This window comes from Xyrauchen texanus, chromosome 38, assembly GCF_025860055.1.
Source record: "Xyrauchen texanus isolate HMW12.3.18 chromosome 38, RBS_HiC_50CHRs, whole genome shotgun sequence".
In the NCBI taxonomy this organism is placed as follows: domain Eukaryota; kingdom Metazoa; phylum Chordata; class Actinopteri; order Cypriniformes; family Catostomidae; genus Xyrauchen; species Xyrauchen texanus.
The window spans coordinates 25,399,633-25,642,197 of NC_068313.1; the positions used below are offsets into that span (position 1 = coordinate 25,399,633).

The 242,565-nt window shown below is 37.9% G+C and overlaps 8 protein-coding genes across 17 annotated transcripts; 6 read left to right on the forward strand and 2 right to left on the reverse strand.

Moving 5' to 3' along the window:
- The first annotated feature begins 4,913 nt into the window (after positions 1 to 4,913).
- On the forward strand, positions 4,914 to 40,307 carry LOC127631945 (nesprin-2-like). Its single transcript, XM_052110365.1, has 13 exons — positions 4,914 to 5,722; positions 20,800 to 21,086; positions 21,178 to 21,328; positions 22,375 to 22,557; positions 23,588 to 23,725; positions 26,641 to 26,835; positions 32,409 to 32,625; positions 33,350 to 33,459; positions 34,474 to 34,525; positions 34,962 to 35,125; positions 36,966 to 37,151; positions 37,470 to 37,534; positions 39,194 to 40,307. The coding sequence occupies exons 2-13, from the start codon at positions 20,824 to 20,826 to the stop codon at positions 39,435 to 39,437; spliced, it is 1,968 nt and encodes a 655-aa protein (XP_051966325.1). The 5' UTR covers positions 4,914 to 5,722; positions 20,800 to 20,823; the 3' UTR covers positions 39,438 to 40,307.
- A 9,370-nt stretch (positions 40,308 to 49,677) lies between these two features.
- LOC127632093 (dentin sialophosphoprotein-like) lies at positions 49,678 to 55,938 on the forward strand. Its single transcript, XM_052110577.1, has 3 exons — positions 49,678 to 49,836; positions 52,550 to 54,516; positions 55,407 to 55,938. The coding sequence occupies exons 2-3, from the start codon at positions 52,737 to 52,739 to the stop codon at positions 55,427 to 55,429; spliced, it is 1,803 nt and encodes a 600-aa protein (XP_051966537.1). The 5' UTR covers positions 49,678 to 49,836; positions 52,550 to 52,736; the 3' UTR covers positions 55,430 to 55,938.
- Positions 55,939 to 55,994: 56 nt separating this feature from the next.
- Positions 55,995 to 75,193, reverse strand: LOC127632118 (transmembrane protein 87A-like). The gene is made up of 21 exons (XM_052110626.1): positions 74,922 to 75,193; positions 74,400 to 74,472; positions 74,189 to 74,277; positions 73,970 to 74,089; positions 73,732 to 73,782; positions 70,184 to 70,249; positions 69,895 to 69,963; positions 67,841 to 67,949; positions 67,580 to 67,641; positions 67,202 to 67,385; positions 66,386 to 66,485; positions 65,469 to 65,562; positions 65,230 to 65,301; positions 63,242 to 63,350; positions 61,966 to 62,024; positions 61,757 to 61,860; positions 60,767 to 60,840; positions 60,016 to 60,077; positions 59,362 to 59,414; positions 59,081 to 59,111; positions 55,995 to 58,601 (listed from the first exon to the last, which is right to left on the reverse strand). Exons 1-21 carry the CDS (start codon positions 75,057 to 75,059, stop codon positions 58,560 to 58,562), a joined length of 1,761 nt encoding a protein of 586 aa, XP_051966586.1. The 5' UTR covers positions 75,060 to 75,193; the 3' UTR covers positions 55,995 to 58,559.
- Positions 75,194 to 79,264: 4,071 nt separating this feature from the next.
- LOC127632112 (calpain small subunit 1-like) lies at positions 79,265 to 87,007 on the forward strand. Its single transcript, XM_052110619.1, has 11 exons — positions 79,265 to 79,410; positions 79,922 to 80,003; positions 80,165 to 80,201; positions 80,399 to 80,491; positions 81,584 to 81,641; positions 81,802 to 81,866; positions 84,574 to 84,642; positions 85,413 to 85,491; positions 85,672 to 85,788; positions 85,877 to 85,935; positions 86,555 to 87,007. Exons 2-11 carry the CDS (start codon positions 79,957 to 79,959, stop codon positions 86,579 to 86,581), a joined length of 651 nt encoding a protein of 216 aa, XP_051966579.1. The 5' UTR covers positions 79,265 to 79,410; positions 79,922 to 79,956; the 3' UTR covers positions 86,582 to 87,007.
- Positions 87,008 to 87,151: 144 nt separating this feature from the next.
- LOC127632119 (synaptosomal-associated protein 25-like) lies at positions 87,152 to 95,462 on the forward strand. Its single transcript, XM_052110627.1, has 8 exons — positions 87,152 to 87,350; positions 91,613 to 91,792; positions 92,548 to 92,589; positions 93,114 to 93,162; positions 93,513 to 93,630; positions 94,744 to 94,881; positions 95,088 to 95,232; positions 95,338 to 95,462. The coding sequence occupies exons 2-8, from the start codon at positions 91,721 to 91,723 to the stop codon at positions 95,401 to 95,403; spliced, it is 630 nt and encodes a 209-aa protein (XP_051966587.1). The 5' UTR covers positions 87,152 to 87,350; positions 91,613 to 91,720; the 3' UTR covers positions 95,404 to 95,462.
- A 1,401-nt stretch (positions 95,463 to 96,863) lies between these two features.
- On the forward strand, positions 96,864 to 101,429 carry LOC127632106 (uncharacterized). Of its 5 annotated transcripts, none has more exons than XM_052110609.1 (5): positions 96,864 to 96,931; positions 98,586 to 98,824; positions 98,981 to 99,424; positions 99,581 to 99,631; positions 99,783 to 101,429. In XM_052110609.1, the coding sequence occupies exons 2-5, from the start codon at positions 98,686 to 98,688 to the stop codon at positions 100,265 to 100,267; spliced, it is 1,119 nt and encodes a 372-aa protein (XP_051966569.1). In that variant the 5' UTR covers positions 96,864 to 96,931; positions 98,586 to 98,685; the 3' UTR covers positions 100,268 to 101,429. The 5 variants fall into 5 exon arrangements, with proteins under 5 accessions (XP_051966569.1, XP_051966567.1, XP_051966571.1 ...); XM_052110607.1 differs by having other exon boundaries at positions 96,866 to 96,935; positions 98,657 to 98,824; XM_052110611.1 differs by having other exon boundaries at positions 96,870 to 96,931; positions 98,657 to 98,824.
- Positions 101,430 to 110,449: 9,020 nt separating this feature from the next.
- On the reverse strand, positions 110,450 to 117,718 carry LOC127632110 (XIAP-associated factor 1-like). The gene is made up of 7 exons (XM_052110617.1): positions 117,602 to 117,718; positions 115,762 to 115,897; positions 115,595 to 115,651; positions 115,199 to 115,427; positions 111,536 to 111,603; positions 111,225 to 111,431; positions 110,450 to 111,044 (listed from the first exon to the last, which is right to left on the reverse strand). The coding sequence occupies exons 1-7, from the start codon at positions 117,634 to 117,636 to the stop codon at positions 111,003 to 111,005; spliced, it is 774 nt and encodes a 257-aa protein (XP_051966577.1). The 5' UTR covers positions 117,637 to 117,718; the 3' UTR covers positions 110,450 to 111,002.
- LOC127632091 (rap1 GTPase-activating protein 2-like) lies at positions 116,998 to 226,292 on the forward strand. Of its 6 annotated transcripts, none has more exons than XM_052110572.1 (24): positions 116,998 to 117,014; positions 150,229 to 150,264; positions 198,953 to 199,037; positions 205,721 to 205,756; positions 208,526 to 208,558; positions 208,830 to 209,057; positions 211,634 to 211,737; positions 212,262 to 212,340; positions 212,540 to 212,593; positions 212,891 to 212,974; positions 214,262 to 214,362; positions 214,585 to 214,714; positions 217,529 to 217,684; positions 217,770 to 217,841; positions 217,928 to 218,014; positions 218,924 to 219,064; positions 220,501 to 220,647; positions 220,797 to 220,912; positions 222,203 to 222,298; positions 222,736 to 222,859; positions 224,304 to 224,403; positions 224,522 to 224,589; positions 224,830 to 224,867; positions 224,982 to 226,292. In XM_052110572.1, the coding sequence occupies exons 3-23, from the start codon at positions 199,032 to 199,034 to the stop codon at positions 224,836 to 224,838; spliced, it is 1,971 nt and encodes a 656-aa protein (XP_051966532.1). In that variant the 5' UTR covers positions 116,998 to 117,014; positions 150,229 to 150,264; positions 198,953 to 199,031; the 3' UTR covers positions 224,839 to 224,867; positions 224,982 to 226,292. The 6 variants fall into 6 exon arrangements, with proteins under 6 accessions (XP_051966532.1, XP_051966529.1, XP_051966531.1 ...); XM_052110569.1 differs by lacking the exon at positions 116,998 to 117,014 and adding an exon at positions 124,162 to 124,241; XM_052110568.1 differs by lacking the exon at positions 116,998 to 117,014 and adding an exon at positions 146,739 to 146,899.
- The last annotated feature ends 16,273 nt before the right edge of the window (positions 226,293 to 242,565 follow it).

Consider the following 242,565-nt stretch of genomic DNA (forward strand, 5'->3'; position numbering starts at 1 on the left):
CTTTGACGGTGGTCCGGCCGCGGCGGGACTGATCCGTCGTTTTGTCAACAAAGCTAGGAGGACTTCAGTTGTTCAGGTTTCAGCGCGATTCTAGGCCGAGGCCCGTGGGGCGGCGGTCTGCGGCGGCTGTCTGAGCGCGATCGAGGGCGGCCGCCCTGTCGACGCTGAGAAGTCTGGCTTTGCTGAGCTGGGCGCTGTGAAGAGGCTCGTGCAGGAGGCTCACGTGGGCGGCCTGCAGAGGAGTTAGCGCGACAAGGCAGAAAGAGATTCATGGCTTGTGTGGCTTTTTGGACCTCTGAAAACCGGTCAATGATACCACTCACCGCGGAGCCGAAGAGACCGGATGGAGAGAGCGGTGCGTTGAGGAACGTAGAGCTCTGCTTCTCCCATGTCGGCTAGCGTTAGCCACAGATGTCTCTCGGTCACAGTCAGCGCGGCCATGCACTTCCCTATAGCTTGGGCTGCAGCTTTGGTAGCGCTGGAGGGCGAGGTCCGTCACACTTCTTATGTCTGCAACCGCCTCTGGATGCCTGCTTTCCTCATCCCACTCCTGTAGAAGGTCCGCTTGGAGGATCTGTAAAGCGGCCATAGAGTGCAGAGCAGATGCAGCTTGGCCGGCGGCGGAATAGGCGCGCCAACACAGGCGGAAGTTGTTCTGCAGGCTTTAGACGGAGCACTGGTTTAGACCGCCATCTCGCGAGGGCGGGCAAAGGTGTGCTGCTACCGCATCCTCGACCGGAGGGATGGAAGCGTAGCCCTTCTCGGTGGCGCCGTCCACCGAAGCAAGAGAGGTGGAGACGTGGGATCGGACCCTGGCCGAGAAAGGCACGTTCCAAGATTTGGAAAGCTCGGCGTGGAGTTCCGGCAGGAAGGGAGCGGCCCGGTAGCGGAGTGCTGCGCGGCGGCTCTGAAGAAAGCAGCCGCCGAGTCTGTTGGGTGCCTGCTCAGGGGCGGTGACCACTCGAGCCCGAGGCGGTCGACGGCCTGTGTGAGGAGGCGTGTTAGTTCCCCTTCGACTCCGGCGCGGGTCCTGCTGGATTCCTGGGCCGAGGAGGAGGCGTGTGAGCCTGACCACTCCTCGTTGTCCGAAGCCATGATGGAACACGCTACTTCGTCCGAGATGGCAGCAGAGCAGCCGCTCTGCGGCAACTGCGCGTCCCGGGTGGGCGGGGAGGGTGAAGGCGATGCTCGAGGGATGGGCTCCGGCGAGGCAATCGCTTCTACCACTGGTTCTGGCAGCCTTTGAGAGCGGCGCTTTTTTCTGCGCGGCTGAATAGAAGGCGGCGCGGCGGCTTCGGTCCTGAGTGCTTCGAGTCGAGCCCGCAGGGTCGACATCGGAAGCTCCTCGCAGAGGTCGCATCCGCCGTCAGCGAGGGTGAGCTCTGCATGCCCCAGTCCCAGGCAGAGAGCGCAGATGATGTGGCGGTCTCCGGTGCTGAGAGGGGCGCGGCATGAGGCGCAGGTGGTGCGAGGCATCTTTAAAAAGACGCTTGTTGCTCTTTTTGTGAAGTTCGCTGAGGAACTAGCTTGCTCTAAAAAGGATACGTCGCCGGATGGCGTAGCTCGCAGGATGGCTGAAGGTGGCGAAGACGGCCGGCTTCTTCGAGCGCTGTCCAAGCTTGCTAGATGCCCCTCGAACGGCGACGCGGCTTCTGCAGTTCAGAGATGCGAAGAGCTTCGCTGAATAGATGAAAATCAGGGTTCCAACCTACGAACTTACGCTTATATGCACTCTAGCCACGCCCATTCTGGCGGGCTTTGATACAGTGACGGCGCGGGCGCCTCTCATTGGACGCGAGTTCACTCAAGTTCGTCTATAGGCTGCGGCAGTTGCCGCAAAGCAACCAATGAGCTCGCTAGCTAGCACGCTCAAGGTATGCAGCTGCTGCACTGCGTTGACAATGGATACAAAATTAAGGATAATGTTTTGGCTTCAGTATCTCAGAAAAGATGAATCTTTCCCGTAGCGTAAGCTAGCTTACGCAATACGAGAGAACCTCTCGTAAGAGAACTGTTGTTAACCAAAATTGTTAATGCACACTTTAATTGTTGCTAACCTTCCCTGAAGCAGCTTCCCTAAACAGAGGATAATCAAAACACACACACACACACAGACATACACATACATACACACACAGACACACACACATACACACACACACACAGAGACACACACACATATACGTAGAGACACAGACACACACACACACACACACACACACAGAGACACACATGTTGTGTTTCCATGTTTTATGGGGACTTTCCATAGACATAATGGTTTTATACTGTACAAACTTTATATTCTATCACCTAACCCTACCCCTAAACCTAACCCTCACAGAAAACTTTCTGCATTTTTACATTTTCAAAAAACACAATTTAGTATGATTTATAAGCTGTTTTCCTCATGGGGACCGACAAAATGTCCCCACAAGGTCAAGAATTTCGGGTTTTACTATCCTTATGGGGACATTTGTTCCCCACAAAGTGATAAATACATGCTCACACAAACAGACACAGAGACACACACACACACAGGCACACACACACACATATACGTAGAGACACAGACACACTCACAGAGACACAGAGACACACACACACACACAGGCACACACACACACACATATACGTAGAGACACAGACACACACACAGAGACACACAGACACAGAGACACACACACACACACACACATATACGTAGAGACACAGACACACAGACACAGACACACACACACACACAGAGACACACACACATACGTAGAGACACAGACACACACACACACACAGAGACAGACACACACACATATACGTAGAGACACAGACACACACACAGAGACACACAGAGACACACACACACACATATACGTAGAGACACAGACACACACACACACATATACGTAGAGACACAGGCACACACACAGAGACACACAGACACACATACACAGAGACACACACATTTATTATATAAAAAGTTAAATATTCAATGTCATAATTCAGTTAATAACTTATGCACATTTCTTGTTAAACAATAAATGATAAAAACGATTAAATAATGTCAAACAATTGTTGGGGGGGGGGGGGGGCTGTCTCTAGAGAGAGCTGAGCTAAAATATTGAATACCCGTGACAAGATTCAGAATCAAACACAGCATCTTTGTGTGGCGCAGGGGGTGGGGTGGTGTATTTGAGTGAATAAGTTAAGGCTTTTTAATTTTCTATGCTGACTGAAAGACAGCAGTGACCTAATTTCGTCTGTATTGGCTCGTGTTCTTGCAAATGTGAACAAAGCCTCTGGTGTCCTTTGAAAACCCTCAAAATAAGACATCTTTTAGTATCACACTCATTTCGACGTGCTTTGGGGTTTACAGTAAAGCCATGAAAGGAGTTTTGACAAAGCCCAAGATCAAAGGATGATGGCAAACTGTGTTACATGGTTTTCGGAGCAACCAGAAGAGGGAGACATTCTATTATGTAGTAGAGTTGCATCTGGATGAGGGTGTTACATAATTACATAATATAATAATATAACACTGAATAATTAATTGGAAGAATACACTTAATTTATGCGTACTAACATAATTTTTTCATACTTTCTGCTTGTAAGGCAGTTGTTCTCTGCCAAAAAACATATGAACTCAACCAAAGCTGGATATAATGTAATTGCAGAAAAAAGGCAATTAAAGTGTAATCGTATTCTTAAGAGAATCACGCAAACATTTTGTACCTCAAAAGATGATACTTTAGGCATGTTCCATTGTCTCTCTCTCTCCTCTCTCTCTCTCTCTCTCTCTCTCTCTCTCTCTCTCTCTCTCTCTCTCTCTCTCTCTATGTATATATATATATATATATATATACCCAGATATCTTATTAAGGCTTTCGGATATGTGAGCTTATGTAAAGGAGAGCTCATTCAACCATGCAGATCATGGCTTCTCATCTATATCATTGAGTGTGAACAACACCTTTGCTATGGGTGTATAATAAAGCTTATAACCTTTTTACCTTTCAGTCTCTATTGTTTTCCAGATAGACAAAATTGGGGTCTTCTCTTTGGCTGCATGAATAAAGCACCAGGACAGCAAATGAATACACTTCACTGCATAATTCTGTGGTTTATTCATGCTTAACAGAGTGACCAATCCATTCTGACGTGAGCAGTGAATCATTCGGCCCCTCCCCCCTCAGGGTTATGAACATATGCAAGAGCTGTACCTCCTTACTGGGTGAGGAAAGAGACAAATGGTGATTGCATGAGTGAACACAGGGTACTGAGTGAAGGTTGGCTGGCAGACTGGTTTACCCTGGTGTATAAGTACCGTCTGCTCACACATGGTCTTCAAGGGGGCTAAACTGTGTCTCTCTCTGTCCTGCATGTGCCTGCCAAGTTCAAATCCAGCAATTGTCAGACAACAGAGGCTACATTGGCTCCCGATTGGGCTTTTGTCTTTGTTTCCCTGTTATCAACAAAGGAGCTCCTTTGGGAGATCTGCCTATTAATATAATGTGAGCTAATCAATCCCTCCAATACATTACTTAGCATCATATACTGTATTCATGCTGCAGTCTACCAGTTTGCTTGCACTGGATATCTTATTTTTGAAAGAAATACATTAGGGGTGGGTGGGGGTGGGGATAAAAATAGAAGGAACAAGGAAATGATCTGCTGACTAGTCAAACATATTTAATGTTGTTGATTTTGCTGCCTGGAAGCAAGTAGTATTTTTAATTAGTTTTAAAACATTTCAAGTAGGCTTTCCTTTGAAATTTACAACAATGTGAATTAATTTGCACTTGCGTCATATTGCATTGAACCCTGCATCTTCATTTATGCAAACGTATATTCAGTACTTCTGTGGTTTCTTTTGAATAATAAAAAAATCTATTTATGTATTGAAACAAGTAATATTTTTATTTTCTTCAAAGTTTCCTTGCAATTGAACATGAGATGACTTCATATAAATATGCATTTTGCATTGAAACCTGCATCTTCGCATATGCAAACAGCAACATATATTAAGTGTTTTTGTAGCCTCTTTTGAATATTTGTTTTTTATTTACGCATGGAAGCAAGTAATATTTTTAATTAGTTTTAAACCATTATAAGTAGGCTGTTTCTTTTCAGTTCCCTTGAAGTCCTCTTAAAAATGACTATTATATAACTTAATATGAATATGCACATTCAATATACACATTCAAACATAAACAAATATTCAGTACTTTTGTTTGCCACTTTTAAATAATAATAATAATAAAAACCTGTTTACAGACAGAATTTATGGTCAGAATTGAATGAAACACAAATGCATTTCCTGCATGCTATGTCAACTAATTAACAATAGCCTTTATCATCTTTAATTTCCCTAAGTAAATATGCTTAAAATCACATTGTAAAGGCAAGTAGGAGGAGCATGTATAAACAGCTCGGGAGGCGTGGTTTTGGTTCACCTGTGTGAGGTGACAGTTCAATTTACCTGCAACTCAAAAGAGTGAACTTTTTAAAGTGAACTAGGGCAGACATCCTCTTTATTGCACAACGCTCAGAGTAGTCTCGCTTGATGTGTACTTTAGTCAGGTAAAGCTTACCTGGTATCTCAAATTTGAAGAGTTATTTTTACCCTGAGGATAAAAACTTTGGTGCACCTGTTTTTTCCTGAAGCCCTGAAAAGTTCACTAAAGGAAAAAGCTGGAAGACACTGGTGTGAAGTTGGAGACATTTTCGTGTAAGTGTAAAAAATGTATACTTTTGCAGTTTATGTGTTTATTTATAAAAAAAAATTAAAGCCTGAGCATTTAAATCAACATTCCAGCAAACATTGTTCATGCGCTTAATGCAGCGTTTCAAAGCATTTGTGCATTTAGACAGTATTTATTTCAGCAGTATAACATAAAATTACAAATGCATGTAAACATTGTTTTATAAAAGTTTTTATTCTTATTATTTTCCCTCTAAATGTAATATATTAAATAAGAAACACAAACTTTTCTGAGACATGTATGCTACCAGATGGGGAACGCACACGTGATAGTGTGCAAGTGGTGTGGTTTGGTTTTTCTTGTTGTACTCAAACCAATGTTTTTAAAGACTTTAAATATGTTGTTGTCTGTGGAGTGGTATGCATGAGTCACCAGTTGGGTGACAACATGAGGGCATCGTTTTACAGACTGCTGTCGAATGTGATACTCGATGACCATTGATTATTCTCGTAATGAAATGTGATGCTCGCGCCTCTTTTAAACTGTAAATGGGGCCTCTGTTCTTCTGTGTCATGGATCTTTTTGTGTAATTAATTGTACGTGACAACTTTTTGAACGACAATCCTATCAGACATACTTCAAAGCAGTAATTTAATAATAAAAATAGTTCATGCAATTGCACAAGAATGGACTTGTTTTATTCTATCAGAATCAATATTTTAGGTTTAATTATGAATATTTAAGGGAAAATGTATATCTTAGTGGCTGTAACTGATTACCATTTTGTCATTATTTTAATCCAATTTTTGACTTTTTTTATATGGTCCTGCAGTGTGACCAAATTATTTTTTTAAATCACAAATATTCCATATAGTCTACCAATTGATATGAGGTCTTAAAAGCTGTATGCATAATGTTGTCAACTATCATAAAGCAGATCTCTTTTTCTTGACAATTTATTTGCTTTATTCCAAACACAGTAAATACAGATGCAAATTGTTTCTTTACCAACAGAAGTCAACTCCTCATTTAAATAATGCTTCTAACATTTACATTGCAGATCCCTCAGTAATGCTGGCCACCTACATATTCCATTTCCAACATTCCATTAGCATAAGAATTCTATTTACATGATATTTGTCTCTTCTTTCTGTGTTTGAAAATAAATAGGTTATCTGCTAACTTTAAACTGGCCACTCTCATGCCATCACCAGAATGACATTTCATTCATTTTTAGACAGTTGATTCTGAAACTATAATGGCAGGCAGCAGATTACAGTTTAAGTAGTTTGCCTCTCTGGCTTGAATATCTCTGCAGGGGTGCGTTTTAAGAATGCATGACTTGCTCTAGAACTGAATTAGTGTTCGACTTGGTCTAGAGCTCTTACCCTTATCTAAATCTTCCAGGGACCTTCCAATAAGCCTTTTAAAAATTAACTGATTTGCAGTCAATGTGCCCTGTAATTTGGTGTTTACATTAATGTAGTGGTAAAGCAGCGTCAAGCAAAAACGGTGCTTCTCCCAGCACAGGGAATAAAGTTCAAATACTTTTGAAAACAGTTTTAGACATTTCCAGTTCTGGGGTCATTGTGAACCTTTTTATGGATTTTCTTTTTTGGTCAGACCCCAGAAGTGACTTTATTTGAAGAGTATTGGTGGAATAAAGAATAAAGATGAATAAAGGTGTTTTGTTTTTTAAAAGGCAAAAGAGAGCTTCCTACATTTTTATTTTTTGATATCCCTTTCTGGGCCCATTATGTTTCAAGCCAGGGTATAGATGCACTCAAGAAAACACACTACTTTGCCAGAATGACACCATGCTGAGTTTAGTGGTGGATGGTGTCATGCATCAGTAGTAATTGGCCATTCAGTCAACTGCTGCTGGCTTTCATTGTAAACTTTTTTTTTTTAAGGGCTCTCTCCTCACTGGTGTTTCGTTGCCGAAACTGCAGATCCCCATAGGGCAGAGCTTTGCTTGAAAACCCTTGAATATATATATATAAACACACACTACTGGTCAAAAGTTTTGGAACACTTATTCTTCATTATTATTTTTTTTCTTCACATTTTAGTATAATAGTGAAGTCATTCAAAATAAATCAAAACTGTGTTATACTTTAGCATCTTCAAAGTAGTCACCCTTTGCCTAGATTTTGCAGATATGTACTCTTGACATTTTCTCAACCAACTTCTTGAGGCATCACCCTGGGATGCTTTTTCAACAGTATTGAAGGAGTTCCCATCTATATGCTGGGCACTTATTGGCTGCTTTTCTTTTATTATTTGGTCCAAGTCGTAAATTTAAAAAAAATTTTTAAATGAAATTTTAATTTTGTAATGAAATAAATTAATATGGTGGCACAATTATATTTTTGTCTACAAAACTAATTTCAAACATTTAAGCATACCCCTTCAGATCAAAAGACTTTTATGATCATGAGAAACATTTCATTCAAGTGTTTCAAAAGTTTTGACCGGTACTTTTGAAACACTTGACTGAAATGTTTCTCATGATCTTAAAAGTATATATATACACTCACCTAAAGGATTATTAGGAACACCATACTAATACTGTGTTTGACCCCCTTTCGCCTTCAGAACTGCCTTAATTCTACATGGCATTGATTCAACAAGGTGCTGAAAGCATTCTTTAGAAATGTTGGCCCATATTGATAGGATAGCATCTTGCAGTTGATGGAGATTTGTGGGATGCACATCCAAGGGCACGAAGCTCCCGTTCCACCACATCCCAAAGATGCTCTATTGGGTTGAGATCTGGTGACTGTGGGGGCCATTTTAGTACAGTGAACTCATTGTCATATTCAAAAAACCAATTTGAAATGATTCGAGCTTTGTGACATGGTGCATTATCCTGCTGGAAGTAGCCATCAGAGGATGGGTACATGGTGGCCATAAAGGGATGGACATGGTCAGAAACAATGCTCAGGTAGGCCGTGGCATTTAAACGATGCCCAATTGGCACTAAGGGGCCTAAAGTGTGCCAAGAAAACAACCGCCACACCATTAAACCACCACCACCAACCACATTCACACAGATGAGCAGGGACCCTGGGGGCATCTTTCTTTTAGTGTTTTTCAGAATCAGTAGACAGTTTTCTTTAGTGACCAAATGTTTTATAACTGTGACCTTAATTGCCTACTGTCTGTAAGCTGTTAGTGCCTTAATGACCATTTCACAGGTGGATGTTCATTAATTGTTTATGGTTCATTGAACAAGCATGGAAAACATTGTTATACCCTTTACAATAAAGATCTGTAAAGGTATTTGGATTTTTATAAAATTATCTATAAAATGCAGTGTCCTGAAAAAGAGACAATTCATTGCATTGCACTGTGCAAAGGTTTTAGGTACTTGTGAAAAATGTTGCATAGTGAGGATGTGTTAAAAATAATGCCATAAATAGTTTTCATTTACCAATTAACATCATACAAAGTCCAGTAAACATATAAAAGCTAAATTAATATTTGGTGTGGCCACCTTTGCCTTTAAAACAGTCCCAATTGTCCTAGGTACACCTGGATACAGTTTTTCTTAGTTGTTGGCAGATAGGATGTTCCAAGCTTCTTGGAGAATTCACCACAGTTCTTCTATCTATTTAAGCTGTCTCGATTGCTTCTGACTCTTTTTGTAATCTCAGACTCACTCGATGTTTAGTGAGGGGTGCTCTGTGGAGGCAATGCCATCTCTTCCACAGCGCCCTGTTCTTCTGTTCTAATCTTTTCTATTTGCAAAAGTAATGTTTGGGTGTCTAAAATGTATTTTTCCTATTGACTCACAAAAGCTGAAGATATAAATAACCATCTTAAGACAAATTCTTTTGCGAAACATCTTAAGTGCCTAAACCTTGAACAGTACTGTATATAGGTATGTTGCATTCTAAAAATATTTCTTTAGCTAGATATTGCATATATATAGATATTGGCCTTGTGTTTAGAGAGAAACTTTCTTTCAACCCAAATTGATGTTCAATCTGTGTACGAGCCATGCTTTAGGCTGAACGATTTGTTCAAAAAAAGCGAATTGCGATTATTTTGAAAAAATATATCATTTTTAACTAAGATATTATTAAGATTAAAAAATAAATAAAAATAGTAAGTGTTTCCTTTTGACCAAAATTGACAACCTGGGGCACGTTCAGCCCCAGAAAAACGTTTATTAAAATGGAAACGTGGTGCGTTGAACACCCTGTTGTGTTACGCAAGAGTTGCAACTATGGCAGCTGAGAAGGCCATTCTTTGCATAATTTTCTCCGAATTTTCAGAGCCTGATGAAATCGGTTTAAATGCATGTTTAATTCTACAAAATACGTTAGATGTTACAGTCACTGCCCTTGCCATCCAGAATAGCAGAGAAGATACCAATCGAGTAAAGGGATACGTGGAAACTGTGGTTCCTAATTATGGTGATCCAACATTTGCCTCGCATTTCTGGATGACAAGGCAAACATTTCTTCTAATGTCTTCAATTGTTGCATACACCAAGCTGCAGTGGACATATTTGTAAAGGACTTTAGTTGGATCTATCGTGCGCACTGCCTTTTTAATACGGCGGGGTTTATATACATGTCGCTGCTGATTGGGTAACACATCTGACACACCCACCAAACGAGAGAAAACATACCTCAAAGCCCGTTTTACACCATTTCGAGGAAACATGTCTTTCAACCCGGAAATCGTAGCAAAACGGTGCACACTGTTTTGAGATTGAACATGCCCCTAGTCTCATACTGAAAACATCACTCTCCGTATACATTTTTACCAAACTTAAAGTATGGAAATACTGCTCAAGAAAGGGTGTTCACACTTGAGTCTCAAAAATAACCTAAATAATAAATAAATAATCACACCCCATCATATAGCATTTTTGATTAATCGATCAGACTTTAAATTCTGTTCTAGTCAGTGAATCAGACGAACTGGTTCGAAAATGTGTCTGAATTATTTATTAGCGAATAAGATTGAATTTTAATTATGTAATGAGATATTTTTAAAGTATAAAATCTTAGATGTATTGTTAAAAATTAAGACAAAGTTGAAAGTGCTCTTTCTGGTTATCAGAATTCAAACATGTCCATTTAATGTGTTGAACAACACATTGACACATGTAGGGCAAGTAATTAAAAATGGCTATGAAAAGTGTACTTAGTTCTGAGAAAATATCTAGAATAATTTGCTTACGGGTGCTTTTGATTTGATATTTTGTATCTAATTTAATGGCCTTCAGAGAATTTTAAGTGTGACTTAATTGTCCAAATACCCTTTAGGGTCAATGTATGTGTATTTTCCATGTTAGCAGCTAAATTGTTTGAGGCACATTCTTGGCACCTTTTTCACCCAAGAGAGAATGACCTTGCTGCAGGCTACAACTAGTGATGTGTCAGAAACATACATTTGACTGTACAGTGTGCTGTCTGTCCTTGAATGAATCCTCAGACATCAGGTGAATGAGTCTCTGTTATTCACCCTGAGCACAACACCTGTCAAGCATCTGCTGGCTCGGGAATCATAGTTGGGAGAACAATCATTTCCATCACCAGCTAAGATGCTTTCATGTAGAGCAAAAGAATTGATCTTCTTAACAGTGGTGGCGCTTGTTGCAGTAGCTTGCCTTTGGCTATATGCTGCAATTAGTGGATGACAACCCAGTTAAACCTTTTGATATTGTGACAAAGCAACAGCTCCTCAGTGGGATCTTTTAATTCTTGGAATGATTTTGTCGTAAGCATGGGAAATGAAGGCGTTTCCAAAAGGATGCTGTTTAAGAAATCTCACCAGACTGTGAGAACTGTATATGTAATTATAATAAGCCTGGATTGGATTTGAAGGCTGATCTAGCTACTAGAAAGTCATCACAGACATATTGTAGAGCGTTCAGCTTCTATTAGTATTCTCAGTCTGAGACACATTTTCTGTTTATTGTCAAATGAGTAAGCAATATAAAGGCAAGGCATTGGGCAAGAGTGCTGTTGTTCTGAATATAATCGTGTAATCTGCTGTGATTTTCTGTAAACACAAGTTATACTAATTATCAGCACTCTTGGAATGGTGCTTCGGAGAACCGTAAAATGAAATAATACATAATTGCATGTACCGAAGTTTGATTTATATAACTTTTTGCATCCAGAGAGCCCATTGCGAGTTTATTGTACCACTCAGATTCTGTTTTACCTGCTAAATAGCTTGGTCTCCGCAGGGCCAGAGGAGTGGAAGGGGCCCCTAGTTCATCTCTTGTTTTGTGTATGCATTGGATAAGATCAGGTGTCCTGGCACTGGGCTCTCCTCTCTATCCGGGTGCTGAGAAAGGCTTGTTTGTTTGCAATTGGGGCCTGTGGCACCAAAGAGACAATGAGTGCAGTCTCTGTGTGGATGGGGGGGGGGGGCTTTGATGAGAGAGACCAAACGCAGGGTCCTTATGTCCTCAAACTCCATGAGCAGTTGAGCACCCATCACCGGAAACACAGATCTGTCTCAGACTGAGTCCATGGGACAACACAGACGGGAGTGGGTGGAATGCTGTCACCTCACCGAGAGTGTGTGCACACGTTTTAGATTAAAAATACATTTTTCAAACAGGTTGAGCCAAACAAATAGATCTATTTTAGCTTGTCATAGTTTTGGTACTCCCACTGAGCAAATGGTGTTAAAATTGTGCAGGTTTGTGTTGCTCATAGTAAAAAATAACTATTGTATGCTTGTGGCTAGGGCCGGACAATATTGCTTAAATATTACATCTTTATATTTTTCTGGATTTTATGATGATATTTGATAGATTTTTTTGCTCTGAAATAGCTTTAAACTGTTTGTTTTTTATATATATAGTATACATACAAATACATGAAATTCCTCAGGACTCATGTGAACATTTTGAGTGATGATGCAAGCTAAAATATCTGTCTTAGTGCTGTCATACTAGAGACAAGAAAGACTGTGAAACTGGTCTAATTTACTTTTTAGGGCTATTTCATTTCAAATCAACCAAATAAGCTGATGGGTCCGATTCCCAGGGAATGCACAAACTGGTAAAATGTATACATGCACTCTAAGTCGCTTTGGATACAAAGCATCTGCCAAATGTGTTAATGTGAATGTAAATGAAGAAAGAGAAAATTATTAAATGCCATAGATCAATATTTAATGAGTAATCAATTATTTTATAGAGGAGGGTCAAAATTACTTTTCACCTATGGTTTTGGAGCAAAACTTCAGGTAAGAAAAATAGCCTTAGAAAAATGCATGGAGGCACTTTTTATGGTGTGTTCCCAAAGTTGGAATGCCTATAAATTTTAATACATTTTTATATCTGCCTAGATCTTAATTTTCAGTGCCCTAAATGGTTAAATCCCAGAGATATGGGACACACTGTGTGTCTCCATGCATTATACAGTATTTGACACATTTTCAATGGTCAGAAACCAAATATGGGTCACATGGTGTTGTATGTTCAATTATAATGTTGAAACTGTGAAACATGGAAGGAGATATATGCTGTATTTCAGTCTCAGTCACTGTTCACATTCATTGCATTTTTGGGTGAACTACTCTTGCAATGGCCAAATACAACCCCAATTCTGAAAATGTTGGTACATTATGGAAAATGCAAAAAAAAAATAATAATAAGTGTACATTCTATTTACCCTGTCCTATATTGAAAGTACTACAACAACACATTATTTGTTGTTTTACCTTTTGTTCTACATTAACATTTACATTTGATCATGTGTTCTAATTACACTTATTAAGCATTTTGGCACTTAAAACACAAGTTTTAAGTTTAGCAAGCAGAATTTTTGGCCTCAGTGTCTCCTTTAAACTTAAATGTAAATGGCCACTGTTCTGATTGGCTACCATCGTGCAGCCCCTCGAATTCAGCCATATTTTAAGCTCAATCAGAAGAGAATAAACAAGCTCTCCACAACATTATAAAACTAAATTTCAGGGTTTACACAACACACATCCAGTACATTGCATCCGAACATATTAACCATTTACTCAAGCACATCAGCACCATAACTATCAAACAGTCATAACATATGAAACTGTGTACTCAAGATTTGCTGTCAATGCCAAGTGTTTTTAACTGCCCTATTCTTCAAATAACATTTCCTTTGCAAAGACTGAATCGTATTATGACGAGTCGACGATGATGATATTAGCCGCACATACAGAAGTACGCGGTGATAAATGACACACACATAGGTGCACTGAGGCACATATGGCCAGAAATGCATCAAACGGTCAAAGAAGTCCAGCTAGTGCCGTTTACACACACCAACAAATAAAAATAGCGCAGATGGGCACAAGAACAGCAAGACGCAGAGCAGCTGAATGAAGCCAAGCGGAGTCTCCTTTTCTGAGTTGAAACTGACAATGGGGGTGTGTCAATGCCTATGGCATAGGTAACTTGCATATCTGTGAGTGCACCAATTGTGCAGAAATATATATATATACAGATATACTGTATGTATACAGAATATGCTGCCATCCAGATGCCATCTTTTCCAGGAACTTCCTTGCATTATCCAGCAGGACAATGCTAAACCACATACTAACCGGATTACAAGTGGATGGTTACTTAAGAAGAGAGTGCGGGTACTAGATCGGCCTTCGTGTAGTCCTGACCTGCCTCCAATTGAGAATGTGTGGCACATTATGAAGTGTATAATAGGGCAATGAAGGCCCCTTACAATTGCCCAGCTGAAGACCTGTATAATAAATGAATGGGGGAAATTCTGCTTTGCTAAACTTTTTTGTCTTCAGTGCCCAAATGCTTAGTAAAATAAATGTTATAATAAGAAATGATGTTACACACTGGACTCTCCCAACTGTTTTGGAGTGTGTTGCAATCATGTGATTTGAAATGTGTGCATGTATAAAAACAAATTAAAACAACTTTTTCACAAGGTAAAACATCAAAAAATTTGTTTTAGTGCTTACATTAGAGCACAGGGTGAATAGAATTAAAAAATATATTTTTCTTTGGAGGATTTTCCATACGGTCCCAACTTTTTCGGAATTGTGGTTGCAAATGGCAAATTAATCATGCTTAATTTAATATTGACAGCAAAATATAGGCCAATACATCTTGAATATTTGATATATTGGCCAGTCCTATTTGTAGACTATCAAACGGTGTAGTTCATATTTTGTTATTTTAGGAAGGTTTACTGTTTAGAATGTTTGTCCATGACTGTAATTAGTGTTTACTAAAGTGCTATGGTGACGTTTTTTTTTTTACTGATTTGATTGATTAGAGTATTTAGACACTATGCTAATCTCAAGTTTGTGCTCTAACTCAAATTAATCAATTGAATGTGGGCAGAAATTATACTTTTTGCTTGGCAGCGTGTGGGATGAGATTCAGCACATGCCCCGAGCTTGGCGAGAGATTCACAGGCGCAATAACAGCCTCTGTTTACTGCCTCTGATGAAAACAGCAACATTCTGAGCTTTTAGAGTGTTATGACCTTTTCCTGGCTTATCATAAACCAAGCGAAGTAATTGTCATTGGCCAAGAAAAAGGGTAACCATATCGTCATTTGCCGTGAGGATAATACAGTGTCAGGGAGAGAAGCTCAGTTTTATCTGCTGTTAAGAAAGAAAAACGATATTCCCCCAGAGATTCGCTTGTTTTCTGTGATTGTGTTCTATGCCCATACTGAGTTGTCAGATGATCTAGAAAGATTGCTGGGGTCGGGCTATAAAACCTGAATAAGAAGCCCAGAAGAGTGATTTTAATATCATTGATGTATTGAATGCATCATTACTTCCGATTTGCTTTCACATGTGGATTCATCCCTGCCCCACCTTTCACCTAAATCGAAGGCTTTTTTTCTCCATTGCAGGCAGCAGTTTGCATGTTTATTCAACTCGAGCTCATTCAAATGCGGGCTGTGTTATGGAAAAGTCCCCAGATGCACCTGCCTCGTCTGTTCCCGGCCAAACCACTGACACTGAACTGAATGAGATGACTAAGCAAAAGACATCTGTAATCCATTCTGTCATATCCATCCTCGCTTTTCTCATGCCGTTTTCTGATCCTGGTGTCTATATTAATTAACCATGATCCTTGTTTGGAGACTTTTACTGCAGAGAGTGAAAAACAGCAGTTAGGATTACATGTGTATAAAGTGTCAGTGTTATTAGATACCAAAACGATCACGTTTATGTTTACATCTAACACCTGTGAGAATATTTTGTACCTTTTTTATAATGGGTGTTAGAGTTGTATATCCATAACCAAGTATGAAACTTGAGCTAGACTTTTGTCAGGGCAGGGACGTAGGCCCATTGGGCACAAATTAGAAGGATGAAGATTCATTTTTAGATTCTTAAAGGTGCTGTAAGCATTTTTTTTTTATTATTATTAAATTGTATTTGGAAAATATCACTGAATTAGGTCTCCTGAAATATCACACCTGTCTCTGTGAAAGCCCTAGGCTCTGCAAATAGTGAAAAAGAACAAAATGTGTGTGTGTGTGTGCGTGTGTGTGTGTGTAGGGTGTTGTTGCGGGTCACAGATTCTTTGTTTAGCCAGTCAGAAGACTTTGAGGCACTTTCTGCCTGTCAATCATTTGTTCTGTACAAAGACAAGATCCATGCCATATATTTGTCATTGATGATTTCTCTTTTAATACACTTTCTGTTCTTAACAGTCAGTTGTTAATAAAAAATAACAAAAAAATATTCAATTTCAAGACATCATATTTATTAATCGAGTAAATGGAATTGCCATTTTTAAAAGGCTAAAATTAATTTCTTTATATTTAAACAAAGTGGGCATTCTAGCTGAAATATACTCAAATGAATCTGAAACAAAAATGGAACTGAATCAAAAGCTTGTGAATCAGAATAATATGGGGACATCTATATCAATACCCAGCCCTACGGGTCATTCAGATTAAACAGCTGATTACTGAGCTTCATTAGCAGTTATTCGTTTTTCATGTGAAAACGCTGTTCCCCTTCTGTCACTCTCTCGACGTTGTGTCAATGTAGTGACACTAGGGGTCGCTCTTGGGAGCCCCAAACACCTCTTTCTTTGAGAAAAGGCCAATGAGAATTTGCGAGTGGAATTTGCATGCCACTCCCCCGGGTATAGATGGAGCTGGCTCGCAACCACTCATTCAGATTTTATCTTCGGAGCCGAGCTGTTGTGTGTCAGCGATCTGAATTTCACTGCCAGTCCACTCACCTCTAAGAAGCGTATGCTGTTGGCTTTCTCTCCTTCTGCACGATCAGTGCAGTGTATGCCCCTTGACAGCGCTAAAAGAGTATATATTCCTGCAAAAGAGTATATTTTCTTGCCCGCCATATCCTCCTCCGGAGTCAGACTCATATCAGGCCCAGGCTGTGCCTGCCCCTTTGGGAATACGAGCACACTCTACCAGGAGTCTGGCATCCTCGTGGGCACTGGGCTTGGCAACATCCAATACCTTCACAAGATTTTGTGATCTCCGGGTTGAGCCAGTTTCGTTCCATGCGTTGTCAGGTACAAACAGGTAAGTTTACGGGACAGCTGGCCAGGTATACTGCTTGCGTATGGCGCCTTTCCCCTCCATGAGGCGAAGGCATGCGCTTCTAATCCCATGCGAGTTCGCGAACCCGTGAACCCTGGATGTCTTCCTCCCTAGCCATGTGGATTGCAAATTCGCTGGAGGAATTTGCAGCCGTATCCAGTACATGTGCTAACATGCCCTGTACTGGAGTAGGTGCTCCACAGGTGCCAGTTACTCCGGTAGCCCCCTGTGATGTATTTTCTGCAGAACGGTCTCCCAGAGCTCTCTCTGTCCCCAGTCACTGTGTTTGTATAGCTCCTTCCCTTTGAGGCAGGACCTACCTCCACACCTCTTCCATGTGCGGCTGGTCAGCCCACATGACGCACTCCCACGTTACCTCCCTTCAGGTAGGATGTGGTCTCCACTGTGTCTTTTCCCCCTGAAAGAATAGGAAAGTAAAAGAACACCTTCCCCGGCGCGAATAATAGCGTTAGTTGGCCCCAGCCCTATCTAATAGTCTGTGGAGAGAAAAAACATAGAGAGAAAAGGCCTGCTCCCATGCTAGTTGGACATCGTGTCAGTGTGATCGAGAGTGCAGCTGTGAAGCAAAGACGCAAACTAGTTTGCCTGTAGAGCTGTGTGTGCCTTGGATTAAGCCTCCCTGACTAGTCCTCTGGTCCGTGCTGCAAACGAAGCTCCAGTTACTTACCTGAGACTCCAACTGAAGACCAGCGGTACCGGGTACGAGCTTAAGGCCCCAACATTACACGCACACGCCTCGCATCTCATACAAACACACACGCCACCCATACTAAACACGCAATCTTTATTTTTTCTTGTTTATCTTTAGCGTGTAAAATGTATAAAAGTGAAAATGAGTTGATGGGTTTGCGCTGACGAAGTTAATCTTTTCTCATCTCTTTTTCCTTTTTTTCTTTTTTTTGAGTTTATGAACATTTGGGACTGAGACAAAATATGTGAAAGTAAGCCAAAACTTGGAGGAAACACCATTGCAGCCTTCATATTCAAGTTGTTTTTTATGTTTTTCTCTTTGTCTTGATCCCCATTGAGGGGTGATTTAAGTGCATTTGACACTATAATAAAAGATACATTGTTTTTTTTGTAAATTAATTGGAGTTTTCCTCCTTTCAAGTCCTTCATATGTAACGGGTGGTTTTTAATAAGCTATCTGGAGTTTATTTATTGACATGATTAAAGGCCTGTCTGGCACCCAAACGAATAAATAAAATAAACAGAGGAAATTGTTTTATTTCTGAAAGTTGATGGGCTGCCACCGTTACAGTAGCTTAAGAGGGCAGGGTTTTGTAAAGAGCAGTGTTTATTTCAGTAATTTAATGCACTTTTAAAGTTTGATTTCAGTCGGACAAAAAATATTTATATTACCAAAATGTACTGTATAATATTGCACAAGTCCAATTTTGTGATGTAGGACTAACAAAAAACCTTGATAATACGATTGTGGCTTGTTTTCATTCAGAATGTATAAATGTTAATCGGACCACAGTTGCACGTTGTTCACTTGTTCGGAAAGACCAGGATTTCCTCAGCTGATGTCCTTCTTTAAAATATTTGATAATGCATTTTGCCATAAGTACTTGGATAGAATGCTGAAGACTGTAACTTGATGATGCAAAAACCCACTGTAATTTTATTATAACTCTGCATGTGGACATTGAGAGATTGTCAACACAACTATTCCTCAGGACCTTCAATGCCCCCACATCACCAATGAGATGGGAAATGGCCTTCAGGCTGCTATACATTTGTTCACTACTGAAAAGGTTAGGAACTGTGTATGGATTGCAGTCATGTTTGCACTCCATTACTCTTCAGGCAAGAGCAACATTCTCTGCTGGCTGAGAAAAGCAATAACGGGGGCCTTCGATTTTCAACCTGACTGCCTTGAGACTCAGTCCAGTGCCTTAATGCCCTCCACTGGGGCAAACTCATTGCAGACCCTGAGAAATGACTGTCATATCAGTTGAGCCTGAAGCCAGTGTGTATCTATGGTGGTAAAGGCAGCTGAGGTAGATGGCAAAGTTTCAGGTAAATTGTCCCCGACTGACTTTGACTTATAAGCTGGTTGGGCTAAAGGTTTAAAACAACCATTCTCCACACGTGATAATGCAAGGCAAGTTCATTTATAAATACGGATGTGCTCCACTCTTATTTTAGACTGAGGTGGGGGATACAAAGTAGTAGAATAACGTCTAACTACACTGATTGATCTCCTTTTATGTTTCATGTTAGAAAGTCAATCATTTGGGTTTGGAACAATATGAGGGTGATTAAAGGATGACCGAATTTTCCATTTTGGGTGAACTATCCTTTCAAGACACACTAAAACTTTAAAAAACATTCCTTTGTCAAAAAGTCAACAATGAGGATAGCCTAGCATCAGTCTTGATTGACAGCAGCATGGCCTGGCATAACTGACATTTGCTCTAGCATTGTGCTAGAGGTTTTAGAGTCAGGAAAATCTATTTGGATTTTTTCACTGCAGGGCTGGGGTGGCAGCCTCGTACCTCCTTTGGGTAACAGGCATAAAACTCATTTTTGGTTTTTGATGGCTGAAGTTATACCCCAGAGCACAGGAGACTTTTTTTTATGTCTGAGGTGTCTAAAATCTGGAATCAGTTTGTCATGCAAAAAACATGACTGCTATTCTACCCAGAAACTTGCAACAATGGGTTTCTCTCCACTGTAAATGAATCATTGATATTCTTTTGATTTAAAGATTTTATGGGAAAAACAGATTTTTTAATTCTTCAAGAAATATCTATTTATTTATTTAGCACTGTATATTTTATTATGTATTTATTTTTGCAGCCTGTAGCTAGCCAAAAGCCCAAGACTTAATTTTCAAGGAGTGTGGGCTATTTTTAATTGTACGAGCCTTGGGTCTTGTGTAGACTACAGACTTTTCCTGATGTGCTTGATGTGGGAAAATGGTTGATGCAAGGAAATGCTTTATGTATATGGACAGTTGACACATGCATAACACGTACATTAATTAATTTATTTTTTTAACCAAGACTTTTGGTTAAAATGAGAATATGTACCATTTATGTAAGTTTTTCACAATTGGATGATTCTCATGAAACACAGACATGACATGGAAATAATGTCACAATGTAAAAGATCTTAGTGACCAACAAATGGGCTTAATTTTCTATATGCAAAATATTATTTCCTTGTTTGTTTTTGGAGTAAGAATGCAATGTAGTCTCTCAGTAAATGTGAATATAAAAGCAGCAAGCATAACAATTGAATAAGACTTTGCATATTGCTTTTTTAAATGGTTTTCTATGTTGTATAGCATGTCACACAGCAGGACATGTCAACTTTCCAAAACTACTCCATGTCAAATACCATTTCTGAATTTTCTGTTTCTGATTCTCAGTGTTTTATGCATAGAAATAAAATTATCCCAAGATCAGTTTACTTCCTCATAAGCAAGACAGCATAACTGAAAGAGTTACGTTTTGATAGCAGAGTCACAATATGTTTGTGCATCATGCTATGTTGGAATCTAATGATCTGGCCTTCCTTTGTGTTCTTGTAAGCTGGTGGCATTTGGTGATGTCAGGATGTTAGGAGAGACGTCACTCAAAGCCAGTCACCATGGAAACACCAGAGTTAGCCCCAGAGGAAGTGAAGACAGGGAAGAGAGGAGAACATGTGTTGTTGATATGAACCCCCAAACCGGTTTTGATTGGTACCTGCAATCCCCAGTGTCCTGCTTCTCAGAGAGACACTTGCAACTACAGGATGATTTGAATGTATCTAATGAGGGGTCATCCATTGGAGACTCAAGCCAAGATATTTCCTCCTCCCTTGAGAGCTGTGTTAAGTGAGTAGGCATTAATGTATTTTGGCAACATGTCTGTGTTACGGATCTTTTAAAATAATCCTGCATAAGTGCTTTTTCATTGGTCCATCAGGTTGGAGAGAAGGTGGATTCTGTGGTATGAGTTAATCAAAGAACATTCCTGCTTGGACGACTGGCTTCAGTTGGCTGAGAAAATAGCCGCATCCCCTAACACAAGCCATGTGCTGTATGTTACAGCTAAAGAAGAGTTACAGAAGTATGAGGTAATGTATTAATGTGTCATTATTTGTTACTTTATTGCAGTTAGATGTAGGGATAGTCATTATAGTCAACTTGTTAATTAGTGAGGTCAGCTATTTTTTTTCTTTAGGCCTACATTCATTTTGATTTTTTTTTTAGCAATAGGACTTTTTTTCCCCCATGTCAATGAACACTAGTTAGCACTGTCTCCAAACTGCCCCTTTACCCTCAGGACATGGTTCAGATGACTCGTACCAAGTTTCATTTAAATCCGCCAAAGAGTTCAAAAGATAAATCACTTTTTTAATACTATTTTAAATTGCGGAGAGGCAATATGGCGATTTTATTCTATGCTTATCTCTTTGACAGTTAGGTTTTTTTTAGCATCCCATCAAGATCATTGTGTTTTTTAGATGCTGTCAATTTAAAAAAAATTCAAGTTTTAAATAAACATTTTGAGACCCCTACATTCTGTTCCATTTTTTTCCTTCCATCTACTTGTTTTTGAACAGAAAAACATGTCCTCTGATAAACGCGCCCAGTCCCAGTCAGGTGAGCCCAAAACCAGCCTTCGTCGACTAATCGGTTTAGGCAATCCACTGACTAGTTAAGTTTAAAATGTATGCAGTTTTAAAAATCCCTATTTACTGTATGTATCATAATGGCAGAAACAAATTCCCCCAAAACAATTACAGCTGTTGCTTTTTTATTATATAAGATGATGGAGACCATTGCAGACTAGTCATTTTGTAAACAGGTGTCTGTTGTTGAGTGGATAGTTGACAACATTTTGACACTGCCTGCAATTAAATTGTTATCAACGACACATAGACACATTTGCACACGCATAGGCAGCACATTTACTCCTGACCTGGGACCCGTGCCAGTGAGAATAAATGACACCAAATAGTCATCAAACTCCTTGGCTCTTCTCCTAAGCACCGTTTCACTCTGTTACTTGCAGGAGCTCATTTGTGCCTCCTTTGGTCTTAACCCTTCACTCAAATGCCTTACAATAATCCACTTTTAAAATAACCTGTATTGTGTCTGTTTTTGTACCTCATTGCAGAGCCTTCGTGCTGAGGCCAGAATACGTTTAACTCAGCTGGACAGCCTGACCCAGAGGAGCCAAATTCTGGTTGGCCTGTTCAGAGGTGCTGTGGGTACATGGCTTGTGGAAATGACAAAGGACTGTGGACAGCGCTGGGACCAGCTCAGCAACACAGTGGACACTGTCTGCCGCAGGTTAAGGGTAAAGAAGCTCTTTTTCAGCTTTGCTGGCCCTCAAACTTGTCATATTTCAAAATGATGATCTTTTAAAGACCCTATGAAATCAAAAGTAGATTTTGTGGCTTTTGTCAATGTGTGTTTGCTTTGAGTCCATTTATATGCTAGTGTACTCTTAAACATTGACAGAATGCATTTTTAGCAGGTACACACATTTAAATTTTACAGTCTTTTTCTACTGGGGAAATCGGACCAAAGGTATTGATGACTCATCTTGCACTACACAGACTTTTGTCCAATAAAATGCTCTCTAGAACGGTAATGTCCCTCCCCGTAATACCACCTGCAACCATCTATCAACCAAATGGCTGTGATGTAACTAAGGCTTATTGGCTATATAAAATAGTGGACAAGCTCTTTGACATTTCCTGCCCAAACTTTAAATAGAAAATGCATCAACACAGGAAAGAAATCTACTCGTCAAGTGAATTCACAGGGTCTTTAAAGAATGTTTAAATGATTCAGGTTTCCTCTTTGACTTCATTCTTCAAAACATAACATTCCATGGAGCTTAAAACATCAAACTCAAAAAACTTGCATTTGAAAGACACATTATAGTCCCTACTTGCCACACACACAAGTCTCTCTCTTCCCTTTCCTCTGTTCATTATAATCCCATTAACTCTTTATCCATACAGCCTTCTGCTCTGCCTGCATTACATAATTCTGCCCTTCCAGCCACAGTGACCCCTGCGCACCATTGGCCCATGCTTGGCTGCACTGCATTTGCCCCTTACTGTGGGCTTCTGTGTCTTTTTTGTTTATCCCACTTCCTCTTTGCTCCCTGTTCAACCCTTTAACATCACTGTCAGTCACTGTCTGTGCTAAAAGCAGGATCAAGGTGTAGATTCATGCACTCTGTGTGTGTGTGTGTGTGTGTGTGTGTGTGTGTGTGTGTGTGTGTGTGTGTGTGTGTGTGTGTGTGTGTGTGTGTGTGTGTGGGGGTGTGTGTGGGGGTGTGTGTGTGTGTGTGTGTGTGTGTGTGTGTGCCACAGCACTTTGTGTGTCAGCGGGAGGATTTTGAGGCACAGAGGGAAGAGATGGCCGTGTGGCTGGCTGACATGGACCTCAGGCTGACTGAAGTGGAGCACTTCTCTGGCAAAGACACCTGCTTTAAGATGCACCAGCTTCAGGTACCCTTGCCCTCAAGGAGACGTGGATCTTTAAGGGATATTGACTATTCAACACATACAGTATCTGCACAACCATGAAAGATTGTTGTTCAAAGCATGACATCTGGGTGTGTATTTAAGGGTTTAAGGATCTGCACTTGTGACTCAGAAGTTTCAGTTTCAAATCCCATAAGGGGCGATTAATAAACTATCACCACTGTTCTCCCCAATTTGGCATGCCTAATTCCCAATGTACTCTAGGTCCTCGTGGTGGCATAGTGACTCTCCTCAATCTGGGTGGCGGAGGATGAATCTCAGTTGCCGCCACGTCTGAGACCGTCAATCCATGCATTTTATCACGTGGCTTGTTGTGTGTGTTACCGTGGAGACCTAGCGTGTGTGGAGGCACACACTATTCTCTGCGGCATCCATGCACAACTCACCATGCGCCCCACCTAGAGCAAGAACCACATTATAGCAACCACGAGGAGGTTAACCAAATGTGACTCTACCCACCCTAGCAACCAGGCCAATTGGTTGCTTAGGAAGCCTGACTGAAGTCACTCAGCATGCCCTGGATTCGTCTTTACTTGCTGAGCTACCCAGGCCCCCTGTAATAAGTGGATTGAAGGTCATAATTATAAAAGTGTCTATACAATAACAACATTCTCAGGAGTTATGACTTGTTTTATATTACTTCACCTTGATCTCACGAAAACATGTTCAGGTCACATTTCACACCAAAATCAATGAGAGATTAGTTAATTTATGGATCATGAGGGTTGTTTTTCCATTGGAATGTTATTTTCATACAATGAAGCATACAATTTCCTCGCTGAATTCTCATTGCCATAATGTGTGCTGATGTATTAATTCCCATTATTCTCAATGGTGATTTAAAATTAGATTCTCATTTCTGTAATGCAGTGCTTTTATAAAAAAAAATTACTGTTATGCTGATAAATAAAAATAAAATATTACTCTGATCCACCGTCAGGTCCACAGGGTGGGCACTATATCCCAAAAAACTTTTACACTTGAAACGTTGAAGTATTCGTATACATAGGACAGGCATATGAAGTATCGTTTAAAAGCTTAGAATCTGAACATTTAGGAGAATACCATCACTTTTGCATTTGTTACATGAAATAACAAAATAGGGCCGGAAACCATTTGCGTGGTAAATTAGTGCCCCCTAGTTGTACTAGTTGGGGTAGAAATATTAATATGAATAAAAAGTCTTTCACATGGCACTTAAATAGACAAGTCCTATATCATATGAAAGCTTTCATTCCATCAGACAAATGTTTTCAGGTATTGATCTCAGCTTTCTAATGACACCTAAATTGAGCTTCTAGTCCACTCAGAGGCCGAGATATTCAATGAAACAATGAGGGTGGTACATAATCTGAAAATTAGACTGAATGTCTATGGAGTTATAACACATTTATAAATGTAAATGTGTTATAGCGCCACCTACATTTCAGATCTGTATGTTGTGATGGAATGTGATAGAGAAAAAAACTTTTTTCTAGTGCTTGCTGCCATCTAGTTGAATGAAATAAGACTTTCCAAAGTGTAATAGAGTGAACTGAACCAGAATTGCATGCTTACAAATTTGGAACATAAAAAATTTAAAATTAAAAAAGTATTTTTTAGCATAGGATTATAAACAACAAATATTTAGGAATAATTGAATTCTTTTATATTTTTTTTTTTTTTTTATTTGGGGGGATTCTTTAAAAAAAAAAAATTTGACCGATTTTTTGCAATTAGTCCACAGTGTGTGTGTGTGTGTGTGTGTGTGTGTGTGTGTGTGTGAGCGTGTATTTGTCACTTTGTGGGGACCAAATGTCCCCATAAGGATAGTAAAACCCGAAATTTTTGACCTTGTGGGGACATTTTGTCGGTCCCCATGAGGAAAACAGCTTATAAATCATACTAAATTATGTTTTTTGAAAATGTAAAAATGCAGAAAGTTTTCTGTGAGGGTTAGGTTTAGGGGTAGGGTTAGGTTTAGGGGATAGAATATAAAGTTTGTACAGTATAAAAACCATTATGTCTATGGAAAGTCCCCATAAAACATGGAAACACAACGTGTGTGTGTGTGTGTGTGTGTGTGTGTGTGTGTGTGAATGTTGTACTTTTAAATTTGAGTGTGAAAAATTGCAGGCAGCAGTGCAAAAATGTATTCAAATTTAACAAGTTATGCCTCCTACACACTACACGACTTTCAAAGACGTCGGATCGTGGTACTATTCATATTACACAACTGTCTGTCTTGTCATATAAGTCGTAGCGTTTTCAAATTACACAAGGAATCGGCGACATGGGTGAACAAATTACAAGACATTTCACTGTTGACGAATCCACGACAGCTCTGCCTGGACTCCAAATTACGTACACGCGAGAAGTGATACAAGATACGAGATACGAAAACAAATGCATGATCATATGTTATGCATTTCAGAATATGATGTGTATGGTTTTAATTACCTAAAGGCCTAAAATATTTTATTGATTACAGTATGAAAAAGTACCTCATACTGAAAAATCTATCTATTTCTTTACCTGACTGTCCAAGAGAACTGGCAATTTCTCTCCAACGCTTCTCTTTCTCCACCCGGTTGTGGTACAGTTCAGATGAAACATCAAATCTGGTGCTCCTGCCAATGTTCCACTAATTTTTTTCCATTGCTTCGGTCCAATCTGTCTTTCTCAATACCGCAGCCTGTTGCAGGTACATCAGGACTCACACTGAAACTTCCCATGCCCCATTTCTTCGAGAAAAAAAAAAAGCTTAAAATAGTGTAGTGTAAACTCGGTATTAAAGGCAGCAAAATAAAAATACAAAATTTCCTCTTTTGATTTTGGAGTGGGATTCTTCCATATACAAAAGTAAAATCAAGGAAAGCTGTGCATTATTTGCCTTTCAGGGATTTCAGGAGGCAGTGGGAGAGAGTGCAGGCCGACTGAACAATTTGCTCCAGCGTGGTGAAGAGCTGATCCAGAGGAGCGAGCCAGCTGATGCCCAGGCCATCGAGAGCCAGCTGCAGGATCTCCTGCTCCATTGTACTCGTGTCTTTCAGGGCCTGGGCTGCCTGCACACACGCCTGCTTAGCATGAGACTGGTATATATACATGCACATGCAGAAATTAGTTTATCCGAGTTTATTAAGTTGGCTTGTGAGAGCCAACTTACTGAAATCCTACTTAAACTTATTATTATACCGATTCTTCTTATTCTTCTTAGCGGTGAAATTTCGGTATCTAACTCCTCCTAGAGCTTTTAAGCTACAGGCACCAAACTCGGCACAGACCTTCAGACTAATCCCGAATAGTGTGCTATATCTTTTCTAACTGATCGGACTTACGGTTTTCCTAAAAATGACAATCAAACTCGGAAAAAACTCCCATTGACTTAACATTGCGGAATGTTCAGAAATTTAAATCCCAACTGACATTTTCACACACACAGACAAAAAGGGCCTGTCAGCCCTGCATCTCTCCCTCTCTCTCTCCCTCAGAGGATTTATTTTATCAAGCAGCCAAAAAGTAATGACCTAAAATCTTCATAGCCACACGCTAAAACATGCTAAAAACGTGCTAGCATCTATCTGAGGGTCAATATCTATCTATCTATCTATCTATCTATCTATCTATCTATCTATCTATCTATCTATCTATCTATCTATCTATCTAGCAAATAAGTTAAACTTTTTTAACACTACACTGTAGAACTGGCTCATTAGAGTCATTCATTTGGGAATCAGACTAAACTGGTCACACTGTAAGTTTCACATTGTAGATTCAAAAGAACCGGCTCATTAGAGTCATTAATTTGGGAATCAGACTACACTGGTCACACTGTATGTTTCACATTGTAGATTCAAAAGAACTGGCTCATTAGAGTCATTCATTTGGGAATCAGACTACACTGGTCACACTGTATGTTTCACACTGTAGATTCAAAAGAACTGGCTCATTAGAGTCATTCATTTGGGAATCAGACTACACTGCTCACACTGTATGTTTCACACTGTAGAGTCAAAAGAACCGGCTTATTAGAGTCATTTGTTTGGGAATCAGTCTACACTGGTCACACTGTATGTTTCACACTGTGGATTCAAAAGAACTGGCTCATTAGAGTCATTAATGTTGTAATCAGACTACACTGGTCACACTGTATGTTTCATACTGTAGATTCAAAAGAACCGGCTCATTAGAGTCATTTGTTTGGGAATCAGTCTACACTGGTAACACATTCTAGCATCGCCTAGCGAAGTGCTAAAACATGCTAAAAAGTGCTAGCATCATGCTAACACATGCTAGCATCGCCTAGCGAGTGCTAAAACATGCTAAAAATGTGCTAGCATCATGCTAACACATGCTAGCATCGCCTAGCGAAGTGCTAAAAATGCTAAAAACGCGCTAGCATCATGCTAACACATGCTAGCATCGCCTAGCGAGTGCTAAAACATGCTAAAACGTGCTAAGCATCATGCTAACACATGCTAGCATCGCCTAGCCGAGTGCTAAAACATGCTAAAAGCGTGCTAGCATCATGCTAACACATGCTAGCATCGCCTAGCTGAAGTGCTAAAAATGCTAAAAGCGTGCTAGCATCATGCTAACACATGCTAGCATCGCCTAGCTGAGTGCTAAAACATGCTAAAAACGTAGCTAGCATCATGCTAACACATGTTAGCATCGCCTAGCCAAGTGTTAAAACATGCTAAAACGTGCTAGCATCATGCTAACACATGATAGCATCGCCAGCCGAAGTGCTAAAAGATGCTAAAAACGTGCTAGCATCATGCTAACACATGCTAGCATCACCTAGCGAAGTACTAAAAAATGCTAAAAACGTGCTAGCATCTATCTGTCTGTCTATCTATCTATCTATCTATCTGAGGGTCAATATCTATCTATCTATCTATCTATTTGAGGGTCAATATCTATCTATCTATCTATCTATCTGAGGGTAAATATTTATCTATCTATATCTATCTATCTATCTGAGTGTAAATATCTATCTATCTATCTATCTATCTATCTAGCAACTAAGTTAAACTTTTAACTACTTTAAACTTTAAACTAATTTAAACTTTAAACTCATTTAAACTATAAACTACTTTAAACTTCAAACTACTTTAAACAATAAACTACTTTAAAATTCAAACTAATTTAAACTTTAGACTACTTTAAACTTTGAACTAATTTAATCTTCAAACTACTTTAAAATTCAAACTAATTTAAACTTTAGACTAATTTAAACTTTAAACTAATTTAAACTATAAACTAATTTAAACTTCAAACTACTTTAAACTTCAAACTACTTTAAACTTCAAACTTTCTGGTCAAAACTTTCACAAGCCAACTTAAAGTTTGTCTCAACGAACTTTTTCTAGTTGCAGTTGTTCACCCAAAAATTACAGATACAAATTCTGTAATTTACTCAACCTCATTTTATTCAAAACATGGATGAGTTCACAATAATAAATTAATTGCTGTTGGACCAGATATATTTATCAGAAGGAGGTAGCAGGTTGAGATGGGAAATAACAGACAAGCACTGAGCTGGAATTGAACTTGGAATATTATTTTGTTCCTTTTGATAGAGAGTGAAAATAATACAAAAATAAAAGAAAGCAAATTACAATATTTCACAAACAATGTACAATACAGATTAATAATGTAAACTTGAACTCTCTTGAGTTCATGTTTCTTTTACTCTGAAAATATACACAGACTGGTATTTTCAATATCAGAATGAAATTAAAGAAAATAAAAGATGTACATTTTCTCTAAGAATATCACAGCTGTTTCAATGTATAAGGATCTCAATATCAATCAAATTGGTTATGGGTAACAATACACCATCAATAGTTCAATGTTTTGTAAAATACTGATCAGTTTCTTCTCTTTTTCCTTATTTGTCAATTCTCTCCAGGAAAGAAGCTAAATAGTTCTCTAAATTGGAATTGTCTTCCATAAAGCAGGGCCGATGAATGAAGGAAATGTTCCTCTTCTTTATGATTTGTTGTCCTCTTTTGTCTGATTTGTTGTCCTCTTTTCTCTGTATCAATGTAGAATTTGGTTGGCTCGCCATCAAATGTGAAGTTTGAACATAGTAGAACCAAGAAAATAGGAAAACACAAGGAAGGGGAAAAAATCAGGCCTGATCACAGACCAGAGCATTCAGTGGATTCAAGAATATTTTCACATCAAAGATCGAAATAAACAAATGAAACAATTACACATACAAATACAAATACAATTTTTACAATAAATTGTGTATTATAATATTTTATCTTTATATAAAAAATAAATTCTTACACAGTCGCACGTGTCCAACAATGGCATCGGTGAAATGCAATGAACAAGGAATAACCCTGCGGTTATACCACATTTATAACCACTTGGATTATTGAAATACAACATGAAAAAGAAATAAACACTATGTTTACTGCAAATAAATAACTCAATCATCGTATTGTACAGTTTTTATACACTTTTACCATTATGAATCTATGCTGACTCACCGAGTGAAAATGTAACTCAAAATATTCAATCGGCTTCTTCAGATACTTGATGGTACAAAATAAATGAACTTGACCATTTTTTTTTATTATTATATAAATTTTTCAGAGATTTTAACTATATTTGTTTAATTCGTTCGCAAAGATCGGCTCACGTCTTTCCTCTGTCATGCTCAGCTCTCTCTCCTGTCGCACGCACGTGGACACATGCGTGATGATGGAGAGCTCTCATTGGTCAAATCACTAATCAACTTAATATCTTAAATCGACTTCATTATAATTTTCTTTAATAACTTTTACATTTATTTTCACCTTTATTAGGGAAATATTATGTTACTAAATTATGAATGAATGAAACTTAATTCCTTTCAATTACCCAATATTTAACTGAGGTTACATTAGGTAAAATGACAGTCTCGGTCACCATTCACTTTTATTGTACGGAAAAAAGATTAAATGAATGTGAATGGTGACTGAGGCTAAATGGAAGAAAGTAATATACTGTAGGTTTTGAACAACATGGGGCTGTGTAAATGTGACAATTTTAATTTGCAAATATCCTATTAAAGCCTGAAATGCTACGTGGGCTCTTCTGCGCTCCATAACTAATGTATATATAATTAAATTGTTCCATTTTATTAGAATGCAATCAAAGTATATAATCCTTTAAACACATTTCCCACCAGAATATTGGCCAACCAAGCAACAGTGAACATGTGCATTGTAAATTATCGAATCAATGTTAGTCCTTCATAAATCACACATTATGTGCACAATTGACTATGAAACCTTGAGAAACCCTTCTCTACAAAATCTCTGGATCGCATTTTATTATTATTATAATTATTATTATTATTTTAATTCAATAATTTCATTTAGTGGCTCCTTACTTTTGGCCTGCTGCATTTTTCAGAAAATAATTATCCCAAGGGAAAGCTATTCCAGCATCCAACTTCATACGTTCTGGCCGAAAAGTCATGAATACACCCCCTGAATAGCCTGAATAGTTGTCTGGTCGCCAAGTGCCCACTGTACAATACATGTACTGTCCATTTGAAAAAGTTCCTTGTGTAAGTCTTTGTCTCTTTAGGCCCAATCGGATCATGTAAAGACATGCTGAAAATGTAGCGTGCTTATAGGATGTTTATAGAGTCCCACACCAGACATCCCATAATGAATTACCACATATTTTCCATAGCTCATACAAAACTCACGCAGCGTCCATTATGTGTGACAAAAAAAACTGATCGATGTTCACTCCAGTGCATTATGTCCTCAGAGAACTTTATGAATGTTTTCTTATACAGTGGCCCTGAAAAGTATTTGGACACAAAAGCCACACTTAAATTATGCATGTCATTGCATCGATAACAAATCTTAAACCAAGTGGCATCTGCAAGTAAATTATCCATGATAAATTAACTTCACTTTTCTAGCCATTTTTGCAGTTATTTATACTATATTTTCCCCTCAATTTGAAACGGGTGTTCTAACAGAGTAAACACAGGTGTAGTTCATCATATTAATTAATTAATTATTCATTATATTTTTGCAATTTACAATAGACATTTCTAGTAGTTTATAATGCTTTAAAGCTGTGGTTCCCAAAAATGGGCCACAAGTCTGTTCTGACTGGAGAGAAACAAAAATCCTAAATGTTTTTTTTTTATCTTAAAACCAGCCAAACATATTTTTGCTAAGCGTTTTTTGAAAAAGTTTTGAAAAGTTTGCTTGTTTTAGGAGTACTGCAACTAATTGTTTCCAAGATTCCAGTTACTCTAACTTTTAAACCTAAACACATACTGATCACAACACATTGATTTTCTTCTTAAGGATTGTCCTTTATGAACAACAATTCTGAAAAAGATCTTAAACACCCTGTCTACACCGGACGTGAAACAACGGCTTGAGGCTGTCTATTCTGGACGCATTGAAGTAAATGTTCTAAACCATTTATTTGTCTTGTTGGCAGGAGTAATGCCAGCGCGTACAGCGCAAAATGGAACAAGACATCTGTTTACTTTTGTCTTAACGCAACTTGTCGCAATGGAAGGTTCCAGCGTAGACAGCTTAGTTGATTAAAATGGGATCTATTTGTTTTTGACGAGGCTCCCGTCAAAGTAGACGACCAGTGTAGTAAGAGTGTTTGTGTGCTGTACCAGGTTTTTGAGGAGGACTGGGGTGCTCCAGATTCCGGCTGTCCTTCTGAGAGTGTGCTGGAGGATGACTGTTTGGTAGACCATGCCACGGGAACTCGGCCTCAGGCCTCTCTTCATCAGATCAGCCAAGACCACCTGGTTCTTGAGTGGGACCCTTCAGGGGACATTGGTAGTTCCATGTCCCATGATGATGCAGAATCTTCTTACTTCAGTGCAGCTGGTGGGTATTTCAATAAATCTGTATTACAACCCTAGTTCCTCAAAGCAAATTCTTATCCTTTACTGGAACTTGCAACCTTATTAAGGAATATTAGATGATTTCATATTCCTTTGGTGCTATTTTCAATAGACATATCAAGTAGTTTATAATTCTTTAAAGCTGTGGTTCCCAACTGTTTGCTCATGACCCAAAACTGGGCCACAAGTCTGTTCTGACGGGAGAGAGAAAAAATGCTAAATGCAAATAATAAAATGCAACTTGACATATAATTGGGATAGCAAACTAAATGGGCTTATATATGGGAGAAATAAAAATGTCTCCAATATCAAGGTTGTGCATCCAATTAAACTCTTTAGTTTTGCGTTGCAAATGTATCTGTCACTTGGTAATATGGCTATACTAGCACAGTGTTTGCCCCCAGTGTTTGTTAGGCTGATATATAACACTTCTAATTGTCAATTTTCTATTCAACCTGTTTATAATTTTTAATATTGTTCACTCTATGCACTCATTGGTAATATTAATCAACTTCATGTTTACTTTAAATAACCTTTTTTGTTACTTTTGTACAATAAAATATTTCGGTATCGTGTTGGGTCGCAAATTGGTGTTCAATGCAAAATTTGCATCCTGAATCAAAACAAATGAAGAACTACTGCTTTAAAGCACAAGGAGTGTAATGTTTACCCTGCGGTTACATCAAAGTTTTCTTTTATTCTCACAGGTGTGTCATGCACAGAGGAACTGGACAAACATCCTTTAAGAAGGAGAGTCTACATAAGTCCTGTGGAGTCAATGCATCCAGTCAATGCTGCTATCGGCATCAAACAGACAGTGAGTCATCCACACTCCACTAGTTCCATTTGAGAGCTTAAACTCCATCCAAGCTTTCCTACAGTTCTCATTTACATTAAATTTGTGGATCATGGAGCCAATTATTGTTTTAATGTGTAGTATATTAACATCATGTATCCATGTTTGGTCCAGAAGCAAAATGTGATTAAAATGCAAAAAAGGAGATTGCATGCTTTGCATGTTTTTCACTCCAACTGAAATATGATCATAATAAGCACTGTGAATTTGTTTATGTGTTTGCTCACACATGTTGTAGCATGCAGAGTATGTTATGCCAGTAGGATGGATGTGAATTTGCTATTTGTTTTGGTGTTGGCCTGGCCACAGGTTACTGCCTTACTTCTGATTTAATTTAATGGGATAGTTCACCCAAAAATGAAAACTCTATCATTACTTACTCATTTCCATACCCTTTTTTAATTATTTTTTGTCCACATAAAAGGATGTGCTCAACCCCTTCTAATTAACAGGTTTGGCTATTCCAGTAATTCCAATGAATACATAAATTAATGCTATGGCATGCATTTACATACCAGAGTATGCTTCCAACTTTATGGCAACAGTTTGAGGAGGGCCCCTTTCTGTTCAGCACAACAATGCCCCTGTGCACAATGCAAAGATCCTATAGAAATGGTTTCTGGCATTTGTTGTAGAAGAACTTGAATGGCCTGCACAAAACCCAGACTTTAACTGCACTGAACACCTTTGGGATGAATTGGAAAGTATCTTGTGTCTGAATGGGACCAAATCCCCACAACCATGCTCCAACATTTAGTGGAAAGTCTTCCCAGAAGACAGAAAGCTGTTATAGCAGTAAAAGCAGGGATTAAAGCTAATAGTTCTTAATGTTCAAAAAGTACATATAGCTACAGTATGTTCTTCAGGTTTTCACATACTGTTGACCAAATTGTATAAAAATTCATTATTTTACTACAAGCAAGTGTGTGTGTTGCAGTGTTGGTGAATGATCAACACATGTGTGGTGTTTTTCAGGGCACAGAGAGGAGCTTAGAGCATTCCGCCCCACCCCAGATGCCAGTGCCAGGTAAAGCTGAAGCTCCTGATTGGTCAGTGTGACTGGTGCCATCCACTGAAGGCAGCATCCCTGTCACAGCTTAATGACTCGATAATCATGGAAGAGCTGCTCTTAATTTGGCATCTTTTCTAGTATCCTTGAAAAATAGCCAACAGCCACCTTAAACCGTTTAAAGAGGTTCTTGATGGGGGAAGGGTCTTAAACGTTGAAATATCCAAAGCTCTGTGCTGTGATTTCGCCTAGTTTATCTTTTTCAAAGCATCAAACTGCTTTTGAAAATTTACTTATTGCTTGTAGAAAAGGATTAGACATTTTAGTGTAAAATTGCCTCTTTAATGCAAAGTCAATCGAAGGAATTCTTTATACAGCCTATTACTGATTTGTTTATCCTAAAAGACTTGCTCAATTTCTGTTTTCTTTTTGCATGTATGTGTTTGCCATGCAGTTGGCAGAGCTTGCAAGCCCCAGTATCCTGGTCAATTTAAGACCTCCACACCTGAAACCAGGCCTCTTGAGCCTGGGACTTTTGACCTGGAGCGCATCAGTGCCTGGCTGGGTCAGTCGCACCAAATTTGTTCTAAAGCCGTTCAGACAAAGCATGTTCCACAGGTACATGTACATATACATACATGCATGTTGGGTTGTTTACGAGGAACATTTTGTAGGTTACAAACTGGTAATTACAAGGGTATTATGCTCTTAATGTGGTTTATGAGGACATTTCTAGTGTTTCCATAATTCAAATCGCTTAAAAAACATATAAATTATGTTTTATTGAAAATGTAAAAATGGAGAACGTTTTTTGTGAGGGTTAGGTTTAGGGGTAGAGATAGAGCGATAGAATCTATAATTCGTACAGTATAAAATCATTATGTCTATGGAGAGTCCTCAGAAGGATACCCGCACTAAAGTGTGTGTATGTGTGTGCGTGCGTGCTTGAGAGAGAGTTTAAGCAGCAAAGTGAGTAATGCTGCTAATTAAACTCTGTCTGTGACTTTTAATTTAAATGTATTCATTTGGACATTAGCTTGATGTCAACATTACGTAATTGTTGTTGCAAAGTAATCATGCTAATATGAGTATTAAATCAGTGTCACTTTTTTAAAGGCAAAAAAAGACCAGCTGCCAGATGTTTATCAAATTACAGCTCATAAAAACAATCATTGGAAGTTTTAATGGACCTAGTTGTCATTATTCAATCATTAATGTACAAATCATCAAATAAAATCATTGAACTTTATTCTCGATATAGAGACTCTAGCTAAATGATATCAAGGTATCAAAAATGGGTTTGCCATTTGTTTTTTAAATTAACATTATTAAATACTTCCTAGGGGGAACACATTTAAATGTATAATTTTAATGCACTGAAAGTCACTCAACAAAAGTGTCACCCAAATGCATAAATGGACTGTAACTGAAAATGTATGTGAACTTTGTGTTTGCTTTTGGTGTTTTTATTTAATAGTTTTTGTAGGACATATTCTTCATATTAATTGTTCCTCTACCTTGCTCTAACTCAATGTTTTTTATGTAATTTCACTTAAATCTTGTTAAATATTAATCACAATTATAAGTGCTGAATGGATACTTGGTGCAAGTGTGCATGGAGGATTTTTTCCTAAATCTCAATAAGACTACACAGCATTGATTTTGAGCATTACAACAATTTCTATAATTCCACAATTTCTAATTTCTCATTTTCCACCTCAATGCATGTCACATGGCTGAAGGCCCATTTACGTCTTCTACTTGCTACTAAAGCTGTTCCTATCATAAAAGGGACATTTAGGGGCATCATAAAAAGTAATGAGAATATGAGGCGCATATTTTACAGCTGTGTTACTAATTAATCCATCTCAATTTAATCTGAACCATCTTTACTAAAAACTTAGACAGGGTGGGGTTGGGTCGGTTTCTGGGAATGAGAATCCTCCGTGCTGATGCAGAGCCCCGATTGCCTGCCGAAGCCTTGGAAAAACCTAGATGCTAGAGAGAGACCATTTCTATTTCAAAGAGGCTCTTGTAATTTCTCAGTGCTCACGGCTAATTGGCAGCTTTACAGGGATGGGAAAAAGACCCGCTGCACTAACTCTTTAATAGCTGCCGTAATTGTGGGCACAAACATAGAGGGGACTCGCACCCCAAAAGGGCCAATAGTGGCTGTCAAAAAAGCCCCATGGTGATGTGCTACTAGAAAGATGGACAAGGCAGCTTATCGGGTGGTCCCATTAAAGGAGAGAATAAAAAAGGAGAGAGAGCAAGTTAGAAATACAAAATGGAGCATGGAAAGCTAGAGCCGCCTTGAACCTTATTAGTTAATGGAGCCCGTCTCTTTCAATTTACAATCACCCTTTGTAGCATAGCGAAGCTGTCACATTGCAGTGCGAATTGGGCTTTCCACTTCTTGGCAATCGTAAGTGTTTGTTGCTTGTGTGAATCTTTATAGCCCTGCTCCAGTTTTTCATCTTTGGCATCCAGAGAGGTGGAGGAGGAGGGAGTTGAGTATCAAGAGAATGTGCTCCCCAAGAGGTGCCCCCACCAACAGCAAGCTCAGCACACGTGCTCCTACACTCGCCCATCTATGTCATGTGACCTCCAGCATTACACTTATAAACGTCACCAAGACCCACAGGTATATCTCTCACACGCAGACATTTTCATAAACATCCTCTTCTTCTGTCTTGCAACTTCATAACCTTCACTGCATAAAATACCATTCTAGATCTATTCCTACATTCACATGAGCTTTGCAAATTAAAGCCAGGGCTGTTAATGTGTAGCCAATGTGGCTCTTTGCATGATTTTATTATGCACTTTGCACCTCTTTGCACTCCCCACACATAATTATGCTTGTAATGAGCTCCACTGCCAAAGATGTGGTAAACAATAGAGTCCTTGCAGGGAATTGTTAATCTCTAGCTATTATCATCTTGTCCCTCACTGTCACTAGAGGCTGCAGGAGAGACCTTGTTTCCATGATTCATTGAAGGGCAACACCTGTACAAAGTCGTGTTGGTGAGGAAATGTTTATTATCTAGACTTTTCTTGAAATTGTAGATGAATAAACAGTTTGCTTTCACCTGTTTATTAATTGCATGAATTGTCTTGTGCTAAATTGCACCTTGACTAAATTTGATTTATTTTCTTATCAACCAATCATGGAAAACCCAACTAGCTACTTAGCAAATTATATCTGAGATAATTGGAATTACTGTACGGTATGTGTGTGTAGTAGCTGATTTTCAGAATATAAATCTTTATAAATCAGATTGATTGTATGTATAACTCAAATGTTATTTGTAAATATTTGTATAAATTATTGAAAATGGGATTTCTTATGAGAAAGTATCTATTTTGTATCCAGGATTCTAATTCACCCCAGACAGGAGGCTTACACAGCCTTGTGCAAAGTAAAAAAAAAAAAAAAACATACTTTTAAGGTTTTTTCTTTGTTAGGGTTAGGGTTATAAATAGACAATGTATTTTCTATTGCACTGAGAAAATTCAAAGAGAAACATTTGACAAAGTGAAGTCATTCTTTCCTGACCAGTGACCCCAATTGTGGCAGATAAATCTATTTGACTTAAAGTAATATTCCGGGTTCAATACATGTTAAGCTCAATTGACAGCATTTGTGGCTTAACATTGATTACCTCAAAAATTAGCTTTGACTTTTTCTTTGAAAAAAGCAAAAATCTGGGTTCCAGTGAGACTCTTACAATGGAAGTGAATGGGGCCAATACGTTATCGTGTTCCAAAAATATAGACATATGACTATATTGACTACATGACTGCATAGACATATTAGACATGAACAATATTTGTGTTAACATGATCGTATTGTGATAAAATCACTTGCTAACCTTTTCTGTATAAATTAATATTAAATTTTACAACTTTGTTGCCATGAAGATGTAACGTCGTAAACCCTAAAATGATATAAACAAATATACAGCTCAAATTGTAACAGAAGTATTAATGTCAGTGATTTTAGAATATTAAACTTCACATTTTTGATAGGTGATATGATAGGTGTTGGTGAGAAAGAGATCAATATTTAAGTATTTTTTGTCATAAATTCTCCTCCCTGCCCATTAGGGGGCGATATGCCAGAAGGACCAATCACCAAAAAGAGAAGGAGAATAAGAAAGTGAAAGTTAAGTGGAAATTGACTGAGCAGGGAGAAGAATTTATAGTAAAAGAAGGATTTAAATATTGATCTGTTTCTCACCCACACCTATCATATAACTTCTGAATATATTGATTTAACCACCAGCGTAATCTGGACCAATTTTATTTTGCCCTTATGTGGATTTTGGAGCTTCAATATTTTTGCACACATTCATTTACATTGTATGGACCTAAAGAGCTGAGAAATTCTTCTAAAAATCTTTGATTGTGTTCAGCAGAACAAAGAAAGTCATACACATCTGGCATGGCATGATGTTGAGTAAATTATGAGAGAATTTTCATTTTTGGGTGAACTAACCCTTAAAGCAAAACTTTTGGGTCTGAATGCACAATTGGATAATTTGTACCAACTACCACTATAGCAGAGACATGTACCGTATGTAATAAGTGAATTCTGGAACACCACTATTGTTAATGCTGAAAAGGGATGATGTAAACCTCTGCTTTTTGTTTGAATGTAAAGGCATATTTTCATGTGTGCAGTGACACGTGTAAACCAAAGGCCTCAACTGGCAATTCGTCTCATAGTGGCCCCTGGCACTTTGGGCCCCTGAAGCTTTCTGAAATGCGAATGGCCTCGGCAGCACTGCTTGTCATCTTGTGTGCCCTCCTGCTAGCTGTTGTGATCTGGACCTTCATATCACATGATACCCCATGCCATTGGTCTAATACCTTAACACGTTCCTTCCACCTGGCCCTACATTACAATGGACCCCCTCCCACCTGATTATTCAGGCTGCAGTACTGTAAAGAAAAAAAGTGTATTTGTTAAACTCTTCTCTTTGCTTTTAGATTAAAAATGTCTTAAAGAGATAGTTCCCCCAAAAATGAACACAATTCCATAATTTTCTCACCCCTGTGTTGTTCCAAACCTGTTTAAGTTAACTGTTTTTGTTGAACACAAAAGTTAGAATGTTAGTCTCATTTACCATTCACTTTCATTGCATCTTTTCCATACAGTGAAAGTGAATGGTGACTGAGGCTGACAGACACGTTTGGAACAATGTGAGGGTAAGTAAATGATCACAGAATTAAACATTTATGGTGAACTATTCCTATACCTAAAAATGGGGTTCAGGAGGAGCTAAATCTGTTTGGCTGTTTTGTTGTGTTGGATAATAATTATACAAGGTTATCCCTGGATGCCGTGCACACGCCATTAAAGGCCAAGCATGTAAACCCAACAAAGTGCACTTAATTCTGCTCTGACAATAATGTTTTTATAATGTTAGAATGAATAGTATAAATAGTATAAAATTAAATTATTTAATGAGAGCTCAAGAAGCATCACTATTTGAAACTGCCTTGTCAAGCATGTTTACTTGAGTTTTCTTTAATTGTATTCAATTTAGCAAAATTCAGCAAAATTCAGGTTGTCTGACATTTTGTACAGTTTAAAAGGATTATTTCACCCAAAAAAAGAAAATTCTCTCATTATTAACTCACCCCTCATGCCATCACAGATGTGTATGACTTTTTCTCTTCTGCAGAACACAAATTAAGATTTTTAGAAGAATATTTAATCAATAAATAAGTAGGTCAATAAAAAGCAAGTGAATGGTGGCCTGAACTTTGAATCTCCAAAAATCACAAAGTCAGCATAAAAGTAATGCATATGACTCCAGTGGTTAAATCCATGTCTTCAGAAAAGATATGATAGGGGTGGGTGTGAAACAGATCAATATTCAAGTCCTTTTTTACTATAAATCTCCACTTACACTTTTTTGGCGATTTACATTCTTCATGCATATCGCCACCTACTGGTCGGGCTGGTCAAGGGTGGAGATTTATAGTAAAAATGCACTTAAATATTGATCTTGTTTCTCACCCACATCTATCAAATCACTTCTGAAGACATGGATTTAACCACTGGAGTTTTATGGATTATTTTTAAGATGACTTTGTGATTTTTAGAGCTTCACTTGCATTGAAAGAATCTACAGAGCAGAGATATTCTTCTAAAAAATTTCATTTGTGTTTTGCAGAAGAATGAGAGTCATACACATCTGAGATGGCATGAGTGTAAATTATGAGAGAATTTTCATTTTTGGGTGAACAATTTGCACATTTAAATGTTGGTCAACTGATTATTTATAGCTGATCAAAAACAATATAGCTAAATATAATGATGTAAAGGGAGAACTATAATTGTTGTACATTTCATATTGTAATGATTTCATCAGGAGCCACTGTACTGTACACTAATCAATGTAAACTACTTAAAAAGGGCATTCTGCACTTAGGAAGTAACATCAGTCCAATGAAGAGACTTTAAACCAAATCCTTGTGTGCATCAAGGATCGCTTTTACACTTATGTATGTTTTATGACTTCTACAATAAATGAGATGAATGAAAACAAGTGGCCTGCTGTGGATGGTAACTTTGGAATGCATGTAGTGCGATGTGCCATGTGATTCTCATTGTGGGGGGGGGGGTGCAGTCAGTGTCTTTCTCTGTGTATCTGGGCTGGTGGACATGCTGAAAGACTTTTTTGTGCTGCTGCCAGAGAAAAACACTCAAAATGATTATAAAAGAATGTTTCAAATTGAATTAGCACACAAATGATCTTTGGTGGAAGAGTCTGCACATGGCCTTTCAACCTCATCTCTGACCATTCAGAGTTGAACTAGTCAACACTGTGGAAAATGCAGTGTTCTGTGCATGGGTAAGCATGCATGTGTCTGGCTGTGTTTGGAATAAAATACTAGTTTACTACCTGCTGGATACTGTGCAGTGCAAACGCTGTATGCTGCCTACTATTTAGTAAGTGAAAAATTGAAACAATAGGCTTTATTCCACATGAAATGTAGAAAAAAGTTGTATGCTAGTGTTGCCAATGACCTCATAACACTGCATTTTCAATTTGGCAATATCTTGGAAATTAACATATTTTTAACAAATTAACAAAAAAACATATTAACTATATATATATATATATATATATATATATATATATATATATATATATATATATATATATATATATATATATAATGCATATACATTTAAATAAAATGTTTTAAGAAAATGCACATGCACACATTATTTATTTGGCAAGAACAAATCCTAAGAAAAACAGCATCAAACTGAACCATATGTCTATGCAAGCCTATAAATCCCAAGCAAATCAATTCTGGTGTCCACCTGAGGAGGACATAAACAAACAGAAAATTGTGGAGGATTTCTGTGGCCATAAAGCCTTTGGAGGAAATAGACTTTTTCTGAACACTGTCAAGGCCTTGAAGATTTGTGCTTCTTCTGCTGCATCAGTAATTGCTGATATAAAGAGTGTTCGGATTTGGAGGGGAAAAGGGTCCTGCTGTAATTGAATGACTAGAAGAGGAAATTACCTTTTTAATAAAAAATGTATATGAATTTATCTGGGCTGCATAACTCCCATGATCTCGAACCATTTTTATTTTTTAATGAGTGTAGATGCATCTTAATTTGGGGTCTCACTCTTGCAGTTGGTATCCTTTAAATTTGACACAGCAGATGTGTATAAGAAAATGTAAAAAATGTGAGCTGGAACAACCTGACTCTGGTTAGGCAGCATCGCTAACTCAGTTTTGAGATGGTTACTTGGAATTCATGTGATACCACTGACCATGTCAGGCCTTGCATATATCAGGGGGTTTGCCATGCTTGAGAATAGAGATAGCAATTTGTTTGCATACCATGTGGCTGAAACATGTGGTCAGCCTAATCTTGAAGGCACAACACTTTGCATTCCTGTGCATTGTGGAATGTTAATTATTTAAAACAAGCTGTAAACAATAATAATGAGGTCCTGCATATAAATGGTTCCATCCAACTTGGAAATAACTTTTTGTTTGCTGAGAAATGTAATGTTTAAAATGCTGATAATGTTAAACTAAAAAATACTTTGTCTCCTACAAAAATGACTAGATTGCCCAGGGAATACTTAGAAATAGAGTAGTTCTCCCAAAAAGGAAAACTGATCCTCATGTTATTTCAAACTCATATGATGTTCTTCTGTGGAGCACAAAAAGAGGTGTTAGCAAATTGACAGCATCAGCAACATTAGGGGCCGGTTATGACTAGCAAGGGCCCCGGGGCCTATTTTCTTTTAGGGAGTAACTTTCACCAGGCGGCGTTATAAGATTAAAGAGTAGCTCAAAATGCTTTATTAGAAACAGGAAGGCAAAAGGGTCCTATAAGAGGGCTGGGGGTCCTCATACTCAAAGGGCCCTGTTGAGGAGGCCTTGTATAAGTGTGGGGCCCACATATTTAAGCATACAAACATTTTGTTTTCAAAGTTGATGGGGCGTGTGACTTTGCACCCTAGTGGCCCAGGGTGTGTGCGTTCCTCTATCCTTCTTCATTTTATTTTTCAAAAGTTCAGTAAACCTGCTGTTCGGCACAGTTCAAGTTTGTATTCAACTTGTTTGGTCTGCAAACTCTATGCAGGCTTTGAATTTTCTAGACACGTTATTTCAGGATGAAACATTTCATATGCGATTATTGGTCCACTGGTTAGTCAGTTATGGACGAGTTATTCAGTCACATGTCTTTTTTATGCACATAGTGCATTTCTAACAATTTAAATACTGTAGGAGTTTATATATGGTAAATATGCTTCCATCTTAGTTTACTATACACATTTTGTAGATTATTTTATTTGCATCATGGTGTTTCCAACCAGCAGTTTGTCCAAAAATGAGCATAAAAATACATGGATGGAATCCTACCTACTGACTTTCATTGCACCTTTTTTAATGGTAAATGGTGAATGAGGCTATCAGTCCCTAACATTCTACGAAGCAACTCCTTTTGTGTTCCAGAGAGGAAAGTCAAATGGGTTTGGAACAACATAAGGAGTAAATTATTACAGAATAGACACTATTCCTTAACAGGTAAACTATGAAACAGGTTAATTCTATGAGGTACTGGAATTAAATCCACTATGTATACCAGAATTTTGCTTGATGAACAGGGATTTGAGGATCAGTGTTACAGAGTTATAGTCCCACTTGGCATCAAAGCCAATTCAATCAATAAAACAAGCAAACAAGATAGTCAGTTTCACATTGACTATCTGTTGTTTTTGGACACAGACACCATTAATGTGTTCTGCCTACACAAGTGGGCAAAGGTACTAAAGTAACATAATGAGATAGCATGGAGCTAATCGACAGGATAGGGCACCATTGGTTGGGACCTTGGCTCCAACCACCCCCCCTCCCACACAACAGGGCTCGGCCACAACAACAGTGGTGATTGAGATTGACAGGCTGTGTGCTTATAAAGAGATTACATGGAAATCCTTCCAAATCCAAAACTTCAGGACAGCACGCGTTTTTCTAGCTAGAACAGCTGCAACTCAAAGGTTGCCCATGCGTGAAGTTAACGTTAATGTTAGTAATGTTATATGCCACAAGGGACGCATTAACCAGTCGGCACAATTATAAAGATCAACAAAAAGTGCAGCTTGTCCAGGCTGTCCACTGGGGCAGTAGGATTAATATGGCTGTCAGTCCCAAAACTTGCTTGTAAAGCAACCTCTAAAAAATACAGCTTGTTTAAACACAAAACCATCTCTTAAAGTGCATTTTTCTGCACTATTCTGCACCATTTTGTATATAAGTATTGCGAGTGTGATCACACTGAAAAATGCGTACCTCATATGAAATCTGTCTGTGCTTACCAAAATTAAAATTACTGTCCCCAGTGGCTAAATCTAGAAGTGTTGTTGAACATTGGCACATGTTAGCGACAGTTTCCAAGTGAAATATCCCAGAGTGGTGCCAATAGTGAGTTGTAAAGTGAGTATTGTAATTGATAAAATACAGTGAACAGGAATGCATATTTTATTAACCATATGCCCTAATCCAAACCTTAATGCTAAAACTATCTGTCGGGTGGAAATAAATTTAGTCTGAAGTGGGGTTTTTCCCCTTTGCACAGCGAAATTCAACAGGGCTAAAAAGGTGTGGACGGATATTGAGCGCATGTGAAACCAGTGAAAAACGAATTGCCAAGCAGCCTCTTATTAATGCTGCACTTTATTCTCTGGGAGAGTGAAGTTACAAAGCAACTCACTAAAATGATATCCTTGTCCATTGTGAATATTCAGTGTAGCTGTGTTTGTGGAATCGTCCACACAAGAGTCACTGCCAAACCAAGGAACTTCCTACTGGTCAACAGTTTACCTTTTACCTGTCAAAGTTTACCAAACTTGAACTCTTTACACAAAATACGTGAGGTGAAATTCTTCACCACCGTAAGTCCAATCACACAAAAATTCACGATCTTGCAGATGCAATTAGTTCCTGGTGTCCATGGAACCAGAACCTGCATCTCTGAGGCTTCTCTTGCAATGTGCTATCAGTAGCACCACATGTAAAGGTAAGCACATTTGAATTGCTACAAAGATGGCTAATGGGAAATGGTGCTTGTCAGTATCTCAGCAGAATGTGGTCGAAATCAGGAACACCAGAACATTAGTTAGCAACAGTTCAAGTTCTTGTGTGATATTGAGGGTATACTACAAGTGCCGAGATGATATGGTTGTTCAACCAAAAAAACTAAATATGAAATGTTGAACACTTTATGAACTCAATGATTGCAGCTTTCCTGGCATAGTGGAAGGGGAGAATCACAATGCTGGACTGAAAAAACAAGATGTTGGATATAGCAACTATTAAAACTTAAGAAGACAGCACCTTATATATGGGAGTTGAATGCTTTACCATCACCCAATGTGTTTACTTGAAATTTGAAAAAGCCAATTTTGGGCACTTAACAAGAAAACATGCATTTGAAACTTCATTTTCTTCAACTGGAATACAGCGAATCATTCCATGTGGTAATAAGGCATTACTGATGCATTTGAGACAGTATTACTCTTCAAATATGCATAAACTAAATTACAGAGTACATAAAGTCTGTTATACATCATTTGAGACAGAACTCTTGTCTATCAGTGTGTTGCTGAATCATCACTCCAACAGCAGCAAAGTCATGAGGTCCTGAGCTCCCCAATAAGTCTCTTTTTTGGATCAGATCTGCCTAATGTAATCTCCCTGGTCCCAGATGTATGCTTTGGGCTGTTGAGGAAATAAAAAAGGAAGTGGACAGCTAAGAAATATTAATTCTACCAAACTTCTCCTAGGTACAGGTTGCAAAGGAGTGAAGTATGCCAGCGCAATCTATTTTACACAATGCAGCTGAAACCTAATTATACAGATTGATGTCCCATGGAAGGTGCCATTACCTAAATAGCCTCCTACAAAAGGAGGAGACTTCACTTCAGCCCCAATATTCTAATGGAAGCTTCAATATCTAGATTCAAATACATCCTGACTTTCTCCAGTGTGCTGCTGGAGTAAGATTTTGTGCAGCATTTAATTCCCCTGTGTAGGCACTTCACTTGACAATGACAGTAAGCCTGGATAAATCCCCACCCTAGCTTCTCCTCTGAGAAATATTTAACTATAGGCATGGGCTAACCTTATCATCACTTAATTCTGATTTCTTTCCCATTGCACATCTTAGCTGTTCACTATGAAAAGACTGAATAAAACTAATATTTCTTCCCACCAACCAACTAACTCAGCTGTTTAAGTGCTACCACCAGGCTCTCAGAATCCTATCATCACACCTAACTCAGGGGGCTAACAGAAGTTAATTGGCTCACTCCCGATCACGGTGTTTACAGCTGCGTGCTGGAACACCGTGATCGGGAAAAAACACGTGTTGGCCATCCTGCCACAGTGCCAGCTTCTTAAAATAAGACCTCTGTATAGTGGATGAGAGCATGGGAAATGGAGTTGACAGTCAGACCCGTGAGGTTGACGCAGCCTTCAGTAGAATCTGTCAGAGCAGAAGCACCCCACCCCCAACTTCACCCCTCTGCTCACACACAAGCGCACGCTGTCGCAAGGAATTAGTGTGGCAGAAATACACACACTGGCTCCTTCACCCCACCCCACCCACAGGCTGGGCAATTCACAACAGCAGCACAACATCTTCCTGTCCCTGATCCTTGAGCGTATTGACATCAGATGTGCGTTTACAGGCGTTTGTCGAGTTTGTGTGGGCTGCCGAGATAAGAATCCTGTGGATGCCCTATACCCAGCCATCATTTCATGTGATATATGCCCTAACTCTAAGAACAGCGTGCTTGCTGAAGGATTTGCACTGTTCATTATGACAATGAATTTTGAGTTTAAGAAAGTCTCAGATTGTATCAGTGAATTATACAATTGAACAATGGCATCTTGCAAGCACATTTATATTCACCTGTCCAGACCAGTTATGATCAGGAGGCATTAGTCTGCAAGAATACCAAATATTCAATATTGGGATTACAATAATATTTATAGTGGTTACAGTAGGTGGGTGGGGGTTTGGGGTGGACAGTGTTGGGTGAATTTCTAAAAATAGTAATCCACTTCCAGTGTTGGATGTAATATATATACAAAGTTATTTCAATAATTTCATTACTTTTTTTAATAAAAAAAAACAAAAAAAAACTTGAGTAGACCATTACATCTCAAATTCATGTGACTATCTTTCAATAAAGTAAATTAATTAATTTGGGTTACAAATTTCTAATATATACATTGAGTACATTTAAAACATGAATTACGCTAATATCTGCTTGTGTTTGGCAGCAGCTGAATGGTGTGTGCTCAATAATGAGTCAATGAAGGAAATATAGACATTATTTTGAATTTGTTGAGCTGAAAAAACAAGCTTTTCTGTGAAATGTTTTCAAAAGTAACTTAAAAGTAATTAGTAATGTGATTATTTTTCAAATTAAGTTATCAGTAAAGTCAGAAATGTGATTAGTTTTAGAGTAGAAATTTTTAATTGTAGTGAATTACTTTTTTGTGTAACTTACCCAACACTGTCCACTACAAATGACTAATTACCCCTCTAAAATTGTAATCAGATTACTTAACTGATAATTCATCAGACTAGCAATCACATTACAGATTTACTTTTAAATTGCTTTCTAAAACAATTTGTTTTTTTCCACAACAAATTCACAATCATGTTAATTTCTGTTGTCTCTTAAAGGGATAGTTCAATCAAAATAAAATAAAAATCTCTCATCATTTACATGCCAACCCAGATGTGGCACTTTCTTTCTTCTGCTGAACACAAACAAAGATTTTTAGAAGAATAGCTCTGTAGATCCTCACAATGCGAGATGGGTATCAACATTTTGAAGCTCCACATAAAGGCATAAAATGATGATAGGTGTGGGTGAAAAATAGATAAATATTTAAGTCCTTTTTTTACTATAAATTCTCCACTTTCACATTCTTCTTTTGTTTTTGGCAATTCTCATTCTTTGAGCATATTTGAGAATTTAGAGTATTAAAGGACCTAACTATTGATCATATCATTTCTGAAAATATAGATTTAAACACTACAGTTTTGTGAATTACATTTATGCTACCTTTGTGCATTTTGGAGCTTTAAAATGTTGGTACCCATTTACTTGCACTGTATGGACCTATTGAGCTGAGATATTCTTCTAAAAATCTTTGTTTGCTTTTAGTAAAAGAAAGAAAGTCAAACACATCTGGAATGGCATGAGGGAGAGTAAATTATTTTCGGGTGAACTATTCCTTCAAGTTTTCAGAGAAACATGGGTTCAAATGAAGATAATTCATGTTTTGTATGTCTCCTACAAATACTATTTTAGAAATGTGTGCAACCAAAGTAGGATTAAATACTAATATGTATGATGTTTTAAAATCATCTGAGGAAGTGCAGTCTCTTGTAAACATCCACAGGTAGAACTTCCTTCACCTCTGCATCTGCACGCATAGCCAGCCACATTCACAACAGTTACAAAACGTTCTGTAAAACTAAATAATAATCTCCTATCCTGTTATCCTATTTATAGGTCGTTCCTTAAAATTGACCAAACCTCTACGCTCCACCCCTTCGCTTGAAAGAAGATGATAATTTTACTATGATTCTTTGGCAGCACGATAATCCTCCAACGTGGTCGCACAGTTACGTCACGAAATCCAGACTGAATGTCTGACGCGATGATGCCTCAAGACAGACGTGGCATCCACAAGGAAATGAAAGCTCAGAGAAGCAGCGCAGAAGTGTTCTTGCAGATGTTTCATCGAATTAAATATTCATCACGGAGCGATGCATTTCCAGTGCTGCGCACAAAGTATTATGACCTGGGGGTGAAGCTTGTCCGATATATAAAATAGCACACATAGGCTACATACCAGTACAGTTCTGGCCCAAATGTTCCGTTTCATCTTTTGGTTCTAAGCCACGGGGTCTCTGGAGGAATTTCTGTGACTTTAATTTTTCTTTCTTAGAGACCAGTTGCATCAAACCAACGTGCGCACGCGCTATTGTTCTGATTCACCAACAACTAGCCTCAGATAATGAGGTCACTTTTACATTTCTTTTTGCGGAGCCGCCGTATTCCCATCTGAGCATAAGGGTAGCTACTTATCTCATTGGGTCTCGATGGGGTACAGATCCTACAAAGTAATACAAGGACCTGTCGCACGCAATTTGAAGAGACAAGATACAATGCCATTACCACGTTTTACGCAATGAACAGGGAATGTGTGTTAATAAGTATTGAGTTACTGTAAGCGAAACCATTTCAGCGCCATACAGTAACCCTCTTAGGGGTCGTTCAAATCTAAAACGTTCATGTGCTGAAAAAAAAAAATGTTTTTTTACCTGACACTGCGTTTTATAAAACAGAAGCTGAATCATCTAGAATCGGCGCAACGTCCAAAAGTGTCTGTCTAGATCATTTGTATGCAGAAAAACAATTGAAAAAGAAAAAACTGCGAGAACGAACTGAGGTTTACTGAGTGAACGACCCCTAAGTGTTGGGGGCGGGTGTGTATTGTGGCGGGGGTGCTCTCCCTGGTTGCTAAGGGCAACAGGGTGAGATAGATGTAGCCGCAGCTGCGCGTCTGTTAATACCAGCGCTCGACCCTCAACGTCCCCGCGCGCGCAATTCTCCACACACAGTCACACTCGCACACACAAAGCATGAAGATGCAAGTGGGGATTTAGTTTCAGTGTCTTTTACAGTCTGCAGCAGATTATTACCTTTCTTCAAGCACGCAGGACGGGTTTAGACACGAGAAACAAGGTTTGCAGACTCTTTCTTACGTTATTATATATTTTGTTGTTTGTTCTGAATGATTCATCCTGGGTATTTTTTGTCGTACTGAACTTAATTTTTATCCTTAGACCTGATCGCTTCTCTTTGCATCAGAAAATGTGTGCATACTATTTTGATTGCTTCGCCTGTATAATAGGTTTAATCGGTGTTTTGATTCAATGTATTCGGCGCTGATTATATTATAAGGAAGTGCAGAGATTTATATGGAAAGGACAATGGGCGCACATTCAATGACTGCGCCCTGGATTTGAATTTGTTGGCATAGTGAGATTGCGCGTTTGATTCAATGTATTCGTTTCCCGCTTGTCCTGCTTGTGTTTATGAACACGGACATCTGCTTCACGATTGCTAATTGTGCGCTAAATCAACTGTTACGAGTTCATTCATCCATGCAATCAACTTATTCGCCAAACGTGCCAGACTGCCCTCGCGCACATTATAATAAGACGCACTAAATTTGCTTCAAATTGCGCCTAGTCTGATTTCCATGAATGAAATACCCTTTACAAAGTAAAAATAACATGTAAGACTTTTTAGAGTCGCTGAATTACTACATTGCTGTAGAGGTTTCGAAAATGGAAAAAAAATCTGGTTTAACCACAATAGACGATGCATTCGCGCGCGTCTGTGTGGCGCTTGGGTTGTTGTTGTTGTTGATTTCCCGCCGCATGATGATTTCATAATTTCCACATCACACATTTCCACGATGATAGACGTGTTACCGATAGCACGAGGCTTCCGAATTATATACACACACATATACATTATGTTTTTTCTTCAAAATTGTGATTATCATTATGTCTTATAAATTGGTGTTCCAAACCGAAACAAGTTACTGACCATTTGTTCAGTATGTTTTCCAGACACAACAGAAGTTGTATGTCTCGTTGTGTCCATTCGATACATTTCGGCAAATAACCTATTACTCGTGTAATGTCGTCAATTAAAATAACTCAGGTGATTTTGATTTCAACTACAGACATTTTTACAAAATGGAGGAAATGGTTAAGGACACATTAGCAATGCAGATGAGGTTTTCAAGAGCACTGGCACCTGCTGTCTCGAGCATTTGCATTGGCTTTTCCCTCGTTTATCAGTAGAATTATGTTTTATTTCTGCAAAGCAATGTTTAAGACCACTTTAGGGCTTTATTGAGGGAGCTTCTCCAAATCTCTTCTCTTGCGTTAGCATAACAAAGGTAAGGGTTTTGTTCAAGAAAAGAGGGGACAAAACCGTCAAGGCTCAATTGTCCCAGTGTCAGTTGGATGTGCAAGCAGGGTCTTGTGCCCTATCAGTAAACAGGCTCAGTCATGGTGAAATCCAATTAAGCTGTGTTCTTTCTATTGGCAAACAATATTGTTTCTGTTTTTTTGTTTTGTTTAAATGCTACTGTACTTAATTTTTGGTACGTCCAGGTGCCTTGAATAAATAAATAATGTCTATGTCTATCTATGTTACATGTGTTTCACTTCCAACCAATTACAATGAATAGGCAATGTAAAATAATGTTTAAATTCAAGTGGGTCAGTCAAAGAAAGCATTAAATTGCTTTTAGCGTCATGAGTGCTTAATGAAAAAAATCCTTTGTGCGGTTGCAAAAACAGCCCCAGGGTTAAGAGATATGACTTGACCCAGGGGGTGAAGAGTTTAGATGTTTATAATAAGATCTTTCATTGTCATATGAGCAACGGATACTTATTTCTGTATTTGCCATTTTCATGCCCTCACGGGAATACACATATGCACATTTACACGACAAGATAAGCTTTCAACAGAGAATGTGGTGACATATTCAGCTCCATTTCTAAATGAGATCCATACAGCACAGTGCAAAAGTTTTAGGGACTTGTGAAAAATGTTGTATAGTGAGGATGTATTCAGAAATAATGCCATAAATAGTTTTCATTTATCAATTAACATAATACAATGTCCAGTAAACGTAAAAAAGCTAAATCAATATTTGGTGTGGCCACCTTTGCCTTTAAAACAGCACCAATTCTCCTAGGTGAACCTGGACATAGTTTTTCTTGGTTGTTGGCAGATAGGATGTACCAAGCTTCTTGGATAATTCACCACAGTTCTTCTATCTATTTAGGCTGTCTCAATTGTTTCTGTTCCTTCATATAGTCCCAGACTGACTGGGCCATCTCTTGCAGAGCGCACGCACTGTTCTTCTATTCTAATCTTTTCTATTTGCAAAAGTAATTTTTGGGAGACTAAAATGTATTTTTCCTATTGACTCACAAAAGCTGAAGATATAATTAACCAACTTAATGGAAAACCTTAAGTGACTAAAAATGTTGCACAGTACTGTGTGTGTGTATGTATGTATGTATGTATGTATATACACACACACCAGGAAACAAAAAAACACTTTAAATAGCCCAACTGGTAAACAAAATCACTGATCGGCTGTACTGTAGTGCCTTCAAGGTGACTGAAGTCAGGCTCTCAAAAGGCACTATTGGATTGTCTGGTGCATACTTTAGTTTGACCCTCATTTATAATAAATATATAAATTGGAGTGAAACAAAATTTGTATGCTTAAATTTTTTCACAAGTTTCAAGCCTTGAAAAAGAATACATGCTCATAAACATTTTACATTCTCACTTTAGCCTAAATCATGTTTGGAATACATGCAGCCAATGTAAAACTAATTGTTGTCTTCTTTCCTTCTAGCTTTAAGGTCTCCCTTCTCTACACGGAATATGATGCAGAATTCGCCAATTCTTAGGGAAATAAGTTGGATAAGAAAACTCTCAGATTTGTTGGCTGATCATCAATGAACTCAGTTCCTTAAAGAACACAAGGAAATACATATTTTTAGTGAGGAAGTCCTGATAGTTGGGATATTTCATTTTTGGATATGGCAGCAACTGAAGCTAATGCAGAGCCTGTGCAAGCAGATGTTGCAGAGACCAAACCTGAGGTAGAAACCACAAATGCAGAGCCAGCACCAGCTTCAACTGATGAAATACAGCCTACCACAGAGGAAACTACAAGCACAGAGCCACCAGCTGATAGCAAATCCAAGCCAGCTTCTGAAAAAATATGGGACTCTTTTTTAAACAAAAGTGGGCTTGGAAAAGTAATGGGAGGTAAGAAGAAGAAGGAGCAGCATCTGGGAGCTGAAGATACTACTGGCGAGGATCAGGATAAGGCCGCAAATCAGAACGATCAAGGGGATACTGTAGGCCCTACAGACCAGGTATCTAGTCAGCCAGCAGAAGCTAGTGAGGCTGCAGTTGATGGCCAGACTATTGAAAAAGCAACAGAAAATGAAGAGGCTTCCCAAGAGCAAAAGGCATCTGGTGCCAAACCAAAGCAAGGAGAGAAGACTAGTGTTAGGGACTTCATCCGCAATCCTGTCGCTAAAATTTTCTCACACAAAATCACAGAGAAAAAGGTTCGGTCAAAATCTCTAGACAGGCTGGAGGATACGGATACCAGCACAGTTGTGGCAGAACAAACGGAGGATCCACAGACTGCAGACGAGCCAGACAAGCCTAACACTGAAAAAGCAAAACACATGAAACGGTGGCATTCTTTCAAGAAACTTATGGCTCAAAAGAGTCACAAAAAAAGCACAGATGATTCCAAGGATGCTGAAGGAGCAGATGGAACCAGTGCAGATGGAGCAGGAGATACTGGGACATTGGATTCCACCACAAAGTCTGAGCACAGTGGGCAAAAAAAGCGGAAACTAAAGAGATCATGGACTTTTCAAGGTCTGAAGAGAGACTCGTCAGTTGTTGGAATCCACAAACCAAAGGATAAAGACTCTTCAGCTCTAAAAGATGAAAATGCCCCTGAGGCAGAACAGGGGACAGAAGATGTCAAGGTAGCCAGCGATGTAGAAACACAGGAGAAGACTAATACTGAGGATGAGGAGGAGAAAGGAGCAAGTGCTTCCACACAGCATGCAAATGAGATCTGGACCTCTTTCAAAAAACGTGTTATTCCCAAATCGAAGAGGGCAGCAGACAGTGGTGGAACAGAGGAGGAACCAGCGAATGAGCAAGAGCAGATTGATGATCCACAGGCGGGTAAAGACTCAGTCAAGACAGCCAAGGCTAAAAGGACACACTTTGACCGCGCTGTGTCGCTAAAGAACTTCATACTGCGAAAGGGGAAGAGTACCAGCATAGACATGGAGGGTACAACAGCTCTGAAAGAGGGCGATGGTACTGGTGAGAGCGAGGCTAAAGACATGGATGGCCTTGATGGTACAGTTGGGGCAACTGATTTCCCACAGACTGGATCAGAGGAGCAGACTGTATCTCAGAGTGAGAGCAATAATGAAGCTCAGGTGGCAGGCGAGCACAAGAGTTCTGATGGAGAGGAGAAGTCCCACATTAGCACACCATCTGTTCAGCCATTAGACAAGTCTCATGCAGTCGAACCAGAGTCAGGTGGATGCCAGTCAGAGCCCAAAGCCAATGGTGAGAATGGATGCTTGGATGCTACATCGGAGGACACCACAGCAAACAATCATGAGGCAACTACTCAAAATGATGTGAATGATGTGAAGGATGAGGAGACCAACCAGGAGAATATAGACTCTAGTGGCAAAACTTATCCAAAGGAAGGGAAGATCCTCAATCAAGATGGGAAGTGCGATACTGTCAATGCAGTTGCCCAAAGCGGTGAGTTTGCAGCCCCAATTGACTCGAAAGATCTCCAGCAAAATGGAAATAACAAAGCAGATTGTAAAGTAGGACTAGGTACTAGTGTTGAGTTAGAGACTGGGGGGGATGGGGCCCCTCTTTGTGGAGGGTCCCTTTCTGGGTCAGCGAACACTACTACAGATGACCAAGAGGAGGCTTTGAAGAGGATGTTCTATGAGGTTGCATCTTCCATTGTTCGTGCAGTTGTGTCCTCAGCCACTGAACAGTTAGCCAAGGAGAAGGACCTCCTGGACAGTAGTCTGAAATGTTTTCAACCTGAAAACTATAGCAGTTACTCAGATATTGATGCCAGTTACTGCCATAGACAAGTCACTTTGAATCAGGGAAATCTGTATTGATTCTTGATGATCCTGAGCACCTTCAACTGTGTCTGTGGGAACATGTTCTAGTGTTGTAGACACGTCATAAGCCATTGGTATACCCCTTTATAAAATTAAGAACTTGTGTATTTTAGTGTCAGTGAATGAAAAGGAAAGTACAGGGGGTAAAATTGAGCTGTTACCCAGAGTAGAAATTTTGCCACATTGTATATTGTAAAAATATTCACTATAAATTACACTTTATTAAATTAAAGACTAGTATGTATCTATGTTATGTGGAACCACAAACACTTAAGTGTTCTTGAGGCTGAGGAATTGTCTTAACTGAGCTCCTATTTCTCAGAGCTGTCACATGAAAATGTGTATTGGTTGCTGTTCTGTATTATAAAGTTCATTATTTATTTTTAATGAACAATAATCCAATGTGCGTCTCCTCTATGACGAAATGTGTGAATATTAATTTATTTAAAATGTTAAATGTAGAAATATATTGTAATATATTTAATCTCTTCTGTTATCATTTACCAGAAAAAAAGGCGGGAAACGTGTGATGCCACACAGAAGATTAGATCTGCATGGGATTCGTTCAGCGAGGAGCTTTGCCCCCCTCCCCCAAAAATATGGAGTAATCACATGTTTACGCCACGATTCACCATGGTGAGAGAAGCAATCCATATAGTTAAAAAAATAAATCTCGAAAAGCAATAATTCTGAATCATCAATCAATGCAGTTCTTGCTACCATTCCATCATTGTAAATGTTTTGCCTGTCTACTAGTGAGATTTTATATTGTCATAAACAACATTCCTTTGAAATGTTAATCTTCTTGATCACAAAGTACTGTGATCATAAAGATGTTAGTTTTATATTAATTGCCATTCTGTTTGTAGTTTCCCTTTGAATTGAAATATCTATGTAATACAGACACATTTGAAATAACAGCCCGCCAGACTGCCCCCGAATTGTGAATTCAATACGGAATGTGTTCTAATCTCTGTGTTTTTGTTTTTAGACTGTTTTCTTGTGAATATGAATAAACCTTCATTAAACATCAAGTAATTCTCTGGGTTTTCTTGCGGGAGCGTTGTACGGTTTTTGAAAAAGCCAAAATTGCAAACTAATCATTAGACTAATTATTTTATTAGACTTGGCATTTGAAGCAATTGTACAACAGGCACAACTAATGTAAAACATGCAGAGAATCTGTTTATGCACCCTCAAAATAGGGTGAATTTGATATTAGTGCATAATTCCCATCTTTGGAATTATTGATTATACTGGAAGCACACATTATATGCAGTAGAAGTCAGAAGTTTACATACACTTAGGTTGAAGTCATTAAAACCCATTTTTTAACCACTCCACAGATTTCATATTAGCGAACTATAGTTTTGGCAGGTCGTTTAAGACATCTACTTTTTGCATTGTACAAGTAATATTTCCAACAATTGTTTACAGATTGTTTCACTTTAATTGACTATATCACAATTCCAGTAGGTCAGAAGTTTACTGTGCCTTTAAGCATTTTAGAAAAACTATGTCAAGCCTTTAGGCAATTAGCTTCTGATAGGCTAATTGGACTCAACTGGAGGGGTCCCTCTGGATGTATTTTAAGGCTTACCTTCAAACTCAGTGCCTCTTTGCTTGAGATCATGAGGAAATCATTCAAGACCTCAGAAAAATAAATTGTGGACCTCCACAAATCTGGTTCATCCTTGGGAGCAATTTTCAAATGCTTAAAGGTACCACATTCATCTCTACAAACAATAGTACACAAGTATAATCACCATGGGACCATGCAGCCATCATACCACTCAGCAAATCAATTCCAGAACAGCAGCAAAGGACCTTGTGAAGATGCTGGAGGAAACAGGTAGACAAGTATCTATATCCACAGTAAAACAAGTCCTATATCGACATAACCTGAAAGGCTGCTCCAAAACTGCCAGACTACAGTTTGCAAGTGCACATGGGGACAAAGATCTTTTGGAGAAATGTCCTGATGAAACAAAAAATGTTTGGCCATGATGACCTTCGTTATGTTTGGAGGAAAAAGGGTAAGGCTTGCAAGCCAAGGAACCCCATCCCAAACAAAATGTAAAGGCAATACTAGCAAAGTGTATGTACATTTCTGACCCACTGGGAATGTGAAGAAAGAAATACAAACTGAAATAAATCATTCTCTCAACTATTTTGACATTTCATTCTTAAAAGAAAAAAAAGTGATCCTAACTGACCTAAGACAGGGAATGTTTTCTATGATTAAATATCAGGAATTGTGAGTTTAAATGTATTTGGCTAAGTTGTCTGTATGTAAACTTATGACTAAAACTGTAAGACCCTTAATATGGGCAGTTGTGTCAAATATAATTTTATATTCGATTGCATGGAAATCATTAAATCCCAATGTTTTGCTTTAACTGCCATTTAATATCCTACTTTATCTCCAAGATATTTCAATTAAACAGGTGATTATGATTGCACCATCCTCGACCACTTCTACGCTGTCGAACATTTAAACCCAATTCTCTGTGATCATGTTATTAGCACGTTTACTTAAGATTAACAGAATGCCTAGCAACAGGTTTCGGAACACCATTTCCTATTGCTCTCCGCAGGGGCAGAGTTAATGAAGAACTGCTTGGGTGTATTAACAGTTAATCAGCAGATTTAATGGGGACAAAACAGGACAGAGATATTCAAACTGTACGGGCAAGTGGGTGAAATTGACACTATATGACAGATTTAATGAATGTGGCTTTAAGAGAAAATCAATAGCTATCGACAGCAAAAAGCTGGGTGGACTGTACAGGCTTCAGCGTATGTTGTGCAGTAAGTCTTTTAAGTTAACGAAAATCAACAGTAATAACTTGTATCTATAACAAATTATTCCACTCTACATATACTGCTAGGTATGTCCTTTGCTCAGCCGTTTATCTAGTTCGAGAAGAATGTATATATACAATTTGTTTATAGAATTACAAATAAATCTATGTAGATATATAGATTCTTTTTTAAAGGGACCAGCATGTAAACCTGCCCTTTATTTTAGACAGTGTTGTCTGACAATAATAATATACTGGTATCCTTATTTTGACTCGTCATCAAACTGCACCCAGAGGCAGGCAACTCTGTATAGACTATAAAACACAGATCATTAAACTCGCATTAGACACAAAAAATCCTTTGAATAACAATCTGCTTAATGGTCCACAGGGCAGCAAGATGACACTTAATGACCACTTTTACTAAAAATACCACCAGGTCAGTGAGGTACTCTTAATCTAAAGCATACTGATGAAAATCAGGTGAGACAGCCTTTATCTTAAATGTTTTCCCATCTAAATGTGATTAATAAGAGGATTGTTGTGCAAAAGCCTCTTACAAAGAGCACAATGCACAAACTAATATGTTTTAATCACATTTTGTACTTTAAATATGTAAACAACAGATAGAAGCAATTTACAGTTATGTTTAAGAAACGTGAACACCGTAATTTCAGAGAATATATAAATACAAACAGGCAATTAAATATAAAAACAAAAGTCCTTTAGTGTATTACACTTATCGTCTCACAAATTTACATAAGTCACTTAAGAAAAGCTCTTATCATTTGGGATAAAGCAATTGTGCATTGTATTACACATACATTTTATTTACAATACATACATCTTTATTGACCTACTCCATTTTGGACATCTCAAATTTTGTCGTCACAATCTCCTGTGGGGGAGAAAAAAAATTTATTAATACCAAAATTACAAGATAAATTTGAATCCATTTATTTTTTTAATAGCGCAAATGAGTATACACAATTTTAGCAATTGTAATATATATATACAGTGTATCTTTAAAAATGGGCTGTGAAATACACTGAAATGTCCTAAATATTCAACACGGTTATATAAACACCTATAAAAAGCCTGCGGGTATTGTAGTGTGAAATCTCAGATCTCCTTTTTTTAAGAGGTTTGTCCATAGTGGCTGCAGTATGCAATGAATATGTTCAATGCAAGCTTATGTGAGCTCCTATTAGACAGAAAACCTCCAAAGCCTCACTGCTCCTTTTGTTCCAAGCAGAAAGAAAACAACAGACAGAGAGGGAGCGAGGGTAAACACTGTGTGACAGTCTGATCGCTCTCTGCTCTACTGTACAAGCTCAAAGAGCGGCCACTGCTGGCACTTAAGAGTATTGGCCTTACCTCATCTGAGTCTAGCAGAGGTGGCAGTGCACTGTAAAAAAAGAAAAAAGAAAAAAAATGGGGGCCATTAACAAAAACACAAGAACATTTACGTCAATGAAAAAGCAGTGATTGCTAGAAGCTTTTCAGGCAAACTGATGATGGGTTTACAAATGATCAAATGCCACACTGAACAGTGATATTACTTTTTGAAACGAATGCCCATATATTTTCATTCTAAATATACAGTTACCATGGCATAATTTCTGCACATGTGGCTAGAATATGATCTCTGGACTTACACATCAGCCATTGAAGAGGGAATGTTCTCCTCAACCCATTTGAGATCTTCATCCTGGATGGAAAAAAAACACAAAACATATTTCACAATGAGCTGGAGGCTTCTATGAATCTGCTGTATATCTGAATACACTATTCAGTATATCTCTGGCACACAGGTAATACACAACATGAAAGATTTTCAGTGTAACAAACACAGGGTTTTTTCTATGAAAATATTAGTCTTCATCTCTGAAGCATGTAGGGCAATCTGACCTTGACAACAATAATACTTAAATAGTCATAACTCTTAAAGGAATAGTGCACAACATTTTTTTATTTTTTTTATTTACTTACCCTCATGTTGTTCCAATCCCAAATAATTTTCTTTCCTCCATGGAACACAAAAGGAGAATGACACAATGACAGCTTTGGTCATCATAAGACTTGCATTGCATCGTTTTTCCTTACAATGAAAGTGAAAGGTGAATGAGGTTGTCAGTCCCGAACATTTAGCTAAACATCTCCTTTTGTGCTCCACTGAAGACAGAAAGTCATACAGGCTTGGAACAGCATGAGTGTTAGTAAATAATGACAGAATAATATATATATATATATATATATATATTTTTTTTTACTACTCCCATTTTCTTGGGTAAAGAATTAGTGTGCATTACCACTTTGCTGGCCTTTACATTTCCATTTGTCTCTGGTTTCATTCCTCTCATTTTCACACCCTCTGTGGATTCAAGTATAACTAGTTAAAACTGGTTAAACTCAGTCAAACAAAAGCACAGGAAACAAAGGCAGACTACCAGATCTAAAGACATCAATTGCTGGAGGCAGCATTCAAAACTTAAAGGAATATTTCAGGATCAATACAAGTTAAGCTCAATCAACAGCATTTATGGTATAATATTGATTACCACAAAAATACATTTTGACTCGTTCCTCCTTTCCCCTAAAAAACAAAAATTCAAAAATCAAGGATACAGTGAGATCCTTACAATGGAACTTAATTGGGCCAATTTTTGAAGGGTTCAAATGGAGGGATTGGCCCCATTCACTTCCACTGTAACAGTTTCTGCTTTATTTATTTATTTTAAAAAGGAGGAACAAGTCTAAAACATTTTGCGGTAATCAACATTATGCTGAAATGCACAAATGCTGTCGACTGAGTATTGAACCCTGACTATTTCCTTTTATGTGACGCTATGTAAGCAGCATGTCCCTGAAAAATTAATATCTTATTTATCATAATAAAATTGCATCATTTCTGAATTAATATTTCCATAAATAACTGAGTGCAGAAATAATGACAGCTTGCAATGGTCCTATGTGCAGAATTAAACTTATGTCATCTTTTAAAAACTGTGCACTATTGAAATCTCACACGTGTTATGCTCACTTGTAAATCAAGACTCTTACCGAAGGCTTCATTCATTAGCTGCTCCCCTTCCTCTTCTTCACTAACCTCATCCACCAGTGGACTGAAGGCATATCTGAGGAGTTCAAAAGTACAGAGAATAAGGCTCCTCTCAGTACATAAAACATTTAATTGTAACATCACAGCCTGTTCAAACAGACAGCGTTAACGTCGTAGGAGGTCACCGGGTTACTGTTGGTCAACCTAAAGTTATTGGTGGGGTGCCTAACTGGTCATAGCTTTTGGAAATCTGATCACAAACAAGATGTATTGCCGGTAAAAAAAAATATTTTTGACAAGGAATCACAAATCAGGAAGAGAAAAATTATAGAGCAGAAAAATCGTTCACCTTCACCAACTTGCTGACACTCGACTATAGTATCTTATAAGACATGGATTACATGAGCTACAACGTATTCATTCCCATTGGTGGTTGCTGCATCACATTTCTGGACATTTGCATAAAACTTTTCTCAACTTTGGCGCACCGCTGCAGATCACTGTATGTGTGAATGGCCCTTAAAAGACGTACAAATTTGACACATTAGGTGCTGTCCAAACTGAATGCGTTATTCCATCCATCAGTGAACTTGTTTACATTAATTTGATCTGTTCTCCATTAAGTTAGTTTGAGGTATATTATTTGGCATAGATACACATAACTCGCTAGGGCTTTCAAGAAACAGGACAAATTCCAGACTTTAAATAATTACATGTGTGGGACATTTGCATTGTAGGAATGTGCAGGCAGATTTCAGATCTAAAATCAGTGACTGAATGACTAATGTATGCTCACTGTCAAGTCAATAGGCACATTGGAATGTGTGGGCATAGCAATATGGCAGCGCTGTGATATGATGTCATCAGCAATCTGTTCTATATTATAAATAAGTAGTTCTGTTCTTTTTGTTGCACTGTCTAGATTTTTTTGGCGCAAGCATTCTGTCTGAATGTACCCTTTTGACACATGTACAGAAGGGAAGTGCTTTAACCTCTGGTTGTTGGCTGATGGCCTCCACAAGAACATGATGACGAGCAAGATAGTTGAGAAAAGAAAGCGCCAGAATGCATCATCTATCCACAGCTCCCTCCAGTCCTAAAAGAATACATGTCATACACTGTAAGTTATATGGATTTAAATAAAAAGGTAAAATGGCCATGCCTAATAAATACTAGTTAAATATTATTAAAGAATGCTTACAGATTGGCACTTTGATAACTTGAAGGTCTTTGTTGTCCAAATAATGAATATAACAGAAGCTGAATGAGAATCAGAATTTCATAATTAGAATCATTGATAAAAACATGAACTTTCTTTATGACTTGATTTGCATTTCCTAAAGGAAATACCTGTGCTTGCAAGGCAGCAAAAGAATAGTACTAAAGTACTATTCTTTTGCTGTACAATAGTACTTTTGGTAAAAATACTATTAAGTTGTAAAACTAAAGAGATAAAAAGAAAGGAAAGAAGTAGTGAGCTAGAGAGTGAGAGAGAGAGATGGAGACTCCCTAATTAAGGTTCACTTTCCAATAATAAACCATGTAACCCAGATACAGACCAATCAGACTCAAAGGGAGATATTAAAGGAATAGCCCAACAATTTAAATGCTCTAATCATTTACTTCCCCTTACGCCATCCCAAATGTGTATGACATTCTTTCCTCTGCAAACACAAAGATTTTTTAAATATCTCAGCTCTGTAGGTCCATACAATCCAAATGTATGGTGATAAAAACTTTTAAGATCCAAAAAGCACATAAATGCAACATAAATGTAGTCCATACTCCAGTGGTTAATCCATGTCTTCTGAAGCAATCCAAGCAGTTTTGGGTAAGAACAGACCAAAATGTAAATCTTTTCTCAATGTACACACTTGCCATTGCAGTCTCTAGGCACAATCATGATTACAAGCTTGATTACACTTCCTTGTTCCTGACGCATGCTCACAGCACTAGATGGTGCTAGGAAGTGTAATCAAGCTTAAAATCAAGATTGCCAAGGAGACTGCTGATGTCAAGATTTATAGTGAAAAATATTTTGGGATGTTCTCACCCAAAACCAACTGGAACACTTCTGAAGCTATGGATTAAACAACTGGAGTTTTATGGATTACTTTTAAGCTGCCTTGTGTGTTCTGGTCAGATTTATTTGCAGTGTATGGACCTACAGAGCTGAGATATTGTTCTTAAAATCTCAAAAAAGTCAAACACATTTGAGATGGCATTAGGGTAAATAAATGATAAGAGCATTTTCATTTTTGGGGTGAACCACTCCTTTAAAACATGAATCTTAAATTTCTTTTGTGTAGTTGTATAATACAAAAGAACTGAGGTTGTTAAACGAATGGGGCTTAATAAGTGCAGAAAAAAGTATGAAAAGACATATTAACAAAAGATTTGCAAGCAATGCAATCATTCCTAAGACATTTCAAAAGACATTATGCACAATATTGCAGTAGCATGCAGCTTGTGCTCACCGATGACGGCAAATATGAGCGTGTTGGTGAAGTGTCGGTAAAGGGAGAGCTTGACCACGTTCCTCCTCAGCTGAAGGAGCTTCATTGTCTGGGCCAGGCTAATGAAGATGTGACTGGGTGTCAAGGACTACATCAGATCACATAATATTTCTAACTCAATATAAAGCAGACAAACATCGTATGCATGCAGCAAAAAATAATATATGGAGAACTGAACATGGAGTCTGAATTGAGCTCTGGATAAGGTGCGGATAGGCTGTAGAGTTTAGTGACCCCTGCTGACTGTAGCAAGAGCCACAAAAGAAAGTCTTCCTGACCCCCTGACTATAATGTGAATGAGTTTGTCCCTTGTGCATCTCTGATCTCAATCTTTATGAAGAGAGAAAATCAAAGGGAATTGCAGGGAAAATGAGGACAAAAGGAGGGGTGATCTACATCAGACACAGACAGGGCAACTGCTACACAACCAGTAAGAGAGAAAGGCGAGAAACAGAGGAACAGACACAGAGCATTGCAGAAACAGAGGATATCCACCAGCAGAGGGTAGAGTCGAGAACAGCCAAGGGTATGGCAGCCAGAAACACTAGGTCATCTTCAGCCTAGCAGAACAATATAGGGGGAAGAGAGAGGGAAAGAAAGAGGAAAGCAGCACCATCACACACATACAGTACCACCATGATCAGAGGGTCCTAAAAGGCTCATACACTGCAAACCAAAACCAACATTCAGCCCAACAAAGGTACATACACATCATGCTACTCACAAGGTGAGCTTAGAGACAAGACTGAAAGTGGGGAACGAAGACATACCACAAAGCATTATCATAAATTTACACCACCACCATAACAAATGCCAAAGAAAATGAGAACCCATAAAATAAAGAAGATTGGTGGTTTCGTGACGGTTAGTCCATGTCTAGAGACCTTTGAGGGTCTCTAATATGCTAGAGCACTTCAAAATGTCAACAAAACAAAATTTATCAGATATACTCACTTAAAGGGATAGTTTACCCCCAAATTTAAATTCTCTCATGATTTACTCATCTGGCATCCCAGATGTATATGACTGACTTTCTTCTGCAGAACACAAATATATTTTTTTTTTAGAAGAATAATTAAGCTCTGTAGGTCCATAAAATGCAAGTGAATGGGTGCCAAAATTTTGAAGCTCCAAAATCCACATAAATATAGCATAAAAGTAATCCATCTGACTCCACGTGGTTAAATCTATGTTTTCAGACACGATATTATAGGTGTGGGTGACAAACAGAGCAATATTTAAGTCAATTCTTCTCCCTGCCCAGTAGGGTGCGATATACATCAAATCACCAATATACACGAATCACCAAAAACAGAAGGAGAATGTGGAAGTTACATTTGGAGATTGATTGAGCAGAGAGGAGAATTAATATATTCATATAGCTTTTGAAGATATGCATTTAATCACCAGTCATCTGGAGTACTTTCATGTTGCCCTTAAGTGGATTTGAGAGCTTAAAAATGTTGGCACCCATTCACTTGCATTGCATGGACCTACAAAGCGGAGATATTCTTCTTAAAATCTAAATTTGTGTTCTGCAGAAGAAAAAAGTCATACATATCTGAGATGCCATGAGGTTATATGATGAGATTGGGTGAAAATTTTGGGGTGTCTTCTTCCAGGAAAACAGCCCAAAAATAATGATGAATCATCGTGCGCTTACTCATTTCGTCCAATCAAATGCTATCTAGCATGAGAATGTCCCTCCTCCTAATACCACCTGTAACTGACAAGCAATAGGAAATAGCGAACATTCTATTCAATATAAAAAAAAAACCAATGGTTTCCCATTATATGGCTTCCTGAAGTTCCTGCAATACAAAACATACATTCTACTCTGTTGCTTTTACAATTCATTTCCAATAATCTTTCCTAATGTACACCAATGTGGAAGAACTCCATTATAACATGGACTTAATACAGTAGATGGTTGACTTGTGAAAGGATATCCACCACACAATACAAGAATCAATGAGGGCCATAACAATGTCACAAAGCAGTCTGCTTGAACCACCATGTTCCTGTGAGAGAGAAACATTAAGCTTCACAAGGGATGGTGCAGCAACATCACTATTACTTTAAATTAGGAGATTTGTCACAAAAGTAGAGACACATTTTTTAACCGTTTCCTTTGATTATTTTTTAGTACATATCATGTGCTCCATTACAGTGGTGTGACTCTCCTTACCGTATTGACTCTCAAGACACCCTCGATGATGGAGAAGACAAGGTAGAGCAGTCCCACCCCCACCACTCTGTGCAGCAATGCTCCTAGTCTTGGCCTGCAGCATAAATGTTATTACAAATGCAAATGTATAAATACCACTCAAGGTTAAAGAACACATTTCTTATGGTGAAATGCTCCACATCTTTCAAATTGGTTTTAAAGGCATTACCCTCACAAGAGCCTAACACAGATGTGTCCTAACCAGGCGCACGCAATGCAACACATCTCCAGCAACGAGCAATTTGTCTGTCCACACTGCTCGTGAAATTACTACACAATATGATACACATTACAGCCAATAAAAAAATATTTGATGTTTAATATACAGATATATGGAGCAGGAAATTTGACCAATGAGATTTCAGTGTGGGCGGGGCTTCCCAGCATGACAAATTAGAAAGCAAAAGACCGCCAAAATGTCCTGTTGCTTGTTGCAGTCACAGATGGTTAGGACAAAAACACAAGCTTTACAAGGATGTGATTGTAAATCACTTGTTGCTTTATAATGTCACACCTGGTTAGGACAAAGTGTCAGGGTGTTCCAAACATCCTTATTTGCAGAACATTAGGGCATTCGTTGAGTTACCAAAATAGTAACGCTTGAGTTGAGCATTTTTAAAAGGTGAAAGGTTGCTTTTTGTAGCATGGAATCACAGCAATAATTTTAGTCCTCCCCAAGTCTTCTCCCATCAGAGGAAAATTTTAGATTTCAAGAACATGGTATTACAATTGAATAAAGGCCTCTTGCGAAATAAGAGCAAGAAACGACACAGAGTTTAATAGTATCGTTTTGAGCCAAAGCGGCATGAGCAATCATATTCTAATCCATTTTATTCATGTGTGAGGCTACAGGCATCACTGCTTAAACAACAACTTACTTGACTATGCCATATCCAAGGCTAGCAATGATGACAAGCACTCGAGCCAGGGTTCTTTTCACAGCCGAAAGCACCTCAGCAAAAACCACTGCACCTTGAACTACACACACACACATAAATATAAAAACTACATTCAAATAGTCAAACTTACCATGGCTTAAAAGCTAAATTAAACATAATTATCTCACAGTAAACATAAGCCTACACACAGCTCAGGATATTTAGGATTATTAAATAGCTTATTACATTTTGTATAATGAGCACAAAACTTTATAAAATGACCATTGTTCCAGCCAACCGATTTCCTACATAGTTGTGCTAGATTTGTGTCTCTCATTTTGCTTCGCATTTTATTTTCCCCTCACATAATACATACGTTTCAACTCACTTCAATACTTCATGTCCATTTATTTATTTGTCAAGTAGCTGTTATAAGCAGAATATTGTACAGCATATAATTTAAATGAACCTTTTGGTTGATAAAAGACTGTAAGCAGCCTGATGCGACATTCACCCTCTGACAGTACGTTATTCATTACATGCGCCATACATAGTGGACAACTAGATTATATTCTATAACTAAACATTTTCCTTTGTGTAGAAAAAGGGAAAATTAGCTTATTATTTGTATTAAACATTGAACAACATCCATTATTATGTTGTACTACCAACATGGCCTCAATTCTACTTCCAAGTTATGTGTTTGCTATGATCATTTGATATGTTCTAGCAAAAGGAATAACTAAACATACTGAACCAGCTCAATCATTAAACAATGACTTATCTCCATTTTATTTGGAAGACTTCTCATGTTACCTGAGTGGCCATCATAGCGGATACTCTGGAACTCTGCATAGTAGACCGCCTTCTCAAGCATGCCCAGGAAGATTACTCCTCCAATCCAGAACTGAATCCGCAGCAGATCTCTCCAGTAACAAGCCGAAAGAGCCAACCACAGCACACCCAGAATCACATAGATTATGCACATCACCATGTAGAACTGAAAACAATTGAAAGCCACAATGGAGCAAAATGGAGCCTTTGAAATGCACAATGAGGTGGAAGCTATTGTAAAAGAAAAATGTATACCAAATTCAGCGCAAAACATAGTGCAACGCTTGCTTTAAATTATAAATCTACAAGAATTTATGCAACGGAGCATAACCAGAAATAACCAAAACAATGTATACTCACAATCATCAAAGGCCATTCAGATGCCGAAATATAGTCATGGGGGCCCCTCATTCTGACCTCCACTGTGGTTCGAGAAATTGAAAAGAGCCTCATATTAATGTTACATACAGAAAAAGCATTCTTGGCTGGAATAATTAATAGGCCTAATACACACAAAACTTAAGACTGATAATCAATATCTGGCTCTATGAGCTCCACAGCTAGTTGATTACTTCATTCAACCTCACTTCATCCTTCAGGTAAGTCAAAACTTAATCTTACACTGTATGTTCCATTGCATTGTTGAAGGTTGAGGCTCCTCAATTATGATGATGAACATGTAAGGGCTGTCTTCCCAGGTTTGTGCCACTGTGTTGTCTGTTTTAGACCTCTGCCAAAACAACAAAAAAGCACTGTAAAGACTAATATATATATATATATATATATATATATATATATATATATATATATATATATATATATACACATACACAGCACACACACACACACGCATACACACTACGCACGCACACACACACAAACACGCCGCATACACGCACACACACACGCACATCACACACGCAGTACATATATACATTTACACATACAGCATATATATTTATATACCAGGTGGTTTTAATGTTGTGGCTAAATGGTGTATACTAATATATATATAATATATATATATATATATATATTACACTGATTAAACCCACATGCCTAATATTGTGTAGGTCCCCCTCGTGCCACCAACAGCACCAACCCGCATCTCAGAATAGCATTGATATGATATTCTTCGCACCACAATTGTACAGAGCGGTTTACTATAGACTTTGTCAGTTCAAAGTCTATGACTTTGTCATAGACTTTGACTTCTCTCATCAACAAGGCATTTCCATCCACAGAACTGCCACTCACTGGCTGTTTTTTTATTTATTTTTTAGTAAATTCTAGAGAGTGTTGTGTGTGAAAATGACAGGAGATCAGCAGTTACAGAAATACTCATGGTCAGGAGCTTCTGTTAATGTTCACATCAACCATCAGAATGGGGCAAAAATATTTAAGTAATTTGGACCACGGCATGATGGTTGGTGACAGATGGGCTGGTTTGTGTATTTCTGTAACTACTGATCTCCTGGGATTTTCACACACAACAGTCTGTAGAATTTACTCAGAATGGTGCCTAAAACAAAAAACATCCAGTTAGTGGCAGTTCTGCAAATGGAAATGCCTTGTTGATGAGAGAGGTCAACAGAGAATGCCAAACTGGCTCAAACTGACAAAGTCTACATTAACTCAGATAAACGCTCTGTGCAACTGTGGTGAGAAAAATATAATCTCAGAATGCTGTTTTGGCAGCACAAGGGGGGACCTACACAATATTAGGCAGGTGGTTTTAATGTTGTGGCTGATCAGTGTACATATATACATGTGTATACACACACACACACACACACACACACACACACACACACACACACACACACACACACACACACACACACACACACACACACACGTTGTGTTTCCATGTTTTATGGGGACTTTCCATAGACATAATGGTTTTTATACTGTACAAACTTTATATTCTATCCCCTAAACCTAACCCTACCCCTAAACCTAACCCTGACAGAAAACATTCTGCATTTTTACATTTTCAAAAACATAATTTAGTATGATTTATAAGCTGTTTTCCTCATGGGGACCGACAAAATGTCCCCACAAGGTCAAAAATTTCGGGTTTTACTATCCTTATGGGGACATTTGGTACCCACAAAGTGATAAATACACGCTCACACACACACACACACACACACACACAGACAGTTGGGGAGTAACAAAATACAATTACAATTTAAATAATTGGTAATTAGAATACAGTTACATTCACAAAAGTATTTTGATTACTGAAGCGATTACTTTGCACTTCATTGTCATTTGTTTCCTTTAATATTTAGTCCTTTCAGAAGGAAAAAGTGTATACATATAAATGATGCAATCCAAAGTGCATTTGAACAGTGGTTAAACACTTTCGTGTTGAGTTATTTTGAGGGGACAGCAAATTTACACTGTTAAACAAGCTATACACTCACTACTTTACATTGTAGCAAAGTGTCATTTCTTCAGTGTTGTCACATGAAAAGATATAATCAAATATTTACAAAAATGTGAGGGGTGTACTCACTTTTGTGAGATACTGTGTGTGTGTGTATATATATATATATATATATATATATATATATATATATATATATATATATATATATATATATATATATAGTTACAGTATGTATGTATATAGCTTATGAATCATGTTTTTGTGCTGTAATACTCACCAGGGTATCCACTGATGAAGAGTCTTTGCTTGTTGCAGCACTAAATTCAGTTTTTGCGGCAGCCTGATCCTGCAAACATTGGGTACATTTGTTTACCTGTATTTCAGTCTTAAAACATCCTGTTGTTGACCAGAAACTTTATACAAGACATGTTACATCACATTAATCTAATAACCAAGTCTCGAAGCATGAATGGGTTTTCTTCAGGTATAAATGCATTTGTGTGTTTAATATTTATAATAATATATATTTTATGTAAATTATAAATATATATTATTTGTGAACCCACATTTTTGTCTTGTTCTTCTGTCTTTTCGGTGTCTCTCCTCCGCCTGCCTTGAGTACTTGAGGTTGGCTGTAAAAAGAGACATTGTTTTTCCTGCACTGAATAGGTTTACAGCAGCCACCTATTTGATGCAAATCATTTTTCACCATTTTGTCATCATATCCTATTCTGTGCTTTCAGAAAGAAAGAGAGAGCTTCTCCCCCCGCACCTTTTGAGAAAATGTATGCCTTTCCCCCTGTTGTTTCCAAGCAATTGACTAGCTAGAGATAAGTTTTGTTCAAGATTACGGAAGGGAAATTTGCAACATAAAACTAGGTACACACTCACAAGAACCACAATGTCACAACTGGTTAGACCAGACAGTCATATTAACAACTACATCTGCTGGTTTTTCCAGTACTGGTTATTTAGAAAAGTACTACAACTGGTCAACTGCCAAAGCCTGTCAAATAGTGAGACAGAGTTACTGTGCAAATTTGCATCAGTTATTAAGGCTAATAAAGTAAATACAATTTAAAGGAATAGTTCACCCAAAACTTTAAGTTCTCTCATTATTTACTCAACCTCATGCCATTCCAGATGTGTATAACTTACTTTCTTCTGCAGAACACAAACAAAGATTTTTAGAAGATTATCTCAGTAGATCTATTCGATGTAAGTGAATGGTGACAAAAACTTTGAAGCTTTAAAAAGCACATAAAGGCATCATAAAATAATCCATACAACTCCTGGTTTAATCAATGTCTTCTGAAGCAACCCAATAGGTTTTGGGTGAGAATAGACAAAAATGCAACTAATTTTTCACGGAACATTTTGCTATTGCAGTCTCTAGGCACAATCATGATTTCAAGCTTAATTATACCTCCTAGTGTTTGGCGCATGCAAAGGCTGTGTCTGGTTTAGAAGGCTGCATCCTCCGGAGGTCATATCTGTCGGCCGCTTACGTCATCGAGACTGTCTCGTTTCAGAAAAGCGAGTAGGACACTTCAAATGCAGCCTTCCAATGTGAATTCACGGGAATTCGGAGGATGCATGAGGTACAGGTGAAACTCGAAAAATTAGAATATCGTGCAAAAGTTCATTAATTTCAGTAATTCAACTTAAAAGGTGAAACTAATATATTATATAGCCTTTATTTGATATAATTTTGATGATTATGGCTTACAGCTTATGAAAACCCCAAATTCAGAATCTCAGAAAATTAGAATATTGTGAAAAGGTTCAGTATTGTAGGCTCAAAGTGTCACACTCTAATCAGCTAAACACCTGCAAAGGGTTCCTGAGCCTTTAAATGGTCTCTCAGTCTGGTTCAGTTGAATTCACAATCATGGGGAAGACTGCTGACCTGACAGTTGTGCAGAAAACCATCATTGACACCCTCCACAAGGAGGGAAAGCCTCAAAAGGTAATTGCAAAAGAAGTTGGATGTTCTCAAAGTGCTGTATCAAAGCACATTAATAGAAAGTTAAGTGGAAGGGAAAAGTGTGGAAGAAAAAGGTACACAAGCAGCAGGGATGACCGTAGCCTGGAGAGGATTGTCAGGAAAAGGCCATTCAAATGTGTGGGGAGCTTCACAAGGAGTGGACTGAGGCTGGAGTTACTGCATCAAGAGCCACCACACACAGACGGGTCCTGGACATGGGCTTCAAATGTCAAACGTCTTACCTGGGCTAAAGAAAAAAAGAACTGGTCTGTTGCTCAGTGGTCCAAAGTCCTCTTTTCTGATGACAGCAAATTTTGCATCTCATTTGGAAACCAAGGTCCCAGAGTCTGGAGGAAGAATGGAGAGGCACACAATCCAAGATGCTTGAAGTCCAGTGTGAAGTTTCCACAGTCTGTGTTGGTTTGGGGAGCCATGTCATCGGCTGGTGTTGGTCCACTGTGCTTTATTAAGTCCAGAGTCAACGCAGCCGTCTACTGGGACATTTTAGAGCACTTCATGCTTCCTTCAGCAGACAAGCTTTATGGAGATGTTGACTTCATTTTCCAGCAGGACTTGGCACCTGCCCACACTGCCAAAAGTACCAAAACCTGGTTCAATGACCATGGTATTACTGTGCTTGATTGGCCAGCAAACTCGCCTGACCTGAACCCCATAGAGAATCTATGGGGCATTGCCAAGAGAAAGATGAGAGACATGAGACCAAACAATGCAGAAGAGCTGAAGGCCGCTATTGAAGCATCTTGGTCTTCCATAACACCTCAGCAGTGCCACAGGCTGATAGCATCCATGCCACGCCGCACTGAGGCAGTAATTAATGCAAAAGGGGCCCAAACCAAGTACTGAGTACATATGCATGATTATACTTTTCAGAGGGCCGACATTTCTGTATTTAAAATCCTTTTTTTGTTTATTGATTTCATGCAATATTCTAATTTTCTGAGAATTTGGGGTTTTCATAAGCTGTAAGCCATAATCATCAAAATTATATCAAATAAAGGCTTGAAATATCTTACTTTGCTTGTAATGAGTCTATATAATATATTAGTTTCACCTTTTAAGTTGAATTACTGAAAGTAATGAACTTTTGCACAATATTCTAATTTTTCGAGTTTCACCTGTATATCCTTTGTGGACACTCACAACCCACAATGCTTTGCTTCAAAAAATAATGCTAATTTGCCTGTAAATATGATGTTCAAAGAGGGAATGATAATTCCCAAGTAGAAGTACCTCGGTAGATGAGTGCAGAGTATATAATATGTATAATTATATTAATATATAATTAAAATAAAGTATTAGACTAAAAGTACACCTATAAAATCTATTTTCTTTTCTCTCTACATCATTATAACTCTCCTAAATTTTACCTCATATATTCCCTTCAAAAGGGACTTTGTTCCCTTCTCATTCAAAGTGCTTGTGCTTGTTAAAGGGTGGCGTGCCTTCATAGCAACCATGTTACATTCCGTTTCCGTTTGTCCTACGAAAGCAGTATCATTTAAACAAGGCTTGATTAAAGGGGGACTACAGCCTTCAAAGGATGCATCCTATCTAGCATACAGCCTTCGAAACGAGACACAGCCACAGAGTGCTAGATGGCGCAAGGAAGTGTTATTGAGCTTGAAATCATGATCGCTAAAGAGACTGCTGATGTCAAGATTTATAGTAGTATAAGATTTAAAATCTTTTAAATATGTAAAGTTTAAATCTTACATAGTATACGATTTAAGGAGTTACATTTTGATCTGCTCTCACCCAATACTGATTGTATTTCTTCAGGAGACATGGATTAAACCACTGGAGGCTTATGAATTACTTTTATGCTGCCATTATGTGATTTTTGAAGCTTCAAAGATTTGTCAGCATTCACTTGCATTGAATGGACCTGCAGAGTTGAGATATTCTACCAAAAATCTTTGTTTGTGTTTTGTAGAAGAAAGAAAGTCATACACATCTGGGATGGCATGAGGGTGAGTAAATGATGAGATCATTTTAATTTTGGGGTAAACTATTACTTTTAGGCTCTAATTGCACAGATGATCAATAATAATGCATGCATTCTATGCAAACAAAAACCCTGTTTTTTACAGGAGCAATTTAACTCACCTGAGATAGTGGTTCCAGTTTCATTGGCTTATCAAGCTCTTTTACTGCAAACTGTGACACGAAAATAAAGAGAAAAAACATTTAACGACAGATTCTTTAGCATTCATGCTAAACACTGGGAATCAAATAGGCTAAGACTATATCAACCTGACTTCACTAAACAAATAACAATCCAAAATGTACATCCTTCAGCATAATATAACGTGATGTAATATGAACAAGAAAAGATTCCACATACCACATTTTCAGCCATATGTTGGGTGCACTTTATGGGAGGGTACTTGTGGGTTATGTAGAATCCATTGCCTCCTTCACGTTGCACTTGAGCATTGCCAAAATACTCTTTTACCATTTCAGTCTTTTCAAAGGAGCAGAAAATGGTGCATGTTAACATGCTGTAAATCTGGTCAAAAGTAGCACAGCTTGATACTGAAATAATTTTATAAACAGTACTCACATCAAGACCAAACACTTCATCGTGGCAAGGGGAACTCCGCAAATACCATGATATACTGAGTTCTACAGACTCGCACTTTTCAGTGAGCCCTACAGCATACGCATTGTTTAACACAAGGCAGAATGCAGCCAAAACATGACACAGCTGCTTCTGCATTAGAGTTCAAATAAAATTAATTTGCAGAAACAGATCAATTCAAGCATATACTCACACTTCAGTTCAATGAGACTGTCATTGAACATTGTCTTTGGAAAATAGAAGTAGTTTTGCTTCTTTATAATTTCCTGAAAGAGACAAAAAATGAGAATCATTACCATTTATTGACCTTATAGGTTGCCAAAAGTGGATTAGATTTTTGTAGATAGAATAGATTAAATGCATTTTTTAAATGGTCGTCCACTAGGGAACATCATTACTATTACACTGATTATTACCTAGCATTATGTAGTCAGCTATACCAGAACAAGAACAAAAATCTTGTTTTATTGTATAGTAAGATAATAAACCGTTTTATTGCCTAGCTTAGCCTAAACACCATGACATCTATGCAGTTTAGCCTTCAGGACATGCTAGCACATAATGTCATTTTAGCAAGCCCCATTTCAAAATTATAGCATTTAAATGATGGTCATTGTTGGGTAGTATCTTATCATAATCACTCTACAAGGCAGTACTGCGGTTCGAGCGTCAACAATTCACTAGGATACTGCACAAGCACAGATGATGCACTTACGTTGTCCACGTTCAGGATCCATTTGCCCGGCTCAGATATTGCAGTCACTGGTCGAAATAATACGCAATTAATAATGGTAACTAATAATACTCCTCTAAGTCTTATCGACACCAGTGACTCGGTCGTAACAGTCGCCATTGCTACAAGGAAACAGAGGGCGTGACAACTTCTACGCGAGCAGAACCAACTTCACTTCCCTTAACAGCGATTTTTCCTTGATCAAGGGGAAATGACCACAACAATGAAGCAAGGCATTATTTCCTTGATCCCGAAACCTGGTAAAGACCCTCACTTAATTGATAATTGGCGTCCAATCACATTATTAACTATAGATTATAAAATTCTGGCCTCTGTATATGCAAATAGAATAAAATCTGATTTAAATTCAATAACTGCAGAAAACCGCCACATTAGCAATAACATAAGACTCGTTTTAGACTTGCTTGACTATGCTGACGCCTTCGTTTTGTTTCTTGATTTTTACAAAGCGTTCGACACAATCGAACACCCTTTTTTAATACAAGCCATCAAGGCATTTGGTTTTGGAAGCCCCTTCGTCGACATTGTCAGCATGTTCTACAAAGATATAAACAGTTCTGTTATAATTAATCAAAATACTTCTCCACGATTTCAGATTAATAGGGGGGTCAGGCAGGGGTGCAACATTTCTCCCTTTTTATTTATCTTAGTAACCGAACTACTAGCTATACACTTAGTAAAGGAAGTACATTTTGGAGGAATAAAGATCTCACAGCTGGCGGACGACACCACCATTTTTTTGAACAACAAGGACCAGTTGAGCATTGTCTTTGAACTGGTGGAGAAATTCTCTTCTGCGTCTGGTTTAAGGCTTAATCGATCCAAGTGTGAGCTGTTGCCACTTCATTGTTGTAGTGACTCTGCTATTGATAACATTCCAGTTAAACAGAATGTAAAATATTTAGGTATACATGTATGTAAAAATATTATAGTTAGACAGAACTTACATTTTTCGAATAGGATACAGAAAACAAAATCGATATTCAATTGCTGGCTACAAAGAGACTTGTCCGTTTTAGGTAGAGTATTACTCTCCAAGGCAGAAGGCCTTTCTCGCTTTGTTTACCCTTCCTTGTCTCTTTTTGTAAAGGACTCAATTGCTAATCAAGTCAACAAGACTTTTTAGATTTCATTTGGAAGAACAAGTCTCATAGACTTAAAAAGAATGTTCTCTCTAACCCTAAAGAAAAGGGAGGTCTAGAGATTTTGGATTTTATAGATGTGGTCAACACATTCAAAATTAATTGGTTAAAAAGGTGCATTCGAAATCCTGATTCTATTTTTTTCTTTATTCCAAACTTTATTTTTAATAAACTGGGTGGGCTCTCGTTTCTTCTAAAGTGTAATTTTCTACCAAATAAATTACCTATCAAATTGTCCAACTTCCACCAACAGTCCCTCTTGGCCTGGAAATTATCCTTCAATCACAACTTCTCACCACACAAATCTCTCCTTTGGAACAACAGCGACATTCTTATTAGGAATAAATCAGTATTCTTCCCTAAGTGGTTCGATAGAGGAATTAATCACGTACTCTGCTTATTTGATGATTCTGGCACCATGCTCTCTTATGAACAGTTTATGGTTGCTCATGATTTCCCAATACCTTTTAAAGATTTTAAATCTATCACTGATGCCATCCCTATCGGAATCAGACAATTAATTAAAAGTCATCTGAGCTATGGAAACAAAGATATCAGACAGCTTTCACTTATGTTGGATGGTGTAGAACTGTCTGATAAAAAATGTAATAATAAGCATATTCGCCGACATTTGCAAAAGAGTAACTCCATTGCTCCAAGGGGGATGTTTTATTGGAATTCCCTAATAAGTGAAATAAATTGGAAAAAAAAATGGTTGATTTCTCACAAATACTGTATCTCTAATAAAGCTAAAGAGGTCCACTTTAAACTTTTACATAACGTTTACCATAACTTTACAAGTATTTAATTACAATTGAATCTTCTCTTACCAAAAAAGCTCTCAGAACCATGTGCAATTTGCACGGCCTACAAACGTTTTACTTTAATTAATGTGTAATTTTCTTTTAAGTAAAGCCCTCTTTCTTTCTTTCTTTCTTTCTCCTTTTTTCTTTCTTTCTCGTTTATTATTTTAGTTACTGTTTAGTTTTGTTTCTGTTTTGAGCTATTGGTGTGTTTTCTTTAATTATTATTATATTGCTGTTATTCTTAATACTTATTGCTGTGTACTAATTTTGTTGTACCACACTGTAAACTGAATGTTCGAATAAAGCATAGAAAAAGAAGATTTTACCGACATGCACTGCTTCATGTCCAGCGTGGATCCGATCACTTTATCTGTTACCCTTATTACTACATGTGGCAGTGATTCGTTGGTATCAAAGCTTGCGAGAGATAAGGATAGCAATAAAAGTACCAGAAAAAGCAAAGATGCTCTTGCGAGCTTAATTTGGAAATATATTTGAAACTACTTCTAATATAATCACTGCATCATAAAACAAAACAATTGCTCATTCTCAGCTCATTTAAGAATTTTCTCAAAACTGTTTGTTCTCTAAACTAAAGCAGACACTACACAAGCATGTCTGACGCTAGATTGAGATGGTGCAAAATTTTGAAATTACCCCATAAATATTTAATCACGAATAAAATCAAATACATTTCCTTCAAACTTATTTATAAGTACTACCTCACAAATTATTTCCTTGTAGAGAGATGTAATTGTGATGTCGATATATTCTGTACATCTTGTGGTCTGCAGGCGGAAACATTTTTTCATTTATTTTGGAGTTGTCCCTACTCGACTTGTTTTTGGTCTGATTTCTGCAAGATTGTTAGAGATCATATTATTCCCAGCTTTCAACTTTGTTTTGAAAAGGTTTTATTCGGTTTTTTTAGCTATGACATGTCTCTTCATAAGGAATATTATTTGATTAATGTTCTGCTTTTGTTGACAAAGTTTAATATTCATAAATATAAGTATGGTGGTTATAAACCATTAGTTTTAATTTTTAATTCAGAGGTTCAGCAATACCTAAGAACATTTTCCAATTTTAGTAACAAGAAAGCTGTAAAGTGTATTGAAATATGTAAACAATTTGATATTTTTTATTAAACTATTTATTTATTTTCCTTTTTGTTGTTGTTTTTATTAATATACCTCATGGCTCTAGAAGTTTTGTAAGCATTAATAAAAAATTCAATAAAAATGTCTGACGCAGGTGTACATTGACGGGTCCTTAAACAAGCCCTCATAATAAATCTCCAACTGATTGACAAATTCACTTGTGTAATGGATTGCTGTGAACTGTGTGCCAATGATTGTCTTATGATCAATAATATGGTAGTAAACAATACATTGTATTCTAAAGCCGCTTTTTGTATTGTCTTATCAATGATTAAGAATGTAATGCATTTTAATTATCTGAATATTTTTTATTTATATATATAATTTTTTAATATTTAAAGATAACTATGTATAATTATATATTGATGTCTTTAATTTGATTTTAAAAAAATATCGATTGACAGCCCTAATATATATATAGATATATATTGAATGCCTTGAAACTTGACACCGGGCGACGCACCCTAAAAACTGCACCGTTAGAATGGTTACATGCTGAAGAGCCACATAAAAGTACATTTTTTTCTCTCTCTCCTAAATATAAGCGAGTGTAAATGTCAACATCATAATGTATGTGGAAAGGATTGATGCCTGTCACACAAAACATGAGCTCAACCATTACTCCTGGTCGGAGGCTTCCGTAAATATTTAGTTTATGCATAAAATTACATCCTACCTAAGTTTAATGGTGCAACGTTCAAATATGTAGTATTGCGTAAACAGTGACTTATTTACGCCACAACTAGTCTAATTGTAACTTATGTAGGTACAGCTGGTGCAACTGTAAATACAACATGTCTGCCCCCCTTAAGGAGACCTCTTCATGTAGAATAAAATTGCTGAAATGATTGGCACCTTCATTTCATGTGAGCAGCCATGATTTTATGTTTCAAAGTTAAAATTAATTTCTTTCTAAGGAAATTTCTTTTAAAAATGTTTAAATAAATGTAATACAGTATTTTGGTCACCATGTGTAAACATTTCAGAAGATCTTTATCTTCTGAAGTGCGGTTCGGAATTATGTGAGAGGATTTGTGCAAGGCTACATTGAACGCTCATAGAAGTTCATAGAGAAAAACGCCTCCATGAATTATGATAAATAAATTGATCATTTCGATATCCAGTTTAAGTCAATGAAGAATAGCAGTGCTATTCGTGAAACTTGACTGGTTTTAGGACCCAAGGTTTGACACATCGTCGGACTGGGGTGTGTTGAGCGCTGCGCAGTCCATTAAAACAGCTCGCCTTTAAAAAACTGGTTTTACTGTCCTGTGTTTACCTGAGCAGCGGGATCTTTCTTCTCTGTACTTTTCCACTGGACCTCTACAACGTCTTTGTTCTAGTAAGTTCTTACGTGTCATTTAATCGTTGTTTAAACGTATCTCCTACTTTCTGGTATACGTCAGAATTAAAGCACGGAATAAAACGTAATATAGTGTTCTGTAAAGTCAATAGGCCTATTTATGGTAATGAAACCAAAAAACAGCTTAAACTACAAATGCGTACCACATATATTACGAACAAGGCGATCAATTATGCTATGTTTTCGAAGTTATCTGTCAAACACTATAAGGAGTTGAATTGCTAGATGAAGTGTTCATACACAGATCTACAATGAGCAGACCGTCATAAGGCAGGAAATGTTTCAGTTTATACAGTGCATTAAAAAAATAAGAAGAAATAAAACAGTTATTCTTACTATTGTTCCAACCATCATAATAAATGAGTTATGCTGTGACCTGATTGTCACAGATGATGGTTTGTGTTTGTCTAATGCAGTAGTGCATTTAGTGATATACATCACATATTAGAGCCTTTCTTATGTTATCATTTTTGTCTTATAATTTCTTTAGAATTTCACTTCTGTGCCTTATTAAAAGCTCTCAAAATGTTTTTGGCCAAAAGACTTATTGGAGGTATCCTGGATGTTGTAAGGTAAGCCTCATGCATATGTACTAGCTCTATAAAGTCTCACTACTTGTTTCTGCAATACTGTAATAAATGCATGTTGAATGCAAAACACCTACATGGTTTTAACAATTCATCAGTGACTCTTTTTTAAATATATTTTTGTGCTTTTACCATATGCATTATAGCAACGTTGATCCTGGCCAGTTTGTTCCCTCAGACCCTGTAAGTTTGTATGCCATTATTTTGTTATTCTCATAGTGTTGATGTTTGTGGCAATGAGCAATGTCTTTTGCCTCTTACGATTAAAGCACTTTAGCAAATCATACAAGTCAGATATAGTGGTTCATTGATTTCTTGCATCTGCATATGAAAAAGTTTAATGCACTTCTCACAGTGCATTCTCTGTCTTTTAATTCCAGCCTCCTCCCAAAAGACCCCTGGCATATGCTAATCAGAATGATACGGAAGAGGAAAAGCAGTTTCGCAAAGTCTTTAAACAACTTGCTGGGGATGTGAGTATGCCTGCATTGTACAATTGCCCTTGCTCTTCACACACTCTCTCACACACACTTCTCAAATTATCCCGACACCTCTGCATGCACCAGTTCATTGTATTTGATAGTGATTTCGGTTTTATAAACCAGGCATGAAGATTTGTGTAATTTTTTAGGTGAACACATTAGTCAGACATTTCAGTCTCCTGCCAGAAACTTCCGCATCAAAGCATAAGAACATTCCATTGCCATGCTCCACCCAACAGGCTTTTGGCTTTCCATTTGATTTAGTAGAGTATGAGTTTGAGTATGACTGGCTCTTCCTCTTTTGTACATTCCTGTCATTGTGATGCAGGGTGTCCTAGCAGTTATGGGAGTTTTGTTGTTAAGAACGATGGGCTGGGTTTATAATGAGTCATAGAGAGGCGTGGATGCCTGCATTTATGCTTATTGAAGTGTTGGATGCATTATATGGAGGGGTCTACCTCTCCAGTTAAAGAGACACTGTGCTTTTTACACTGAACATTTACACATTTAAAACTTGATTTTATAACAAACGAACACATTTCCTATCTCTTCAGAAAAATGTTCCTTCCTATTTTGAGTGCACTATAACGGAAGTATAATTCAGTAATTTTTGACCTCAGAAGTTCTGATTTGAATTCATTCTTTACAATAAGTTTCCATTCTTAAACATTAGTTAACGCATAAGGTATCATAAACTAACAATAAACTACATATTTCTTTACAAAATTTTTTTGTAATATGTTAATGTTACTTAAAAAAAATACAATTGTTCATTGTTAGTTCATAGTGCTTTAACTAATTTTAACATATACGTCTTTTCATTTTAAATACATTTTATGCTGAAATTAACGTTAGATTAACAAATGCTGTAAAAGTATTGTTCATTGTTAGATGTTAGATAACTAATGTAGTTAACTTATGATAACAAATGGAACCTTATTATAAAGTTTTACCAATCTGTCTTGGGGTTTTAGTCATTAATAGTCTTAGTAATTTGTTTTAAAAAATGTTAATGTCATAAGCTTGTTATGAAGGGAGAGAGAGACTGTTATAGCACCTTGTATTCATTTTCTGCCATCATAGGACATGGAGGTGAGCCCTAATGAGCTGATGAGTATTCTTAACAAGATTATCTCCAAACGTGAGTCACCTTAACCCATTTTTTGGAGCAGTTTAAGCTTATTGTCTCTGTATGCTCAAAGAGTTTCTGTCTGTGTTTTGCATTCTCCTTTAAATGTATGCATGAATAAGACATGATGTAAATGCATGTTAATGAGATGTTCGCTTATTCTCATCTCCAGATGCCGATCTGAAAACAGATGGTTTCACTATTGAGTCCTGCAGAAGCATGGTGGCAGTAATGGATGTATCCTTCAATAGATAATATAGAATTTTTGTCAGAAATTAAAACGAAATGGTAATACTTTACAATAAGGTCACATTCTTTATCAAATTAAATCTCTTTTTTGTCACTCAACCATATACACAAATGCAACAGTGGGTGAAAGTCTTGGGTGCAGTTCCAATCAACATAGCACTATGACAATTACAATAAACATCTGATTTACACAACACAGTTTACGCAACACAATGTGCAATATATACCTAACAGTGGCGGCTGCTGGTCTTTCAAAGAGGGGAAGCTCATTTTCGGCCTACATTATAAACTTATTTACCCTATTTTTTGCACTAAATCAATCTTAGGTGTTGATCTGCCCTGCTGTTTAATTCTAATTTTTTCCTCGTAAGGAAGACTTTCAAATGGCTTCGCCAAAATCAGGTCGACAATATTAGCAGCGTCTGCCATCGTGCGCAGTTTCACCCGTCACGGCTAGCCTAGCCTACTGTATGAATGAATGAATGAACGAACGAACGAACGAACGAACGAACGAACGCTCTAAAACAAAATATATTAAACTTGGTAAAACTGAAACAAGGAATGTGGTGTATAATTGTGTGAAATGTATTATGCAAATTGACTAGCAATTTCGCCAAACAAATATAAAGAAATAGGTTGCAGCAGTTTGTCTTTCGACTACACTTGAGAAATCCATGATGGGACTGAGCTGAAATAGCTTCAGTGACTTCTTATAGTACAGATTCGCTGTCAATCAAAAGGAGATGCAGTCTTTCGACAGATCCTCCAATCATCACGCGGAAGCCCGGAGTCCGGGCCAGCCCACTCCTCATTCACCCCCAGAGGCGCTGAGCGTCCGTGGGCGGGACATAATCGCAGCATTTATCCAATGACCGTCTATTTTCGAGCACTGAAAAAAACTGTTCAGAGCAGCCCCATTGAAGTCAATGGACGCTCGGCTTCAACAGGGAAATGCACTGACGCTACGGGAATGTATAAGAAGTAAATCGAGTCAGCCGACCTGCTATATGTAATGTAGCTGATTCTGAACGAACTCGTCTTCGAGATGAACGTGTTCTAATGCATTTTTAGTCAATAAATTGTTTACACAATAGTACATATTTGACCATTATTTTTTTGACATTATAGGGGAAGCTGAGCTTCCCTTGCAGTCTTAAAGAACTCCCCACTGATACCTAATAATATACAATATACAGTATACACAAAATAACTTTAACATTAGTTAATACATTAAGTATTGTAAGCTACGTGTAGGTACGGCAGTTAAAGAGTAGCCTACGCCATAGCATGACATGCACCTCTTCAAAAACGTAACTGCACGTCGCATCGACACAGACCACAATTAGAGACCTCCCCCCAGGATGATAACAATATCTGTGGTAGCGTCACATTTTATAGATATTATTTTAATATCTATCCATCAGGGGGCCTGGGTAGCTCAGCGATTATTGACACTGACTACCACCCCTGGAGTCACGAGTTCAAATCCAGGGTGTGCAGAATGACTTCAGCCAGGTCTCCTAAGCAAACTAATTGGCCTGGTTGCTAGGGAGGGTAGAGTCACATGGGGTAACCTCCACGTGGTCGCGATTAGTGGTTCTCGCTCTCAATGGGGCACGTGGTAAGTTGCGCTTGGATCGCGGAGATTAGCATGAGCCTCCACATGCTGTGAGTCTCCGTGGTGTCATGCACAGCAAGCCACGTGATAAGTTGCATGGATTGACTGTCTCAGATGCGGAGGCAACTGAGACTTGTGGCCACCCGGATTGAGGTGATTAACCATGTCAACACGAGGACCTAGTAAGCAGTGGGAATTGGGCATGCAAAATTGGGGAGAAAAATTTTTAATAAAAATATCTATGCATCATATCACATTGTATTTGGACTAGTGACCAATAAAGCAAATGTCTCAGTCTGGAGCATCTGCTGATTTTTTTTATTCTGTTTTTTACATGACGCTACAGGCAAAATGCGACCAAAGAAATCAGTTTAAAACTAATAAAAGCTTTTTTCTCCAGGACATTACTCTGTATTAATTTGATATGAGAGTGAAATAATACGTTTTGAATTCTACTCACAAAGTGTCCATTCGGCATGATGATTTAAACATGCGTTTGACAGTATGATGTTAGGTAAATAATCATATTTCATAAGTTATGGAATTGGAACACTTCTAATTTGTCAGCAAATAAAAAAACTTTTATAAAACTAGGTTATATTGCCTATATACATTGTAAAGACTTTAAAAAGACACCCTTTGTGTATTAATTAATTAATTTGACTATTTAATATTCCGCACAGAACATCAAAAGTATGCCAAAATATTGATTTATTATTATTTAAGCAAAATATATAATAAATAATATGTAGGCCTACCAACATTTCAACATTTTCAGATACTTTGAACTAATTTGTGATGCTACAATCATTTAATAAATACTTTTGAATCCAGAAAATACATTGCTTGCATTGCTTTTTTTTATTTATGAAATATATACTGTAGTTATCGTTTTGGATGTGTACTCACAGAATGATGTTGACAAACCAACCCAGAACTATAAATGCAAACCAATGTGTTGACCACTACGTGGAGTCTATGCTGTAGGTTCGAGACAGATGTATAAATAAGCCTTAAGGTCTATTAAGTTTTTAAGTACACATACATTTATCTTTTTCCTTAACAATCTTCACTTAGAGTGACAGCACTGGAAAGCTAGGCTTTGATGAGTTCAAGTATCTTTGGAATAATATCAAGAAATGGCAGGTAAAAACATTATGTATTATATTTTAAAATGAATATTCTGGGTTCAATACAAGTTAAGATCAATCGACAGCATTTGTGGCATAATGTTGATTAACATAAAAATACAAATCCTGGTTACAGTGAGGCACTTACACTTACTGGAAATGTTAAAATACTCAAATGTTTCAAAAGTAAAGCCATAAGACATAAACAATATGCATGTTAACACGACTTTAGTGTGATAAAATCGCTTACTAACCTAGTAAAGTTATATCCAATTTTACAACTTCATAAACGACCTTTAAAATGATGATTTAAACAACTTTACAGATCTAATAATACACAAGCTTTTTTAAAATTATAAGCTTCAAATTTCTGACTTTATACCCTCCCAAAATTGGCCCATTTGCTTCCATTGTAAGTGCCCCACTGTAACCTTGATTTTTTCTTTTTTTAAAAGAAGGGAAGTGCCAAAATATTTTTTTGTTGTAATAAACATTATGCCAGAAATTCTGTCGATTGAGCCCAACTGGTATTGAAACCAGAATATTCATTTAAACCACTCTATAAACCACTTTTTCTAACATTAAGCTGGTAGTGGAACTTGTTGCAGTTTATTTTAGTCTTTGATAACCATTATGGCTCAGATGTTTATCTGGAATTTGCACAACATGAATTTGCAAAACTGACCACTTATGTTTTGTTCATACGTCTTGGTATCTTTGTTACCAGATGTTTCTTTGCATGTCCTAAAAATTGGATTTTTGAGCAACCTGTCTTTGTTAATCCAGGGCATTTACAAGTCTTTTGATGCAGACCGCTCTGGTGTGATTGGGGCTGACGAGCTACCTGGATCTTTCAAAGCAGCAGGTGAGTGGTGTTGTCATGTAGAAATGGTTACAGTGTAAGTTACAGTGAACGACACAAACTTACTTTGCAATATTATGGAAATAATACCATAATTTATTCAACAACACTTGTAAGTCAGTATGGAATAAAATTTAGCTTGTTGGGTCCAACCTTTCAAACAAATATTTTATCCATGTTCAGGCTTCCCACTTAATGACCAGCTTTTCCAGCTGATCAGCCGACGGTACAGTGATGAAAGTGGCAACATGGACTTTGACAATTTCATTGGGTGTCTTGTGCGTCTGGATGCCATGTGTCGTAAGTTGAGCGATTGTTTTGCTGTCTTAATATGAGGCTCAGTGTTTCTTTGATTCAGCATGGATTGCCTTACTATGTGCATTTACAGGTGCCTTCAAGACACTTGATTCAGACAACAATGGCACCATTAAAGTTAACATTCAAGAGGTATGTGAACTACCATACATATTATACTGATATTACGTACACTGAATAACCTAAAAAAATAAAAGTGCTCCATGTGACAACTAAATAAACTGGTTTGATTCAAGTCAAAAATATTTGTCTGAATCTAACAAGTCTGAATCAAACTAACTACATCACGTTACACTAAAGTATTTCTAGCAAGTCAGCACACTGTCAGTCATCTTTGGAATGCTCTAGAGAGGCTATTTCCAGTCATGCCAGTGCAGCGCCTATCTACTTGCATGGAGAAAGATCAAAATCTCAAAAACGGTCATTCAGATTACAAGTTTCCTGGCTCGTGTAACTAATGCGCGATCTAGAATTAATTGACAGGTGATGTCTGTAAATAAAAGGTAATTGGCTCTTTTAACTGTAAGGTGGGACTTCCTTTCTACATCCACTGACTGTTGGGCTCTCAGAGCTCCTTGGTTGAATGTTCCAATTTCTCCCATTAATTTTAGTAGAAGTGGCCCATCTCTGCTAAATAATCTCTGGTTACACCAATAAAACAAATTTAAAGGGTTAGTTCAAATAGAAATAACTCCTTAATGTAACAATTGCTAATTTATGGTGTAAAGCTTCTTTTGTTTTCTATCCACAGTGGTTGCAGTTGACTATGTACTCCTGAACGAAGAAGAATTTACTACAGCATCTTTATTATATTCTTTTGTCAGTTGTCCTTTGTGGCCTGTCATTGCCAGATTTCTTTGTTTTACCATATTGTTTGTTTCAGTGTTAGTTTGATACTATGGTATAAACATATTGTGCCTTTACACTAGGTGGCAGCTTTGTTGCAATGCTAGACAACGTTTTGTGATCTCTAAAGGTTCAGTTTATGCCATATTTCATTCCAACGTGTGGAAACTTTTCATTTATTCAAAAACTTCATAGTTTTACAACCAAATAATTAAAAATGTATGCTTATATGTCTGAGATAGCCTAACCGCTATTAAGAACATTCCAGATGCATATCAATTGATCAACTGCAGCTCTGCACATTGTATAATATTAAGCTGAAGCGCAAATAAACATTATTTGTTCAAGACATACAAAAGCGAAACTCCACTTATTACCTGTGATAACACCAGTTGCCCTGAGGAACAGAAGCTGCTTTCATCAGGGGCTGGACTAGAAGATGACTGACAGTTCAAATAGCCTGTTAAAATCTTTAGCGCGCAGTGATAATGGCAGCCAATAGGAGAACAGGGCTCCACAAGTGGGCGTGACTTCGGAGTTACCTGGGATAAAGAAAACTGCCTCGTTGTGCTGAGTAGATGATGCTGAAATCAGATCAATGAGCTAACACAGGTGCTGAGCGCGACTGAGGCGAACCAAACGGGATTTTTGCGCCATCCTCCGGGGAAGTGGCAGTTTTAGAGTGCTTCTTCTGTCGTACGGTAAGTTTGGTCGAAATAACGAAAATATGTTAAAAAACATTTTTTTAAAGGTTTAATTAAAATGTGATTTGATTCCATCTTTAAAAAGTTTACTAGAGAGACATGGCATCGTTATACATTAAACATAATAATAGATTCCATAATCATCTGAACACATCTTTAAATTTATCAAACGCCTTGTTTATTCGCCTAGATAAAGAATACCAATAATAAAAGTCTGATATAATTTAATCATGGTCTTTTAAGGCTTCTGATATTTTGTTCAAAAATCATAATATGTCTATCTGAATTGATATACTTGCTGGACTTTAGGTGAAAACTATTTTAGATCCATAATCTTAGATCTGATACTTTACCTGTCTTATGGTGTGGACAGCAGTCCTTCACTCATGCAGATGAAATCCCGTCATTAAGGGCATGGGACGTCCACCTGTGGTTTAAAACCCATAGGCAAACTAGTCCAATAAATTATACAGTGTGTTGCTGTGCTCAGGGGAAGGCGCTAAGATGAATAAATCTTGCCCTTTTGAGGGGGAGTCGTTTGACATTTGTCTTACAGTAAAGATTGATGATAAATCAATATTGGTATGTCTAATTATAATGAAAACAGCATCACATCGTATCATTATTATATACTGAATATTACACTAATTAGGATCAATGATGAAAATATGATTTAAATGTTAAAGAAAGGAGAAAAGATAAAACAGGTAAATCAATGGAGGTAGAGTGGGCTATGAAATCCATAAAGAAAATTCCAGTTCCAAAAAACTCTACATTACTAAATTAATCTAACTTTTATCTAAAAATTTTATGAATCTAGTCTAACATTGTGAAAGTTTCTCTGTTTGATGCTCTTTTCCGTTCCAAATATATTTTGGAGAACAACTTTTAACTGTTTCAAAATGTGCATTGTTATATGAGAATATTTTGCAAAATAATAATTATCCTGAATGCAAATTGTTGTTGTTTTATTATAAATTATATTATAAAATGTAATGGTGATGATTTTTATAATGACATCACCCCTCCCTCTATTCTGAACCAGTATGAACTTTAATTAGTGATCTGTTAAAGGTGATAGCACACAGTCTTTAGCTATTACTATTAAGCCTGTTTTTACAAATACAGTTGAAGTCAGAAGTTTACACTTAGGTTGAAGTCATTAAAAAAAATTGTTTTACCACTCTACAGATTTAATATTAGGAAACTACAGTTTTGGCAAGTTGTTTAGGGCATCTACTTTGTGCATGACACATGTCATTTTTCCAACAAGTGTTTACAGCCAGATTGTTTAACTTTTAACTTTTTGACTATATTGCAATTCCAGTGGCTCAGAAGTTTACATACACTAAGTTAACCGTTCCTTTAAGCAGCTTGGACAATTCAAGAAAATGATGTCAAGCCTTTAGACAATTAGCTTCTGATAGGAGGTGTACTGAATTGGAGGTGTACCTGTGGATGTATTTTAAGGCCTACCTTCAAACTCAGTGCCTCTTTGCTTGACATGGGAAAATCAAAAGAAATCAGCCAAGACCTCAGAAAAGAAATTGTGGACCTCTGCAATTCTGGTTCATCCTTGGGAGCAATTTCCAAATGCCTGAAGGTAGTAACACATTAATCTGTACAAACAATAATACACAAGTATAAACACCATGGGACCACACAGCCATTACCGCTCAGGAAGGAGACGCATTCTGTCTCCTAGAGATGAACGTAGTTTGGTGTGAAAAGTGCAAATCAATCCCAGAACAACAGCAAAGGACCTTGTGATGATGCTGGATGAAACAGGTAGACAAGTATCTATGTCCACAGTAAAACGAGTCCTATATCGACATAACCTGAAAGCCTGCTCAGCCACTGCTCCAAAGACGCCAAAAGAAATCCAGACTACAGTTTGCAAGTGCACATGGGGACAAAGATCTTACTTTGTGGAAAAATGTCCTCTGGTCTAATGAAATTAAAATTTAACTGTTTGGCCATAATGACCATCGTTATATTTGGAGGAAAATGGTGAGGCTTGCAAGCCGCAGAACACCATCCCAACCGTGAAGCATGGGGGTGGCAGCATCATGTTGTGGGGGTGCTTTGCTGCAGGAGGGACTGGTGTACTTCACAAAATAGATGGCATCACGAGGAAGGAAAATTAAATATTGGATACATTAGATATATTGTGGATATATTGAAGAAACATCTCAAGACATCAGCCAGAAAGTTAAAGCTCGGTCGCAAATGGGTTTTCCAAATGGACAATTACGCCAAGCATACCTCCAAAGTTGTGGCAAAATGGCTTAAGGACAAAAATGTCAAGGTATAGGAGTGGCCATCACAAAGCCCTGACCTCAATCTGATTTTTGGGCAGATCTGAAAAAGTGTGTGCGAGCAAGGAGGCCTACAAACCTGACTCAGTTACACCAGTTCTGTCTGGATGAATGGTACAAAGTTCCAGCAACTTATTGTGAAAAGCTTGTGGAAGGCTACCCAAAACGTTTGGCCCAAGTTAAACTATTTAATGCTACCAAATACTAACAAAGTACATTTCTGTAAACTTAAGACCCACTGGGAATGTGATAAAAAAAAAAAAAACTGAAATAAATGATTCTCTCTACTATTATTCTGACGTTTCACATTCTTAAAATAAATTAGTGATCCTAACTGACCTAACTGAAGACAGGTAATGTTTTCTATGATTAAATGTCAAGAATTGTGAAAAACTGAGTTTAAATATATTTTGCTAAGGTGTGTGTGTAAACTTCTGATTTCAACTGTAATACCCATATGCATTAGGCCTATTTGTTGGTATAGGCCTATGATTAATGGCTTCTTACAAGCCATACATCTGCATGTTGCTTAGGTAAAACAAATTGGTAGCTCTTTTATAATTATAATGTACTATTTAAAACTGTAATTGAAATGAGAATCAATTGTGTTTTGTGAATGTGGAGTGTGTCGTGATTTTGTGCCCTGATGAAATATGATGTTTGACTTGCTATAAATGTTCAGCTTAAAGCAATAAACTATAAATACGTTTATGGACTAATTTAAGCATAATCTCAGTTTAAGGGAACCAGGAATATATTCTCTCTCGCTCTCCCTCTCTCTCTCTGTGTGCGTGTGTGTCCGTGCGTGCGCGGGCAGGTTTGGGTGGTAATTACAAGGGTATTATTCTATTAATGTGGTTTATGAGGACATTTCTAGTGTCCCCACAATTTAAATCACTTAAACATACTAATCAATGTTTTTTTTTTTACATGTAAAAATGCTGAACGTTTTCTGTGAGGGTTAGGTTTAGGGTTAAGGGATAGAATCTATAGTTTGTACAGTATAAAAATCATTATGTCTATGGAGAGTCCTCATTAGGATAGCCGCACCAACATATGTGTCTGTAATGTTTGTGTTTAGACTAAATGGATGATGCACTTTAAATCATATACATAATTAAGTGTCTTAAAATCAATACAGACAATTCAGGGAAAAAGTGTGTGATTTCAACAGTCAACTTTTGGGTGAGTCCTCTTAACATCAAAAGGATATACATTACCTGTACTCCACACTTCTTGTAGTCTTCATGTATCAGAATGATATACATCTTTTTTTTTTGTCTATATGTTATTATACCAATATACTTTGAATTTGAATGGGAATGACAATGAGGCTGTGAGGGATAGACTCCATCTCTTAAATGGCACAAATGGTATGAAGCAGTATAAATAGATTACATCTGATTTTCCACAACTCATGTTGTCTGGATTTCTTTGTATACTGAATGTTCTTGAACAGATATTTTAATAATGTTTTGTCCGTGGAACAATCAAAAATCACTTTAAACTGCAATACAGCCCATTGAAGAGTATTTAAGTCTACCCCTCACAGCCTCATTGTCATTCCCATTAAAAATCAAAGACGGTGCTAGCGTGAATAAGGTCTATTGATGGTGATCATGAAGTTTCCTCAAACCAAATTTAAAATAACAAAATGGATGCAGCAAATAAGTCTCACTGCTTTGGTTCAAACGCATGCTCGTGTTTTTCTTTGGTCACAAAACAAAGATGCGCAAGACATTTTGACAACTTAAACCCTCCCCTATTGTAGAGACATATAATTTACCAGTCCGATGCTCTGAATGCACACTGATTTTGAAACACATAGTAATTAATGAATGAAGCTTTCATTGTTGCATGAGGAGGTCTGTTCTCTGCATTTGAGTTTATGCAAAGAATTTCAACACGTCAGTTGTACTGTGCTCTTCTCCGTTGTATTAGACCAATTATTGCTGTCAGTCTGAGGCATGCTGAGCTTATAAAGCCCCTGTTCTAAGAATAACTGCATCCCTCGACCTGTCCTCCCCGCCGCTGCAGAACTCAGCTAGGATGGCTGCCGACTCCACCATGAGATCTGAAGTAGAGGAGCTGCAGAGGAGGGCCAATCAGGTGACAGATGAGGTAATGACACCAACAAACATCTATGGAGGTATCGATTCTTGTGGATCTTCAACTGACATTCTGTGCCCCATGTTTATTAGTCGTGTTTTGATGAAATTGCACAACACAATCTCACTCATCAACAGCCTTACAATGATAATATAACAGGGGAACAGGGAAAATGTTTGATGTCAAAGTCACTACAGGTCTCTCTTATTCCCATGCTATATAGCAGCAAAGATGATGATACTAAACATATTACATATTCTCCTGCAGTATTATTATGATTCCCACTGGGACTAATGTAAATCATAAATGGGTCCATTATTCAGTGTCATATTTTCCACTCTGTGTTAAATAATAAAAATAACACATTGAAAAATGATTCTAATTACTAATCAAGAAAATCAAGTTGAATCTCTGAAAACTCTGTTAAATCAAGTAGAATTTACAGAAATATTGTGAGAAGTTAAATGGGTGGAAACCAAGATGTTGTTATAACCTAAATATTTCTTTGTTGATTCTACTCTTATTTAGTGCCATATTTGCATGCACTTTTTAATTTTGCAGAATTGTTTGGAAAAGTCTCACAAATTAAAAAGTTGTCAGAACTCATTGAATTTAGTTGCAAAAACTTCTGAGTCAGTGTTGTTAAATAATATATGACAAAATTAGATAATTTAGATTTAACCAGGCAAAGAAATACTTAATAGCCAACATTATACTTTGAATTTGTCTTTGAAATCTGTTTTCTTCTTCTTTTTGACAACCAACAGTCCCTAGAGATCACTAGAAACATGAAGCTTCTGTTAGAGGAGGTGAGAGCTCATTATTCACAAGTTATTATTCATAACCGCATGCATAATATGTCTTATAACTACGATTGCCTCATTCTATGATCATCACCAACAATGACTTGTTTGCTCTTATGCCATATCAATTTGTATCCCACTGGAAATTGTACATCATCATGAGATAAATAACTTTGCTCTGCTCAAACAATCATACGAAAATGAAGCCTTTGAGTACGATGTTCTTTCATAACACCTTGAAGACAGTGTATTATCAAGAATGCATAATGTAATTTTATGTAGTTTTGTGTCTAGAGAGGAACTAACAGGTTTTATTCTTTGTTATGTTTGGTACTCTTAATTCGGCCCCTGAGCACAAATAGAACATGATGCAACAAAAGACTTATAACACACTTTCTGTAACCATTTAAAATAGGTTATAATATTAATTTATGAAGCTGGGCTGGTTGGGGTTTGGGTTTAAAAGAGAATAGGTGTGTTGTTCCCTGCAATGTGGTCTTGTACTGAATTATTTCTTAATTTTACAACAGAGTAAAGATGCTGGAATCAGGACACTTGTTATGTTGGACGAGCAGGGAGGTAAATCATAATCTCCATACACACTAGTGTTACAGATAAATATAAATTATTGAAATGCAGCTAAATAATCAACTTGTAAATGCATCATTAGATGTTCAACCATTGGATTAGCAGATGCGTCTTTAATTATCTCTAATTGCACTGTGAATATGCACAATTGTGCATAAAGATGCCAAAGAGCTGCATGGGAGTATAGCAAATCTCTTCTTCATCTTCTTTTATTTACTTGTCTTTTCTTTGCAACATATATACAAGTAGAGCTATATATGATTTTGTACATATGAAAACACGTATGTGTTTATGTGTGCATGCTTTCATATATCTTTCCTTTTCAATTCCTCTTCCTGCAGAACAACTGGACCGCATCGATGAGGGCTTGGATCAGATCAACAAGGACATGAAGGAAGCTGAGAAAAATCTCACTGACATGGCCAGGTGTTGCGGTCTCTGCATCTGGCCATGTACAAAGTAGGTCTCCTCCCAGACACCTAAGCCATGGCTGGGCTTTGGCAGTCCAGCTTTCAGTAATGTCACCTCTCTGCCTATGCCTCCACCCCATTGGAAAGCCTATCCAGCTTTGATTTTGCTTCATATTTATCTTCGTTTTGTGTTCAGGGCCAGTTTTGTGAGCAGTGGTTTGTTCTAACTACATGCAATACACCATATACATATACGCCAATACAGAAATTACATTTGAAATGAATCTATAGTTGTACAATGTATGCAACCCATGCTCACACAACAATATTCCTGTCTTTTAGTCATTTTAAGTTTACATTTGTCTGTTTTGCTTCTGTCATTTTGAGCTAGAGTTACTGTAGCTACTGTGATATTTAGTCGCTTGTGAGCTTGTGGTGCTTCTTGCTGAAGAAACTATTGTTGTGTTTTTATCTTGTCCCTGTACTTAAACCCCTGAAACATTCATAATCTGTGATCGCACCATTCGTGATGCAGAGCAACAGGAGCGGAATGAGGAATGGTTGGACCAGATCATCCAGGACATGAGGAAAGCTGAAAAAAACCATACAGACCTAGGCAAATGCTGCGGCCTGTGCTCCTGTGGTAAATATGTGATTTTTTGGAGGAGCTCGGCTTTTAGTTGCATGTAAGTGTGCTTGCATGAATACTTTGCATGCCTCATTTTTCTTACTGTTTTGTGCTGAATGATTGCTTTTGTGATTGCAAAGAACTCAAGAAATCACAGTAAATTGCTTGGATTTTATGAATTGTTTACTCTTAGATTGTCTAAGTAAAGTTGTTTTTTCAGAAAAACTACTTTGTTACTGACCTCTGAAAAAGTAAAAAGTAAGCAAACTTGTACCCTCACTGAATTAATGGTCTTTGAGTTTACCATTGGACTCAGTTTTTAACTTCTCTAACCAACCTTTATACCATCATATGGTATAAAGGTGTGTGGTTCAATCAAAACAGATGTACCACAAACGAACTGTGTCTTCAGGGTTCAGCATTGAAACCCACTTAACCAATTAATGCAATAACAGTCAAAATTTCACTAATAATTTCTTTAAGTTTTGGATATAGGGGATAGATATGACTGATCTTGTTAACTTTGTCTCTCAGGCTAAAAGACTTTGAAGCAAGTGGGGCTTATAAGAAGGTATGGGGTAACAATCAGGATGGGGTGGTGTCTAGCCAGCTCTCTTCCCGAGTGGTGGATGAGAGAGAGAAAATGACGATGAGCGGTGGATATATTAGAAGGTGCCAGATCTTTTGTCTTCACATGAAGCTTACAGCCACCTATAACCTCACATTTTAAATAGAAAAGTCATCAACTATTTCAAATCTGTCTCTTAGATTTCAATATGTTCCTTAACAGATTTGAATATATTTTAAGAGTTATTTAACATCTGGATTTAAGGATTTAAGAGTGCCTTTTGACATTTGTCTGCATTTCTGTTTAACAGAGTGACCAACGATACAAAGGAGGATGAAATGGAGGAAAACTTGGCCCAGGTAGGCAGTATCCTTGGCAACCTCAGAAGCATGGCACTTGACATGGGCAATGAAATCGACACTCAGAATGTCCAGATTGAACGCATACAGAGCAAGGTCAGTATTTGGAATGGGGTTAATATTTTTGTCGAACAAAAATTTAAGTTCTACCAAGCCAATTTGTTTTAATGGTCCTGATTATCTAGTTTTATTTTTTTGCAGGCCATGGTCAACGAGTCCCGCATCAATGAGGCCAATCAGAGGGCCACAAAGCTTATACCAAGATAAAGAAATGGGAGAGAGTCCATGATTTGTTAAACTCGTTTACAGTTTTTGTAGGAAAATGTGCTCACAACATGGTACAAATTATAAAGCCATATGTCTCTCTTAAATGACTATTTACAAAACTCTGATTTCTGCCTATTGATTTGACTGCAAGTTATTCATTTATGTTAATTTATGCATAGCTCTACATTATCCTGTGCTGTGTTCGTAATTTAGGCATATATTGTATGAAAAACACTACTGTTAGGCTGCTATCTTATTCTTTTTACCAGGCCTGTGGAACATGAGTGATAACTATTAACTTACAATCACTGTCACTGACAAAAGAGTGATGAACAGATAGCTATGTTCATCATTGTAATTTCTTTGTCTGCTTTGAGTATTTTTTAAATAAATAAATACATACTAAACAATGTTTTATTGAAAATTTGTCTGGGCCTACAAAAGATTAGGCAGAATGTTAGGGACGGACAGCCTCCATCATCATTCACTTTCGTTGCATCTTTTTTTCCATACAATCAAAGTGACTGCTGACTATGGCTGACATCTGGAACAACACGAGGGTAATTGGTTGAACTATCCCTTTAACAATAACACTGCGGTCTGCTATAACAGGTTTTGTTTTTCCTTCAGACTCATACATACAGGCACATTTGAAGGTACTCACTACACCCGCCTACAGGTTAAAAACAAAACTGCAGTGCCTCTCCCCGTCTTTGTGAAAGAAGCTCAAAATGGAGGAGAGTTGATGCATGGCCACATTATCAATAACCTGTATGACTGATGGTGGATAGTTACAGTTAATACAGTTAATTAAACGCCTGATTTAATTTTATAACCACCCCCACTACTTCATAAGATATTCACTATGAAAGCCTTCAATGAGCTACCCAAGATGCTCAAATGAAGGACAAAGATGCTGCACAAGCCATTATTTATTTTCCAGTCGATGTAGTTGTTGTATTAAGGCCTATAAAATTAAGCATTTTTTATTTTAAGCCAATTCAAAATGGGCCCTTATGATCTGCGTCAAAATGTCATGATTAACCGTCTTGCTCACGCATTTTGCATACTTGCCCTTGCGCATAACATATTGTATATTACTATTTCCGTATGGCACAAATACAGCTTTTAGTTCAGCTACTAGTAAAACACTAAATTACTATATTTTGACTATACAACTCTGAGTGTTACTCCCAGATGCCCTGTTAAAGGAGTATGTAAATGTTTTACACGTTTTTTTTATTTTATTTTATTGTGGTTGTGTGTAGAAAAGACAACTTAATGTTCAATTTATTTAATTGTCAAGGGACAAGGTAAATGCTTAGCCTGGGGGCACGGGGTTTAGTAGCAGGCTATAGTTAGGAATGGTTCCACACAGGCATAGTGCAGGATTACTATAGAATGTTGGCGAACTATCGTTGCGGAGGGGGAAAAACACGTAGAGCTGAGTCTGCGCGACGCAGGGGATCACTGCCTACGAAGTTTATCGGGAAGACTACGCCGACAAATCCTAGGACACATTCGCACTGTAGGTAATTACCACTTAATACATCAGTAATATCAATAGCAAGAAAATGTGTCGCGATACGCGGCCCGTCTCCGCTTTCATATAGTTGATTTGACGAAAAAAATAAAAAATCGATCATAAATGTGTCTAGGCGTGTAAAGGCGTGCGTAGTCACCTTTTCCTCCTAGGCTTGCGTGCTAGCTACATACACACAACATACAAATGGAATGCCTGCTTATTTACGAAATTCCAATCTATATTTAGCCGTGCATTATCTATATTTACGCGCACATGAGTTATTTCCGAAATGGCAGATGTGAACGACTGAGATATACGCTGTGTCCACGATGGCACTCGCTCGGATCTCTCAGTTGCTAATGCTGACGATTAGGCAGGAAAACAACAAAGAAGCAGGAAGCATATGGGCACACCGGCGAGGCGGTGTGAGATCACGCAGCAATTAGTTGTAACAGTTAATTTAAAGTCAAAGCATCCTGTAAAAATACGGATTTGATGCTTTGTCCCAATAATCCCTGCCTGTGTCTGTCCTGTCTTTTTAAAGGAAGGAATATAAGCAACGTCAATCACATGATGGGGTAATGTATTCTTGATAGATAGATAGATAGATAGATAGATAGATAGATAGATAGATAGATAGATAGATAGATAGATAGATAGATAGATAGATAGATAATTACATTGTAAAATTAAGCGTTTACAATAAAATTATTTTCTAAAATAGAAATAATTATATATTAGAAATATATTAGTCTATATTAGTTTAAATGTTTTCATTTGAAATATGATCCCATTTTTAAATAATAACTTTGGTACTTTTCTCATAGATAATGTAGATAGATGGATGATTGCATATAATAATGTAGCGTTTACAATCAAATAATTCATTTTTCTAAAATATAAATAATTTTTAATTCGGAAAACAATGCACAGCCTATGTTTGTTTACATTTTAAATGTGATCCCATTTTATAATACTTTTAAAAGGTACTTTTAGATAGATGGATAGATGATTACATTGAATAAGTGTTTACATTCAAATAATTTATTTCCTAAAATATAAATAGTTATATATTAGTTTTGAAATACACAGCGTATGTTAAAGTGTTTTAATTGTAAACATGATCCCATTTTAAAATCATTACTTTGGTTTTTTTCCTTTTCTCATAGATGGATGGATGATAACATTGTTTATAATCAAATAATTTATCAAATAAAATAAGTATATATATCATAAAAAATACAATGCACAACCTATGTTTGTTGAAATGTTTTCATTTGAAATATGATTTAATATAAAAATATTAATTTAAAATATATGACATTTGAAAATCAATGCTTTGGTACTTTCCCTTTTCTCTTTGCAGGCAGTGCTGGCCTTAAATGGCATATTGTGACCTACTGATTTTAAGCAAACCAATAGATTGCAAAGTGAACAATTTATGCAATTCCACTTAGCAGAAAACAAAATGAATAAGATTATTATCTTAAAGCACTGGCTTTAACTTTGGTCTAAAATGTGAAGTTATTCTTGATTAGTGTTTTGACATGAATTAGCTTCTTTTGCAACACATCATTTGACTGAAAATAATTAGTCAAATGATGCTGAATAACTAAAAAAGGAATGTAATTTCAAATTTTAATTTGTATTATTTCAGGTACAAAAGTCAAGTTAACCTTCTGATGGATGCTGTCTAGAAACCTTGTTTGCTTGTGATTGGTTACACAGTAAGGGGTTGTTGCAAAGGACAGAGAAGGATGTCGGAGTATCTGGGATACCTATACAGAGGGCCAGATGGCAATTTGATGCGGTTTAAGAAAAGAAAATCACGGTTCACATTCCAAGAGGTTGAGCTGCTGCTGAGTGAGGTGATGACAAAACGGCATATTCTAGTCGGTAAGACCAAACTTTTCATATCAGCATGCTTAGACTTAGTGGAGTTTTAATAACGTAAACCTGATGTTATTGGAGTTGACATCACTGTCCTGCTCTGATGTTTATGTGAGTGCATATGTGATTGTCAAGAGGTAAATAAATTATTGTCTTGAACAGGAAATCTGAGCATTTCAAAGGACTTGAAAAACCGTACTTGGGCTTCTGTGACAGCATGTATCAACAAGATCAGTGAGTGTCACCGAGAGGTCATCGAAGTTATCAAGAAATGGGCAGACCTCAAGTGCGACACCAAGCGGAGGGTGGTGGCCATGAGGGCATCAGGTGCCACGCCTGCCCAAATTGCACAAGAGCTGTCGCCTGTAGAAACCATGGTACACCAGATCCTTCTGATGTCTAACAAAAACACAAGCACTTTGGCAAATTATGAGCTAGTAGACGAAGACGACGAGGACTTTCCTGGTGTCTCTGAGATACCACATGGCTCCTCAGAATTTGCAAATGGCAGTCCTCATTTGTTCAGTTTACCAATGCCACCTCCTTTCCCCACAAGAATCCCAAGCAAAGGAGATATGGAGCTATCTACTAATATGATGTTCAACAGTGAGTTCCTTTTTTATTTTACTGTTAAGTGAGCACATTTTGGCTATCAGTTACTGTGGATCCATTTCATATTTGAATTATATACAGTTAATAAAACAATAAAATGTAAATATGTCTTAAATATTGAACATTCAAATATTTGAAATGCTTTAATAGATTCAGCAGTGCCTCTTAAGGAACTCCAAACTGACACATTAGAAAAGGAAGGTAAGAAACAATTCAGAGGTACCAGTACTTACCACAAAAGTTTTGATTAATATAATATTTTGTTTACACATAATTAATTAGGTTTGTTGTTATAAAACTGTTTTCATGTTTTATGTCTCTGATATCAGCATTATGTTTCTTTTCCTGCCAGATGGTAACATGCAGTTTATTGGACCAAGCCAAGAAGAGCAGAATGCCGCTGGTGTCCCTGAATTCCGCAGCCGTCCCAGTGCTGAGAAAGGCCCAGTTCAAGAAAAACCTCATCACAACACATTTAATGGCCCTTCAGCTGCCAGAGTTTGGACTTTTATTCCACCTCCTGGGGCCTCATCATCACGTTCAGTTCCTACTCACCCCCGTCCCACCCCAGCTTCTCTGGATCCATGCAGGCTGCAGGATCGTCTAACCCAGAGTGCCTCACTCAGCCTGCAAGAACAGCAGGCCACCACACAGCTGATAGGGTCGCTGTCTCACTCACTTGAGTCACTTGCAGAATCAGTGCAGAAATTGGTCCACACCCAGCAGCAGTTTTCACGTGACACCTTACAACTTCAGCGTGACACACTCCATATCCTGCGTACCTTCTCCACCAACACTTTGAATCTCCTGCAGGACAAGGTCAATGGACAGCCATAAAATCTGAACAATCAACAGAACTTTTCTGGCCACACTATTGACAGCTAATACTGGGAGCAAATTATAAAAAAGTGAATGCAGTTCATAGAGAAAATTCAATATGATGAGACAGTAAAATGCAATCTTTCTCTGAAACTTTTTTTTTTTTTTTTTTTTTTTTAAGTCATAGAGCTACAGGACAGAAAGGACTGAGAAGAATATTTGTCTGTTTATGATGTAATAAATGATATACATTAGGAGTTGGAATAAAAAAGAGGCCTAAGTGCTGTATGTTGTTTGTAGAGTTCCTTGTTGGTGCCAACTGAATGTTTTCAGTAGATCACTTCGACTGATTTGGACCAATTATATGCTATTATATAGTCATTTGAAATGGGCAAAAATGTATTTAAAAAATAACTAGTAATTTAAAAGCATTATATTTGTGGCCAAGGTTATGATATTGCAATAAATTGGCTGTTGTTTATTTATGATCTATGATTTATAATGATTTATGGATTTCTTTAATTAACTTTGCTATTTGGGTGGTTCTCCATATTTAACCTTTATATCAATGTCTGCATTGCTCAGCAGACCCTACTGTAGACATTTCAATCTTTAGTTGATGTCATGTGTCTTTTTATTTTTTGGGTTGTTTCTATTAACTTGAATTTCAAAGACTAATTCTAGTGTTTTACTTTGCATCCAGGTTGGAGTTAAGCTTTTGAATTCTGACTATTTTGAAGGCATATTATCTAAGTGGTAGCTCCCATAGGTCTGTTTTTATAGTCTACCCGAAATAAAGTCAACACACTGTTAAAAATGTCTCCTGCTTTAAAACCCAGTTCAAATCATGACAATAAACTATAATATTACTCGAAGTCATCCCTTTATGATTTAAGCCTTGTATTAAGGCAACTCAAAGAGTTGATAAGGTCAGAAGAAGCTGCCACCATTATGCATTTTTGGTAATGGCCGAGGAAAAAAGGTTGTGATTGCTTATTAGATTGTGCGACTAAACAATGTTTCCTCTTATTTTGATATGTGAACATGCCCCTAACTTCTTAAAGGAAAATTCACAATGTGTGCCATCTGTAATATCCACTAAATGTCAATCTTGCACTTTGGTATTTACAAGTGCAGAAAAGCAGATTGTTGAAAAATTTGCACTTCAATAAACTTTAAAGTCACCATGAAATGGAAGTTACGTCGACTTTATTACTGTAATGTGATGTATTTCCGAATAAAACAGCTTATCGAACAAGAAAAAAATGTAGGGCAGGTACTTTGTTTACATTAAGCCAAGTCGGGAGCCAATGTGTAAATACAGATGAATGTGAAACAAGTGAGTAGAAGCTAATTTGTCCATGCTTTGAATCACAGTACATTAAGCATAAAGAATAAAGAACATTTACTCGAGCAGTATATCGAAATATATAAAAATATAAATAAACTCCAGTGAGTTTCATTTTGTCCAGCGTGTCTTATTTAGAAGTCATCATTCCTACTCCCTATTCCATATGAAGACAATTACCCTCAACTGTGAGAGCTTCATAAGCATGAAAGATGATAATGATAAGTCAAATCTAATTATTAAGCGATTCTTATTGGAAAATCTGTTTGGAATTGACCCTACAACATGTATTGTGCTCTTTTGACATACCCTGTGAAGGAATGATCAGCGCTAGTTACAACACAGCCAGACACGCTAGTGGGAGGGAGTGTTCTGTTGTAGAAAGTATTTGATTGGACAAAGTTTCTCAGGCGCTTCATGTCCTCATGACTGTGCCTCAGTCTGTCAAGCCGGAAAAGGGAGACTGTTGATTTTAAATGCTTATATCTTCTGAAAATTAATGTTATCAGCATTTGGAACTACAATAGCATATTGATAACCTTAAAGGAAATAAATATAGACTAAAAGCAGCACAACTTTATTCCTTGATTTCACAGGGAATTTATAAGTAAAAATGGGCAAATAGACATTAACATGTATTTAAGGGTTGTTTAAAATGTAACAAAAGTACCGGTTTCTTCGGTACCAAGTCAATACTAAAATCAAAAAGATTTAAAAATACCAGTGTTTCTACAGTACCGAGCACCGACTCAATCCGGTACTAGCATGCATGCTTTATTAGTTACTTCTTTTACACTGAAATTGACAATTAATCCAAATAAAATCATGACGTGTGATTTATTGAACTGCTAAAGGCTGCAATCTAAGTGTGGCTGGGCTGTGTACTGTATAAATCCAACTACTCAAATACTGGAAACTCCACAGACATTGAGAATCATTCACGTTGTATCAGATGACAGAGCAGAGCACTAATACATTGTAAAACACATATAACATGTAGACTGTATATTTCTATAATTAAATCATAGCATTTGCGCTTTAAAGTCAGCTTTATATATATAACATTTAAAACAACAAAGTTGACCAAAGTTCTTCACACTAATAACATTTAAAACATAACACATTTCAAAATTACCACATACACAAGACCATTAATCTAAAATACAAAACTGTGTCCTAAGTTTCATTTGTCAGACTCAAAACATAGTGTAAACAGATGAGATTTCAGATGTGACTTGAAAGTCTTAAGTCATCACACTGAGTGGTGTCACAAACTGTTTATACAGTAAAGTGAAGCTTCCGGCAAAAAAAACACACATCATAATATAAGCACGATTCATAATAACAGATAAATGTCTGAAATGGAAGAAATTGTGTCAGAAATATATCACAACTGTAGAGTAAAATGTAAAATACATTTGATAGATAGATAGATAGATAGATAGATAGATAGATAGATAGATAGATAGATAGATAGATAGATAGATAGATAGATAGATAGATAGATAGATAGATAGATAGATAGATAGATAGATAGATAGATAGATAGATAGATAGATAGATAGATAGATAGATAGATAGATAGATAGAATAATTTAATACTGAATCCATAAATACGTACACTTGGAAAATGTACTCATTGGCAGCAACCGGAACCTTGTTTTTATTTAACAACAGTGTTTTTAAAGTTAGAACATGCTAATAGAATGAACGCTTGGACGCCACCAATGTGGTGTTGTTTTCTTTCTGGATTTGGTGTTGTGTTTTCTGATTTGCTGTTGTGTTTTATGATTTGTTGATGTGTTTCTAAATTATTGTCTTTGGATTTGCAGTTGTGTTTTTAGATTTGTTGTTTTGTTTTACACTTCACTGCCACCGTACAGACCCCTTAAAACCATAGACCATATAGGGAGGTGGTCTGAGTACTCTTCGCTTGCAGCCTTTGGTTCGGTTCGCATTTTGGAGCGCTGGGCTCACTTGATTTTTCAATTTGCGTAATACCAAACATGTGTGGCCCTGACAGGTTCTCGTACTCAGGAAATGAAAACGTGAGCACTGGAGAAACTCGACTCGAGTCGCTTGCTTTGTTTCTATGGATATGACAGAGGGAGAACCACATTTAAACTGTTGTAAACTGCACACGAAACGAACTCAAAGGTCTTTATCAGTTCAGAGTTCAGAAATTACAACAGGTATATTTATTGTGTTCTATGAATGGAAGTAAACCGAGTCCGACAGTATTAAACATAAATTGTGATTAATATTATTGCTTGTCGTTAATAAGATTAATCTACCATGAATGTTGAATTTTGCCTTTAAATCCAGTATTTTTTTAAATTTAAAATCAGTTCTGTTTCATTACTTTTCTTTGTAGTAGTATACAATTACATAAAATTGATGCCAAAGATCAATAAATTAAGTTTGACTGAATATAGACACCTGCTCTTATGCTGCTTATTCAGTTTGACAGCGTCAAATATGTTTATATTAGGCCTACCGTATAAGTTAATAAGTAGAGCTATTTGTACTCTTAACATTAAATATAGCCCATTTCATAATAATTATAATAAATTCAATATTTATTAAGTGGACTCAGTCCCACAAATGACATAGTGTGAATGCAAAAAGGTCTGAGTAACTGGTAGTGGACAAGTCAACATGCAACAAACTCTGTCCCAAAATCTTTTACAGAATAAAGTGACGTCTTTAGCCAGGGTCAAATCTGTGAGTTAGAAGACATATGTCTACTTTAGAGCAGGTTTTATAAAATGACATGAAGCAATGGACCAAATTTATGCCAAAAAATTAATTTGTCCATTAGAGAGGTAGTGTGATATATATATATATATATATTTTTTTATAAATCTGAGACTGGAGAGACCACAGAAAACTACATTTGACAACCCTGGCTAAATATTTTATCTGAACATACCAATGAAAACGGGATTCCTCATTATTTGACACCTTTAAAACAACATAGACCAAACAAATGCACAGACTGTGGGTTGTATAATGATCATAAATGAAGACATGATGATTATACGTATAGTTTTGGTAGTTGGCTAAAGTTATTAAATAGTGTCTGGTTGCTTTAGTGTCATTTATTCTACTTAATGCAGGGAGCATCTAGCATGACTGAAATACAAAAGCAAAGTCTAGAAGCCCAAATTAGAGCTTGAAAGGATTCCTTTGATTCTATCTACAAAGTGCAAAGCAATATAAAGTATAGCTAAATGGGCTACACGTGAACCCAACAACATGGAATTCAGAATAACACCCTGTCTTCATTGGATACAAGCATCAAATCAAATGCAAATCACTGCCATTATAATCAATGATGCTGTCTACACTGAAAATGTCTTTTGCATGGCATCGCAATGCACCATCAGTTTCGGAAGCCCGTTTTATTTCTGACATCCATCTCATTATCTTATCGTGTTCATCCAAAACAAAATTATATTACTTGCCAAATATGTACTTTAGCCATTAATTTTATTCATTATACATTTAAATAACTTTAAATAACTGATTGTTCCATAAAGGCCAGCTTGAGATGTTTCTGGTCTCTGATCTGCTAATATAAATCTATTTTAAATTTCCTTATTTCGTATGTATGCGCAGTTAAAAGAATGACAATGTTATTATATAATTTAGAGAAGTACATTTACAACTAATTGGTCCGTGCCAGAGTCATCACTGGAATGTTTACTTCAACTCTTCCAGTGAAGGTGGCCTCAAGCCGCAGTGGTGCGTCGCATCCGGTGTAGACAAGGTGTAATGTGTAGACCATTTTGATCCACCTCAAACAATTCACATTGGAGCAGATTGTAACTACAAAAATGTTACACTGTATTAAACCACATTTTCTACCCTATTGTAATTAATCAAAATTAATGCTTTAACTGTAATTACATCCCACAACAATGCAGAATGAAACAGTCTAAGAATGCAAAAACATAACACTGTATTGATGAACCACAATTCTAACCTTAATTACAACCCACAATACCATTTTGTACAATGCTGACACATCCACTCCTAATCCATTACATCGCCAGCTAGTCTTTTGTTAACCTTTTTTTTCTAGCTCTGCCTTTAGAAGTAGGCAGGATGCTGTTAATAAGAAAACCTCCAATAAGCTGCCAAGCAGGATGAGTGGTCTGAGGTAGTTCACTACACAATGAAAATGGGAGTCTTTCATTGACATCAAGCTGGTGAACATGCTGGTTATACAGACACCATGAAGCTGAAGTTGATTGATTTCACCAGTGATGACATCATGGAAAGTTCTGGCTATGCACAATATATTGGTGAGTTGTTTTATATAGTGTAGCATTACACTGTAATTTAATGGTAGAGAGTTTAATTCTATTTTAAGTTATTAATAACACATTCTGCTAAGAAATTGTGAGCTTTAGGCACATGTTTGCAGGGTTTTTTCCTGGGTCGAAAATGGTCTTCGGTGGTGGCTGATGTACACGTTCATCACAATGGTTTTTTTTGTTCGTTTTTTTGTGAAGACCTTAATGGTCCAGCAGTTTGATGTTGATGGAGAAGGTCAGAAATGTAATCAGGTGCAAGCCCATGCAGACCCTTAAAAACAGTAAAGAGTACCTCAAATTGAACTCTATATTTAACTGGAAGCCAGTGCAAAGAGGCCATCGTAGGATAAATACTAATGTGTTTCCTTGTGCCAGTTAGGAATCTAGCTGCTGCATTTTGATCTAACTTTAAATGTGATAATGAAGAGTTTGAAAGCCCCAAATACAATGAATTACAATAATCCAATCTGGATGAAATGAAAGCATGAATTACAGTATCCAGATCCTTGAATGACAGAAACGGTTTCATTTTTGCAATGGCCCTAAGTTGGAAAAAGCCCCCTTTTACCACCAAATTAATCTGCTTGTCAAATTTTTGATCATAATCAAAAATAAGCAGGCCAAGATGTTTAATGAATTGTTTGGCTGAATCAGATTTTGATTCATTGAGCTGGAGAAAGTTAACATCCATCCATCTTTTGATATAATTAAGACAGTCAAACAGAGAACTTAAAGCAGAATTTTCACATGGCTTCAGGGGATAATAGAGCTTAGTGTCATCAGCATAACAGTGGTACAAAGTGTTGTATTTTTTACAGATAGAATCTAATGTAAGCATGTATATACAAATTGGGGCCGAGAATAGAGCCATGAGGAACTCCACAGGAGATGGGTGCAATGGTGGAGAAATTCCTAATTTCAACAGTGAATTTTCTCTCTTAGATAGGAAGAGAGCCATTTAAGTGCAGTCCCCAGAATCCCCACGCACTGATATAAGTGCTCTAAAAGAATACCATGATCTATACTGTTGAAGGCCGCACTAAGATCAAGAAGCACTAAGATCGCACCGTTTCCTGAAACAATAGACATCAACACGTCCCACATGAGAAGCATATTTAGCCCTTGTTCATCTTGCTTTTGGTGTTTTATTATCATAAAATGTGCTTCGGCAGCCCCAAAATTTGCTTCGGCGGCTGCCAAAAACTTTCAATGCAGGAAAAGTCCTGGTATGTTCTGTAGATCCAAGCTTATTGTTTCTCCAATAGCAGCTTATTGGACCTTGCAGTTCTGGGTTCCATACCATAATACTGTAAATGCTCTACAATATTAACTGAAAATAGATGTGTGATCATGCCATCTGTTGGAGTCATGCCATCTTTTGCAGTGCTCCCTGTTCTTCTATTCTAATCTTTTCTATTTGCAAAAAGAATGTTTGGGAGTCTAAAATGTATATTTCCTATTGGCACACTAAAGCTGAAGATATAATTAACCATCTTAAGACAAATACTTTTGTGAAAGTACTGTATATGTAACCATACTTAACTGCCCTTCCTAGATTCAAGCTATGTTATACTGTTAGCCATTGGAGGTGTGTTTGTTTTAACCTACAGTTAATACATCTGAATGAATTAACTTAACTTACTTGGCTCTTATCTCTTCGGTCTAAAAGTGTATGTAGGACTAGGCTGTCATGCAAAGGAAAAACGCAGTATTTACAGACCACACATTTGGTCAAAATTGTATGACTTAGTTGGAAATCAGACCATGGGTCTGTGGCAGAAATAGTACGAGTAATATGGTAGTATGCAATTCCGAACTCAGCCTCAGATTAATAGAAAACAAAGTGAGACTATTTTGTAATCCACATTTGGCTGGATGATCAAAAAGCTTTGAAGCCATTTTTCTCCATTTCAGTGTAGTTACTGGATTTTGAAGGGCAGTAGGAATGACACATAAAAGGTTGCCTTATTAAAAACAAGCAGAATTCATTTATTTAGATTGTTTGTCAAACCATTATTGTCGCAGCAACAGATTTAGCAATAATGATACAACGAACATGTTTCTTGAATGTGTCCCACTCTATATGAATAAAGATGGTAGGTAAAATTCTGCCACCTAGTGGTCCTCAGTTTTCTACGGAGCCCGGGAAGTCACCTGTTGGGGGAAAAAAAAAAACAATCCGTTGCGACGGTTTAGTACGGAGCCCGGGAAGTCACCTGTTGGGAAAAAAAAAACAATCCGTGGCGACGGTTTTGCAATCCGTCCGCTCAGTTTATAAACTGTACTCACGAATTCTCAAACTGTTCCCTCGGTTTAACAAATCGTGCTCACGGATTAATAAACCGTACCCACGAGTTCCTAATCCGCGCTCTCAGATTTGTAAACCGTGCCTTCAGTTTTTGCAATCTGTACCCACAAATTCATAAACCGTGCCCACGCTTTCGCAATCCGTTCCCACGGGTTTGTAAACTGTACTCTCATATTTGTGGCTCGCCCTCATTTTCGAAGAACAAGCTTTTAACGTTCGTTGTTAACGAATCTTATTGTATATTGTTTTATATGTGTATTAAGTGTAATAGGCCTACATAAAATTGTCTTAACTGCGTCTGCATGCTTCAAGTGATTCTCAATTGTAGCGGGTATGGGGTGGAATATACGATTTAATATGAATGACGTGCATAAAAATCTTTTGTTTATTTGTGATAATCTTAGCACTTTATTATTATTGTCTCATCTGTATTATGACTGATATTTGACGAATTGCTTTGTTCCTTTTTGTACGTTTTGGACAAAAGCGTCTTCTAAATATGTAGCCTAAAATGTAGGCTAATAATAATAATAATTATTATTATTATTAGTTTATAACTATAAATGAGTTCACTTAACACAGTAATATGTTTATCATAAAATAATTTATGAATGCTTTATTTTTAAGCAAAAATAAATGTAGGCCTATTTTATCCAAACCCGTAAAGGTTAGGTTATAGCCTATAAAAATAAAGCATTGATAAATTATTTTATGACAAACATATTACTGTATTACTAAGTGAGCTCATTTATGAGTTATAAACTCTAATAATAATAATCATTATTAAATTTTAGGCTACATAGGCTATTTAGAAGACGCTTTTGTCCAAAACTTACAAAAAGGAACAAAGCAATTCGTCATATCAGTCATAATACAGGTTAGACAATAATAATAAAGTGCTAAGATTATCACAAATAAACAAAAGATTTTGATACACGTCATTCATATTAAATCGTATATTCCACCCCATACGCGCTAATTGAGATTTGAGAAATCTTTTTAGAAAATATAGTTTATAAACACCGTACTATATATCCCGCACCGTAACAGATGGCCTGGTTGAATCTGCCGGCACAGACTGGGGAGGAGCCACAAATCCGAGTACAGTTTACAAACCCGTGGGAACGGATTGCGAAAGCGTGGGCACGGTTTATGAATTTGTGGGTACAGATTGCAAAAACTGAATGCACGGTTTACAAATCTGAGAGCGCGGATTAGGAACTCGTGGGTACGGTTTATTAATCCGTGAGCACGATTTGTTAAACCGAGGGAACAGTTTGAGAATTCGTGAGTACAGTTTATAAACTGAGCGGATGGATTGCAAAACCGTCGCCACGGATTGTTTTTTTTTCCCCAACAGGTGACTTCCCGTGCCCCGTAGTTTTGCAATCCGTCCGCTCAGTTTATAAACTGTACTCACGAATTCTCAAACTGTTCCCTCGGTTTAACAAATCGTGCTCACGGATTAATAAACCGTACCCACGAGTTCCTAATCCGCGCTCTCAGATTTGTAAACAGTGCCTTCAGTTTTTGCAATCTGTACCCACAAATTCATAAACCGTGCCCACGCTTTCGCAATCCGTTCCCACGGGTTTGTAAACTGTACTCACAGATTTGTGGCTCCTCCCCCAGTCTGTGCCGGCAGATTCAACCAGGCCATCTGTTACGGTGCGGGATACGTAGTACAGTGTTTATAAACTATATATTTTTAAAATGGATAAATCCTAAATTCATAAACTATAAATGAGTTCACTTAAGACAGTAATATGTTTATCATAAAATAATTTATGAATGCTTTATTTTTAAGCAAAAATAAATGTAGGCTTATTTTATCCAAACCCGTAAAAGGTTAGGTTATAGCCTATAAAAATAAAGCATTGATAAATTATTTTATGACAAACATATTACTGTATTACTAAGTGAACTCATTTATAGTTATAAACGCTAACTCTCCCCACGATTTGTTAAACCGAGGGAACAGTTTGAGAATTCGTGAGTACAGTTTATAAACTGAGTGGACGGATTGCAAAACCGTCGCAACGGATTGTTTTGTTTTTTTCCAACAGTTGACTTCCCGGGCTCCGTAGTTTTCTCAGCCATTCCCTTCCTTATTTTTGTTTCTCATCTGAGAGAGCTCTGCTGGATCCTCTGAATATATTTCATACAAAGATATGTGATAGTGGGAGAGAGAGAAAGAAAAAGTCTACAAACTATTATGGATTACAAACAAACATTTGTATATTTTATTATTTATTTTTTTGCTGTACAGTGAAATCACAACTGATATTTGTCCAGATTTAACTTGCAGAGAACACTTAAACAGTATCACTTGGTGACAACCTCAAAAATATATGAAATCTTGACAAAAATTATTTAAGTTTTTAAAAATAAGTTTGATAGTAAAGTGTGTTGTTGTGCAACTCAATATTTAAAAGAATCTGTAGTATTTTATACTGGACCCAATAGGTCACTTGATGTTGCAATTTATAAAAAATTTGAAAACACATTAACTGGAAACTATGTAAACTTTAATTTTAATTAGAATAATTTCTGTACTTTTTAAAATATTTTAATATTCAATGTTAAAATAATAGTTTGTGATGATGTCATCCCATAATTTTGGATTTGCTTTTGTTACCAGTATTGTTACCAGCAACCCTGTAAAGTCATGAAAAACTATTTATTGCCAAATATGTATGTGGTTTTGATCGCATAAGAAAGTTACATTGTTGCAAAAAGGATTCTTTGTGTACTACATGTTGCTTGCACCGGTCATCATTGTGGCAGTCCCAGATGTTTATGAAGTTCACATTTTTTCTAAAAAAACACAAAAACAAAACAATGGTTAACTAAAGAGGCCTAAATGTACATCATTAATTTCTTTCAATGTAGTATTTGGGGAGATCATTGTGTCCCTGGCATCTCAACAAAAGTAAACTGTTGATATTCAAACTGAGGATGCAAGTTTAAAATCATGTAGTAAACAGTGAGTAGTACCTCATGCCATTCAAGTGTCTTCATAGGAAGTGCCAGATGACAAAGTGGACAAGTGCTTATCCTATCTAGGTCCCTCTCAATGTTGTCTCTCTTCACCTTCTGAAGTGATGAAAAGGAGAAATCTGCAGTGTCTGCAGCACTGATCCCAGGGCCGGGATCTTCAACATCCTCATCTCTTACATATTGTAAGGAGTGGTTGCAAGCCAGCTAGTTAAAAAGTAATAAAATAATATTTTGAGGTGCTATGAAAGACAGTTACATAAAATTTGTTATATATATATATATATATATTAACTTAAACATTTATTTACCACATGCTTATCCAGTCCATCAGTAGGAATGTATTTCAAACATTTCCAACACTGCTTGATGGAATCCTCTAGAGATAGTAGATATAATAGATCAGTATTTTACAATCAGCATTAAAGGAATAGTTTACCCCGAGATGAAAATTCTGCAATTGGTCACGCTTTTTGTCTGTGGAACAAAAAAGAAAAAACATATTTAAGCAATATCACACGTGCAAGAGTGCGATATGGCCCTATATCAGCACTGCTGTGATTCGGCCTCAGGCTTATATACAACAGTTCAATGAACAAGTCAATTTAAACAAATTCAGAAAAACTGAGTACGGTCATCTCAGTGCTTGTTCTCACAGTCATGGAGCTCTCTCTCTTTCACTCTCTGTGTCTGTTTTGCTGTAATACAAAATAAGTGATCATGAAGATGGAGTAACTTTTCCTTAAAAGTGCGCGATTGTTTATTTATCAGGGATGTGATTCTTCCGAATGCATACGTAATTCTGTATTTTGCTATTTAAAAATGTTACCCGTGTGAATTGTGAAAAAAAAAAAAAAAATGGTGGTGTGGGTGGGGATTGGTTGGGCTGGTTCATATTTCATAGGGGATTAATACGTTATTATGTCCTGTCCGGTGCTTTCTCGATAAGCATTTTTCACCCAAACAAGTCATTGTGATTCAAACTTCCCTCGGAACAACATCATTATCTCAAACTTCAAAGCTGCTTCTGCGTCACACACACACACACACTTTGTTGAGATTGTGTGAGACGGAGTCTCCTGATTCTCTCTGTCAGGACTTTGTTCAAGTAAGACAGATTTATTTGAATTCATCAAGAGATATAAAATGGTTGGATATAAAATAGCTTTGAACCATTACCACTGTTGCTGACAGGTTAAAAATATCTATTGTTAAGCTGTATTATTGACGTGATATTTACAATTAAATTATGCCATTTATCTTCACCTATAAAGTACTCATTGCCAGTATATCGAACCACGTGTATGTATGACTTTAGAAAACGTTCAGTCTAGACAAGTGTTTTTCCCTGTTTAGATTGGGAAATGAACTTGGATTACGGATGTAATAAAAATGACTTGATTGTTGGGGTGACCACTCTCTGTAAAAATTATAAAATGCACAATCAACAGATAATACTAGCCACACAATGAAGAGGAGTCAGCACTCATAAGAACATGTAATATTATATTGTTATTAATGTCATTTTCACATTAATGTGTAAAAACCAGCTTGACAATTGTAAGCATCACTTACAGTAAGTACATGTTGTGTGGGAACCCATCAAAAACTGTAAACGTTTACCCCTGAGACATTTGTATGATATGTTAATTCGGCATTATGGAATTAATTAAGATTGAAAACGCAGTGTAGTTTTGAATGGCAATTCCGCATTTAAACCAGCCTGCATTGACAGCTTCTGTCAGCACTGGACAAGCTAATGGTGCCATCTAGCAGCTGTGTGCAGGACACAATGAGATGCTTGCTCTTTGCTCAAAACATTATCCTGCTTTTTTGTGCTTAACCGATCACATGCCAGATTTATCCAATCGAGGCTTGTCATAGAACTCATGTCCACATCCAGCTTTCAGTGAGTAAAGAAATGCATCCAATAAAAACAGAATGTTGTGGCTCATTTTAGAGCAAGGAAACAGCTTGGTTATAGAATCTGCATGGAATGAAAACCTTCACATCAGTTTGACGTCTTGTCCATTATACAGTAAAAGAAGAAGCTCACTGGTCACTTGACGAGAACACAAGACCCCGCCCCAGTGACAGAATTATTTTTTCAAATAAAACGGATGTGTTTTTTCAGTCTTTGAAGCAATTAACTCAGCAGGGAGTCCCGACAGTCAAGTGATTAAAATCTGCCGCTGAGAGACGCTAATGCACGCTCTCCCTCTGCCTCTGATTATGTTAATGAAGCTAACACCTGAAAATAATTGGAGAAATCAGTTACTAAGACAATGCCTATAGTGAGCTGTTTACTCCAAAATTGCTGCAACAGGATCATTGGGTGAGCTTAAAGTCGGCGACATACTAGCAGACTTAATACAACTTAATTTTGTCCAAGGGGGTCACATTTGCCTAGTGTTTTGCTGAGATCTTGCTCTCTTCAGTAGGGGATATGACACACTTGCCGATTAAGAATAGTGGAGGAGTGACAGACATACAAACTCATCACAACTCTCTCTCTATCTCTGATTCCCTGTCACGTGCAGCTCACTGGAATAACAACAGGAGTACCACATAGGCATAAACAAGTTTAATATAGTGTTTTAGGATGTGATTAACTTCACCTTGTGAATGTGTGTGATTGTGTATTTATCCTCTCAAAGCTTACTGTAGAACATGTATGTCCACATGCAGCTTTCAGTGATTAAAGAAATTGCTTTCCATAAAAACAGACTGTAGTGCCTCCACTTTCTGATTTCATTTGTCATTTAATAGTGTAGGAGAAAAAAGCAGGTAAAAGCTTGGTGACAGGATCCTATGCATTTCAATCAATGTTTGTGATGAGATGCAGCTGAGTGCAAAGAAAATGTTAAGATCAGCTCATCAACGTCTTGTCAGTTCTTCAGTAAAAGAAGAAGCTCATTGGTCTCTTGAGAACACGAGGCCACCCCAGTGAGGTTTAAAGTATAGTTCACCCAAAAATGAAATTTCTTTCATTATTTACTCACTCTCATGCCATCTAAGATGTGTGAGACTTTCTTTCTTCTGCTGAACACGAAGATAGATTTTAAGATGAATATTTCAGCTCGGTAGGTCCATAAAATGCAAGTGAATGGTGGCCAGAACTCTGAAGATTCAAATATCACATAAAGGCATCATACGAGTAATCCATACCACTTTTCATGGTTTAAACCTTTCATATGTACCCACACACATATGGTTAATAAATGGCCTCCACAGAGTAGCGTCACACATGTGTGTTTTTCAGAGAATATTAGCAGAGACGGCCATTTTACTTAAATTAATGGAAGAAATTGGAATGCCCAACCAAGAAACTCTCATGGTCAATGGATGTAGAAAGGAAGTCCTGCCTTACAGGTAAAAGTGCCAATCACCTTTTAGTTACAAACATCGCCTGCGCATTAGCTATACAAGCTGTATTATGTGTTTTAGTGTAATGTGAGTTAAAAATAAATAAATATTATAACATTTTATTGCTGATTTGAAATTTGTTCTTTGATCGTAATCTTGACCAAACGTCTTTGAGATTTCGGTCTTTCCCAATTCAAGTAGATAGGAGCTGCACTGGCATGACTGGAATATATATATATATATATATATATATATATATATATATATATATATATATATATTATACTATAACAATTAAGAGTGCGGCCCTCAAGGCTACACAGATCCTGCTTTGTGGCCCCTGAGCTTTCCAAAATTGAGTAACCCTGACTTATAATATAGCTATAGTGAATATAACTGTCGCATGGAATAGACCTACATGTAGATTCTTCTAAATATGTCATTTCTTTTGTTTTACAATGAGGGTGAGTGAATGAATCTTCATTTTGGTGTAAACTTTAAAATTAATTTAGATTTATCCAGTTATAAAGACAGGACACCTTTCAGAAATACATGTATTTAGAACTTATTAAGACGTATGTTTAAAACTGATTGGATCAGTGACTGACCATCTGTGCCAAACGCATCTTCTTCTGGACTAGGGCTCTTCAGTGTTGGAGGGGTAGAACCGCAGATCTGAGCGTGATGGAGCTGGTCTTTCAGTTTGACGTAGTGGCCACAATCAGAGCAGCGCTCTGTGCGACTCCCACAGGACAAGCTGTGCTCCATTAGACTGCTCAGAGGAAGCTCTAGCTGACAGAACTCACAGATCTGTGGCCTCTCTGAGCACTCATCTGTCTGAAAGTGGCAGGACAACAAAAGTAAAAGTGAAAAAACAGAGATAGAGCAATCTCAGGCATGAAATGTTGAAATACTGCCAAGTCTTTTCCTAAAAGAGAGAACTTGATTCTTAAATTGTGTAAAGTTTTTTATTGTATACAGTAGGTGTGAAATTGAGCATTTACCTCGTGGTCCAACAGCTGCCTTCTTTCCATCTTTTTATTGCACTTCCCACATTTTACCTGTGAGACATGAAGAAAATGGGACCACAGACATGATTTTTAAGAGGTAGGAGATTACATTCAGGACACAGGACTAAGTCTGTAAAAAGTAGAATAAATGCAGCTGTAACCTGTGCATGCTGTTGGGCTTTATGCTCCTCTAGCTGATCTCGAGGGACAGACTCATCACAGTCAGGGCAGAGACACAGAAACCTCTTACAGTGTGGTTCATGTAGGTCAAAGTTGGCCTTCGCCACATCTTTATTGCTGTGAAAACATTAAAGAAAGTTTACAGGGACTGAATGGAAAATCTGTGACCCCATTACACAAACTGTTTTTAGTTGTACTTGCAGGTAAATAAGTAGGTGTGCCACCACAGCGGAGCACCACCTAATAAAACAAGAGTTTAACCTTTGCCAGTTACGTGTGGATTTATAAGGAAATAACAGTACAATCAAAATTGTTTTTAAAGTGTACATGGACAAGAACATAGCAAAATTCTTCAGTGTGTCTGATACTAACACGCAGGGACACAGATATGAGAAGCATGTATATGCTCCAAATGTCATATTCGCTTATAATATTCAGAAACTGTGATTGATGTACAGTATATCCTCATGAAATCAGAGACTCTCCCCTCAAAATGCATACACAAGTGGTCAGAAGAGACGACCAGGTGTAACAGTGATTTGTTCACTTGTGATCGGATCACCCAAAACGCATCTTAAAGGAATATTCCGGGTTCAGTAAAAGTTAAGCCCAATCAGCTCAAATTGTGGCATAATGTTGATTACCAGAAAAATGTATATCAACTTGTCCCTCACTTTCTTTAAAAAAAAAAAAAAAAAAAGCAAAATCGAGATTACAGTGAGGCACTTACAATGGAAGCATGTGGACCATATTTGGAGGGTTTAAAGGCATAAATGTGAAGCTTATAATTTTATGAATAACTTACATGAATTAATCTGTTAAAACTCATGTTTTATTCGAGCTGTTAAATTGTTGACATAATCACTTTTACTGTCATTTCTTTTCCATTACATCGTCATGGTAACGAAGGTGTAACATTGGCTATAATTTTACACAGAAAAGGTTCGTAAGTGATTTAATCACACTAAAATCATGTAAACACACATATTGTTTATGTCTTGTGGCAATACTTATAAAAATAATTTTAACGTTCAAAAATTGGCCCACATTCACATCCATTGTGCCACACTATAACCCAGATTTTGGAAAACAAGACAGGTAGTCACACCTGTCCCACACAATGGAAAACAAGACAGGTAGTCACAGGGCGCTGACTGTAATCATGTAGTGTGCACTTGGCTTAACTGAGGCTGTCAAGAGGAAGAAAGACAAACAGGTTTGGAACAACATGAGGGTGAGTAAATGTTAAAATACTTTCTGGTATTCCAGCTTAATATGCAGAGTCAACTTTAAACCAACAGTTGATATTACCAATCACTCCTACTTCTGGAATCAAAAGGTTATTTTTGCAATTCCGTTTGGTGCCACTAAAGTGTCTCAGAGATTAAACACTTGTTATCAATGTTGTTAAAAAAACGTAACACAACAAACGACCAAAGAAAGGGAAATGTTTGCTTCTCCTCATCGTTTAAATAAAAAATGAGACATTCGAAGTTGTTCAAAATAAAGAACAATTTTGCCAAGCCAAATATGACCCCAGTAGCCTGCGCCTGGCTCTCAAAGTTTCACTTTCAGTTCGCTTTTACTTATGCAAGACACAATAAAGAAATAACCATCATTTGTGAGTAAATAAGTAGAATACGTTAGGTTTTCGATTTATTGTCTTTGCTATGGTAGACGATGTCATAAATATTGACGTAATCTCGTGACGCTGAACACAGTCATTTGTTTATGGAACCTGTGCAGAGCAAAGACGCGTCAGTAGATGCCTTCCGTATTTTTGCAAGTTACTTAATTAAGGTGCGTCGTAAAAACACTCACCAGTGGGTACATAAAACCACTTCTTGTGCCTCCATAGTTACACCAGCTATGCGAAGTGAGATGACTGACTTGACTCTGTCGGGCAGAGGATCCCACTTTTGATTTATCCCGAACAGAAAGTGGAACCGAAACCGAAGCAGGTGATTTCAGTCAATCTAATCTTAGTCTCTGCTACAATACAGCTATTACTAAACCTCTATGGCCATTCATAAATACAACATATTGATTTGTTTTGGGGTCAAAAACAGTCAATTACTTCACTTGTCAGTTTTAAGATGGATTGCATGTCTCTAGTCTTGCATAGACTGTATACTATACAGTATAAAGGCTATAATAATAACCTTTATTTTACCAGGAAAGAAGACTCACTGAGATTAAAATCTCTTTTTCGGGAGTGTCCTGGCCAAGATAAGCAGCTTAATTTACATTTTACATCAAAGTTACAACACACAAACATAATCAGATCTCATTACCTAAAAAAAACAAACAAACAAACAAACAAACAAAAAAAAAATGCATCTGGTTAAAAAAATTTACACACACTTAATTTACTCAGATGACTATCTAATAAATAGTTAAATTGACTACAAGATACTACATCTTTTAACTTCATCTCAGTCTGGAGAAGATTCCAATCCGATGCTACGGCATGTTTAAAAGAGGTTTTACCCATCTTAGTTCTGGCAAAAGGCACACACAAATTGTAGGTCGATTTAGAACGTAATGAGTAATTACCAGGTGACTTCTGTTTAATAAGACAACAAAGATAAGGGGGTAAATAACCCAATATAGCTTTGTAAATCAATTGGTACCAGTGCTTTTTCCTTCTAATACTCAGCTGACCTGACCAGCCAACCATTTTATATAGGTCACAATGGTGTGTCGAAAATCTGCAGTCAGTTATAAATCTCAAAGCACCATGGTACAGAGCATCCAGAGAGACAAGAAGGTAAGAGGGGGCGTGCTGATATACTACATCCCCATAATCAAAAACTGGTAAGAAGGTAGCAGACACTAGTTTCTTTCTCACATTAAATGAGAAACATGATTTGTTTCTAAAATAGAATCCTAATTTTTTCTTAAGTTTTTGCCTCAGATATTTAATATGTGACCCAAAACATAGTGTGTTATCGATAATGATACCAAGGTATTTGTACTCCAATACTGATGTAATCAGATTACCCTGAAAAGTCAAAAAAGAGATTGAATTCTCAGTAGAGATACTATACAGTAGTTGAACCATAGTATCCACAGATAAAACCATGGATGACTTCTCATTACCATGGTTAGCCTACATCAATGTAACATTGTTATCTAGAAAACAAATTATATAGGCCTAGGATTAAAAAATAGTATTATAAACACGTTTAGAAACAATAATCATAACTTCCATAGTTTTAAGTATCTCAATTTTAATATCCTAATAGTGCATTATAAGATGATTTAGTATCAATCAAACAAAACACCATTACAGTAAGTGTTACTTTAGTAAAACCGTGGTAAGTTTTCACAAGGCTTAGTTTTAAATGGTAGAATAGCAGTTTTTTTAAGTCTTTTTGGCTAATTTATCAGCGTAACATTTTTAATCAAATGTATTTATTGAATTAAATGAATTCTTAGCAAAAAAAATTTAGATAACACATTTGTGTTTACCGTACAGCAGAATATTGTAATTGTAAACAGACAGGTGGGTTTCATCCCCTAACTATATTTTTTGTAGGCCTGCTGTCAGCTGAAATGTTTGTTGTTTCATTTTAGTAATGGATGTCTCGTTTAAACTTCACACAAGTGATACATTTAGCATTTTAGACCGATCTTGACCCTGCAATCGCTAACACAACCTTTTGCCAATGTCTTTTAGCAAGGCAGTTCACTCGGCAGCCATCTTTGCAACGCCCTTGGGAAGGCCGGCAGCTATTTTTTTAAGTAACATGCGGCATACAAGCGCAGCTCTTATCTACTTGTATTAGGAAAGACCGAAATCTCCAAAATGGTTGGTCAAGATTACGATCAAATAACATATTTGATATAAACAGTAAAATCTGACAACAACAGTATCATGAATTGTGTTTCTTTCCCTCAGATTGTGTTAAAAAAACTAAAATCTCCTGGTTTGTATAGCTAATGCACATGCGCGTTCTAGTGTTGATTGACAGGCTATCATAAGAGTAATCCATACCACATTTTATGGTTTAACCCTTTCATACGTACCCTCACACATCTGGTTAATAAATGGCCTCCGCAGAGTAGCGTCACACATGTGTTTTTCAGAGAATATTAGCAGAGACGGCCATTTTTACTTAAATTAATGGGAGAAATTGGAATGCCCAACCAAGAAGCTCTAGCACCCCACGGGCAATGGATGTAGAAAGGAAGTCCTGCCTTACAGGTAAAAGTGCCAATCGCCTTTTAGTTACAGACATTGACTGTGCATTAGTTATACAAGCTGTATTGTGTTTTAGTGTAATATGAGGTAAAAACAAAATCACAATTTATGATTCCAATATTATCAAAATAATTAAAGGCACCTCTATCTAAAAGGTGATTGGATCTCTTACCTGTAAAGCGGGACTTCCTTTTCTACATCCATTGACCGTTGGGCTTCCCAATTTCTCTCATTCATTTTAATAGAAGTGGCCCATCTCTGCTAAATAGTCTCTGCCTGTTGCTCTAACATTGAGGAAATTTCACACTAACATTGCCCTAATTCTATAGGTGTTAATCTAGAGATTTGAATATTGCTTACTCATTTACAATGTGCATGCATTAGAATGGATCAGTTGGTGTTCAGCTACGTATGTGTCCGTGGATGATTATTGCTCAGCTCATTATATGTCCTTTGTCCCTTCCACTTTGGTGAACCAGTCGAAGTTTGACAGACAGATGGATGTCCCCAGTTGGCCCCATTAGAAAATGTTCACTTATGCTGACTCCCTACTCTATGATTTTGTTGAGTTATTTAGTTTTGATAAAATGTTCTCATCATCATCATTGAAAAGGTCTTTGTGTCAAGGCATGTGGCACAGCATCAGTCCCTGGCCACATTAGACATCAGAAGCTAATGGTTGTTTGTCAGCAAAAACAGCATGGGAGCAGACAGCTGTGTCATGCCAGGGGAATAACAGTAATTACTAGGGCTGCACAATATGGAGGCAAAATGCGATATTTGATAATTTGTTGGATAATGCGATATTCGATGTGCGATACGGTATTCCTATGATGACGTCAACGGAGTGCATGGAACATGGTGGTGGTGTAGTGGTCTAAGCACATAACTGGTAATCTGGTAATCAGAAGGTCGCAGGTTCGAGCCCCACAGCCACCACCATTGTGTCCTTGAGCAAGGCACTTCACTCCGGGTTGCTCCGGGGGGATTATTCCTGTAATAAGCTTTGGATAAAAGCGTCTGCCAAATGCATAAATGCCCCCCACTGCCCAAATTAAAAAACAAAATACCATCTATCCTAGTGATCACAAAAATACTTCTCTTTTGTTCCAAATTGCATTTAGACTGTGTATAATATATACAGTTTTACCATTAGTTATGTTGCAGATATTAAAATTCATATTTAAATATTTGTATTTAATTTTTAAAAAGCACACACAATGTTGTTCACCATATTATGGGATATCCTAAAATAGTCTGTGTTATGAAATATTAAATTTTTACACTGTAATTCATGTTCGTGTTTATTTCATAATTCGTTTATTCAATGTGGGAATTTTATTTTGAAAATGTATGCCCAGAAGCGCTTGCTGTAGAAATTATTCGCATTAATTTAAAGTTGCTGTTCTCATCAATCGACGCTGTGGCAACACTGAGAGGAATCATTTCCCTGGACAATCCATTCATTGAAACCCATCCTTTGATATGTCCATGCAAAGCGGCAATTAAACAAGCCACGTTTGTATTTCAAGCTGGCTTTTGGTCTCATTATTATTTGCACAAATGTTGTTTTGATACTCTTTAATGCTGTGTGTGACAGACTGAGATTCAAATGGAGTGGGGCACAGCGTGCTGTCTTAGGGCACAAAAAGAAACACGAATGAACATCAGAGGGTATATTGAAAGATACAGTATGACTTACTGAAATCAAATGTGTCTTCTCTGTGCTCATATGCACACTGCATGCACACACCAAGTGACAATCGTGCACCTGTTCAGTTCTATCTGCGTTGCCATAAACGTTACTTTTCAACGTATTAAAAAAATCATGCCGTTATCGCAAACCCTCATGATATGTACATTTGCGGTATTTCGATAAATTACGCAGACTGGTCATTTTCTAATTCCGCCTGAGTGGGTCATCTGTCAGCTGCAATCTGTGATCGAAATTGTGATCAGCTTTAGCTGTGCCACAGTCCCATATACACAAAATCGTACAATTTGGCTTGAACAAAAATGTATGACATTTACTCCCAAAGATACAAATAAACAAATGATTTATTACAGTTTTTTCCCTTAGTTTAACCCAACACCAAAGCTAAACTTTAACCTAACCATAAAGTCTGACCCCTTACCCAAACCCTAAACCTAAAATAAAGTGTTGGATAGGAAGCTAGCTAAAATGACTTGTTTGTATTGAATCGATTTTAAATTCTATTTGTTGTTAAGTTGTTGATTGGTCTCTATGGGAATAAAAGTTGTACCCTTTCATATGAGCCAAGTCCTGGGATATCTTACGATTTTACCATCCTGTACAATTATTACGAGACAATATCGATACTGAATCTGACAGCTCCTCAGCTCCCATGGCCTCAACTGGTTGAACACTTAAAAATCTCAGCAGATGTTTTATACTGAGGATTGCATCACAGGGCTGTTATTACCATTGCCAGATCTATGTCAGAATAAACGTACACTGGGATTTCTTTCAGAATGACCCTTGAAACAGCACATATTATGCCTCTTTTAAATAATTTATTTATCATTATGTGCTCTTTTATTTGACTATAAAGAACATAAAAATAAATTGAGGTTGGAAGAAATGCATATATGGCCGTTATATATGTGATTGAAACTACAATGGATTTTATTTGCTGAGTGAAGTCACATTTCCAGCTGGTTATCAAGTGTTGCGGTGACATGCACTCATTTCTATTTCCCATCAAGTCTAGTTATAAAATGAGAAAGCACGTTTGAATTGCTGTTGTTTTCGGATTATTGCTATATATACATATGTTCAGGCAACCAAACCTTCTGGCAGAACTCCTAAGAACATTTCCAAAGAGGGTTACCAAGGCAACCCCAGAAAGTGCACCAATTAGAAGGCGCAATGGCTCTCAAAACACTAAACTGCCAAGAGATTGAAGGAGATGGAGACAACGGCTCTAAACAAACAGACAAATGATTGAACCAGGCAATGTTCAACAGGCACTTTGAGTGGAAGATTGCATTAACCACAACTTGGGGCCTTGAGCACAGGGAGTTTTTCTGTGTGCGTAAATGTGTCAGGTATTGCCTTCATTGTAGGGAATGTCTTAATACGGCTTAATAAAAACAAAATGTTGTTAAATTGTTGTGAAAAAGTTGTAATTAAAGTCTATTTGATCAATAGCTCAGTGTAAAAGCAAAGTCAATGGGACATTTCCAACATGATAGAAAAATAAACGTGTGCATGACTGAAGACCACGGTAGGGTTGATTTTATCTAATTATCAAATGTGACATATCCACAAAACTAGACAATTGTGCAACTTGTACCTCTTGATACGATTTCCTGTTCCTAAATTCAGAATATTGATATTCCTCTGCTATGTGTGGGGTGAGTGTGTGTTTGTGGACATTGATTATGATTGGACCACAGCGGTGGCTGGCTGCATTGACCACTTGAAGTCATAATGGCCAGTGAGGCACATGTGTCTACATGTGAAGAAAAAAATGGTGTGCATCATGAAAATCTGAAAAGTGGAACCTTTCAACTGACCCGTGTTCTCACTGTATTCCAGAGCTAACTAGAAGAACTTGGGCTCTGCACAGTTTATTTCCTTATATGTTATTGAAGTCTATGGTATGCTCTATTGGACTTCATTGGATATTTAAAGTGATAGATCACCCAAAAAGGAAAATTCTGTCTTTGTTTACTAACCCTCAGATTATTACAAATCAATCAGACTTTCTTTCTTCCATGGAAAATGAAAGGAGATGTTGGGCTGAATGTTAGGGATTGACAACCTCGTGCTTTTTTCACTTTTATTGTTGGTGTTTAAGAAAGGTGTATGGGTTAGGAACAACATGAAGGTGAGTAGGCCTATATGATAACAGAATTTAAATTTTGGGTGAACTAACCCACTATGGTTTGCTAGCATTGTGCATGTGTCTGTCTATGCATATGTGTCATACACCTTGTGTAAGGAAGGCTTTTGCTGTAGTTGGTTTTATGGCTGAGGAATTATCTGCACCCCCTCACAAAGCCATCATAGAGACAGAGCATAGTCACTGCCATAGCAACTACTACAACTACTACCTGCATTCTTACATACTCTCTCTCTCTCTCTCTCTCTCTCTCTCTCTCTCTCTCTCTCTCACTCACTCACTCACACACACACACACACTCTCTTTTCACTCGTGTTGAACCAGTCGTTTCATGCTGCACTGCTGTGTTTACTCAGTTTTGCAAGCCACTAATGGCAGATTCAAGGTAAGCAAATGGTTATTCAAGAGCATGATGGATTTGGGCGAGTAAAGCCTATGTTTGTCACTTCAGTGTAAAACTGTGAGTGTGGGTTTGAGTGAGACATCACATAACTGTTGCTGAGTGTCTTAGCAGATGTATGTGTATGCAAGATTAGACTGCAGTTTAAAGGGTGTGTTTGTAGTTGTTCATGTTTGCAGTACTGGATGTCATCATACACTGTTTTAGGATTTGATCCAGAGCCGAATGTCGTAACTAGGAATTTGTGTCAGGATCTGTAGTTTTAAATTCACAAGACTCTTCCTGCAGCCCAAAATGACAACAATATGACAATAAGACTTGCAGACTGTATATGAATAGTTAAATTGTTGTTGGCTTGTGTGTGTGTGTGTGAGTAAGTGACTCGTTCCCTTAGTGTATGCAACTGTTTGTGGCTACCAGGGGGACATTTTAAGTGTGATGGCTCAATTTTAGAAATAAATTAAGAATGTGGATGATGAACACGAGTCATTTTACACAGGCTGTGTGGGATTTGGTAAACAGAAGGAGATCATAATTCATAAAGAGCCTCACATAGAGATACAATTTTAGAGACTGTAAACATGCCGGATGCCATGTGAAAACACCGTGATAACAGAATTACTTTCAGGCTATTTTAATGCACACAGCTACATTTCTGGTTTTGAACAGTCATCATTGTGGTTTTAGCAGGAAAAATGATATATGATCTTGAGTGTAGAATTACAGAACTTTCTGCCCAACAACTGCACATTGTGCAACCGGTAGCAAGAGCTGCTGTTGATTGTTATTTTAGTTTGATTACTTGTATGCACATGCATTTGAGTGCTAAGTGAATCATGCAAGTAAGTCACACTGCCCAGTTCAATAGTTACATCAGCATAATGACATCTTTTTACTTTTCTAGATCCTGCGATGTGCAGGAGATGTGATTTTCATCCAATCCTTTCCCATCGCTCATTTTCTCACAAGTCACTCCCTTTTTCTCCCCCCAGCGGGCCCTCATTAGTTTGCGGCATCCACGCTCCACACCTCACCCCCCCATTCCCTCTCAGGGGGTGTTAAGCACCTGCCCTCGTTTTATTCGCTTAAGGTGTGTGAGTTATGATCTCGATTCTACTCACGTCATCTCTACTTATCTCTTCTTTACTCTTCTCATCTTGTATCTACTTGTCTCATTTAATCTCTACACATCTCATCTCATCTCTACACTATACTCTCTTCATCACTGCTTGTCCCTACTCGATTCTTCTTTTCTCTACGTGTGACAAGTCTCTTGCTCTGTTGTGAAGTAGTGAGAGCCGGGCAAACAATATAAAGTAAATCTTTATTTTTAATACTTTTCAGTATCCTCACACTGTTTGCTTTTCAGTAGAAAGCAACTGAGTGCACACATCAAAACTGCTGCGTGTGTCTCTCTCTCCCCTCCGGGGGTCTGGACTGCCCTCTTATCCCTCTCTAGCTCTCACTAACTTTTCATCCAAGGATTTTTTGCTAAAAACAATTTAGCACATCAAAATAAAGGTGATGGAAATGCACACTATCGCTAAAATGTCACAACTGTTGAGATTATATTTTTCCGTTTAACTCAAGTGCATAATCTCTATGTCGTATCATCAGATGTCGCGAAAAACTGGTTTGGAAACACTTTTTGTCTATAAAATTGCCATTAACGCAAAAAATGTAGTGTCACATGACAGATTTTGCCCCAATCGTGTTAGCCTGTGTTAATTATGATGACAGTATTGAAAGCCAATTTATTGTACGTGATTATGGCTTGATCTGGATTGATGGATTGATTAAAAATAAATACAAAATACTAGGAGAAAAGCATCAGTGCTTTTTTTTTTTTTTGGAACACTTACAGCCCAATTCTATTAAATTATTGTTTAGTTTTACTTTTGAAAAAATGCCAGCAAAATTCTCTGTATTAAATAAAACTAATTACAAATTATTTTATTTTTTTTACCTATATGTGCCTTTTCTGTACACAAACTTAAATTAGCTTTACCCTGTTCTGTAGACAAAAACAGTCAGCTGAATGACATTCTCAGAATGTTCTGCAAGACTATAAACTTTCAGAACTATTTGTCCAATGCTGAGTTCACTTTCAGGAAATGAGCTTTTGAACATTTTAAAACATTTAAATACTTTAAATCCAACCATCTTTACCTCGGATCACTTTTACTGCATCTTCAGAAAATGTACATTTGCATTATGAATCTAAAATATATTTCAGATGATAATCAAGTTCAGTTGTTTGTTAAAAGTTGCTGGAGAAATATTTGGGACATAATGCAGTTGTGATGGTGATGCTTTTGATTAGATGATTGTTCAAAATATTGAATATCAGGAATGTATCATATGTTAAACCTGATATAACACAGCATATTTTTTTTTTCTTTAATAGCTGTGCACACAACATATACACATCGACTGATGGTCCTTATACTGAGACAGAAAGTTTCACACACTACTTTTGCCGGCAGGTTGCCAGCTTGAACAGGGCCATGACGATCCGCTTTCGGGTCAGAACCGGTGCCAAACTGTGATATGCGCAACATCAGGACCAATATTACAGTCATATCAGAAGGGCAACTGCTCCCTTTTGATTGCAATTCCTCCTCTTCTGATTGCTTCTATTTGTTAATTAAAATGATAGTAAACTGGCTAATTTAAATTAATTGTCTCAATACTCTCCCCATTTTACCCAAACTTCAGAAGAAAGAAATTGGGATATTTGGGAGGCGAATTAGCGATAAACACACATTTCTGAATGGAAACGGCTTCAGGGCAGATATATTTAGCGCTAAACCAAAACGTATGCGACTTATGCGGCAAATGTCGCATTTTCACTTTGTTGATAACAAAATAGCATGAAAGGTGGATGAAACTAGTCTACTGTAACACAAAACAGCTGTTAGAGATAATTTCCCACAGGTGTCTATCCTTACCGTTCTTCCTCTCCTGGCCTCATTCTCCACAGACATCGCTTGGCCATAGCTACATCACCATACTACTATACTCCACTTGTCTCGTTTCATCTCTACACTACTGTATTTATTTCATTTCTTTTTAACTCTACTCATTTTCTCTTCTCTCCTATTCTCATCCTTTCTCATCTCTGATCATCTCATCTTGTCTCTACTTGTCTCATCTCTTCACTACTCTGCTCATCTCATCTCTGCTAGTCTCATTTTGTCTTAGCTCACTTGTTTCATTTATCTTTACTCTTTATCTTATTACTACAATAATGTAATCATCTCATATCACCTTTCTTGCCTCTACTGGTGTCTTATAATCTCCACTCATCTCATTTCTGCTTGCCTTATTTCATCTTGTCTCTACTCGTTGCATCTCTACACTACTTGTCTCGTCTCTACTCAGCTGATCTCACTCATCTCTACTTGTGTCTTCTGGTCTCTACTCTACAATACTCTACTCGACTTATCTCATCTCTGCTCGTCTCATCTCATCTTGTCTCTTTACTTGCCTCATCTCATCTCTAATCGTCTCTACACTTCTCTACTCTAGGGCTGCAACTAATTATTTTGATAATCGATTCATCTTCGATTATTCCTTTGAATAATCAATGAATCAGATAAATACAGAAATTTTATTTCCTGTACTTTATTAAATAGATTTTTTTTTTTAAATAAATGATAAAGGCCATAAGGATTTGGCTTGATTTACAGTATTGAATTCACGATTTTATACTCTCACAAGACTTTGAACAAAGCCAGAGTCATAAAAAGTTAAGTATGATTTTTATTATTATTACTTTCAGGATATGTGCCAAACAGTTCCTTTTCTTTACTTGAACAACTTAACAAAAAACTTTAAATATATAAAATTACTTTAAATACATAGTTATGTTAGATATGCTTGAACACATCACTGATTACATCAATTTTAAGTATTTTAAATGAATATTGTAGGTTTCAAAATAGTATTGTTATAATTACATGTTCTAAACTATTACTTCAAATTATGTGGATGCTTATCCAGTAATATTATGTTTGCCATGGTATAAATTTACTGGTGAAATCAGACATTTGGCATTATCAGGAGTACTATCAAATATTGAATTATATTTCATTATATGCAGTTTAATACAGCACAATCATCAAATTCACTCTAGCTCTGAAAATAGCATCTTTGCTTATTGTAATACATGTCCTGACATGATGAGGAGAAATCATCTGAAACACTTTTAAAACTTGCACAATTGGACCTCCGAGACATCAGTGTGATATCTATGAAAGCTACACAATTGATTTAGCTGAAACTGAAAGTGCGGTATGATGTTGCATGAGTTTAATCAAAATTATTTTGCTCCCTTTCTCCGTTGTGATTGGTTTGAAGCAGATATGCGCTCTCGCTTGCTCATTGAAGTTTAATGAAAACTCACTTGTGGTAAAGATGTGGAAATATGCACCTGATTTTGAATTCATAGCATGTATACATTATAAAACATCTCTGCTCGCCTCATCTCATCATATCTCTACTTGTCTCATCTCTATACTATTTTAATTTGATAAAAGTTTGTTTATCGTTCAACCCGTTTTTGTAATGTAAATCAATACTGTGATAATACAGTATAACTTGATAAAAGCTTCAGCAATCATGATGTGAAAATTTGATACTGTCACATGCCTAACACACACATAAACAAGTGTTCATCTCTGCCTCTAGCTTTTCCTGCAGTATATGTTTGAGTCATCACAGCTCTTTGTTATGCAGTTTATGAGCCGTGTTCATCTACGCCTCAGACACTCTTTGGCTTTGACAGATGTTTCTTTCATTCTCCACTTTAAAATTTGTCTCAAACCTTCCAAAAAGAAGAGATTAAACAAAATGAGAGATGAGATGAGTATAGAAGGGTGGATATGAGTATAGATGAGTAGAGTTGAGACATGACAAGATAAGTAGAGTAATGTAGAGATGATCAGGGGCGTGGCTAGAAGGGTGGCACGGGGTGACAGCTGCCACCCAAAAATTTGCTTTACCACCCCACTTGCCACCCCAAATCGACCAAGTTCACATAGTGGAGATGGTGCACAATGGCCTAACCCGCCCGTGTCACGCACGGTCCACTCGTTGACACCCCCACCTGTCTGACATCGGGCAGGGCCCAATGTTAAGAGACAAGTTTTGTAAAGATGAGTAGAGATGAGACAAGTAGAATAGTATAGATATGAGACAAGTAGAGGTGTGATAAGTAGAATAGTATAGAGATGAGACAAGTAGAGGTAAGATAAGTAGAATAGTATAGAGATGAGACAAGTAGAGGTGTGATGAGTAGAATAGTATAGAAATGAGACAAGTAGAGGTGTGATAAGTAGAATAGTATAGAGATGAGGCAAGTAGAGGTGAGATAAGTAGAATAGTATATAGATGAGACAAGTAGAGGTGTGATAAGTAGAATAGTATAGAGATGAGGCAAGTAGAGGTAAGATAAGTAGAATAGTATAGAGATGAGACAAGTGGAGGTGTGATAAGTAGAATTGAATAGAGATGAGACAAGTAGAGGTGTGATAAGTAGAATTGTATAGAGATGAGACAAGTAGAGGTGTGATAAGTAGAATAGTATAGAGATGAGACAAGTAAAGGTGTGATAAGTAGAATAGTATAGAGATGAGACAAGTAAAGGTGTGATAAGTAGAATAGTATAGAGATGAGACAAGCAGAGGTGTGATAAGTAGAATAGTATAGAGATGAGGCAAGTAGAGGTGTGATAAGTAGAATAGTATAGAGATGAGGCAAGTAGAGGTAAGATAAGTAGAATAGTATAGAGATGAGGCAAGTAGAGGTAAGATAAGTAGAATAGTATAGAAATGAGACAAGTAGAGGTGTGATAAGTAGAATAGTATAGAGATGAGGCAAGAAGAGGTAAGATAAGAAGTATAGTATAGAGATGAGACAAGTAGAGGTGTGATAAGTAGAATTGAATAGATATGAGACAAGTAGAGGTGTGATAAGTAGAATAGTATAGAGATGAGGCAAGTAGAGGTAAGATAAGTAGAATAGTATAGAGATGAGGCAAGTAGAGGTAAGATAAGTAGAATAGTATAGAGATGAGACAAGTAGAGGTGTGATAAGTAGAATTGAATAGAGATGAGACAAGTAGAGGTGTGATAAGTAGAATAGTATAGAGATGAGACAAGTAGAGGTGTAATAAGTAGAATTGTATAGAGATGAGGCAAGTAGAGGTGTGATAAGTACAATAGTATAGAGATGAGGCAAGTAGAGGTAAGATAAGTAGAATAGTATAGAGATGAGGCAAGTAGAGGTAAGATTAGTAGAATAGTATAGAGATGAGACAAGTAGAGGTGTGATAAGTAGAATAGTATAGAGATGAGGCAAGTAGAGCTAAGATAAGTAGAATTGTATAGAGATGAGACAAGTAGAGGTGTGATAAGTAGAATTGTATAGAGATGAGGCAAGTAGAGGTAAGATAAGTAGAATAGTATAGAGATGAGGCAAGTAGAGGTAAGATAAGTAGAATAGTATAGAGATGAGGCAAGTAGAGGTAAGATTAGTAGAATAGTATATAGATGAGACAAGTAGAGGTGTGATAAGTAGAATAGTATAGAGATGAGGCAAGTAGAGCTAAGATAAGTAGAATTGTATAGAGATGAGACAAGTAGAGGTGTGATAAGTAGAATTGTATAGAGATGAGACAAGTAGAGGTGTGATAAGTAGAATAGTATAGAGATGAGACAAGTAGAGGTATGATAAGTAGAATAGTATAGAGATGAGACAAGTAGAGGTGTGATAAGTAGAATAGTATAGAGATGAGGCAAGTAGAGGTAAGATAAGTAGAATTGTATAGAGATGAGACAAGTAGAGGTGTGATAAGTAGAATAGTATAGAGATGAGGCAAGTAGAGGTAAGATAAGTAGAATAGTATAGAGATGAGGCAAGTAGAGGTAAGATAAGTAGAATAGTATAGAAATGAGACAAGTAGAGGTGTGATAAGTAGAATAGTATAGAGATGAGGCAAGTAGAGGTAAGATAAGTAGAATAGTATATAGATGAGACAAGTAGAGGTGTGATAAGTAGAATAGTATAGAGATGAGGCAAGTAGAGGTAAGATAAGTAGAATAGTATAGAGATGAGACAAGTGGAGGTGTGATAAGTAGAATTGAATAGAGATGAGACAAGTAGAGGTGTGATAAGTAGAATTGTATAGAGATGAGACAAGTAGAGGTGTGATAAGTAGAATAGTATAGAGATGAGACAAGTAGAGGTATGATAAGTAGAATTGTATAGAGATGAGACAAGTAGAGGTGTGATAAGTAGAATTGTATAGAGATGAGACAAGTAGAGGTGTGATAAGTAGAATAGTATAGAGATGAGACAAGTAGAGGTGTGATAAGTAGAATAGTATAGAGATGAGGCAAGAAGAGGTAAGATAAGTAGTATAGTATAGAGATGAGACAAGTAGAGGTGTGATAAGTAGAACTGAATAGAGATGAGACAAGTAGAGGTGTGATAAGTAGAATAGTATAGAGATGAGACAAGTAGAGGTGTGATAAGTAGAATAGTATAGAGATGAGGCAAGTAGAGGTGTGATAAGTAGAATAGTATAGAGATGAGACAAGTAGAGGTAAGATAAGTAGAATAGTATAGAGATGAGGCAAGTAGAGGTGTGATAAGTAGAATAGTATAGAGATGAGACAAGTAGAGGTGTGATAAGTAGAATAGTATAGAGATGAGGCAAGAAGAGGTAAGATAAGTAGTATAGTATAGAGATGAGACAAGTAGAGGTGTGATAAGTAGAACTGAATAGAGATGAGACAAGTAGAGGTGTGATAAGTAGAATAGTATAGAGATGAGACAAGTAGAGGTGTGATAAGTAGAATAGTATAGAGATGAGGCAAGTAGAGGTGTGATAAGTAGAATAGTATAGAGATGAGACAAGTAGAGGTAAGATAAGTAGAATAGTATAGAGATGAGGCAAGTAGAGGTAAGATAAGTAGAATAGTATAGAGATGAAACATGTAGAGGTGTGATAAGTAGAATTGAATAGAGATGAGACAAGTAGAGGTGTGATAAGTAGAATTGTATAGAGATGAAACAAGTAGAGGTGTGATAAGTAGAATTGTATAGTGATGAGACAAGTAGAGGTGTGATAAGTAGAATTGTATAGAGATGAGACAAGTAGAGGTGTGATAAGTAGAATAGTATAGAGATGAGACAAGTAGAGGTGTGATAAGTAGAATAGTACAGAGATGAGGCAAGTAGAGGTAAGATAAGTAGAATAGTATAGAGATGAGACAAGTGGAGGTGTGATAAGTAGAATTGAATAGAGATGAGACAAGTAGAGGTGTGATAAGTAGAATAGTATAGAGATGAGACAAGTAGAGGTGTGATAAGTAGAATAGTATAGAGATGAGACAAGTAGAGGTATGATAAGTAGAATTGTATAGGGATGAGACAAGTAGAGGTGTGATAAGTAGAATAGTATAGAGATGAGGCAAGTAGAGTGTGATAAGTAGAATAGTATAGAGATGAGGCAAGTAGAGGTGTGATAAGTAGAATAGTATAGAGATGAGGCAAGTAGAGGTAAGATAAGTAGAATAGTATAGAGATGAGGCAAGTAGAGGTAAGATAAGTAGAATTAGTATAGAGATGAGACAAGAGCAAGTAGAGGTGTGATAAGTAGAATAGTATAGAGATGAGACAAGTAGAGGTGTGATAAGTAGAATAGTACAGAGATGAGGCAAGTAGAGGTAAGATAAGTAGAATAGTATAGAGATGAGACAAGTAGAGGTGTGATAAGTAGAATTGAATAGAGATGAGACAAGTAAAGGTGTGATAAGTAGAATAGTATAGAGATGAGACAAGTAGAGGTGTGATAAGTAGAATAGTATAGAGATGAGGCAAGTAGAGGTGTGATAAGTAGAATAGTATAGAGATGAGGCAAGTAGAGGTAAGATAAGTAGAATAGTATAGAGATGAGGCAAGTAGAGGTAAAATAAGTAGAATAGTATAGAAATGAGACAAGTAGAGGTGTGATAAGTAGAATAGTATAGAGATGAGGCAAGTAGAGCTAAGATAAGTAGAATAGTATAGAGATGAGACAAGTAGAGGTGTGATAAGTAGAATTGTATAGAGATGAGACAAGTAGAGGTGTGATAAGTAGAATAGTATAGAGATGAGACAAGTAGAGGTGTGATAAGTAGAATTGAATAGAGATGAGACAAGTAGAGGTGTGATAAGTAGAATAGTATAGAGATGAGGCAAGTAGAGGTAAGATAAGTAGAATAGTATAGAGATGAGGCAAGTAGAGGTAAGATAAGTAGAATAGTATAGAGATGAGACAAGTAGAGGTGTGATAAGTAGAATTGAATAGAGATGAGACAAGTAGAGGTGTGATAAGTAGAATAGTATAGAGATGAGACAAGTAGAGGTGTGATAAGTAGAATAGTATAGAGATGAGGCAAGTAGAGGTGTGATAAGTAGAATAGTATAGAGATGAGGCAAGTAGAGGTAAGATAAGTAGAATAGTATAGAGATGAGGCAAGTAGAGGTAAGATAAGTAGAATAGTATAGAGATGAGACAAGTAGAGGTGTGATAAGTAGAATAGTATAGAGATGAGGCAAGTAGAGCTAAGATAAGTAGAATTGTATAGAGATGAGACAAGTAGAGGTGTGATAAGTAGAATTGTATAGAGATGAGGCAAGTAGAGGTAAGATAAGTAGAATAGTATAGAGATGAGGCAAGTAGAGGTAAGATAAGTAGAATAGTATAGAGATGAGGCAAGTAGAGGTAAGATTAGTAGAATAGTATAGAGATGAGACAAGTAGAGGTGTGATAAGTAGAATAGTATAGAGATGAGGCAAGTAGAGCTAAGATAAGTAGAATTGTATAGAGATGAGACAAGTAGAGGTGTGATAAGTAGAATTGTATAGAGATGAGACAAGTAGAGGTGTGATAAGTAGAATAGTATAGAGATGAGACAAGTAGAGGTATGATAAGTAGAATTGTATAGAGATGAGACAAGTAGAGGTGTGATAAGTAGAATAGTATAGAGATGAGGCAAGTAGAGGTAAGATAAGTAGAATGTATAGAGATGAGACAAGTAGAGGTGTGATAAGTAGAATAGTATAGAGATGAGGCAAGTAGAGGTAAGATAAGTAGAATAGTATAGAGATGAGGCAAGTAGAGGTAAGATAAGTAGAATAGTATAGAGATGAGACAAGTAGAGGTGTGATAAGTAGAATAGTATAGAGATGAGGCAAGTAGAGGTAAGATAAGTAGAATAGTATAGAGATGAGACAAGTAGAGGTGTGATAAGTAGAATAGTATAGAGATGAGACAAGTAGAGGTGTGATAAGTAGAATAGTATAGAGATGAGACAAGTAGAGGTGTGATAAGTAGAATAGTATAGAGATGAGACAAGTAGAGGTGTGATAAGTAGAATAGTATAGAGATGAGACAAGTAGAGGTGTGATAAGTAGAATAGTATAGAGATGAGACAAGTAGAGGTGTGATAAGTAGAATAGTATAGAGATGAGACAAGTAGAGGTGTGATAAGTAGAATAGTATAGAGATGAGACAAGTAGAGGTGTGATAAGTAGAATAGTATAGAGATGAGGCAAGTAGAGGTGTGATAAGTAGAATAGTATAGAGATGAGGCAAGTAGAGGTCAGATAAGTAGAATAGTATAGAGATGAGGCAAGTAGAGGTGTGATAAGTAGAATAGTATAGAGATGAGACAAGTAGAGGTGTGATAAGTAGAATAGTATAGAGATGAGGCAAGTAGAGGTAAGATAAGTAGTATAGTATAGAGATGAGACAAGTAGAGGTGTGATAAGTAGAACTGAATAGAGATGAGACAAGTAGAGGTGTGATAAGTAGAATAGTATAGAGATGAGACAAGTAGAGGTGTGATAAGTAGAATAGTATAGAGATGAGGCAAGTAGAGGTGTGATAAGTAGAATAGTATAGAGATGAGACAAGTAGAGGTAAGATAAGTAGAATAGTATAGAGATGAGGCAAGTAGAGGTAAGATAAGTAGAATAGTATAGAGATGAGACATGTAGAGGTGTGATAAGTAGAATTGAATAGAGATGAGACAAGTAGAGGTGTGATAAGTAGAATTGTATAGAGATGAAACAAGTAGAGGTGTGATAAGTACAATTGTATAGTGATGAGACAAGTAGAGGTGTGATAAGTAGAATTGTATAGAGATGAGACAAGTAGAGGTGTGATAAGTAGAATAGTATAGAGATGAGACAAGTAGAGGTGTGATAAGTAGAATAGTACAGAGATGAGGCAAGTAGAGGTAAGATAAGTAGAATAGTATAGAGATGAGACAAGTGGAGGTGTGATAAGTAGAATTGAATAGAGATGAGACAAGTAGAGGTGTGATAAGTAGAATAGTATAGAGATGAGACAAGTAGAGGTGTGATAAGTAGAATAGTATAGAGATGAGACAAGTAGAGGTATGATAAGTAGAATTGTATAGGGATGAGACAAGTAGAGGTGTGATAAGTAGAATTGTATAGAGATGAGACAAGTAGAGGTGTGATAAGTAGAATAGTATAGAGATGAGACAAGTAGAGGTGTGATAAGTAGGATAGTATAGAGATGAGGCAAGAAGAGGTAAGATAAGTAGTATAGTAGAGATGAGACAAGTAGAGGTGTGATAAGTAGAATTGAATAGAGATGAGACAAGTAGAGGTGTGATAAGTAGAATAGTATAGAGATGAGACAAGTAGAGGTAAGATAAGTAGAATAGTATAGAGATGAGGCAAGTAGAGTTGTGATAAGTAGAATAGTATAGAGATGAGGCAAGTAGAGGTAAGATAAGTAGAATAGTATAGAGATGAGGCAAGTAGAGGTAAGATAAGTAGAACAGTATAGAGATGAGGCAAGTAGAGCTAAGATAAGTAGAATTGTATAGAGATGAGACAAGTAGAGGTGTGATAAGTAGAATAGTATAGAGATGAGACAAGTAGAGGTGTGATAAGTAGAATAGTATAGAGATGAGGCAAGTAGAGGTGTGATAAGTAGAATAGTATAGAGATGAGGCAAGTAGAGGTGTGATAAGTAGAATAGTATAGAGATGAGACAAGTAGAGGTGTGATAAGTAGAATAGTATAGAGATGAGACAAGTAGAGGTGTGATAAGTAGAATAGTATAGAGATGAGACAAGTAGAGGTAAGATAAGTAGAATAGTATAGAGATGAGGCAAGTAGAGTTGTGATAAGTAGAATAGTATAGAGATGAGGCAAGTAGAGGTAAGATAAGTAGAATAGTATAGAGATGAGGCAAGTAGAGGTAAGATAAGTAGAATAGTATAGAGATGAGGCAAGTAGAGCTAAGATAAGTAGAATTGTATAGAGATGAGACAAGTAGAGGTGTGATAAGTAGAATAGTATAGAGATGAGACAAGTAGAGGTGTGATAAGTAGAATAGTATAGAGATGAGGCAAGTAGAGGTGTGATAAGTAGAATAGTATAGAGATGAGGCAAGTAGAGGTGTGATAAGTAGAATAGTATAGAGATGAGACAAGTAGAGGTGTGATAAGTAGAATAGTATAGAGATGAGACAAGTAGAGGTGTGATAAGTAGAATAGTATAGAGATGAGACAAGTAGAGGTAAGATAAGTAGAATAGTATAGAGATAAGGCAAGTAGAGTTGTGATAAGTAGAATAGTATAGAGATGAGGCAAGTAGAGGTAAGATAAGTAGAATAGTATAGAGATGAGGCAAGTAGAGGTAAGATAAGTAGAATAGTATAGAGATGAGGCAAGTAGAGCTAAGATAAGTAGAATTGTATAGAGATGAGACAAGTAGAGGTGTGATAAGTAGAATAGTATAGAGATGAGACAAGTAGAGGTGTGATAAGTAGAATAGTATAGAGATGAGGCAAGTAGAGGTGTGATAAGTAGAATAGTATAGAGATGAGGCAAGTAGAGGTGTGATAAGTAGAATAGTATAGAGATGAGACAAGTAGAGGTGTGATAAGTAGAATAGTATAGAGATGAGACAAGTAGAGGTGTGATAAGTAGAATAGTATAGAGATGAGACAAGTAGAGGTGAGTTTTTCTTAATAACAAGTTTAATTAAATTTTCATTACCAAACTAGCCTTTAAATAACAGATAACAAAGAACTTTGAAAAAAAATCCTGAATATTTAATAAACTACCATCAACACCATAGATACAGAGCCAAATATAACATTAAGTTGACGTCTTAATATTTAAATGGTCATTCTGCCACAGGGCCACTGATCATTACAGATCAGGACAAACCTTGTCTTGTTGAGGCTAATGTTAAAGTAAGGCTAGACTCATTTTATCAAGCTAGCTACTAGGCTACAACAATAGTATGCATATATATATTTATATATATTAGTTTTTTAAATTTTATTTTTGGATTGCAAGCCAGTTGCTAATACTGTATATAGCTAGGCGCTAGCTACAACTTTAATAACCGCATTTTCACTCACACTATATGTCAGCGTATGATTGCTTGGTGTTCTAACTTGAAATTAATATTGAAATCATAATTGAGCCACGTTGCCATTATTAATTACAGAACCTAGTATTATCTGATTCCAACAGTATTTTAGTTGTTACAACAAGATGCAAACGTTACTTTGTAGCTTGCAGAGTTATAGCGAACTACTATTCGGCCACTTGAAAGCAAGCTACACATTATTTGCAAATAGCAACAACAGTTCAACAGTTTGTTGTCTTAGTCGTCACTTTGCTAGTTGTCTCTAAGTGTATCTCAGTTTTCAAAAACAGTTTGCAAAAACGAGCAAACTGTCGCAACTTACCTTAATCTTGCTGAATTTAATGGAATGATTGTCCTGCAGGTAAGCGTACATGATGTCCACGGCAGTTTTTCTGCCACTTTACTCCCACATATTTTACAAAAATGGAAAACATCTCCATTCAACAATCCCTCTGCATTTTTATGTAACCCAAAATCTTAAGATTTAACCCAATTATTACAATGCGGATAAAGGGTTGGCTGCATTCCTCCTTTGGCCATGTTTCTCTTCCACAATGGTTCATTTACATCAGAGTGCTTATGTTTCATTTGTGCTGCGTACATGCATTGTTGTGGATCTTGATTCGTTGATGGGATAAGAACTACTGTGCAATCTGAAAATTGAAAAATTTGTCCAAAAGGTTATCTGGAATTATTTACGGTATTTTGAAGTGCCCACGATAACAATGTCATGAATGTTAATTACAGTGATATACCATATAACCAAATACAGTCACATACCTAGTGTGCGTGCATGTGCATGTTTTTAATGTGTAGGTTGGGTGGGTATAAAATATTGCAGGCAGTAAGTCGGTGTTACGGCTGAGCTCTTTTTCATGACTATCGAAATCCTCTAGCACAATACAGCGATGAAAACGAGAGAGCGTCAATTCATCACTAATGAGTTGATCTGGTATGAAGTCAAAATTTGAGACAACACCATCAGAAAGAGGGATTAGGAGAGAAGTTGAGAGAGAATTTAAGGATGAGGTAGAAAATAGTTGTGCAGGATAGGAACTAGTTGCCCTTCCACTCATCTGAACACAAGCAGAAATGCTGAATGACACAAGCAGTCACAAACAGAACTCGCCCACTGCACTCATAAAATAGAGGATAGAACATTGACAAAAATAGAGGGGAACCTCAGGACTTCTTCTATATAAATAATGGTGAAGCTAAATGTAACTAAATTAGATTTATTTGAATTGATTTGTGTGAAGTTCTATATAAATTTAGTTCAATTAAAATTAGTTAAGACTGATCATTTTCTGTAGTTGTTGTTAATAAATCTGATATTTCACTTTACTATATATGATAAAATTATGGCTTTTTGGCAAATCACAAAAAGCATTTCATTCAGTAGAGGTATATTCAGATTCGGTATCGATATCTGCAATATTGGCCTTTGTTTTCCATGGTATTGTACCAAAAACATCTAAGGACAAAGATATGAGAACAAAGTAGAAATGACAACAACCCCTGCACAGCAAACAAAGGTTTGTGTGGAAAGGTGAAGGAAAAAATAATGAAGGAGAATAAAAGAAAACCAAAATGCGTAGTCCTGATTTTAGGTTTTATGTCTTGATTCAGGTGACAAGGGGAAGCCGAGACAGTAGATCTAATGAGCCAGAGCGTGTGAGCACAAAGTGAGTGATACGACCCCCTCTCTAGCCACTAATCTAATGAGCGAGCATGCTGTTCATTTAGCAGGAGAGCTGGCTGGATGGAAAACAGCCTCATCAGTCAGTCTCGACTCAGGGCTGCTGGAGCCTACAAAACACTGTCTTCAGTCCATTAGGCAGAGCACAATCATGCCAACAGCCTCACTTAAACTGCAACACAACTACATCATATGTTGCATACTCCATTGACTGTTTAAGTGAGTCTCAAGAGTGATGTGGTGTGGTGGATAAAGATCTGGCATTGCAATCAAAAGTTGTAAGCTCTAAGGTGACCATAATTTTTCAATGTAACTGTGTTCCTGGATCAACATCCATGTTGCTCTTGTCCTTGATTCCTTTTAGGGTTAGGTTTTGGGTGAGGCTTAGGGCTGGGATTGTGGCTTCAACACAATTTTTATCAACCTGTACTTCTGATTTTGGGCTAGTTAATGAGTGCATTTACATGTAAACCAATACGCTGATAACAACCTAAAATCAGTTTATTCAACAAATTCGACAATGCAAAAAACAAAATATTTTGAAATGATCAGGGCCTCGTTTCCCAAAAGTAGATTGTAGAATCCAACTTACGATTCATCTTAGTTTTGTGGCCCATTTCCCAAAAAGCATAGTAAAGTAAGTAGTTCTTGAAAATGCTTGTAGATTAAGGAGTGCTCTGGAGTAATCTACACTGCTAAGAGCATTGTGAGGATACAGATTTATGCAGACACCTGCAGGACAATCGTGAAATTACACTTTATACAATTGTATTTATTTTTATTTTAACAGACAAGTATACTACTACTAATAATAATTAATATTATAATGAAATAAATAAAAATAGAAAGTCTAAATGGATGACTAGATTAATTAGTAAGAAAATAAAATTATTTGTGTAGACTAGTTTGACAAGTTGGTAACAACACATTTGTGGCACGATTGATGCAGACAACTGTATAAATTAATATTAGAAAGAGAAGAAAAAGTAATTAACTTGCTACCGTGCATGAAAATTGTCTGTATATATTTGCTCCATCATCCTACATTTACATTTATTCATTTGGCAGATGCTTTTATCCTCACCTCATCTTCCTCTCTGACACCCAAAGGCTCTCTCACCAGCATGACAAGTTGTGTAGCACCACACATGCAGCATTGCTGTCACCGTTATCACTTTTGGGAGTAAAGAGCAGACCTTTGCTTTATTGGTATATGCCCCTAAAGCGCATCTTCCAAACGTCTCCTTATTTTGCTCTCCGTGATAACACTGAATAATATTCAATGAATGTTTGTAATTAGAAGGACTCCTTCTAATTATTCAGGGCCTCCACTGTCTTCACTAATCCTGGAAGAGGAATATGTGAAAATGAAATATGACAAATGCACACCTGAATATGGAAGCAGATTGTGTAAAAGATCATTCTGCACAAAGTTATTGTAAAAACAATATGCAAATATGCAGATAATTGGGTAGAATATTTATGAATTCTTTTTTGCTTTAGGTAAATTACAATTTGTAAAGTTATGCACAAATATAATGAAGTTACAATGACATGCAGCACTATATGGTCACATTTCAGCACTGTCACATGGACAGTGACTCTCTTATAGCACTTAAAGCACATCCTCGCACATTCGTGTTAAGTGCAGTTTTGGGAAACGCACGTAATAATAACGAACGTTCGTAAATTTGCTCGTAACTGATAAGATCAATTGTTATTGGATAATGCAACCCAGGTTATTCTCTGCTTTTGAAGGTTAAGGTTAAGGACAGAGTAAGGGGCTGTTCACAACGCATGTTTGAGTCTGTCTACGCTGTTATTTTTTTTTTAAGAAGTTCTACATGAATATGCAGTACTAGACGGACATCTGTACTACTGTATGTCCTAATAAGGTAAATAATGTGCGAGTTATCACCATTGTTAAATCTTTGGTTTTTACTGGAGGTTTAACTGAAATATGTTTATTGAAAGTCACTTTGGTTAAAATTGTCTGCCAAATTTCTACTTACTATAGTATGTGCTGTTGCATGTTGGTAAAAATTTGCATCATTCAAGAGTTTTACATTTACTCTTACTGGTCTCATTAAACTGTGTCACAGGAAATTCAAAGGACACGTGAAAATGAGGTTTAAGAAACAAATGGTTTCCAACTCAAATAAATGTGTAATAGAGCCCTCCCCACTTCCTGCCCTGTTTCATCACCTTCTTTTCACTCTTCTATATTGTATGATTAACCTTACATTCATTGTGGCTAAGGCCCCCAGTCTAATGCCTCTCTTTCCATCTCTCTCTCTCTCTCTCTCTCTCTCTCTCTCTGTATATATCACTCATTCACAACATGAATGCCCATCACTTTCCTGTACTGGAGAAGTTCTACTATTTGTTCTCAATAGAGGAAAAGGTAAAAACTGTGCTACATAGTGGTCAGTATTTAAAATATGTCTTACTTACATCCATATTGCTGTAAATTGCATTTAGGTAAATTAGGCACTTCGCTTTGTCATTGAGATAATTGTTAATCAGTCTGACTAAATAATTAAATATAAACACAGATCATTATTCATGTATAAAATAATTCCATGAGATATTCTGTATAAATTTGCTTATTAGAGTTTATGGTGGAGAGAGAACATTTATGGGCAGCTTTTAGAGAACTGGCTTGACAATATAAATAATAGTTTAATGAAGAAATAAACCAAAAGACACAAACACACATATGACTGACAGCTGCCCTTAAACGTTCTCTCTCTCTGTTACACCACCGTCAGCAGTTGGCCTTTATCCCTCTCGGAGGCTTGATTAGCCTGATATGGGGCCGGGTGTGTAAAATCACGACCCGGCCCCGCCCTCCGCCCTGTCACAGAGGTTATGTGTGTAATTTTTTTGCAGTTAAACATTTTCCCAACATAAGACATTAATTGGTTGATATTCCTGAAGTGCCTTTATGGTGCTATCAAAACACTACTTTCTTTGTTTTAGCATCACGATTAGCTCAATATAGCAACATTTGCTCAACCTTTGTCATGAGTTTTTAGTGGGACTGTCTGATTGGGGCAACCAATTGAAGACATGTCCTGGAAACCTGCTTGAAAACAGAAATTACGCGCTTTACCTTTAAAGAAAGAGTTCACCCAAAAATGTAAATTCCCTCATCATTTACTTTCCCTAATGTCATCCCAGGTGTGTATGACATTCTGTCTACTGTAGAACACAAACAAAGGGTTTTAAAAAGAATATCTCAGCACTGTAGGTCCATACAATGCAAGTGAATGGTGATCAGACCTTTGAAGCTCCAAAAAGCACCTAAAGACAGCATAAAAGTAATCCATATGATTCCAGAGTTTAATTAGTCTTCTGAAGCAATCCAATCAGTTTTGAGTAATAGACCAAATATAATAACTTTTTTACTGTAAATCTTGATATTGCAGTCTTTAGGCATGATCATGATTTCAAGCTGGATTACACTTCCTAGTGCTTGATGCATGTGTAGAGCATTAGATGGCACTAGGAAGTGTAATCAAGCTTGAAATCATGATCGCCAAGGAGACAGCTAATGTCAATTGTTTATAGTTAAAAAGGATTTGTATTTTGGTCTGTTCAACAAAAAACATTTGGATCGTTTCAGAAGACATGGATTAAAACACTGCAGTCTTATGGATTACTTTTATGCTGCCCTTAGGTGCTTTTTGAAGCTTTAAAAGTCTGATCATCATTCACTTGCATTGTATAGACCTACAGTGCTAAGATATTCTTCTTAAAAACCTTTGTTTGTGTGCTGCAGTAGACAGAAATCATACAGAAAGTCATGCAATGGCATGAGGGGTAAGTAAATGATGAAAGAATTTTCATTTTGGGGTGAACTATTACTTTAAATCTGTAGTACTAGTCCCTATGGAAGAAAAATCTACATGCATCTAAATTCCTGTACATAATTCAAATGACAAATCATATGTTTTCCTTGTAGAGATTACAGAAATTACATTAATTACAGAAGATGTATAAACACTTTTCATTGTTTGTTGTTACTAAAAGGTGTAAATAGCAGGATGCAGTTGGGTGTCAGGTAGTTCAGGCTTCAGGAAGTGTGAGCCATCGGTTTCTGAGCATCATGCCGTGGGGAATGGCCTTAAATGTATTTGCTTCTGACAGACTGAATTCTATGTGCCGTGACGATAGAGCTGTTAGCTGAGATCCGAAGCACTTAGATATATGATATCTGTCATTTTTGTGCATGTGTGTATGTGATGTTATATGTTTGTATGTGATTAGATCATTTTAATCAATACCTGTTTACACAGTGACCAGTCATGAAATATCCGACCCTCTCTTGTCGTTATGAATTGCAAAGCCGGTGAGAAAAGTTCAAGTGATCCTCATCTGATTACCACATATATTGATGTTCCACCATGCCCAGCATTAATCATTATTGAAGCGGATGTTAAGTGCAGGGAAGAGAGAGAAAAAGAGAAATGCATGTCCACAGTGCTGATCATTATTTGTCCTCTTCATTTTAAAAGCTCTCCAGCTGTCTAGGGAATAAGAAAATGAGAATGAATTAGTTGTTACGTGATGGTTTATTTTCAAACCATTTGTAACAAAATATTCATTAGCAAAATGTGTCACTGCACCTGAACAAAACACGCCTTGCTCAGTAAAGAGGATAGATGGTAGAGGGAGTGCTTTGAGTTCAGTCTCATGCATCTTGTTTTGAAAAGTGTTTTCAGACCAGCGTGTTTGTAAATTGGGGTCTTTGATGTGGAAACACTGGCATACAGGTGTGTAACTGAGTCTAATTTACCCATCAATTTAAACTCGACTTGGTGTGTTTGATGTCAAGTGTCCAAGCAATTTATTTGAATGCACGCTAAGAAAGTTGGCCCCGAAGAGTTGTTAGACACACTTACAAATATGTTGATATCAAAACAAGTTCAATCTAGTTTAAGCAGGTGCAATCAGTGCTGAAACAGTGTAGCGTCTTGGGTATTTAAGTCATTTTCTTTATTTTCCTACAGACACGCCTCCTTTCTATGTTAATTAGGCTTATTATAGATTGTGTTGCATTCACAAAACTCTGAGCAAATAACATTGTGCTAGTAAACTGTATTTTATTAAAAACTTTGTTTGTGTACATTTTCCATCAATCATGGCAAATATTGGTCAAATGACGGAGAAGAGTGTTTAACATAGCATACTGTATATATATGTGCGGTGTACTTAAGTGCACTTTTGGCATGTTAAAGAGATAATTCAGATGTTTGGATCACAGTATTGGAGTGATGCTGTACAGACCCGGTAAAGTTCGTCATATCCTTTTTGTCTGCTGCGTCTGCCACTATATAGTTGAACCGGCCTGAAAGATCGGAATTGCACTGTGCATATTGCGCTCAGCACCGAGTTTGTTGGTGCAATTTCACCACTGCCTGATCTGCATAATTCCTTCCACTAAACATGTGCACTCAGCAAGCGCAAACCATCCTTAAGCTGGTACCACACTGGCCGATTTTTCAGGTGTGATTTTCAGGTGTGAGCTTCAGTAACATAATCTCCGAACAGGCAGACAGAGATGAAGCTTGGATTAGCATCTGCCAGCAAAAGGTCATTAATCACTTCATCATTGGGACTCCTGACTGAGTTAATGGCTTCAAAAACAGAAATGCAGATCAGGCTTGCTTGAAAAAATCATTCTGTCACTAGGGTAGGCTCTTGTGTTCTTGTCAAGTGACCAATGAGCTTCTTCTTTTACTGAAGAACTGACAAGACGTCAAGCTGATCTGAACATTTTCGTTGCACTCAGCTGCATATCATCACAATTGCTGATTGTAATCCATAGTAATCCTGTCACCAAACATTTTCCTGCTTTTTTTCCTACACTAAAATTATATCAGAGAGCGGAGCCACAACAGCCTGTTTTTATCAAGCTTCTTTTCTCACTTAAAACTGCAAATGGACATACGTGTTCTACAGCAGACATCGAGGGAATAAATACACAATCACGCACCTTCACAAGGTAAAGTTTCTCTGTGAATCGTGCTAAGTCCTAAGGGTGTTTTCACACCTGGCTTGGTGGAGTATTTGTTACAGAACCTGGTGTGTTTTTTTCCTTGGTTCGGTTCATATAGACATATTTGAACATGGCAATCACACTCGGATCCACACCAAAACAATTTGTCCGAGACCACCTGTATGGAGAAAAATCTATATGTCAGCTCGTCAGTGTTGTAATTCATCATCAAAATGTGGATATAGCCTTTTGGCAGCTATATTAGATAAAGATAGAGAGGGAAAGAGCTCCTTGAATGTGAAAAAGTCAACCTTTCAAAACAGCAATAAAGCAAAAGTAACTAATGTGATTAAAAATATCCACAACAGAATTGTATTAAATATAACCTTGAGAAAGCAAACAGAATAATGAAGAAAATACAATATTATAACTATTTTAGCCCCTGTTTTGGAACAAATCAAGCAAGCTTCTGGTCTAAAAATGCCCGAAATGCTCACACGGTAGGGCATTTTTAGACCAGAAGCTTGCTTGATCCTTTTGTTATTTCAGCGAGCTCCACGTGACAAGACATCAGAGAGAGAGAGAATTGCGGTGAGTTATGTCTGTCCCCCCTCCAGCATTATGTTTCAGCAAGTGTGTCATACCTCTAAAGCGAGATCTCAGCAAAACAGTCTGCATGTGTGTGACACCCTCGGCCAAAATCCTTTGTTTGTTGACTGCTGGTGTGATGCTGGATTTAGTGAATTCCCCTTAATTGTACTCTTCAGATGAAGACTAAATTTATTTGGGCACTTTTTGATAACCAAATGCTAATGGAACTTGTCTATGGCTAATGTGATGAACTACACCTGTAGTTACTCGGGTGGGATACCTGTGCGAACTTAAGAACTTTGATACATTAAAAATTACCTTGGGACCAGTTGGAGTGGTGGTGGCTAAAGCACATAACAGGTAATCAGAAGGTCGATCCCCACAGCCACCACCGTTGTGTCCTTGAGCAAGGCACTTAACTCCAGGTTGCTTCAGGGTTATTGTCCCTGTAATAAGTGCACTGTAAGTCACTTTAGATAAAAGCGTCTGCCAAATGCATAAATGTAAATATAATTATATATAAAATTGCCAAAAACAAAATAATAATAATTTGTCTATGAACAGCTACACAAACTCATTTTTAAAAGTATAGAGGAAAGTCCAGTTTTCACAATACTGTTTTATTGTGTGAAGTGGAGGAGGGCAGTTAGGGATAGGTAGGAGGAGGCATCAGTTTTCCACCCCTCTCTGCCTCCTTGTCCCTCACACTTCCTCCTGGTGTCCTCCCCACCCCCTTAAAGAGTGGAAAGTAATAACAAATAGGGAGTGGAAAGGGAGTCTTCTGTCTGTCAATGACATAGAAAGAGAAAGAGAGAGTGTTGTGGCCAGCATGTACAGAAGGAAAAGAAGCGTGTCTTTCGGGGGCTTTGGAGGGTAGGTTACTTTTGTTTCTTTCTGGCCTCAAGCAGCAATCTGAGACTTGCTCCAGAGTAAAGCTGAGCTCAGACCATTTGAGTTTATTCAAGGTATATGAGAACTTTGTATTTGCATTTGCATCAGCTTGTATTTTCATCTGCATCTTGTTTTTTTTTTTATCTCTTACATGTATGATTTTATAAATATAATTGTATAATTTGACTGTTGTCATCATACACAGATAGAATAATACACAACAACAGGATGACAAAGTACTGCTATAGATACCAAACCATGGTGTTATGGTGTTTTCTGGAAAGGATTTTCTTTTTTCTTTTTTGTTGTTGTAGATTTTCTTTTCTTTTTGTTATTAGTTTAACTGTAATTTTTTAATCAACATTTTTTAAAATCAACTTTTATGTATCAGGAAGTTGAAAAGCATTTATGCCTACTTGTCTTTTTTGTGTGTGACTACAGTAATATAGATTTATTCATTAAAAAGTCAGACTGTTCCTTGAGAAAAACAAAAGACGTGTTGTGTACACATATGCATGTGCATACACACACACACACACACACACACACACACACACACACACACACACACACACACACACACACACACACACACACACACACACACACACATGTTGTGTTTCCATGTTTTATGGGGACTTTCCATAGACATAATGGTTTTTATACTGTACAAACTTTATATTCTATCCCCTAATCCTAACTCTACCCCTAAACCTAACCCTCACAGAAAACATTCTGCATTTTTACATTTTCAAAAAACATAATTTAGTATGATTTATAAGCTGTTTTCCTCATGGGGACCGACAAAATGTCCCCACAAGGTCAAAAATTTCGGATTTTACTATCCTTATGGGGACATTTGGTCCCCACAAAGTGATAAATACACGCTCACACATACACACACACACACACACACACACACACACACACACACACACACACACACACACTCTGAGTGGCTATCAAACAGAGAGAGATATATGCTATTTAAACCCTGTTTACTTCAGATATAAACTATAATTCTCATGTAGCTGGGCTGAAAGGATTTGGCTGTATTCACTTTTCACCTTTTATATGTTCACTTTCTCACATTCAAATGAAATTGCAAACTTGTTTTTTACTCTTTCAAATAACCAAACGAACAAAACTAGAATCCCTGCCTAGAATCCTACCAATTTGACAAATTAGTGTGCTTCTGTTTTAGCTCCGTAAAGAAGGGCAGTCTGAAATATAAAGTAGTAAATTATAATTTACAACACCTTCAATGAAAGAACTGTAATGTCAATGCAAAATGCAGGATCTGAGGGCATAACCTGGAAATAAGAAAGAGAACAACAAAGGGAAAGAGGGAGATGATTATTTTTGACCAAATGTTATTTAAAAGGGACAAAGCCACGCCATTCAGAACTAGTGGCAGAATGTTCCCATCATAAGGTCTTTATATGCTGAAAATCCCACATTGCGTATTTGTATTTAAGGCTAGGAGCTGAATTTAAGTGTCTCAAACAAACAAACAAAAACAGCCTACATTTTTTACCGTCTCAAATGTGTGTTGTGGTGTTAACGGTGCTGCACCTCATGTGGTCATTTAGGACCGATGTTCAGATAGTGGCAGTCAGGGAGCAAGCTTTCTATATTTGACAATACACATTGATTAGACATCTGCGTCACAACTGTGACCATGACAATAACTGGCTTTCATATCTCACACCTTTGCTTACGTAGGCCTCACTGCTTGCACAGAGAGTGATATGAATTGAATTGTACAGAGCACATTTTGATGAAACAGATTATCAATACACAAGCAAATAAGACTTCCAGCAGAACTGTTTCATTTTGCGCCTGCTATGCAAACATGGTGGAGAACTGGCCTTTTATTTTTAATGTTTATACATTTAGTCGCTTCTTTCACTAAAGATTTCGTATCATAGATGTTTCACAGGCAAACTAATGTAACACTCTTCTTTCTAAGAGAAAACTAATAAGTGAACTTCTCTTTTGTAATCAAATGTTTCTGACTCTTTGTGTTACTAGTACAAGTGAATGATTGAATGGTTGACCTTCTGGCTGAAATAGAACATCTCACTTTCGTCATTTGGCTGTAAATGTTCACACATTCAAATGAACATATTGTTAGAAATGTCCATTTGCATGTCAGACAGAAAAATAAATTACCTATGGTTCCAGAATCTTATCATAAATTAGCAGCTTGTATTTAGCTTATCACTCTTTTAGCTGCGATAATAAACCTTGTGCTGTTTTCCACATCAGGCCTAATGGAGACAATTATTAGGTCTCTGTAGAATTGCACAAAAAAATAAAAATAAATGGTAGCATCATTAGAATGGATGTGCCAGAAGCCGAATACCTTATTCGGAAAGGCACGAATAACGGCTTCAAAATGAATGAAGAATTCATTCGAATTAAAGAAAAAATATTCTGAAGAATGATCATCTGTTTGCAGACAGCCTCTGTTAATTGTATGCATCTTAGAAATCTAAACTTGTCAAGAGTATTAACTATATCATCAGGGGCGTAGATTCCAGGGTAATAAAAACAAGCAAGCACAACCCCCCAATATTTATACCATGATCAATGGAAACATGTAAATTCTTCACACTGTAACCCCCAATGTTCAAGCCAAATCTACACCCTTGTATATCATACACATTTTCCACTTCTTGAAATGTCTGATCTGTAATGCATTAACTCATTTGTGTTTCACACAATTCACACATGAGGATTTATAAACCAACCATAGCGCTGTTGAATTCCTGACCAGAGAAGTAATGATTTTATAGCAGAGTTCCACTGTAAGTTGACCACATTTATATTCAGTACACATTATCGATTAAGGTAATTATCTGATTAATCCCAAATTTGTAAATGCTCCATGGAGGTTTAAATACTTGTGTGAGTGTGTAATCAGACACTGATTACACACTTTTTTAGAAACATATAGAGGATGTGTTCGATTTAATAAAAATCATCCCCTGGGACATGAAATGACTATACATTTAAGAAACATGCAAATATAGTTTTAGAAATAATTACAAATATGCTTAATTAGCAAGAAATAATTACTTTGCTAAGTGCTCTAGTTACTTTATAGGTAAAGATGTTTGCAGTCTTACAGTGATCTTGTGGCTTGTCAGGACTCTACAAAGTATTTTCAGGTTGAAATACAGCAGAAAGTGTTTACTTTGGGGCGCTAATTGTTTCAAGCAACAATGCAGAATTACTTTGATTTTGGTCTTTTAATTAATTCAATTATATTCTCTCTCTCTCTCTCTTTGTCTTTGGCTCTGCAGGATTGACAAGTCCAGCATTGCAGCCCTGAGGGCACGGTGAGTCTGTGTATGTAGCGTGATCTAAATCCATCCAAATGTCTCTCTTAATAAGATGCCTGAATATGCAATCAATACATCAATGTCACCGATCCAGCAATCATTTCACTCTCCATGTAGATGCTAATTTGACTTTGTGAGAACTCATTGCTGTGAGATCTTTATTATTAAAGTATTCATGCAGGTGCTCCAGTCCTGGCTGGATTTATCACACATGCCAGTTCTGTATGACTGTCTCAACCTTCAAGTGTCTATCAGTCTGTCTAGTAGGGAGGGGTGGGGATGAAAGAGGAAAGCAGAGGAGTGGAGGCAATAATCGTGAGCTCAGTATACACAGAGAAACAGACAGACATCAAAGCCCTAAGCAGTGGATAAGCACAGGTCACCATTTTTACAGATAGATGTGTGTGCCTGTGTGTGTATGTAGTTTTGGCTATATGTCTATACTTTGGCAATGTTTGTACAGGTTTGGATATATTTGCCAGATTTATTACATTTGAAAATTGAGTAGTAAAGACACTTGAAGTTGTCCTCATAAAAAGGCTCATAAGTGTACCAATATTCAAGTTTGTTCACCCAAAAATGAAATTTCTGTCAACATTTACTTATGTAGTAATGTAGTTCCTAACCCACGATCAACGATGTTAGGCAGAATGCTAATCTCAGTCAAGTTCAAGGAATAGTTCACCCAAAAATGAAAATTCTCTCATCATTTACTCTCATGCCATCCCAGATGTGTATGACTTTTATCGTCTGTAAAACACGAATGAACATTTTAAGAAGAACATTTCATCTCTGTAGTTCCTTACAATGCAAGTGAATGGCGACCAGAAATCTGAAGGTCCAAATATCACATAAAGGCTGCATAAATGTAATCCATACGACCCCAGTGGTTTAATCCATGTCTTCTGAAGTGATCAAATCAGTTTGGGTGTGAACAGACCAAAGTATAACTCTTTTTTTAGCTGTAAATCTTGACAGTTGTCTCATTGGCATTCATGATTTTAAGCTTGATTGCATTTCCTATAGCACCATCTAGAGCACCGTGCATATGTCAAAAACTAGGAAGTATGATAGCGCTTGAAATGATCATGCCTAGAGACTGTGATGGCAAGATGTACAGTGAAAAATATATATTTTGGTCTGTTCTCACCCAAAACTGATTTGATCGCATAAAATGATATGGATTCAATTATATAGCGCCTTTTTAACCTTAACAGTATTCAAAGCACTTTACACTGTGACTCATTCACCCATAGTTAGCCTGCCATTTGGAGCAACATGGGGTTCAGTGCCCAAGGACACTTCGGCATGTGGAGTCGTGTGGGCCAGGATTCGAACCATCAATCCTACAATTACTGGCGACCCGCTCTACCAACTGAGCCACAGCCACCCCTGATTAAGATTAGATGTCCTCCCTAATATAGTGAAACATACATATGTGTGTACATATACACAGTTATAGGGGACAAAATTGTGCACAAAAGTGAGCTAAACTTGACCAAACCTCTGTTTGAGGACATTCTGTGACTTCCTTATTTGTAAAAATTATTCACAAATAAAGTTTTTTTTTATTCTAAAAATGCAAGAAGTTTTCTTTTAGGTTCTGGCTTAGGATCAGTCTATATGAATTATAATTAATTAAATATGTGTGCGAAACAGGTATATTTGAATTATTTTATATACTCATAAATGCATATAGGCTACACGTTCAGATTTTGTTGTGCCATTGTCACATTGTTTTCCGGTGTCTCTCTATGTGTGTGTTTTTCTGTCTTGAATAACAATCCCGATACTGCTGCTCACTATTTATATTGGTCTCCATGGAAATCAGTTTACAAAGACAAGACCATCAAAAATGTGTTTGCGTATGCTTGAGCCTGTTAGGGCATTGAAGCTGGTTGGTCTATGTATGCTGTGCTTTGGGGGGCAGATTCTAGCCCACAAGATTCCCCCTCCCTCTTCCACTCCCCTTTTACATCTGCAACTACAAAGTGAATGCTCTGCACCTGAAGGAAAGGGCCGCATTAGAAACAGCATAATCAGGCCTGTGTGCAGCTGTTTATGCGGTTGCTTTTGTTTGTGTAATGAAGCTTAGTGTTGGGTGAATATGTTTTAGAAAAGATGGACCGGGAGCGAGCTATATATAGACAGACATAGAGAGACAGAGAGAGCAGTGTATTTTGGGTGCACCTCACAGTGCTTAAGATGCCTCGCAAAATCTGGTGAGTTTTTCTTGTTTTTCGTGCTCCTTTAACTTTCCTCTTTGTTTTGAATCTGTATGCTTCATTTGCATCTTTATTTTAGTCCTTAATGTGTTTGTTTCATTCTGAGTAAATGCATTCAGTTTTGCAATATTACAGTGAACCAATTTGCCTGAAGCAATTTATTGTGGCATTTTCTAAACGCATTTAGAAATCGGAGAATACGAATATTCAACATTATTATTTCAGCAAGATCCCAGAAGAAAATTGTATAGCTCAGAGAATGTCCTTTCATAGTTTGGAAGACTTTACAGAGTTCTCAGTTATGTTTCTTTGAAGTATCAACTTTGTAGCTGTTTTTCTTTGAAAAGTCCTGATAAATAAAATAGAAATAAATGAGACCGATATTGGGTAAGACTTTACAATAAGGTTAAATTCTTTAACATTAGTTAATGCATTATGCATCATAAACTAACAACAAACAATATATATTTACAGCATTTGTTAATATTGGTTAATGTTAATTTCAATTTATTTTTATTGTTAGTTCAAGTTAGCTGAAAATACAAATTTAATTCAGAAAAATGATTACATGTTAACTAATGTAGTTATACAATACAACCTTATTGTAAAGAGTAACACTGCTAAAAAAATATTTTCTTATTGAGTATTTTTGTCTTGTTTTCCAGTAAAATTTCAAAACATTCTTAAAACAAGACAAATTTAATTAAGAACTGAGTATAAATGACAAAAGATACTTTGTCTTGTTTTTAGAGAAATCTAACAAAACTTAGTAATGTTTATGCTTATAATAAAATGATAAATAACTCTTTACAATGGTATAAGGAAGAAAAACTTAATTCAAAGGGAAAACCATTTTATGTTTCATACCATATTGGTTTTTCTTGTTTTAAGCTTAAACCCCACCAAATCTGGTTAGATTTTCCTTAAAACAAGACTTAATATCTTATGTCATTACTATGTTTCTCAAGTACTTCTTTCTTGATTTAAGGATGTTTATATATTTTTACTGACAAATAATACAAACAAAAAATGATTTAGTAGAGAAATATAAAATTAACATGATGTCATTGCTCAGACAATTTGGTCTTGGAAGAATGTGATAAGAAATAATTGACTTATTGAAATATATGACTTTAGAATCTGCATAACTGATTCAGAATATGCATAATTTTGTATCTAAGCAAATCTAAGTAAAATGTGAAACATAATCTCTTCTGAAACTCCATGTGGGAGTTTCTGCACATGTGAGATTTTTGGGGTATTTTTCACTGAGAAGCAAAAATATTAATTAAAAAAATAGAATAATAATCTCCTTGCTGTCTAGAAGACACCGTTGTGATACCAAGGACGTTTCATTTCTTTCCAATGGGATGATACATTTTCATTTTTATAGCAGTTTGATTTTCTCTTGTTTTTTTATGTAGAAGAAAAGAAGCGATTTTCAAACAAGTGTTTAAATGCCTTGTTTAGCAGGACATTAAGTAGCAGTGGATTGCTGTCTTGATACAGAACCAGAGGTAACACGTCTGACACTTAAATGAGACACTGCCTGAAGAGCTGTTTGAGCTGTCACAAATGATCACGTCCCCAGTGTTGTGATTTAATTATCTCCCTCTAAAGCGATCTAATATTGGAGACAAGAGTCTCTTGTTCAGGGATGTTTTTGTGTTGCTGACAGCAGTGACATTAACTCACTTTGAAAGACTGTTTTCCTTTATCTATAAACTAATTTGGTTCCGGGTCAGTTTGAAAAACAATCTACCCCTGAAACCTTCTTAGATTATAGACTTGAAATGGTCTGTTTAGGGTGACAAGACCAGTGGAGCTCTCAGACTGAGTCTGGTAGTTACTGTGGATGTATTAAGGGAGCTGCTGTTAGAGCTGATCTGAGATCTGTATGACTGCTCAGATGCATTGTCTGCTGGGATAGTGCTGGGTCTCCAGCCACTATCTGCAGCTGAATCAATTATGCCTGTAATCCTGCAGGAGGCAATTAGTAGCATAGAACTGCAATTACCCATTACAATGAACAGACTGAGAGCAAGAATACACACTATCACATGCACGCACATCTCCAGTCCAGACGGTATGGAGATGAGGTTGCTCTCTCAAAATGGTAAATGTCAAGGAGCATACATTTTCCTCTGCTGTGACCTTCTGCATTGTTTTTTCCTTCGCACAATGCATATTAATGAATTATCTCATCAGATATTCATGGTTTGTACACAAATCTCACAAATCATATTGCTCTACAAAGCAAAACACAGTAAATACACCAAAACTGTAACTGAGAATAATAGCTTCAAAGTTTTTTTGTCCAGCCAACTGTGTATTATAATAAAGTCACACTTTGTCTTCTCTTAATCTGAGCATAGTTGAGACAAACCTGGCTGTCACAGGACAGATCATAATCTAAGAGACCCGATTTTTGGTCAGAACTCAATTTTGACCAAATGTGTAGTCACTGTGTTTTGGTTTGCAGGACAGCATGCTAAAAGCCTTTTTGTAGGGATTGCTGAAAACAGGTTAACTGAATTTGTATACACTTGTATAATGTCTATATAATAGGATTCACTATACTGTCAGTCCACAAGTTACATTATTGGCTGCTACACACTTGTTTGGCACTAGAGTGCAGCAGAGCAAAAGATAATAGACTTCCACGTAAACAAACCATTAAGGATCATACTTCAGGGGGGTGATGTTTTTTAAGAATTCTGCCTCATTCATGAGGACGTTGTTTAAATTTACATGAATATATCAGATATCAAGTGCATTCAAGGGCTATATGTGTTCCCTGGAATTGAAACTATGCCATGACCTTTGGTGTGCTTGCACTGTGCTCTATCGGTTGAGCTACATGAACTCCTCATAATACACACATGCATTCATATAACAATGATGATGATGATGATGCTGTTTAAATTATTACACATTGTATCATGTAAATATATTAAATTGCTAACTCTTTTTCAAAGATATGTGATATGAAGAGTCTTTCCGTAAAGAAGTTACACCACAGCTTACGTATTCAATATCAATCATCACTCTTATTTGGAATTATAATGGTATGATCTAGTCTAATTGCTTTATTTTGAAATGAGTGGCTTAATAAAAGAGGGTTATGTGATGGCAGTGAAGAACAATACCGCCGCTCCCTATAAGCAGACTATGCAGTCTGTGTAGGGCACCAACTCCCTAGGGGGGCACCATCTTACCCTAGGAGGGCACCAGAAAGTACACCTGCTGCCATTACTCGCACGTTGCAAGTTACTCAAGGACACGAAAGCAGATGCGGAACACTAATGATCGCTTTAGGCTCATATCACGCGAAGCATATTGCTAATACACGAATAATCATAAAAACATTAAAATGTTGGGTAAAGAAGTTTTTTAATCCAGTTTAAGTATTTTTAATTGATACTTTTCTGTATTGTGGTCAATAACGTGAATCTATTTTTTGGGTCCAGATCTAATAAATGATTGAAAAATACATAAAAAATACATGAATTAAAACAAAAAAATTTTTTACGAGTACCTACACCTCTTCTATGATGTTTTCAGTTAAAAATAATTTTAATATTTTACATTTTAATGTATTATTCTTAAAGTGTTGCTTCACTGCCGAGATCAGCTAGGCGAAGTCATCTCCTGGGACATGGGGGATTAAGGAAATGTGACTCATCTGCCTCTCTCATCTCGACCACGAGTGTGGACATCGTCTGTCTGATGGCTGTGACCTTTGTCGCTCGGAGGGTGAGATCGGTCATCGAGCGCAGTTCTTGTAACACACCGGGATCAGAACTACCCTTGTGTAACTCTTTCAGAGCTTCGGCCTGATGGACCTGTGAGAGGGCCATGGCATGAAGGGCGGAAGCGGCCTGCCCAGCAGCGCTGTAGGGTTTTTGTCGTCAGGGATGACATCATCCTACAGGCCTGGGAAGGGAGTGCCGGGCGAGTCCGGCAGGTGGTAGCACTCTGTGGGCACAGGTGTTATGTGATGCTTTGTCCACTTGGGGCATCATGGCATAACCCTTGGCCGCCCCCCGTCAAGGGTAGTGAGAGCGGACGAGCCAAAGGACCGGGTTCGGTAATTTAAACTGTCACGTTTTAATTAGATTTGACTACTTAATTACTTTTTTTGCATTTCATTAATTATTCTAATAATAGACCTAGTACATGCAATGCTGCTTTAGGATTTGGCTTAAAAAGAAAGCATATTATAAGGCATCACAATCATGATACCTACCTTTTGTAACAGCCAAATAACCACCTTTGGGATATTTTGGCTGTGCTCCCTTCAGCTGTTTTGGAGGATTGTAACATTTGGCATCAGTCTGGTAGAGACAGCTTGTGTTATTGTTATTAGACCCACATCCACAGATGATAAATTATTATAACCAACTGTAGAGTTATTATTTATCTTCATCTCTGTCTTCTATCTTTTCTCTTTCTCTTTCACAGCACACGTTCACAGTCACTGCCAAAAATTGCACATGAAAGAGAAGGTGTGCGTGGTTGAAAAGTTTTGTATAACCACTCCTCCTCCTCAGATCTCTCTTCCGAGGCAGCTGCCCTCCTCTCCTGACAAATATTTACTACTCCTCGTCCCCCATTGCAGTGTTCTGTGGGGCTTGATAAGGGCACCATCTGGCAACATGATTTTAATGGGGCTTTTAAGGGCCATAAAGAAGCCTGAAGTCCACTGGGAGGATAGCTCATGGTTCTCCTGCCTGAGAGGACTTAGGATGAATGAATAGTGGGTAACAGTGACCTCAGGAGGGATAGAGTGGAGATCTTGAAAAGAGGGTTTTAGCTTTTGTCCTTTTAATCAAAAGCATCATGGAAATTCACTCTGAAGAGCATTTTTTGAACCATGTGTGTGTATCTATCTATCTATCTATCTATCTATCTATCTATCTATCTATCTATCTATCTATCTATCTATCTATCTATCTATCTATCTATCTATCTATCTATCTATCTATCTATCTATCTATCTATCTATATATATATATATATACACACACAGTGCATTCATAAAGTATTCAGACCCCTTCATTTACCCCCTTATGCTAAAATGCTTTAAATTGTAATTTTTTTTACATCAATCTACACTCCATACCCCATAATGACAAATGTGGTGGAATAATCCTCCCCTCCCTCTCGTCATCATCACCCTGCCTCTGAGGGTCGTCCTTCAGCCAGGCTCTCATGACGGGAGTGGGCAAGAGAGAGAAGAGGCACATAATTTATAAGCCTCATTTGGGCTGCATGGTGGAACAAGGTACACCTGATGTGTGTTTAGCCTCGTCACCGCTGCCAAATAAATATAGACCATGCCTCTTCTCAGAGAGCCAGCTTTCATTCTCCATTTGTGCACACACTGGCTTCTTTGCATGCCCAGGATCAGAGTGGGGAGAGTTTGGCCGAGTTAGATGAATCGCTGGACATGCTCCTCGGACCCCCGTTGCGAATTAGATGTGTTGGTGTGTAGGACATCACGCGTTGCGGCCAATGGGCTAGAGGCCAGGCCACCCTCCCCTCTCACCTGCTGCGGGTCTGGGAAGATAGGCCGCCAAGGCCACCGCCGTTATTTTCAATAAACGCCCCTCCGAGGCTTGACGCAACACCCACTGTGTCTGTCTCTTGCTCATCCTGCCACACAAAGCAAAAAATGTATTTAACTTTACAACTTTATTAAAAATAAAAATTGAGGGGGTCCGGATATATCATTGAGTGAAGAAGTTGACTATCACCTCTGGAGTTCCAGGACGTGCTGAGTGACTCCAGCCAGGTCTCCTAAACAACCAAATTTTCCTGGTTGCTAGGGAGGGTAGAGTCACATGATGTAACGTCCTCGTGGTCGCTATAATGTGGATCGCTCTCAGTGGGACGCGTGGTGAGATGTGCATGGATGCCTCGGTGAATGTGCTATGTCTCCGTGGTAACGCGCTCAACAAGTCACATGATAAGATACGCAGGTTGACGGTCTCAGACATGGAGGCAACTGAGATTCGTCCTCTGCCACACGGACTGAGGCGAGTCACTATGCCACCCCGAGGACATAGAGCGCATTGGGAATTGGGTATTCCAAAAGAAAAATGTAAATATAACATTGACATAAGTATTCAGACACTTAACTATGATGCAACAAACTTGGCACACATAGATTGGGGATTTTCTTCTCTGCAGATCCTCTCTAGCTCTGTCAGGTTGGATGGGGACAGTCGGTGGACTGCCATTTTCAGGTCTCACCAGCGACGTTCGATTGAGTTCAATTCCAGGCTCTGGCTGGGCCACTCAAGGACATTGACAGAGTTGTCCCTAAGACACTCTTTCATTTTCTTAGCTGTGTGCTTAAGGTGAACCTTCCCAGTTTGAGGTCTTGAGTGCTCTGGACCAGGTTTTCATTAAGGATATCTCTGCATTTTGCTGTGTTCAGCTTTCCTTCAATCTTGACCAGTCCTCCAGTCCCTGCTGCTGAAAAACACCCCCACAGCATGATGCTTCCACCACCATACTTCACCGTTGGGATGGTATTGCACAGGTGATAAGCAGTGCCTGGTTTCCTCCATTCATGATGCTTGGAATTGAGGCCAAACAGTTCAATCTTTGTTTCATCAGACCAAAGAATCTTGAGTCTGAGAGTCTTTTAGGGGCTTTTTTTGCAAATTCCATGCAGGCTTTCGTGTGTCTTACAATGAGGAGAGGCTTCTGTCTGGCCACTCTGCCATAAAGCCCAGATTGGTGGAGTGTTGCAGTGATGGTTATCCTTCTGCAAGTTTCTCCCATCTCCACACATGATCTCTGGATCTCTCGGGTTCTTGGTCACCTGTATTACCAAGGCCCTTCAACCATGATTTCTCAGTTTGTCCGGGCAGCCAGCTCTAGGAAGGGTCCTGGTTGTTCCAAACTTCTTCCATTTAAGAATTATGGAGGCCACTGTGCTCTTGGGAAACTTCAATGCAGCTGAACTTTTTTTGTAGCCTTCCCCAGATCTGTGCCTCAACACAATCCTGTCTCTGAGCTCTGCAGGCAGTTCCTTTGGCCTCATGGTTGGTTTTTGCTCTGATATGCATTCTTCTACTTTTATTTTAATGGCGGACTGGTCTCATGAGCACGTCGCCACCTACTGATTATTTTATTGCATCGTATTCCATGCCTTTCCCTTAACCCATAAAAAAATAAAATAAAAAAACACTTGTCCCTCTGGATCCAGACTGACGCATTACAACACAAATCTGTTTTTGATATATTTAAATTATATCACTCAAATCTGTTCTATACATGTATTGTATTAAAACCCTATATCCTAACCTATCTCTATTAACCTCTATTCCTAATAGATACACCAGATCCCTATCTTTATGTCCATTATTGTTAAATATTGTATTTATTCCATTCTCTCCTGTATGTACCTTCTACAATCATCTGATATGCATTTTCAGCTGTGCGACCTTATATAAACAGGTGTGTGCCTTTCCAAATCATGTCCAATCAATTTAATTTGCCACAGGCGGACTCCAATCAAAGTGTAGAAACATCTGAAAAATGATTCAGAGAAATTGGATGCACCTGAGCTAAATTTAAAGTGTCATAGCAAAGGGTCTGAATGCTTATGTCAATGTTATATTTAAGATTTTTCTTTTCAAAGTTATCAAAAATCAGTTTTTTGCTTTGTCATTATGGGGTATGGAGTGCAGAAAACACACACACACACACACACACACACACACACACACACACACACACACACACACACACACACACACACACACACACTGTATGTATGTCATTGAGGTTTGGCGGTTAAAATTATATTGGCTGAATAAATCACACATAACAGTTACAATCCTGGCAGTAGGATATGATACTCACAGGGTGAACTGTCAGTCAGCTTTTGTTTGAATTCATCTCTGTGGCTCAGCATCCCAGTGCCGTATGTCTCCTGTGTCTCCTGTGTTATCCTTGTCCTGTGACACTAACACTCTGTCTCTTCCAAAAGGACCTAGGCCACACTGTCTAGCTGTTTTCAGTGCAAGAACATGTTTGGTCTGAATAGCCCTAAGGCAGCATCCTAACTCAGGTGGAACCTTATAAGAACCGATTTGGGAACTCTAGCAACTGTATCGAGTCAGGCTAAGCACAAGGGAGACTCGACTCAAAATTGAAAGTGAGTTTACCTTCAACTCACAATAGAGTTTACTGTTAGCATATTGCTAAACAACACAATACATGAATAAGCGTATAAAAAACATAGTATGTTAAAAAATGTTGGCCATTTTTAATTAGACAGAATTTTTTTATCAATGTTTAACTGTATTGAATGAAATGTAAATTTCATAATAAAAGTACATATTTTCCTACCATCGGAGAAAAATGCGCCCATCAGACGCTTATGTACATAGATGACAATATAATAAAAAATAGTGCAGACGGAATGTAAGAATGTGTTCTGTGAGAACTGGTCGGCTGATGTTCGATGAGATGGGAATAAAAAAAACAATGATATATTGACTTCTAAAGCCACGTTTTCAATAATCTAATCAATGCTTATCTTGTCTCCCACAATAATGCAATAATATATTTCAATCTGAATATCTGAAATCTAAATATTATTTTCATTTTTAATTAATTATATTAAATTGTCTTATTTGGTGGCCTTTCTCAACAAATATTGATTGCTGAGTGACTCCAGCCAGGTCCCCTAAGCAACCAAATTGGCCCAGTTGCTAGGAGGGTAGAGTCACATGGGGTAACCTCCTCGTGGTCTCTATAATGTGGTTCTCGCTCTCGGCGGTGTGCGTGGATGCCGTGGAGAATAGCGTGAAGCCTCCACAGGTGCTACGTCACCGTGGTAAAGCGCTCAACAAGCCACGTGATAAGATGCGCAGATTGACGGTCTCAGACGTAGAGGAAACTGAGATTCGTCCTCCACCACCTGGATTGAGGCAAGTCTCTAGGCCACCATGAGGACTTAGAGCGCATTGGGAACTGGGCATTCCAAATTGGGAGTTCCTTTTTGGAACAGCCTTTGCGTCAGGAGTGCATCTATGATGCCTTAAATTGATTGCTACACTGACACCTCAATAAAAAACAGACCTGCAGAGCTAGTGGTGTAGTCAGGTTGCTATAGCTTCTCTCGTCTTTGCTGTGGAACCTTACTCAAAGCCCCCAAGGTGTAGGCTGGTCATGTGACCAACAGCTGGCTGCTCAAGAAAACAAGGGTCTGCTCCCCTTTACAAACAACAGAGATTTGTTGTGTTACTTGCACAGTAGGTTTCTTGTCCTTCACCAGGCTTATCTCCATCTAAAGAGCTTAGGCATATTGCCATCAACAGCAGAGTGTTAGAGCTGGTAGCACTAAGGTTAGCACATGCCTCCTTTGAATGAGATACACATCACATGGGATCATCCCAAAATTTCTATCATATTTCCTAAATTGACTCTGACCTCAGTTGTCCTCTCCTTCCTTTTGTCTCTCTGACTTGTTTGTGCTCTTGATCTCGCTCACTGTCTCATTATATAAGATATGCATGAAAAGTAAACCTGCAGATGGATTCAATATGTCTCCTATCTGCATTCATAAATGACTTGGGAGAATCTATTAAAACTATGGATGTTGTCTGCTTTTGCTGCCTGTGTCACAGATTAGACTAGAGAAAGAGAAAGAAACAATTCTGTTTACTTGCTTGTAGACTTCACCATTTTAAAAGAGATGTCTGTAGTGTTGTTGATGTTAAAATATATTTCTCCTATAGTGCCTTAATATGCAGATACATTACAAGTGGTTTAATACAAGTTAAGCTCAATCGACAGCATTTGTGGCATAAAGTTGATAACCACAAAATTCTCGTCCCTCTTCTTTATAAAAAGCACAAAAATATACTTTGAGGCACTTACAAGGGAAGTGAATGGGGCCATTTTTTGGAAGGTTAAAAGCAGAAATGGGAAGATTATTATTTTACAAAAGCATTCATCTGAATGAGCTGTAACGTTTTTTTAAAGCACTATTTTTACGTCGTTTTAGGGTTTAGAGCTTCATGCCATCATACCAACAAAGTTGTACAATTGGATTTAATTTTACACAGAAAAGGTAAGAAAGTGATTTTACCAAACTAAAATCATGTTAACATGTATAATCTTGAGCTTATTCTTTTGTAACTTTAACATCTTGTGCCTATACTTTTGAAATATTTTATCATTTACGGATTGGCCCCATTCACTTTCATTGTAAGTGTCTCACTAGAACCCAGATTTTTGCTTTTGTTTTAAGAAAAGCAGGGACATTAATCAACATTTGCCAAAAAATGCTGTCCATTGAGCTTAACTTGTATAGAACACAGAGTATTCCTTTAAGTCAAGTAGGCTTTATCATTCGCATGTTGATTCCCCCGAAAATCATAAACTGTGCTGGGCGGTTTACTTGGGAATTGTAAACCGGTACTGATTACAAAGTACATGAAAAAAAAAAAAAATGCAAACAGTAAAGTAATATAGTAGATTACATTTGGGTTGTAATTTACTCTGATTTCTTTTGGTTGAATTATTTTCAACCTAATTCTATTTTATTTTATATTTGCTTTTCATTTAGGGAACCTCACAGCTGTGGTGTTGGTATATCACTTTGTATATCTTACTGATCACCTGCTATTTACTCATCTCCCATCTGTCTTTTCTATTGTTCTTCCTCTGTTCTAGTGAGTCGCCACCTTTCTCTGAGGGAAATCAGGGCAGCGGCTAAACAATTGTCAGACCAGAGCTTTGGCAACCCTCTCCACAAACAAAACAATGGGGCAAAATTGATTTATAACTCAGTTTAAATAAATGACATTTGCAGCAGAAGAGAGTGAAAGTTTTAGGGGGTCTGGTTGACTGGACGCATCATGGCAGAGCATAAAAAGGGACAATGCCTGGCTGATATAGACTGCACGGGAAAGGGATGGAAAGTGAGAGAAAAAGAAGTGGATAGAGAGTAGATGCAGAAGACTTGTGAATAGTCCAGATAATATGTGCATTCACCAAAAGAATCTTATTTTGATAGAGCTGCCAGAGAACAATGGTGCACTCTGTGTCTCTTGAGCCAAATTAATTGGAGATGATAACCTGCTTTTCTGGCATTGAAGGGCAGCTGAGCAATTAGTAGCTGCATGAAGATGAGAAAACTTCGGTCTTAGCTCATTTCAGAGAACATCTTTTATATCTGCTCCAAATTTTGTATAAATGAATTCACAGCACATTGATTCTGTACAAGGCTATACTATTTCCCTTTAAGGAAAATTATTGAAATTTTGCATTTTTATACAGAACAGGTCTTGAAATGTCTTGGAAGCTGTGACTACATGTCAACATATCAGTTTTAATAAATAACCAATATAGACTTTAGTGTCTGTCACAGGCAGCTGCAAACCATGATTTGCTGGTTGCTGTTGCTTTCTAGAGGCTATTTTATTGAACAAAAATTTGAATACGCCCATGAGTGCAAGATGAGTCATCTATATAAGGGGTTCACCGATCAGATACCTACATTAAATTCCCGGGCTAATTTCTCTTCCCAGTCCGCCCCTGCTTACAGGACTCCCTGGAGTGTTCCGACCGTCAAAATAAAAGCCAGAGGGTTTTAAAGGTGCACGACTGAAATATATGACTCTTATATTAAAACATTTTAAAAGCCAATAATAATAATAATTATTATTATTATTATTTATTGTTACTTTTATTTGTTTACAAATTACAACAATATTTATGTTGACTGGGTCCCAAAAAATAACCACGTGAATTAAAATTGGACTGATATCTGAAATCTAAAAAAAAGAGATCTTAATCCTTTTAAGTCCAGGTACAAGTTGAACACTTTTGATACTTTCTCAAAGCTCCCAATCCCATATCACCATATATGTGTCATAATGCTCAGTTGGATGCTCATTTATAATATAGTAGTCTAATCATTAACCAACCTTTCTGTCACAGTTATGTTTCTCCCCAGGGTTTCAGAATATCTGTAAGTGAAAGATTGGTCATGTTAACCTCCAGCCAGTGAAGAGCTGGCTGTCATATTGCCTGTCCTCAGGCTGCAGACACTTTCAAATGATAGATGATCTGTCGGGCAGTGTCCTGGATGCCCCATGTTGGAACGGCAAGGTTTTAATAATTACTGTGACAATTTTCTCTCGGAGAACAACTTAGAAGCTGCATAAAATGATGAGGTGTGAGACTGAGATTCTTGTGCTTTCAACTTCAGAGAAAAAAACGCTGCTCCTCGAGGGGATTGCTTGAAAGCTAACAGATGCAGATATATTATAATCCTCAGGTTTAAATCTTTGTCTCTGGTTATGGTAGTGGCATAAGCCTATAAGGCAATACAAGGCAAATCGAATGGACACTATTCTGACTTGAGAATGATGTGTTACATCTCAAAGCACTTTTGCTTCTTCTTTTTTTGTAATTGTTTTTAAATTAGTTGGTAATGTCTTAAGGCAGGGCCTTATGACATGACGAAGGGTCAGTTTTGTTATTAATTTGCCTGGTCATCCAAAAAAAACTTTTTTTGAAGATGTTTGTTAGACCAGGTTCTCTAGATTGAATACTAAGTTTAAAATAGGCAACCAAGCACCCAGATATTAGTAACTGAAGTCTTTGACCCTTCTTGAGACTAATTCTGACTTTAAATGCCTCTGCAGACCAAGTTATCGCTCCACAAATCAATGACATTTACAAAGGTTGCGCTCAATTCAAGCTCCTATTTACATAACATTTGCATTTTCTAATTTTGCAGATGCTTTTAGACCAAAGTGTGACAGTGCAAACAGTTATCTGGTGTAACAAATACAATTATAGAGACTAGAGCATGGGCACAGTTCCAATACAGTCTTAGAGAACCATGAAGACCTGAATTTGAATATTAACTGACTGTGGATCCTCTTGACCCTTATTTTTATTAATGTTTTATACATTATTATTAATGTTAAAAAGGATATTTCATGTACTTTCAGAGTGATGGAAAGCTGAGTGGAGTGCAATACATAATGGTAACCAGGGGCAGCCCAACAAAATATTACTGTAATCTAATGAATCTTTGTTTTTAGTAAAAAATTGTGTAGTGCATTACATTTCAAATTCTTGTAATCAGATTACAGTGACTTTAAATTAGGCCTAAATTAATAACATTTTATTAGTTTACTTGGGTTACACAGATTTCTAAAATAATATTATATGTTTAGAATTCATTTAAAAGGTGAATTACGTTAATATGTACATCTGTTTGCATTTTTGACAAATGAAGTGTGTGTGCGCCCTAACGAGTCAAAGAATGAGATGGAAATATAGACCATTTTTTTATTTGTTGAGTGGAAAAATAGTAAAAATAGAAACGTTTTTTTTTGTTTGAGTAGTATTTAGTCATTTGTAGTAAATTGAATTATTTAAGTAACCCACCCAACACTGAAGCTATTCAAATTGCCACAGAGGTATGCAGTGCTGAAATATTATTAGGGAGGAGACAGATTTCTTGTTTAAATATGGGATTCTGCTTTACAGTCACAAGAGCCAGTCTGCTTCTTTGTTTACTTTCAAATGTCAATGCACATTAGCCAAAGCATCTTGAAAATTAGTGTGTGTGTAATTTGAGTTTAAGAAGCAAATTTTATGTTTGATTTTATTGTTAATTTGAAATATGTTATTGAAACATAATCGTGTTGACCAACATTTTTGGAGATTTCGTTCTTTTTTCCTTCAAGCGGACAGGAGCTGTACTTACATGACTAAAAATAGCTGCTCAAAGGTGTTACAAATATGGCCATCGAGTGACCTGACTGGGACATTGGTTTGATGCAGTGCAATAACATATGAAGATGGGCTGAACTATCCCTGCAATAATGCAATTCTGCTGGGTTCCCTCAGTGCCGGTCCTACTCCATTTGGCACCCTATGTGAGACCCTCCAGTCACCCCCCAGTCACGTGCTAAAAGTGTATGTATACATTTTTACACAAAAAAAATTACTTTATAATTAAATACAGTATATCACAAATGGGTATAAACTGAATCTAGCAAAACATGAATAAAAACAATGTTGGGAAGAAACACGTTATGGCTTCTTGAGTAGGCATCATAAATTGGTATCATATATAGAAATAAACTTAATGTGGGGTGCCTGGGTAGCTCAGTGAGTAAAAACGCTGACTGCCACCCCCGGAAACAAGAGTTTGAATCCAGGGCATGCTGAGTGACTCCAGCCAGGTCTCCTAAGCAACCAAATGTTAGTGTTTTGTGCAATGAATTGTAAGCAAATATCCACTTCATTTAGCATCGTTTTTTTTGTCCTCTGTCTTTTAAAGCATGTTTTACTGTGTGACAAATCGCTTGAAACGATTCAGCCCACACTTTAGATAAATTCATTGAAGAACCGACTCAAAACAGATTATTTCACACCATCGGGCATCACTCCGATTCATGAGCCCTGTGCTCACGGGTCTATGGCCATGGCATACTATCCATACTTCTCTCACTGTTTTAGTTTTTTTGCCAAACACAGATATGACAGAAACCGTAAGAGTTGTATGGTAGTAAGGCATTTAGTACACTCTCTATATGTTCAACCGGAACTGCCAAATATTTTTGTATGTCAGAGATTGTGAATGAACCTGTATATCTTTGAGTAAGAGAGCTTGTGTGTTTGTGTTAAAGTGTGTGAAACCCACACTGATGTAGTGTTGGGCTCATTAAGGAGCTCTGGTTTGGCTGGGCAGTGCTCCAGGGCCACATGTTTCTCCTGTACTGTGCACGGCTATTTCTGTCTGCAGTGCTTGGTTTGTACTTACACTCAGCTGCACTCTCTTTGCAGTCACTTTGTCTTGTCTCATTCTTACTTCATATAGAGCCAATGGGTTTATATCTAAGCTAATAACCCTATCTAATTTACACTCATTTTGATTAGCCTAATTTGTAAGTCAAGAGAGTGTGAGATTGAGAGACTGGATCGATTGTGACCTTATATCCTTAAAGACCACGTGAAATAGCTGCTACGTTTGCACAGTCAGTGTTTGGGACTGAAAACCGAATGTATTTACAGGTCTTGAGAGTCTTGAAATGTTCTGTTCATACAACAGATTACAGTAGTAGCTTGAATACTGTCTGTATAAATGATCAACCAAAGTCAAGCCCATATTCTAATAGATGTAACCACAGTGATGGTGACTAAACTAAATATAAAAGATGGCAGCATCCATAACACCAGCATGTCTTATAAAAATGTATGCCACGTTATTAAATAAATGAGTCCAGTCGAGGTGTGTGTTCATCCATCAGATCATAATTAACCGACAATGGCTTTGAGTGCGTTTTAAATGAGTGTAAATCGCAGCACTTGTGTCGCACAGCTAACACCTGCAAGCAGCTCTGGTGGAAAACAGCGGTTGGATCTTCGGATATCACAGCTAATTTCTCCATCCCTGTGAGTTAATGAAACTCCACATGAAACACATGCGTGTACAGTGCAGTGTGACTATCTCATGTTATATTATGACATAACTAACAACTAGTTGTCCAGTACGTCCAATACTCACACAGTGTGGGTTTCAGAAAATGTGGTTGTGAGTCCTGATAACTTGTGGGTGTCAGTTCGGTTAAAGAATCCGTTTGTCACTCTCCTAAATAACTGACCTGTGTGTGAAAGTGGCCAGCATGTACCAAATATTATCTTCCTTTTGAATAGCCTAGTCTCATAGTATCATGTTACTATAACACATTTTTACGTATGAAATGAACACTAGATTCGCTATGACAACCATCACTTTTATTCCCCTTCACACAAATCATGTGTAAAATTGCAGATCACAAAATGTAAACACTTACCTTTTGCATTGTTTCTCACTCAATGCTATCATATGACATCATAACACTTAAAGGAATAGTTCACCCAAAAATGAAAATTCTCTCAATTATCTCTTACCCTAATGCCATCCCAGATGTGGATGACTATCTTTCTTCAGCAGAACACAAATGAAGATTTTTGGAAGAAGATAGAGCTCTGTCAGGTCCTTATAATGCAAGTAAACCAGTGCCAGCACTTTGACGGTCCAGAAGTCTCATTTAGGCAGCAGTTAATGTGTTCTGAAGCAAATCGATAGGTTTATGTAAGAAACAAGTCAATAATAAAAAAGTTTTTTATTTCTGTCGCTTCTGTCCAGGGCTCTGATGCTGTTTGATGTGGCTGATCTCTCGCATGATCTTCCTATGTGATGTGTCAGCTGGCAGAGAGGCCTTTTTAAAAGTTAATAACATTTTAAATATCGATTTATTTTTTACACAAACGTATCTATTTGCTTCAGAAGACATTCATTGATTGACTGGAGTCAACTGGATAACTTTTATGCTGCCTAAATGTGTTTTTTGGACCTTCAAAATGCTGGCACCCATGTACTTGCATTATAAGGACCTGACAGAGCTCTATCTTCTTCTAAAAATCTTTGAGTACTGCTGAAGAAAGACAGTCATACACATCTGGGATGCCATCAGGTTAAGTAAATAATGAGAGAATTTTCATTTTTGGGTGAACTATTCATTTAAGGGGCAGTCAAGCACGCAAACATTTTGCAACGGACCAGGATATAATGTCAAGCGGGAGGGCTTCTGGTTTTAGTAAATAATACATCACAAACAACAAATAATATTATAATCAGAATGTTAAAATATATTGTCTACTCACTTCACCGCAACAATAAAACACGCAGCTTTGAAATATACTCTTTGTATCCACCTTTTTCTCGAACACGGAATTGTTCAATAATATGAATATGAATGATTTGATTTTCCATCAACATGGCAGCCAATATGAATAATGAAGAATAACCACTGTCTAACCTAAAGCAGCAAATACTAACACTTGAACCTGCATCACATCTGTCATCATATGCTGTGCCCATCAACAATATCAAAGTCAACTTAAGATGTTTTTCAAAAGAACAGTCAGCTATTCTCATCCCATTCTCCCAGTTACGGGAGCTGTAACACAGAGCAGTTTGGCTGCATAAACAAGTATTTTACCTTGTGTATCAGGTCATGTCAAGTGGAAGGATAGTCTTATAATCCCTCTGCCTAAACGTGTTTACTGATTTTTTAATGCCGTGTGTATTAACACATGAATTGATCGCGTTTCTCTCAACCGAATGTTGACCTCATAAAACATGTCATTTTCCAGGCTTGTTTAGCGCATGCACATTAGCAAGTTGATTGACAGGTGATGTCTGTATCTAAAAGGTTATTGGCTCTTTTTCCTGCAAGGCGGGACATCCTTTCTACATCAATTGACTGTTGGGTGCTAGAGCTTCTTGGCTGGGCGTTCCAATTTCTCACATTCATTTTAATAGTAGTGACTTGTCTCTGCTAAATAGTCTCACACTCAATAGAACTACAATGCCCATCATGCCCTACGTCTCCCTAAAGTTTGCACACTTTTACTACTAATTTCTTGCAATACAGGTAAAGTAGAGGTGTACAAAATCAATGCATTAGTTTATTTAAAGTAACTCCGATACTTTACTTGTTACTCAAACATGTAATCTGATTACTTCGAGATGTGTGGAGGTAGCTCTCTATTGACCGCTGCTGCCATTTTGGTTGTGCTTCTACATGATGACACAACGGTCAACTGGGAGAAGTCTGAGATTTCATAAAAGTTTGAGCTTCCAGTATGTAATTACACGTGTGACAAAGAAATGTGTGTTTTTACGACTCTGACACTTGTTATTATGTTAATTTATGATGTTGTGAATCAACCAATAGACACAATAGCAAGATGCTAACTAAGAAGTTTGGCTCTCGTGGACATTGAGTTTGCTCTCCTCAGCAATCAGCACTAAAAGAAGGTTTTACTCATGAAACAGTGATGCTTACACCTCATGTTTACTTGTAAGTTTAGATTTTGTTTCTAGCGTTACAGGTGTCACGTTTTCAGTTGACATGATTTGTGCAGGTTATGTGATATTGCTTGCCGGTTGCAATTTGCTGCCACTGTTTTGTCACTGGAGACATTTCAAAGGCCCTGCGTTCCCTTGAGTGGCCAATGTCTTTGTGTGTTTTTGCACCTGAATGAAGACCATTGGGAGACGTGTCATGTGAAGAACAGTGAAAGGTGTGAGAGATGTAGAGTATGTTAGTTCTACAGATGTTTGGCATCTGTAAAGATTTCCTGTGATTTCCAATAGGGTATTTACACTATGTGTGTGTGTGTGTGTGTGTGTGTGTGTGTGTGTGTGTGATGTGCTAAGGGACATTGGGAGAGTATGTTTGTGAAAGTGTTTGTGTGTAAGGAAGTAGCATTAGGAGAAGGGGTTGTGTTTGCTCATGCATTTGTGTTTGTGCACTGCAAATCATATTTTCTTACTCAGTATTTTGTCTTTTTTCACAGTAACAGTATCTAAACATCCTTAAAACAAGATAAACTTACTTAAGAAGCAAAATTTTATTAGATATTTCAGATAAATCTTATCTTGTTTTCAGAGAAATCTAACACAATTGACACTTGAAACAAACAAAACAGAATGACATATTACCAATGGGAAAAGTAAAATGAACCTGATTCCCCTTCGAGTTAGTCCAGTCTCTTAAAATTAAGTTTATTGGCCAGCTTCACTATATATTTTTTTATTTATCTTAAAACAATACTTTATATTGTATTTGATTATCGTATATTTTCTTCTCAAGTAAATTTAACTTGTTGTAAGGATGTTTAGATATTTTTATTAAAAAAAGAAAATTATGTTTTAAAGTGTGGCTCAATTAGGGGTTCAGCTTGGAGCTTGATGGATCTTTGTGGATGAACGGCTCACTTGGTGTCTATTCTCTCTATCTCTACCTCTGTTTCTTTGTCTTGGTCTCTCCTCCTCTTCATCCTTTTAGAGCTCAACTAAAAAAATACTATACTGTTGTAACCCGCACACACACACACACACAAGATGAGACAGTCACAATGTATGTCAAAACTGCGTTTATTTGCAGGCAAACAAAAGTACAGCACGGAAAATCCAGAGGGAGAATGGTCAGGGGAGCGTAGGGTCAAAAGCCGGGGAATCAAAGATATAAACAAGGGGGCAAATCCAATGAGAGTGGTAGAGGGAAGCGAGGGTCAAAGCCGGGGTAATCAGAATCGAGTTGCGTGTAAACTAACCGGGGAGTAGGGGAACAAGAGAGCTGGCAAGCTAAGGGGGTACTTAATCGCAGGGGAGGTCAGAACTAGATGAGACTAGCGGGGGGCAAAGACAAGGGAAACTAAACACAATAACCAACGGGAGTGAGACGAAAGGGCAGTGATATATATAGGGGAAAGTGCAGGTGTAAACAATGAAAGGTGATGAGACGAGTACAGGTGAAACTAATGTGGAGATTGAGACGAGTGCAGGTGTACATAATGTTCTGGCGATTGGGAGCGGGCATGTGAGCCCGAGGGGGGAGATAGTGTACGAGCATGTGAGCTCGTTGGAGCAAAACGAGCGTGCAAGCTCGAGGGAGCAAAACGAGCGTGGAAGCCCGAGGGAGCAAAACGAGCGTGCGAGCTCGAGGGAGCAAAACGAGCGTGGAAGCTCGAGGGGGCGGAGCGAGGGAGCGGGGTTCGTGACAGTACTCCCTCCTCTATAACGGACGGCTCCTGACGGCCGCGCTCGGTTGCGAGGAGCGCGACCTCTGGGAAGTGGTGCTGGACGATCCCAACAAACAAAAAACCCTGAACAGACAACCCACAAAACACACAAACAAAATTGAGGGCAGTCCAAGGGGCACAGAGGGAAATGAGTCCATGGGGTCAATGGGCAGTTTCAAGGCAAGGTCAGGGGGAACATAGCGGACAGGCGGGTGGTCGGGAGATCTAGGGGCATCCAAAGGGTAGAGACTGGGTCAGGGGGTCTGGAAGGCGACTGGAGGACAGGGACTGGGTCCGGGGGTCTAGAAGGTGACCACCGGACAGGAATAGGGTCCGGAGGCCAGGGAAGAGGCCACAGGACAGGGAGGGGGTCAGGAAGTCCGGGCTGAGCCGTGAAAGGCAGTGCCGTCAGAGGCGGCACTGTAGGTGGCTCTGGAGGTGGGGTTCTGGAAGGCTCTGGAGGTGGAGCCGAAGGAGGCTTTAGGGGCGAAGGCCTGAAAGGCTCAGGAGGTGGAGCCAATGACGGTGGCACCGTGGGCGGCTCTAGAGGCGGAGGCCTGGAAGGCTCTGGAGGTGGAGCCGAAGGAGGCTTTAGGGGCGAAGGCCTGGAAGGCTCAGGAGGTGGAGCCAATGATGGTGGCGCCGTGGGAGGCTCTAGTGAGGTAGGCCTGGAAGGCTCTGGAGGTGGAGCCAAGGGAGGTGGCGCTGTGGGAGGTCCCCGAGGCGACGACCTGGCAGGCTCTGTAGTCTCGGGGGGTAGAGCCGTAGGAGGCCCGAGAGGTGGAGCCGTAGGAGGCTCGAGAGGCGGAGCCATAGAAACCTCTGGAGTCTTTGGGAGCAGAGCCGTGAGAGGCTCGGGAGGTGGAGCCATGAAAGACTCGAGGGACGGAGCCCTGAGAGGCTCGAGGGGAGGAGGAGCCCTGAAAGACTCGAGAGGGGAAGCCCTGAGAGGCTTGAGAGGGGGAGGAGCCCTGAGAGACTCAAGAGGCAAAGCTGTGAGAGGCTTGAGGGGTGGAGCCACGAAAGACTCGAGAGGGGAAGCCCTGAGAGGCTTGGAAGGAGGGGGAGCCCTGAAAGACTCGAGAGGAGAAGCCCTGGGAGGCTTGAGAGGCGGAGCTCTGGGAGGCTCGAGAAACGGAGCCCTAGGAGGCTCGAGAGGAGGAGCCCTGGGAGGCTTGAGAGGAGGAGCCCTGGGAGGCTTGGGAGGAGGAGCCTTGGGAGGCTCATGAGGCGGAGGCCGCGAGGGCTCTGAGGGGCGAGCAGAGGCTGGCAGAGCCGTGGAAGACTCTGAGGGCCGAGCAGAGGCTGGCAGAGTCGTGGAAGACTCTGAGGGCGGAGCAGAGCCCGGCAGAGCCGTGGAAGACTCTGAGGGCGGAGCAGAGCCCGGCAGAGCCGTGGAAGACTCCGAGGGCGGAGCAGAGCCCGGCAGAGCCGTGGAAGACTCTGAGGGAACCTCTGCGGTCTTGAGTACAAGACGAGACTGGGGAGAAGGGGCCCTCTTCCTTCTCTGACGTCTTCGGCCAACAGGGGATGTGGCCATGGGGACGGTCGAGGCTAAAGGCGCTGGCTTTGGGGCGGTCGAGGCTACAGGCGCTGGCTCGCTGACAGTGGCAGACATGGGCGCTGGCTCGTTGGCCGTGGCGGGCATGTGCGCTGGCTCGTTGGCCGTGGTGGGCATGGGCGCTGGCTCGTTGGCCGTGGCGGGCATGGGCGCTGGCTTGTTGGCCATGGCGGGCATGGGCGCTGGCTCGTTGGCCGTGTCAGGCTTCGAGGCTGGGGCCGTGACAGACCTCGGGAATGGGGCCGTGTCGGGCTTCGGGACTGGGGCCGTTACAGGCTTCGGGACTGGGGCCGTGTCAGGCTTCGGGACTGGGGCCGTGTCAGGCTTCGGGACTGGGGCCGTGACAGGCTTCGGGACTAGGGCCGTGACAGGCTTCAGGACTGGGGCCGTGACAGGCCTCGGGACTAGGGCCGTGTAAGGCTTCGGGGCTAGGGCCGTGTCAGGCTTCGGGGCTAGGGCCGTGTCAGGCTTCGGGGCTAGGGCCGTGTCAGGCTTCGGGGCTAGGGCCGTGTCAGGCTTCAGGGCTAGGGCCGTGTAAGGCTTCGGGGCTAGGGCTGTGTCAGGCTTCGGGACTAGGGCCGTGTAAGTCTTCGGGACTAGGGCCGTGTAAGGCTTCGAGACGGGGGCCGTGGTAGGCTTCGAGACGGGGGCCGTGGTAGGGAACGCTGGTTCAGTTTCTGCCTCCCCCAAAGTAAACGAGCAACCAGCGTACAGTGGGGCAAGGTCAATAAACTGAGCCAGGTTGAGAGAGCAGCGACCACCAGGCATGAATGATGAGGTTGGCTCATTCAGTCCAAATTGAAAAATGTCTTTCAGAGCCACCTCATCAAAATTCACCTGGTTGGCCAGGGCACAAAAATCCATAATATAAGCCTCCAAGGGTTGGCTCCCCTGGCGCAAAACCAAGAGTCGGGCCGCTGGCTCCATAATGTCAAGGACGGGGTTATGCGTTACACCACCGCTGCCTTGCACGAAAAACTCTTGGCAAGCGCCCGAAGAGCCGTCAAACCTCTCAGGGGATTGAAGGCTCACGGCGCTCAGAAATGCACTGGAGGCATAAAAGGGCTCAGGGGTAGACACAGGTGAAACAGGGTGACATAAATCAGACAAAGAACATACCTGCTGCCCCTGGGCCGCAAGCGCTTGGTCCTGCCTCCAAACTGTAGCTCCTCGCGCCGAATGTGACGTGCATTTCCGCTCTAGTGAGCTGCGCGAATCCTCCACGTGACTCATTGTGACTGTCTACAGTGGGGTTGGTTATTCTGTAACCCGCACACACACACACAAGATGAGACAGTCACAATGTATGTCAAAACTGCGTTTATTTGCAGGCAAACAAAAGTACAGCACGGAAAATCCAGAGGGAGAATGGTCAGGGTAGCGTAGGGTCAAAAGCCGGGGAATCAAAGATATAAACAAGGGGACAAATCCAATGAGAGTGGTAGAGGGAAGCGAGGGTCAAAGCCGGGGTAATCAGAATCGAGTTGCGGGTAAACTAACCGGGGAGTAGGGGAACAAGAGAGCTGGCAAGCTAAGGGGGTACTTAATCGCAGGGGAGGTCAGAACTAGATGAGACTAGCGGGGGGCAAAGACAAGGGAAACTAAACACAATAACCAACGGGAGTGAGACGAAAGGGCAGTGATATATATAGGGGAAAGTGCAGGTGTAAACAATGAAAGGTGATGAGACGAGTACAGGTGAAACTAATGTGGAGATTGAGACGAGTGCAGGTGTACATAATGTTCTGGCGATTGGGAGCGGGCATGTGAGCCCGAGGGGGGAGATAGTGTACGAGCATGTGAGCTCGTTGGAGCAAAACGAGCGTGCAAGCTCGAGGGAGCAAAACGAGCGTGGAAGCCCGAGGGAGCAAAACGAGCGTGCGAGCTCAAGGGAGTAAAACGAGCGTGGAAGCTCGAGGGGGCGGAGTGAGGGAGCGGGGTTCGTGACAACTGTCCACTTTCCCTACCAGACAGCTCACATATTCATTTCTCAGTACAGCTCCATAGATAAGGATACATGTGTGTATCTCGCAAACATCTCTCACACTGATCACATGACCCAGATTGCTTGTCAACCAGCCCATTCCTTGGAGGAAACTCAGAAGATTTACCGTGGGGATAAGGATCCTTGTGGCAGATTTTGGTAATCTCAGGCATGGTTATCATGGTAGAGCCGGAGCTTGAGTCTGGGGAAGGGGTATACTAGTTCTTTGAAAATGCCTGTTATTGCAGCTGCTGTTTGTTGATATGGTTCTTATCTCATTCTTAGTATGCATTTGTTGGCTTTGTGATCACTTATTAGACATGTTACCTTATTAGACAGGAATATCCTACTAAATTTGGTTTTTTAACAAAACAATTGTAACTTCAGTGTCTTATGTGAAAGATATACCTTCGGAGTGGTCAATGTGTTTCATTGACCATGAATGAGAACAAAACTGTGAGGGATAGAATTAAAATCCGCTCAATATGTTGTACTACTACCCTTTTTTTAAAGGAATAGTTCATCCTTCATGTTGTAAAAAACATGCATTTTTTGGTGAACTATTCCTATTTAAAAGACGTTTACATTACGGCAACAGAGCTTTAGTGTCTGCATTCAGAATCAGAATCAGAATCAGCTTTATTGCCAAGTATGCTTACACATACAAGGAATTTGTCTAGGTGACAGGAGCTTCCAGTCAACAACAATACAAGCAATACCAAAAACAGCAGCAAGACACAGGTAATTAAAACAAAAAAGAACACAAAATAAATAATTATACATATACGTACATACACTCACCTTCATACATACCCACATACACACTTAGTGCAAATCTAATACAATCTGTTATATAAAGAACAAAAACCTGTATATTATGTACAGAGCAATGTAAGTAATGGAAGAAGTGGATAAGTTGGATAATATAAATTTAAATTAAAAATAAACTGTGTATTGCAAATAATTATTGCTCAATGGGGCAATTTAACTGTTCCTGTGTCTGACGGTTCTGGTGCTCAGTGCTCTGAAGCGCCGGCCAGAAGGCAACAGTTCAAAAAAGTAGTGGGCAGGGTGAGTGGGGTCCAGAGTGATTTTACCAGCCTTTTTCCTCACTCTGGAAGTGTATAGTTCTTGAAGGGGGGCAGGGGGCAACCAATAATCCTCTCAGCAGACCGAACTGTCCTTTGTAGTCTTCTGATATCTGATTTTGTAGCTGCACCAAACCAGACAGTTATTGAAGTGCAGAGGACAGACTCAATGACTGCTGAGTAGAACTATTTCAGCAGCACTGGTGGCAGGTTGAACTTCCTCAGCTGGCGAAGGAAGTACAACCTCTGCTGGGCCTTTTTCACAATGGAGTCGATGTGTATCTCCCACTTCAGGTCCTGTGAGATGGTAGTGCCCAGGAACCTGAATGACTCCACTCCTGCCACAGTGCTGTTTAGAATGGTGAGGGGGGACAATGTTGGGCTGTTCCTCCTAAAGTCCACAATCATCTCCACTGTTTTGAGCGTGTTCAGCTCCAGGTTGTTTTGACTGCACCAGACAGCCAGCCGTTCAACCTCCTTTCTATATGCAGACTCATCATCATCTCGGATGAGGCCGATGACAGTGGTGTCGTCTGCAAACTTCAGGAGCTTGACAGATGGGTCCTTGGTGGTGCAGTCATTGGTGTACAGGGAGAAGAGTAGTGGGGAGAGCACACATCCCTGGGGGGCACCAGTGCTGATGGTACAGGTGGTGGAAGTGAATTTTCCCTGCCTCACAAGCTGCTGCCTGTCCGTCAGAAAGCTGGTAATCCACTGACAGGTTGAGGTGGGAACAGGGAGTTGGTTTAACTTATTCCGGAGTATATTTGGTATGATTGTGTTGAAAGCCGAGCTGAAGTCCACAAAAGGATCCTACGTATGTCCCCGGTCTGTCCAGATGTTGCAGGATATGATGCAAACCCATGTTGACTGCATCATCCACAGACCTGTTTGCTCGATAAGCAAATTGAAGGGGGTCCAGAAAGGGTCAAGTGATGTCCTTCAGGTGGGCCAACACCAGTCTCTCAAATGACTTCATGACCACAGATGTCAGGGCTGACAGGTCTGTAGTCATTAAGTCCTGTGATTTTAGGTTTCTTAGGGACGGGGATAATGACTGAGCGTTTGAAGCAGCATGGGACTTCACACTGCTCCAGTGATCTATTGAAGATCTGAGTGAAGATGGGGGCCAGTTGGTTAGCACAGGAACGAAGGCAAGCTGGTGAGATGCCATCTGGTCCTGGAGCCTTCCTTGTCCTTTGCTTCCGAAAGACACGGCACACATCGTCCTCACAGATCTTGAGTGCAGGTAGTGTAGCAGGAGGGGGGAGGAGGGGGGTTGCAGGAGGTGTTAATGGTTGTGTGAAATGAAGGTCCGAGTGCATGTGGGGTGTGAAATTGGGCCTTTCAAATCTGCAGTAAAACACATTCAGGTCGTCAGCCAGTCATTGGTCCGCCACAGGGTCAGGGGGTTGGTCATTGCCACATCGCTAAAGATTTGCATTAAGTTGAACTCTGTTTGTCAAATATGTTTATCCAACATGATCACATGGGAAGTTGGCATGTTGTTACCAAGATTTCTGGTTCCCTAGGATTGGTCACATTATACCGACTCTCAGACAAGCACCATCTCCTATCAGTCATTTTTGCATTGGCTGCAATGTGTTTATCTTCCCTTGTGGCACTACCGGTGCAGTGGTGGCTCAGTGGTTGAGGCTCAGGGTTACTGACCAGAAGGTTGGGGGTTCAAGCCCCAGCACCACCAAGATGCCACTGTTGGGCCCTTGAGCAAGGCACTTAACTCCAGGTTGCTCCGGGGGGATTGTCCCTGTAATAAGTAAGTTGCTTTAGATAAAAGCGTCTGCCAAATGCATAAATGCATAAATGTAAACTACCGGAAGCGTGTTGCATCAGCAGCGTGGGAGACCCGTGTTTGCATAATCAGAAGTAATTGTGTTTGCATAATCAGTGACAAAAGCAACAAGTTATATTTTACCCTCTAACATAAAATGTTTAATCCATTGATGGTTAGGTTTAGATTTGGGGTTTGGGTTGGGGATACAGTCTATAAAATAATATGCATTCCTCCTCACTTTACTGCAGCCTGTACAGCTGAAAACATCTCACTTCACATCTCGCTTTTGGCGAGTGCCCTCCGTCCCCCATGGACATTTTACCCAGAAAATAGAGCTCACACATGGCCATATGCCCAACCAGAGGTTGTCAGCAGTAGTGTGTGTGTGAGAGAGACAGGGAAGTCAAAACTGGAGCACAATGTTAAATGTTTTTTCCTATTTTTTATCTGTCAAAAAGGCGAACAGCATTTTAAATTATCCATCATTGTTTGAAAAATTGGTAAATGACGGATCATTTTCAGTTAACGTGACCTCTGAACCCAATAACAGTTACCGCTTTGACCACTGGAGGCTGTGTTTCACAGTGTTTTACTAAGATTAATCTGAATTTGTCACATTGCCAACTGTTTCCGTCACTCAGATCGCCTAATATTGCCAACTCTCTCTCTCTCTCTCTCTCTCTCTCTCTCTCTCTCAAAAACGTATGACTTCTGGGTGTTTGTAGCTGCAAATCACTATTACTGTGAACGGCCATTTAAGGTCTCAGATCAGGTCTAATTTTCACAACCAATGACAGCCCAGGTCTCTAAAATCTGACATTTTTTTCAATGGCTTGTCACACTAAAGGTCAACATATTGAATGGATTGTACTTGTATTCCTCTTACAGCCTTATTTTCATTCAAGTCAACTACAAAATGGCTACTTTTACAGATTTATATATAAGAAAATGATAGATAATGTTTGAAGAATATCTTTATCCTTATTGATTGAGACGGCCACCTGTCCACTGTTTCCATTTGAGTTTTTCCTTCAGATGTCAGAGAACCATCTGTTTTTGCAGACAAGGGTACTAAATCCTTTCTAAAAAGAACAGAGAAGTCAGGCTGTGTGCACTAACAGACTACTAGACTTCAGCTCCAGTAGACCAGGTAGACAGAAGAATAGGGAAAACTTTCAGTAGTGGTTGGGAATGCAAACAGAGAGAAGATGAAAGACAAACAGCGAGGGTAGAGAGAAAGAACAGGTCAGACGAGATGCAGGAGGGAGGATACCACCAATGTGTACCTCCAGCTGGACCGTGGCACATGCAAACACACAGACATACACATTCTGAAACATAATGGAAATGTTTAATATGAAAGAGGAGGAAGGTCACTACTGTAATATGAACCACCTTTGATATGCCTCTGAATCTTCCGAAAGCCTTTTTGTGATGCTAAGAAATGTCATAGAACATGTGAGAGAGGGTCAAAGATACTGACCGCAGGTAATAGAGTTTCTTTTCTACACTGAAGCACAGAACAAAAACATGCAAGGTCAAATTGTGATTCAGGAAGATGCAAAAATAAATTAAGTCTGAAGGGCAGGAGAGAACAGACCTGAGAGAACAGACTGTGTTCTGCTCAGTATTATTGTTATATAATGAAAACTAATATGTAAAAACTAAATGAGAACATTTTAGTTAACATAATTCAATATATTCATTTGAAAAACTAAAATATGTTATTATGACTACAAAAGTCAAATCGATTTAGTTTTTGATATACAGGATATTATTACATTTGACACCTTTACAAACACCTTTATTAAACTTGAAAATACTAATATAGCATAGTGACTACACAGCCCTGAGGAATATATCGGCCTTAACCATATTTGTTACACAGCTCTCTGGAAGACTCTATTCCGATTGGTCAATTGCGCCATTGAGCGGTTTGATATTTCTGAATAATGGCTGCACATAATGGCCAGGATAAAGTGAAATTTCACCAGTCATCCGTGTATTGAATGTCATCTTTCTTACTTCTCGTAATACTCTGCGATCATACACCTACGTTAGTAAAACAAAATCTATATTTTATGTCCATTTATTTATTAATATGACAAGTAGTCATGTAATAAATGGGATAATGCATAGTCAGTCATTTCCACAATATAAACACCAACAGAAGGTGGAACTCAGTTGTTTCTGGAGAGTCTGTGATCTTCTCACATAATAACACATTTGAAGCATAAAGCAATATTTCATGCCCATTTAATTTCTTTTTTTGGTAAGTAGCCACATATTAAACAGGATAATGTATAGTCAGACAGTCATTATCACAAAATAAACCCTTCTGGGTGATACAAGACACTGACCACCCTGTTAGGTTTATTTTGGGACACACTGACTGCAGATTATTCCATACTTTTCCAGCCCTAAAATACTAGAACTAAACTAAAAACTAAATTAACAAAATTATTTTATATGAAACTAAGCTAAATTAGGAGGACACATTTTATATAAAATATAAATTCAAAATGTAAAAACTATAATAACCCTGGCTCTGTTATCCAGTGGAAATGTCTGACAGCAGAGAGTCAAGCAGTCTAGGAAAAGAACAGATGGAAAATTAATGGAAAGTGAGAGAGAGAGAGAGAGAGAGAGAGAGAGAGAGAGAGAAATTGGGAGGGAGGGAGTGGAGGAGATGGGGGAGGAGTGGGGGCGGAGTTAACATTGTATTCTGCCTATCAGATCAAGACATGGGAAGGCAATGAGAACCGGTGGGGAAAGGAAAGAGAGAGAGAGAGAGAGAGAGAGGGAGAGCATGAGAAGGAGAGGTACACAGAGATGTATATTCTCAGTCCCACAGCCAGTGCCAGAGTGCTTGGTCGTGCCAGAATAACACAGGACGGTCCTAATCCAAAGTCTGTCTCACTGGGGCCAAGAGCCCAGAGCGTGGGGCGGACAGCATGTCAAATTCTGAAGCCAAAGTAAACTCCAAAAAAGCCGGCATTCGGGCTGCTGTCATTCTGATCGGACTACTGCACAAGTCCAGACGGCAGAAGGAGAGAGAGAGAGAGAAGGAAAAAGAGCGGTGGGTGAACTTTTCTATTTTCTCACCCTGATCTAGACAGGCTCTTGTGATGTTATTGGATGGTGGACTTTAGATGACCTGCGAGATGAGCAGTGGTACCTGACTGTCTGTGTTTCAGTGTATGGATGTCTGAGAATGTGTGAGGTTTATGGCTATATAGGTCATTGCATGTACAACTTTATGCATTTATTGTCATCCCACACTGTGCCGGAGTGTGTTGTTATTGGGTTAGTATATAGTGAAGGACAGATTCTTGTGACGCAATTGACGATGTGCTCATTTATAACTTCACAGCATGTCAAAATCGTACTCTGCCTTCCTTCTCAAAATACGCCTTTTCTCTGGTGTTGCTCTTTCATAGTTCAGGAAACTTAATTGAGTTCCTTAAGTGTCATTAAAGTAAAGCCATTTTTATTTGTACAGCACCTTTACCAACAAAACATTGTTTCAAAGCAGCTTTACGGAAGGTCATGGCTTTAGATCTCATTTGTAATTTTCCTATCCTGTTGGGCAGTCCATAAGGGCATTTATAAAGAGGTTAAAGCAAATACATCCCTGTAAAGCAAATAGAGAGTAAACAAAGAGAAAGAGACAGAGCATTTTCACCACACTCCCCTAGTCAGGGTTGACCAGAACAGATCTTTTATACAGTACAAGAGAGTGCTAGTCTGTTCCTTAACTATCATTTACTACTAGTCTGACTGGGCTTCTCTAGCTACTTGCTGTTCACTGTAAATTGCGTTACACCATATTAGCTGGTGTGATTATCAGCAACAGTGGCCCTTGTGTATACTGTCAAATAATTAAATAAAAACAGATTTGACTGAATAAGTACATACTTATACACTTTCAAACACACACTCTTTCACACAGGTGTCTCGCAGCTCAAAACCACACAATGTAATTTGTGTTTGCAGTCACTGTGTGGGGTCCCATTTGCATAAATCACATCGATAACTGTTATGGTAACCGACATCAATGCAAGACAACCCAGCTTGAATCACTGTTTCATTCACTGTAGAGCAGCTTTGTTCCATTCATCAGCTCACATAAACCCTCCATTAAACACAGTAACTATTAGGCTTTTCAAATTCTGCTTTGTTTGAAAAGTGATAAGCAGTACACATTTGTAAAGAAATCATCTTGAAGGCTGCTAGTTCAAATGCCAACTAGAATTTTAGGCTGTCAGTGAAGGTTCCTGTCCCCTCTTGTTTTTAACGAAGGTTTGATGGCTTGGTAATTACTTCCATTAAGTTCTAGTCTGAAACCAAAGGTTTGATACCGTTCAAGTTTGATTCAAGAGGTCTTAATAGAACAAAATAGTACTTCATAGTATAATTTGTTGTTCTGAGCTGTTGTTAGTCCTGTCTGTGCAGTAAAATGTTGTTAACTGACTTAATGCTGTTTCCCTATAACGTTAACTAATGTCGCTCATTATTATATGTTGGAGTAACACCTTTCCCAAACCAGAATCTGTCCAGTCCAATGATGCTGATCACGTTCACCAGTATGTCTAGGAGTTTGTATTCTCCTAATGAAAATAATGTGAAAATGCCCACAAACATGGAAGTTGTTTGTACCCTTGTCGAGGCGCAGAAATGTTTTAACTATTACATAATTTAATTAAAGAAATAACAATGGCTTTAATAAGACAGGGTTTAAGATGTATTGATGCTCAACTTATAGAGATTAATGAAAGTGATGCAAGAAATGCATTTAACGAGAATATACAAGATGTGTATCATAATGAGGGGCTCTAACGAATGAATGTTACATTTATATTTACATTTATATAGCACTTTTCTGATACAACAGTCAGCAATTTACACAGTGAACAGGGGACTCTCCTCAACTACCACCAGAAATACATCATATTAACATCTGCCGTCCTGTCCTTTACACATGTGTTTTTAAGCAAAGTGTTCTGTGGAGATGATGGGTTTTTGGTCACTCGTTTAGTCCAACTTTTGCCCATGTGTAGGTTTTTCACAAGAAGGATCAAAGATTATTCTCTGAGTTAAAGATTTGATTATTGGTTGAGAGAACAGACTTGCTACTAAATTGGTTGTGACTTGTGTAATACAGTAGGTAGATATTAGGCCTAATCTGTGAATTAACAATGTGTATATAACATGAAATCAGACAACCCAAACAAGACCAACACTTACTGATATACAAAGAACCAAAACAAAAATACCTGTATGGTCCAGAAATTAGACATGTAACGAATATTTTATGAGGATGATATGTAGTAGATTTTTTCAAATATTCATCTTCACCCTGCAGCTGAACAGCTCTGATAATAATAGCTAATAGCCATAGTGATCTTGCTTCTTTTCAATTCAAACAGCATTATCATGTCGAATTAATGTTTACGTTTTGAAATATTACCTAATTAAATGTATACTGACATTTTGGATATCGAGCAGCTCGTGATTTACAGACACGTGTATAACTGGGGTTTAACAAATTTATTACATCTCATTCGGCTCTTCGTCTTTAAAGGTGAATTAATGAGAGAAAATGTGTTTGATTGTTTACAGTGTGAATAAAACTAGTGCTCTGTCCATTTACGAGAGCGCATGCATGTTAAACAGACTACGCTGCACAGAGAGAGATGATGATGAGACATATGCACGGAGAAAGAAACTGTTGATTTCATGTTTTCCAATGTTGTAATGTTCCAGTGTTTCCAACATGTAAAAATGAAAAATGTGGGGATTTCGTGCACTGTGAACACGGAATGTGCGGGGATACATAAATGTTTCACAAGACATTAAATCCCACTACGAAATTCATTAAGTGGGTTTTTTTTCTACACAATGGTAGTAGCTGCTGCTAAGACACTTGAAAAAGAGCAAGGACAGTACTAGGAGAGTGCTCTCGGTGTCTGCACGATCTTGTGCGTGCACACGACTGTGCCTTGGCGCGTACAGTATATTATGCATTTGTGCATCTTTGCGAGATAAATATGCTCACGCTCGCTCCTCGTTTAGAAGACTTTGTTTGTTCCCTGTAATTTTTGTGTGCTCTCGCTTGTTGTTTGCTTGCACTAATGTTATAAATGCAGCACTGGCCCAATCGGGCAAGTGTTTTTGACAGTTCTAGCAACTGGCCCGAATCTTTCTCATACTGGCCCCGGGCCATCGGGCAGTCCTTATTGTCGAGCCATTCAATGGAAATTTGCATGCTACTCCCCCAGACATACGGGTATAAAAAGAGCTGGCTCGCCATCACTTATTCAGACTTTTTCTACGCAGCCGAGCGGTTGTGTTCAGCGAGCTGAATTCCTCTGCCGATCCATTCACCTCTTGTGCAAGCTGTTGGATTTACAGGGCATTACAGCAGTTTCTCCCCCTTGTGCACCAGTGGACTGCAGAGAATGCCCCTGGGTGCTTCAGCAGCTAAAAGAGTATATTCTTTCTAATAAAAGAGTACATTTCCTACTAAAAGTTTGGCACTGACAGAGTGTCTTTTTAAAGATGCTTTTCTGTTTCTGAGTTTTCCTGGTTGCGGTCGTTACCGCTCCGCTTCCGACGGCCACGATCGCTTGGGAGCTGCCAACGCGGAGACAGAGTTAGAGGACGGGTCATCTCCTTACTGCGAGAACATGACAATGGCAACGTTGCAGTCATGGCTTTCCTTCCTCAGAGGGAAAGCCACCCCAGTGGCTCCCCACGGTGGTCATTGTACCGATGGGTTTGAGGCTGCATCGGTTAGCACTGGGGGCAATTTGTGGACTCCAATGGGAGCCGGTCCGCCGGGCATCCCCCCACGGACATCCCATTCCCCAGCACGCTCGTTTGCCCCATCGAGTTCTGGGATGGAGCAGGCGGCTCGTCTCAGGTTCAGTTTGCGGTCTCATTCAGGGCTTGCGAAGCAGATGAGCTCTCGATAGAAGCATCGGAGAGCGGGCTGGTTCAGTCTGACGGCGAGGACTCGACTGTGTTCCCACATTCGGGTGTGGTCCCCCAGTTGCAGGCTGACACGGAGCTCTTCCAGCCCAGTACATGTGCTCAATGTCACAATTTGCTTATATTTGAATTGTGACCTAGAAATAATGCAGAAACGTCAATATTTCTTTTTCAATTTAACTTTAAAACATTAAAAATTTTCCAAAATGTATCAAGCTTTACATAAATAAATCCCATATTTTCAATGTTGTCTCAGACTTTTGACATCATTCTCTCTCTTTTTTTACATGATATTCCTCTTCATTTATCTTGGCACATACTGTGTGATGAGAGTGACAGCATTTCTTCATCAAGTTCATTAAAAACCAAAGCAAATGTGCTGGTTTCCTGTGTCATTCAGTGCAATCAAAGTTTTCCCACTTTTCGTCATCACTCATTCCTCCCATGATCCTGTCTCCTGACTCACTCCATCACAGTTGTTTTCCATTCATTTTCTCACTCACATCATTTCTTCATGTATAATTCTTGCCCTGATGTACCGCTGTTGTGCCTTCCCGATATTACTTTCTCTTTGGTAATTTCAGTGTTTATGAAATGAGGAAGAGATTACTTCCTTTTTGGTCATTTCAGTGTTTATCCCCTCTCTCCAGTTATTTTCCTTTCTTCATTCTCTGTCTCTCACCCTTCCACTCACAAACTATCATTCACTATCTTGTTTGCTGTTATTGCACAGAAACGTCATGCTCATTCAAACTCCATTGACTGAATGGAGTCCTCAAGTTCAGTTGTGGTTTTGCTTGGTTTACTTAAAGCCAGATAAAAAATGTTGTATATATTTTATATATTTACATTTGAACCCGGGTCCATTGTGTGCTAAAACTATACTTCTAAACTAACATGTCTTATGCTTAAATAATAACTTAGTTGCTTAAAATTGTTTTTTTTTTAATGTTGGTCATATCGTATCTTGCTTGGGCACCAATTAAGCCAGGACTGCCACTGGTACCCCCTCAAAAAAAGTTAAAAAAAAAATGTAGGTGTGTCCTGTCATTAAGAAAGCGTTTTTGATTAACAGCTGTGTGAAATTAAAAATAGACTAGGTTATCTTGTGCCCTATCTCTCACCCATAAACACACATAAACTTGATATCATTAAGGTCTAAGTATAAGATCCCTGGCATTCAATTCCAGTTTACTTCCTCTTTTAATGGCACAGATGCATCAAATCTGTACGTGAGTGTGTGAGCGCCCGCCTCTAAGTCTGAAAGCGAGTCATCAGTGAGTACCTGGAAAAAAACACACAGCGCATTCATCCAGAAGGGGCCGTAAAACAGACCTCTGGCTGTCAGCAGAATGGCAAAACACACTCGGTAATATACACACAGTAGGTCATAAAATCACAGAGCAAAGGGGTCAGATGGCAGGCAATATAGCTTGTTGGGGAAGTGATGGATTATGGTATTCTAATGTTCCAACCTGGATAAAGGGAAACAGTAAATGAGAAGTGGCTGGAATATTCCATTAACTCTTCTTTGTGTATGATTTATAGTGGATGCTCATCATTGAAATACAAACATGTATGTAAGCTGGTCTGTTCTAGTTCGTGTACAGTATGTATGTATGGGGATCAGGATTTGGCAACATTGTGGGGACCAGCCAATAGTCCCCATGAGGAAAATGGCTTAAAACTCACAATAATGTTTAGATAAATTTCTAAAAATTTCAAAATTAATCTATGTTAGATTTATTAGATTTAGGCTATAGAACATATAATTAGCTCAGCATAAAAACAATTGAATGAAAGCCCCCACCGTGTTCGAAAAACAAATGTGTATTGGTCCATTGAACTGTAAGTGGAATAGATGAGGTGACATTTTCTCTCTTAACAAGAGATGGTTTCACTTACAATTTGTATTGAGCCTATTTACAGGGCATTTGAATTACGCACGGTATTTTTAGAAGTCGCTGTCCTTGCCACCCCCCCCCCTTTCAAATGCTGTGGTGTACTCTTTGTCTCCAGTTCGACTCTTGATTTAGTGATATGGACAAAGGATTAATGCATTTAAAAACCCCAGAGGACCACAGGTTGCTTTAATAAAGAGTGTGATAGCAAAAGCTCTGCCCGTGCTGCCGTCTCACCCAACCCTCCCTCAAGATCCCTGTGGTAATTTGCTGTGCGAGTCTGCAAGAGTCTAAGAAACTTTCACCGTAGGCATGCTGAATCTAATAGAAGCCTTTTTCAGGATTTGGCTATCCTGCAAAGCATAATAAATAATTTGTATTTGGGAAAATGAATTGCTGTAGGTACAATGTAAGTCAAACTGAATACAGACTGATGGGTGAGGTATTGTTGAGCTGTAGATAGATAGAATTGTGAGAGAGCCCACTCTCTTGGATGAAAAGAAACCCCACACATGGATGGTCTCAGGATGCTTCACTATTGGCACGACACAGGACTCATGGTAGTGATCATCTTTTCTTCTCCAGACAGTCCCAAACAGTCGGAAGGGGGCTTCATCAGAGAAAAAACTTTGCACCAGTCTTCTGCTGTCCAATCCTTGTACTTCCTGCAGAATTTCAGTCTGTCCTTGATGTTTTTCTTGGAGAGAAGGGGCTTTTTTGCTGCCCTTCTTGACACCAGGCCATTGTCCAAAAGTCTTCGCCTCACTCTGCGTGCAGATGCACTCACAACAACCTGCTGCCAGTATTGAGCAAGCTCTGCACTGGTGTCCTGGCGCTTGCTGGACACTCTGGGATGTCCTGAAGCCTTCTTCACTGTAGTTGAACCTCTCTCCTTGAAGTTCTTGATGATCCAGGCAATGGTTATTTCAGGAGAAATATTCTTTGCAGCAATTTCCTTCCATGTGAGGCCATTTTGATGCAAATCAATGATGGCTGCACATCTTTCTTTAGAGGTAACCATTGCTAACAAGAACACAATGAATGGAAGCACTTCTTCCCTCCTTTTATAGCAATCAGTCTGCTCTAATAATCCAATCAGAATGAAAGAGTGGTTTCACCTGACTAGTACTCGTTCACACTTTCCCAGGTGCTGCTGATATGATTAATGAAATTATGTTAGCTGGTAATTCTGTGCCAGGGCAAAAAAATTTGTAATTTGGGTTTTTGTGATAAAGTAAATTGTTTTGGCCAATTAAGCTTTTTGCAATTATTTAAAATGCATCTGATCTCTCTGCACAATAATCTAGAAACAATGTGAATCAACACCACAACAACTGAAACATTTATGTCACTGCCAATAATTTTGGCCATGGCTGTAGATAGTAGGGATGTAATGGTTCTCTGTCAAAAACTAAACATAATGTTCGCCACCCATGATTCAGGAAGCATTGGCACTGCGGTTCACCTCAAGTTTATTGACGCAGCTGAAGCACAAGTTTTTGTGAAGTAAATAAAGCATCAAAAAGACACACACAGTTACAACCTCCGCTAATGTATCTGATTTGATCTGTAGATGGTTACGCTCCAACTGTATTTCATGTGGGTCAACTTGATGATATCACAGTTCCGCAAGGGATGTGTGTAGTTGAAAATGGCAAGTGGAGAAAACAAGCTGCTGATATAGAAGCCACCTGCATTATTCAAGTCTCCTTTCTGGAAACATTTTCTTTTTGCAGTCAATTACAACAGAGATGGTCAAAAAACCTTTACAAAACAGGCACTGTTTGCAGTAATGGCTCAACACGAATGCCGTATACTGGTAATACATCAAAATATGATCACCGGGGAAAGAGCCGCAGATGACCGCACATACTACCTTTCGTTTTTAAGCAAGCACTCAGTGCTGATTCGGACAGGCATAAAACAATAAATAAAGAGATTGGGGTACTCATTGCCAACAATATGTTTCCCTACTCCACTGACGAATATGTGTGATTTCTGCGTATGTTTAAAACACTCGAGCCGTGTCACAACATCCCTCGGATCCATTTAATAGCCAAGTTCCTTTGACAGTGATGTACAGCTTCCAAATTGAATATACTGTATGTGCAGCAGAATTTGAAAAGCAATTGATGTCGATACATGTAGCGTAATACCACAGGTATTAATTTAAAATGTTGAATTATTAATCAGAGAAAAAGTTTTTTAGACCCAGCAAAAATTAACCATGGTTTTATTATAGTAATATTGTAGTAACCATTACTGCTGTCACCATTGTTTTCTTTGCAAAAATTACAAATTATCAAAATACAATTATCCATGGTTTTAAAACAGTAATACTGTAGTTTCCATATAGTAACCATTGTTATACTACATATTGTAAACATGACAGTAACCATGTTGATTTTGTGCTTACTATGTTTTTACTACAAATACCATAGTTAAACTATGGTTACTGTAAAACAATGATTTTTATTAAGAACAAATCTGTTGAAGTGTTTGTTACCAAATTGAGTATTCTTACTTTGGATTTGGCAGTATAAATATATATTTTTTCTCTACATTGCAAATACCGAACCGAACCACACCACACCAAAACCGTGATCCTAAACCCAAGATACAAACTGAACCGTGAGAAACTCCTAATAAATAGATGGATGGGTGGGTGGATGGATGGATGGATGGATGGATGGATGGATGGATGGATGGATGGATGGATGGATGGATGGATAGATAGATAGATAGATAGATAGATAGATAGATAGATAGATAGATAGATAGATAGATAGATAGATAGATAGATAGATAGATAAAATTCAACCTGTCTTGACTGCTTCATTGCCCACTTTTGTCCTGCTGAGACTTATTAGCCAGAGGCACTGCTATAGGATGTCAGCTGCTGAGCAGTTCCTTTGATAAAAGAGTTTATAGAGATTAAGAATTTTGCCAAAAACAATAATGTTTAGATTGAGTCATTAATTGATTGCAGCCAGGGCTGGACTGCGAAGAGAAATCAGCCAGCAATTTTACATGGCAACTGGCCCAATTGAATATGTGTGGTCCGTTGTGCATAACGCGGCGGATCATTTTTGCTTAGTGCGGCCCATTCGGCACGTTTTGCAGTTCCTGATGGCCAGTCCGCCCCTGATCGGCCCCAAAGTGCGTCGGCCCACAGAGAAAATGCCCAGTATGCCACATTACCAGTCCAGCCCTGATTGCAGCAATGGGGTTTGTGCTTCGGCTACTGTGTACCATGCAGCTCTTTGGAATGAAAAACAAACGAATGTAGGAACTAATATCTTAAAACAACCCGATCTCATGAAAAGCCATACATAATTTACGAGATAGCTATTTCGCTAATCGAGTTAGCATTCTCGCACAATGGTGTTTACATTGCTCACAATGTTGTTTGTGACTTCATCATGTGCAAATTCCTAGATGTCTAATGTGGAAGTAAGCGCAAGTTCTGCGCACGAGGCGTTAAAGACATTCTTATTAATGTTATTACCCAAACCCCTCTTACCCAAACCCCTTATCTAAACTTAACCAATTAGTAGAGTGTGTAAACATGATAGGAAGCTGTTGTGTGTGACAGAATCAAGTGATTGTTGCATATTAGATGGAAATGATGTCCAGCGACGTCATTGGCGTCGCAGGACAGTCACAGGAATTCTAACGAGTGCAGTCCCACAATATCATACGACTTTTATTTAGAAAAGTAATTTAGAAAAGTAATACGAATCCTGACGATTTCGCTGTGAGAGTGTGTTGGATTAACACTTGTTGGCCTTGAAAATCTTTCTTGAAGACTTTTATTTATTATGTGTTAATTTTAAATGCATGTTTACTTGTTAGTCATAACACTAGCATAACCTAGCATAATACTATATATAATAGCTCTATTCAGTTTTTAAAACTTTGTTTAAAAATGTTAAGCAAGAAAAAGAAATGCAACAAATGCTCCAAACACTTTTATTGAGCCTTATTGAATAAGTTTTGTTCACCGCCCTGATTCTTGTTAGCACAGCAGGGAGCAGCACTAAAAGCAGAAAGAGTTTTAACAGCACTCAAAATCGTTTGTTCCTTTTATGTGTAAAAATGTTCTGTTTCAGGGGCAATTATATCTTAATTAAATTTCCACACACGGTTCAGCAAAATTACCATTATTATACAAGGGATGTTCATTTGCGTGTGTTAGTGTGTATATCTAATCAAATGTGCAACTGAATATGTCTGTCTGTTTGGTACACCATATTAGGGTCATTGGCCAGTGTCCACGTTTCTTGCTTTCTATAAATAGTCTCTGCGTATCAGCGTACAACAGGACGCACCACACTGACCACTCTTACTGTTAACTGAAGGAAAATGCAGGATCCATTTTAAAAACACTTGTCGCTTTGCCTCAGTATATTCCATTCTGTTGCTGCATCATTTCCTGTCAGTAGTAAAAAGGGCTTCATTGCCACCAATACTTTATTGCTGATACAAGCCTAACTCAGCATGTGCGCTCTCAGTTTAACTGACAAGCAGAGCTTTGACATGTCATTGTAATCAAATAATCGCAGTGTATAGACAATGCATAGGCCACAGACTCTGGTATGCATAAATAAATAATAATATTTAATAGCCTACAGTTAAGATTGCAATGCATTAGATTGGAATTATGATATGATTATTCAAAATATTGTATAAATTATATTATTCACCTCCCCACTCATGTTCTCCTTCACCGTCCCATTATTCATTTTCATTATTCACAATATATGCCAGTTGATGTAGAAATAAAGAGATGAGACACGAGCATGTAGTTAACTCTATAATATGCAGCGTGTAAACAGAAAGTGAAAATAACTTTTGCGCTGGAGGTTGAACATTACCAAGTGCCGCTAGATTTTAAATATGTATTTTTTTTTTTCATCACATTCATTCTGGTTATATCAGAAATTCCATCTTTCCTTCATGCCAACAGCATTTAACACTGCTCAACACGTGGTGAATTACTGCATTAAGGGCCTTTAACAGGTGCTGTGCCCTTGATGGAGCATTAGTGGAACACTGTTGGAGAAAGAGAAAACAATGACGCTCCGATTGTTTTGAAACCTTCTCCTCGCTCCAGACTAAATCATGCCGCTCCACTCCTTGCTCTATTTCCGCTCCACTCACATACTCTGGTGGTTAACAATGACATTTTTCTGTCTAATTGATAGAATATCAAGTCCATTATTGCTGTTATTTCACCACTGTCTGCCATTTGGAATTTTGGAAGGGGGAATTATTAAGTTCATTATCAAATTTCATAAAAAGTATGAATTGAAGAGGCCATATTATGCTCATTTACAGGTTCATAATTTTAAAGGTTTACATGCTTTAATGTTCAAAAAATACATTATGTTTCTCATACTGTACATTGCTGCAGCACCTCTTTTTTTACTCTCTGTCTGAAACATTCAGTTCAGTTTCCAGTCCCTTTAAAGCCCCTTTCCGAAAAGCCCAGTCTGCTCTGATTGGTCAGCTGGCCCATTCTGTTGTGATTGGTCAGCTGCTTAGAGCATGTGTTGGAAATGTAATGCCTTTACCTTAACGGAAGTAACCCTTATGCAAATGTGTTACATAGTGACAAACACACTGTCTGTGTTTCTTTTCCCACTAACCTTTTCTTTTGGATTTTCTGTTTCAAAAGTATTTTTTCTTTGTAATTCTTCCCATAAGGCTGCAACCCTGAGTTTTCTCTTTACTGTTGTACATGAAACTGGTGTTGAGCGGGTAGAATTCAATGAAGCTGTCAGCTGAAGACATGTGAGGCATCTGTTTCTCAAACTAGAGACTCTGATGTACTTATCCTCTTGTTTAGTTGTACATCTGGCCTTCCACATCTCTTTCTGTCCTTGTTAGAGTCAGTTGTCCTTTGTCTTTGAAGACTGTAGTGTACACCTTTGTGTGAAATCTTGCAATTTCAAGCAATGTTTAGCCTGCATTCCTCAAAACAATGATTGACTGATGATTTTCTAGAGAAAGTTGTTTATTTTTTGTCATTTTTGACCTAATATTGACCTTAAGACATGCCAGTCTATTGCATACTGTGGCAACTCAAAAACAAACACAAAGACAATGTTAAGCTTCATTTTATGAGCCAAATAGTTTCAAATGTGTTTGATATAACGGCAAGTGATTTTCTAGTACCAAATTATCAATTTAGCATGATTACTCAAGGATAAGGTGTTGAAGTGATGGTGCTGTTTTTTTACATCAGTAATGTCCTGACTATAATTTGTGATCAGTTGAATGTCACTTTTTCCTTTCAAAACAGCTAAATCTGTACATTATCCCAAAATGTTGGCCGCCAGTGAAAGTCACAGAAGTAATGGCTGGACTGAACCAGGCATTACAGGCAGTTCAGGAGCAGTGTTTTCTGTGGGAAAGAGTAACTCCCCGTGGTGTGGACTTTGGAGACCTTTTACATACGTAAACAGCTATGTTTCACACTAAAGGAAAGGTAAAATCCCAAAAAGCATAACAGGACCTCATTAAGGTAAAAAAAGAAAAAGATTAAAAAAAAATCTAATATAGAATTAGAATTTAATTGTCGGCAGACTATATACCTTCTCCTATCCTCTCCTTTTCTCCTCACCTATGAAATCAGTAAAGGAGAATGTACAGTCAGCTGGTCATTAACCCAAAACAAGCCCCAATAGGGTGATGAGGAACATGTCTTTTATCATGCTTAATGCTTTTTACACATCTACTTACCAAATAAGTAAAGACATTGACATACATTTTTTATTGAAATAGTTCCTTTATGTGAGGAGAATGGGACATAAAACTAGAACAGCTAGTGGGAAGTCTCTGTTTTAGTCATGCAGACATTATCCAAAAATAATTGAGTGCAGAATGCAGCAGTTGACCGATCGGAATCAAGTAGTTCAAAGTGCCGTCGAATAAGTCCCTTTATCATAGGCACTCTGTAAGTTGACTTGCTCCCTCAATGGTATAATCAAAGCTTGAGACATGTTGCCGGAACATTAGATAATCATAATCACTGGGCAGATGTGATTAGAATTGAATCAGCCATAATTAAAGTGGCAGATATACAGTCTTTTGTTGAAAACTGAGCCGATGGAGACAGAGGACTGGAAATGAGAGGAGACAACATGTGCAGGACAACAGGAGATATCTCAGCTTCCAGGTTTCGCTAATGAACTGAAATGATTTTAATAAGCCCATAACTTGATTTATTGGGTTTGTTAATAGTGTTTGAGTTTCAGGGTCAAAGTTAAGGATTATTTATGACAAAACGACATGATAAACACTCAGATATAGATTCCAGGAAAAAAGGAAGAACTTCATAATCCATAAATCAAAACTGACTTCATACGGAAAAGTGTGTGACTTCTGCACCACTAGCGTCCCTGAATTCAAAAATAATGACTGTTTTAACAGAGGTTTCCCGAACACTCTCCCTGTCTGTAGTTGGTCATACAAACAGAGAGACCGGCCCCAAACTCATGCCATTGGTTAAGCCAATGTTGCTATGTCAGGCTGGTCAGGATTCTTAAACAAACAAAGCCATGTTTTGAAAGTGCTACAGAGCCACAGTGTTTACACTTCTCAGGGTTTACAGCCAACCTACAGATGGCTTACTTAAAGGTGTTTTTGCATATTATGCTTATCACAGTCCTTCTATACAGTGTATGAATATGAACACTTGAACTTAAACACTTACATTCTTAATCAAAATTCAGTAGTACCTCTTCTTCAGGTGCTTGGGCTTCTCAGGATAGCCACTCAAAGATACAAAGATTATTTGATAGTTGCACTATTGAGAGTGTCCTGTCAGACTCTTATTACTACCGGGTATGAAAGCAGAACCCCACAGCAAAGACCAGGAGTGGGTGGTACGGTCAGCTGAGCATATCACCAGGAAAGTATTGCCTGTATTGGTAGCATTGTATTGATATTTCTTAAATATACTGGCTAAGTATTTGTTTTAAACCCTTAACCCGTAGTTTTAAAATTCCATTTAATGTTCACAAACTGTGATTTGTAGATAGTCTTTGTCTTAGGTGTGCTGTCTATTTATTTTAATTTTTTTACTTTATTCTTCTTCTAAGATTAATGTTTGAAAGTCTCATTAACCATTAACTAGATTTAAAATGCAGACAGTGATGAGCATCGTCATAGTGATTTCATATTAAAACTTAATTGCGATTGGTGTTTTTTCTTATATTTATTTCCATATTGAATTGAGATGAATGTGAGTGTCATGACAATGATGCAGCTTTAATGCAGCATTTAATTGACACAGAACCTGTCCTTTTCTGCATATCGCAGCTCCGTTTTGTGCTCTGTTCTGCATAACGCGGCGGCTCATTTTTGCTTATCGCAGCACGTTTCGGCCACAAAGTGCGTCGGCCCACTGGGAAAATGCCCGGTATGCCAGATTGCCAGTCCAGCCCTGCACCCCACTACTCTACCAATACACACTCTTGTTAGGTTTTTCTAAAATGAGATGCATATGTGTTAAAGGAATGAGTTAAGCTCAATTGGCAACATTTGTGGCATAATGTTGATTACCAGAAAAAAGCTTATAATTTCATAAAATCACTTACATTCATTCTTCTGTTGAAACGTGTGCAGTATTTGAGCTGTAAAGTTGTTAGAATTGTTGTTAATTTTTCCATGATTACAGTGTTTTATGGCGTTGTCACATGGCAATGAAGTTGTAAAATTAGATATAACTACATAGAAAAGGTTATCACTCATGTTGTATACGTCTTCTGGCTATACTTTTGAAACAGTGAGTATGTTAATGTTTGCCAATTGGAATTGTTGTGCTGTTGTGCATCTGTTTGTAACCATGCAATTGAGGCTAATAGCAGCAGCTAGGGTGTAGATTTGGCTTGAACATTGGTGGGGGTTGGAGTCTGAAGCATTTACATGTTTAGATAGAGGTGAATTTGGGACACAACTAGCAGTTTTCAACAAGAGTAGTAGTGTCCTGGCCCGTGTTCTCTCAAGCAGCTTCAGACTTTAGTAGATTGGGTGTATGTTTACTCAGTGTTTCCCTTTAATAATGGAAAGACTGGCACACTCATACATGTGAATTTGGCTTTTGGGCTCTAAGTGAACTGTTTCTGTGCACTGGACATATTACAGAAGGAAAAAAGAATACACACACCATCAAAACACAATAAGTTTTGCATTTGGATGACGCTTTTATCAAAAGTGACTTGATGCTGCACACCCAGCCCCTAATCAGGCTAATCAAGCCTCTGAGAGGGATAAAGGCCGACTAGAGGCTGCAGTGCGAGAGAGAGAGAGAGAGAGAGAGAGAGAGAGAGAGAGAGAGAGAGATATTTACGGGCAGCTGTCTGACACCTTTGTGTTTGTCTTTTCGTTTAAGTTCTTCATTCAGATATTATTTATATTGTCAAGTCGGTTCTCGTCTCCTCCTTTCCATGAATCCCTTTAAAGTAGTCTAATCTATTAGGTTGTGTGTTCTCTGGGAATTGAACCCATTACCTTAGCATTGTTAGTGACATGCTCTACAAGCTGAGCTACAGGAGCACAAACATTTGTCTGTGCCCTTCTCACGTAATATGATTAATTTAGTAATGTACAGTATACTGTAGGTAATCTGCCCCTGACTACTGCTGTAGATGCAATCACCCTCTAGAGAATGATACAATGAATTTGCTGTGTCACTGCTTTACTGAATGTTTCATTTATATAGCTCAGAAACAAGACTATATCTCATTTTAAATAGTATTTACAGTTGCAGGAGAAAAGTATTTTAACCGTTGTATTTACTTGGATTTATGCATAAAATAATAACTTTACTTTTTAAAATGCACCTATTATAGTTTTGAAACATGCCTAATTTTGTTTTAAAGGTCTCACACAACAGATTTACATGCATCAAAAAACATTAATTTGTTAATAATTTAAATTGCAGCATTACATCTTTTTCCAGTGTCAAAACGGAAATTCATTAAAGGATTCATTCTAAACTCCTCCTTTCAGAGAGCCTACTCTGCTCTGATTGGTCAGATGTTCCAGTCTGTTGTGAGTAGTCTACCACGTGTAGTCTAGTGTTTGAGGGTGGGTCAAAGCAGTTTGCGAGCAGCCAATGAAGACCAGAGGTGGGTTTTTTTGTTACCAAATTATGTAGGATAGTACAAGAAGTAAGTCTGGAATTACTAATGACTCGTTTAAGAATTGGTTCTGTCTTTTGGAAGTCAATAACTCCATATATACATAGGTTTTGCGGCATTAAACAGAGTTTAATGACCCTCTGAGGTGTAATGTAAGGGGAGATTTTAATGGACCCACACTTGAGTCCAGACCATCAGCGGGGAGCCATGTTTCCAGATAATCAGAGTTGGTCTGACCTGACTAATTTTAACTTCTGATTCCAAGTAGCCCAATTCTCATTTGTCTTTACATGAAAGGACAGCTTTTAAAATGTGATCATGTTCTTTCTTGGAGCCTTAGCTTCTTTTCATACACATCATCCCCCTTCTTGTACCTCTTTTCTGTTGCTCTTGTGTTCATGTTATGTCTCTGTGCACAAACCGAGGTCTACGAGCAGACATAGAGAATCTTTGTTATTGTTTTTTAAGTCTATGGAGGCAAACCATCTTCTTTTCATTAGACTCTGTCAAGGGTACATTAGACTCTGTCAAGGGTACTGCACTGACCCTTACACAGTTTGTGTTTATGTGTGGGAACATCTACATCTGACGGCCAGTCTTTTGTTTTAGTGCAAAACTACACCATATTTTGGTATTCTGCTACAGTGGTTCTTAGCTGGTTTTATTTGAGGATCCAGATTTTACATTAGACATAAAGTGGCGATCCATCCCATTAACAAAATTGTTTATTGTACAAAGTTCTATGGTTTTACACTCTCTGCAGCTAATAACGCAATCATCATGGTTGGAACAAACCATGTTTATCCTCATTGCAAGTGTACTATTTCATGTAATCTGGGTCGTATTTTCCTTTACTTTGCATAGTTTTGTTCACAGTTTTTGAGGATGAGGGCATGTCAAGCAACTTGTCCATGTTGGCATATGCCTTATTTGGCTTGCTTCTACCAATGACTTTGATTGGATGCACAGCCTCAACAAAAGATATAGGAAGCTTTTTCTCCTCTTTTAAAAGTTGATATGCCTATGTATTTTATCCTTAGAACAGATATGTGGCCCATTTTTGGGGTTCAAACACCATTGTAAACCACTGCTCTATAGTACACTATAAAAGTGGTAACCTCTGACTATTAACATAAGGATCTATTTATACTTGATTTAAACCCTTATATTAGTTTTGTTGAATGCCCCCTAGAGCATTTTGCTCTGTAAATATGGAATAACATTTCGGACAGAATTGGGGCATTCCGGCTAATACAAGATAGTTGGAAACCCTTATGTTACCACTTTTTATAATGTACTACTAAAGTGTGCTTATCTGTGAGACACTATGTGAGTATTTGTGTGTGCTGCAGGAAACAGGAGTTGCTGACCATCTCCAGTGTGCCTCTGGGAGAATGTCCACCCTCACCACCCCGAACTGCACCACCAACCATGAAGGTGAATTTTGTGGTCATGCATTCAATTACATACACATACAAATACACACAAACACTAGTCTATTACCTGCTATTAAAGAAAATCTGTTTAATTCGTCTTGTAGACACATCTTTGCACTCATTTAATCTCCAGTGATGACAAGATTAGAGAGTGAGAATGTTCTTTGTAGCATGTCATATAATAAAGAACCAATGTGCTCTTACACTGGCAGCCAAAAGTTTGGAATAATGTACAGATTTTGCTCTTATGGAAAGAAATTGGTACTTTTATTCACCAAAATGGCATTGAACTGATCACAATGTATAGTCAGGACATTAATAATGTGAAAAAGTACCATTACAATTTGAAAACAAATTTCAGAACTTCTTAAGCTACTTCAAAGAGTTCTCATCAAAGAATCCTCCACGTGGAGCAATGACAGCTTTGCAGATCCTTGGCATTCTAGCTGTCAGTTTGTCCTGATACTCAGGTGCCATTTCACCACACACTTCCTGTAGCACTTGCCATAGATGTGGTCGGGCACTTGTTGGGCACTTCTCACTCACCTTACAGTATAGCTCAGTGGGGATTAAGATCCATAACACACTTTTCCAATTATATAGCCTTCATTCCTCAAAACATTGATTGACTGATGAGTTTCTAGAGAAAGCTGTTTCTTTTTTGCCAATTTTGACTTAATTTTTGATCAGTTGAATGCCAGTTTGGTGAATTAAATTACCAATTTCCTTCTGAAATGGACATTGAGATAAAACTCATCTCAAGGTTACCTCTAAGTGTAGCCTATTCTAATTCACTTGGTCTGAAAAAATCTATTTTATCAGAGCATTAAGGTCCCATTGAGTTCACACAGTATCTCCATCTCTTTTATATTTTCAACAGCCTCCAGACAGCTGAAAGATTTTCTGTCTTGTTTAAAAGTGGAGTTCAAAGATGTATTGTGTTGTGTGAGTGGGGCACAGTTGGTGTCACCTTGAAATGAGATACAGTGAAGGAGAGAGGGCGAGGTTAGTGTTTATGGAGGGAGGGAGCTGGAAAGGTGAAGGTGTTATGTTTGATTTTAAGATGAGAGAACATGAGGTCAAACTCTGAGGCCACGTTCATTTTAGCCAGTGGTGTAATTACGAAGATACATTTCAAATAGACTGATTAGATGTCTAGAGCACACCACTCATTGAAAATCATGCTTCAGATCTATTAAGGTCTTTGTCAGGCACTTAATTAATTATTATAAATTAATTATTATCTGCTGTTGGACTTTGGTAAAGTCAGAGGACCTTACAAAAAGTCTCTCTCAAGGCAAGTCAGTCCACTCTGTGGCCATCTTTGGAATGTCCCCAGGCATTGATACAAGCGGCAGCTCCAGTCTGTATGGGGAAAGACAGAAATCACTAAATCTGTTGGTCAAGATTACTATCAAAGAACTTATTTTAAATCATCAGTAAAGTCTGACAACAATGTGTATAATAAATTGTGCTTCTTTAGCTCAGATCACAAAATAATAAAAATAAAAAATGGCTGTTTTTTCTGGCTGATCCAGCTAACTTGCATGCATGCTCTCGAATTGACTGATACATTTTGTCTGTATCTAAAAGGTGAATGACAAATTATTGTTTGATTATGATTCCAGTCTTCTTTATTTAAAGGGATATTTCACACAAAAATTTTAATTCTCTCTTCGTTTACTCACCATCCCAGATGTGTATGACTTTCTTTCTTCTGCATAACACAAACAAAGATATTTAGAAAAATACATATCTCGGCACTGTTGGTCCATACACTGCAAGTGAATGGTGGCCAGAATTTTGAGTCTCAAAAAATCACATAAAGTCATCATTAAAGTAATCCATAAGACATCAGTGGTTAAATACATGTCTTTAGAAGCAATATGATAGTTGTGGGTGAGAAACTGTAAGTCCTTTTTTTTACTCTAAATCTCCTCTTTCCTCTTACTTTTTTACTGTAAATCTCCACATTTGACCAGCGCTGACCAGTAGGGGTGATATGCATGAGGAATGTGAATCACCAAAAAGCAAAAGAAGAAGAATGTGGAAGTGAAAGTGGAGATTTATAGTAAAATATTTATGAATTAAACACTAATCTGTTTCTCTCCCATACCTATCATATTACATATTGCATAAGAAATAAAGTCATACACATCTGTGATGGGAGGGTGAGTAAATGATGAGAGAATATACATTTTTAGGTGAACTATACACTAAATACAGTGATTTTAATATTTTAATATCTGTCAAATAATAGCTTTCCCTCTCTTTTGACAGCCTGTTGCAATTTGAACCATTTTTATTTATGCTAAGGTTTGTTTTTAGCTTCTGCATAGCAATGCCCTGACAACACCTTTGCATTTTGGTTATGAAGTTTGCAAGCACCACTCACATTTATTTACATTTTTTGTTTTTGTTTTTGCTAAAAATATGCTTCATGTGGTAACATCCAAATTGACCGGTTTGGCTGAAGTCAAAAACATAATTTAATATCACTACATCAACCTGACTATATTAAGTTACACCAACAAAATTAATTATTAAGGGTTAGATCAGGTAGAAATAGCTCTTTAAGGTACACTCAAAAATATTTTAGCCTATTTTCAAGATGTATCCATTTCAATTGAACAACAAATTTCCATCTAATTAAATTAAATAGTCTTGAAGAAATGTAATTAATAAAACTTTGCACATTTTATTTTGTTAAAAATTAGGCAATTCAATTACGGTAGATGGAAATTTGTTATTCAGTTGAAATAGATTCATCTTAAAAATAGGCTAAAATATTTTGTTGAGTGTAACAATTGCAGGTTACTAAGCCTGTCCTTAGACCACTGAGTCACACCACACAATGCTGAGAAATGTTTGCTAAACTCATTGGAGCTTATTGTCCACACATACACCAACTCAAAACACTAACACATATGCACATTATGTGCAAAAAAACTCCATTAACACCTGTATTTTGGTTGTCAACACTGTACACTTAGTAAGGACATATTAATCTCTGTGTGTGTGTGTGTGTGTGTGTGTGTGTGTGTGTGTGTGTGTGTGTGTGTGTGTATGTGTGAGCGTGTATTTATCACTTTATGGGGACCAAATGTCCTCATAAGGATAGTAAAACCCAAAATTTTTGACCTTGTGGGGACATTTTGTCGGTCCCCATGAGGAAAACAGCTTATAAATCATACTAAATTATGTTTTTTGAAAATTTAAAAACGCAGAAAGTTTTCTGTGAGGGTTAGGTTTAGGGGTAGGGTTGGGTTTAGTGGATACAATATAAAGTTTGTACAGTATAAAAACCATTATGTCTATGGAAAGTCCCCATAAAACATGGAAACACAACAAGTGTGTGTGTGCGTGTGTGTGTGTGTGTGTGTGTGTGTGTGTGCATGTGCGTGTGCATTGTGTCTTTTCAAGATAGATATTTATGTCTTGTTCTTACGGTTGTTGGCCACTCCCAATGTAAACCCTGAATCGGAATAAGAAAGTAGGAAAGGCAGTAGAGTGAGTGTGTGGACATGATAAGGTCTCTTACACTGTGTCAAGAAACAGCTGTTAGTCTAATACAAAGCAGAACTACCAAAGACTGATTCACAAGAAAGAATAGGAGAAAAAAAAAGGAGTTTTACGTGAGAATTTTCTAACTAATTTAACATAGACGCACTGGTAGGACCAGTTTCAGGGTGTGTAAATAGCAGCACACTGCCAAGTGGATTTAGCTGTCTTCTAACTGCTTTAGGTTTCTGAAAGTGTTTGTATACAGGAACATTGCTATTCAAAGGATAAAGAGGTATGTTATCATCCATTCCAAACACCTCACCATGTGAGGAGAAGAAGCAGATTGTGAGATGTATAAGAGTCTGTGTTTATTAAGGGATGGGAATAGGTGAAATGTGTGTGTTTGTGTGTGTGTGTGTGTGTGTTTGTTAGTTAGTTGTGCCGCTTGTTTTGTAGTGTCTCAGATCATTCATTCTATGGACAGTGTGTCAGAGTGTTACACTGCCAGACTTAATAATCCAGACAGGCATAGTAACGTTCTATCCACATAATAGGAGTTCATAATGTCTCAGGTACTGTCTTTATATAATATTTGTTTATCAGTCATACCTGGAAAGAGTCCCATAAGCACATTTTACAACCCCACTGCCTCTGTTTGTGTACCCAAAGCTATAACTGCAATGTCATAAACTGTCACCTGCCTGACTTGACCATGTAAATGATATAAACTTTTCTATTTTAAGCACTTTGATGCATTGTTTAATGCTTAAGTTTAATGGTGTCTCTAAAATTTCAAGGGCTTTTTATGTCAGCCACAGAATAGTTGGATGATGTTTTTTTGTACTCCATTGTAATGTGGGTGAAACCTCAAAGAAAGAGTTTAAGAGCTGATAATCATAGCTGGAACAAGAGTTAAACTAACAGGTTTTTGTGGTAGATAAGCACTGTCTCTGGATACACTTTCTATGACACTATAATGACATACTACAATATAATGTTACCTGAAGTATTTTTTTTTTGTGTGTAACTCAATGAAGTTACACAATAGTTTTCATTTAATTTGAAGTTCTCACTTCAACAACTTTAGGATGCTGCCCAGACTGTGAATTTGGCAACAGGAGGTCAAAAGTTTGGCAGCTGAATTTGTGCTGACCAAAATTTTAACCACTGCCCCCAGTGGATAAAGCTGGAAGTGTTATTGAGGTGAAATGTCCATAGGATGGCGCCAAAAGCGAGTTGTATTTTTAGTTGTAAATTATATAATGCATTGAACAGGAAAGTATGTGTTATCAACCCTACTTCCTAACCCAAACCTCAACCCTAAACCTAACCGTCAGTGGAGTAAAGAATTTAATTAAGAACGAAAATTCAACCTCCTAATCACCATTCTTTACTTGAGCATAAATTATTTATTACTTCCTAGTTTCCATGTTACAAGAACCTCTGTCTCAGAGATTGTTCGTGCAATATGCAATCAGTAGTGCCGGAGGAAAAGGTGAACAAGATTGAACTGATGCAAAAATATCTGAATGGGTATGTCAGTAATTCTGCAGAGTTGGGTCGATTTGAAAGTACATTAACATTTGGAAGCAGCCTGTCGATTTGTTGTCGAATTTGCGATCATGTTGTGCTGACTGCTGACTCATTAACTCTTTTATACAATATAATTTGTAATCAAAAAATTACATGTCTCTGCATTGCAAAACCTTCAAAACCAATCCAAAATTATACACAGCTGTTGTCTGCTTTCTTCCCTTTTTGACTGCACGTACTTCTTTAGCGTTAAGGAGTTGCCCTCACGTGCTTATGTCTTATTGATGTTGTGGTCTCAATTCCTCAATGTTATTTGGGCAAATGTGTCCCTCCTGGGCTCAACTCTGTTGACTTTGTGAACCTGATTTGCCCTTGGATCTATGGCAAGTTAAACATTAACTGATCTGCATTTGCTTTGTTCGAGGGGGACTAGTTTGAACAAAATTAGATTTTGTTTTGTAATCTACCCCTAAGAATCTTGCAAGCATCCCTGCAGATGTAAGACAACACATGTATTTTCTACACTCTGGATTTTGCTGAAGCATTGTGCAAGTTGATCAAGAATAGTTGAGGGTTGTTTATGAGTCAAATTTATGCTCTAAAGTCTCTTTTGCATTGCCTAAATCATTAATATTTAAACCCTTATGGTTGCACAGACCATAAATTAAAAGCAACTGTAATGGCGTACTGAGTTTGATTTAGGATGAGGAAGTTATTGTGGTTTGATAAACCTGCTCAGAGAAAGAGTAATTAAATATCGTTGAATGTGCAATGAGCATGTTGCTTTATTGGTCCTGCATATACCTCAACTCAAATCACATTATTTAATCACCCATATTAATGAAAAAGCACTTGACTTCTTGTGTAGTTGTTTACTTGGTATTAGATACGTCTAATAAGAGGTCTGTATCCTCAAGGCTGTGTGAGTTGGACTGGTTTATGTTTAAAAATAAGGTTGCATGCGGTTGAAAGGGTTTCCTTCTCTCTTTGTGTAGCTTGAATGCAGCTGTAAACCCATGCATTACCTTTAAATCCTTAACAGAAGTATCTCATACGAGGACAAATATCAAAAGGTTATACACTACCAGTGAAAAATTGTGACACACTTGACGGAATTTATGTTTCCCTTCACCTTAAGTAACTTTTGATCTAAAGGCTTATGCTTCAGTGCATTAAATTAGTTTTGTAGACAATGTTTCAATGTATTTATGTCATTTTAGTTTAATGTTTTAAATAGATGAGTCAGAGTGAAATGTTAAGATAATGTCAGCAAATTGTGGCACCTCATTAAATTGGAGAGATGTTGCAGAGCTGTAATCTAGACAAAGGGTGGCTACATTGAAGAAGCTAAAATATAAAATAGTTTTGATTTGTTTATTTTGGTTCTTGTTCTATATGTGTTCATTAAATACTTTTGATGACTTATCTGTTATTCAAATATGTGGAATAATGGTAATAATAAAGAAAGAGTCAATGTGTTCAAACCTACTTGCTTGATTCTACAATTTCATAACAGATTATGATAAGAAGTGAAAATCCAAAAAGTAAAAAGATGAAATTGGTTTGATGTAAATATTATTCCAAAGCCATGTGTATTTAGAATAAGGTTAGTAGTTACTCATCTCAGTTTTCTGTTTCTTTTTCTAGTCGGCAGAGTTCTTCGACATGCTGGAAAGGATGCAGGTAAGACTTCTCGCTGTTTTACACCTACTGTAGATTACATTTGACAACAGTTAATTGTGGTTTTCTAATTTGATTGGACAAGAGGCGTTCCAAGAATGCTAATATTTCATGCAACAGAACTGGTATGGTTTACTATTTGTATCACTCAGCTTTTCAGTGTTCGTTAGCTGACAGCTGTGTGTTGCTTGACCACACGCAACGGTTGATCCTACTTTGGCTTCTTTTGAAACAATTTTCATTGGCTGAACAAGAAATAAACAAAATAACTGTCCATATTGTGTCTAAAATGTTTTACTTAATAATACTCAATAATAATTTGTTCATAAAACAGTTGTATAAAAGGAATATTGCACTTTCACTCTTAAAAGCATAGTTCACCCCCCAAAGAAATTATATCATAATTTACAATTTACTCACCCATGTTCTTCCAAAACCATTTGACTATCTTTTTTTATGTGGAACTTATAAGAAAATGTTTTAATAAAGACTGCATTCTATCGTTTCAATACAAGTAGATAGCAGTAGATAGTGCCTCATTTTAAAGCTTAAAATAGGACCCAAATGGATCATAAAAGTACATGACTTGTTTGTCACATTACAAATCATCTGATGGCAAAAGTTATGATAGAGAGAGAATCAACCCAAAATTTAAGTCAGTTTTCAATGAAAATCTTAACATTTTATGGTGCATTCATGTGTGCTATAGGGAAGCTTGGTTGCTCACATTTCAGGAGAAATCTTTTGCTTTCAGAAGAATTAGAAAATTATTGAATGTGTTGCATGGACTACTTTCATTTGACTTTTGGTTCTTTTTTAAGCTTTAAAGTGAAACAATATCCACTGGCATTGTATGGAAAGACATACCGAAATATTAAATATGAAATAATCTTTTGTGTTCCACATAAAAAGTAAGGACTACAGGTTTGAAACAACATGGGGGTGACTAAATTATGATGTATTTTTGGGTGAACCGTTTCTTTAACCATAAGCTCATGTCGTTCTTTAAATTATATATATATATGACAGTATTTCTGCATTAACTATTTGCTTAAACTGGAGAGCATTTTACTGCAAAGTACTATAGTAATACAGTACAATAATCACAGCATTTCCCAGTCCTCACTTACTCTGAATGAGTAATAAGACATTTCACTTCATTTAAAAACTCATGGATTGAGCCAGCACCCTTTCTGTGTGGTCAGTCTGTGGGTGTGGATTTTGTTGGATTCCCACAGGGAGAGAGGGCTAGGGGGACCGGGTATGAGAGAGAACACACTCATATCTTATATAACACAAGCAGGATTATGTTCTTGTCGTGTATATGGTTGCGAGTCTGTGTAGATGATGTGCAGCAGGAAGCTATAGCTGATCAATACTGTGTTGTGGTAGGAGCGCAGTATCTCAGTCGGGTTGTATTAAAGCCCTTGGTCTTCTTGTTCTGTCTTCTGCATGAGTGACAAATCGATCCAAAGGCTTGACTGAAAGCCTGATGTCCCTCTTCAATAGACTGAATGAACTTGTGTTGTTCTTAATCAAAGATGAGGGTATTAGGTTCATCACAGCGAAGAACCAAACATGTCTCCCACTGAACAAGATATTGCCATTTGTTTATATCTAAAGCAACCGCTTATTCTTGAATATTATTGGATCAGTTCGAAACTATTAATGGTAAAAATAGTTTCAAAAAACAATAGTTACTACAGTTATTGTCATTATTTTCTAATAAATATTGTTTGATAAATAATATAAAATATATATTTTTTTATTATAATGTTTGCAGTAGATCCCATATGATAGATTGACTGTGGTAACTGTGGTGTTTAGGTGGAAACTATGGTTACCATGTTGTATTTTTGTAAGGGGGATCATTTTAGTTGGTTAAGTCTTTCTAAACAGTTCCTCTTAGCACAAAAAAGGCAACAACAAAATAAATATCCTGGAGACGAGGTGAAGTTTTTATGTATTCAAGGGGCCTTGTAGATATTGAAGTCAATGTGAAATGGCATTCGTAATCCATTTAACTTGGTTGAATCATGAAAAAGTATTATTATATGACTGCTTGGTGAAGGTGACGGTTACAAAATTGGGCTTGTTGAACCAAAAGGAAAGTGGTTTCAGAAGTAGAGCATGTTGTTACATTTTGATGTAACCCCCATTCTGTGCACAGATTAATTGTTCAAAATAAGACCAGAAATGTGTATTGAGAAAATAAGTAGGGTAAATTTTAATTTTTTAAGTTGAACAGAGCTGCTTGTTCCTGGGAGCTCATTGGGCACAAAGAGGTTTAATGTTCTAGTTTGTTTCATTCACTCTTCCTCTTTCAATCTCTTCTGCTCTCCTGGATCACGTCAGATTCCCAAAAATGACGAGACTAAGAAATGCAAGGTTTGGCTAGTCTGTAGAATGTGTGCATGTTGTGTCTGTAAGTGCATGTATAAGAGTTTTGTACTGTATGTGTAATACCTTCCACTGAATCTTTTCTCTGAAGGTCTACTCAGTGTCACCCATTGTGAGCTTCTGTCCAAATGCAGCCCAAATCAGCCCCTCAAAGGCTTTATATCCCATATGCAATTATAGAATTGCAAGCTGAGAACAAGCAGTCACCATTTTTTGTCACAGCTGGCATTATCTTGTTTTGATCACTCATTTTGTGTTGTTGATACTGTTCCTCTATCTTCCTCCTGGGAGGTTTTCATTGAAATTAACAAACTTCGATATGTACTGTTTGGCTGTGTAATCCTATGATCAACTTCTCTTTCTCTCCAACAGGACGACTACATCCCTTACCCCCGGATTGAGGATGTGAGTACATGGACACTTACACAAACAATCTCAAACACACAACAGTTCATATTGAGAATTAAAAATTCAAGCTGAAGTGTGACATTTCTGGACCCTAGTTTCACCAAATGGAATTGCAAAAGTAATGACTGTTTCCATACACTTTTCCCAAACACTCCCCCCATCTACCATTGGTCAGACCAAAAGATAACCCTGCTCCAAACAGATGCCATTGGTTGAGCTAATGCTGCTGTGTTGGGAAACCCCTTATTTCTTCATATTCCCTGTCTAGGTCCTGGTGAAGGGAGGTCCCTACCCTCAGGTCATTTTACCTCAGTTTGGTGGCTACTGGATTGAGGATCCTGAGGCCCCAGTTGGAACACCCACCTCCTCAGACTGTAGTTTTTGTGAGGAGGAGGAGGATGATGGTTTGAGTCCTGGTGGTGGAGGAGGTGGCTTTGGATATCGGCTGGAATGTAACAGCACTTCACGGGCCTTTCGCAAACACTTTCTTGGCAAGGTGAGGATTCACTGGTAGACGTTGACAGTACGTCTGAGCCATGGTGTAGTGGTTAATATTGACACGCTGAGCCTAAGATCATATGGGAAATGCAGGTTCAAGGTTTTTTTATTTATTTTTTTCTTTTTAAAGAAAAGGACAGGCAAGTCTAAATTAATTTATGTGGTAATCAACATTATGCCATAAATGCTGTTGTACGAGATTACTACACACAAAAATAAAAATTCTCTCGTAAAAAATTCTAACCGCAAAAGCTGTGATTTAATGAGATAAATATATAGTTTACATATAATTCAAATGTGAGCTCTTGTGAATGTGCGAAGACAGTGTTGTGCTGACGCCAGCTGCTCATACCTTTTAAGGCTCCTCCAAGGCTCATAGAGGGGAAACACCGCCATGAGCATTGCACGCTCTGTTTGTAGCAGAAGACAGTAAACAGAGTGCAAATTCCCATTGTAGCGTGAGGCACCGTTCATTTGTTACATGAAAACCACATAGGCACTATACAGGAAACAGAAATGATTATTTCACCTCTCCAGTCTTCTGGTCCAAGTCGTTCGTTCTTTTCTCACGTGACAGCTGTATACGCTATGCATTGCTCACACAGGAAACAGAAATGATAAGTGAGTTGATGCACATATGGCTGTCATGAGACAAAAGAATGAATGACTCGGACAAGAAGATTCCAGAGGTGAACTAATCATTTCTGTTTCTCATAATTTGTCCTTGGCTGCATTGTCACTTTTTCCTTATTGGGGCTAAAATCAAAGTTTACATAAGTAGACATGTTGGGGGGGGGGTGGGGGATTAGGCTATTGAAAATGTAACATTTTAATTTAATTCTGCTCAAATGAACGAAATGACTTTAATAAAGATTAGTTCATTTTGCTGAACGAGACTCAAAGATTCAAGTCAGTAGAATGATCTCATCTTCCCTTCACTACAGAGCAGGCAGCACCGTGCAGCAGCAAGTTATTCAGACCAATCAGGGGGAAAGCAGCAGCACAGCGTCTCTACCTCTTAGTGTGTGTGTGTGTGTGCGTGCGTGTGTGATTGCACAACTATGCATATACCATATCAATAAAATATCTTACCTGTTGAGTTAGAAAAAAGCCATCTCTGGGTCACTTATAAATCCTTTCAGATCTGAAAAAGCCAAGCCGATGTTGATTCAGGTTTTATTATGGACTCTGTTGCTTTCCCTGTGTGCTTGTAGACTTTGTTCAGGGTTTTTTGTTTTTAGAACCGATGAGGTTTGACATTTTGAATGGTCAATTTTTCTCCATACCATACACGTGCTGCAGTAGCTGGATCTTATTTCGTCTGTGTAAGGATATGACGTCAACACGCATGAGCAAATTACGTATGTATGCAATTTCCTGCGAAATCCATCCCGACAGCTCTAAAATATACATCATTATAGTGTTATCAAAGTGTATTTAGGTAAAGACATTGTTTGGAAGATGTATTTTGCCGCACTCTCTCATTAATAACATTTAGTAAATTTTTTATAAAAGAAAGTTACATAGTGTAGCTTTAATTAGCTTTAATTATTTGAAGGAAACAAAACTTCTTGATAGAATGTAATTCAAAATAGAGACTATAGTATAATATATAGAGATTGCTATTTTGTTATTTTCCCAACTATTTAAACACTCCAAACTCCAGTCAAGTAGGTGGCAGGAATGCGCCTTAAATGTGATTTGCTAACCGCCATTAAACACCAGTAGAAGAAGAAGATTAAAGTTTTAATGAATTAATTTATTTAAACACCATTTTGATGATAAAATTGTATTAAAGTTTCGTACTCATACTCATTCTCAAAAAAAATAATAATTTAATGGTATCGGGACATCCCTCCCTTTAACTTGTATTGAATATCTATATCTATATCTATCTATCTATCTATCTATCTATCTATCTATCTATCTATCTATCTATCTATCTATATATATATATATATATATATATATATATATATATATATATATATATATATATATATATATATTATAATATCATATGAAGTTTGAAAATAAAATAAAAAAGTCTAAATAAGTAACATAATATAAAAGTATTGAAAAAAATGTTAAAATAAGTAATATAATTTAATACACCACAATCAGCCTGACATCATAAAGTTCAAACGAACTTACACTTCAAAAGTATTTTTTAAGGTAAAAACAGCTACTTATGGTAACAACTGCACGTTTTCACGTCTTTCAGTTTACCAATATATGCCCAATAAGTTGAAGGCACGTACTCTGTCTGAAGTAATTATTCACACGGCTGCATCTTATTCACACACAGTTCTTCATAACACTCGATATGAGCCATGATGGCGACTTTGAACAAACATTTTATGCTGCACTTTTTGGAAACAGTGTGTTCTGTCACGGACAGCCTGACTGGAATGAGAGAGCGTCACCTCCACCTCCACACTTTAGTGATATGAATGCAAAATCACTCTATTGGAAAATGAACCTCCTTATCTGAAAGTTTTGGAGAAACTGACCTGTGAATTGATGCTTGTGTAAACACCCACTCTTCTCTCTCTCTCCATGTCTCTCTTTCAGGAGCACATGAACTATTACTGCACTGCCAGTAGTATGGGCCACCTCATCATGTCTTTGAAGTACGAGGACGGAGATGGACAGGAGTCACTCCGTATTATGCTCAGGTGCCACGTACCCTAAAATCTCCAACACACCCACATCTACTGATGAACAAACACTTGTGTAACAGGAGCCAGCTGGTACGTGCTGTGCCGTGTGTAAAAACCTCACTCCACTGGCCTCATGAGGTGCACTAGCGACTGACATTAGCATGCCCGCCTCCCATGCCGGCAGCGCCGGTTCGAATCACGTTTGGAGCGTGTCGAGTTGGACTGGTTACAGTGGTGCCATGACCCGGATGGGAGTGAGGTTTAGGGGGTGAGTGTAACAGGAGCCAGCTGGTACATGCTATGCAGTGTGTACAAACCTCACTCCCCTAGCCCCAAGAGGTGCACTAGCGACTGACGCTGGAGGCTGTAGCCTTTAGCCTCCTCGTTAGCGTGCCTGCCTCCCATGCTGGCAACACCGGTTCGAATCCTACTCAGAGTGGGTTGAGCAGGACCGGTTACACTTGCACTGACCTATAAATAAATACTGTATCTTGAAACACTGATGAAGGCCTTTGTGCTCATATTGTTTTGTTTTCTAGGTCAAAAACAAAGACCCTTCATGAACGGATTCCACTTGAAGGCCTCCTCCAGTTACCAAGCATACCACAGATAGCCAAGGTAGCACACATGACACATTCACATTCAGTTTGTTCAATCTGGAAATTGACAGATTGAAAATATATTATTCCAAGAACACTCATACCCTAACAAAAGTCTCACAAATAAACAACAATAACAAGAGGACCTCTTTTGAACCTCAGTCAATCCACTCAAAAGTTACAAGATGTTCACATCAGATGTGTGATTTGTCTTTCAGCTGCTTTGCGATGACGTCACAGGTCTGAAGTTCAACCCTGCTCTTTACCCTAAGGTGAGTCTCTTGCTCTCTATTTCTAATGCCATCTGTGACTTACCTACTTCAGGCATCAGTGTGAAATAAGACTGTGCTTTGCTCTGTTTCACCCTAGCGTCATCTGCATTAATATGTCCCTGTGCTCCAGGGAAGTCAAAAATCCATCTGCTTTACTCATGTCTGGCATGCCTGAATGACAGAGTTTGTATGAGAGAAGCCTTGACCATCCCAAGGCTTACATGGTCTCTCAGGCATGGCTGAACACAGAAACGCCCTGCAGGCGGTTTGCTCACTGTCTGTTTTCTCTCCTCTAAGGCCTCGCAACTGATCGTATGTTTTGATGAGCACGAGGTGAACAACACTTTCAAGTTTGGCGTGATCTATCAGAAGTTTGGTCAGGTAGGGGTTAAAAACATTGTTCACATTTTGTCAACAGCAGGGAACCAATCTGCTGAAAAAAAAAAACTTTTGCTGGTCTTAGCTGGTTTAAAGGGTCACAAAACCACTCTAGTTGAGCACAAATTTTTCACACTAAAATTGTCCCAGTAAGTGGAAATTGTAGGAAGTAGCAGTGTAATGTATAAAATCTTAAAAAAGATTTTGGTTTTCATTATTGTCTTCTCGTAATATCTGATTTATTATCAGGTGCATGACAAGAAGCCACGATTGGCACTGTCTAAAGCAAACAGCCTTCCCAAATACACTTGGAATACACAGTTGCTTCATGTTTGGAGCTTGAAATCGGCCAACAAACATGCTCGCTGCAGTGCGTTTATGGACTGTGGTCAATTCTGACATTTGATTTCAATCTTATCATGTCCATGATCCGACACACGGAGAATAAGCGACTGAATCAGTACTTTCTCTAAGACCCCTCCCTCATAAACAGCATGTTTGAAGCACGCATATCAGAACTGAAGCCAATAGGCTCAATAAAATGGAAAAAATAACCACTTTCCCCATTGTTTTCAGTGATGTGCAACCTGTACATAACTGTTAACATTAATAATAATCATAAAAAAATTGTTTTGGGGTTTCATGACCCTTTAAGATGGTCTTCCAGCTTTGCCAAGCTCTACAAGCAGCAAACAGACAAAAACAATTCCCACTGAGCATTTTTGTCTTATTTTCTGTCAAAAATATCTAAATATATGAATATAAATATATTTATCTAAATAAAAACAATAATATTTGAGAATTAGAATGACATACTGTAAGATACTAAGCCTTTTTTCAGAGAAATCTAAAACATTTTAGTAGGGTTTTTGCTTTAAACAAGATTAAATCATTTGCCAATGGGGTAAGAAAAATAAACTTGTTTTCCCTTTGAATCAGGTTTTCTACTTGCGCATTGGCCTTTTTCTTTTTTTTTTTATGATTATAACCGTTACAAAATTTCTCTAGAAATAAGACAAAATATCTTATTTGTCATTTTGCTTCTCAAGTAACTTTATCTTGTTTTAAAACTGTTTAGATATTTTTACTGAACAACAAAATGAATATACTTGATAATATATATTTTTTTGTTGTTGTTGTAATGCCTTGGCGTGGAGACTGCAAAAACAGTTAAGGCTGGTTTAAGATGTTTGTTTTTTCCAGCAGGGTATAGCTTGTTAGCATCTGACACTTAGGTTTCCTCTGAAGTTTTCTCTTTCTCTATTTTTCCTATACTCTTGTCTACATCAGACATCAGAAGAAGTGCTATTCGGGAACAACGAGGAGACTCCAGCATTCGCTGAATTCCTCAGTGTTTTAGGAGATAATATTGAACTGCAGGATTTTAAAGGGTGAGAGGCAGATATTAAACTCTCCGAACTGCTACCAGGGGGCACCTGTGAACATTTAAGGCCCTGTTATAATATTAAACAATATTTGAAGAATATTAATAATTTATTTAATTTACCCTTTCTGCATTTTTTGTATGGAACGCTGTAAACAGTAATCAGATTTATTCAAGCAGTGTTTCACAGAACTAATTTTCCTGGTCTCTGTGATATTGTTTTCCACAGATTCAGAGGCGGTCTGGATGTATCTCATGGGCAGACTGGATCTGAGTCTGTCTATACTATGTTCCGTCAGAAAGAAATTATGTTCCACGTTTCCACAAAACTCCCCTTTACAGAAGGAGACATTCAGCAGGTGGGCAAATCCAGAATTTGCTGTTCTACGAAGATGTTTATATTGCTCATTTTATTATTAAGGATCCTTAGTGGAGACCCAGTTTTGCTTCTTTGAAGTATTAACTTTGTCTCAGATGTTTTTCCTGAAGTTCCTTTAAGGGGTCATGACATGAGGAATACATTTTTCCTTGATCCTTTGACAAATAAGACAAACTTCCTCCTCACTGTGTAAAGAGCATTTGTTGAACCCAAACTGCCAAAATGTCTTGTGATATCACAATGTGGTAGACATTTGCATCTGACCGCCTCCACAATAACACATCAACTCCTAATTTACTTTATCAGTTCAGTAGCCCCACCCAGTAGCAATGAGCAGTGAGTTGGCAACGAAAGAGCAGGTCAGACAAGAGCAGAGAACCAATCATAACAGCGGGCGTTTACTCTCAAGACTTAAAGGAGAAGCAGCACCAAAACCGAACATTTCTGACAGAAATGAGGGTGGAAATGATCATGATTTACAACCCCAATTCCGAAAAAGTTGGGACAGTATGAAAAATGCTAATAAAAACAAAAAGGAGTGATTTGTAAATTATATTCAGCCTTTGCTATATTTAAAGCACTGCAACTTAACATTATATGATGTTTTACCTTGTGAATTTCATTGTTTTTTGAAAATGTACAGTCATTTCAAATCAGATGATTGCAACACACTCCAAAAAAGTTGAGACAGGGGCCATTTAAGACTACTAACAATTTGAAAAGTTGGAATAACAAGGCAATGGGAAACAGGAGATGTTAAACAGGTGAGACAGTCGTGTCATAGTATACAGTGAGCCTCCAAAAGCAGCCTAGTCCTTCAAGAGCAATGATCATTCGAGATTTGTCAATTTGCCAACAGATGCTTCAGCAAATAATCCAGCACTTTGAGAACAATGTTCCCCAAAGACAAATTGGAAGGGTTTGGGGCATTTCACCTTCTGCAGTGCACAATATAGTTAAAAGATTCACAGAATATGGTCAAATCTCTGTGCATTGAGGGCAAGGCGAAAACCACTTCTGAATGCACGTGACCTCTGAAGATGTCACTGTCTTAAAAAACATCATCCATCTGTAATGGATATCATGAACATGGAATTGGGATAACTTTAGTTAGTCAATGCCACTCACTGCTGCATCCACAGATGCAAGTTAAGACTTTACTATGCAAAGCAGAAGCCCTACATCAACACTGTCCAGAAGCGCTGCCGAATTCTCTGGGCTCGTTCTCATCTTAGATGTAAAGTAGAACAGTGTAACTGTGTTTTTTGGTCTGAAGAGTTTTTGAAAAACAAAGCCGTCATGTTATCCAGGCCAAAGAGGAAAAGGGCCATCCAAGCTGTTATTAGTGTCAGGTCCAAAATCCAGTGTCTGTATGGGCCAGGGGTGTGTCAGTGCCCATGGCATGGGTAACTCTTACATCTGTGAGAACACCATGAATGCAGACAGATATGTAAAATTCTACATTAACTGCCATCCAGCACCATCTTTTCCAGGGATTTCCCTGTATTTTCCAGCAGGACAGCTTCAAACCACTTACTGCCCAGATTACAAGTGCATGGCTGTGTAAACAGAGATTGTGGGTGCTAGACTGGTCTGCCTGCAGTCCTGACCTGTCTCCAGTTGAGAATCTGTGGTGCATTATGAAGCACCCCATACGACAACGAAGACCCTGCACTATTGTGCAGCTAAAGACCTACATAATGGATGATTGGGGGACAATTTAACTTTCTAAACTTAACAAACTTGTGTCTTCAGTGCCCAAATGCTTAATAAGTATTATTAGAAGAAATGGTGATGTTTCACAGTGGAGAACACTCGACTGTCCCAACTTTTTTGGAGTGTGTTGCAATAATTTATAAAATAAATATTTTAAAAATAACAATGAAATTCACAAGGTAAAACATCATATAATGTGTAGATGTAGTGCTTTCAATATAGCAAAGGGTGAATATAATTTACAAATCACTAATTTTTTATTTTATTAGCATTTTTCTTACAGTCCCATCTTTTACGGAATTGGAGTTGTACAAATATATGACTGTATTTGTGCAAAATTAAAGGCATGTCATGACCCCTTTAAGAGAGATAAAACAGAAACTAATGAGGCAACTGTTGACATAGAGTACAAATAATGTGGATCTTTTAGATCAGATAAATTAACCCTGTAAGAATTTGTTGAGAAATGCTTAATTTCATATTGAAATCTCTGACTCTTGATGGCAGACTGAAGTATCTTGGCAAATCTGAGCAGAATTCTGAAACTATATGAGATGAGACATGTGAGATTATTAGGGACTGTTTCTTAGTATATCAGTTTGAGAAGCAAAAGACTTAAGTTAAAGTCTCCATTTGCTCTCTGTTTAATCTCATTGCTGTCTAAGAAAGACAATTGAGATATTAAAGGGGATAATTCACTGTCATTATTTACTCACCCTCATGTTGTTCCAAAGCTGAATTTGTGGGTGAAATTTGCCTTTGAAGAGATATCATTTGTCATTTTTCTTCCCAACAGGTTGACATTACACTGTATTTATGTTCATTCTTGATACTAACTGCACTTTTAAATATGATAATATATGCTCAATAGGAGTAATTATGTTACTTATTGTTTTGCAAACGTGCTGTCTAATGAGGACTAGTGATGCATGACTTTGATGATAATATATTTTATGTTGATTATTATTATTATTTTTATTATTAATATTATTCTGTATGTTGATCTGGGTTGCAGAGATGTTGGTGAAAACCATTATGCAAAATCTAATGAATAGTTCTCTTTGTATCAATCTCTCAGCTCCAAAGAAAAAGACATATTGGCAATGACATCGTGGCTGCCGTCTTCCAGGAGGAGCCCACGCCATTTGTACCTGACATGATCGCATCCAACTTCCTTCATGCCTACATCTTAGTGCAGGCTGAAAACCCCTGCACTGACCATACCACATACAAAGTTAGTCGAATATGTACCTGAATTACTCCAGAGACCCACCAATCACTTAAACAACACTTACTGGGATATTGATTTGTGTTCACAGGTGTCTGTCACAGCTCGAGAGGATGTGCCTCCATTCGGCCCCACTCTGCCGAACCCTCCAGTCTTTAAGAAAGTAATAAAACAGCTTAAGGGCATTGATGTATCTGACTTTCTATTAAATGTTGCTGGAGATGTTTATCAAAAGATGTCCTTTCGCAGGGACCTGAGTTCCGGGAATTTCTGCTGGCAAAATTGATTAACGCAGAAAATGCTTGTTACAAATCAGACAAGTTCGCCAAGCTGGAGGTGAGCTAACCATGAAAGGGAGAAAGAAAGTCCATATGTAACAGATCTTACATATCGCTGACATGTTAGAATGTATAATCAATGAAATGTGTGAAGGATTCACAATACAAGAACTGGATTTTAAAGATATTAAAGATATTAAAGGCAGTTCACACAAAAATATAAATGCTGACAGTATTTACTCACCCTCATTTGTTCAAAACCTGCAGGCTGTTATTTTTTCCATGGTACACAAAAGGAGAATTCAGAGGAATCTTCATGCTGCTCTTTTACATACAGTAACATAAAAAATGGCTCTAAAAATGGCTCTAAACACCATAAAAGCACCATACATCTTCCATATTGCCTGTGCGCTATACATTTTGAACATCCTACAAGCATCATGCAATAAGTTTGTGTGAAGAACCAACAAAATTTAAGTTGTTATTAACTGATAATCTCCCCCTCCATTGAGGACCATTGAGTCCATTGAGAAAAGAACCATCTCAAAAGAACGATTTGCTCTTGAATCAGACTATTTCGGTTCATTAGTTCAATTCACTGAGTCAGTCATTGGTTCACAGCAGTTCTCAAGATAATAATAGATCACAAGGGAAGTTTATCGGCAAATAACAACACACATTTCAGACTGTTTCTCTCACAAAGACATTGAATGGCTTCAGAAGACTTGGAATATAGCACACAAGTTGAATTGACTACTTTTATGATACTTCATTTAAACTTTTTGTCATCTTTGATGCTTGAAAGACATGGTCACTGTTAAAAGCTGGACTCCTTTTGTGTAAAAAATAACAGCATATGAATTTGAAATGACATGAGAGTGAGTAAATAATGGCAGAATTTTTTATTTTTGGTTGAACTATTCCTTTAATTACTTGATCAGCATCAGTGTTTCTGTGTCTTTGACAGGAGAGGACACGCGCGGCACTGTTAGATAACCTTCATGATGAGCTCCACAGACAGACACAGGCCACAATAGGACTTGGCTCAGCTACAGATGAAGAAAAACTAGAAAACGGAGGTCATGGAGGGCTTCTGGAATCATTTAAGGTGAGACTGAACAGATCTTACGTTTAACCATTTGAACACATTCTTAATTCCCTCGAATGATGTTGATAACTTCTTTGTAGGATCATGTACTTCTACTGACAAAGCTGCTGAAACATTGTTTGCAGACCTATCTGTCTTCTGAATGTCAATTTATCTGTCTAGATTCCAATAATTTCCCCTCAGTGTCTGTAATTTCATCCAGATTCATCAATAAAGCCTATATCTCTTCCATTGTGTGTTACCTAAACCCACAGATTCAATATATTTGTCTTCATTAGTGAAAAACAAAGAGCACATTACAGTATGTTGCTATAAGCTACAAATTTCATAATTCTTTTATTCCATTTTGCTTCTTGCACATCAGTGATGCTTCATCTTTGTTAAAGGCTCTAGTCTTTCTCCAGCACCTCTTTAAGATATTTAAATGCATGAAAGGAAGCTGCTCTTGACCAAACTCTGATTAGAAAGCCTACTTTGAGCCACAGCGACTGCGTGTTTGTGTGTGACCCTGTGTTTGTGACTATATGCATGATTTTACCGTGTGTGTTGCTGTTTCCAGGCAGGGTGGAAGTGTGTGTGGGGCAGTTTGCAGACACGCACATATCCTGCAGTGCTGACCTGCGTAGCAGCCGTGACTGTGTATCATTACCAAGCCGAGCTGTGGCGGATGATCAATACACAATATTAAACATTACATTAAACCAACAAGACTCCTAAGATTTGATGTCAATTGTTTGTTCTTTTGTGTTAACAGTTTTTTGTTAGATATTTAGTTAACACTTCACATTAAGGTTACATTCGTTAACTTTAGTTAATGCATTTAGTATCATGAACAATTACCAATATATTATTACAGCATTTATTAATCTTGGTTAATGTTAGTTAATAAAACAGTGTTCAGTGTTAGTTCATATTAATACAACTTTTGATTTTAAAAATGTATTAGCAAATTTTTTCATTAACACATTTTAATAAATGCTATAAAATTATTGTTTATTGTTAGTTCATTTTAACTAATGTTAACAAATGGAACCTCATTTTAAAGTGTTACTTATATATAAAATGACTTGTAAAGTTTTTTTAAGTTGCAATATTGTAAATTAACAAACATAACAGAGAGATAAGTATTTAAATAAAAAAATAAAAATGTAAAATAAAGCACTTTGAAAATGAGAATAGATGGTGTTGAAGTTTCTGCCCTGCTATGACCCTTTATATAGTATAAAGATGGTGTGTTGCTCCATCTGCTGGTAATTATTGGTAATATACATATAAACTATAAAAATATGCTTTCATGCATTGAACCTGTGATATCATTTCACAGGTTTTCTCTCCATTTGCTTTTATGTATGTATTGTACTCTTGCTCAATATGGGCTCTACTTTTAGATGCACCCTCTATCCTTCTCTTACCTTCTTCCTTCCTCTCTCTGTCAGAGGGCCATGCGTGTGAGGAGTCACTCTATGGAAACGATGGTGTCTCATAAACACAAGAGTCCAGGAGCCACAGCAGGGGTCCCATCTAGCTTCAGTGGTGGAGGACTTCAGCAGAACAGTATGGAGTGTACCAAGAGCACCTTCACTGTAAGACTGAGAGAGATAGAATGCTAATTTTAATGCTAATGAAATTATTTTATTATCAAAGTGAATAAACAAGCAGATAAGTAAGTCATTATTGCACAAGTGCAGTAGTGCATCAACTGATCTTTAATTTCTGTATTTGTGTGTGTCAGCCTCCAGTGCTGTCTGCAAAGTCTCCTTTAAAGAGTCCAGTAAAGAGGAGGTCTGGTCTGTTCCCCAGACTGCACTCCAGCACAGAGAGTCCAACTGAGAAACACCCAAGTCGCAGGTACATAATGTGTATACAGTATTTCCTGTGTGTGCGTGTGTGTGTGTGCGTATGCGCGCGTGTACTGTATATACTATACAGTACATTTGTATGTACATACAGACAGTATTTATATATGTACTACATATTGTTCATGTTTGTGTAGTTATACTGTGTGTGTGTACATATATATGTATATATATATATATATATATATATATATATATATATATATATATATATTATATTGTGTAGGTTCCCATCGTGCCACCAAAACAGCACCAAACTGCATCTCAGATTAGCATTCGAAGATGCTATTCTTCTCACCACAGTTGTACAGAGTGGTTACCTAAGTTACCGTATATTTTGTCAGTTCGAAACAGTCTGGCATATTCTGTTCCTCTCTCATCAACAACGCATTTCCATCCACATAACTGCCACTCATTGGATGTTTTTGACACCATTCTGAGTAAATTCTAGAGACTGTTGTGCGTGAAAATCCCAGGAGATCAGCAGTTACAGACATACTCAAACCAGCCCATCTGGCACCAACAATCATCCATGCGATTATCTAATCAGCCAATCATGTGGGAGCAGTGCAGTGCATAAAATCATGCAGATACGGGTCAGGAGCTTCAGTTAATTTTCACATCAACCATCAGAATGGGGAGAAAAATGTGATCTCAGTGATTTGGACCATGGCATGATTGTTGGTGCCAGATGGGCTGGTTTGTGTATTTCTGTAACTACTGATCATCTGGGATTTTCACGCACAACAGTCTCTAGAATTTACTTCGAATGGTGCCAAAACAAAAAACATCCAGTGTGCTGCAGTTTTATGGATGGAAATGCCTTGTTGATGAGAGAGGAACAGAATATGGCCAGACTGTTTAGAACTGACAAAATCTATCTCAGATAACCACTATGTACAATTGTGGTGAGACGTATATCATCTCAGAATATAATTCAAGGTTGGAGCAGTTTTGGTGGCACAAGGGGGACGTACACAATATTAGGCAGGTGGTTTTAATGTTGTGGCTGATCGGTATATATATATATATATATATATATATATATATATATATATATATATATATACATTATATATGTGAAAAAATAGATTGAGTCTCCAAAACGCAAACTGAATTCAATCTCCGGTTTGCAATCTTGAGTTCTGTTGAATGGATGGAATGATTTACCAATCAGAATCGTGTATTCCGGAAAGCCGTGCAATAAATACATAATATATTTACTGTCTGAATATCAGCTTTTCAGAAAAGCTGTACATAACTGTCCTCTGTGTTTTTGCAGTGACCAAAAATCTGAAGTTTTCCCTCACTCACAGGATGTGAGGTCAGAGACATCATCCAATCCAAGTTCACCAGAGATCTGCCCAAACAGAGAAAGGTAGGATTTTGTTCAGTTTCTCAGTTCCAGTTCCTCAGGAGCAGATAATGGGACAAAACCATCAGAACTGAAATATGGGGTTCTGCTTTAAAACAGAAAGAGGACCATGTCAGATTTGTATGTTCTGGGCTTTTGCCATCACAATATCTTTCGCAATGAATGTGATAGGGTCTCCAAGTCGTCATCATAGTCCATCCAAAGGGAAACTTCTGTCATTAACTCACCCTCATATAGTTTCAAACTTATATGACATTCTTCCGTGAAACACAATATGATATGTTAAGGAGACTTTTAGTCCCATTCAACATTCCACAAAAGGAAGAAAGTCATACAGATTTGGAATAACATGAAGGTATTTTATTAAAGAGAACTATCCCTTTAAGATGAACAAATAAATAAAATCTCTGTTTCGTAATCTCTCCTGTTCTTTCCTGCAGGCCATTTGTGAAGCTGAAAGAGTGCAGCGGCAGAGCCAATATATCAATCTCCCGATCATCCTCCAGCACCAGCAGCTTCAGCAGCACAGCGGGGGATGGAGATGGCCTGGAGGAGCTGGACACGGTGAGACACACAGAGATGCACATCAACAAAAGGCTTTTGTTTGACATTTCAGAAGATTGAAGAGATGCTTGTTTCTCTAAATATTAGGCCCAGACCAGCTGAGCTCACTCAACTATGATTTTGCCACATTCAAAGACTTCTTGTATGCTAATTTGCAGATCATTGATCTATTCATAGTCAATATGTCTAATTACTGGGCTAAAGTTCTAGGACAATCTATAGTAATAGGTTTAGTAGTAACAGAGCCACTGCATTACACTTTAATGTGTTCTCATATAGCCAAACCTTTGACTAAACCGAATAAAAGGTCTGGTAAACATTACAGCTTAGTTTTGCTAAGACTGCCTACTTAGACTGGCATGTAAAGAGACCAACCACATTTATTTATTTATTTATACATAAAAAAAAATAATTAAACAAAAAACAGTCATTTCCACCACATATTAAATTCTGTATTGTGTTTAATAGAATTAAATGGTAAAAAGTACGGTGATAGGGAATTACATTTAAAAAGAAACATTTAATTAAATGGCTTATTTTATAGCTAACATTTTATTAATCCTAAATTAATCAATAATATTTTCATAACTTTTGCATTATTTTTCACAATTACATCTTGATTGGAAATTATATCCATTTAAATATTCTGCTCATGGTTGATATTTAACATTGATTTTTATTTTATTTAATTTTTTTCACACATCACTTTTCTCATATTTCATCTCAGAAATGAGATGCTCTTCACTGACACTTTTCAATTTAATTTTAATGTGATCTTCATTTAAAAAAAGAAAAAATTTGAAATCTAACAAAATCAATCCCTGGGATGTGAAATTGCCTGAAGTTAAAGAGTCACCCAGACACAACTCAAAACACAAATTGGAATATACAGTTCTGTTGTTGCATGTGGATGACGACATGTAGTTAACTTGCTAGATTTGATGCCACTAACCGGGCAAACCCAGTAATTAGTTCTTCCTCAAAAGCGCTTGTCATATCAACCTGGTCCCATGTACACATGCCTTTGTTTAAAGCCACCCAATCAGATTAGAGCTTTCCAGATAGAGAAAATGCTTTCCTTTTTGTAAGCAACATGCATCAGATGGTCAGTGGACGATTGTGGGTGGTCTTGGCCATTCCTTGTTTCGGATGGATTCGGATGGATTCAATGCAACTCCTCCATACACCAACTGCATAAATAAAGACATGTAAAGAAAATTATCACATTTACCAATTAAACTAACCAGATACTTTAGAATCCAGTGACAGATTAGAGATTAGAGCTTTCCAGATAGAGAAAATACTTTGTTTTTTTGGAAGCAATATACATTAGATGGTCGGTAAACGGACTGTGGGTGGTCTTGGCCATGCCATCTAAATTTAATCAGACTCCCATTTGGATGAAGAGGAATGACATAGTGTTGTTGTGTGTTGTGTTCTCTAGAGCAGTCACCCATCCATGGCCTCATCTGTGTACAGTCCATCTCTCAGTGTGGAAAGCCAGAACTCTGGAATGCCACTGATCATGTGCCGCAGTCCCACAGGTGACAAAAGCACACACAAACATGAGTATACTGACATACACAAACATGAGTATAATGACATACACAAAATGCTTTCAATTTGGTGCTTTAGAATAAACAAGAACACTGTTTTTCTCAGATGGAAAGAGCAAAACTTCACCAAGGTCAAACTTGAAATTCCGCTTTGATAAACTGAGCCACTCCACAGTAAGTACTGTGTCCTGGGATGAAAAGTGTTACTACTGTAACTTAACACTTGCGTTAGTAACAGCACGTTATACATTTTGATAATGTATAACATGAGTTTTATAGTAGGTCTGAATGTTGACGCTTGAAAAAAGATTTCTTGTTGATTTGCAGATAACAGAAATTGTATAACTGTTGGTTTGATAGTGATGCTGTAAACTGAATAATGAGATATTAAGAATATTTTTTCCTCCGTTTCAGGGTAACTAAGGTCATACAAAAGACTGAAAGGACAAAAGGTACCCTGCACATTATATGCAAACTGCTTTATATTTATCTTAGTTTTATGTGTACCTAAACTGTGCATCTTTCATTTTTTTAATTATCAACTTTTTTGCTCTTTTTCTATGCAGCAACTTTCAACAGATTTTTATAGATTCAACTACAAAAGGGACCCTTTTCTTTTGACAATGCAACAGTTATTAATGTTACAAGCATAATACACAACTGAACACTATACAAACTGATCACAGAACCACTGTCCTACAAACCCACACACAATGTCAAGGGTTTAGGTGACAGAACACAAGTCTTAATAGAAATAGCAACACATGTCTCTGTTTCAGCTATCTAAATGTAGTAGTGCTCATACAAGTGTTCAAATCTATCCTTGCAGCCATTGCTTTCTTGACGGATGATAAATATTAACACAGCCTCTTGAAATACTTGAACAGCACACAGTCATTACATGTTACAAGAGATAAGGAGTGCAAAACTGCATTTTAAGCACCCCAAATTGTACAGCCACAATTCAGTCTTTTGGGGGTCATTTGAGTAACACATTGCCCTTCAGTGTAAGCCTTACTATGCTCTTCTGACACAGAAATGGATTGGTTTGTGATTTTATTTGTGAGTGATGTGAGAAGAGGTAATATTTACTTTACCAAAGAGGAAGATTACCAGGGTGGTATAAAGAGAAATTATTTAACAAGAAAAATACACACTTTATTATATTTTTGAAGCAGAATAGATCTATTCAGAAGATTTCAGTGTACATTTCACTCTTCAAATTTAGACTTCACAGTATATTTGTGCAACACTGAGTTGGCAGCTATTGCTAACTTTATTGAACAAGTAGATTGCTGTAAAGGGTCAACAAATTTTTTTAAAACACACATTTATTTTCTCTTTCAAATATATAGACAGTCAATTTGATTTACTCTCGCTGGTTCAATTCTATTTCTCATTGAGTTCTCAAGTGGAGACAAAAAACACAGACACAATACAGATTCTCAATGTCAGAATTTTCAATTGTAGATGTGTCAAAAATATATTTCATAGATTCTCGTCTGGCAGAACGACACAGTCATGAACGTTTCATTTTAAAGGGATTTTGGAAATTCTATGTTATTTATTTGCATACGTTTGTCTCTTTCCATTCAGTCAGTAGTCACAGTGGTAATCACTGGTGTGGGCATTAGAGAAGAGATTGAGATTAATATTCATGTATAATAGTGAGAACTTTGTTTGATATAAAAGGTGTTGGCATATATGTTTGTACTGCTGCCATAATTTATTGCTTTTGAAATTTGTTGATGTTACGTTAAGTATAATTGCACTGTACGCAGAGTCAGATAAATTAAGATTATTTTAAAGATCATGCATATGTATATTTGGTTGGCATGTGCCATTATGAATTTATTATCAAATAAAATGTATTTTGTGTCAAATAACTGTCCTTTGTGTACAAGCTGCTTGAAAAAAGAGACTTGTCGATTTATATGGTATATGTTTTAATCTTTTATTTTAATTATGTTCAAATACACTCACACATTCTATATACACAATGCACAAATGCTATACATTATATGTAGCATAAAACCTAGAATTCACATTATAAATGAACACACACATTGATTTGTCTCATCTCAGCTCTCAGTTCTGCACTGTAAAATAACATTTTGTGAATCCAGAATCCAGAATCGGTCTGTCTTCGCCGGCCAAAGGTGGTCAGCGCAGACCACAACGATCTGCCCAGGTCTGTCGGTCCTGGGCGAGTCCCATCCAATTGTGTCCCAGATCTTGTCGTAGCGAGTCGCGCCATCGTGTTGCAGGGCACCCGCGTGGCCGCTTGATGTCGATCGGCAACCAGACGTTGACTTCGCGTGTCCATCTTTCACCGTCCGCCGCATCAGGTGCCCAGCCCTGCGCTTCTTGGCCTTGTTTGCCAGGTCCACCGCGTCGGCCACCCTGGTCATGGCCCGCAGCTGCTCGTTGCGGACGTGGTCGATCCTTTTAACCCCGACCATGCGGCGCTCGATTGCGCGTTCAGTCACGGCCAGCTTTTGTCGGTCGGCCGCCGTCGTTGCCCAGGTCTCGGCCCCGTAGAGCATGGCCGGCAGGACGGTGCTGTTGAATAGGGTGGCCCTGATGTCCGGGTCGATGGCTCTGTTGGTGGCCGTCTCGGCAATTGAGCCAAAGCTGACCCAGGCGGCTCGGCGTCGTCGTGCCAGTTCTCGACCAATCTTGTGGTCGGTAGTCAGCTCCTGGCCCAAGTAGATGTATCTATCGACTTGCTGGAGCTGGTGCTGGCCGACATGAAGGGTAGTGTCGGCCACCTGGTCGTTGCGCATCCACTTGGTTTTGGCCAGATTGATTTTGAGGCCGCACCGAGCGCCAGCCTGGTTGAGCTGGTCGAGCCGCTGCTGTACATCGACTGCCGAGCAGCCTATCAACACGATGTCGTCGGCAAAGCGCAGGTGATTGAGCCAGCGGCCGTTGATCTTGATGCCGACCTCGTCCCAGTTGAGCTGCCGGAAAATTTGCTCGAGGCAGGCGGTGAAAAGCTTGGCCGAGATGGTGTCGCCCTGCTTGAACCCGCGGCCGACCTCGATGTTAAGCGGCCGGTCGAACAGGGTGATGGTAGTGGCGCAGTTGCTGTTCAGCTCCTGCAGCAGGGCCACATACTCGTCCCCGATGCTTTGTTGTTGGAGGGCGAGCAGCACGGCGTTGATCTCGACCGAGTCGGCTCGTAGTCGACGAAAGCCAGGACCAGCGGCATCTTATACTCCCTGGCCCGCTCGAGCAGCTGGTTCAGTACCTGCACATGGTCCATGGTGCTAAAGCCAGATCTAAATCCGGCCTGCTCGACGGGCTGCTGTTCGTCCAGCTGCTTGGCCAACTGGTTGAGCAGCACCTTGGTGAAGATCTTATACAGGCCCTGATGCAGAGGCGGCGGCAGATGCACGCTGACGGACCCACACACGTCGAGTACGGCCTGCTGTGCAAGCAGATCCGGCAGCAGCTCAAGACCGACCTCGACCAGTACAGACAGAGGTGCCTGCTGGCGACAGCCGAGGACCGCAAGAGCCTGAAAAAGTGCAGGCGGGCGATGCAGCAGCAGCGCGGCCAGATATCAGCAGTGAAGATGGCCGACGGGCGGACGACCAGGACTCGGTCCGGCATTGAGGCCGAGTGCAGGCGCTTCTACAGTGACCTGTTCGCCAGCAAGGTCCCCGTCCCCCCACCTAACCTTCAGCTCGACCAGCTGCCGCCCATCCTGCCAGTGCTGGAAAGCGAGGTCCGACATGCAGTCGAGCAGGCACAGGCGGACCGGGCGCCCGGCCTGGACGGCGTTGAGATCGACCTGCTTAAGGCCGGCGGCTACTCACTTTGGACAGCCATGGCAGCCCGATTCAGCAGCTACATGGCACAATGCCAAATCCCCAAACAGTGGAAGACAGCCAAGACAGTACTGCTGTTCAAGAAGGGCGACCGCGAGCTGCTCAGCAACTACCGGCCGATCACACTGCTGTCGGCCGTGTATAAGAACATTTTGTGATGTAGTCTAAAAATGTGTTTCATATGCTAACAGCTAAATTAACCGGATTCATTAAATTCAAAAATGTTATTAAATCTGAATGAATTTACTTGGCAGAAGTTACAGCAACAAAAGTCATTTTTATGGGTTACATCAAGACATTAATCCTTGAGGTAAGAATTGCAGGTTACCACATTTTTCAGTTCATCTCTACACTTCAACTGTACTGGAACTGTGTTTGCAATGGTATTTCAAATACCCAGCAGCAACAAATATGATACTGGACTTTAACTGTAGGGATAGAAATGGAAGATGTTGTCTTTCTGGTCAGGACAAACGCAGTGAGGAGTAGATGGTTGGCTGCTGCACTAGTTTCGGTTGGACATTCTGCCACCTCATATCATTCAATGCAACTTCTGCATACACCAACTGCATAACTAAAGACATGTAAAGAAAATGATCACATTCACAAATTAAACAAACCAGATAATTTAGAAACCACAGGATACTGAGTTACTTCCTTTTTTGGTTTCACTCAAGCTGCAAAAAGAACAACAACAACAACAAATGATGAATTACAGTATGTGTGCACAGCATAAGATTATATATTACATGATATACAGTAAGCTATATTAGAGCATATGAATAATGATGAATTGGGACTAATAATGCACTAAGAACACAATATACAGTGTTCTAAGAATGTCCAGAACTGGACCACAGATGGAAGCAGTAAATACTATATAGAAACAACATATGGGAAAATGTATAAAGTGTACATGGGTTATTTAAAAATAAGGTTGTCTGAGGTGATACAAATTATAAATAAATGTAAAATCATATTTAAAACATGTTAAGTTAGGGGACAAGGACAGTCTGAAAGGGAGGACTTTTTACTGGCACGCCTGACCCTCGAATTCGAATCGCAGGAAGGGTCTGTGTCGAGATAGAATCACGATTTTTTTTTTTAAAACCTGTACCATTTAGTTTCTTCAGTTGAATATGAGAATACATTGTAAAATGTAGATGCTGCTAATGAGGCTGAAATTAAGGTATCATATCATAATTCCTGACATTTCCTTTTGAGTTCCTCCTACAGCAGAAAGTCAGTCGTTTGGGTTTGGAACATGATTTCTGGTTACAGATTACAGGTTGTCATGCATGTAACTACAAAAGATAATACATTTGAGTACATGTACAGTACTGTGCAAAATTCTCACAAAAACATTTGTCTTTAGATGGTTATTTTTATCTTCTGCTTTAGACTGTTAAAAAATATAGATTTTAGATTCCCAAACATTACTTTTGGAAATAGAATTGAATAGAACAGGGAGCCATGCAGCTGATGGCATGGGCCCCCACAGAGTCACCCACTGAACATTGAGTCAGTCTGGGATTACATGAAGAGACAGAAGCAACTGAGTCAATTCTGTGCTCTGAGACTGCATGTCCTAAAAAGCCCATCCTCCAGTCCAGCCAAGTACCCCACAGTGCTTCACCTAACAGCACATTCGGAGACTGCCCCCTTCTGGCACAAACATGAAACTACGACTCACCCTGACACAATTCACAGAATGAAATACAATAATATAAGCACATAATAATAAGATTATTCTTATTAACAATATTATTTACTTTTCATATCACTGTGTTCTTGTAGACCAGAAAAAATATTAAAGTATTATTCCAGGCAAAATTCAAGTTAAGGTCAATCAGTTACAGTAAGTTACAGTAAGTGGCTTACAGTGGAAGTGAATGGGGCCCATTTTTAGTGGGCAGAAATGTGAAGCTTAAAATTGTATAAACACTCTTACACTGTTGTGTTAAAACTTATGTAGTATTTGAGCTGTAAAGTTGTTTAAACCATTGCTTTTACAGTGTTACATCATCATGGCAACAAAGCTCTAAAATTGTATAGAACTTTACACAGAAAAGGTTAATAAGTGTTTTTATCACACTAAAATTATGTTTAAACTCATATCGCTTATGTCTTGCGGCTATACTTTTAAAAATGTTAGCATTTTGATGTTTACTTATTGGCCCCATTCAATTCCATCGTAAATGCCTCACTTTTTGCTGTTTAAGTAAAGGAGGGACAAGTCTACATTATTTTTAGTGGTACAATTGCTGCCATAATGCCACAAATGCTACCAAATGAACCCAGAATATTTATTTTATTCCTTTAGGCCTATCCTTTAAAGCTATGAGAGGTCCACATGACAATTTAAGTGCCTCTGAATGGCATAACTTTAATAACAGTATAGTTTTAAAATTGGCTTACCTTTTAAGATACACAAAAATGCAAGAAAGGTCAAGGAACACCAGCCAGCTATTTTCATACTTTATATTTGTTCCATACTCTCTGTTGGCTGTCCTCACAAAGTAACAGATTTGAATCCTGAAAGAGCTGTTTCTCTCCAGTGTACAACAAACAAAAGTGCTTTTAGTTCTTTTAAACACTGTAAATACTGTAAACTCCCCCTCTACTCATTACGAACATGCACTTGGCTTTTAGTTTAAAAATACATCTGGCAGCTTCTGCTGTATTGTACAGTTACCCCAAACACACACACACACACACACACACACACACACACACACACACACACACACACACACACACACACACACACACACACATATATATATATATTTCATATACTCCCACTTATTGTATATTGTGTATTCTATATTGTGTGTATTGTTTACATTGTATATAATTATTGTGTTGTGTGTACATTTGATATGTAAATTGTGTTGTGTAAGTATGTGTAAGTTATTGTAATTGGTATATGTCTCGTCACTGTCATGACTGCTATGTTGCTCGGAACTGCACACAAGAATTTCACCTACTGTTGCACTTGTGTACATGGTAGTGTGACAATAAAGTGATTTGATTTGACATGTAGTGTTTCCATGTTTTATGGGGATTTTCCATAGACATAATGGTTTTTATACTGTTCAAACTTTATATTCTATCCCCTAAATCTAACCCTCACAGAAAACTTTCTGCATTTTTACATTTTCAAAAAACATAATTTAGTATGATTTATAAGCTGTTTTCCTCATGGGGACCGACAAAATGTCCCCACAAGGTCAAAAATTTCGGGTTTTACTATCCTTATGGGGACATTTGGTCCCCACAAAGTGATAAATACACGCTCACACACACACACACACACACACACACACACACACACACACACACACACACACACACACACACACCCCTCCCAGTAAACAAGCAATTTATTTTTTTATATTTTTTTATGTTGCAGTTTATGCTCTTTAGGCTAGTTTATTTTCAGCAGGGAAATTAAATAGCAAAATTGTTGCTGATTTATCATTTAACAGGGGTACCACCCCTTTTGAGCACAGACTTAACGTGATTTTTCTAGTTGTTAACAATTACTGGATTAAGATTTTAAAAATCTTCCCAATGAAATATGTAAGAGTTTGTTATATATATATATATATATATATATATATATATATATATATATATATATATATATATATATATATATATATATACAATTTCACAGTACTTTTTAAATGTTCCATGACTTTTTGAAAAATAAAAAATAAACATTACTGTAATGTACATAATGTAACAATATACAATATATAACAATTTTAATATGGACTTAATTATTGGACAACAATTTTAATTTATATAATTTTAAACATTTGTTTATAGGTTAAAAAAAAAATACTTTAACACGAACAGCAGTGACATGTCTTATTAAATGGCTGTAGGCCATTAACGGAGGCTATATACTTCAGTGGAAAAACAGGCTATGGCAGTTGCGATGGCTGATTTTCAGTTCACTTTTTGAAAGTAGTCTGTGCATGCAGTGTATTACAGTGCCAAATGTGTGCGTCTACCAGTGAAATGTTTAAGCAAACGAAATCATGGTTGACTCAACGTAGCCACATGGTGGTGCTCAAAGTAAAATGGTGTCAGTACATTGCCAGTGCAGTCGACTGGGAAATGTAAACTTGCGTTCCATTCAGGGGTGATTATCCCTATTCCCTATTCACTTCGAAGACTCTGCCCTCCACTGTGAGAGAGCTTCGGGAGGCTGAAAAGATGTGGGGTGAAAAAATAACCCGCTCGGGATTTTTACAGGAGATTCTGATTCTGTTCTATTTTCGAAGGCATCATTTACACCGTTTGGAACGCAGACAGTCGAGACAGAGGGCATGTACGGGCAAATTACACAGCCGCTGGAGATATAAGCCAAACTCCTAAAACAACAAACAAAAAAACCTGCTGCTGCTAAGCCTCAGTTGCTTTTAGATGACGAACTTTCGAATGCTTTATTAAATCTAAGTTTGCATGAAGAAATATCCCTGTATAAAAGTAAAACCATTTCGACAACAAACAATTAAAGTTAAAGGTTTTCGATTACTTTTTGAGTAGCAGCATTTTTATTTATTTATTTATTTTTTGAGTAGCTGCAATTAAGCCCTCATATGGAACGTGTTCAGAGTAGCGCCATCTTTAAAAAGAGCTGTGAGGACTGTAAATAAAAACTTAAAAGGAAAATTCCAGGTTCCATAAATTAAGCTCAGTCGACAACATTTGTTGCAATAAATGTATTTCGACTCATCCCTTCTTTTCTTTAAAATAAAATACAAAATCGAGTTACATTGAGGCACTTACAATTTAAGTTAATGTGGCCAATTTTTGGAGGGTTTAAAAGCAGAAATATAAAGCTTATAATTTTATAGAAGCACTTACATTAATTCTTCCGTTAAACTCATGTATTATTTGAGCTGTAAAGTTGTTTAAATTGTCACATTTTAGGGTTTGTTGACATTACAATGTCATAGCAACAAAGTTGTAAAATTTGCTATAGCTTTACACAGAAAAAGTTTTATAAGTGATTTTATGAGTATTTTAACATTCAAAAATTATCTGCCATTCTCTTCCATTGTATGTGCCTCACTGTAGCCCAGATTTATTTAAAAAAAAACATTTGAAGAAGAGGCAAATCAAAATAAATGTTTGTGGTAATCAGTATTATGCTGTCGATTGAGCTTAACTTGTATTGAATCTGGAATATTCCTTTAAGGGTGTGTTCACACTTGGCAGGTTTGTTTAGATTCAAATGAACTCTGGTGTGATTGCTGTGTTAGTGCGGTTCATTTGAACAAGTGTGAATGCTGCCATCCAAACCTTGGTGCGCATCAAACAAGCTTCCAAACGAACTCGGGTGCAGTTCGACTGATATATGAACGCAGCATGGACCAAAGACGTCTAAACAGACCAATAACAGGATGTCACAAGATGCAACCCTAAAAATCATGTGATTTGATAACATAGAATGAGCGGTAAGAGTGGTGTACGCAAAACAAAATTAGCAGAGGGCAAACATGGAGCAATGAGGAGGTAAAGTTCCTTATTAACATTTGGTCCGACGTGCAGATTTCAAGTATACTGGAAAAAAACACAAAAAAAAACGCTCAAGTGTTCAAAATGTTCAGTGATAGGTTAAGGGAAAGTGGGTTCAACAGGAGGAACAGCGCCGCATAAAAGTGAAGAAGCTGCATCAACAGTACATAAAAGTGCGTGATGCTCTGCATCGAAATGGCAGATCTAGTGAAGTTCCGTCGCAAAAAATACGTCATAAAACTGTCCAATCAGTTTGTGACCTTATCTGTGTGTCTTTTGTTTTGTATCTTTAGGTTCAGTGTTAAAAATGCCAATGTGAATGCGAAGTGAACCAGGACTAAATGTATCATTTTCTTTTTTGGTCCGGACCAAGAGAACCAAGAGAACCGAACTAGAAGTGTGAACAATCCAGTGGCGATTTCTCAGGGCCAGCAAAGCCTTCTCTGCTGGACTAACATGCCAAATAAATAAATGTTTTTCATCCTTTCATTCTCAATAACTTTTTGTATTTTTAATCGCTTTCCACTCTTAATTAATCTACAAACAAATGGAGAAGAACGAAAAGTTTATCCAGTCAGAATTTATTCCTTGATGCTTACAAGCGAAGCATGACAACTGTTTCACCAATCACATGCCCGAAGCAGCACGAGAGTTTGAGCTCCACCCCCCCCCCCCTTAGGCCTTCAGAATTTCTTCAGAATCCCTCAACAATGCAAATGAATGAGAAACTAAAGATTGTCAGATCTTGAAATGTTTAAGCAAACAGATTGTCAGGTGTGATCTTTAGGATATGTCCCTGTCGTGGCCTTCTAGCTGGACATTAGTGATGCAATCATGCATTACTGTAAGTGATGCACATAATTTTACAGTGAAAAGCATCTGATGAGTCGGCTGTCACTGCCACACCACAACTGAGAAAGAGATCCTTCTGAATTTAAAAACAAGAGATGTTCTTTGTGACCGTGTGATTGCTTAATTTATTAATCAGGAAAGGAGGACTGATTTTCACTTCAAGCAAATTGGTGAGTGCTTTTTGTATTGTTATAGCAACATCAGGAGTTTCTGTGTAAATTAGGCTGCTTGAGCATTCAGTGTCGGATCAAGTTTTGAAAAGTAGTGCTGCGTTCCATTCAACTCGGAAGGTCAGATGAGAGTCAAACCCCTGCTAAGCAGTTTTGTTTCCTTAAACGTCATCTTCCGAATATCGTGGAATGGAATGCATTTATGGTCGGAGATTTCAAGTAGGAATATCCCACATCTAAATTTATTGCAAGCAACATTTAAATCACAAATATTATTAGACAGATTTTTCCTGGTATTATAGACCTCCTTTAAAGCCTTTGTCTGTTCGGGAGAAGTTAATTTCACAAAACAGTCATGCTGCAGATAAAATTAGGCTTGCTTGAGCATTAAGTGTCATTTCAAGTTCTTGTGGGCATGTTTTTAAAATGTCAATTAGTATTACTATTTAGCTGAGACATAATGTATGACGCCCAAAGTCATAGGGTCTTATTCATTGTGAAACTGTGTTTTCTTAAAGTTCTAAAGGCTCAGCCAATATCTTGGAAAAAGGAGGGACCCTCAGAATGTTTCTTTGAGCTGTGCTATTGTTTGCTGCAGAGAAAGTAACTTGAGTAAGCGGACCTTAATAGCAAACAGATGTGTAAGATGTTAGTGTGGCTTCACAATCACAGGATATGTCTGTTTTCCTTGGAAAAGCCTGAGATACTATGTCAGTCCAAAACATTATGCAAGCTCTAACAAAATCACTTTCATTGAGTCATATCAACATAAGATTTGGCACGTAACGAAGGAACCTAAAGTATAGTATAATTAACTAATTAACAATGAAATCCCTCTGTAGAGGTCCGAAAGTGAACATAATCCCCAAACCAAAACAGGAAAATTGACCATTGGCCAAAATGGGCAGTAACCGAGTAAGCTTGTGCTGGCCAACCCAGAATGGCAAAAAAAAGCAAATAAAGTGAAAGCTAACACCCATAGACATGTGACCTGGTGCACACAATAACAGGCAATTGTGTTTTGACAGAACCAGCAATAAAGCATATTTAATGTATATATAACACTTTGCAAGATATAGAATTGCCTCTTTGGACAAAGGGGCAATTCTATATGCTCATGCTCTGTACCAAGTACGAATCATTTTTGTTCACAAATAAGCATAGGTTTAGTGTCATCTGAGTGGTACAGTCCCAAGAAAGATTTAAATGTTTGCTTTGAAAGGCTCCTTGGTAGCACAGATTACTCAGTAGGCACATATTCAGCCTTCATTGAGCATGCAGTACAACAAGATTTTTTCTAGCTTTGAGAATGGGGTCCTCTGACATTAAAGCTGCATTAAGTAACTTTGTGCTCTCTAGCGACATCTGTGGTTGAAACTTAAAACTGCAAGCAATTTACGGAAGAATACATTACGTCAGTCGTGTTCAGGCACTGCTCTTCAGGTGGATGAATCTCCCAATTTGAGTTTACCTTGACATCGCCTGTGTGTGATCATGCCTGGAGCTGGAGTCATAATGTGCTGTTCATGTTGATATTATGCTATATGATTAAACATTTGAAATGGAAATATTACTTGCTTTGATGAAGATAAACAACACACTTATTAACATATTTGATTTAATTTGACACTTAATTCACTTTTCTGACACTACACTCAAAGCACTTTTAAAAAGAGACCAGGGATTCTCCTCAGCCACCACCAGTAGGTCTTTATCAAATGTTTTATCTATGATATGGCTGATACGAGTTTAATAAAAGACTTTATTATTTGTACACTATATTGTCCAGCCTCAGTTACTACAATAGCATATCTATGCAATGCACACAATACCACATAAACTAAAAACATAAAACGAGGATTCAATAATGATGGGGATAAAATATACTTATTAAATGTAAAAATAATATGCTGAAATATGCAATCTAACAATTACATGAAGTCAATTTCAGAAGTCTTACATATTAAACGTCACTGCAGCTTCACCGGACAACGTAGATTCATCGTGATCGGTTAACCAGGGGCGGGATTATGATTTCTGAGGCCCCAAGCGTCCGACCAAGCCGGGGCCCCATTTCGAAAATGTTTACTTAAAAATGACAAAATGTATTTTAAATCATAATTTTAAATTAATCTTGTCAACCATTGTAGCCAAATACATTCAAAATGTTTAATAAAATAAAAATCTAGTTAAAGACAATTAATGCATTTTTTCCAGTTTTTCCATAATAAATTATCAAAAAACTATTTTACTTACATATATTTGTACAAAAAAAAAATGTTTTTCTTTTGTGTGTGTGTGTGTGTGTGTGCAAAACCTACTTCTTTACCCAGTAACATTTTGGAATTCAGATGTTATTTATTAATTTTATAACCCAACAATTATTTATTGTTGTCCAGTTTGTCATTATAATATGATACCATATTATTATTACTTTGAGGACAAACAGCATGCATTTTTGAAACATGAAGCTCTTATTAACGTGACACAGTGTCTAAAAATGTGCCGGTCCTTGGTGAGACACAGTGAGATGTGGTGCAACATATATGGACATTCACCCTGCACGTTAACATAAGAAAACAATAGAAAAACAGAGCAGACGCATGCAAAAACATGTTCGGTGTGAACGACCCCTAAATCATCCATGCTTATCTGTGAGTGAGAGCTCGTGCTCGAAACAAGTTCGGATGGCCTATATATATATATATATATATATATATATATATATAATTATTTTTTTTCTTTCATAAATTACAAACATGAACACTTCTTAAAAAAACTCACTGACAACAGCATGTACCCAGAACATCATGTCACCCCTCAAGCATTTTTGTTGCAGAGCTTTCCTACCGGGGCGGGGGCCCCCCTGACGTCCGGGCCTCACGGAACTGCCCGCTTAAAGCATGTCAAGCAATATAAGCTAAAACAACCCTACCAGAAAACATATCCAAGCATTTTAGCAGATAAACAACTTCGCCAAACGGATAACAGATAAACGTCCAACTAGACAGCAACAATGCTGTCCTGAGCTGTGTGAGTGTTACTGAACTGAGTTGAACAGCGTAGTTAGTTTCTCCAGCTTGAATATGAGACAGAATTCTGTTTAGCTATATCTGGAGACATTAAATGGCCTGTTCTAGCACAAAGTGCTAACCCAGTTGAGCAAGACATGAGCGCACAGAGCATGATGTGTCTACTCTAGTGCACAATAAAGCTTTTCTCTCGCAAGCAGTGTCACTAGAGGCTAGAAAGCCTCTATTGTACTGTGATACTTATGCTGTGTTTTTAACAAAAGGCGAATAGGGAACTTGGATGACTGTACTGCCTTATATTCAAGCAACAGCTTGAGCATGAGAGTTCAGTGCAGTGCAATACACTTTTGGGAACATTTAGAACAAAACAAAAAAACTAGGTAACCTCACTGGATCTGTTTAATCAAACTGTTTTATTGGTTGTGCAATCCAGAGGAGGAGGTTATTTGCTTTTGACATAGAAACCAGCAATGCAGAAATGGAACGCCTTTAAAAAACAAAAATTGAGCATGTCCAAATGTTTTTAAGGCATGCATGCAAGATAATTTTTAAACTGGAACTTTGAAACTGTCAAATCTATATTAATAGTGTCATGCTTTCTGAAACAATAAGAACTGCCATTGCAGTTTGTAAAAAACAAAATCCACTTAAAAAGAAATGCATGAGCCAAATGTGCCCATGATGGCATTTAAAGGCTTCATTCTGTTTGTTTGTGTTCTGAATCTGATTCCAGAACTATGTGCCCTTTTTAATCTGATTGAAATTATTTACTTATTTCATAATGATTGTCTTATACAGTTTGTGTCAGGTTTTCTGCAGTGAGCCTTGTTGTCTTGGCTTTAATATATGACTGCAGCTTGAGTTTTTGGTTTAGCCTTGATCTAACTGGACATTGGGACTGTGGAGTCATGTTTATTTTACAATTTCATCAGACCACAGAGGATTTTACACTGTTTACGCTGGCCAAAACGTGTCACAGTGATTGTGTACAATGTTCTTTTTAAAATTCAAAAGCTTAGATCAAAAGAGTATGACCTGATTTTTAATGGCCTTCTTACTATTAAAGAGAGTAAGAATACACTTCTTGTGTAACTTTTACTGTGACATGCTAAACTTGTAAAGAAACTGTTCAATGATATCTGTTGTACTCAAATGCCACATAGTCCTATGATCACATGAAATGTTTGGTGTTTACAAGCAGAGAATGGGCTAAAGCTTTTTACTTTAATATTGTTTTCTTAAAGGCTAGTGATAGATGTTAATTGCCATCAATAGCAACAAAATGCATCTTCTTTGCTCTAAGTGAAAATAGTGTTAGATGTTATTTGCAGCCCATTGCAAATAGTGGCATATACTACTTGCACCCCTATTTCAATACTAACAAAAAGAATAGAGGCATCCTAGACACCCTAAACAGTATAGAGGAGTCCCACATACAGTACACCCTACATAAACCTCTACCCCTAAACCTTACACTAACCTTCCTTTACAAAAATTAACCATGGTTGTACTACAGTATCCATAGTATCAGCATGGTATTTTGTAGTAAAATCGTAGTAACCACAAAACTAAACACAGTTATTATATAGACACCATACTGTAATAACACCATGGTTAACAGCACATAAAAAAAAAGAAATTGTTGCATGGTTAATGTTCGTACAGGTTAGTCCCCTGAGGCTTTTGCAAAAGGAGCGATACGGTTGATGCTGAGCTGTGGGAGAAAGCCATAACTCTACTCACCCGGACGAGGAAGAAAACGGGTGTGATCGAAAGACCCCTTCAAACCTCTGATTCAAACCTTTCTCACAACTGCCCAACTTTCAATGTGATGAAATCAAACTTTATGTTCATTTTTATGTTATTATTAAGTTGTAATAAAGGAAATATCATGAGGGGACAAGAGACACATTCAAACCCAGGTCGGATAAACACATTCTCAAAATTTCACCTAATTTCAGTCTCCATTATTTCAGTGCAAATTGCTGCACTGTGTGGCAGGTGCCATTAACACCTAGTGTAAATAATCACTTTGTTACTTTAAAGTACTGTGAATGATTACGTCAAATCAAACTTTTCACCTAAGACCCATTTTAATCTTTCACTATCTTTGTTTTCCTTGTCTGAAGTGAGAGAATAAGATTATATGAGACAAATAGATTTACAATGAGTTTACATGTCAGAGTTCAGACTAGTTCATTACCCAGTGAACTGTGACCTATTGTTCAGCTTATAATACTTACATCATATCTTGTATAGCCTCTCACACAGTAAGGCAGGTTCAGCCTTATGGAAGTATTGTGTGGAGGTGATCAGGATAGCCAGTGTCTGTCCTAAATCAAATTCAGCCATTCACTGTGCCCATTTGGTGCTGTGTAACAGAATGGTAAAGGATAGTGCTGATTTGTTTGGACTTGTAAAGTATGTTGTCTAGTTGAGACATGGAAACCCTATTAGGCTTATGAATGATCACAAAGGAGAAATATTTCTGAATGTGCTTCCACTATTATCATTCCTCAAACATTTCTTCTTCTCTGTCTCTTTGGTGTTTTTTTATAAACATAATTTTAAAAAAAATTAAGAATGTAGTATAAAATCTTCCTCTGACTTATATTACTAGAATGTTCACAATGACAAATCTGAACTGTAACTGCTCTTCTTTTCTTTTTTTTTGCATACTGAATAGAATCATGACTGATCTTTTAATTCACGCAGAAACATAGCCTTAAACCAATACTCAAAAATGTCAACACTATTTCTTGCTGCCTTGCAAGCACTGGTATTTCCTTTTGGAAGTGCAAATCACATCATTTCAAGTCTCTTTTAATATCCTGATAGAAACAAAAATATTATCGTCTACAAAGAGAAATTAGAGGGAGTGGAATGGGAATGGGGAGAATGCAAGGGTGCCACGATAACATTCACAGACTGTTTGCATTTGTAATTTACTCATTGGTCCATGCTTATTTAGATAAAACAACTATTCAGTTTATTTAGCCTTTCAAATGTGGAGATTGGTTTTTATGTAACTGAAGACTGAAAACTTTTTTGGCCTTTTGGCTGTTTTTGCTTTTGCCTCTATGTGCAACATTGTATTTTTGTTATTTTATTCCATTTTGTTGGAATTCTATTTTGGTTAAAGGAATAGTTCAACATTCTGGGAATACATAGAGTCTTGTTATCACTGTGAGGTTGACAGGCAAGCAGCAGAGACTCCAGAAAGTCACTATGTGATGTATGAGTTTTGGGCAAAATCTGTTGAACTTGAGGGTTTCCAATAAGGCAGATTATTTTCTTAAATCAGGTAAGTCTAATTATTGAAACAAGATGATTCATCTTTTACAAATAACACAGCAGCTATAAAACCTCATGGAATGTCAAAAAAGCTTGTTTCATCTGACATACAACTCAAAATAAGATGTTTTCAAGACTCGCTTAACAAGATATTCAAGATGCATTGCCTTAAACAAGTCCCTATATCTCACTGAAATGTTACTTGTTAGGCGATTGTGTCTTATATTAAGTGCAATGAGATGTTTTGACACATATGCTTGGTAAGATTTTGAGTTTTTGCAGTGTTGATTATCTTGCATGGCAGAAAGTGCAAAGTAATGGAGTGAAAGTTTAGCTGTTAAGTAAACCTTTTTTCAGAGCTTTTGTGTAGAAATGAAGAGGGGGATGTGTCTTTGGCCTTAGAGTCTCCTAGAATTTCAAGGAACTGAATCTTGCCAATTATTCAGAGCAGCTAAGAGGACATTTGAATACTCTGCCTGTGAAACAGTAAAAGTTTTGTGTAAAGAGCCTGCCTAAAACATGGTAGAGTATTTGTTCCTTATTGTGGCCACCAATTCAGCCATTTGGTCTTCTCTTCATTTTTTTGTGAACTATCCCTTCAGGATTCTGCAGGCCATCTGGGGACAACCACAAATTGTGGTTGTGTATGTTTGACTGAGCTGAACCACTTACGATTGCACTGCATGACTCAGCAAGACATCAGAAAAAGCACGTCAGCAGTGGCTAATACTGTTTTGGGGAAGTGACTCTCAAAGATTGATCCTTCACTGGATCGGTATTGTTTGCATTAACTGTATGTTATTAACATTCCATTCTTATTTAATTGTGACAAACTATACATAAAAAGAAAGGTCTAATACTTCAGCTTTGATATTTAGCCAATGTTTCACAATAGAAACGTTACTGCTTGAGTAATTTCTTAATTTATGTCAACAAAATATCAAAGTGAGAGTGCACGTACCTATTAAATTATGTAATATCCATACGAGTTGTCAATAGCAGGCTTCAGAAGACAACATCCAATTGAAATTTTAGTCCAAAAGAGTGCATGTTTACAGAAATTTCTAGATATTCTCATATCCTACTTCATAAAGAATAATTATTTATATTATTTATGTAAATTTTGCTGTAAAAACACATGCTGTAATTCTTTCATAAGTTGATATCCAAACCTCCATGAAGCTTGAAGCCACTAAACTTCATTTCTCATTCCAAATATGGTCAAGATAACGAGGGAGTTGACATCATGCATACCTCAGTGCCCTGGACAGGGACTTCCCCATTCCATATATTATGGTAAATTATGTATCAACCATATAACGAATCAGTTGACTGCTGAGACTTATTGTAAATAAATAGATGATTACAAAATATATGGTTTGTCTATTAATTCCATGAAGTCTCTGGTATTTGTATCTGATTATTGAC

Bases quoted from the DNA above. Each gene is read 5' to 3' on its own strand.
- LOC127631945 (XM_052110365.1), top strand. From the start codon at position 20,824: ATGTTAGGAGAGACGTCACTCAAAGCCAGTCACCATGGAAACACCAGA. The intron at 21,087-21,177 runs GTGAGTAGGCAT...TTGGTCCATCAG, and splicing joins TCCCTTGAGAGCTGTGTTAA to GTTGGAGAGAAGGTGGATTC. The intron at 22,558-23,587 runs GTAAAGAAGCTC...TGTGTGCCACAG, and splicing joins CTGTCTGCCGCAGGTTAAGG to CACTTTGTGTGTCAGCGGGA.
- LOC127632106 (XM_052110609.1), top strand. From the start codon at position 98,686: ATGTCGGAGTATCTGGGATACCTATACAGAGGGCCAGATGGCAATTTG. The intron at 99,425-99,580 runs GTGAGTTCCTTT...ATGCTTTAATAG, and splicing joins TACTAATATGATGTTCAACA to ATTCAGCAGTGCCTCTTAAG. The intron at 99,632-99,782 runs GTAAGAAACAAT...TTTTCCTGCCAG, and splicing joins TGACACATTAGAAAAGGAAG to ATGGTAACATGCAGTTTATT.
- LOC127632110 (XM_052110617.1), bottom strand. From the start codon at position 117,636: ATGGAGGCACAAGAAGTGGTTTTATGTACCCACTG. The intron at 115,428-115,594 runs GTAAATGCTCAA...TGCCACTTTCAG, and splicing joins GGCAGCTGTTGGACCACGAG to ACAGATGAGTGCTCAGAGAG. The intron at 111,045-111,224 runs GTACTACTCACT...GTGTTTTTTTAG, and splicing joins AGACACTTGAATGGCATGAG to AAAAAATGTGAACTTCATAA.
- LOC127632112 (XM_052110619.1), top strand. From the start codon at position 79,957: ATGTTTTTGGCCAAAAGACTTATTGGAGGTATCCTGGATGTTGTAAG. The intron at 80,004-80,164 runs GTAAGCCTCATG...TATGCATTATAG, and splicing joins GGTATCCTGGATGTTGTAAG to CAACGTTGATCCTGGCCAGT. The intron at 81,867-84,573 runs GTATCCTTCAAT...ATCTTCACTTAG, and splicing joins GCATGGTGGCAGTAATGGAT to AGTGACAGCACTGGAAAGCT.
- LOC127632093 (XM_052110577.1), top strand. From the start codon at position 52,737: ATGGCAGCAACTGAAGCTAATGCAGAGCCTGTGCAAGCAGATGTTGCA. The intron at 54,517-55,406 runs GTGAGTTTGCAG...ATCATTTACCAG, and splicing joins CAATGCAGTTGCCCAAAGCG to AAAAAAAGGCGGGAAACGTG.
- LOC127632118 (XM_052110626.1), bottom strand. From the start codon at position 75,059: ATGGCGACTGTTACGACCGAGTCACTGGTGTCGATAAGACTTAGAGGA. The intron at 66,486-67,201 runs GTAACATGAGAA...GTGTGTGTGTAG, and splicing joins CCGCTATGATGGCCACTCAG to TTCAAGGTGCAGTGGTTTTT. The intron at 60,078-60,766 runs GTAAGAGTCTTG...TTGAATCCACAG, and splicing joins GCTAATGAATGAAGCCTTCG to AGGGTGTGAAAATGAGAGGA.
- LOC127632119 (XM_052110627.1), top strand. From the start codon at position 91,721: ATGGCTGCCGACTCCACCATGAGATCTGAAGTAGAGGAGCTGCAGAGG. The intron at 92,590-93,113 runs GTGAGAGCTCAT...ATTTTACAACAG, and splicing joins TGAAGCTTCTGTTAGAGGAG to AGTAAAGATGCTGGAATCAG. The intron at 95,233-95,337 runs GTCAGTATTTGG...ATTTTTTTGCAG, and splicing joins TTGAACGCATACAGAGCAAG to GCCATGGTCAACGAGTCCCG.
- LOC127632091 (XM_052110568.1), top strand. From the start codon at position 146,856: ATGTACAGAAGGAAAAGAAGCGTGTCTTTCGGGGGCTTTGGAGG. The intron at 219,065-220,500 runs GTGAGACTGAAC...TCTCTCTGTCAG, and splicing joins GGCTTCTGGAATCATTTAAG to AGGGCCATGCGTGTGAGGAG. The intron at 224,404-224,521 runs GTGACAAAAGCA...TGTTTTTCTCAG, and splicing joins CATGTGCCGCAGTCCCACAG to ATGGAAAGAGCAAAACTTCA.